Source organism: Lithobates pipiens, unplaced genomic scaffold (assembly GCF_037356315.1).
Source record: "Lithobates pipiens isolate NorthernLeopardFrog02 unplaced genomic scaffold, aLitPip1_a1.2 Scaffold_1, whole genome shotgun sequence".
Taxonomy (NCBI): domain Eukaryota; kingdom Metazoa; phylum Chordata; class Amphibia; order Anura; family Ranidae; genus Lithobates; species Lithobates pipiens.
Window position 1 is genome coordinate 221,608,389 of NW_027507685.1, and position 218,364 is coordinate 221,826,752.

The 218,364-nt window shown below is 45.7% G+C and overlaps 1 protein-coding gene across 1 annotated transcript; it reads left to right on the forward strand.

Moving 5' to 3' along the window:
* The first annotated feature begins 72,263 nt into the window (after nucleotides 1-72,263).
* Nucleotides 72,264-209,408, forward strand: LOC143983491 (complement factor B-like). The gene is made up of 18 exons (XM_077483245.1): nucleotides 72,264-72,362; nucleotides 76,477-76,680; nucleotides 80,969-81,154; nucleotides 86,762-86,935; nucleotides 89,233-89,325; nucleotides 92,089-92,222; nucleotides 103,340-103,472; nucleotides 108,802-108,933; nucleotides 111,096-111,194; nucleotides 118,340-118,477; nucleotides 121,103-121,197; nucleotides 161,776-161,890; nucleotides 183,759-183,921; nucleotides 186,609-186,688; nucleotides 190,848-190,951; nucleotides 203,783-203,915; nucleotides 205,191-205,240; nucleotides 207,785-209,408. Exons 1-18 carry the CDS (start codon nucleotides 72,329-72,331, stop codon nucleotides 207,935-207,937), a joined length of 2,220 nt encoding a protein of 739 aa, XP_077339371.1. The 5' UTR covers nucleotides 72,264-72,328; the 3' UTR covers nucleotides 207,938-209,408.
* Nucleotides 209,409-218,364: the final 8,956 nt, after the last annotated feature.

The following is a 218,364-nucleotide window of genomic DNA, read 5'->3' on the forward strand; positions in this document are numbered from 1 at the left end:
CTGTGATCCAAGATTACCACAGCCATAAAAACAAGAAAGGGAATCATTTGGAGCATATTTCGCAATTATGACAGGGACCAAATACTACCATGTGAGTACTTTGTAATTTGTCTCGAAGGGAGCTATGTTTTGTGAGGATGACTTAGGCCGCGTACACACGCGGGGACTGTTCGCCCAACTTTGTCCGCTGAACAGTGTTTCAGCGGACAGTCCGCTCGTGTGTGGGCTTTCAGCGGACAGTTTCAGCGAACAGTCCGCTGAACAAGGTTTTTCGGAAATTCCGAAAAACTGTCCGCTGAAACTTTGTTTCAGCGAACAGTCCCCTCGTGTGTAGGCTTGTTCGTCAAACTAAGTTCCGCGCATGCTCAGAAAGGCTTTACACGCCGAAAGTTATAATGCAGTGTATAGGACGTCGTATTTTTCGTCCCGTCGTACGTGCCGTTCACGTCATCGCGCACGGTTTCAGCAAACTGTTCGTACGTCGTGTGTGGCCATGTCCGTCCATGCTAATTTTGAGCGGACTGTTTGCCGAAACTGTTTGACGGACAAAGTTGGGCGAACAGTCCCCGCGTGTGTACGCGGCCTAAGTTGTAATCCAAATCTTATCCCAATTGGCTGCTTCCAACGAAAAACCCAAGATCCATCTCCCACTTAGTCACATATGATGGTGGGTCTGAGTTGGGTTTAGTAATAAGATGAGTGTAAAGAGTTGAAATAAGTCCCTTAGTGTGTGAGTAACATTTACATATATTTTCAAAGCACGTTAATTTATCTAAATTAATTCTTCCTTGTATATAGGGCATATATTTTTTAATCTGAAGATATCGAAAGAGCTCTGAATTAGGAAGTTTGTGACTTTCACATACATCAGGGAAAGTTTTGAATGAAGTAGAGGATGCTAGTTCACAGAGTTTAGTTAAATTAGTGGAAGTCCATGCTTTAAATGATTTAGGGGAAGACCAAGAAAGATAAAAAAGTGGATTTTTAAAAAACGATAAGGAGTAGTGATGGACGAACTTCCGACGGGACGTTTCGCGAACGCGAAACGCGAACGGGCACAAACGTTCGCGAAAACGACCGTTCGCCGCGGGCTCCATTGACTTCAATGGGAGGCGAATTTCGCAAACCTTTAGGTCGAATTTGCGGCCACGGGGTAATTATTAGGGGGTAGCACGTAGTCCCACCACCTGGACAATAGCATAATACATGTATGAGGTGAATTTGGGATCGATAACTACAAGCATTTTTTTTTTATTTGGGAAATTGTTCTGACAATTCAGGACTATGGAGCTAATGAAGGCAATGGAGGAGAGGGAAGGTCAGGGACCAGGGTAGGCAAACAAGAGGGTGCAGGAGATACAGAGCACTGACAGCAGCACCGTAATACAGAGCACTGACATCAGCACCGTGACATACAGCGCTGACAGCAGCTCCGTGACATACAGCGCTGACAGCAGCTCCGTGACATACAGCGCTGACAGCAGCTCCGTGACATACAGCGCTGACAGCAGCTCCGTGACATACAGCGCTGACAGCAGCTCCGTGACATACAGCGCTGACAGCAGCTCCGTGACATACAGCGCTGACAGCAGCACCGTGACATACAGCGCTGACAGCAGCTCCGTGACATACAGCGCTGACAGCAGCTCCGTGACATACAGCGCTGACAGCAGCTCCGTGACATACAGCACTGACAGCAGCTCCGTGACATACAGCGCTGACAGCAGCTCCGTGACATACAGCGCTGACAGCAGCACCGTGACATACAGCGCTGACAGCAGCTCCGTGACATACAGCGCTGACAGCAGCTCCGTGACATACAGCGCTGACAGCAGCTCCGTGACATACAGCACTGACAGCAGCTCCGTGACATACAGCGCTGACAGCAGCTCCGTGACATACAGCGCTGACAGCAGCACCGTGACATACAGCGCTGACAGCAGCTCCGTGACATACAGCGCTGACAGCAGCTCCGTGACATACAGCGCTGACAGCAGCTCCGTGACATACAGCGCTGACAGCAGCTCCGTGACATACAGCGCTGACAGCAGCTCCGTGACATACAGCGCTGACAGCAGCTCCGTGACATACAGCGCTGACAGCAGCTCCGTGACATACAGCGCTGACAGCAGCTCCGTGACATACAGCGCTGACAGCAGCACCGTAAGCAGCCCCAGGAGGAAGTCAGCACAGCACAGGGATGGTGTGATCCCCTCATAATAAGAACCCCCAGGAGGAAGTCAGCACAGCACAGGGATGGTGGGAGCCCCTCATAATAAGAACCCCCAGGAGGAAGTCAGCACAGCACAGGGATGGTGGGAGCCCCTCATAATAAGAACACCCAGGAGGAAGTCAGCACAGCACAGGGATGGTGGGAACCCCTCATAATAAGCAGCCCCAGTAGAAATATGACACCGCTCAACCTCTTCAAAGAGGAGGGTAGGGGCATATAGTACGGTGTGCTTTTTTGGGTCAGGGAAGTGAGCCAAATGAATTAAGAAGGTCTGTGTGCTTGATTCCAAAAATTGTTTATAGACATATACATGGTCTACTGATCACATGTGTTGAATTCCTCCGAGATCCATGCCTCATTCATTTTTAGAAATGTGAGGTAGTTAACACTGTCGTGAGCTAGGCGAGTACGCTTATCGGTCACAATCCCCCCTGCTGCGCTGAACGTCCTTTCGGACAGGACACTGGATGAGGGGCAAGCCAACAGTTCGATTGCAAATTGGGCAAGCTCTGGCCAGAGGTCAAGCCTGCCCACCCAGTAGTCTAGGGGTTCATCACTCCTCAGAGCGTCCACATCGGCCGTTAACCCAATGTAGTCGGACACCTGACGGTCTAGGCGTTCCCTGATGCTGGATCCGGATGACACCTGTCGATGGGTCGGCTGAAAGAATGACCTCATATCCGAAGTCACCAACACATCTTCAAACCGGCCTCTTCTTGCAGGCGCTGTTGGATTGGTACCCGCAAATCCTTCTCTGGGAGTGGGAATTGCTCCTCTGCCAGCGCACGCAAAAGCAGAATGCAGCATTTCTCGAAGCAAGGCCTGGAAGTGCTGCATTCTGACAGCCCTCTGCGACGGCGGTAACATTTCCGCCATTTTGTGTTTGTACCGGGGATCTAAGTACGTTGCCACCCAGTACTGGTCCTTGACCCTCATGCTTTTTATACGGGGGTCCCTATTAAAACACTGGAGCATGAAGGCCCCCATTTGCACTCAAGCGGAAGGTATGTGGTGGTGGTGGTGTTGTTGGTGGTAGTGTCTTTGGGGGTGCACATAGCAGAGAGTGAAGAAGAGGGTGCAGATCGAGAGGATGAGGAGGGTGCAGAAGAATAAGGCTGAGTGAGCCACTCAACCAAGTCTGGTGCGTCCTTTAAAGTAATTGAACGCACCTTCTGCAACTTCCCACTTTGGCTCAAGGCTGTTGCTCCTGCCCTACCCCTACCACCCCTGCGGAAGGGCCTGCCTCTTCCTCTGCCTGTCATTTTTTAAATCACCCTGTGACAAAACTCTTAGTCCCTATACCGCTGAAGGACTGCTGCAGTATAGGGCAGCGGTCAGCAGTAGTGCACGTCAACCCTATGTATTGTGGACCGATAGCGGTCCTTACAGAACAGCAGACTGTACTGCACTCAGGCCTATGTACCGTAGCACCCTATACCAAGTTACCAGTCCTTATAAAAACTTTTGTGGACCAAGCAGGTTGTGTGTTAGTGATTAGCAGACTGTACGTCAGTCCCTATACCAATGAAGGACTGCTGCAGTATAGGGCAGCGGTCAGCAGTAGTGCACGGCAACCCTATGTATTGTGGACCGATAGCGGTCCTTACAGAACAGCAGACTGTACTGCACTCAGGCCTATGTACCGTAGCACCCTATACCAAGTTACCAGTCCTTATAAGAACTTTTGTGGACCAAGCAGGTTGTGTGTTAGTGATTAGCAGACTGTACGTCAGTCCCTATACCAATGAAGGACTGCTGCAGTATAGGGCAGCGGTCAGCAGTAGTGCACGGCAACCCTATGTATTGTGGACCGATAGCGGTCCTTACAGAACAGCAGACTGTACTGCACTCAGGCCTATGTACCGTAGCACCCTATACCAAGTTACCAGTCCTTATAAGAACTTTTGTGGACCAAGCAGGTTGTGTGTTAGTGTTTAGCAGACTGTGCGTCAGTCCCTATACCGCTGAAGGACTGCTGCAGTATAGGGCAGCGGTCAGCAGTAGTGCACGTCAACCCTATGTATTGTGGACCGATAGCGGTCCTTACAGAACAGCAGACTGTACTGCACTCAGGCCTATGTACCGTAGCACCCTATACCAAGTTACCAGTCCTTATAAAAACTTTTGTGGACCAAGCAGGTTGTGTGTTAGTGATTAGCAGACTGTACGTCAGTCCCTATACCAATGAAGGACTGCTGCAGTATAGGGCAGCGGTCAGCAGTAGTGCACGGCAACCCTATGTATTGTGGACCGATAGCGGTCCTTACAGAACAGCAGACTGTACTGCACTCAGGCCTATGTACCGTAGCACCCTATACCAAGTTACCAGTCCTTATAAGAACTTTTGTGGACCAAGCAGGTTGTGTGTTAGTGTTTAGCAGACTGTGCGTCAGTCCCTATACCGCTGAAGGACTGCTGCAGTATAGGGCAGCGGTCAGCAGTAGTGCACGGCAACCCTATGTATTGTGGACCGATAGCGGTCCTTACAGAACAGCAGACTGTAACGCACTCAGGCCTATGTACCGTAGCACCCTATACCAAGTTACCAGTCCTTATAAGAACTTTTGTGGACCAAGCAGGTTGTGTGTTAGTGATTAGCAGACTGTACGTCAGTCCCTATACCAATGAAGGACTGCTGCAGTATAGGGCAGCGGTCAGCAGTAGTGCACGGCAACCCTATGTATTGTGGACCGATAGCGGTCCTTACAGAACAGCAGACTGTAACGCACTCAGGCCTATGTACCGTAGCACCCTATACCAAGTTACCAGTCCTTATAAGAACTTTTGTGGACCAAGCAGGTTGTGTGTTAGTGATTAGCAGACTGTACGTCAGTCCCTATACCAATGAAGGACTGCTGCAGTATAGGGCAGCGGTCAGCAGTAGTGCACGGCAACCCTATGTATTGTGGACCGATAGCGGTCCTTACAGAACAGCAGACTGTACTGCACTCAGGCCTATGTACCGTAGCACCCTATACCAAGTTACCAGTCCTTATAAGAACTTTTGTGGACCAAGCAGGTTGTGTGTTAGTGTTTAGCAGACTGTGCGTCAGTCCCTATACCGCTGAAGGACTGCTGCAGTATAGGGCAGCGGTCAGCAGTAGTGCACGGCAACCCTATGTATTGTGGACCGATAGCGGTCCTTACAGAACAGCAGACTGTAACGCACTCAGGCCTATGTACCGTAGCACCCTATACCAAGTTACCAGTCCTTATAAGAACTTTTGTGGACCAAGCAGGTTGTGTGTTAGTGATTAGCAGACTGTACGTCAGTCCCTATACCAATGAAGGACTGCTGCAGTATAGGGCAGCGGTCAGCAGTAGTGCACGTCAACCCTATGTATTGTGGACCGATAGCGGTCCTTACAGAACAGCAGACTGTAACGCACTCAGGCCTATGTACCGTAGCACCCTATACCAAGTTACCAGTCCTTATAAGAACTTTTGTGGACCAAGCAGGTTGTGTATTAGTGTTTAGCAGACTGTGCGTCAGTCCCTATACCGCTGAAGGACTGCTGCAGTATAGGGCAGCGGTCAGCAGTAGTGCACGGCAACCCTATCTATTGTGGACCGATAGCGGTCCTTACAGAACAGCAGACTGTACCGCACCCAAGCCTATGTACCGTAGCACCCTAGACAGACCAAGTTACCAGTCCTGATAAAGAGCTTTGTGGAACAAGTGAGTTGTGAATGATTAGCAGACTGCAGCAGAAGGGCAGCAGTCAAGTATAATATTCTTTCTATATTTGGAAGAAAGAATATTATACGTGTACAAGCCTATTACCGTACCACTGATACCAGTCCTGAAAAGAACCTTTGTGGAACTAATAGTAACAGCAAGTCTTTAAAATTATCCTCACTGCCTGACACACTGCTTCCTGCCTGTCCCTATACAAATTGGCAAAAAAGAGTAGGCTGGAACGATTAGCTGGAACAGCTCTTTTGTGGACCTGATAGTAACAGCTAATGATGATGATGATGATGATGATGAAGAAAGACTAATCTGGCTGAGCTGTCCCTAAAATAGCAGCATACAGCGCTCTGTCCCTTTATCTAAACTGACAAAAGAAACTCAGGCTGCTGACCTAACACCTATACCAGTCCTGAAAAGAACTTTTGTGTACCAAATAGCTAGCGTTTTCTCTGTCCCTACTCCACACAGGATCCTTTCCCTACAGTGACAGAAGAAAGAATGTAAAATGGCCACCGGATCGGGTGTATTTATAGGTTAGGGGGAATGTCCAAGTGTCCATGAGCTGTCATGTCTCAATTGGTTGTCCTGTAACACATGATAAACGTGTCACGAAAGGTTAAAGTTCTTGTATACATTAAACACGCAAGTCCGCCGGGGCGAACGACGGAAAAAGGCGTTCGAACCCGCGGACGGCGAAAGTCGGAAATTCGCCGCGAAACGACCGCCGGGCGAACCGTTCGGCCATCACTAATAAGGAGGTATATGTGGAGATTGTAGTCCATTTACCAATTTAAATGTATCCCAAATTGCTAGTGTATGTTTAGTTATAGGGTTATTTCATTTTTTAATGGTCGGAGGAGTTAGACCATTCAAGGTTGGTTATTGAAAGTGGGTCGCAATCTATTGATTCCAGCGCAACCCAAAGCGGGATTTCACATTTTGTGTGATATTTGTGGATATGGGCTAATTACGCTGCATGGTAATAGGTGGTAAAATTAGGAAACCCTAGTTGGCTTTGGAAGGTAAAGAGTGCGTTTGGGCAGGCAGGATTTCGAGGAGCCTCAAACAAAAGTTAATGCCTTATGTTGTAGTATTCTGGGAAAGTATGCTGGAACAGGGATAGATAAAACAAAAAAAAAGAAAGAATTTTTGGCAGTATAGCCATATTTACAACGTTAATTTTAGCTATCCAAGATAATGGTAAAGAGGACCATTATGTCAGAAGATGAGATATTTGATGCAAAATTAGAGGATAATCAGCAGGGAAAATGTCAGAAAGACTGGGTGTGAGAGTTATCCCTAGGTAAAGAAGGCATGAAGTGGACCATGAGAAAGGGAGGGATGTTTGGCTTTTTGTAAAATATGAGGAGGTAAAGATATATTTAAAGCTATAGATTTTTGAGAGTTAATAATTAGACCAGATGCGTGGGCAAAGTGATCAAGTTTACTTATAAGATTAGGAGCAGAAATATAAGAGGATGACATAAAGATTAAGATATCAGCAAATAGGCAAAGTTTATGTTGGTGATCGGGTAAATCTAGACCTTTAATAGAGGAGTCAGTACGGATTGATTGAGCAAGGTGTTCAATAAGTAGGGCAAATAAGAGTGGAGAAAGTGGACATCCCTGTCACGTACCCCTACAGATGTCAAATAGGTTTGATTTATATCCAGAATATTTAACATAAACTTTGGGATTTTTGTATAATGAAGAGACCCAGCTAAGAAAATGAGGACCAAATCCCCAACGCTGCAGGACAAAATGTAGGTAATGCCGCAAAACTGTATCAAATGCTAATCTAGAGATAAGAGAAAGATGGGCATTTGTCGTGACTTAGCTGCTTGAATTAGTAAAGTAGTCCTGCGTATATTATCTGTCACTTGGCGCTGTGGGATAAAGCCGACCTGGTCTTTATTTATTAAACAACCTATTACACTATTTAACCACTTAAGCCGCGGACCATTTGGCTAGCCAAAGACCAGAGTACTTTTTGCGTTTCGGCACTGCGCCGCTTTAACTGACAATTGTGCGGGCATGCGACGTGGCTCCCAAACAAAACTGACATCCTTTTTGCCCCATAAAGAGCTTTCTTTTGGTGGTATTTGATCACCTCTGCGTTTTTTATTTTTTGTGCTATAAACAAAAAAAAAAAAAAACGTTGATTTAAAAAAATAAAATAAAAAAATAAATAAAAAAACACAATATTTTTTACTTTTTGCTATAATAAATATCACAATTAAAATAATTTAAAAAATGTCCTCAGTTTAGGCCGATATGTATTTTTGTATGTATATTTTTGTTAAAGAAAATCACAATAAGTGTATATTGGTTTGCGCAAAAGTTATAGCGTCTACAAAATAGGGGATCGTTTTATGGCATTTTTTTTTCTAGTAATGGCGGCAATCTGCGATTTTTATCATGACTGTGACATTGCGTCGGAGAGATCGGACGCTTTTGACACCATTTTGGGACCATTAGCATTCATACATTGATCAACAATTGTCGGGAAGTCTGGCAACAATTGTCCGAAGGAGCATGCACACGGTCAGATTTTCCACCAGCAGCCTGTCATCACACATTTCCACAGATATAGCAATATTTTTTGCTAGAATAAATATCCCCAAAAGATATATATATAAAAAAATAAAATGTTTCCCTCAGTTTAGGCTGACACATATTTTTGGTTAAAAAAAAAAAAATCACAATAAGTGTTTTATTGATTGGTTTGCGCAAAAGTTATAGTGTCTACAAAATAGGGGATAGTTTTATGGCATTTTTATTTTTTACTAGTAATGGCAGCGATCTGTGATTTTTATTGGGACTGCAACATTATGGCAGACACATCGGATATTTTTGACACATTTTTGGGACCATTGTTATTTATACAGCAATCAGAGCTATACAAATGCAATGATTCCTGTGTAAATGACACTAGCAGTGAAGGGGTTAACCACTAGAGGGCAGTGTAGGAGTTAAGTGTGTCCTAGGGTGGGGAGGGGCTACGTGTGACATCACTGATCACCGCTCCTGATTACAGGGAGCTGTGATCAGTGTTGGTGTCACTAGGCAGAACGAGGAAATGCTTGTTTACATTAGCATTTCCCTGTTCTTCAGCTCCGTAAGATGATCGCAGGTATCCCCGCGGAACCCGTGATCACACTCGCGGAGCTCGCGGCAGGGTCACGCGCATGCCGCTGGCAGCGTGCACATGATCACACAGCGGCAAATTCAAAGGGACATACAGCCATGCCATTCTGCCGACATATACGTACATGCGGTGGTCGGCAAGCGGTTAAGCAGGTCGCTAAGACTTTCACTAGTAAAGTAATGTAAAGGTTGAGTAATGATATGGGTCTATAGTTAGAACAAGATGTATCGTCTGACTGAGGTTTGGGGATCATTGAAATTATAGCCGTTATTGTTATTGGGGCGAAAGGGTTAATTGTTAAGGAGAGAATTAAATGAGTCTGTTAACATTGGAGCAAGGATATGAGTATAGGGCAGAGAAGCCATCTGGGCCTGAACGTTTATTTGGTTTGAGAGTTAATTGCTAATTTCATTTCGATAGCTGTAATGGGGCTTTCAAGACAATCGCGTTGGGCTAAAGGAATAGTTGGAAGTTTGATTTGTGAAAAAAATGATTCTGCTAAAGTTTGATCAAAAGATCCTTCCTTTATATATAAGGCAGTAAGATGTTTTTGAGAGGTGTGGAGGATCTTTACTGGATTATTAGTAAATGTATCATGAGATAATTTCAGTCGAAATGGTTTAAGGCTTAATATACACTGGACGCACCCTCTCCTTTTACTATATATAGATGTACAAGCTAAATTAATGAGTTATATATTTCCTAATGTTATTACTATAGAAGAGATTTTAGGGATGGTTTAATTAAGTATCTTTTATTCAGGGAATAACCAAGCCACATGGTTGGATCTTGGCCCTGAATTATCTACTTACCTCTCTATACCTTCCTGGTAACAACCTTTCTTTTACCCTATATTATACCAAATCTCCTCCAACCCTAAACTTTGAAACTACAATTTTTACTGGGTTTACTTCCTCTTTCATTCCCTGCAAAGGCAAAGCATAATGGACTACTATGCATCGCATAGTAGCCCATTATGTGTCACTTACCTGACACAGAAGCCAGCGATGTCACCGCTGTCCCCTGTAGTCCGGCGCATCCATCTTTTCGGTGGGGTCTCGCAGCTCCGCCGCTGTCATTCGGCGGAGCCGCGATGACGTCACTCCCGCGCATGCGCACGGGAGCCGACACGCGCGGCAGCTCCATTGTTGGAAATACTGCGCTCTGTGCGCCTGCGCACCGCTGTCTACGGCGCATGCGCCGTAGACAGCGGTGCCTGTCTTCGGGCAAATATCTCCTAAACCGTATAGGTTTAGGAGATATTTCTTGGACCTACAGGTAAGCCTTAATCTAGGCTTACCTGTAGGTCAAAGTGGTTTGTAAGAGTTTACAACCACTTTAACTATAAATCTATTGTATGACTCTTTTTATTGCATTATATTCAATAAAATATTTGAAAAGAATATACACTGGACGTTTTTACAACCTCTAATGAATGATTTAACTTGACAGATAAAAACCCACGTTCAAAACGTCCATTTTGCCGTGTTTTGCGTTTAGGAGCATTTATTTTTTTAAATAGTCGCATTTAGTTTACAAGCGTGTTTCATTTTTGGCTAAGTTCCGGTACCGCGTATAGCAGCTGAACTAATTTTTTTGCCTTCAAAGTAAAGCCTATAAAACGCAACTGTCTAAAAACGACATTAAACAAACCTGTGTACATCTACACATAAGATAACATTGGATGAGTTCAGGGGGCAGCTGAAAAAAGCATACAACTGCCTCTGAACGTCTGTTTACCAGCAGCAGTGTACACGAGGCCTAAAGTGGTGATTTTAGTTTTTTAAGTGCTCGGTCTAAAAGAGTGTCTGTTTTTTTCGATTTGAGATAATATTTATGTTTAGACTTGTGTAGCACTAACCCCTGAAGGAGCTGCTGGTTTTATTTGGCCTTACCGTTACCTCTCCTGCTCGCCTCTTCATCTTAGGGGGGTCCCGTGGAAAGTAGCCCAAATGATGATAGATCAGAGACGTGGTTCAGGCACCTAGTAATTGTGGGTCAGAGATATTAGTCAGATCCAAAGGACAAACAGCTCCACAGACTGGATCCAGCAGGCACCGGATAGGCCCCTCTCACTTGACCTAGCAGCCGATGAAATGCTAAACAAAGTCTCTGCCACAGACTTGTTAACTGAACTTAGTGATCTTGAGAGTTTTAGGAAGAACTACCATACAGTACCAGATTCGTTCAGCTGACCCGGTGATACTGTAAGGATATTGATCCGGGTTGTGTCCTCAAACTGAGTTTCCAGGCTCCTCTGGAGACACCAGCCTTGCGCTCGGTCCTCCACTGGAAAAGTCTTTACCTGGATCATCCAGCTTTTCTTGGCTTCTCCCTGCAGGTGAGACAGCACAGGACCACCCCTGGATTAGTAGGCCCAAAGACATTCCTGGGCCTACACACTCAGCTGCGAAGCCTCGGGCCAGCCGGCCCTGAGGCGCAAGACCACACGTCACAGACCTCAGGCCAGGAGGGCCCTGGGGTTGGGATCATGGATTCCGGAAAATGAACCCCAAAAAATGGCGTTGGTACCTTAAATACCCTCCTCTCAGAATGCACAGCAGGGAAACCACACCCATTGAACCATTTCCGAACAAGAGGCATCCAGCCTTCAATGCATCCAGCCTGCTGCTCTTCCACACCGACCGACGGTGACAGCCACACCTATGGTCAAGTGGGAATCAGTACAACCCAGCTGGACTGGTACAGAAAACAGAACTTTTAGAGAAATCAGTCTGAGCCAAACTACAGCTTCAGACAATTACATAAAAAAAAAAAAAAAAAAAAAACAATAGCGTCTGCTCATCAGGAGAAGGGCACTACACTTGCATAACATTTTATCTTCAGATTCTGATAAAAAAAGTCAATGTTTAAACATGCTTTATCAAGCTGTAATTTAGTCACAGGGGTAGGATTGGATTGAACGATTGTGTGGCATGTATTCAATGGTGCTTCTAATTTTTGTTTTAGTTGTTGTTTTTCTCTTTTAACAACTTCAGCCCCGGAAGATTTGGCTGCTCAATGACCAGGCCATTTTTTGCGATACGGCACTACGTTGCTTTAACACAATATTTAGTACGTTTTGTTATAATAAATATTCCCAATTTTTTTTTTTAAAAAAGCAACTTTTTTTCTCAGTTTAGGCTGATATGTATTCTTCTACATACTTTTGGTAATAAAAATTGCAATAAGCGTATATTGATTGGTTTGCGCAAAAGTTATAGTGTCTACAAAATAGGGGATAGATTTATGGCATTAATTTATTTATTATTTTAAATGGCTGTGAACTGCGATTTTTATAGTGACTGCGAAATTATGGGGGACACATCAGACACTTTTGACACATTTTTGGGATGATTGACAATTATACAGTGATCAGTGCTATAAAAATGCACTGATTACTGTATAAATGTCACTGGCATGGAAGGGGTTACCACTAGGGAGCGATCAAGAGGTTAACTGTGTTCCCTGACTGTGTGTTCTAACTGTAGGGTGAGGGGACTGACTATAGTAGATGACAGATGGTGTTTCCCAGGTATTAGCAACTCACGATCTGCATCTCCTCTCAGAACAGGATTTGTGTTTTTACATACACACGTCACTGTTCTGCCTCTTGCACCTGCAATCGCTCGTGCCTGCTATCCCGCTTAAAGGAGCTAACAGCTACGACGACTGGCGGGATCGTGCTGACTTGCCGTAGTATAGTGATAGCGGCTGGTCGGAAAGTGGTTAAGAAATGAGGCTTGGCGTATACAAACCCCACAGACAACAGGTTTATAAGCTTCCCATTGGGTCAATGAGGATATATCAGGGGTCTCATTATTGGCCAGGTAATCTTTTATGGCTATTTCTAGATCGGAGGAGAATGATGGATGAGTCATTAATATTTAATGTAGAATCTTGTGTTTTAGGTATTAGAAAAGTGAAAGTTGAAAGTACAGCATAGTGGTCAGTCCATGTAAAAGGGATAATAGATGAAGAAAGGAGTTCAGGGGTCATGCCTATTGAGATCAAAATGTGATCAATACTGGAAAATGATTTATGGGGATGAGAATAAAAAGTAAACTGGTGCCACTGCTTAGCAGGATTGATTTCACACAAAGAATCTAATAAAGAGTGTTGTGGAAGAAGTTGTTGGAACTTACGAGATTGAGAACTTGATGCAATACGAGTTTGGGGATTTATCTAAAAAAGGATAAAAGGACTTGATTTGAATCTGCACAGATTAAAAGTGTGCCTGTTTTATGAATATCAATTACCTGTAATAAGTGGGAGAGGAATGAGCATGGAGTTTTTTTAGGAGCATAGTAGGATACCACTGTGATTAGATGATCGAATAGATATCCCGTGAGTATAAGATGGCGACCTTCTGGGTCTTTGATCTCTGTCAGAAGGGAAAAGGGTGTAGTATGATGAAATGCTATTAACACCCCTCATTGTTTCGTTTTGGCAGAGGCTTTGAAAACTTGGGGATAAGCTGAACCAAAATATTTAGGGGTCGCCTTATCTGCGAAATGAGTTTCTTGGAGGCATACGTGTGCTTTTGAGGAAGCTAAGGAGCGAAAAACTTTCGTTCACTTTTATGGGATATTTAGACCTTGTATGTTTAACGTAAGGACATTTAAGGGGGCAATCTGTAAATCTTAAATTAAATCTGTATTCATAGATTGTGAGTCTACAGTTACCCCGGGGGGGGGGGGGGGGGGCAAGAACCAAGAGGGGAGTAGAGACAGAATAAAGAGGAAGATAGAGAGAGTAAGAGTCATATAGTCAAATAATAGTAAGTAAATTGTGCAAATAAGAAAAGTAAAAAGGCAGCATACTAAGTGCGTAGAAAAACGCTAACTCAGAGGCCTAGTATCCATCTGAGGAGGTCCTCCAATAATAGGTCGGAATGGAAGTTTATCCTTGGACAGGATACAATTTGTTTTCTCACGTGGGGATCCTGACAATAAGACATTCCCTATCTGGGTTGACATTGACAATGACCAGTCACCTTAGTGCATCAGGACAACTGAAACAGGAAAGGTCTACAGTAGGGGCGGCCGCTCCATTAGAGGTGCAGGGGCACCGCCCCTAATCCATGTGCCCGACATTTATTCTAATTTTTTTTTTTTAAGGACATGATTAGAGCCTGAGGCTCTAATTGGTTTAAAAAAGGGTGGGCTTGGGGTGCAGAGCACTGCACCATGAGCCCACCAAGTTGTTTGACAATTGCAAATTTTCTATTGTCTTCCTGCTTCTCCTCCCGGCCAATTGAGAAGCAGGTCCTGAGACCCGATTGGCCGAGGAGAGAAGCGACAGCCACAGCAAGCCAGAGCCTGACCACGTGAGTACCACCTACCGACTGACCTACATGGAGAATTTGATAAGGATCAGAATTGGGACATAGGGATTCAATAACTGTCCGACCGACTGAATGGGGGGGGGTGTGTGCGGGTCGGGTGATTTGTTTGCCGCCCCCCACAAAAAAATGGAGCACCAGCCACCACTGGTCTACAGAAAACTTCCCTTTTCTTTGTTTCTGTAACAGAGGGGGTCATGTAGTTTTCATACATGTAGATGACTGAATTAATGTAACTGATAAAAAAGCAGCACAGATAGACAACACAAGAAGTTAACATCTCACAAGATTTCTGAAAGGCTCAACAGGCATTTTTTGCAGACATAACAAAATGTGTTCTATGGTGTATGTAACCACTTCCCAGTAGGGATGGGCTTTATGTGCGGGTCGCACATGATTTCGTCTCGAACATTGGCTGTTCGGCTGTTTGCCGAATAGCGAACAATTTGGGGTGATCGTGACAAATTCAAAAGCCGCTGACACCCTTTAAAAGTCTATGGGAGAAATCAAAAGTGCTAATTTTAAAGGCTTATATGCAAGTTATTGTCATAAAATTTTTTTGGGGACCTGGGTCCTGCCCCAGGGCACATGTATCAATGCAAAACAAAGTTTTTTAAAAAAATACAGTTTTTTCGAGAGCAGTGATTTTAATAATTCTTAAAATGAAACAATAGTGTAATATTCCTTTAAATTTCGTACCTGGGGGTGTCTATAGTATGCCTGTAAAGTGACGCATGTTTCCCATGTTTAGAACAGTCCGAGTGCAAAATGAAATTTCTAAAAGGAAAACAAAGTAATTTTACTATCGCTAGCGCCGACTATAATTAATTGTCAGCCCAGCAGTACACATAAAAGTTCATTGATAAAAATGGCATGGAATTTTTCCACAGGGAAACCCCGAACCAAAATGTAAAACAAATAGCGTGGGGTCACCCCAAAACTCCATACCAGACCCTTATCCGAGCACGCAACCTGGCATGCTGCAGAAAAAGAGGGAGGGATGAGAGAGCGACCCCACCCTCCTGAGCCGTAGCAGGCCACATGCCCTCAGCATTGGGAGGGTGCTTTGGGGTAGCAGATCCCCCAAAGCACCTTGTCCCCATGTTGATGGGGAGAAGGGCCTCATCCCCACAACCCTTGCCCGGTAGTGTTGAGGGTCTGCGGGCAGGGGGCTTATTGGAATCTTTACCCCATTAGCAATTCATACGGGGGGGCTAGGATCTGGGGGTCCCCTTGTTAAAGGGGACTTCCAGAATCCGATAAGCCCCCCCCCCTCCCAGTTCAGTGTTTGTAACCTTTCCTCATAACTAATATCCTCCAGACCCTTTATCAGCTTTGTTGCCCTTCTTTGTACTCGCTCCATTTCTAGTACATCCTTCCTGAGGACTGGTGCCCAGAACTGGACAGCATTTTACAGGTGCTACCGGACCAGAGTCTTGTAGAGCTGGAGAATTATCGTTTTATCTCTGGAGTTGATTTATATATATATTTATAATGCATGCCAATATTCTGTTTGCTTTGGTAGCAGCAGCTTGGCATTGCATGCCATTGCTGAGCCTATCATCTACTAGGACCCCCAGGTCCTTTTCCATCCTAGATTCCCCCAGAAATAAAGTGTGTAGTTTATCTACTAGATATACCAACTACTCCTGAGGAAGCTCACTTTTGGAGCGAAACATGTTGAGTGGTATATTTTACAAGCTCCATAAACTGTATCAAAATCCTTAATCAAATAATGTGATTAAGTGCTTTTATGATTTATATTGTTTTGTATCTTTTGTGTATAATAAAAATTTGTGTTATTTTTACGCTATTTCTTTCTACTTGATATAGTTTCTATTATGATATATCAGCACCTTGAAAGTCCCTAAGGGTTAGATCCCTTGCCCCTGCTGTGTTTTTACAGAGATTGAACTGTTTACCCCATCCCCCAGGTCGTTTATGAACAAATTAAATAGGATTGGTCCCAGCACAGAATCCTAGGGGACCCCACTGACCATTCCGAGTACTCCTCATTTATCATCAGCCTATGAACTTGCCCTTTTAGCCAGTTTTCAATCCATGTACTCACCTCCAGATACACCACGTCTACGGGCCTTCCTTTATCTAGCTGGCAACTCACCTCCTCATAGAAGGTTAGTAGATTGGTTTGGCAAGAAAGATTCTTCATGAATCCATGCTGATTACTGCTAATGATACCGTTCTCGTTACTAAAATCTTGTATACAGTCCCTTATCATCCCCTCCAAGAGTTTACATACTATTGATGTTAGGCTAACTGGTCTGTAATTCCCAGGGATGCATTTTGGGCCCTTTTTAAATATTGGTGCTACATTGGCTTTTCTCCAATCAGCTGGTACCATTCCAGTCAGTAGACTGTAAAAATTAGGAACAATGGTCTGGCAATTACTTGACGGAGTTCCTTAAATACCCTAGGGTGCAAGCCATCTGGTCCCGGTGATTTATTAATGTTAAGTTTCCCAAGTCTAATGTTAATTCTGTCCTCTGTTAACCATGGAGGTGCTTCCTGTGATGTGTCACACATTTTTTTTAAATTTTGGTTCGGGGTTCCCCTGTGGGGAAATTCCATGCCGTTTTTATCGATGAACTTTTATGTGCATTGCTGAACCGACAATTCATTATAGCCATGATAGTACTTTTAAATCACTTTTCTTCCTTTAGAAATGTCATATTGCACTTGGACTGTTTAAGCTGATTAAGCGGGCGACTGATCGAGCCCCCCCCCCCCCAAAAAAAAAATTGAGCACTAGCAGCCACTGAATGTAACCCAGATGGCACACCAGCTGTGAAAAGTTGTTTTATGCCTTTACAATCGGCAATATTTTATGAGGATTTGATATACATTTGCTTGTTACAAAGGAAATATAAGTGAATCAGCCCGTTTTATATTTCCCCAGCAAAGCCATTTATAACCTAGAGAAAATGCTGGCTATCTCTTAGGGAGAAGGTGTGTGTTTTTAATCATGTATTTATTCTGCCAAATCTTTGATACAAATTGGGAATAAAGTGCCAGATGGAAGATTAGATGCAGGAAGGCAACCTCCCTTCCTGTCTCCATGAGGAAATGATAGGGAATGTTTGTTGGCAATTTTCATTATGGCATAAGTGAAGTGATATCAGCACTCTCCATATGTGTACACTAATATGTGCCATTTACCAAGCATGCACTACTTATGATAGAATGATAAAACATTCCATTAATTTTAATAACTTTAATCCACAAATGAAAGGTAGCAGAACTCTAATGCCTTTATTGATTATTTCATTACACTGCATGTGTCCAAATACAACAAATGAAGATCAAGGTCGGTGTTCACTCCCGGTTTTTGACTTTGATCTTTATTTGTTTTTATAAATGCATATTTGTAACAGAAACTAGTTTATTAAATCTTGCTATTTTGATTTTATGTCATTGGTATTGTATGATCTACAATGAACAAAGTTTCCTCTGCTGTTATCATATTGTACTTTGTGTTACAGCTTTTTTTTTTTATTGTTATTTTTTTATTAATGACAGATTTTGATATGAAATATATATGACTTTGTATCAGCATATCGGCAGCGGCCCGTCCAAAAAGAGCGCCCCCCCCCCCCCCCGCCATGCGTCCGGCCCCCTAATCCTACATACCACTGCTTTAATGGAATTCCCTTACCTGCCAGTTTGGGATATACTGTGGGGAAAATTATTATTTGATCCCCTGTAAGTTTTGTAAGTTTTCCCACTTGCAAAGAAATGAAGGGTCTATAATTGTTATCATAGGTGTATGCTAAATGATGGAGACAGAATATCAAACAAAACTCCAGAAACAACACGATAGAAATGTTATAAATTGAGTTGTAGTTTGGTGAGTAAAATGATGATTTGATCCCTTACCAACAAACAATAATTCTGGCTCCCACGAACTGGCTACTTTATGTGCTCATGTGGTACACAGATTAGTCCTGTCAATTTAAGAAAGTGTTCCTAACGACAACTCATTATGTGTATAAAAGACACCTGTCCACTAAATCTTTTTCTTCCAAACCTCACGATCATGGGTAAGATCAAAGAGCTGTCAAAAAGGACATCAGAGACAAGATTGTAGACCTGCACAAGGCTGGAATAGGCTATAAGATCATTAGCAAGAAGTTTGTTGATAAGGAGACAACTGTTGGAGCGATTATTCGCAAATGCTAGCAATACAAAATAGCCATCAATCGCCATCGGTCTGGATTGCCTCATGGGGTAAGGTTTTGCCTCATGGGGTAAGGATGATCAGGAGAAAAGGGAGGGATCAGCTCTGAACTCCACGGGAGGAGTTTGTGACTGATCAAGGCAGTTGGGATCAGTGTCACCAAACAAACCATCGGTAACACAATACGCCGCCATAGATTGAAATCCTGCAGTGCCCGCATGGTTCCCTGCCTCAAGAAGGCACATGTACAGGCCTGTCTGAAGCTTGCCACTGAACATCTAAAATGATTCAGAGAAGGATTGGGAGAAAGTGGTGTGGTCAGATGAGGCCAAAATGTAGCTTTTTGGCATTAACTCGATTCGCCGTGTTTGGAGGAAGAAAAAATTCTGACTATGACCCTAAGAACGCCATCCCCACAGTCAAGAACGGAGGTGGAAACATTATGCCTTGGGGCTTTTTCTCTGATAACGGTACAGGCTGACTTTGCCGTAATGGACGGGGCCATGTATTGTAAAAATTGGGTATGAACCTTCTTCCCTCAGCCAGAACACTGAAGATGGGTCTTCCAGCATGACAATTACCCAAAACATACCGCCAAGGCAACAAAGGAGTGGCTCAAGAAGAAGCACGTTAAGGTCATGGAGTGGCCTATCCAGTCTCCAGACCTTAATCCTATAAAAAATGTATGGAGGGAGTTGAAAACTTCAAGTTGCCAAGTGACGGCCAAGAAACCTTAAGGATTTAGAGAAGATCTGGGAAAAAAAAAAAAAGAGAGTGGACCAAAACTCCTGAGATGTGAGCAAACCTGGTAAGGGTACATAAAATGTCTGACCTCTATGCTTGCCAACAAGGGTTTCTCCACCAAGTACTAAGTCATGTATTGCTCGGGGATCAAATACTTATTTTACTCACTGAACTGCAACTGCAAGGATGGTCAGGTTGGAGCTTTAAGATAGGGGGAGTGGTTTCAGGGGCTGGGTGGCACTCAGGCAAAAAATATGTGTGGAAGGAGGAAGTGACGTCAGTCTGGATGGAGCAGTGGAGGAAGCGATTCCCACCCACCCACCCTGTATTTATTAAGGTTTTGGTTTAAAATATGGGTTCGCTGGATGAGGCAGTCTTTTGGGTCACTGGAAGAGGAGAAGGAGTATGGAACATGTAGTACCCATCCATAGGATGGGGGTGGTTATTGTACTTCCGGGTTAAGAGGGGTTAACCTGAATGGAGGTTAAGAGTTCAAAGTTCAAGGTAGTTGTTCACAGTGACCAGTGGTTTGTGTTTTCTCCTATTCATGACCCATTTAAAAGGATTTTGAAGTGATGGTTTAAAAGTTAAAGAAGTAACTTTATATTTTATTAATAAAAGGCCGGCTGGCCATTTACTCCACACCTTGTTGAGTCTTTTTTTTACAGGGTTAGCGCCGGGTAGTGGGATGAGGTTATCTGGTATCTGGGCTTAAGTCCTACATATGTCAGGAATTTGCAGATTTGGAGGAGGCTGAGAGCAACTCACGCTCCTGCCGCTGTCTGCCTCCTCATTAGGTAGATTGATAGCAGTGGGAGTCATTGGCTCCCACTGCTGTCAATCAAATGCTGTGACCTGGAGGGTGGGGCTGACCCGCCTGCTCTGTTTTAATAGATGCAGACGGGGCAGCTCAGGAGCGAGCCAACATGGGTGCCCTCATAGAAAACGGCTTTCCATGGGGGGACCCGCCGAAGAGGAGGGGCCTGGAGTGTCAGCGGGGGAACAACAGAAGAGGAGGATCTGTGCTGCTCTGTGCAAAAGCATTACACAGAGCAGGCAAGTATAACGTGTGTTATTTTAACCACTTGCCGACTGCCCACAACACATTTATGTCAATACTTTGACATTAAATACCATTGCTATGGCAGTAGCAAGCTGGCATAACCCCGGTACTATTTTGTACTGTGGGCGATTCTGATAAAAGTTGTCCCAACAGTAGATTTGCCATGGGATCACTTTTAGAGGCAGTAGGAGAGGCCATTTTATTTTCTAGGGTCTCTGCAAAAAATAAATAAATTGTAATTATATATTTTAAATGTTTGGGAGTTATAAGTAATTTTCTAGCAAAAAATACAGATTTTGACTTTTAACCAACAAGTGTCGGAAAAAGGCTAAGGCATGAAGGGGTTAAATGGGTTGTAAACCTTCGCTGTTTTTCACCTTAATTCATTCTATTCATTAAGGTGAAAAACCTTGTGTGCTGCAGCAGCGCCCCTGAGCCCCAATTATACTTCCCTAAACTCCGCAATTCTCATGACCAGAACGAGCACACCAGCACTGGCTGGTGTCTTGTGTCCTGATTGGATAGATTGATAGCAGCACAATCATTGGCTCCTGCTGCTGTCAATCAAATCCAATGACAGGGCCCTGGATTGATGGGGCTGAGTCCTGCTTTCTGTGTCAGACGCAGAAGCAGGATATGGGAGCAGTCCCCCATGGGTGTCCTCGAAGGAGAACGCTTCTTCGACAGGGCACTCAAGAAGAGGAGGAGTTAGGAGCACTGTTGAGGGACCCCAGAAGAGGAGGATCAGGGCCACTCTGTGCAAAACCAACTACACAGCGGAGGCAAGTATTACTTTTTTTTGTTTTGGTTTTTTAAACCCCAAACCTTTACAACCCCATTAATTGCATAGAATTTTTTTCAGTGTAACTTCCATTTAGATTAGGCTTGCTGCCTTTTTATATATACTCATATTTATTTATATATTCTGCTTGTGTTCCATCTAAATCCTTGGGGGACAATTAATACTCTGTGTAAAAAGAAAGCTTCTAAGTTTTGATCTTAACCAAAGTTCAAGATGTGCTTCTCTTGTTCTGAAGGACACATATTTAGCAAGAACAAGGACAGCAGTATCCCCCCCTTTAGTTCTGTTGAAATTAAAAGTGGAGTATTGGACTTTGGCCAAATACCGTATGTTTAGTAGCAAATTCATTTTAACCTCTTAAGGACCGCCCCACATGCATAAACTGCGCCAGGGGGGTCCTTAACCACTTCAGCCCCGGAAATTTTACCCCCTTCCTGACCAGAGCACTTTTTGCGATTCGCCACTGCATCGCTTTAACTTTAACTGACTGACGTGGCTCCCCAAAAAAAAAAAATTACGTCCTTTTTTCCCACAAATAGAGCTTTTCTTGGTGGTATTTGAGCACTTCTGCGTTTTTTTTTTTTTTACGCTTTAAACAAAAAACAAAAAAAAAAGCGTAAATTTCGAAAAAGAAAAAACACATTCATTTTTACATTTTGCTATAATAAATATCCCCCCCAAAAAAATAAAAAAAAGTTTTTCCTCAGTCTAGGCCGATACGTATTCTTCTACATATTTTTGGTTAAAAAAAAAAAAAATCGTGGTTATTGTGGTTATTGATTGGTTTGCACAAAAGTTATAGCGTTTACAAAATAGGGGATAGTTTTATGACATTTTTATTAATAAATATAAATAAATATATATATATAAATATATATATATATATATATATATATATTGTAGACATGTCACTGGAGAAGTGGTTGAGGGGGTGTACATCTCACCTAGGTTGCTACACAGTGTGAGATGGTAAATCCAGGATGGATCAGTTTCTCAGCAGCGATATGCTGCTGAGTTGTTATTTAATTTTGCCGGGCCTGGGTTTATATGGAATGGCAGGTAGGTTTGGTAGAGGGACCTGTCATTCCACATCCCCCGATCCAGTTCTGGGTTTGGGATCAGGTGAGCTTTGATCCTAATTAGCCTGGGAAGCTAAAGGCACTGCAGGGTCTGCAGGTGGTTGCTCTCAGCCAGGGAATGAACAATCTGTGTGTTGAAGGAAGCTGCAAGCACAGCCACTGCTGGAGCTAAAACTCACCCTGCGATATCCAGGCGAAAGACGCTGTGTTTGTAAGTGTCAGATAGGTGAGCAGAACCTGTTAGTAAGCGCCCAGCCGGGCTAGGACTTTTATTTTTGTTGTACTTAGAAAGCACGGTGTTGCTGTATATTTTGTTTGCTGGACTGGTTGTACCACGAATAAACGCCAAGATCTGCTTTATAAATTCCAAGTCTGCTGTGAACTGTGTCCAAACACACCCTACCCCGGGAAGATCCCTTACAGTTGGTGGAGAATGCGGGCAACGCGGTTGCTAGGGGCAACGGTGTGGACAGACTTGGCTACAGCTGCTGATGTCCTGGGTGAAAGCTGCAACTACACTCCAAAAACAGTCCAGCAACATGGAGGAGATGCTGAAGCAGTTTATGCAAGTGAGTTTGCAACAACAGCAGGCTCAGACAGAGGCCAATAGACGACATGAACAGTCCATGGCTGCACAACAGCAGATGATGGCTGCACAACAGCGGATGCATAAGGAAGAGTTGCAAGCTTTGCGCCAAAGCCAACAACAACTTATCGAGCACCTGATAGTAAATCGAGAGGCGCCTGTGGTTGCTAATCCACCCACAATGGAGGGAGCCGCTCCAGAGATTTTTTTTGGGAGAAGGACTGTGCAGAAAGCGCTGCAAAAGATGACTGCTGAGGACGATGTTGAGGCCTATCTAACAGTATTTGAGCGCGTGGCTGAGCGAGAGAAGTTACCAGCCGCTGAGTGGGCAGAGGTAATTGCGCCCTATTTAACAGGTGAACCTCAAAAGGCCTACTATGACCTCAGTGAGCAAGAGGTTAAGGACTATACTCGGCTAAAAGAGGAGATACTTGCCCGACTAGGAGTTACTACTGCAGTCCGTGCCCGGAGGGTACGCAACTGGAGCTACAGTCTGGACAAATCAGCGAGGTCCCAGATGTATGACCTAATCCATTTGGCAAGAAAGTGGTTGGAGCCAGACACTTCTACTCCTGCACAAATCCTAGAGAAGGTCGTGATGGATCGCTACCTCCGAGCGCTTCCCACTGACCTGCAACGCTGGGTGGGACAAGGTGATCCTAGGAACGCAAACGAACTTGTCAACCTTGTGGAGAGGTTCCAGGCGACTGAGGACTACCTCCGTGATGTTCCTGCAGCATCTTCACCTCCCCGGAGCGCCAGATCTGTGCCGTCAGCTGGTAAGAGACTTCCATCTATTGGGGGAGTGTGGAGGGGTGCTGATGGGGGGAAAAGGGCTCAAGTGGTGTCTCAGGGACAAAAGACTGGTGATGGTCCCGGGTGGCTAAGGGGCTCTGAAAAGGACTCCTTGCCAAAGAGACCAGGCCCTATCCAGTGTTGGAGATGCCATGAGGCGGGACACGTGTCTGCCCATTGCCCTCTTACCTCTGAACCCATGGAATGTGACGCTAGCCGGCGTCAGTCGCTATTTGCGGAACCATCTTGTGCTGCAGTTCCTGGACTAGAGACTGAACCGCAAATCTGCAACATCACAATCAATGACTTTCCTGTTAAAGCGTTAATGGACTCAGGAAGCCTTGTAACCTTGGTGCATGCTAGCCTGGTGACTGGGGACTTAGAGTCTAAAAAGCATATGAGCGTTGTGTGCATACATGGTGATACAAAAGTGTACCCTATAGTGCTGGCTAAAGTCGGGACTGAACAAGGCACCGTACAATATGAAGTGGGTGTGGTTAAAAACCTCATGCATAATGTAATATTGGGGCGCGATTTTCCATTATTCTGGGCTCTTTGGGAAAAAAGAAAAATCCCCAAAAGGAGTGAGGATACCTCTAAGGGGGTTGCCTTGTCCACTGTGAATGATAAAAGTGTACAGGATGAAAATGATTGTTTTCCTTTGCAGGTCCTGGCTGGGGAGGAGGAGGCTCCTCCCACTGAGCAAAATATACTAGACTTAGAGGTGTCTAGCGATAATTTTGGGACTGCACAATTACAGGACCCCACTCTCAAAAATGCGAGAGAGCAGGTTGCTGTTATGAACGGGGTACCTCAGGAACCAGATGCTGAAAAAAGATTTCCACATTTTTCGGTGACTAATGATCTTTTCTATAGAGTCAATAAGGTTAAAGATGAGATTGTGGAACAGCTTCTGGTACCTAAGCCGTACCGGCGTCAGGTGCTTGACATGGCACATAACCATGTTCTTGGGGGACACTTGGGGACTGACAAAACGCGAGAGAGGGTTCTCCAGAGGTTTTTTTGGCCGGCCATATATGATGACATTAAAAAATACTGTGAGTCGTGCCCCACATGTCAGGTTAGTGCCCCAGTGTCACATTTTCGCAGTCCTTTGGTTTCGCTCCCTATTATAGAGGTGCCTTTTGAGCGTATTGCCATGGATTTAGTGGGTCCCATTGTAAAGTCAGCTAGAGGACACCAGTATATTTTGGTAGTCCTGGATTATGCGACCCGCTATCCTGAGGCTGTACCCTTAAGAAACACTGCATCTAAAACAATTGCACGTGAGTTGTTTTATATGTTCTCTAGGACTGGGATCCCCAAAGAAATCCTAACTGACCAAGGTACGCCATTTATGTCGAAAGTAATGAAGGAATTATGCAAACTATTTAAAATCTCACACATCCGTACCTCTGTGTACCACCCCCAGACGGACGGATTGGTGGAGAGATTTAATAAAACTTTGAAACATATGTTGAAGAAAGTGGTGGCAAAAGATGGGCGTGACTGGGATCATTTATTACCCTACCTCATGTTTGCTATTAGGGAGGTGCCCCAAGCGTCCACAGGGTTCTCACCATTCGAGTTGGTCTATGGTCATCACCCTAGGGGTCTACTGGACATTGCAAAAGAGACATGGGAGAATGAGTCCACCCCATACAAGAGTGTTATTGAGCATGTAGCACAAATGCAGGACCGTATAGCCACTGTAATGCCCCTGGTAAGGGAACACCTCCAGAGGGCTCAAGAGGCCCAAAGTAGAATTTACAACCGGTCCGCAAGAATCAGGACATTCAACCCAGGCGATAGGGTCCTTGTACTAGTCCCCACTGTTGAGAGTAAATTCTTGGCGAAGTGGCAAGGTCCTTATGAAATTGTTGAAAAGATCAGTGAGGTGAACTACAAGGTGCACCAACCAGGTAGAAGGAAGCCTTTCCAAGTTTATCACATAAACTTGATCAAGCCCTGGAAAGACAGGGAATCCTTGGTGGCGACAAATACTGTTAATGATTTGTCACAACCAATCCCTCCAGTCAAGGTAGGTGATACTCTATCAGTGTCACAGAAACAGGAGGCTCAGGAATTTTTACAGAAAAACAAAAACAAGTTCTCTGACCTCCCAGGGCGTACACACCTCATCCATCATCACATTGAAACTGAGCCTAGAAGCAGAGTAAACCTTAAGCCCTATAGGATACCGGAGGCACGTAGGGAAGCCGTATCTGCCGAGGTAAAACGTATGCTTGATCTGGGGGTAATTGAGGTGTCACAGAGTGAATGGTCCAGCCCAATTGTGCTAATCCCAAAGCCCAATGGAACTTGGAGGTTCTGTAACGATTTCAGAAAGTTGAATGAGATCTCCAAGTTCGATGCGTATCCTATGCCCAGGGTAGATGAGTTGATTGAGAAGTTGGGTAACGCCAGGTACATAACCACTCTCGATCTCACAAAGGGCTACATTATTGGGAGAGGGTTGATTAAGCCACAGCTAAATAAAATTGAGGCAATACAGAATTGGCCTAGACCCCTGACAAGGAAACAGGTTAGAGCTTTCCTGGGTATTACGGGGTATTACCGTAGATTTGTGCCGAACTTTGCCTCAGTTGCTGCTCCACTAACTGACTTGACAAAGGGCGGAAAGACAGCAATGGTCACGTGGACCCCAGAGGCCGAGAAGGCTTTCCAAAGCCTTAAGTCTGCCTTGTGCCAACCACCTGTGTTAGTTACCCCCGATTTCAGGCGAGAATTTCTGGTCCAGACAGATGCCTCTAACACAGGCTTAGGTGCAGTACTCTCACAAGTAGTGAATGGTGAGGAGCATCCAGTGACGTACTTGAGTAGAAAACTAACCCCGGCCGAGAAAAATTATGCCATTGTGGAGCGAGAATGTTTGGCAGTAAAGTGGGCCCTAGAATCGTTAAAGTATTACTTGCTAGGCAGGAAATTCAAGTTGGTGACAGACCATGCCCCCCTAACATGGATGAAGTTAAACAAGGAGAGAAATGCAAGAGTGACTAGATGGTTTCTCTCCCTACAAAACTTTAATTTCACTGTGGAACACAGGCCAGGGAAATTACAGGCAAATGCTGACGCATTGTCAAGGGTGAGTTGTCTGTGGGGACAAAAGGCTCAGCCCTCCGGTCTGAAAAAGAGGGGGGGGATATGTAGACATGTCACTGGAGAAGTGGTTGAGGGGGTGTACATCTCACCTAGGTTGCTACACAGTGTGAGATGGTAAATCCAGGATGGATCAGTTTCTCAGCAGCGATATGCTGCTGAGTTGTTATTTAATTTTGCCGGGCCTGGGTTTATATGGAATGGCAGGTAGGTTTGGTAGAGGGACCTGTCATTCCACATCCCCCGATCCAGTTCTGGGTTTGGGATCAGGTGAGCTTTGATCCTAATTAGCCTGGGAAGCTAAAGGCACTGCAGGGTCTGCAGGTGATTGCTCTCAGCCAGGGAATGAAAAATCTGTGTGTTGAAGGAAGCTGCAAGCACAGCCACTGCTGGAGCTAAAACTCACCCTGCGATATCCAGGCGAAAGACGCTGTGTTTGTAAGTGTCAGATAGGTGAGCAGAACCTGTTAGTAAGCGCCCAGCCGGGCTAGGACTTTTATTTTTGTTGTACTTAGAAAGCACGGTGTTGCTGTATATTTTGTTTGCTGGACTGGTTGTACCACGAATAAACGCCAAGATCTGCTTTATAAATTCCAAGTCTGCTGTGAACTGTGTCCAAACACACCCTACCCCGGGAAGATCCCTTACAGTATATATATATATATATATAAATTTTAAATGGCGGCAATTAGCGATTTTTAGCGTGACTGCGACATTATGGGGGACACATCAGACATTTTTGACACCATTGTCATTTATACAGCAATCAGTGCTATACAAATGCACTGATTCCTGTGTAAATGACACTGGCAGTGAAGGGGTTAACCACTAGGTGGCAGTGTGGGGATAAAGTGTGTCCTGGGGCGTGTTTCTAACTGTGGGGGGGGGGGGGCGTGGCTGTGTGCGACATGTCACTGATCTCTGCTCCTTGTTTACATTAGCATCTCCCCGTTCTTCCTCCCCGTTCTTCCTCCCCGTGAGGTGATCGCGGGTATCACCACGGCGATCGAGTCCGCAGGAACCGCGACCCAACTCACAGAGCTTGCTGCAGGAGCGCCCGCTGGCAGCCTCTTAAAGGGCAACGTACAGGTACGTGATTCTGCCTGTACGAGCCATTCTGCCGACGTATATTGTTGTGAGGTGGACAGCAATTGGTTAAGAGCAAAATCACGCAACTGTACGTGATTTCTTCTTCTGAGTCTGGGGCACTGTTGACCCTCTGCCGCTGGGATTAGGCACAGTGGGAGCCAATCAGCGGCTCTGGTGGACCCAATCGTTCCCAGACATCTCAAGTCTCCCGCAAGGTGCGGGAGACTCACGCATTTCTGCGGCGGCTCCCGCACACCCGCAAGCGCCTCCCGATCTCCTTTGTATGGATTTTTAGCTGAGAGCTGCTTCTCCTTCTCTCCCTCCTGTGGCTGTCAGCTAAACAGGGAGATCGGTGTTCACAGCTGTCCCTCCAGCCGCATCGATCATTCTCAGCTGCTCTGTGTGTTCCTCCCCCGGCCCCTCTGCCCCCCCCCCCGTTATCCTTCAGCCCCCGTGTTCTCTTCCGCCCCCCCCCCTTCCCTCGCAACCAACTCCCCTCCTCTCCCGCTGGTTGTGGGGGGAACTAGTAATAGGACACAGTGAGCGAGATCGCTCCTGTGTCCTGTGATTACTGAGCAGATTAAACTGTGTTAATGCTGAGAAAGGGACTGGGGAATCTGTGTCCTCAGTCCCTTTGTCTCAAGGGGAGATGTCAGGGTTCTGTTTAGACCCCTGACATCTCACCAAAGCCGCCCCAAAAAATCAAAAAAAGAATATTGTAAAAAAAAAAAAAAAAAAAAATCTAAAAAATGAAAAAGTGTAAAAAATAAAAAAATATAAACTACTGACACCACTCTCCCCTGCCCTACCAACACTGTCCACTGCCCCAACTGCTTCTCCCCAAAAACCATTGTGAATTTTTTTTTTTAAAACAAAACATTGTAAAAAAATCTATTATTAAAAATACAAAAACTACTGATGCCATCCACTACCACATACCACCCACCCCCTACCCGCTTCCCCAGAAACACTGTGAAAAAATATTGAAAAAGCGATTTAAAAAATATTTTACCACCTCCCTGAAATTTGTTTTTGTAGGTTGGGATGTCTGCGTTTCCGAGGCAGACAGAATGGCGGTCTGCCTAGGTAAACAAGGCAAATTGCCGTTCTGTGACAGGAGAAGACACACATCTTGTGTTTGTGCTAAGCAGGAACACGGATCTCTGTATTCTTACAGTACAAGCACCCCCCCCCCCCCCCAGAGTTAACCCTTTGATCGCCCCTGATGTTAACCCCTTCCCAGCCAGTGTCTTTAGTATAGTTACAGTGCATATTTTTTAGGACTGATCACTGTATTGGTGTCACTGGTCCCCCCCCCCCAAAAAAAAAAACAATTGTCAAATGTGTCACTTTTGTACACTGCAGCTTGAAAAAGTGCCATGCAGTAAATAAAAAATATAAAAATAGAAAATTTGCATTTTTGGTCAGTAATTTATGCCTCCTGCGTGCAAATTTGTGCACGTGTTCACAAATGTCCATTTGTAGATTTGTACAGAACGAGAATGTGAGAATAGACTTGTGCAAAATTATATACATATACGTGAAAATAAGCGCAAATACTTCTATACTACAAACTCCTGTAATTACGTCTGAAAACATAGATGCTCAAACAGGATCATGTGCAAGAGGCTTTGTGTGTCCAATTCGTCCGCCTCAATGTCGCAGTCCCGCTATAGGTCGCTGATCGTCACCATTACTAGTAAAAAAATAAATTAAAAAAAAAAAAAATCACTAAAAATATACCATAGATTGTAGATGCTATAACTTTTGCGCAAACCAATCAATATACACTTATTGGGATTTTTTTTTAACCAAAAATATGTAGCAGAATACTTATTGGCCTAAATTGATGAAAAAAATTGGATTTTTTAAAACATTTTATTGGATATGTTTTATAGCAGAAAATTTTAATTTTTTTTTCCAAAAAATTGTATGTTTTTTTGGTTTATAGCGCACAAATTTAAAACCTCAGAGGTGATTAAATACCACCAAATGAAAGCTCTATTTGTGGGGAAAAAAGGACGTCAATTTTGTTTGGGTACAACATTGCACGCCCGCGCAATTGTCAGTTAAAGTAACAGTGCTCAAAAATGGCCTGGTCATGAAAGGGGTAAATTATTCCGAGGGCTGAAGTGGTAAAAAAAAAAAGTATAAAAATGCAAATACCTATTGTATCTTACCTGTGTGATTGTATGCCGGGCTTTGGCATGCATGGATAGTGCCAAAGCTTGCCCTTGCCTGCTGCATATTCCTTTTTTTTTTTTATCTCAAAGAAAGTTTTTGAGAACAAAAATGTAATTTACAAATATTTGTTTGGTCCAAAGAGATTACAGCGAATATATCCTTAAAAACAAAAAACAGTAAATGTCCACTTTTGTTCATTGACTCAAGGTTTTTAGGTCGACACATGCAACTGAATCATATACTGTTTTATTACAACTCCCCACACACCCCGTCTGCAATATTTTACTTTTTATACCTGAGTAATCACAAAATTCTATCCAGAATGAAATCAACTGGGGATAGCCCTGGCATATCCAACCAGGGTGACTGCTTGGTATTTGCCTGGGCATCCTCCCTGTTGGAAAATAAACTTCTCCAGACGTAGTATCGTGTCCATTTGTGCCACCCGCTCCTTCCACAAGGGAGCAGGGCCGTCTTTAATATTGATTGGACCATGGGCAAAACTTTTCTTGGGGGCCCCCCCCCATGCACTTTTGCTCTCCACCTGCTCTGAGACATAAAATAAATAGCAGCTAGACTCAAAATAAGTTTACTGAATCAGATCAGGCAGCCATTGCCATTGGTTGCCAGAGGTTACAGTGTATCATTACCGCTCACTGACTGGTTGCTAGAGGTTACAGCACACATTATGGCTCACTGATTAGTTGCTAAAGGTTACAGCACATGATTTCTGCTTGTTGATTGGTTGCTAGAGATTACAGTGGATATGACCTCAGGGGGGCATGATATGCATATCAATGCCGCTGGCTGCCCCTATTTACATATGAGTGCCGGTAATTTAATTACCGGTCGGAAGGTGAATCTTTACACAACAATAGGGCAGAGCTGGGCAGCATTATTAGCAGCACTTCACACTGAGATATCGGGACACAGCACAGGACTAAAACCTCAAGGGAGGAGGGAATTTAAACTGGGATAGTTGGCAAGTATGAAGCAGCTGCTTTGGGCCCCACAACAATGACAGGGCCCAGGGCAGCTGCCCCTTTTGCCCTGCCTTAAAAACGGCCCTGCAAGGGAGGCTCAGTGGACTTCCAATGTCGAAGGATCAGGATACAGGCCTGAAACAGCACCCTGGCTATGGCTTGTTTGACTACCTCCTCCACCTGAAGATCATCTAGAACCGTGGTCATCAACCCTGTCCTCAGGACCCAGGTTTGCAAGATAACTGAAATACATCACAGGTGATATAATTTGCTGCTCAGTGATTGCAGTATTCTAGTCTGCATCTCCCCAAGGTAATACAATCTGGCCTGTTAGTGGGCCCTGAGGACAGGGTTGATGACCACTGATCTATAATACCTAACAGGCAACATTTAAGATCCACGCCAACATCAACGCCAAATACTCTGGAAGGGGTATCAGTAACCCTGCTGCATATTCCTACTGGCCAGTGATGCAGCCATAGAACTTTATGTGGGGGGGGGTTGGAAGTTAAGACAAGGTCTGACATTACTCTGAGTGCTGAAGCTTTGCCTGTTGAATGGCCTTATGAAGTGCCGGGCTGTGAAGGCTGAACTGTGATTTGTAGTGTGTACGAAGCACATACTTGTCAGCAAGATACATGGGAGTGCCGTTAAGAATGAATGAGTTGTTGTGTCTTGTGGGAAATCACATGATATTGTGTATGTTCCCACGACATGGACATGTGAAGAATGCCTCGGGCATTTATTATTTTTAACATAATTGGTACGAGCCTCTCACAGAATTATTGCTGCATAGTTGAGGTGGCAAATATCTGCATTCTGTTATACATATGGTAGCAGCCCATATGGGGTAAAGCAGCTCAAAGAAAAAACAAAACTGTTCTAGTCAGTAAATAGAAGGACTTGAAAGCATAGAACATTTATTGTTAAACTGAATATTCACCCTGAAGCAGAAATAAATCCATACATTTAACAGTTTCAAAAAACTGTTACATTTCTTGCACGTGCCAGGTATGTAATACTCCCATTGGTTGTGCTCGCAACCAAACTGTCAGTGGCTGGTGTCATCAGGGCCAGATTGAGAACATCATGGGCCCGGTGCTGAGGATTTTGGTGGGGCTTTTTATAAAAAAAATAAAATAAAAAATGCAAAAAAATTTTTTGTTTAAAAAAATTAATTAAATAGAGAAATGGAACATGAGACAGAGAAAGGGGATGAGAGAGTGTGGAGGGTATGACAGCTGTACTATGTACAGTAGAGGAGTTTATGAAAGTGGGTAGTATGCACAGCAGAGTGGTAGGGAGGGTATGTACAGGAGACAAGTGTGGAGGGGAAGACAGTGGGTGATATGTACAGGAGAGGAGTGTGGAGGGTATGACAGCAGGCAATATGTACAGGAGAGGAGCATGGAAGGTATAACAGTGGGCAGTATGTACAGGAGAGGAGTGTGGAGGGTATGACAGCAGGCAATATGTACAGGAGAGGAGCGTGGAAGGTATAACAGTGGGCAGTATGTACAGGAGAGGAGTGTGGAGGGTATGACAGTGGACACTATGTACAGGGTCGAAGTGTGTGACAGTGGGTAGTATGCACAGGAGAGGAATGTAGAGGGTATGACAGTGGGGACTATGTACAGGAGAGACGTGTATGACAACGGGCACTATGTGTAGGAGAGGAGTGTGGAGGGTATGACAGAGGGCAGTATGTACAGGAGAGAATTTTATGACAGTGGGCACTATCAACAGAATGCCAAGAGTGTGCGGAGCAGTAATCAAAGCAAAAGGTGGCTACTTTGAAGAACCTAGAATATAAGACATATTTTCACTTGTTTCACACTTTTTTGTTCAGTATATAATTGGACATGTGTTAATTTATAGTTTTGATGCCTTCAGTGTGAATCTACAATTTTCATAGTCATGAAAATAAAGAAAACTCTTTGAATGAGGAGGTGTGTCCAAACTTTTGGTCTGTACTGTATATATATATATATATATATATATTATAATATGTTTGAGGGTTCTTAGTAATTTTCTAGGCAAAAAAATGATGATTTTTACATGTAGGAGAAAAGTGTCAGAATTGGCCTGGGTGGCAAGGGGTTAATAATAAGTAATATACAAATAAATGTTATATTTTGTTTTTAAGGTAATTTACTATATTTTCGAAAACTGTACTCAAGCAGGTGGCTTAACGGACAAATGACTGAAGTTTGAAGTTATAACTTCCAACCAGTAATTGCACAGTAAATAGATAAATAATAAATGTTATAACATATAGCATAATAATATATTATTTGGGTCGAATAAAAAAGTACCTTTTCAGCAGCAGAAGATTCTCATTCTCCTTCTTAACTGTGTGAGAAAAACATGGGATTGTGGGTAAACCTTATACCCATAAAACCATGTATTTCTTTGTAATTAAGAGGGTTGGGCTGGAAGGGATCATGTGTCTTTTATTGGACAGCTGGAGCCAGTGGTACTTTACCATTGGTCCAAGGCTCCAAGCTGTCCTTTGAGCTCAATTCCTCTGACAAGAAGTGGGGAGAGGCACCGTGAGCTCAACCTCTCAGTCTGCTGTAAACAGAGTGTGCCAGCTTGTATTTAAACTGGCCGCTCTGTATGTAGCTTCTGATGGGCTGTGCAAGGAGCCACAAATTTTGGCTAGCGGTGAGGTAGGTCTTCGGCTACCTTCCCCACAATGTTGGGGTCTCTACAACACTCAAAGCTCAATCATTTTTTTTTTTTGTTTGTTTTTTTAGATTTTTTTTTTTTCTTGGCAAATGGGCCTATCTTAACCACTTTCAGACCGGACCATTTTGCTGGTAAATGACCAGAGGTCTTTTTACACTTTGGCACTGCGCTGCTTTAACTGGTAATTGCGCGGTCATGCAATGTTGTACCCAAACAAAATTTGCGTCCTTTTCTTCCCACAAATAGAGCTTTCTTTTGATGGTATTTGATTGCCTCTGCGATTTTTATTTTTTGCGATATAAACGTAAAAAGACCGCAAATTTTGAAAAAAAATGATATTTTCTACTTTTTGTTATTAGAAAAATCCAATAAACTCAATTTTAGTCATACATTTAGGCCAAAATGTATTCAGCCACATGTCTTTGGTAAAAAAAAAGTCAATAATTGTATATTTATTGGTTTGCGCAAAAGTTGTCACATCTACAAACTAAGGTACGTTTTCTGCAATTTACGCAGCTTTTAGTTTACGACTGCCTATCTCATTTCTTGAGGTGCTAAAATGGCAGGGCAGTACAAAACCCCCCCAAATGACCCCATTTTGGAAAGTAGACCCCCTAAGGAAATTGATAAGAGGCATGTTGAGCCCATTGAATATTTTATTTTTTTGCCTCAAGCGATTGAATAATGACAAAAAAAAAAATTTTTTTTTTTTTTTACACAAAGTTGTCACTAAATGATATATTGCTCACACATGCTATGGGCGTATGTGAAATAACACCCCAAAATAAATTCTGCTGCTTCTCCTGAGTACGGGGATACCACATATGTGGGACTTTTTGGGAGCCTAGCCGCGTACGGGGCCCCGAAAACCAAGCACCGCCTTCAGGCTTTCTAAGGGCGTACATTTTTGAGTTCACTTCTCACTACCTATTACAGTTTTGAAGGCCATAAAATGCCAAGATGGCACAAAACCCCCACAAATGACCCCATTTTAGAAAGTAGACACCCCAAGCTATTTGCTGAGAGGCATGTTGAGTTCATGGAATATTTTATATTTTGCCACAAGTTGCGGGAAAATTACAAACTTTTTTTTTTTTTTTTTTTTTTTCACAAAGTTGTCACTAAATGATATATTGCTCACACATGCCATGGGCATATGTGAAATGACACCCCAAAATAAATTCTGCTGCTTCTCCTGAGTACGGGGATACCACATATGTGGGACTTTTTGGGAGCCTAGCCGCGTACGGGGCCCCGAAAACCAAGCACCGCCTTCAGGCTTTCTAAGGGCGTAAATTTTTGAGTTCACTTCTCACTACCTATTACAGTTTTGAAGGCCATAAAATGCCAAGATGGCACAAAACCCCCACAAATGACCCCATTTTAGAAAGTAGACACCCCAAGCTATTTGCTGAGAGGCATGTTGAGTCCATGGAATATTTTATATTTTGCCACAAGTTGCGGGAAAATTACAAACTTTTTTTTTTTTTTTTTTTTTTTCACAAAGTTGTCACTAAATGATATATTGCTCACGCATGCCATGGGCATATGTGAAATGACACCCCAAAATAAATTCTGCTGCTTCTCCTGAGTACGGGGATACCACATATGTGGGACTTTTTGGGAGCCTAGCCGCGTACGGGGCCCCGAAAACCAAGCACCGCCTTCAGGCTTTCTAAGGGCGTTACAGTTTTGAAGGCCATAAAATGCCAAGATGGCACAAACCCCCCCCAAATGACCCCATTTTGGAAAGTAGACACCCCTAAATTTAGGGGTACACTAGTGAGACTAGGTAATAAATGGCGGGTGCCCTGAAACTATAAAAAAATAACTAACCAACCAGCGTCACCTGTAACAGTTATATGGTGATCACTGGTGAAAGGGTTAACTAGGGGGCAATCAGGGGGCTTTATGCGGTAGTATATGGGGGTCCCTGGCGCTATAAAAAGCTGCGGCGAACCTAAATACCTACCTGCCTAACTAGCGTCACCTGTGACACTAATACAGCGATCAGAAAAACGATCGCTTATTAGGCTGGGTTCACACTGGAGCGATGCGGGAACGCCACGAATGCGCGGCGGGTTCCCGCATCGCATGCCTCCCGGCGGCAGTTCACACTGCCCTATGCGAACTGCTGGGAGTGTCAGTGAAATGTTACTGACACCCCCAGATCAGTTCGCATATCGCAGTGCGATCTGCAAACTCGGATCGCATGGTGTGAACACCCATGCGATCCGATTCTGCTGCGGGCCAAAAAAAGGGTCCCGTGCGAATTTGCGGCGGGTGCGGCGGGTGTGGCGGGTGCGGCGGGTGCGGCGAATGGCTGAACTCGAATCGCACAGAGATCGGATGTGATTTGCACTGCAGTGCGGTGCGAATCACATCCGTTCTCATAAACCGCTGCAATGTGAACCCAGCCTTAGTGACACTGGCGACGGGGGGTGATCACAGGGTTAAACCTTTATTGGGGGGGTTAGGGGGGTACCTTAGAACTAAAGGGGGCTAACCCTAACTGCCCTAACAGTTATTAGTCACAAATGACACCCGCCGGGTGATCAGGGGGTTAAACCTTTATTAGGTAATAAATGGCGGGTGCCCTGAAACTATAAAAAATAACTAACCAACCAGCGTCACCTGTAACAGTTATATGGTGATCACTGGTGAAAGGGTTAACTAGGGGGCAATCAGGGGGCTTTATGCGGTAGTATATGGGGGTCCCTGGCGCTATAAAAAGCTGCGGCGAACCTAAATACCTACCTGCCTAACTAGCGTCACCTGTGACACTAATACGGCGATCAGAAAAATGATCGCTTATTAGGCTGGGTTCACACTGGAGCGATGCGGAAACGCCGCAAATCCGCGGCGGGTTCCCGCATCGCATGCCTCCCGGCGGCAGTTCACACTGCCCTATGCGAACTGCTGGGAGTGTCAGTGAAATGTTACTGACACCCCCAGATCAGTTCGCATATCGCAGTGCGATCTGCAAACTCGGATCGCATGGTGTGAACACCCATGCGATCCGATTCTGCTGCGGGCCAAAAAAAGGGTCCCGTGCGAATTTGCGGTGGGTGCGGCGGGTGTGGCGGGTGCGGCGGGTGCGGCGAATGGCTGAACTCGAATCGCACAGAGATCGGATGTGATTTGCACTGCAGTGCGGTGCGAATCACATTCGTTCTCATAAACCGCTGCAATGTGAACCCAGCCTTAGTGACACTGGCGACGGGGGGTGATCACGGGGTTAAACCTTTATTGGGGGGGTTAGGGGGGTACATTAGAACTAAAGGGGGCTAACTCTAACTGCCCTAACAGTTATTACAGTCACAAATGACACCAATGCAAAAAAAAAAAAAAAAAATGACATTGGTGTCACTGTGACTGGGGGGCAGGGGTAATTGGGGGGGTGATCGGGGGGTAAAGGGGGGGTGTGAGTGTGCCTGGCATGTTCTACTGTGTGTGTAGAGTGTTGGTGCAACTCACCGATCCGCTCTCCTCCGTGTCGGAACGAAAAATACCGACACGGAGGAGAGAATACATCACTTCCTCTCCTGTGTTTACATTACAGGAGAGGAAGTGATGTCACGGGGGATTCCTATTCGTCGGGAGCGATCGCGAGGGGGTGGCCATGAACGAATGGCCGTCCCCTCGTCCGGGATCGCTCCCGCACGAATACCGACCGCCGCAGGCACCGGGCGGGGGCCCGATCGGGCCCCCGACCCGCGGGAGGCAAGGGACGTACATGTACGCCAATATGCCTGCCCGTGCCATGCTATCGACGTACATCGTCGTGCGGCGGTCGGCAACTGGTTAAGGTAAGGGGCCTGGAGCTGCAGCTCCAAAAGCCCCTATGTTAATCTGGCCCTGGGTGTCATAACTGATCACGTGGGGAGCATCAAGGCAGTTGTAGATTAAAACAGAGGCAAAGATAGCAGCTTCCTTGGCTGAAAATGATAGGTGGGTTTACTTCCACTTTAACAGCGAGGTAAAGTGTGATGGTCACCCTCAAGCTTCCCGTTAAATGTATGTAGGGAACGCTGCTCTTTTGTGCTCTCCGCCTGTGCGGCGTCTGACACATCGTCCACATCAGTGTCTGACCTCACAAATTCGCTTCTGGAAGAATGATCAAACATTCCAATAGACACACTCCTAAACCTGGTGGACAGTCTTCCTAGAAGAGTTGAAGCTGGTATAGCTACAAAGGGTGGGCCAACTCAATATTGAACCCTACGGACTAAGACTGGGATATCATTGAAGTTCATGTGCGTGTAAAGGCCGGCTTCCCAATACTTTTAACACTATAATGTATACGCCAGTGTTCATTTTGGCAGCAAATTTGATTTAGTTTTAGTCTTATGTCCTGTACACACGAACGGACTTTCCGTTTGTTTAGCCTCGTACACACGATAAGATTGCTTGCCAACAAAACCGTGGAATTTTGTCCGAAGGGCGTTGGCGCAAACTTTTCTTGCATACACACGGTCACACAAATGTTAGCCAACAATTATGAACGTAGTGAGTACAAGACGTACGGCGGGCCAATAAAAAGAAGTTCAATAGTGATGTGTGATTCTGAGCATGCGTGTTTGTACTTTGGACTTTTGTCCAACGGACTTGTCTACACATGATCGGAAAATTCGACAACAAACATTTTTTGGCGGAAAATTTGGGAACCTGCTAGCCAACATTTGTTGACGAAAAGTCAGACAACAAATGTTCGATGGAGCATACACATGGTCGGATTTTCCGCCAACAAGCTGACATGCAACATTTGTTGTCGGAAAATCCGATCATGTATACGGGGCATTAGTATTTAGCCTAAAATGCCATTTAAGTTTTAGTCATATTTTAGTCTACTCAGTTGTTTTAGTTATATTTCAGTCGACTGAAATCAAATGGGTTTAGTTCAATTTGAATGCATTATTTAAGCGTTTCTTTAGAATTGCCAAAACTCATTACATACTCCTGAAGTAAAAATCGAATAACATTATTTATGGTATTAAAGCGGTAGTAAACCCGCATTTTTTTTTTTTTTTTTAAACCTGCAAAGCAAAAGGCATAATGAGCTAGTATGCACCGCATACTAGCTCATTATGAAATACTTACCTTAGAACGAGGCCCCGACATCTCGCCCGATCCACGCCGAGGAAGCCGACATGCTCCCTCGGCGTCTCTTCCGGGTATCGCGGCTCCGGCGCTGTGAGTGGCCGGAGCCGCGATATCGTCACTCCCGCGCATGCGCGCGGGAGATTTAAATCCGGCCGGACGAGCGCTGCCGGATTTTCGCGGAGAGAACCCCCTTGTGCGCATGCGCCGCTGCAGTCAGCGGCGCATACCGAGGGGAATATCTCCTAAACCGTACAGGTTTAGGAGATATTTTTTTTACCTACAGGTAAGCCTTATTATAGGCTTTCCTGTAGGTAAAAGTTAAAAAAGTGGGTTTACTTCCACTTTAAGGGTTGAATATGCACTACAGACATAGATTTAGCCGTTGTGATATATAGTTTCATAAACGTACAAAAATATCATACAACTTGAAAATATAAAAAAAATCACAAAAACTGTAAACTCCATTGGCTGGAATGTCATTGTACATATTACCTGAATATAATACCAACAATAAATATTAAGAAATGCCTTTTACTAATTTTTGTTTTCTTTTAGCAGATTAGTAGACGCCCCCTGCTTATTCTTATGTGGTAGTGCAGTGTTAATTGTGATGTCAAATTTCAATTTACTTTTAGTCATTGAAAATATTTTAGTAGACAAAATTAACACTGGTATATGCTGACTCTTTGTAACATTGACACGATAGTCTTTGTTTTTTGTTCCAAACAAATAGTCATGTCTTTTATGAGTAATTTTTTGGCTATGGTTGACTATATTCTTGTTCGATCCTATGTACTATATGGTAGCCATTAATAAAGATGGAATTAAAAAAAACATTTCTGTTTTTTTTCATTTCATACTTTATTTTAGACCCAGTGTCATCATCAGAAGAAGAAGAAGAAGAAGAAGAAGAAGAGCTACAAATATTGCAGCTGCTGACTTTTAATAATTGGGCACTTACCTGTCCCAGGGTCCAGCGATGCGAGGGAACGAAGCCCCCCCCCCTCGTTCTGCGCTCCGCTCGCGGCGCCGGCATTCTTACTGTGGCCACAGCCAGGCACTCACTGCGCATGCGCGAGCGGCGCCGTGATACGCCGTACAGTCATCTGGGACACGTGACAGGTCCCAGATGACTGTGCGGCACGAGGGGAAGTGATGTCACCAGCCCGGCCATTGAAGAAGGCAGACTACAAGGGACCCCCTAGCAGCAGGCATTTAAAAGGTTAAGTTTTTTACAATTATTTATTTATTTATTTATTTATTTTTTTCTGAATTGTAAGCTTTTTTTTTTCCCTTCCTGATCCTCCTGTTTGAGCATCTACTTTTTCAGACATTTTTTTTGGTATGTATTTACATGCACTTTGGCGCGCACTTGCACATTTCTGCGCAAATGTGCGAAAACCTATTTTCTTATTCTCCTTCTGCAGATTATGTAAATTTCCATTTGTTCGCATTTGCGAGCATGAGGTGTAAATTACTGACCAAAAATGCAGATTCTGAAGAATGTACGGTGCTTGTTTGCGCACATGTGTGCATAGGCACATTTACAATTAATGGGCTGTATTTTAGCTCAGTAAAAAAAAAAAAAACAAAAAAAAACCTGTGCTGACTTTTTTCAAGCTGCAGTGTGCAAGAGGCCGAAATCAAATGAATGAATGAAAGGGGCGGCCCAGGGACAGTAAGGCTGGGGAGAAAAGTGCAGGATGATGCTGGATGTCCTGCATCCAGAAAACGAGGCAAGCTATATAATTAGTGCTGACACTTTTTCTTCAAGCCAAACCCGAACACTTTAGTGACGCACAGCAAAAAAAAATTTTTTTGCATTCTGTAAAGGATTGTAAAAGACCTAGGACACCTTTGGGCGCTCCAAGGAGAATAGTAATGTGGTTTGCATAGCGCCCCCTCACCCACACTGTTCTGAGCTACATTACTGCCTGAATATTGTGTCTAGGTTTCAAGTCGACTGAAACCCGGACACATGATTCAAAACCCGAACTGTCCAAGTGAATCCTGGACAGATGGCAACCCTATATATGATAGGGACTGCCCAGAATCCCATTGTTGTAGCTGCAGCCTCATGCAGTAATGAATCAGATGACTTGAAGGAGGACGTTAAAAACAACTTCAAATATGATCTCTCAAGCTCCACTATGCTACATGAAGCTGTCAAAACACACGCACACTCTTGGATGGCTAAAAATAAATTTTGGGAGATTTTAGAAATGGACCCATTAGTGTCCTTGTAGTCCTATATAAGCAGCATAAACTGAATATGCTGAGTGGTATAGATGGATGGTCATAACATCACTGCCATCTGGTGTCTATTATTGGTATTGTAATTCATTTCCAGGTTTGTATGCAGGATACTTTTTATTGGTAACTCGCAAAGGTAAAGAGAATATGTGTATAATTTTGCGCAATAGTGAAATAAATCAAACAATAAAATGTAGAGGGAAGTTATGGCTGCTCAGTGAGTAACTCCGAAACTTGCAAAGGTGCCAAAAAGAACTGAGATAACAGTCTTCCTTCCGTCTTGGCTTTTTTTGGCCAGTGAACAATAATCTAATGTCTGTGGAGCAGGCCCGGCCAGTGCTGGATGACCATTTTAAGAGGATAAAGCACTACTTTGCTGTGCTGTGCACTGCATTTTGTCTCTTGTAGTGTCCCTAGCATCCAATTAAAATAAAGTGTCTGCCTTAAAACAATGCATCTTAACACACATGGATTAAGGCACCGCAGCAGACCACCTTGGTATGAATGGGCACTCCTGACAAACTACCTTGGAGCAGTGGCGGCTGGTGGTAAATTTCTTTTGGGGGGTGTGTCACACAGTGCACAGCCACCCCTCCCCCCGCCCCCAGTTGGGTCACCCACAACCCCCCTCCCCAGTCGTTTGGTTGTCACCCGCAACACTTACCCTGGCAGAGCTTCCTTTTCGGCGATGGGCGGCTGGCTTCCCCTGCATCTCCTCCGCCATGCGTCTCCTCCTCGGCATCTCTTCCCTACTCCTCCCTCGGCCAATAGGGTAGCTTCTTCGTTCTGCCAATCGGGAAATGTGTCTCAGGACCCACCTCCTGATTAGCTGGAAGGCAGAATCAGTGTGACAATAGCGAATATTCATTCGTTATTGTCACACAATTGGGTGGGCTTTGGGCACAGTGTTCTCCCCGAGCCCACCCTTTTTTGAAGCCTATTATATAATCATGTGCTGAAAAAAAATTAAAATCCCCCATTGGAATCATGCATCCTGCACCCTGCATGTAGATTAGGGGGCCGGATACATGGATGGGGGAGGGGCGCCCCCGTGTACAGACCACCACTGCCTTAGAGGCCCCACAGTGTGTAGTTTGTTTTTTAAATATGTATATTTTTATTATATTTGTAAGTTACATTTGTGTTTCCAGACATTGTAAAAATCCAGAAATTAGAAATTAGATTAGAAATTTCTAAGACTTTGGAACTCCAGTGAACCACAAATGGAGATAACTTGGAACAGTGGTGAACCTTCCAAGGCGTGGCCAGCCTACAAAAATTACTCCAAAAGCACGACGACGACAAGTCATTCAGGAGGTCATAAAATAACCCAGAACAACATCTTAAGAACTGCAGGTCTCACTTGCCTCAGGTAAGATCAGTGTTCACAATTCAACAATAAGAAAGAGACTGGGCAAAAATGGCATCCATGGGAGAGTTCCAAGGCCAAAGCCACTGCTGACCAAAAAGAACACAAAGGCTCATCTCACATTTACCAAAAAACAAAACAACTTGATTATCCCCAAGACTTTTAGGCAAATATTCTGTGGATGGATAAGACAAAAATTTTACTTTTTGGAAGGTGTGCGTCCAGTTACATCTGGCATAAAACTAATACAGCATTTCATAACAAGATCACACCAACAGTCAGACATGGTGGTGATTAGGGATGAGCCGAACACCCCCCGGTTCGGTTCGTACCAGAACTTTCGAACGGACCCCACGTTCGTTACGAACGTTAGAACCCCATTGAAGTCTATGGGACTCGAACGTTCGAAATGGAAAGTGCTAATTTTAACGGCTAACATGCAAGATACTGTCCTAAAAAGGGTTTGGGGACCTGCCTCCTGCCCCAGGGGACATGGGTCAATGCCTAAAATGTTTTTAAAAATGGCCGTTTTGGCGGGAGCACTGATTTTACTGACAATGAAAGTGAAAAAAAAAGTGAAATATTCCTTTAAATATGGTGCCTGGGGGGTGTCTGTAGTATGCCTGTGAAGTGTCACGTGTTTCCCGTGTTTAGAACAGTCCCTGCACAAAATGACATTAAACCGAAATAACACCATTTAAAACTGCTTGCGGTTTTAATGTTATATCTGGTTCCTGCAATATGGTTGAAAATCATTGAGAAAAATGGCATGGGTAGCCCTCCCTGCCCATTACCAGCCTATTTGGGTCTTGTACGCATATTAAGGGGAACCCTGTACCCATATTAAAAAAAGGAAATGCGTGTGGCCCCCAGGCCCTATATACTCAGAACAGCAGTATACAGGCGGTGCAAACAAGACAGGGACTGTGTAGGTTTGTTGTGTTAAGTTGAATCTGTTTGTAATTTTCAACTGGTACATTTTTAAAGTGTAGCTCCAGTCAAAAAAACTATTTTTAAGCTTTTTGGAAAACATAGGGAAGGGTTATCACCCCTGTATAATTTGTTTTGTCGTCCATCTTTTTTCATCTCACTTGCTGCTGTCTCCTTGCGTTTGCAAGTAGGAGATGTTTGTAAGTTGGATGTTTGAAAGTAGGTGCCTGCCCTATATGCTCTGCAGAAATGGCGGAACAAGGTGTTGGTTTTGCCACAACATTGTAAGCCCTCAAAGTGACTCTTGGTGGGCGCTGGAGCACCCTGCTGTGAACGATTATATCAAGAATTGTAATTACATGCCATTGTTGAACAGTGGTAGAAAAATTGACCTTTGGTGGTTGTGGTGCTGGTGCCACAACACTATAAGTCCTCACCGTTACTCTGGGTGGGCACAGGAAGGGGCCCTCCTGTGAAATATTATATCAAGAATTGTAATTACATGTCCCTGTTAAACAGGGGCAGAAAAATTTGGTCTTAGGCACTGCTGCTGGTGTCACCACACTGCAACCTCTTCCATATACTCTCATTTTTTTGCTGGAATTAGCCCTGCTGCAAAGCATTGCATCAAAAATTGTACTTAAACGCCCCTGTTAAACAGGGGCAGAAAAATGGGCCTTAGGAACTGGTGCTGGTGCCACCACACTGCAACCTCTGCCATATACTCTAGTTTTATTGCAGGAATTAGCCCTGCTGCAAAGCATTGCATCAAAAAGTGTACTTAAACGCCCCTGTTAAACAGGGGCAGAAAAATTGGGCCTTAGGCACTGGTGCTGGTGCCACCACACTGCAACCTCTGCCATATACTCTAGTTTTATTGCAGGAATTAGCCCTGCTGCAAAGCATTGCATCAAAAATTGTAATTAAACGCCCCTGTTAAACAGGGGCAGAAAAATTGGGCTGCTGGCATCACCCAGAACCAAAAATGTTCTTCCAACATATCAGCGGAGGAGGAAGAGGATAGACAATCAACATAACAGGACAGTCACTCAGCATCAGCATAGGCAGTCTTGAAGGGATGTGGTATTTCAAAAAAAATTTTTCGGTTACATCAGCTTCAGGTGCTTGGTAGCTGTGGGTGATCCAAGACTGATTCATCTTGATGAAGGTCAGTCGATCAACTGATTCGGTGGACAGGCGCACCCTGTGATCGGTAACAAAGCCAGCAGCACTGAAGGTGCGTTCCGAAAGAACGCTGGATGCAGGACAGGCCAGTAGCTCAATTGCATACTGTGCAAGCTCTGGCCAGTGATCCATCCTCAAGACCCAGTAAGCCAGAGGATTTTCGGTGGGAAAGGTGTCCAAGTCTGACCTTGCACCTAGGTATTCCTGCACCATGTAAATCAGACGCTGGCGATGGGTGCTGGAACAATCATACCTTGGGGCTGCGGACTAAAAAATTGTCTGAAAGCATCAGTCAGACGGCCACCTTCTCCACCGCTCCTTCTGACCGATGCCTCAGCAACACGTTGTCCAGGACCAGGAGTTTGTAACCTCCAAGTCTCTGGGAACGCGTTGCACAGAGCTTTCTGCAAGGCCTCCCGGAGATGTCTCATCCTCTGCTCCCTCTGCGATGGCAAGATAAGGTCGGCAACCTTACCCTTGTACCGTGGATCAAGGAGAGTGGCCAGCCAGTAATGGTCCCTCTCCTTGATCCGAAGAATACGAGGATCCTTCCGCAGGCTTTGCAGGATCAGGGAGGCCATGCAGCGTAGGTTAGCTGAGGCATTCGGTCCGGAGTCCTCTGGGTCACTAAGGACAACATGATCCGCAGCTACCTCCTCCCAGCCACGTACAAGTCCACGTGTTTCTTGGGACTGTAAATCATCCCTACAAGACTGCTGCTGCTGATGCTGAGTGCCAGCCTCCACCTCCATGCTGACACAATCATCCTCCTCCTCCTCTTCCTCCTCCTCATCCTCTTCCTGTGTGATGGGTGGCACAGCAGGAACACTGTCTGGATAAAGGGGGCCTTGAGAGGCAAGGAAGTCCTCCTCTTCCTGCCTCTGTTCTGCATCAAGTGCCCTGTCCATTATTCCACGCAGCGTATGCTCCAAGAGGTGGACAAGAGGTACAGTGTCACTGATGCATGCACTGTCACTGCTCACCATCCTTGTGGCCTCCTCAAACGGTGACAGGACAGTGCATGCATCCCTGATCATGCCCCACTGGCGTGGTGAGAAAAAACCAAGCTCCCCTGACCCTGTCCTGGTGCCGTAGTCGCACAGGTACTCATTGATGGCCCTCTGCTGCGTGTGCAGCCGCTGCAGCATGGCCAATGTTGAGTTCCATCTGGTGGACATGTCACATATAAGGCGGTTCTTGGGCAGGTTCAACTCCTTTTGGAGCTCAGCCAGCCGAGCACAGGCATTAATTGATCGGCGGAAATGCACACAGACTTTCCTGGCCTGCTTCAGGACATCCTGTAAGCCAGGGTACCTGCCCAAGAACCGCTGCACAACCAGGTTAAGGATGTGAGCTACACAGGGCACATGGGTCAGTTGTCCCTGTCGGAGGGCGGAGAGGAGGTTGGTGCCATTGTCGCAAACCACCATTCCTGGCTTAAGCTGGCGTGGCATCAACCACCTCTCGGCCTGCCCCTGCAGAGCTGACAAAACATCCGCCCCAGTGTGGCTCCTGTCCCCCAAACAAACCTGCGCAAGCACGGCATGGCATCGTTTTGCCTGCGTACTTGCGTAGCCCCTGGAACGCCTACGGAGCACCGCTGGTTCTGAGGACAGAGCACTGGAAGAGGCCATGGAGGAAGAAGAAGAGGAGGGGGTGGAGGAGAGAGGTGTGTCACAACCAATAGTAGCATTTTGGAGGCGTGGTGGCGGAACAACCTCCAAAACTACTGCACCTTGTCCTGCATCCTTCCCAGCAGCCAGAAGAGTGACCCAATGGGCCGTGAAAGACAGGTAACGTCCCTGTCCATGCCTGCTGGACCATGAGTCAGCGGTAATATGCACCTTACCGCTGACCGCCCTGTCCAGCGAGGCAAGGACATTGCCTTCCACATGCCGGTAGAGAGCCGGAATCGCCTTCCGTGAGAAAAAGTGGCGTTTGGGGACCTGCCACTGAGGAACCGCACATTGTACAAACTCACGGAAGGGGGCCGAGTCTACCAACTGAAAAGGCAGCAGTTGAAGTGCTAGCAATTTAGCCAAGCTAGCATTCAACCGCTGGGCATGTGGATGGCTGGGAGTAAACTTCTTCCGCCGGTCCAGCAGCTGGGGCAGGGACATTTGCCTGCTATAATTGGACGTGGGTGTACCGCTAGCAGAGTTCCCGGAAGCACTTGGCTGTGACACACCTAATTCTACACCTTCATTCCTCTCAGAGCAGGTTTCAGAGAGGACTGAAGGTCTAGTGGGGTTGGAGATTCCAGCTGATGAGGAGCAAGGAGAGGTCCGCTTTGTTCTTTGGTGTGGGTCTTTGAGGTACGCTTGCCAACGAGCTGCATGGCAGGTCAACATATGTCTGGTCAAGCATGTGGTGCCCAAGCGGCTGATGTTTTGGCCACGTGAGATACGCTTGAGACATATGTTGCAAATAGCAGCGGTGCGATCTGATGCACTCGTCTCAAAAAAGGCCCACACCAAAGAACTTTTAGAATAACGCGCAGAGGCAGCGCTCTGCACAGGCGGAGCTCTGCGGTCTGATTCAGTCGGTGTGCTGCCCCTAAGCTGGCCCCCGGAGGGCATCCTGCCTCGTTGGACATGTGCCTCCTCCTCCTCCTCCTCCTCCTCCTCCTCCTCCCTCCTTCCAGGCACCCACGTGGAGTCAGTGCCCTCATCATCCCCTCCCTCTTCATCGCTGTAGCAAACCTGGCAGTATGCTGCAGCTTGTGGAACATGACTGCCAGATTGCTGTCCTTCTTGAGCATCCCCTCTCTCTGCGCTCACGCTACTGCCTTCCTCTAGCTGAGTGTCATCATCAGAGCCCACCAAACACTGGGCATCCTCCTGGAGCATGTACCCAACACTGTGCTCAAAGAGTTCAGGAGACTCCTCAGGAGGACGTGGTGGGTCTAGGGAAGGAGTCACTGATGATGACATTGAGAGGAGGGAAGACGATGCGTTGGCAGCTGCTTTGCGACTACCCTGAGACTGGGTGAGAGAGGATGAGGAGGATGAAGAGGGCTTGGTCATCCACTCTACCAAGTCGTTGGCATGTTGCGGTTCAACATGTCCAGCTGCCGAAAAGAAGGACAAGCATGTCCCATGGCCGCGTGCTGATGACAATGCACCGCGTCCACGACCAGCACTGTTGTCTCTAGACACAGAGCCTGCTTGCCCTCTTTTATCGGCTCGCGCCTGTCTGCCTCTCCTTGCTGGCCTTCCAGACATGGTAATGGCCTGAAGGGAGTTGGGTAAAACAGCAGTTGGGTAGTTTGTATTGTGCTGGAGGCACACAACACCCACTAACTCCTGCAGATGCCTTTTTTATAGAACAGCAGAGATAAAGGGGTATATACAGATGTATACTGTGCTGTGCTGGAGGCACACACAACTTCCAATAACTCCTGCAGATGGCAATTGGGCTCAAATAGAGAACAGCTATGTAGGTGGATTATAGCGGTATGTACTGGGTACAGAGCACGCAGACAGCACGCACTATCTCCTAACACTACTGACTGCAAGCTCTATTATTAAAGATAGATCACTAGCTATATAGGTGAGGTGAATATCGCGGTGTATACTGCGGTCAGGGCACAGACAATAACCACTACACAACAGCAAGATAGGAAATCAGCCAAAAACGATCGATGTGTACTGTGTTGAAGGTACACAGAACACCCACTGCTTCAGATGCCAACACACTACACGAGGCCGCCTTAATGGCGGCCTTATATAGTGTGGGGCGTGCACTACACAGCCTGAGCTATGATTGGCCACAGGCATCCTGCCTGTGGCCAATCATGGCTCTCCTCGCTGCTGGCGCTGCGATTGGCCAAGCATGCGGGGTCACAGTGCATGCTTGGCCAATCATGAGCCAGCAATGCACTGCGCCATCGCAGTGCATTGTGGGCCGTGAGCGCCATGCGAATTTTGACGCGAACGGACCAAGTGTTCGGATTTCGCCGAAAGGACGAACAGCCAATGTTTCGAGTCGAACGTACGTTCGACTCGAACACGAAGCTCATCCCTAGTGGTGATAGTGTGATGATCTGGGGCTGCTTTGCATCTTCAGTACCTGGATGATTTACCATACATAAAGGAACCATGAATTCTGAAAATCCTAAAGAAGAATGTCCAGCCAATGATCCGAAACACAACAGCAAGTCCTTCTCCAAATGGTTCAAACAAATCAAAATTTAGGTTTTGGAGTGGGCTAGTCAAATCCCAGACTTAAATCCAATTGAGATGCTGTATCATGACCTTACACAGGCCGTTCATGCTGGAAACCCCTCCAATGTGGCTGAAGTAAAACAATTCTGCAAAGAAGAGTGGGCCAAAATTGCTCCACAGCAATGTGAAAGACTCATTGTCAGTCATCGCAAACGCTTGATTGCAGTTGTTGCCGCCAAGGGTAGCACAGCCAGTTATTAGGTTTAGGGGGCAATTACTTTTTCACATAAAGCCAGGCAGGTTTGGGCAGCCTTTTTGCCTTAACTGGTTACCTGACCGGCGCATGCCGATGTACATTGGCAGAATGGCATGGCTGGGCAAATGGGCATACCTGTACGTCCCTTTTAATTTGCCGCCGTGCCATCGGCCGGGAGCTCCGTGAGTCAGATCGCGGGTCCCGCGGACTCGATGTACATGGGGATACCCACGATCGTCTCACAGAGAGGAAGAACGGGGAGATGCTAATGCAAACAAACATCTCCCCGTTCTGCCTAGTGACACTGTCACTGATCTCTGCTCCCTGTGATTGGGAGCTATGATCAGTGATGTGTCACAGCTAGCCCATCCCCCCCTACAGTTAGAATACATCCCTAGGACACACTTAACCCTTACAGAACCCCTTCACTGGCAGTCACATTTACACAGTAATCAATGCAATTTTAATCGCTATATAAATGTGAATGGTCCCAAAATTGTACTAAAATTGTCTGCCATAATACTGATAACCGCCACTGCTAGTAAAAAAAAAAATATTTATAAAAATGCCATAAAACGATCGCCTATTTTGTAGACGCTATAACATTTGCGCAAACCAATCAATAGACGCTTATTGCGATTTTTTTTTACCAAAAATATGTAGAAGAATGCGTATCAGCCTAAACTGAGGAAAAAAAAAGATTTTATATATATTTATTTATGTATATTTGGGGGATATTTATTAAAGAATTATGCAAAAAAAGTGTCAAATTTTTTGTTTACAGCGCAAAAAATAAAAACCTGTAGAGGTGATCAAATACCACTAAAATAAAGCTCTATTTGTGTGTGTGGGGGGGGGGGGGGAGACATCAATTTTGCTTGGGAGCAACATCGCACGACCGCGCAATTGTCAATTAAAGCGACGCAGTGCCCAATCGCAAAAAGTGCTTTGGTCTTTGGCCAGCAAAATGGTCTGGGATTAAGTGGTTAATAAATATAACCATCATTTAAAAACTGCATTTTGTATTTACAAATACTTTTTCACAAAACTGTATAAAATTCTATATATATATATTAATATATACACACACATACATATACATACATACATACACACACACACACACACACACACATATACATATACACACACACACACACACACACACACACACTTATATACATAGTTAGTCAAGTTTTAAAAAAGACACAAGTCCATCTAGTTCAATCACAAAATATATATATATATATATATATATATATATATATATATATATATAAAAATAATAATAATAATAATAATAATAATAATAATAATAATAATATCATACAATCCTATATATATATACCCAATTCTATACCCACAGTTGATCCAGAGGAAGGCGAAAAACCCCAGCAGAACATGATCCAATTTGCTAAAGCAGGGGAAAAAAAATAGCTTCCTGATCCCCCGAGAGGCAAACGGATTTTCCCCGGATCAACTTTAACTATAAATGTTAGTAGCCAGTTATATTATGTACACTTAGGAAATAATCCAGGCCTTTGTTAAAGCAATCCACTGAGCTGGCCAGAACCACCTCTGCAGGGAGTCTATTCCACATCTCTTAGGCCGCGTACACACGCGGGGACTGTTCGCCCAACTTTGTCCGCTGAACAGTGTTTCGGCGGACAGTCCGCTCGTGTGTGGGCTTTCAGCGGACAGTTTCAGCGAACAGTCCGCTGAACAAGGTTTTTCGGAAATTCCGAAAAACTGTCCGCTGAAACTTTGTTTCAGCGAACAGTCCCCTCGTGTGTAGGCTTGTTCGTCAAACTAAGTTCCGCGCATGCTCAGAAAGGATTTACACGCCGAAAGTTATAATGCAGTGTATAGGACGTCGTATTTTTCGTCCCGTCGTACGTGCCGTTCACGTCATCGCGCACGGTTTCAGCAAACTGTTCGTTCGTCGTGTGTGGCCATGTCCGTCCATGCTAATTTTGAGCGGACTGTTTGCTGAAACTGTTTGACGGACAAAGTTGGGCGAACAGTCCCCGCGTGTGTACGCGGCCTTACTGTGACAAAACCTTTCCGTATTTGGAGATGAAATCTCTTTTCCTCTAGATGTAAAGAGTGCCCCTTTGTCCTCTTTGTTGACTGTAAAGTGAATAACTCAAAACCAAGTTCACTATATGGACCCCTTATATATTTGTACATGTTGATCATATCCCCCCTTAATCTCCTCTTATCAAGAGTGAATAAATATTTCCTCATAGCGGAGTTCCTCCATGCCTCTTAACAGTTTGGTTGCCCTTCTCTGCACTTTCTCCAGTTCCCCAATATCCCAATATCCTTTTTGAGAACTGGTGCCCAAAACTGAACGGCATATTCCAGATAAGGTCTTACTAATGATTTGAACAGGGGCAAAATGATATCTCTCTCTCTGGAGTCCATACCTCTCTTAATACAGGAAAGGACTTTGCTCGCTTTGGAAACCGCAGCTTGGCATTGCATGCTATTATTGAGCTTATGATCTACCAAAACCCCCAGATCCTTCTCCACCATGGATTCCCCCAGTTGTACTCCCCCTAGTATGTATGCATATTCTTAGACCCCAAGTGCATAACTTTACATTTATCAACATTAAACCTCATCTGCCACATAGTCGCCCAATTAGATAGAGCATTGAGGTCGGCTTGTAAATTGGAGACATCCTGTAAGGAGGTTCCACTGCATAACTTGGTGTCATCTGCAAAGACAGAAATGTTACTTTTAATCCCAGACCCTATATCATTTATAAAGATATTAAAAAGTAAGGGTCCCAGCACTGAACCTTGGGGTACACGACTGATAACCTTAGACCATTCAGAGTAAGAATCATTAACCACTACTCTCTGAATTCTGTCTTTTAGACAGTTTTCTATCCATTTACAAACTGATATTTCCGAACCTGTAGACTTTACCTTACACATGAGCCGTGTGTGCGGAACTGTATCGAATGCTTTTGCAAAATCCATGTATACCACGTCCACCGCCACCCCTCTGTCCAAGGCTTTACTTACCACCTCATAAGAAGAAATCAGGTTTGTCTGACAACTTCTGTCTTTCATGAATCCATGCTGTCTGTTGCTTAAAATATCCTACATGTTATGTCCCCATGTTGATGAGGACAAGGGCCTCTTCCCGACAACCCTGGCCGTTGGTCGTCTGGGTCTGCGGGCGGATGGCTTATCGGAAACCGGGAGCCTCCTTTAATAAAGGGGCCCCAGATACTGGCCCCCCACCCTATGTGAATGAGTATGGGGTACGATGTACCCCTACCCATTCACCTGGTAAAATAAGTGTAAATAAAAAAACACAACACAAGTTTTTAAAATAATTTATTAGACAGCTCTGGTGGTCTTCTCTTCTGTCTTGGGGGTCTTCTCACCGGTCTCCTCCACTATCCCACGTGTTACAGGAGTCCAAAAACACCCTCTTTATCATGCCTTGAGATAGAAAAACAATGTATCCCCACCAATCCCCTCTCCTAGCACAACCCCCTCAAATCCCCCCTTCTAGCACAAATCTCCCAACAAATTCCTCCTCCTAGCACACCCCCAATCCCAGGTCATGAATCCAGGGCACCCAACAGGCAAAGAATTCTGCAAATCATTGAGTACTGTATATAAGGATGAGCTCAGACGTATTCGCAGCTCCACGTGCCCAAGCCTGCCAGGAAGTCAACACTGCACAGTGCTAATCACAGGCCATGAGACATTTCCTGAACTGTGCAGCCACAGACCAGGAAATGTCTCACTGCCTGTGATTAGCGCTGCACACTGTCAGTCTCCTGGCGGGCTCGGGCACGTGGAGCTGTGACCACATCTGAGCCCATCCTTATATACAAGCTACAGAAAAGCCCGGCGCCGCAGGGGTTAACAAAACCACATAGGCAGAGGGTTGGCATGACTGTGTAAACAGTGCATGTCAGCCCTGCTTGATAGGAGGCGGGTGATTGGCCGAAGGGGTAGGGGGCGGGTTATTCAGTGCAGGGAAGCTGATCTCGCCCCCTCCACGAGGCAGCATTCCGGAGGAAAGTCTTCCGGAGGACAGGAGCATGGCAGCCATAGAGGAATTGATTGCAGGGCTCAGGGAGGAGGCTGCCACTCGGGGGGAGGTTTGGGTGCAGGAGACTCTGGGTGTTTTGCTGGGGCAGCCGGTGGGAACACCCCTGGATGGCAGGAGGAAGGCGCATATGGAGGTTCACGGCCACCATCCAGGTTCTCCCCTGAACCCCCCAGGAGACAGAGGGCAGATGCCAGCAGTCCTGCCAGGCCCCATAGGAGAGGTGTCGGAACAGATGCGGCCCCCCACATGGCGTGGAGCACACAGGGTTGGGCCTCAGCAAGGGAGATCTCGTGCTGCGGGGGTGGGTCTCCCCCCCCATGGCTAGCGTCACCAGGTCAGGTGAGGAGGGATGGAGGCTGGCGTCGGCGAATGGTGGTCGGTCAGACGGGGCTGAGGTGGTCCCTGTGAAGGCGACAAGAAACGCAGGGTACGCAGCATGGCGGCAGGCCAGGTAGGCTGTTTTACCCTCAGCAGCCAGGGCTGTGTCCCCTGGTGGGCTGTCTGGAGAAGATGCGCTGATGTCAGGTCAAAGGTCGGAGGGTGAGGTGTCCAGATCGGAGATGGAGGTTTCCAAGGAGTCCAACCCCTGCAAGGGAGTCCGGGAGATCGGCTGGTGGGATCGCTCCTGTGTTTTCTAGCTGGGATCAAGGAGCTAGTAGGCAGGTTTGAGAACCGGGAAAGGGCTGCCGCTGGCCCGGTGGCGGCTTGGGTCCCCTTTGGCGGGGTGTCAGGGGGAGGCTCAAAAGGCGCGGGAACGGTGGTCGGCACCCAAGGGGTGGTTGTCACGGCGGTGGCTGGGCCTGCAGGGCAGGAACCGCCAGTGCCCACTAAGGCATCAAGCGGGAGCGAGTTCTCCACTAGACAGGACATTGTACATTTGGCGGACTCTTCGAAATGCGAGGTGTATGTCTGCTTTGAAGGGACGTTGGGAGCTCATTTAAAGCCGGAGGTACGGAAGAAAATATGGAAGGGTGAGTATGTGGACATATTTTCACTACTACCACTGTAGAAGTTCAACCTGGACAGGGTCAAGCCGGACGATACAAAAAAAGATGACGAGGAGAAGCGAAGGTACAGATTGATACCGAGTACCTTTGCGAATTGGCTGCAGGCATTCACCATCATGGCGAGTGTGATTGGAGAAAAGAATGCTGAACATTTCTCAGCTCTTTTCTGTTATATGGATTCAGTTGGGGAAGCTTACCGAGTGTATGGGGAAACCACGTGGCTGAGATACGATAAACAGTTTCGCCAGCGGAGAGCGGTGTGGCCGTCGCTGAAATGGGACCACTAAGACATTAGTCTGTGGATGCGCCTGATGATGTCAGCGAGGGCACCAGGCCAGTTTTTTCAGGGGGGAGGGGGGCATTGGATCTTCCGCTCCCAGACAATCCGCCAGTAGAAAGAATGGAACGTGTTGGCAGTTCAACGAGGGATCCTGTAAGTTCGGCGGATCCTGTCGGTACAAGCACCAGTGTTCCGGCTGTGGGGGAACGCACCCTTTGTCATGCTGCTTCAAACAGGACAGAAGCAGATCTGGAGATGCTGCGCAAAAGAGGGAAGACGCCAGTGATGGTGGAAAGGATGCAACCGTTTCTCGGTAGGTATCTGGATAGAAAAGCAGCACACCTGTTGGAGGAGGGTTTCACGGAGGGGTTTCAGATACCGGGTAGGTTAGAGGTGGTCCCGCCGGTACCACGGAACCTGAAGTCGGCCTTGCTGCATCCTGATGTGGTTTCTATGAAACTGCCTAAGGAGGTAGAATTGGGACAGATGGGAGGCCCTTTTCCGGTGGCACCTTTCCCTGATCTGGTGGTTTCTCCTTTGGGGGTGGTTCCAAAGAAGGAACCGCAGAAATTTAGGCTAATTCACCACCTGTCTTTTCCGAAAGGGGGGGACGGTCAATGATGTCATGTATGGTTGAATGTACGGTTAGCTACACATCCTTTGATGTGGCGGTGGGTTGGGTCCACCGATACGGGCGGGGTGCGCTGATGGCGAAAACAGACATTTAGTTGGCTTTTCGGTTGCTACCCGTCCATCCCGAAAGTTTTCGGTTGTTGGGGTGTCATTGAGACAACATGTTTTATGTTGACCGTTGTCTCCCAATGGGTTGCTAGCGGTGTTTGAAACGTTTAGCTAGTTTGTGGAATGGGTGGTGCGGGATGTAGCAGGACTGAATTCTATTATCTATTATCCATTATTTGGATAATTTTCTCCGCGTGGGTCCGCCGGATTCCATAGTGTGCGGGGTGTTGCTGGCGATGCTGGAACACATAGCGGATCAGTTCGGCATCCCGTTGGCACCCGACAAGATGGAGGGGCCCAGGAACCCAATCACCATTCTGGGTATTGGGTTGGATTCTGAAGCGATGGAATGCAGGTTGCCAGAGGACAAGCTTGTGGATCTGAAGACCGGGATTCAGGGACTAATGGACAAGCGCAAGGTGCAGCTTAACGTTCTACAATCACTGTTGGGAAAACTCAATTTGCTTGTAGAATTCTTCCAATGGGTAGGGTGTTTTGTCGACGGCTGTCAGCGAGCACGGCGGGGGTGAAGTGCGGCTGCTAAAAATGCATAGGGATGATCTGCGGATTTGGCACCGTTTCCTGGAGGCTTTTAATGAGAGGGCTTTGTGGATGACTGGACCAGTGAGTAATTTTTAATATGGAATTGTTTACCGATGCGGCGGGGGCATCGGGCTTTGGAGCTTTTTTCCAGGGCTGCTGGAGTGCGGGCCCGTGGCCGAAGTCGTGGGTGGATGCAGGGTTCACCAAAAATCTGGTGCTACTGGAATTGTTTCCGGTGGTGCTGGCGGTGGAGCTGTGGGGGGCATCGTTCCGGGACAGGAAGGTGCGGTTCCATGGTGATACCCTGGGGGTGGTGCAGGTGATTAACAGAGTATCTGCATCGTCCCCCCAGTCATAAAGTTACTGCAACACCTGGTTCTACGTTGTTTGCAGCTGAATATCTTCATTTATGCGGTGTACTTGTCATTGGTGTGCGCGGTGCCAGGTGTCGAGAACGTGATTGTTGATGCGTTGTCTTGCTTTCAGTGGGACAGGTTCCAGGAGCTGGCGCCGGCTGCGGAGCAACACGGAGTGCCCTGTTCCCACTGGTTGTGGACGATTGCATTGGGCGAGTTGCTGGATGGATCAGGAAGTCGGTGAGCGAACCCACATGGGAGGACTGGTGGGTTTTCGTTCAGGGTTTGGGTGAGGATCCCACATGCCCGGTAGTTTGCTGGATGGTGCTGTATTACCTATCTAGACAGATGGAGGAAGGAGCCTCAGGGGCCGCAGTGAGCAGGAAGATGGCAGGTTTGGCATTTCTGTTCAAATGGCAGGGGCTTCCTGATTTTACTAAGGATTTTTGGGTGTGCCAGGCGATAAAAGAAGTCGTTAGGGCGGAAGGATGCTAGGAGACCTGTGTGTTTTGCGATCCTGAGGGGCATTCTGGAGCAATTGCTCCTCGACCTATGAGCCGGGGTTATTCAGGGCGGCTTTTCTGTTGGCATTTTTTGGGGCGTTTAGAATTGGGGAATTGGTTAGCCCATCTAAGAAAATCCACGGGGGTTTACAGGTTCTAAATGCATGGGGACGGGTCCCCGCTGTCAAAATTTCAGGTTTGTCTCTATTTTCCGGAAGTGTTTACGGGGTCTGGGTTTAGAGGACAAAGGTTTCTCTTCTTATTCGTTCAGAATAGGGGCAGCGACCAAGGCGGCTAGATCAGGTTTGGACGAGGAAGCAGTAAAATGCATTGGGCGGTGGGAATCCAGGAGGTTTAGACTATATGTCTGCCCTCACTTGTGATGGCAGTTTGTTTTGGGGGCTAAGGATCTGCTGAGTTGGGGTTTAAGTTATTTTTGTATGGTCATGGTGGCACGTTTGTCTCTTTTTTATTCCAGATGCGGTGCAGTGCCTGATCTGGATTTTGGGCCATTCATATGTTTGCTGGGGGGCCAGAAGGGCGGATGTCCGGCCTAACGGATGGCAGCTGGGGTTTTCCAAGCGAGAAGCCTATGTCCGTTGGTTGGGGTTTCCGGGTATTTTATGGAGCAGAATGGTATCGGAGGTTCACCGTTTTGCACAGCGGGACAGGCCTCCGGATATTTTGATTTTACATGTGGGGGGCAACGACTTAGGAGTCAGGTCCATGATGGATATCACATGGGATATTAAGTTCGACATACTGCGGCTGCGTATGTCTTATCCGGACACTATCATAGTGTGGTCCGACATGGTGGAGGATGGCCAGATCAGTGGAAGGCGTGAACAGGGCCAGACGTAAAATAAACAGGGATATCAGCAGGTTTGTCGTACAGAATGGAGGCTTGGGGATAAGACATCTGGAATTAGAATTTGAGACTTGGCGATACTGAAAGAAGGATGGAGAGCACCTCAATGATGTGGGGGCTGATCTGTGGGCCCTGGGGATCCAGGATGGAGCGCAGCGAGCATTGCGTGTGTGGAGGGGCTCCCCTTGTTAACTGTGGCTGTTGTTTGGTCTTTGCGGGTGAAGGAAGAGAGTTCTGAATGAAGAGTCAGGATCTGTCGGTGGTACGGGTCCTGTGGGTGGTACTCCAGTTAACGGAGGTTATCTGGTAATTGGTTATGGGGACATTGCAGTAGGTGGGTGTCTCTGAGTCAGCCTGTCGGCTTGAGGCCTAATAACCCACGTCAGAGGGACCGCAGTGTCATAATATTTGGAGTGTTATTGGTGGACCTGCAAAGACCAAGACTAGGAGGAGCTGATGTTTTGTCATAACTGATGTTGTTATTGTTTTGTTACTATTTTTTTATTATTGTTTATGTTAATTAAAGAGTTAGATATTTTTGGATATTTATACAGTTTGATTAATAAATGAATGGCTGCAACGGCCTATTTTACTCCAAAAAGTTGTATGGTCTTATTTATTATATAATGGGGGGTAAGTGAAGTATAGGTTGGTAGCAAATGCATATATGTTATACATTAGTCATGAAAGATGGCAAGTGCAATTACAAAGTTTGCAATTACAAAGCTGAACAATACCAATTACCAGCTTTAGAAGTTCAAACTACAAATGCTTTTAGGCAAGGATGACTTGTAGCAAGTGCTGAAAACAGACAGACCAACAAATGGAGATAAGGAGGAATGGGATAGAAAAGAGAAAAACTACAAAAAGCGCATGACCTTTCAAGCCTCAACAGTAAGCGGTTTCTACTAAGAAAGTATGGCATGTCTCTAGAAAAAGGCCAGCAAAATGTGAGACCACGTACATAGTTGTCAAAATTGTAAAAAAAAAAAATTCGGGACACTTTACTTTTTTGGCAGTAGGCAGAGTTGTGTTATAATTAGGGGGCGGGGCATGCGGTTATAGGTGTGGCATAGAAAAAGGTGAAAATGTGGCAAGCGCAGCACGCCGTGGCAAAATCTGGGCGTGGTTTACGTAAAATAGTGGGTGTGGCTTACATGGGGCGTGGTTCAAAAGGGTGTGGTTAGTGTCTGAGATGAATGCGGGATGGAGAGGTACCTTCCTCACATCTGTGTCCATCAGCGGAGCCCCTCCTTACATCTGGTGTCCCCATCAGTCCTCCTAACATCTGGTGCCCCTCTGACATCCAGACTGCGCCCTCTGACATCCAGACTCTGACTGGCCACCGACATACACAGACTAGCCCCCCGACATACACAGACTGGCCCCCCGACATACACAGACTGGCCCCCCGACATACACAGACTGGCCCCGAGACGCAGCACGCTGTCGTTGCCGCGCGGAGACTTCGAACTGCGGCACTGCCCTCTGCACTTCACATGACACACACTGGCAGCGGGGGTGGGCGGCGCCGCAGCATCTCTATTGAAGACCAGCTTCTGGTCTTCTTTAAAATGGCAGCCGGCGGAGATATTGTCTCCGCTGGCCGCGGACCTCTAGCGGCCGGCAGCGAAAAACGGGGAATTTGAATTTCCCGGGACAAACCGAATTTTTTCCCCGGGACATTTCCCAGGACAAATTTAATTCGGGACAAATGTCCTAATCCCGGGAAATTCGGAACCGTTGGCAACTATGCACGTAAATGCTAGGCTAGAGATCATAGAGCAGCTATGCGCCATCCGAGAGGTTGACAAAGACAATCATATTGTTGCCCTACTCCTCTGGAGCCTTCCAGAGACATATACTGCTCCTATTAAAGTGGTTGTATAGTTTATTTTTAAACTTGTACCTACAGGTAAGCCTATAATAAGGCTTACCTGTGGGTAAAAAAAATCTCTCCTAAACCTTTTACGGTTTAGGAGATATTCCCCGTGCAATTATCCGCTGACTGCAGCAGCGCATGCGCACAGGGGATTCTCAGCTGAAAGACCGGCAGATTCCGGACCCTGCCGGAAAGAAGTTTCCTGCGCGCATGCGCGGGAGTGACGACATCACAGCTCCAGCCACTCACAGTGCTGGAGCCGCGATACCCGCAAGACACGCTGAGGCAACAGGTCATCTCCCTTGACGTAGACCAGGCCAGTTACCGACGCCTCGTTCTAAGGCGAGTAATTTCATAATGAGCTAGTATGCGGTGCATACTAGCTATTATGCCTTTTGCCTTACAGGGGTATAAAAAAAAAAAGTGTTAGTGTCACAACCGCTTTAACACTGGAATATGTCGAAGACAAATTGGTGATTATGATAGAAGCAAGGAAAATACGCACCATGATTACAAAGCTCTTAAGACGTTCAAAGGCACAAAGCACAAGAAAGCATAGCTTCACTGTAAAAGTAACGGTCACTTAAAAAAAGGACTGTTCTATCTGGAAAGCAGAGCAGCGGAAGCTAGAACTATCCACAAAAGATACTGCATACACATCATGGAGTGGCACCTTTAACCACACGCCGACCAGCCGCCGCAGTTGTACTGCGGCAGAATGGCACGGCTAGGCAAAACGCCATCATGTAACGTTGCTCCGCCCTGTGGCCACTAGGGGGCGCACACGTGCGCCACCCGCCCGAGCCGATGCAAGTGACAGATTTGCACAGTGGAGGCAAGTATGAGAGGTTTGTTATTTAAAAAAAAAAAAAAAAAAAACGCAAATCTTTAGTGTCACTTTAAGTACCAAAATTTCATATTAAAGCGGATCTGCACCTTTAAAAAAATATTAAAAGCCAGCAGCTACAAATATTGCAGCTGCTGACTTTTAATAAATGGACACTTACCTGTCCCAGGGTCCAGCGATGTCGGCGGCAGATGACGAGCGATCGCTCGTCTCTCTGCTGCCCCCGCCGCCATCCTCCATCAGGGAATCGGGAAGTGAAGCGTTGCGGCTTCACTGCCCGGCTCCCTACTGCGCATGCACGAGTCGCGCTGCGCATCTCTGCTGGTCCCCGCTGTGTCCTGGGAACTGTGTGTTTCCCAGAACACAATGGGGGGGGGGGGGCGCGGGGCATCTGCGGCGGTCTGTCCCGGAAGTGGGTGCAGATACCTGGATTATCCAGGTAACTGCACCCCCCTCCTCCCTGAAAGAGGGATCACATGAGCGGAACTTCCACTTTAGTGTGGAGAACCGCTTTAATGAGACAGCACACAACACTTTTGTCTTATGTTTTTTCATAGTTGTTCATCCAATTATATTCAAAAAAAATAAAAAACGGGCTTTGCCATATCATTTTGCACCCATTCCTGTGAACAAATTGTAATACGGTCTCTCATTTCATTTGTCCTCAGCAATCTCATAACTTGCCAATTGTCTAAGTCAAATACTTAGATTGTATACTCAACACACCAGGACCTTTTAAGATGCCAGTTAAGCAATACTTATTTATATAAAGCTTTTATCATTCCATTCAATAATCAAAAATAGGTCAATTGATATAAAAAAAAAAAAAAGTATTTTGCATAAGGAAGAACCAGCTTTTTACCCTATACATGTAGTAATTAGGGATGAGCCGGACACCCCCCGGTTCGGTTCGCACCAGAACTTTCGAACGGACCTAAAATTCGTGCGAACTTTAGAACCCCATTGAAGTCTATGGGACTCGAACGTTCAAAATAAAAAGTGCTAATTTAATGGTTATTATGCAAGATATTGTCCTAAAAAGGGTTTGGAGACCTGGCTCCTGCCCCAGGGGACATGGGTCAATGCCAAAAATGTTTTTAAAAACGTCAGTTTTTCGGGAGCACTGATTTTAAATGACGATTAAAGTGAAAAAAAGTTTAATATTCCTTTAAATATCCTGCCTGGGGGTGTCTATAGTATGCCTGTGAAGTGGCACGTGTTTCCCGTGTTTAGAACAGTCCCTGCACAAATTGACATTTAATGTAATATCTGGTTCAGGCAATATGGATGATAATCATTGGGAAAAATGGCATGGGTAGCCCCCCCCTGCCCATTACCAGCCCCTTTGGGTCTTGTACGGATATTAAGTGGAACGCTGTACCCATATTAAAAAACGGAAAGGTGTGGGGCCCCCAGGGCCTACTGTATATACTCAGAACAGCAGTATAAAGGCAGTGCACACAAGACAGGGACTGTGTAGGTTTGTTGTGTTAAGTAGAATCTGTTTGTAATTTTGAACTAGTATATTTTAAAAGTGTAGCTCCAATCAAAAAATCTATTTTTAAGATTTTTGGAAAACATAGGGAAATGTTATCACCCCTGTAAAAAAAAAAATTTGCCATCCGTCTTTTTTCATCTCACTTGCTGTTGTCTCCTTCCGTTTGCAAGTAGGAGACGTTTGTAAGTTGGATGTTTGAAAGTAGGGGCCTGCCCTATATGCTCTGCAGAAATGGGGGCCTAAGTTGTTGGTGTTGCCACAACACTGTAAGCCCAAAGTGACTCTTGGTGGGCGCTGGAGCGCCCTGCTGTGAACGATTATATCAAGAATTGTAATTACATGCCATTGCTGAACAGTGGTAGAAAGATTGGGCCTTTGGTGGTTGTGGTGGTGCTGGTGCCACAACAATATAAGTCCTCACAGTTACTCTTGGCGGGCACAGGAACGGGCCCATATTTGACCCATATTTTGATATTAGATGGTTTTTAGTTACAGCTCTCAGGTTTGCCCCAAGCGCGATATTTTTGTTTTGTTTTTACAGGAACGGACCCTGCTGTGAAATATTATATCAAGAATTGTAATTACATGCCCCTGTATGTATCTATATATATATATGTATATATATATATATATATATATATATATATATATATCTTTAATTTAAGAATTCTATTTTTCTATATTATATAATATTACATCTTAATATAGTACCCTTTGTAGCATCAAAATTAGATCCAAAAATTCCTATGATTATTTAAGTCGCAATTATATAATTATAATTATATTCTTGTGTTTGTTTTTAAACTGTTGCTAAACTGCTCCCTCCGCTTTGTAGACATGTCTTGTTGTATACTTCCTGCTTCTGGTCTGTGTGTTTGCATTGGCTGTTGGCGAGGAGGGGCGAGAGGGTTTGTGTGTATTAAAGTCACTGGTGAACTAGAGAGCGGTACCTGAAAAAGGAGGCCACACCTCCAAAACATGTAGTCTTAGTAACGGTTGTTTATATTCTTTAGCAGTCAGCACGATCGCAGTGTATTCCCTTCCTTGGCCGCGGGTGATATCACGCATAGCCGGCTGGTCCGTGTGAATGTGTGGGCGATGTGCGGTAGTGGATAGCAGGCGGTGTATGCCTGCAGTTTTTACTATACCTCGCTGCAAGTCCCTGTAAGACCATACAGACCAGGAGAGGAGGCTGTCGTGGAAACATTGATGCTGTTTACACACTGGCAATCTGTGAGTGCAATCCCTGCTTTTTAATCAATTTGACTTTTTAATAAACGATAATATACCAGGCCTGGCGTGCGCTCTCTCTTGTTTTACACATTTTTTCATGTCACATATAAGGCGGTTCTTGGGCAGGTTCAACTCCTTTTGGAGCTCAGCCAGCCGAGCACTGGCATTAAATGATCGGCGGAAATGCACAAGGACTTTCCTAGCCTGCTTCAGGACATCCTGTAAGCCCAGATACCTGCCCAAGAACCGCTGCACCACCAGGTTAAGGACATGAGCCACACAGGGCACATGGGTCAGTTGTCCCTGTCGGAAGGTGGAGAGGAGGTTGGTGCCATTGTCGCAAACCACCATTCCTGGCTTAAGCTGGCGTGGCGTCAATCAACTCTCGGCCTGTCCCTGCAGAGCTGACAAAATATCTGCCCCAGTGTGGCTCCTGTCCCCCAAACAAACCAGCGCAAGCACGGCATGGCATCTTTTTGCTTGCGTACTTGTGTAACCCCTTGAACGCCTACAGAGCACCACTGGTTCCGAGGACAGAGCACTGGAAGAGGCCATGGAGGAAGAAGAAGAAGAGGAGGGGGTGGAGGAGAGAGGTGTGTCACAACCAGTAGTAGCATTTTGGAGGCGTGGTGGCGGAACAAGCTTCAACATTACTGCACCTTGTCCTGCATCCTTCCCAGCTGCCAGAAGAGTGACCCAGTGAGCCGTGAAAGATAGGTAACGTCCCTGTCCATGCCTGCTGGACCATGAGTCAGCGGTAATATGCACCTTACCACTGACCGGTCTGTCCAGCGAGGCAAGGACATTGCCTTCCATATGCCGGACTCGCCTTCTGTGAGAAAAAGTGGCGTTTGGGGACCTGCCACTGAGGAACCACACATTGCACAAACTCACGGAAGGGGGATGAGTCTACCAACTGAAAAGGCAGCAGTTGAAGTGCTAGCAATTTAGCATTCAACCGCTGGGCATGTGGATAGCTGGGATTGAACTTCTTTCAACGGTCCAGCAGCTGGGGCAGGGAAATTTGCCTGCTACAATCAGACGTTGGTGTACTGCTAGCAGAGTGCCTGCAAGTACTTGGCTGTGACACACCTAATTCTACACCTTCATTCCTCTTAGTGCAGGTTTCAGAGAGGACTGAATGTCTAGCGGGGTTGGAGACCCCAGCTGATGAGGAGCAAGGAGAGGTCTGCTTTGTTCTTTGGTGTGGGTCTTTAAGGTAAGCTTGCCAACGAGCTGTATGGCAGGTCAACATATGTCTGGTCAAGCATGTGGTGCCTAAGCGGCTGATGTTTTGGCCACGCGAGATACGCTTGAGACATATGTTGCAAATAGCAGCGGTGCGATCTGATGCACTCATCTCAAAAAAGGCCCACACCAAAGAACTTTTGGAATAACACGCAGAGGCAGTGCCCTGCACAGGCGGAGCTCTGCGGTGTGTTGCCCCTAAGCTGGCCCCCGGAGGGCATCCTGCCTCATTGGAGATGTGCCTCCTCCTCCTCTCTCCTATCAGGCACCAACGTGGAGTCAGTGACCTCATCATCTCCTCCCTCTTCATCACTGGAGCAAATCTAGCAGTATGCTGCAGCTGGTGGAACATGACTGCCAGATTGCTGTCCTTCTTGAGCATCCTCTCTCTCTGCGCTCACGCTACTGCCTTCCTCTAGCTGGGTATCATCATCAGAGCCTTCAAAACACTGGGCATCCTCTTGAAGCATGTACCCAGCACTGTGCTCAAACAGTTCGGGGGACTTCTCAGGAGGACATGGTGGGTCTAGGGAAGGAGTGACTGATGATGACGACATTGGGACGAGGGAAGAGGATGCATTGGCAGCTGCTTTGCTAGTACCCTGAGCCTGGGTGAGAGAGGATGAGGAGGATGAAGAGGGCTTGGTCATCCACTCTTCCAAGTCTTCGGCGTGATGTGGCTCAACGTCCAGCTGCCAAATATAAGGACAAGCGTGTCCCATGGCTACGTGCCGATGATGATGCACCGCGTCCACGACCAGCACTGTTGTCTCTAGACACAGAGCCTGCTTGCCCTCTTTATTGGCCTTCCAGACATAGTAATGGCCTGCAGGGAGATGGGAAAACCAGCAATTGGGTAGTGTATATTGTGCTGGAGGCACACAACACCCACTAACTCCTGCAGATGCCTGTATGATAGAACACCAGCAATAAAGGATAGATACAGGTGTATACTGTGCTGGAGGCACACAACACTCACTAACTATTGCAGATGCCTATATGAGAGAACACCAGCAATCAAGGGTAGATATAAAAAGAAAATAAAAAAGAGGAAATTAATCCACAGGAAGGGTGGGACTTTAAATGCAGCACATGCAAGCAAGACGATAAAAGGGCGAATAAGAGGGAGTTTTATTAATACATCAATAGATAACCGTACAATGTTACATCATGATAGTACAGGTAGGCATAATGTACAAAGTAGTAATGCATAGTAACATACATATAACAATACATATGATAATAAGATCACTGAAAACAATCCATATAAATAATATGAAATGAACAAGGTGACAAAAAATAGATTGAGGAATAAATTAATATAATATGAGCACTAAAACAATCCCTCATTCGCCTCAGGAGACATGATATATAGCAATACTTTAGAGGTAATACCTGCAGGACCTATGACCTCACAAAACCTGAAGGGGAAATTAAAACTGTAATAACTTAGAAATCATGATACAATTTATGAAAACACGGCAACCGGTAGCTCTACGCTTTTCGTGACTTAACCGTCACTCATCAGGAGAAAGCATGTGTAAAATCTATAAAAAAAATATTATAATTAAATTAGAAAAAATGTATTGAAAAATATATGGCTAAGAAGACCAGGTTGGGGGGAAGGACATGTGATCACCCCCACCGGGGCTAACTTACTGGGGTTCGCTGTGTAGACGGTGTAATAGTGGGACTGAGCAAGCGGTCCGGGGAACAGCTCCAACCGGGCGCTGAGTTGGACGAACACACAGCACCGATATGGAAGACACCCAGGGTGGGCGACTCGCCGGGACATTCTAAGGAAAAGGAAGAAGACTGAAAATGAGGAGGGAGGGGAGAAGGGAAGAGGACAGGGGAAGGAAAGGAAAGACAAGAAAGGCGAGAACAAGGAAGTTACATAGATATGAACAAGAATAAACAAAGAGAAATTGAAAAGGTGGAGATGAAAAAACGAGAAGGGGGGGGGGGGGAGAAGGGGGAGGAGGGGGAAGGAGAAAGGGGATGGGGGAAGGGAAGGGAGTGAAGTGAAGAGGATTAGTAAGTGTGTGGGTGATAGTGAAAGCAATTAGTGTAAATCAAGGAATGGAAATCACACGGGTATGAGTAGCAAAGGAAGGAAAAATTGTGCATGGTGAAGATCAAGTTGGTAGTGCTGGTAAGGACAAGATACCTTATTATCATAATGATACCAATGAAGGAGAACCGGAAGAGTCAGATGCTGACTGAACCAGGTGAAGGCGAGTATAAGGAACGCCCTGCATGCCGGAATTACCTGGGGAACATCCCAAAGGCATCGGTCACAGGAGGGTCCACCAACACCACGCCGTTTAGACAAGGAGGGAAGTGGCGCGCCGGAGCACGGGAATACCAGTCCGCCAGCGCACAGTCCAAACGTCTAACGCCCACGAGCATGGTGTATACACGCCACACGCGATGACGTCACGAGGGATGCCACACGCACAACGTGAATTGCGTGACGTCGACGCGCATACACGGAGCCTCCAGCCAGCCAAAGGGTAGATGCAGGTGTATACTGTGCTGGAGGCACACAACACCCACTAACTCCTGCAGATGCCTTTATTATAGAACACCAGCAATAAAGGGTAGATACAGGTGCATACTGTGCTGGAGATAAATACCCACTAACTCCTGCAGATGGCTGTATTAGAGAACAACAGCAATAAAGGGTAGATACAGGTGTATACTGCGCTGGAGGCACACAACACCCACTAACTTCTGCAGATGGCTGTATTAGAGAACACCAGCAATAAAGGGTATATACAGGTGTATATTGTGCTGTGCTGGAAGCACACAACACCCACTAACTCCTGCAGATGGCTGTATTAGAGAACAACAGCAATAAAGGGTAGATACAGGTGTATACTGTGCTGGAGACACACAACACCCACTAACTCCTGCAGAAAAGAACAAACTGTCCCTGCCTATCCTTCTCTCCCTGCACGCCGGTACATACTACATAAGGCTGCCACGCTGGTGGCCTTATATAGTGTGGGATGTGTACTAAGCCCCCTGAGCTATAATTGGCCACAGGCATCCTGCAACTACCACACCTAAATCAAACTAATAAGAAGCAGCTGCAAACAGATCCACCAGAAACTGAAAACCTAAAATGTATTGCGCTACTTTATCCACTTAAGCCCCGGACCATTTGCTTAGCTAAAGACCAGAGCACTGTTTGCGATTCGGCACTGCGTCGCTTTAACTAACAATTGCATGGTCGTGAGACGTGGCTCCCTAACAAAATTTACATTCTTTTTTTTCCCCACAAATAGAGCTTTCTTTTGGTGGTATTTGATTACCTCTGTGTTTTTTTTTTTTTGCGCTATAAACAAAAGAAGAGCGACAATTTTGCTATAATAAATATTCCCCAAAATGATATTAAAAAAATGTTTTTCCTCGGTTTAGGCCGATACGTATTCTTCTACATATTTTTGGTAAAAATCGTAATAAGCGTTTATTGATTGGTTTGCGCAAAAGTTATAGCGTCTACAAAATAGGGAATAGTTTTATGGCATTTTTATGAATTAATTATTTTTTTCTAGCAATGGCGGCGATCAGCAATTTTTATCATGACTGTGACATTATGGCGGACACGTCAGACAATTTTGACAAATTTTTGGGACCATTGGCCTTAATACAGCGATCAGTGGGATTAAAATTGCATTGATTACTGTAAAAATATCACTGGCAGTGAAGGGGTTAACGCTAGGGGGTAGGGGAGGGGTTAATGTGTATCCTATTTTGTGTTCTAACTGATGGTGGGGGGGGGGGGGGGGGTGACTGTGCAGGGAAACTAACAGATCGCTGTCCATATTTTTTATGGACAGACGATCTGACAGTTCCCTGCTCAGAGAACCTGAAACTGTGTGTTTACACACACACACACACACACACACACACACACACACACACAGCTGCTGGTTCTCCGTGTGCCCCGAGTGATCGCGGGAGCCCGGCGGCGATCGAGAACGCCGGGCACTCGCATCAGCTCAGGGGGCGAGCGGGGGTGCGCACACCCCCTAGTGGCCGTTTGTGTTACCAACGTAACATAACGGTGATTTGCGCAGCCGAACCATGCTGCCGCAGTACAACTGCGGTGGCTGGTTAGTATGCGGACAAAAATGAACACATGCTCCACCAAAAACTGAAAAGTGATGCCAACATCCACTGTAATTATCAATCAACAATTCATGGATCAATGTGTTCGCTCCGCTCTAATTTATCCCCAAGGTGTTCTATTGGGTTGAGGTCAGGATTCTGTGCAGGCCAGTCAAGTTTCTCCACCCCAAACATGCTCATCCATATATTTATGGACCTTACTTTGTGCACTGGTGTGCAGTAGGGTTGCCAACTCATCCCTTTAAAACCAACTTCATATACGGTAAATTACACAGGTTCTGTGGCTGTAAAAAAAAAAAAATATATAATAATAATAATAAAAATAAAAAAACAGATCCATTTATGGTTACCCCCTTGTCTTGAATTGTATTGTAACTGTACTGTGTCCCTTTATTTTGTCAAGTGCTGTGCAAACGGTTCGGACTCTATAAATCCTGTATAATTATAACTCAAGGCTAAACAAATATTGTCTAGACACAAGAGATGTGTATCTTTCTTTGAATGTTCCTTGGTGTCGTTTGTGTACTTCTTCCAGATCTGTGCAGTAATCAAGGATGGAACAACTCCAGGTACTTTACGTCTGTACAGAAATGTCCTGTGATAAGGACCAGTCACTGTCCAGCCTTGTATCTGCTCCTCCTGTAGTTTTCTGCAGGCAGCCTATAATGGGATGACCTCATCGGTCCCACCCACATCTCTGCTCAAGCTATTTGCATCCCAGTGATGATGTCACCTTATTTAAAAGGCAAAATTTGAGTTTGCAAAAGTTTTTGGTGCATACAAAGTGGATTTGTAATCATCGGATGTGGAGCTCACCCCTTGGAGGGGCTGCTGAGAATATGTCCAGGTCCCTTTTCTAATACAGAGACTGCCAATCACAAGTACAGTTCTATGCACACTGACGATACAAGATCAGTCTAGGGCAGGGATGGAGATGGAGATCTACTTGAGCAACACTGATGAAGTGGCGGCCCGTCCATAGGGAACACATGGGCGCCCCCCCCCCCCCCTTCAGGCAGTTACAAATATATAAATACATTTAAAATATTTTTTTTAAACTGGCCCTTTAAAAAATATATAAAAAAATCCAAAAAAAGATCCTTAAGTGCACTGTGTTCGGACGCTGGACACAGTGCACTTATGGGAAGCGACACGTGGTGTTTAGACCACTTTGCGGCGCTTTCTGAAGCTCCGAATAGCTTCTGCCCGGTGCTCGTAGTATATATATATATATATATATATATATATATATATATATATATATATATATATATATAACTACGGCTGGGTGGTTTGAGTGACATCTGAGTTAAATGTCACTTCCTGTTTTCTCTCTCCTATTGCAACCGGGAGAGAGGAAACAGGAAGTATGCCGCTCCATCGCCGCTGCCAGTGGAAGAAGAAACCGCAGGAGAGGACAACAGCAAGGCAAGTATCGCTGCGCGGAGAATGGGATGGGGGGGGGGGGGGCTTTGAAGTGACACAGGCTGCATTCAATGGGACACAGGCAGGCTGCATTTGGGGAGAGACAAAGAGGCTCCATTTGATGGGACGCAGGCTGCGGGCACAGTGTCTTATTGTTAGGGCCGGTTCACACCAGAACGGAATGCCAGAAAGGCATGTTTCATGTGCGTTTCCTGCAGCGTGTTCAAAACGCACTGCCTTTGTGATCTACTGTGGGTGATGACACATTGTTAACCCCAAACGTAGATCGCAAATGCAGTGGACATAAAAAAAAAAAAGTATTACAAGAGAGTGCAGGGTTTATGAGTGCATTACAATCAGAATGCAGTGTTTAGGAGTGTGTTGAGCTCAGAATTCAGGGTTCCGAAGTGCATTGCGCTCAGAATTCAGGGTTCAGGAGTGCGTTATGCTGCGATATTTGAAACTGATAAGATGGTACTCTTAAGCTACACTGATAGGGTTGCACTGATATACTACACTGATGGGCAATGATAAGCTGCACTGGTTGGCACTGATAGGCTGCACTAATGGGCACTGATGCCTACTAATGAGGCGGCACTCTTAAGCTGCACTGATAGACAGCACTGATAGGCTACAATGGTGACCCCTGATGAGGCCGCACTAATGGGGCTGCACTGACATGGGCACTGATGCTTACTAATGAGGTGGCACTCTTAAGCTGCACTGATAAGGCAGCACTGATGGGTACTAACATGCTGCAAAGGTGGCCACTGATAGGTGGCCCATGATGAGGCTGCACTGGCAGACACTGATAAATGTGCACGGATATGGGCACTGATGGGGCTGCACTAATGTACAGAGAGGTGGAGCTCTAAGAGGAAAAGGTGGAGCTTAAAGAGGAAGGGGTGTGGTTTACAGGTGACAGTGCTGGTCTTAAATGGGAAGGGGTGGGTCATATTTAAACTAGGGGTGCAAGAGTTTAGTCAGGCCTAGGACAGCAAAAAAACAAACAAAAAAAAAACGAAATACTCCACTGGGTTGTGAGGTATTTATGAAAGTATGAGATTGATATAGATCTACTTTAAAGTGGCCCTGTCATGACATACATGTGTCCAAAACAGGAATACCTGTAATATAAGAGGTCACAGCATTCATTCCACAGAAAACTGACACTTCCAGGAGTGTAATGTGTTTAGCTGTTAGAGAAAACAAAGTGGAGGGAAGGCCACATTTCAATAGTTGCACAATCTGGTGCATGCATGCAGTGGGGTGCTAGCTAAGCAGCACCCCTTTTCCTTGGGTAAGAGTGTTGAGCCCTGGTCCGCTGCCTCTCCTGTAGACATGGATGTCGTCCAAAAATTAGTTTTGTTTCGTTTGAAAAAAAAAAAATCATATTTGCTAATTCGTGTACGAAAATCAATTCGGATTCGTCCGAAATACGAATTTTTGTTAGTTCGTAAACTTTTTGTAAAAATAACGAAGGTTCGTTATGATGAATTTATCATTATGAGGGGTTCCCACCATCCCTGTGCTGTGCTGACTTCCTGGGTTTTTAACTTTTAGGTTTGTTAACTTTTCGTAACAATTACGAATGTTCGTTACAATGAATTTATCATTATGAGGGGTCCCCACCATCTCTGTGCTGAGTTCCCAGGTCTGTACTATGGTAGCCACCTGTCCGGGATTCACCGGGACAGATCAGGTTTTGAATTATGTGTCCGGGTTTCAGTCCATCTGAAACCTGGACACAATATTCAGACAGGAATGTAGCTCAGAAAAGTACCAGATAGGAGCATGAGGGGGCACTATGCACGCCACATTACTATTCTCTTTGTGGAAAGGTGTCCCAGGTCTTTTACAATCCTATACAGTATGCTAAAAAAAAAAATTTTTTAAAAATTGCGGTGTTCTACTAAAGTGTTCGGATTTGGCTTGAAGAAAAAGTGGCAACCCTAGTCTGTGCACCTGCTGTGTCCATTATGAGGAGTTCCCACCATTCCTGTGCTGTGCTGACCTCCTCTGATTGGTGAACAAAACACCAGTCACAATTCTGTTAATTTGGATCCGAAATTCATTAACAAAATTTCGTATTTCATATGAAATTCGTAAGCATAGAAATTCCCATAGGGTTCCCACCATCCCTGTGCTGTGCTGGCTTCCTGGGCTTTTAACTTTTAGGTTGGTTAACTTTTCGTAACAATTACGAATTTTCATTATGAATTTGGATCCGAAATTCGTATGCATAAAAATTCGTATTTTGGTATTCGTACAAATTTTCATAAATTTGTACGAAACTAATCACACATGTCTACTCTCCTGCCCCTTCTCCCAGCCCGGCTAAAACCTCATCCTCATACATACCTTTCATCCCCCGGAATCTGAGAAAGAGGGACACTTTGGGATGGAGAAGACATGATGGACAATGGTAGATGTGGCTACACTGCATTACAACATAAGGTCACTAGAAGAAGAATTTACTTTGCCTTTGCTTAATCTAAAAGTATACAAGTTGTGAAATATTTATTTAAACATTTAGCAAGAAATCAGGAAAATCTTCTCTTGAACTTTGTCCTGTTTTGTTCCTATTTCTATCCAGAGTCTGATTGTGTGGTGGGACAGCGAGGCAAAAGGACAGACGGTGTGTTGGAGAGGCATTTTCAGGATGTTACATTTGCTTCTACTCATCCACATTGCATGTAAGTAATAGTGGGACTGATTTTTCAATGTCTGCAATCAAAACTGTCTTCCTTAAATGATCTATGACCACAGAGCTTTCCAAAAAAAAATTTGAAAATTTGGGGCATGTGCCAGGCAGAATCTTCTACTTGTGGTATATTAGACAAAGCTCCTACTTGACTGTTAAAGTGGTTGTAAACCCTTACAACCAACTTTGACCTACAGGTAAGCCTAGATTAAGGCTTACCTGTAGGTCCAAGAAATATCTCCTAAACCTACATGGTTTAGGAGATATTTGCCGAAAGACAGCGGCGTGCAGGCGCACTGAGTGCCCGCGGTCAGCGGCGATATGCCGCGAGTGACGGCTCCCGTGCTCATGCACGGGAGTGACGTCATCGCGGCTTCGCCGAATGACAGCGGCGGAGCAGCGAGACCCACCGAGAAGATGGATGCGCTGGACTACAGGGGACAGCGGTGACTTCGCTGGCTCCTGTGTCAGGTAAGTGACACATAATGGACTACTATGCGATGCATAGTAGTCCATTATGCTTTGCCTTTGCAGGGAATGAAAGAGGAAGTAAACCGATCAGGGTTTACTTCCTCTTTAACAGTGGCTCCTGTTTATACACTGATCAGGTATAACATTATGACCACTGACAGTTAGAGTGAATAACACTGGGACCGATTTACTAAAACTGGAGAGCGCAAAATCTGACGCAGCTCTGAATAGAGGCCAATCGGTTTCCAGGTTTGTTTGTTTTTGTTTTTTTTTAAATCAAAGCTTAATTTAAACAAGCTGAATTTAGAAGCTTATTGGACACCACGCACAGCTGCACCAAGGTTTGCACTCTCCAGTTTTGGTAAACCCCATTGATTATCTCATTACAATGGCACCTGAAAGTGAATGGGATACACAAGGCAGGCTATACATGGGACGAATTTCGAAATAATTTTCGTACGAATTTCGCACCATTAGTGGGCTGCAGCAACGGGTGATTTTTCATGCGGCAATCAAATTTGAGGAATTGGATATGTTCTAATTTTTTTGAAAAACTTAACGATTTTCTAATCAATGATGGGAGAATCGTGCGAGAACTGTAATAAGAAAAAATGTGCATGTGCAAGAAAATAAAATTTACAGAGAGAAAAGAAGAAGATTCCCAGCCATGAAAATTCTTTGCTGTAGCAAAATGAGGTGAAATTGAAGGCTTGGTTGGCCAAATTTTGAAAATCAATGGTGGCATCATTGGATCACAAAATAAAAAAATAAATAAAAAAAAACGTTCCGATTTTGAAAAAAAAAAAAAAATGCGTTCGAAATTCGACCATGTATGGTCTGCATAAGGCAGCAAGTAAACACGTTGTCCCTGAAGTTGCTGTGTTGAGAGCAGAAAACAAAATTGAGCAAGCATGAGGATTTGAGTGAATGTGAAGGCCAAATCTTAATGGCTAGTTGACTGGGTCAGAGCTTGATCCCGATGCGCAGTGGTTGGGACAGGACATTCACTTTCACTCACGATGATAATAGTAAACAGGACAAATAGAGAGGATGCACAGACAGCAACAAAAACCTGACAGAGGATTGAATCCCTCTCCACAAAAAAAATAAAAAATTATGCATTAAAGTTGAAAAAACACCCGTCAGTGACTGGCCCCCCAGCCCCCACGCTCTCCCTGTCCGGGGTTCTCTGCTCTTGGTTGGATAGATTGATAGCAGCGCAGCAATTGGCTCCTGCTGTTGTCAATCAAATCCAATGATGTAGGCGCCGGGCCGAATGCTGGACTTGGGAGCACACCCACAAGGTAACCCCCCCCCAGGAGAGCGCTTCTGCCGCCTAGGGACCCCAGAAGAGCAGGTTCGGGGCCACTCTGTGCAAAATTAGCTGCACACTGGAGGCAAGTATAAAATGTTTGTTATTTAAAAAGAATAAAAAAACCCTGAACCTTTAGTGTCACTTTAAGTGCTAGTCCACACCAGATGCAGTTCTGTTCAGTTCCGTGTGCTTTTTTTTTTCTGCACTAAAAATGCATGCACAGTGTTTTCCCATGTATTCCAATGGCTCTAGTTCACACCATGCAGTCAGTTTCTATTGCAGAAACTAACTGGAAACTGACTGCATGGTGTGAACTAGAGCCATTGGAATACATGGAAAACACTGTGCATGCATTTTGTGCAGAAAAAAAAGCGCACGGAACTGCATTTGGCGTGAACTGGCCCTGCCACCAAAATTCCATATTAATGAAACACTTTTGTCTTATGTTTTTTCATAGTTGTTCATCCAATTATATTAAAAAAAAAAATTAAAAACGGGCTTTGCCATATCATTTTGCACCCATTCCTGTGAACAAATTGTAATACGGTCTCTCATTTCATTTGTCCTCAGCAATCTCATAACTTGCCAGTTGTCCAAGTCAAATACTTTAATTGTATACTCCACACACCAGGACCTTTTAAGATGCCAGTTAAGAAATACTTATTTATATAAAGCTTTTATCACTCCATTGAATAATCAAAAATAGGACAGTTGAAATAAAATAAAAAAAGTATTTTGCATAAGGAAGAACCAGCTTTTCACCCCATACATGTAGTAAACAAAGAACAGAACTGATCAAATGGCTATCTTCTAATCTGTCTTCCTTTAGTCAATCCCCAAAAGTTCATCTCTTCAGGACAGCCTCTCATTCTCCAGTAAAAACTGGAATTTAAACTTTCTCCATCAGCTTATCCCACACAGTTATTACCTTTTGTTTCACTTATTCATCCCTTTTAGATTGTAGGCTCTTACCACGAGCAGGGCCCTCCTAAAACTGCCCATGGATTGCTGGTTCAGCAGCGACACCGAATTTTGTTGATCTAATAATCTGCAAGTGAAAAACAAAAAATCCTGTGTGCTGCTACCACACCTAAATCAAATTGATAAGCAGCAGCTGCAGCAAACTCTAAATGTGTTCCCACATCCACCAGAAACTGAAAACGAAGGATGAGCTCTGGCGTGTTCGCATGGTCCACGTGCAGAGCTCACCATGAAGTCAGCACAGCACTGCGCTAATCACAGGCAGTGAGACATTCCCCCGATGTGTGGCTACAGAGATCGGGAAATGTCTCACTGCCTGTGATTAGCGCAGTGCCGACTTCCTGGCGGGCTTTGCACGTGGACCAATGCGAACACGCCGGAGCTCATCCTTCGTTTTCAGTTTCTGGTGGGTGTGGAGCTCACCCCCTGGAGGGGCTGCTGAGAATATGTCCAGGTCCCCCTTGCTAATACAGAGACTGCCAGTCACAAGCACAGTTCTATGCACACTGACGATACAAGATCAGTCTAGGGCAGGGGTGGAGATGGAGGTCTACTTGAGCAACACTGATGAAGTCAAAGATCACCGGGCACCAGTTTCCTATTGTTAGGGCCGCTTCACACCAGAACGGAATGCCAGAAAGGCATTTTCTATGTGTGTTTCCTGCACCGTGTTCAAAACGCACTGCCTTTGTGATCTACTGAGGGTACTAATGACACATTGTTAACCCCAAACGTAGATCGCAAGTTCAGTGGACACAAAAAAAAGTATTACAAGAGAGTGCAGGGTTTATGAGTGTGTTACAATCAGAATGCAGTGTTTAAGAGTGCGTTGCGCTCAGAATTCAAGGTTCAGAAGTGCGTTATGCTCAGAATGCAGGAATCAGGAGTGCGTTGCGCTCACAATATAGGGTTCAGGAGAGTGCTGCGCTCAGAATCCAGGGATCAGGGTGTATTGCACTCATAATGCAGGGATCAGGAGTGCGTCGCACTCAGAATGCAGGGATTGGGGGGGGGGGGTGATGTGAAGTGTGGTAGAGGACCATTCTATGTGGGTGGTCCTGCCCATAGTGCTGTCCACTGCCCCCCCACACAACACACTCCTGATTCCTGCAGACACAAATAATTGATCTTCTGCACTGGCTGCAGTGAACCCGGGAACTAAATTTAGCCAGCAGCCTAACTAAAAGTGGGCGCACTGGGAATATATTTAAATAAAATATTTTTTGCCGGGAGTTTAGATTTAAATGGTTGCCACATCTATTCAGAGTGAGTTGGATGAACTTTTCTACAGGACATGGATGCAGTGACTTAATTGTTTTGTTCTTCATCTTTCTCTCAGTGACTTTTGCGACTCCTGAAAAAAAGTGTGATCTGACCAAACTGGCAATTGATGGCGGTAATTATACCCTAAGCAATGGTGGCAATATTGGCAGTGAAGTGCACTACAGTTGCCCCAAAGAAAAGTACCCCTATCCATCGTTTTTCCGGGAGTGCCTTGCTAATGGACAATGGACTCATGCTATGCACCAGTTTGTATGTAAAGGTAAGTAATAGCTGTGCCATTCACCATGTATTCAAGCTTTGTAGGTCTTAGTCTATCCTGCTGCCTCTGTGTGTACGTAAGACTACTGTAACCAAAAACCTGGTGTGTGAGCCACTCAGGCTAGGAACGGGTGCTAGTCCTGGCACACTGCTGTGAGTGCTGGCTGCCGAGGGAACGTGTCCTGGCTCTAAACGTCAATGTATAGGAATATGGATATCCCTTTAAGCCGCACGTTGACATAAGCTCACTTGTGATGGTATGTGGCACCTTCAGCCTGGGCTCCTGTTCCCAACCCATTTTGCTCTGCCCCTCTAAGCTTAATCATAGGGAACCCCATGATTAGGCTCAGAGGGGCGGCGCAAAATGCATTGGTGGTGTGGCCTGGCGGGAGCCGAGGCTGAGGGTGCCACATACCATCACGAATCGACTTTCCTTGATTTGTGGCTTAAGGGATATCCATACTCCTTCTTTAGACTATTGTTGTATCAAAGTGGACCTAAATATAAACAGTAAAGGTTTGCCATGTTACAGGGAACATCTAGAAATATTAATTGTGCCAAACAGTTCTCTAAAAAATGTACCTTTTTCTGGAACACCTCCTGAAATAAAAATGGAGCACTTCCTGGTATGTGAGTGTGCCTAGGCACTCCTGTTCCAAAGCCTTATGGCTGGTCTGTATATCTGTAGTGTGAGATCCAAGGCAACTGCTGCCTCTGACTGCTAGTTTCAGAAGAACTGGAGTGAGACTAAGGCCGCGTACACACGCGGGGACTGTTCGCCCAACTTTGTCCGTCAAACAGTTTCGGCAAACAGTCCGCTCAAAATTAGCATGGACGGACATGGCCACACACGACGGACGAACAGTTTGCTGAAACCGTGCGCGATGACGTGAACGGCACGTACGACGGGACGAAAAATACGACGTCCTATACACTGCATTATAACTTTCGGCGTGTAAATCCTTTCTGAGCATGCGCGGAACTTAGTTTGACGAACAAGCCTACACACGAGGGGACTGTTCGCTGAAACAAGGTTTCAGCGGACAGTTTTTCGGAATTTCCGAAAAACCTTGTTCAGCGGACTGTTCGCTGAAACTGTCCGCTGAAAGCCCACACACGAGCGGACTGTTTGCCGAAACACTGTTCAGCGGACAAAGTTGGGCGAACAGTCCCCGCGTGTGTACGCGGCCTTAGTGATATTGCTATTGTGCTGCTCACTGTTCTCCATGCTGGAGGCTCTGATGTGAGGAAGCAAAGCCCTGCCTCTATAAAGATGGCTACCTCCACAGATCACACAAAATATTGGTGACTACTCTTTTGCCCTCTGCCTTCCTTTTGTAGGGTATAAGTTCCAAGGTTAACTTCTTGCTGCTCAGTCATGGGGTAATTTACTGTGATCAAGCGGCAGCTGCAGGCTCAGCAACGTAAACATATGCTGCCCGCTTGGAGAAAGGAAAAGGTGCTACTACCCCGAATTATCCAAAAGTCCTCCTGAGCTGTTGGGTGCAGGATAAGCAGTCATTCAGCTGCCAACAAAATAACTTATGTAAGATGATCTGCAACTCCATACATGCTCCTAAATATCTCCAAATGTATTGATACGCCATAAAAGACAAATAGGTACAGCAGATGTTAACACGTTTCAGCCATGACAACAAGGCCGTCATGGCTGAAATGTCATGTGAACAAGGCCGTCATGGCTGAAACGCGTTAACATCTGCTGTACCTATTTGTCTTTTATGGAGTATCAATACATTTGGAGATATTTAGGAGCATGTATGGTGTTGGGAATCATCTTCTATCACTTATGCTGCGGGCTTGCTTCTGAATTTGGACACAGCGTGATGTCAGCAGGCCCTGGCCAATGATATATGGCTGAGAACTACTGATCAGTTGTGTCCAATCACAGCAGAATCCGGTATTTACAAGCACACAGAACAAAGATCTGGCTGTTTCTTTGTTTTGCAGGGAGAAAACCAGCTAGATCTGTTAGTAAAAGCAGCACATATTACACACATTAAACTTGTTAGGCACACAATTAACCCCTTGATTGCCTCTAGATGTTAACCTCTTCCCAGCCAGTGTCATTAGTACAGTGACAGTGCACAGTATTATTACTAATCACTGTATTAATGTCAGTGTACCTCCCAGTGAGGGTCTGTTGTGCCCGCCACACTACCATAGTCCCACTATAAGTAGCTGATCACTGCCATTACCAGTATAGCATCATACTGCGTAAATTCCAATATACATAACATGGTTTGTAGACACTATAACATTTGCACAAGCCAATTAATATACACTTATTGGTGTTTTTTTGTTTACCAAAGACATGTAGAAGAATACATTTTGGCCTAAATATATGACGAAATGTGATTTTTTTTTATTGAATATAATTTACAATATAACAGAAAGTAGAAAATTGTGTTTTTTCAAATTGTTTGTTAATTTTTCAGCAATATAATAAATAATAAAAAAAAACTGTGGTAATCAAATACCACCACCAATATTTGTATGGAAAAAAAGACATAACTTGAATTTGGGTTCAGTTTTACAGAATTATGTTTTTGAAAAAAAAAATCAGAATTCTGAGTTTGAATCTCAGAATTCTGAGTTTGAATCTCAGAATTCTGAGTTTGAATCTCAGAATTCTGAGTTTGAATCTCAGAATTCTGAGTTTGAATCTCAGAATTCTGAGTTTGAATCTCAGAATTCTGACTTTTAATCTCAGAATTCTGACTTTCAAACTGACACGTTCGTGGAATACCCACACTGGATCGGTATATAGCAGTATTCACAATTCCTCAGACCATGTGGATAGAAAGACAGGCCATAGTGCTCTCCATAGAAAAACGTTTTAATGATGAATATACATAAAAAACACACTTACAATAACGAAGCTTCATACGATCTTTAAAATGACACGTGTCCGCTGATGAAGTCCCGCCCATAGGGACGTAACGTACGGACGGAGATCACGTGACGTCACCCGCGGTCATTGATCATTTTAAAGATCGTATGAAGCTTCGTTATTGTAAGTGTGTTTTTTATGTATATTCATCATTAAAACGTTTTTCTATGGAGAGCACTATGGCCTGTCTTTCTATCCACATGGTCTGAGGAATTGTGAATACTGCTATATACCGATCCAGTGTGGGTATTCCACGAACGTGTCAGTTCATTTGACTCTGAATAGGAGAAAGCTGTGTTTTCGTTTGTGAATTGGTCGGATATTGTCGGAGAGGAGTACAGCGATTGGATGAGTTGATATTTAAGTGCATACGACCCTCTGTAATTTAAAGGGTCCATACGATGAGGTGAGCAGCCAATTTTACCATTGGTGGTGGTCCCCCCCTTTGCACTAAGTCACTTTATGCATGAACTGACTGTATACCACTGAAGATTCCTCACGTGGACTTTTTGACTCAAAAGCTATCTTTGGACTTTTTATTAATTTTAATATGTTAGTAATCATTTTATTTTAGTTAGAGCGCTGTACCATCTGTTTGATATATTGTATTTTGTGATTTGGTAATTGATCCTTGGTGTCCAGCAGCTTTTCGTAAAGGGGTTGTACTGCGCTGATTTTTTCTGTATTTATATGATCACGCAAATGCCAGTTAAAGTGTTATTGCTAGTGTCGAATAGCAAAAAAATGTCCTTGTCATGAAGGAGGTAAAACCTTCTGGAAGTCAAGTGGTTAAAATGAATGTACAGGGAATACTTAGAATATTGTGGGCTTATTCAGGAGCTTTGATGGAGTTTTTTTTTTTTTCCCGTGTAAAATTTCTCTCTCCCTCTGAGAGTTAAGCTGGGTACACACTATGAGAAAATTGGAAGAAAAATTCCATACAATGCACGATCGTTCGATTTTCTGATAGTGTGTACACAACTTTCCAAACTAACATTTCCGAAGGCACAAACTCCAAAAATGTTCTTGTATGTGAACAGAACTAACGATTTTCATTTAAAGTGTACTGTTTTTCACACAAGAAAAGTCTGATACAAAAGACTGCGCATGATCAGAAACAATAAACAACAAAAAAAAGACTGCGTATGATCAGAAACAATAAACAAAAAAGAGACTGCGCATGATCAGAAACAACAACCAACAAGGCTTTGTTGTATGAGAATTTTCATACATTATTTGCATCCTCGGTTTTGGCTTGCTGTGGAAAAACGGACGATCTTTTGCCAGATTTTCTTATAGTGTGTACCCATCTTACCCTCAGTTCCTTACATTTTTCATGCTTGGCTTCTGTGTCATCTTCCACTTTGTTTTCTCCTAGATGTCCTCTGTCCGGGTCAGCTGATGTTTGAGGGTGGAGAATACTTTCCAAGGAAAACAAAGCACAATGTTGGTGATGTCCTAAACTTCCAGTGCTATGCTGGATTTTCAATGACTGGACCAGAAAGGCGCATATGTCAAGAAGATGGACAATGGAGTGGAACCACAACTACGTGCCAGAATTACCGTAAGAGAGGCATGGGGACCAGAGAACAGTATGTTATTACCTTATGGTGGAGATAACCCAATGCCAGGCAGTTGTGGGGGTTTCAGCAAAAAAAAGTATAAAAATAGTCTTTACATTTCCTAACCTCAAGCTTATCCTTATACTTGGGCTGATCCTAACCAGGGCCATCTTTAAAGAGCGCATAACAAAAGGGGCAGCTGTTTTGCGGCACAAAGCAGCTGCCCCTGAAACCCGCACCGCCCGCCAGGGCTGTATTTTCAGCCAGAGATCCACCACATTCAGGCTTTGGTGCTGATCACTTGCTAACTTCTGAGCTGCTCACTATTGTCACTTGTGAATATAGAAATGCTGCTTCTGTTTTTGCAAGCGACAGCACGTCCCTCCTGGTGGCTGTTCAGAACCCTCCCTGGTCTACATACTGATCTTTATATGAGAGCAGAGAAGGGAGGGGGCGGGGGATCTACACAGATAGAAGGCTAAGCTCCTCCTGAAATCGGCAGCTTGCATGGACATGCTGTAAGTTGTAGCTGCTCTTCTGCAGCCTCACTCTAATGTTTTATAGACGGTGGGAGGAAAGTGCTGTACTGGAAAGGGAGGGGGCTCTAAACTGTAATCAAGGAGGAGGAGAGCTCTGTACTTGGGAGAGTAACTTGGATATACACAGCATACCCTTGAACCCTACACTCTGTACCTAGTTCACCCCTTGACCCCGCACTCTGTGCTTAGCGTACCCTGCAGCTATGCACTCTGTGCATAGCAAAACACTCAACCCTGTACTCTGTACATAGTTCACCCCTTATCTCTGCACTCTGTACATAGCACAACCCTCAACTCTGCATTCTGTACGTAGCGTACTCAACCCCTCAACCTTGCACTTTGTACGTAGCGCACCCCTCAAACTTGCACTCTGTATGTAGCGCACTCTCAAATCTATGCTCTGTACGTAGGGCAGCCCTCAATCCTGCACTCTGTACGTTGCGCACTCTTCAACACTGCATTGTATGTGCTGCACTCTTAAGCTCTGCATGTAGCGCACTCCTCAACCCTGCGCTCTGTATGTAGTGCACGTCTGAACTCTACACTCAGTATGTAGCACACTCCTCAACCCTGTACTCTGTACATAGCACACCCCTCAACCTTGCAATTTGTATGTAGCGCACCCCCCAAACTTGCACTCTGTACGTAGTGCATCCTCAACCCTACACTCTATACATAGGGCACCCATGTACGTAGGGCCCAAATCAACCCTGCATGCTCTACATGGCACACCCCTCAACCCTGCATGCTCTACATGGCGCACCCTTCAACCCTGAAATTTCTACATGGCGCACCCCTCAACCCTGCACTTTGTACATATTGCACTCTTTAACACTGCACTGTATGTGCCGCATTCCTAAGCTCTGCATGTAGCGCACTCCTCAACTCTGCTCTCTGTATGTAGTGCACTCCTGAACTCTACCCTCAGTATGTAGCACACTCCTCAATACTGCACTCTGTATGTAGCACACTCTTCAACCCTGTACTCTGTATGTAGTGCACTCCTGAACCCTGCATATATAATGCATTCCTGAACTCCTGGTATGTAACAGTGCCTTGCTGTTAGTGCAGTTTGGCCACACCCACAATTTACTAAATACAACACGTTCGGTTGATGGTGAGTAAAAAATGAATAACAGTGTCCCTTCCCACTGTCATGTATCACTTTCACTGAAAACAATGCGAGGAGTGTTGGGAATGGAAGAGAAGACAGAAACGGGCAAGTGGCCCTTGGGGCTTTGTTTAACGTGTGATTAAAGCTGTACTCAAAATAATAATTACCTATGACTTTGTTTTAATCCTTAACTTTACCCTAATCTTAATGCTTGACCGAAAATAAAAAAAGTAAAAAAAAATAAAAAATTTGTTATATTGCAGTTTAAAAGTCCTTAGATGTGGTGGCTACATTCATTTTCATTGTTTTCCAGGCTTTTTATTTTTGAAAGATAATCCTGCAAATAACACAGTTCCTGTCCCCACGTGGCTGTACTAGCCCCTCCACTATCAGTGGAGGGAGGCATGGTTGTCACATGGTTCTTCTTTAAGAGTCCATTCACACAGGGGCAACACGACTTCCAGTGAGACTTTGGGAGGCAACTTGGACACGACTTGAGTATGAATCACAGCACGACTTGAGGCAACTTACAAGGCAACTTGAAGTTGCTTCCAGGACAGGGAACTTTGCCAGTGGTCAATCACATAATAATGAGCTCTGTGGGAGGGAGGGGTTTGCCTAGAAAACTATTTTTTCTTCCTTGAAAGTTGCTTCAGTTAAGACAGGGGATCAGACTTGGAGGCAACTTCCATTGAAATCAATGGGTACAAGTTGCCTAGAAGTCGGATTGAAGTAGTACAGGAACATTTTCTGAAGTCGGAGCGACTTCAGTAGTGACGGCTCTCATTCACTTACATTGATTTTATCATGTTGCGCGACTTGAGGCAACTTGGGACGACTTCAAGTCGGATCCAAAGTAACATGGCATTTCTGGCAAGATCAACAGGTATTTTTTGTACTTGCTGAAAATGTTCTTAGCCTGAATAAAGAAAACAAAATCAGTCAATGCTTTTAAGGACTCATAAGCTGTATTATATCACATTTTTTGTTCTTAGGTTAACCACTTGCCGACCGCCGCACGACAATATACGTTGACAGAATGGCACGGGCAGGCATATGGGCGTACCTGTACGTCCCTGCCTTCCCGCGGGTGGGGGGCCCGATCGGGCCCCCCCCCCGGTGCCAGCGGCGGTCGGTATCCGTGCAGGAGCGATCCGGGATGAGGGGGCGGCCATTCATTCATGGCCACCCCCTCGCGATCGCTCCTGACGAATGGAAGTGAAGCATTGCATCACTTCCTCTCCTGTAATGTAAACACAGGCAGAGGAAGTGATGTAATCTCTCCTCCGTGTCAGTATTTTTCGTTCCGGCACCGAGGAGAGAGGATCGGTGAGTTGCACCAACACGACACTACACAGTAGAACATGCCAGGCACACTCACACCCCCCCTTCACCCCCCGATCACCCCCCCAATTACCCCTGCCCCCCCAGTCACAGTGACACCAATTGCATTTTTATTTTTTTTGCATTGGTGTCATTTGTGACTGTAATAACTGTTAGGGCAGTTAGGGTTAGCCCCCTTTAGTTCTAATGTACCCCCCTAACCCCCCCAATAAAGGTTTAACCCCGTGATCACCCCCCGTCGCCAGTGTCACTAAGGCTGGGTTCACATTGCAGCGGTTTATGAGAACGGATGTGATTCGCACCGCACTGCAGTGCAAATCACATCCGATCTCTGTGCGATTCGAGTTCAGCCATACAGATAGTATGGCTGAATTCGCGCCGCACCCGCCGCACCCGCCGCAAATTCGCACAGGACCCTTTTTTTGGTCCGCAGCAGAATCGGATCGCATGAGTGTTCACACCATGCGATCCGAGTTTGCAGATCGCACTGCGATATGCAAACTGATCTGGGGGTGTCATTAACATTTCACTGACACTCCCAGCAGTTCGCATAGGGCAGTGTGAACTGCCGCCGGGAGGCATGCGATGCGGGAACCCGCCACGGATTCGTGGCGTTCCCGCATCGCTCCAGTGTGAACCCAGCCTAATAAGCGATAGTTTTTCTGATCGCTGTATTAGTGTCACAGGTGACGCTAGTTAGGCAGGTAGGTATTTAGGTTCACCGCAGCTTTTTATAGCGCCAGGGACCCCCATATACTACCGCATAAAGCCCCCTGATTGCCCCCTAGTTAACCCTTTCACCAGTGATCACCATATAACTGTTACAGGTGACGCTGGTTGGTTAGTTATTTTTTTATAGTTTCAGGGCACCCGCCATTTATTACCTAGTCTCACTAGTGTACCCCTAAATTTAGGGGTGTCTACTTTCCAAAATGGGGTCATTGGGGGGGGGTTTGTGCCATCTTGGCATTTTATGGCCTTCAAAACTGTAACGCCCTTCGAAAGCCTGAAGGCGGTGCTTGGTTTTCAGGGCCCCGTACGCGGCTAGGCTCCCAAAAAGTCCCACATATGTGGTATCCCCGTACTCAGGAGAAGCAGCAGAATTTATTTTGGGGTGTCATTTCACATATGCCCATGGCATGCGTGAGCAATATATCATTTAGTGACAACTTTGTGAAAAAAAAAAAAAGTTTGTAATTTTCCCGCAACTTGTGTCAAAATATAAAATATTCCATGGACTCAACATGCCTCTCAGCAAATAGCTTGGGGTGTCTACTTTCTAAAATGGGGTCATTTGTGGGGGTTTTGTGCCATCTTGGCATTTTATGGCCTTCAAAACTGTAATAGGTAGTGAGAAGTGAAATCAAAAATTTACGCCCTTAGAAAGCCTGAGGGCGGTGCTTGGATTTCGGGGCCCCGTACGCGGCTAGGCTCCCAAAAAGTCCCACATATGGGGTATCCCCATACTCAGGAGAAGCAGCAGAATTTATTTTGGGGTGTCATTTCACATATGCCCATAGCATGTGTGAGCAATATATAATTTAGTGACAATTTTGCGAAAAAATAAATAAATAAATAAAAGTTTGTAATTTTCCCGCAACTTGTGGCAAAATATAAAATATTCCATGGACTCAACATGCCTCTCAGCAAATAGCTTGGGGTGTCTACTTTCTAAAATGGGGTCATTTGTGGGGGTTTTGTGCCATCTTGGCATTTTATGGCCTTCAAAACTGTAATAGGTAGTGAGAAGTGAAATCAAAAATTTACGCCCTTAGAAAGCCTGAAGGCGGTGCTTGGTTTTCGGGGCACCGTACGCGGCTAGGCTCACAAAAAGTCCCACATATGTGGTATCCCCGTACTCAGGAGAAGCAGCAGAATTTATTTTTGGGTGTCATTTCACATATGCCCATAGCATGTGTAAGCAATATATCATTTAGTGACAACTTTGTGTAAAAAAAAAAAAAAATTTTTTTGTCATTATTCAATCGCTTGAGGCAAAAAATAAAATATTCAAATGGCTCAACATGCCTCTTATCAATTTCCTTAGGGGGTCTACTTTCCAAAATGGGGTCATTTGGGGGGGTTTTGTACTGCCCTGCCATTTTAGCACCTCAAGAAATTAGATAGGCAGTCGTAAACTAAAAGCTGCGTAAATTCCAGAAAACGTACCTTAGTTTGTAGATGTGACAACTTTTGCGCAAACCAATAAATATACAGTTATTGACTTTTTTTTTACCAAAGACATGTGGCTGAATACATTTTGGCCTAAATGTATGACTAAAATTTAGTTTATTGGATTTTTCTAATAACAAAAAGTAGAAAATATCATTTTTTTTCAAAATTTGCGGTCTTTTTACGTTTATATCGCAAAAAATAAAAATCGCAGAGTCAGTCAAATACCTTTAAAAGAAATCTCTATTTGTGGGAAAAAAAGGACGCAAATTTTGTTTGGGTACAACATTGCATGACCGCGCAATTACCAGTTAAAGCAGCGCAGTGCCAAATTGTAAAAAGACCTCTGGTCATTGACCAGCAAAATGGTCCGGTCTGAAAGTGGTTAAGCTATCCTTTAAATCTTTTGTCTTTTTTTTTTTATGGCTTCTCCTGTGTAGTTGAACACTGCTCTGATCCTGGAGTCCCGCCTGGAGCAACTAAAGCTGGAACTTCATATGGAGTGAATGATAAAGTCCGTTATTGGTGCCAAGCTGGGTTACATCTGATTGGATCTAAAGAAAGAAAGTGTATGTGGAACAAACAATGGTCCGGTGCTGAGCCATTCTGCAAGGGTAAGAGGAGATGTTTTATTGTGAGCTAGAAAAACTGGGTTGGTGTACTAAATTACCATTGTCTATTCCCTTTTCACCTAGAGTACTGATTTGTAGTGGTATTGGTGAGGTACCTGGGCTCAACCTCATTAATGGCACACGACCTAATCAGGTACACTACACTTGGGAGGAACTGTACACACAGACACACAATATATGAAGTACTGGTATATTATGTAACTAATGGGCAAGTCCTTATCGTGGCTATACATGTCCAGTGAATAAACAGTTTCAAGGTTTGGCAAGATGGGTTAACAAAGGACAGCTTGAGTTACCCGGAGTGGTGTCACTTTTTAGTAGCCTGTTCCACGCTCCCGTACCAATCACTGAAGTGCATAAATTGACGAGGGAGCCTTCGCTAAGCTATCCCTGCTAAACTGGAACCTCTCTCTTTGCTGAGTGATGTCCCTCACAAGCAGGTTCCTCTTTCTGACCAGCCACCAAAATGACATGGGTTCCCTATTTAAAAGGTTCCCCAATCAAAAGGGCCGTCAAAGTCTCTAGAGAGTTCTGTGCCCAGTTGGGCAACTTCCCTTTCCTAGGCAACTGAGAGAATCCCTTAAGAGACCCCCTCAGAGCCGGTTCACACAGGGGCGACTCAGATCCGACTTCAGGTCGCCTCTAGTCGCCTCAGGTCGGACATTTAAAAATCAATGTAAGTGAATGAGAGCCGTCTTAATGCACACTACTGTGTCGCTCCGACTTCAGAAAAGGTTCCTATACTACTTCAATCCGACTTGTAGGCGACTGGTACCCATTGATTTCAATGGAGGTCACCTCCAAGTCGGATCTCCGTCTATACGGAGGCGACTCAAGTGTAGTAATGGCACAAGGCCACCTACAGGTGGAAAGGCTACCTTCACCTGTCTACACTTCACAATGGTCCCCCATGGGGAAATTACAATTTTTTTCAGGGACAGAAGGTGATGGAAAATCCAAAATTTTAGAGTTGTAACCAAAGCAATAATCGAGAAGTGTTACAATGTTATATGGGAATTCCTCAAATTTTGTGTAGATTTTCTCTCATTTCCTGTTGCATCTCCAGGACAGGAAGCAAAGGAAAAATCTCAACAGTGGAGCAAAAAATAAACAGATGTTATTCTTCTCTATTCTATTGAAAACTAAATAAAAACTTTGGCTATACATAAGTATACTTTAAAGCGATATTAGTGTTGTTTTTTTTCTTTCTAAAATAACAAACACGTTATACTTACCTGCTCTGTGCAGTTTCTGTTGCACAGACCAGCCTACTCAAGCTGGCCCTCCTGGCTCCTCCCTTCTGCTGGGTTCCCCCACAGTAAGCAGCTTGCTCTGGGGGCACCAAAGCAGGCATGCTTTTGAGCCACGGCTCTATGTGTCCATTCACACATGGAGCAGTGGCTCAGCCCCAGCCCCCTCTACTTCCTGATTGTCTCACTGGCTGTGATTGGTAGCAGCGGGAGCCAATGGCTCCTGCTGCTGGCACAAGCCAATCAGAAGTGCAAGTACCTAGAGAGGCAAGGCTCTCGTGGACACCACTGGGGGGGGCGCTCCACACAAAAGGATTTTTACCTTCATGCATGTAATGCATGAAGGTATAAAAACTTTGTGCCTTTACAACAACTTTAACTTAGATGTACATTTTATCAGTTTTGTATGGATGTACTGATATTTTTTGACGCCACTAGAATTCACTTTTGAAAAATAAATATCGTTTTAGGGTATCTTGGCTTGAGTAATCCATCCCAAAATGGGAAGATTTTTAGGATTCGTGCACAGGGCCATACATTAGGGTGTACAGCCCTTAAGTAGAATATGCCTGTTGAGGGGTTCAGTAGTCACAGCCAGGGCCGCGACAAGGGGTGGGCAGGAGGTGTGGCTGCCCCTGGCGCAATGGTTTATTGTAGGTGTAGGGGGCACCCTGACCCCAACCCTAAGGGAAAGGGGGGCGCAGCTGCAGCGTATTTTTATCCATTACAGTTTTCTATGTGCGCAGCTATATGTGTATAATCTGTACACCCATTACTCTACTATACGGATGTGTGCAAGAGCCCTTAAACCCAACATTTCATATTCCTGATATGTGTGCCTGCTGTACCATGTATTTGTATGAGAGAGTATTCTGTTCTCTTTGCATTGATTCCTTTGTGTGAAATCCCTGGTGTTCCTGCCAGTCGCTAACTCACCTATCACCATCATGGCAAGATTTGGCTTTATAACTTGAAGATACATTTTTAGGTAATTACAATGTGATTCAACTCTCTCCCATTGTATTACAGATCGGTACATGTATGACACTCCAGAGAAGGTGGCGGAAAGTTTTTCCTACTCAATTGCTGAAATTATTGCCAGATCAAAACCAGTTGAGGAAGGTAAGATACAGTATCTAAAATCCCATCAGATGGAAGAAAATCCTCACTTGATTAGCGTCGCCATGTAGTAACATGGAAGGGTTTCCACCTTCTATGGCCTTTATTTACATTGGCAAACTGAATATGCCAGTTTCCCACTTAGACTTGTGAATGAATGGCTTTTTTGGTTTTTTTTTGATCCTGGTTTCCCAAATACTAAAGGTGGCAGCGTGGCCATTAGTTAAAGATAGACATCCTATCCTATGTACAGTTTCTAATATTCTTTGTTGTTTTGGGTGAAATAATATCCAATTCTTTGAGAGATATTTTTATCTTACGTTGGCACATCTTTTTTTTTCCCATTTGTAATGGCGCATACACACGATTGGAATTATGGTCGGAAAAAGGTCTTATGGCTTTCCCGACGGAATTCCGCTCAAGCTGTCCTGCCTACACATGGTCACACCAAATTCCAAACGACATGAATGCGGTGATGTACAACGCGTAAGACAGGACTAGAAAAAGGAAGGTCAATATCCAGTAGCCAATAGCTTCCTTCTCATTGTTGAATCTGAGCATGCGTGATTTTTTCCGTGTCGGAATTGCATACACACGATCGTAATTTCCGTCTGGAAATTTGAAAACATGCTCTAAATTTTTTGCTGGTGGGAATTTGGCTAGCTAAATTTCCGATGGAGCATACACACGGTCGCATTTTCCGATGAAAAGCTCTCATCGGCCGAAATTCCAGTCATGTGTGCACGGCATTACACTGTTACAGTCTCTCACTCATTTTAATTCAGGGCTGATTCACACCATGAATAGCACAGGAATGCACTGTGCATTCCTGTGCGATTCACATGCCATCCGGGTGCAGTGCGATTTTAAGATAATTCATTTGAATGTGCTGAAATCGCACAGGATCCCAGCAAATGTAGTGCACGCACTACTTTACAAAGTGCAGAGCAACTGGATTATATGGTACAGAAGCATCATGCGATCCGGGGCAGGCAAATACACTGCATTTGCAACCCACACTTGCAAGGGCAGTGCGTTTTGAACACGGTGCAGGAAACATGCATGGAATGAGGGTATCCCGCACCACAGACTCTGTTAGCCCTCCGGTGGCTATTTAGATTACTATTTAGTACTTGTGCCTCTTTTGGCCAAAGCCCACAGGTTATTGTAAGGGCCACAGGCACTCTTCTTGGCAAACTAAAGCCTGACCAGAGCAATACCACGTTTTTTTTTTGTGGTGCAGGGGATAATGAATACAAATAAGAAGACTCTACATAGCCAGTGTTCAGTAATGATTAAAGCAGAGTTGCACCAAAAGTGGAAGCTCTGTTTATCTGCTCCCCCCCCCCCTGGTGCCACATTTGCAACCTTTCGAGGGGGAGCGTATACCTGTCAAACACAGGTACCCGATCCCACTTCTGTGTACGGTTGCCGTGGCCTATGTTATTTATGGCCCCTCCTCCTTCCCCCTGCTGCATTCTGGGAGACACACATAGGTCCCAGAAGACAGCGGGGCCCTTCAGAAAGCGCAGAGCGACTCGCGCATGCACAGTAGGAAACAAGCTGTGAAGCTGCAAGGCTTCAATTTCTGTTTCCCTTAGTAAGGATGCCGGTAACTGCACCTGTACCTGATGGATGGGTTGGCTTCGGGTGATGACATCATGGACTAACTAGGCTCCCTTATATTAAAAGTCAGCAGCTACAGTATTTGCAGCTGCTGACTTTTAGATTTTTTTTTTTTTTAATACAGGCTGGAACTTTAAAATGCCCAAAAAAAAATAAATACACGGAACACTCAATACATTATGACGTGGTTGTAGTGTCCTCTGAGACATGGTCATAGGCAGTGGCGTCGGGAGGGGAGGTTGGGGCCCCCGAATGGGTCCCTAAAATGCCCCGGGTATCAGGCATGCACCCTTCCATTGTTAGCCCCAAGCGCCGCCAAGCGGGGACCGATCTTATCCCGAGCGCCGCAGAGTGACATAGCTGGTCCCACTTTCTGGAGCCTGCAGTGCCTATGATGGACGTTCCACTGGTCCAATGCCGGGACCGCGGCACGTGTGACGTCCATCATAGGCGCTGCAGGCTCCAGAAGGTGGGAATTACAATACGGCCACGGCACATCACAATGAGATCCCTGCTCGGCGCTCGGGTGGGTAGGTGGGCGGATGTGTCTCCTCTCCTCTCCAGCTGCCTGCTGTGATGATGACGGTCACACCGCAGTTGAGCTGAGCTGCTGCAGGACACTTGAAGTCTGTCTCCTGGTCAGGTAGGTCAGTGTATGTATGTCAGGTAGGTAGGTCGTCAGTGTATGTATGTCAGGTAGGTAGGTCGATCAGTGTATGTATGTCAGGTAGGTAGGTCAGTGTAATGGTCAGTGTGTCAGGCAGGTGAGTTTAGCGGTCAGTATTGGTAAGCCAGGCAGCAACCAGCAAGTCAGCTTACCCCCCGTCACACAACCCCACCGCCCAGCCAAAAAACCCTGCGCCACTACTGCGTGCCCCCCCCCCCCCCCCCCAGTGCCGGCCTTGGTCTTTGGGCTGAAGTCCCTGGTCTTTTTGCCACCTAGCAACGCCCCTGGTCATAGGATTCTATTTAAAATGCCATCCTGAGTAGAAAAAATGTCCTTTATAGTAATTTAACTGTTGGCAACTGTGAACACATCTGCAGTGTACATGGGCACAGCTGGACACAAGCGAAAATCCTGTGTCCTACTTTATGTTTCTACCTCTTACAACTGCTGACCATTTCCCTTTTAATCAACAGACATAGAAAGCCGCAAACTGGAAATACGTAAAGAAGACCCTCTAAATATCTTCATCGTCATTGACACATCAAGAAGCATTGGGATCAAAAATTTTCAGACCGCAAAGAGTATCACTGAAACCTTCATAGAAAAGGTAAGATATCTCTGAGCACACACTAACATATTGAACTATGGTTAGCCTGGGGGGGATTACTCACAAAGTATACTGGCAACAGGGAGTCAAAAAAAAAAAAAAAAACTCCTGCAAACTTGTTCCAGGTCAATGGCTTAAAGCACTGAGGCCACTGATTCAGCATGACAATGGGGCAACCAATATTTTGAGACAGAGAGGTCAACAATTGAAAGCCTAGAAGACTGGTAGTTTCTATTGTATTTTAACATTTAGTGCCAAGAGACTGGTTTTGGTAGTTTTCTGTGCAGCTCCCCGGCACAAAGATCTTTGACCTACCCTATGCCCTTTCCACACAGTCCCTCCTTGTAACTCTAATACCAACTTTCACCCTTATGCCCTGTACACACGATAGGATTTTCCGACAACAAAATCTATGTTTTTTTTTTTCCCCGACGGATGTTGGCTCAAACTTGTCTTGCATACACACGGTCACACAAAGTTGGTCGCAAATTCGCAAATAATGCGATGACGTACAACACATATGACGAGCCGAGAAAAATGAAGTTCAATAGCCAGTGCTGCTCTTGTGCTTGATTCTGAGCATGCGTGGAAATTTGTGCATCGGAATAGTTTATGCACGAATGGAAAATTTGAGAACCAGCTCTCAAATTTTGTGTGACAGAATGTCTGAAAACAAGCTCCTATCAAACGTTTTACGTCGGAAAATCCTATCGTGTGTACGAGGCATAACACTCTCTGTGACACTAGCCCTCCTTGTACCCTAACACTAATGGTCTGTGTCAATGGACTTTTGTTTGCTTTAGAATTGTTTCTCTCCACACAAGTCTATGCAAATTAAATAGCAGCTCAAGGTCAAGTGCAAGTGAACTGTGCCTGCAATGAATTTTGAATGGTCTCACAATTGTATCAAACGTATGTCAAAATCACACTGCCTTTTACCAGTGAAGCCCATTGACATAAATTCTAATTCTTGCCTTAACCATCCCCGTAATCCTTCCTATGTTCCTGCTCGTTTTGATACGTCAGAGCTGAGGAGGGGCCTAGGAGAAGACCATGTCTAAGTCGTTGCAGGCAGCTGGCGGGAGAGATGCCGCAGCTGAAGTGGAATAGGATTGTGGCTTGGAGACACCGCTGGATAAGAGATTGGGATTTTAGAGTTTGTTTACCCCGCCACCACTGGAGGCCACTGTGCCCATCAAATGCTGCCAGTATCCCTCCCGCTTCCAACAAAGTGCTGAGCATTCAGTAGGTCTCACTGACCTGCCTCCTGATTGCCTGGGAGGCAAAGCGGTGTGAAAATATCAACTATTCATTCACTATGGTCAAACAAATGGGTGGGATCCAGGCGCACTCTCTGCTCCCTCTGGCTCTAATCAGGTGCTTCAAAAAAATACACCCACTCCTGCCCCTGCCATAGGAGTCCATGCATCTGCCGTCCTGAAAGGGGCCGGGCGCATGAATAGGGAGGCAGTAGGGATGGGGGGCGGCGCACTGCCCTTCTCCTACCCATATTCTTTGCTAGGAGGAGATAGGGCAGGATAAGTCTAACTTGCTGCACATTTTCACTGGCAAGTTATACACTTGCAGAGAACATGAAGCACAAGTTCTAGTTGACACTTTTCCAGTAGGGATGAGCTGAGTGTTTGAGTCAAACCCATGTTCGACTCGAACACCGGCTGTTCGCCCGTTCGGCGAAATCCAAACATTATGGGCCGTTCGTGCCGAATTCGAGTGGTGCTCATGGCCCATAATTCACTGTGGCATCGCATGCTTTGACCTGGATGCTTGGTCAATCACAGTGCCATCAGCAAAGAGCCATAATTGGCCACAGACAGGATGCTTGTGGCCAATTATGGCTCAGGGGGTTTAGTACACGCCCCACACTATATAAGGCCGCCTGCGCGGCGGCCTTGTGTAGTGTATTGCGTTGCTAAGAGAGAGAGAGATACACGGAGAGACAGTGTCTGAATTTTCTTTGAAGCTATTGCAATTACAGTTGGTGTATTGTGCCACCTGCACAGTGTACACCCAAAGCTACCCCAATTGCTGGCGTTCTTCTGATCTTATACCACAGGCAGCTGTAGCAGTTACAGTCGGTGTATTGTGCCACCTGCACAGTATACACCTGAAGCTACCCCAATTGCTGGTGTTCTGCTGGTCCTATACCACAGGCAGCTGTAGCAGTTACAGTCAGTGTATTGTGCCACCTGCACAGTGTACACCTGAAGCTACCCCAATTGCTGGTGTTCTTCTGGTCCTATACCACAGGCAGCTGCTGCAGCAATTACAGTCATTGTATTGTGCCACCTGCACAGTGTATGCCTAAAGCTACCCCAATTGCTGGTGTTCTGCTGATTCTATTCGCAGGCAGCTGTAGCAATTACAGTCTGTGTTCTGTGTCATCTGCACAGTTTTCACGTAAAGCTACCCCAATTGCTGGTGTTCTCATAGTAATACTACAGGCAGGCAGTTGATTCTTCTAGCTGCAATATAATCAGTATATACGTCCCAACTTTGTGCAGCTACATCTCCCTGCAGGCCATTAGTATGTCTGGAAGGCCAACAAGGAGAGGCAGACAGTCACGAGCCAATAAAAGAGGGCAAGCAGGCTCTGTATCTAGAGGCAACAGTGCTGGTTGTGGGTGTGGCACATCCTCATCAGCACGTGGCCATGGGACACGCTTGTCCTTATTTTCAGCAGCTGGACATGTTGAGCCGCAACATGCCGAAGACTTGGTAGTGTGGATGACCAAGCCCTCCTCATCCTCCTCATCCTCTCTCACCCAGGCTCAAGGTACTGGCAAAGCAGCTGCCAATGCGGCCTCTTCCCTCGTCTCAATGGCATCAGTCACTCCTTCCCTAGCCCCACCATGTCCTCCTGATGAGTCCCCCAAACTGAGCACAGTGTTGGGTACATGCTCCAGGAGGATGCCCAGCGTTTTGAAGGCTCTGATGATGATACACAGCTAGAGGAAGGCAGTAACGTGAGCCCAGAGAGAGGGGATGCCCAAGAAGGACAGCAATCTGGCAGTCCTGTTCCACCAGATGCAGAATACTGCCAGGTTTGCTCCAGTGATGAGGAGGGAGGAGATGATGAGGTCACTAACTCCACGTGGGTGCCTGAGAGAGAGGAGGAGGAGGAACCACATCTCCAACGAGGCAGGATGCCCTCCAGGGGCCAGTTTAAGGGCAGCACACCGACTGAATCACACCGCAGAGCTCCGCCTGTGCAGGGCGCTGCCTCTGCACGTTATTCCAAAAGTTCTTTGGTGTGGGCCGTTTTTGAGACAAGTGCATCAGATCGCACCGCTGCTATTTGCAACATATGTCTCAAGCGTATCTCGCGTGGGCAAAACATCAGCTGCTTGGGCACCACATGCTTGACCAGACATATGTCGACCTGCCATGCAGTTCGTTGACAAGCGCACCTAAAAGACCCACATCAAAGACCAAAGTGGACCTCTCCTTGCTCCTCCTCAGCTGTGATCTCCAACCCCACTATACCTTCAGTCCTCTCTGAAACCTGCACTGAGAGGAAAGAAGGTGTAGAATTAGGTGTGTCACAGCCAAGTACTTGCGGGCAATCTGCTAGCGGTACACCAACGTCCGATTGTACCAGGCAAATTTTCCTGCCCCAGCTGCTGGACCATCGAAAGAAGTTCACCCCCAGCCATCCACATGCCCAGCAGTTGAATGCTAGCTTGGCTAAATTACTAGCACTTCAACTGCTGCCTTTTCAGTTGATAGACTTGGCCCCCTTCCGTGAGTTTGTGCAATGTGTGGTTCCTTAGTGGCAGGTTCCCAAACGCCACTTTTCTCACGGAAGGCGATTCCGGCTCTCTACTGGCATGTGGAGAGCAATGTCCATGCCTTGCTGGACAGGGCGGTCAGCGGTAAGGTGCATATTACTGCTGACTCATGGTCCAGCAGGCATGGACAGGGACATTACCTATCTTTCATGGCGCATTGGGCGACTCTTCTGGCAGCTGAGAAGGATGCAGGACAAGGTGCAGTAGAGTTGGAGGTTGTTCTGCCACCACGCCTCCAAAATGCTACTACTGGTGATTGTGACACAACACTCTCTCCTCCTCCCCCTCCTCTTCTTCCTCCATGGCCTCTTCCTGTGCTTTGTCCTCGGAACCAGCGGTGCTCTATAGGCGTTCAAGGGGCTATGCAAGTACGCAGGCAAAAAGATGCCATGCCGTGCTTGCGCTGGTGTGCGTGGGGGACAGGATCCACACTGGGGCAGATATTCTGTCAGCTCTGCAGGGGCAGGCTGAGAGGTGGTTGACGCTACACCAGCTTAAGCCAGGGATGGTGGTTTGCAACAATGGCACCAACCTCCTCTCTGCCCCCTGGCAGGGACAACTGACCCATGTGCCCTGTGTGGCTTACGTCCTTAACTTGGTGGTGCAGCAGTTCTTGGGCAGGTACCCAGGCTTACAGGATGTCCTGAGGCAGGCCAGGAAAGTCTGTGTGCATTTCTGCCAGTCATATAATGCCAGTGCTCGGCTGGCTGACCTCCAAAAGGAATTGAACCTGCCCAAGAACCGCCTAATCTTTGACATGCCCACCAGGTGAAACTCAACGTTGGCCATGCTGCAGCGGCTGCACACGCAGTAGAGGGCCATCAATGAGTACCTATGCGACTATGGCACCAGGACAGGGTCAGGGGAGAGCGTTTTTTTTCCCCACGCCAGTGGGCCATGATCAGGGATGTATGCACTGTCCTGTCACCATTTGAGGAGGCCACAAGGATGGTGAGCAGTAACAGTGCATGCATCAGTGACACTGTACCTCTTGTTCACCTGTTGGAGCACACGCTGCATGGAATAATGGACAGGGCACTTGAGGCAGAACAGAGGCAGGAAGAGAAGGATTTCCTTGCCTCTCAAGGCCCCTTTTATCCAGACAGTGTTCCTGCTGTCACACAGGAAGAGGAGGAGGAGGAGAAGGAGGATTGTGTCAGCATGGAGGTGGAGCCTGGCACTCAGGATCAGCAGCAGTCTTTTAGGGATGATTTACAGTCCCAAGAAACCCGTGGACTTGTACGTGGCTGGGAGGAGGTGGCTGCGGATCATGTCGTCCTTAGTGACCCAGAGGACTCTGGACAGAATGCCTCAGCTAACCTACGCTGCATGGCCTCCCTGATCCTGCAAAGCCTGCGGAAGGATCCTCGTATTCAGCTGATCAAGGAGAGGGATCATTACTGGCTGGCAATTCTCCTTGATCTACGGTACAAGGGTAAGGTTGCAGACCTTCTCTTGCCATTGCAGAGGGAGCAGAGAATGAGATATCTTCGGGAGGCCTTGCAGAAAAGTCTGTGCAATGCGTTCCCAGAGACTGGGAGGTTACAAATTCCTGGTCCTGGACAACGTTTTGCTGAGGCTTCGGGCAGTCACAGAAAGAGCGGTGTAGAAGGTGGCCGTCTGACCGATGTGTTCAGACAATTTTTTAGTCCGCAGAACCAAGGTATGATCGGTTCCAGCAACCATTGTCAGCGTCTGATTTACATGGTGAAGGAATACCTAGGGGCAAGATCAGACTTGGACACCTTTCCCACCGAAAATCCTCTGGGTTACTGGGTCTTATCCTTGGGTCTTAAAATCCTCTGGGTTTTAGCAAACGATAACGAAAGTGCAGGATCCGAAAAACGAAAGATCCAACATAAATGCTTTATTTTCGTTTTCGTTGTGACAACAGTTCGATATAGATAGGAGATTCGACATGATGCTGACAATAACAATCTGTGTCTATCGAACCTGTGGTCGAATGTGCCTAACCTTAACTCTATTAGTCCAGGATTATTTGACATAGAGAGAAAAGATTCGACATAGAGAGAAAAGATTCGACATAGAGAGAAAAGATTGGAATTGGGTGGGGGAAGTAAAATAAAAATGATGATGATGATGATGAATGTTATTGGCTGATTGTAACCAAAGAGGAGGAGCAGTAAAATAGCTAGAACTAAGTACACACGTACAGCCAACTTACTTTCACTTACGATTGCTAGCAGAGAGACACACACACTGAATAATTTCAGAAGACAGTCAATCTTAGCTGGTCCGTTTGTCAGAGAACCTAAATTAGCAATTAAGCATAAGCACAGCAGCATAACAATAGTGAAGCAAGCTACAGTCCAACTTAAATTTTTCATAATAATTTGCTGCTATTGTGTTAGTGTTGTGAACTTGAAACTGATACTAGTGTTGCTAGTGTTGAGCCTCAGAGGCTGCCCGTGTTGTGGGGAGGGATTTATTATAGATTCTATATTATAGATTGAGATTCTATATACCCTATCTTGTTACCTGTCTGATCAGTGATCACTATCACCAGTCCATTTTCTGTTTCAACTATACACATTCAACATGAACGACAAAGATTCGACAAAGCAGCGAAAAACATACAAACGTTGAATCTTTGGCTTATGGTGTCTGTCGAAATTTCTAAGACGATTTGACTGAGCAGCTAAACTCAACGGTCATACAGTTTAGCTGCTTCGTCGAATCTTCTTTGAACATTCGACAGACACCATAAGCCTTCAATGACAGATTCGACCTTAATTAATTTTTTGATTTTCGGACGAATACATTTTTTTTTACGAAAAACAAAATAAATACAAACGAATTTCAGGAGTAACTAAATAAACGTATTTTTCGGACGAAAACGAAATACCGAAACAAAATATTTCAGTGTGCACCTGTCTAGTGGGTCTTGAGGATGGATCACTGGCCAGAGCTTGCACAGTATGCAATTGAGCTACTGGCCTGTCCTGCATCCAGCGTTCTTTTGAAATGCACATTCAGTGCTGATGGAGGCTTTGTAACCGATCACAGCCTGTCCACCAACTCGGTTGATTGACTGACCTTCATAGAGATGAATCAGTCTTGGATCACCACCAGCTACCAAGCACCTGAATCTGATGTAACCAAATATTTTTTTTTTTTTATGTCAGATCCCTTCAAGACTGCCTATGCTGATGCTGAGTGACTATCCTGTTATACTGACTGACTATCCTCTTCCACCTCAATGATCCTGCTGATAGCTTGGAAGAACATTTTTGGTTTTGGGCGCCGCCACCAGTGGCTAAGGCCCAATTTTTCAGCCTCTGTTTAACAGGGGCGTGTAATTATAATTTTGAATGCAATACTTTGCAGCAGTGCTCATTCCTGAGCTCCAACTAGAGTATCTGTGAGGGGTTGCAGTGTCGTGGCACCAACACCAGTACCTAAGGCCCATTTTTTCAGCCCCTGTTTAAAAGGGGCGTGTAGTTAAAATTTTGATACAATACTTTGCAGCAGGGCTCATTCCTGCTCTCCAACTAGAGTTTCTGTTAGGTGTTGCAGTGTTTTGGCACCAGTGCCTAAGGCCCAATTTTTAAGCATGTAATTACAATTCTTGGTATAATATTTCACAGCAGGGCCCGTTCAAGCGCCCACCAAGAGTAACTGTGAGGACTTAGTGTTATGGCACCAGCACCACCACCACCAAAGGTCCAATTTTTCTACCACTGTTCAACAATGGCATGTAATTACAATTCTTGATATAATAGTTCACAGCAGGGCGTTCCAGCACCCACCAAGAGTCACTTTGAGGGCTTTCAGTGTTGTGGCAACACCAATACCTTAGGCCCAAATCTCTGCAGAGCATATAGGGCAGGCCCCTACTTTCAAACATCCAACTTACAAACGGAAGGAGACAACAGGAAGTGAGATGAAAAAATGTTACAGGGGTGATAACCCTTCCCCATGTTTTCCAAAAAGCTTAAATATAGATTTTTTGACTGGAACTACACTTCAAAAATGTACCAGTTCAAAATTACAAACAGATTCTACTTAACACAACAAACCTACACAGTCCCTGTCTTTTTTTTTTTTTATTTGGGTAAGGGGTTCCCCTTAATATCCATACAAGACCAAAAGGGGTTGGTAATGGGCAGGGGGGCTACCCATGCCATTTTTCTCAATAATTTGCATCCATATTGCCGGGACCAGACATTAAATTAAAACCGCAGTTTTAAATGACTTTTTTTCTGTTAGAAATGTCATTTTGTGCAGGGACTGTTCTAAACATGGGAAAACATGTGCCACTTCACAGGCATACTATAGACACCCCCCAGGCACAATATTTAAAGGAATATTTCACTTTTTTTTTTTACTTTAAGCATCATTAAAATCAGTGCTCCTGAAAAAACGGCCATTTAAAACTTTTTTTGCATTGATACATGTCCCCTGGGGCAGGAGCCGGATCCCCAAACCCTTTTTAGGACAATAACTTGCATATTAGCCTTTAAAATTAGCACTTTTGATTTTGGACGTTTGAGTCCCATAGACTTTAATCGGGTTCTAAAGTTCGCGCTAGTTTTCAGTCCGTTCGCAGGTTCTGGTGCAAACCGAACCGGGGGGGGGTGTTCGGCTCATCCCTATTTTCCAGTTTGCAGCAAATTTGTGTGACAAGTCTCTAGCAATAGCAAAATTGCAGTGGCTAGTCTACAGCAAGAGCTCTGCAAGTCTACAGCATGAAAATTCAGTCACAGTGACACCTGTGCTGGGATGACTATTGCACAACATAACTGAACCAGAACTTGCAGCAGACTTGCAGAATGTTTGCAAAGAAAGTTCATCAGGGCCGGCATCGGGGGGTACAGCCCATACACTTGTAAGGGGCCCCAGTGTCTGGACAGGCTCGGCCGACTGGTAGGGAGAAGGGGTAGGTGCAGAGGAGCTCCATGGATGCTCCTGTATGTGTGTGAGTTGGCAGGCTGCTGCTCTGTCATGAGCTAACATCGGGATCTTTGCTGCCACCCCTGGCCATTTCCTGCATGTGCACCCCTCTGCATGTGGAAACAAGAGCTGGGACTTGGACCACCTTACAAGCAAGCAGGCATGTACTGGCCATTGGGACTACAGGGAGTTTCCCGGTGGGCCGATGGCTCAGTGGGCCGCTTTCAATGACAAAGTAATAGCTGCGTGCCTCGTCCTCAACTTCACGCAGTGATATGAGAAAAATACAGAGGAGAATAAGGGAAATAATAAAAGAGGTTAGTGAGGACTCCTTATTTTATACTACATATGTTTTTTTGCACAATTGCGTATAGTTTTATATACTGTTTTTGTGCTTGTATGCAAAATTAAAGTGGGCCGGTCTGGATGAAGTCCAGGGCCAAATTTTTGTCCCAGTCCAGCCCTGCAAGTAAGGGCTGTTGAGCAGTGGGGGCTGTGTGTGTCTGTGTACATGCCTGTGTGTGTACATGTCTGTGTGTGTGTGTGTACATGTCTGTGTGTGTGTGTACATGTCTCTGTGTGTGTGTACACGTCTCTGTGTGTGTGTACACGTCTCTGTGTGTGTGTACATGTCTTCTGTGTGTGTATGTATGTGCATGTCATATATAATATATATAGGTGGGCTGAGAGCGTACAGGTGTGGGGGGGGGGGGGGGGCTGAGAGAGTACAGATGTGGGGGGGGGGGGCTGAGAGAGTACAGGTGTGGGGGGGGCTGAGAGCGTACAAGTGTGAAGGGGGGTGGCTGAGGCACTAAAGGACTTGGTGGAACAGCCATTGGGCGGGACCCTGGGGAATGTTGGTGGCTCGGGGGGGCCAGGCCTAAAGCTGTATAAGGGGCCCCACAACTTCTGATGGCTGCTCTGCATGCAATGCAGACTTATTGCAATTGTGTAACAAACTGGTAAAGCCTGGCAAGTCTAGCAATAGCTTAGCAAGCAATTTCCATGACAATGGTCCTATGATGGACCCATTATGCCTTCCATTCACTGTATGTCATCTGTCGCCTGGGTTGAATGATGCTGAACATCATGATTAAGAGAAAAGGAAAAACTATGGGGAACAGCACTGAGAAGGAAGTGAGCACTGCAGCCTAACTGCATTTTTATTTTAAACACTGCCTAGCGGGGACAATAAAAGAGCCCAGAGCTGAGCTTTAAACAAAGAAAAGCTCATTGATAATTGGATAATCTGAGTTTAATGTTTGCATACAAATCATTGTGGGCAAATGATTGGAGACCTTCAAATCAGGGTACTCATGTTACATTTGCAAATACATGTGTAAGCGGCAAAAGCCAGGCTACGGCACCCTGTATCTGCAGTCCTAACTATACATTTTGAGAGCCTCCATAGTAGGAACACATACATAATAATGGATTGATTGAGGCCAGGTATGCCTGGAGGGAGCCCACTTCTCCTTAAAGGCACAGGGGCGTACTGGACACCCAGCACATAGCACAATGGCAGCGAAGGTGTCCAGTGCACCCACCCCTCCACAAAATAACCAATGGTTTAAATGGCAATTGCCCCAACTTATAGCTAGCCTTAACAACAAGGAACACATGGAAGGGCGACGCATGTCAAACAACAAAAAAGAAAAATTCCCAGCTCACTTACCAGCTAATCTGCAATAAACCGAACTGTTCTATCTAATGCCGCGTACACACTCGGAATTTCGGCCAGCAAAAGACCGATGAGAGCTTTTCATTGGAAAATGTGACCGTGTGTAGGCTCCATCGGAATTTAACTGGCTGAATTCCCGCCAGAATTTTTTTTATAGCATGTTCTCAAATTTCCCAATGGAAATTAAGATTGTGTGTATGCAATTCTGACGCGCAAAACTCACGCATGCTCAGATTCAACTACGAGATGGAAGCTATTGGCTACTGGCTATTGAACTTCCTTTTTCTACTCCTGTCGTACGTGTTGTACGTCACCGCATTCTTGACAGTCGGAATTAGGTGTGACCGTGTGTAGGCAAAACAGCTTGAGCGGAATTCCGTCAGGAAAACCATCAGACCTTTTTCAGACCATAATTCCAATCGTGTGTATGCGGCATTACAATTCACATTAAAAACAGAGGTTTCATTTTCACACATTTGCAACTACATGGGTAAGCTGCAGGGGCCACGCTACCCCAGTATCGTTCTGGGTTCTGGTTCCCAAGTCTCTGGAATATGGCAAACGTCCACCAAGTTCCCCCCAAAGTAGTGTACCATGACTGATTTTGGGGGGAGGACAGGGTAAAAAAAAGGCACAAATTTGCAGATGTGCCTTTTCTGAGAATTTGTTTGGAAAATGCCTTATATAAATGTATATATTTTTATCTTGACTAGATTTCAACCTATGACATTGTGCCTCGCTTTGCTGTCATCTCTTACGCTTCAACTGTAAAAACCATCGCAAGTCTAAATGAAAATTTGGATCCAGAGGAAGTAATTGAGAACCTTAAGAAATTTCGTTACAGTGGTAAGATATTCTACAGGTTGGACTCTTATCGATAACACCTGGTACAACTTACATTATTGGAGAGGACCTCCTGGTGGGCAAATTTCTGTCAAGTATTTTTTTTCTCAAATAAATGATACATTGTTTATTGAAAAAAAAAACTGTTAAAAAAATGGACATCAATCCAGCACAATTGTCACAGGACAAGACAAAAACAAAGTCAACACCAGTACCGTTGCAATAGGAAAAGGATATTACAAAATTAGAGAGAACTTAGGGCACATAACCTCACAATAATATTCTATCCACAATAAGATAAGTGGGACCAAGGCCGGGGTCTCCAGCCACAGACCCCAGATTTTTTCAAAATTCCCTGGGCAGGCCCTGTGCTGGGTATACGTAGTTTTCCATATTACCTATAGATTTAACCAATTCAGCATGTGTAGGGAGATCCTGACATTTCCAATGGACCAGTCTAAGGTTCTGAAATAGAGCTCTAGTAAAGGCTTCACTGATAAAGTTCTCAACCTGTAAATCACCTAGGATACCCAACACACAGCATTTGAGATTGACAGACAGTTATTTAAAACACCCCATTAAGAGTGGTCACTATACCTGTCCAGTACTTATTCAACCAGGGGCAGAGTAGATTAACTAGATCCCCCATGATCTCTCCTACATTAATACACCAGACAGCAGCACACATTATTATTTATATGATTACATTTAATACAAGTAGGATCTAGTAAAGCCCCCCATCTTAATCTCCAGAGCTTTCTCCCACTATTTGTCCTCAAAGGCACCTACTGTGCATCTTTCTCAGTAGTCAGATGGGAAGGCATTCACTAATATTGTATGGCTCCTAGAGATAAAAGTAATTTTCATTAAATTAAATAGAGAGGTCGGGGACTGTTGCCACAGTGTACCATCGCCCTGGGCCTTCACTTCATGGTGTAACTGTAGACAGTAAAACTGCATCCTGTGGGGGAGGCAAAAAGAAGTTTGCAATTCCTGAAAGGGATATAATGTCCCATTATATATAATTCCATAGGTATTCCATTTGTTTATTAGGTTCGGTCACAGCTTGTCATACATTTGCGGTATAAGCTTAATGGTGACATACATTTTGTTATTTCATTGGAAACAAGAAGATAAGGTAACATATTGTAACAGATGGATACAGCATGAGGGGGGTTACTCTTGAATAGAGGGTATATGTCCCTTGTGCTTCCATTGACCTGTTAACTATGGTAGGCTCAGGGTGAGGGGGTAACCAGGACCTTCAACTGACCTCCTCCAGTGTTCCGCCCAGGCCTAAGCCGTGTCCGAGCCCCTACAGAAACCCCAGCGGGAGGCAGATCACTACCACCTCCAATTAGGTAGCTCATGTTTTCCGGCAGGGAAACTTTGTAGTGCTTAACAGCCCTACCAAATGAAGGGGACATGTTATCCAGGCCTTCAAGCGATATTAACCTTTAGCGATAATTAAATAATGGGGGGGTAGAAAATAAAAGGGGGTAGCAAGGGGTTAAAGAGGAAAGATAGGGAAAACAGTGAGAATAGGAAAGGGGGAAGAATGAAGCTCTTACCTTGAGCTCATGAGAGTCTCCTCTGGGCTCCTAGCCACCAGGCAGCCATGTCCTTCATCAAGATGGTGTATACAATGTTCATTCTCAGTGCTCCAGTCTAAGGGGGATATATTCCTCTACTACCGAGGTCAGTCAGGGTGGCCCAGGGCTGACTCCGCTAGTTCTAACAGTGCCATGTCTAGGCTAGAAGGGACCTGGGTGGGATCAGAAAAATGGTCTGACCATAAGGACCACTGTCAGGTCACCTTAGACCAGAGGATAGTACCCAAGGAGGATAGTACCCAAGGAGGTTCAGGAATCAGGTCTACTGGATCATTAACAGATCCCAGTGGGAGCTAGAGCAGAGATTCCACAGGGCGCAGAGTCTAAGAGCCAGCAGGTGTTCACCAGAGCCTCTAGTGGTGAGGGTGGACTGTGCTGCAGTCTGGCTCCAGGTCGCGGCCCCTAGGGTCTCACAGCTCATGCTCGTGGTAGACTAGAGGAGAAGGAAGCAGCAGGCTGGAACAACAAGTATAGTAAAGGGATTAGGCAAATGTCAGGGTGACTAGCAGACAGGAACAACAGGGTACACGCTAAAGGTTCAGGGTCACAGGCAAACAGGCATAGTTGGGGACACGCCAAAGGGTCAGGGTCATGAACAGACAGGAATAGTCGAGAACATGCCAAGGTCAGTAACATAGTCAAACATAGAGCACACGGCAAACAGGAAACGGGTAGCCAAACACACAATGAATACACAATGGTTGATCAGCCCCGCTGGCTTGCAGTGCATAGGTTAATATAGGGTTCCCTGATAGGGACTGGGGTGGAGCCATGCTTAGATAGGTTATAAAAACAGCCAGGTGAGAGTGGCTGGCCTCTTAGTCTGAACACATGAAGAGAGGTAGGCTGACAGAGAAAGATTACTGCACAACCATGACAACCATGTGATGGCAAGCTTGTCCCTGGTGCCCTAACATGTAGCAATCCATTCCTCTGCTTCCCTGATTCATTCACTCTGCATATCCATTCCTCCCTGCCCAGTACCTGTGCCTTCTTCCAGTAAATAGGAAGCAATCTCTTGACTGCATTCAACGGGTGGGGTAACGCATTCTTTTTATACTTACTGGCATGGGAAGAATGTGTAGGAGGAAATGGACCGGAGAGATTTCTTTAACCTGTTCCTTCCAGAAGGGTGTGATCAGTGGGCAGTCCCACCATAGGTGTAGTAGGGTTCCACAGCCCCGCCAACATAATTCAGAGTTGGCAGGGTACATCCTTGCCAGGTCAGCAGGGACCCTGTACCAGCATGATAGTATTTTGTAGTTTGTTTCTTGAATTTTGGAGTCTACAGAGCTTGAATAGGTAAGCTGATAAAGATGTGTGAGCTGAGAACCAGTAAATTCCAGACCTAGGTCCCTCTCCCAGGCCCGGATATATATGGGCTTGGAGTCTGATGCCAAGGATCCCAGTAGCTGATAAAGTTCTGAGATCATGTGTGGGATTGGTTCTTCTGCTATGAATAGGCCTTCAAAGTGTGTAAGTGATGTTATGTCTCTTAAGGAGCTGCTGTGTACCTCGAAAAATGGTGTAATTGTCTGTACCTCCAGAAGGTCATCAGAGGTCCCCCAGCTCTAGCCGCCAGGGACTCAAAGGGTATAATTTTGCCATCCCTCAAAAGTTTCTCACAGCTGGCATTCCCATCGCCTAACCAATTTCCGAGGAAAGTCAGGGGGAAACCCTCCCAATGGTGCCAGCGGGGACACAGAGGGGGCCAAGTCCAGTGCCCGATTGACTCGGTCCCAGGTCCTAAGTGTGTGGATCATCAAGGGGGACGTGTCCTCCAACAACCCTCTGTGTTCCCGCGAGAGACACAGGGCATAGGATAAGTTTCTCCCAGCCATGTATTTCTCCATAGGTACCCAGAGTTTAGACTGGGCATGGAAGCACCAGTTCAGAATCCTCTGGAGCACTATAGCTATAGCACCAAGCTATAGTGCTCCAGAGGATTCTGAACTGGCGCTTCATAAACGTGTGAAAAAGTGAGTGAACATGTGGAGATCACAAAAACCACATCGGGGCTGTAGAAAGTAAATGCATTTATAAAAAAATTATAAAAGTTAGTGATGTGTATTGAATAAACTGAATAGGAAAAATACGAGCAAGAAGGTGTATGAATTGAGCCAAATCATAAGAAAAAAAAAAGGTGAAAAATCTCATGAAAATCATGCAATACCCTGAGGGAACAAAAAGATGTGCAGTCTTTGTGATAGAGAGGAAATCAGAAATAGTTACCTGGTGACATTGTACAGAGACATGACTCATGAAGTGCATGGGTGATGACAAAAGCCAGAATGCGAACAAGACTCCCAGTGGGGGTATAAGTAGCACCCAACACACCAGGACTCCTCCCATATATAATAATGGATAGGAAGCCAGCACCCATTGTTGCCTGGAAAAATAAAGGGTGTGATGAGTTCACAGAGGAAGAAAACACCACAAATGGAGAAAGAATAGAAAGGGTAAAAAAATCGCATGAGGATCATGCAAATTCACAAAAAAGCAGAAAGGTGAGGTAAAGCAGGGAAGTGTGCCAAAGGTTAAAAAGCACCCACAAAGGTGGACTGACAGGCCCAAAATGTGAAAAGTGGGATGATTGCTCATCCCAGAATCCTGCACTCTGTTCATAGCTCATCCCAGAATCCTGCGTTCTGTTCATAGCTCATCCCAGAACCTTGCACTCTGTCCATAGTCATCCCAGAACCCTGCACTCTGTCCATAGTCATCCCCAACCCTGCACTCTGTTCATAACTCATCCCAGAACCCTGCACTCTGTTCATAGCTCATCCCAGAACCCTGCACTCTGTTCATAGTCATCCCAGAACCCTGCACTCTGTTCATAGTCATCCCAGAACCCTGCACTCTGTTCATAGCTCATCCCAGAACCCTGCACTCTGTTCATAGCTCATCCCAGAACCATGCACTCTGTTCATAGCTCATCCCAGAACCCTGCACTCTGTCCATAGTCATCCCAAACCCTTCACTCTGTTCATAACTCATCCCAGAACCCTGCACTCTGTTCATAACTCATCCCAGAATCCGGCACTCTGTACGTAATGCACTCCAAACATTGCATGCTTTTATCCTTTTTTTTTTTTTTTTTTATGAACGTGCTGGAGTTTGTATGTATCCATGAGACTCTTGCTTGTGGAAGCATAATAAAAGCATATTTTATAGATACAAGGAAACCTGAGTTTTGTTTAATGATGCCCTTAAGACCCTCCCAGTGTTTGACCACACCCACATTTGCCGCTGCATGCTATGCAAGGTTACTTCCTTCCTCAAGTGTATCTCATTCTGAAGTTCAAAAGTTGGACGTTATGGTGTTTGTGTGTTTATTTCCTGTGACATCACTTCCTTCATGGTTACTGATTGAGTGTAGAGTAGAAAAACAAGATGGTGATAGGAAACAATTACTTTTTTTTAGCATTACTACAGCGATGCATTATGCAAAAATGATGTATGCATGATTTAAGAGCAACGCAGCACACAGGTGTGAACAACACAAACAGCCACTAATGTTATTTCTCTTGATTTTGTGTTATGATTGCATTGCCAGTCAACGCATCACAATGGCTCTTGTGTGAACCAGATTGTAACTCGTGTGGCCGGTTTATGAGCTTACTGATTTTACTTGTTGCTTCCAATGATTTGAGAGGTTTTTTTTTCTCTTTTTATTTATTTTAATCTTCCTATTTCCAAACCTTTTCTTCACCTCCCAGAACATGTGGATAAACAGGGAACAAACACTCGCGGAGCACTGGCTGAAGTGTATAACATGCTGTCTCTGGATCTGGCAAAAAATAAAGAGAAGTTTCTGGAAATCCGGAATATAATTTTGCTAATAACAGATGGTAATGGCACTTGTACTTTATGATGCTGATTCAGTAATGGGAAGAGCAGTGATGGTGATCAATGTGCAGCAACCCCTAGAAACCAACTGGAATTCAGTTTACTCAAGTAACTTAAAACTCTGTGCCTTAAACACTTGACCGCTGCAAGATTTACCCCCCCCCCCCCCGACAAGGCCATTTTTTGCGATACGGCGCTGTGTAAGGCCGCGTACACACGGGCGGACTGTATGGCGTACTTAGTCCGTCATACAATCTGACGGACAGTCCGTCATACTTTCGACTGAACGGACTTGACCACACACGGATGCACAAACAGTCCGTCGAAAGCTAGCGCGATGACGTGTACAGCACGTATGACGGGACTAGAAATAGGAAGTCCAATACACAGCAAAGCACCCTTCTGCCGTGTAAATCCTTTCTGAGCATGCGCCATTCTTAGTCCGTCGAACTAGCCTACTGACGAGCGGATTGTCCGCTGAAACCAAAGTACGACGGACAGAATTTCGAAAAATCCGAAATACTTAGTACGCCAGACTGCACGCTGAAAAAGTCCGCTGAAGCCCACACACGAGCGGACTGTCCGCTGAAATGTGTTTCGACGGACTAAGTACGCCATACAGTCTGCCCGTGTGTACGCGGCATTAGTATAACTGACACTTATGTGTAACGCTGTAATCAAATAAAATGTATGTCCTTTTTATGCCACAAATAGAGATTTCTTTTGGTGGTATTTGATCACCTTTGCAGTTTTTATTTTTACGATATAAACAAAAAAGACCGACATTTTGGAAGAAAACTATATTTTTTTTACTTTCTGCTATAAAACACATCCAATAAAAGAATGTAAAAAAAATATATAATTTCTTCATAAATTTAGGCCAATATGTATTCTGCTTCATATTTTTGGTGAAAGAAATCCCAATAAGCGTATATTGATTTTACTAGTAATGGCAGCAATCAGCGACTTACAGCTGGACTATGATATTGAGGCAGACAAATCGGACACTTTTGACATTTTTTGGGGACCAGTGACACTAATACAGTGAACGGTGCTAAAAAATATGCACTGACACTGGCTGGGAAGGGGTTAACATCAGGGACGATCAAAGACTGTGTCTAGCCTGTGTTTTCTTACTGTGGTACAAGGGGGAAGGCATAGATCCATGTCCCTGCTTTGCACAGGACCCATGCCCCCTGTACTGACAGAACGGGGACCTGCCTTTATACATAGGCAGATCGCCATTCTCCTTCTGTACCGAAGGATCGGCAGGTGCCGGCAGCCATTGAGTTTGCATGTTTTCATGTTTTTTTCAGGCAGTATGAAAATGACTGCCTACACAAAACATGCAAATTTCCACAAGCATTGGTGATATGGGGTTGCATGTCGAGTAAAGGTTCGGGGAGGTGACAGTCATTAAATCTTTAATAAATGCACAAGTTTATAAAGATTTTAAACTCTTTTCTTATTCGATCAATTGAAAGGATGTTTGGTGATAATGACATAATTTTTCAGGATGATAATGCATCTTGCCATAGGGTAAAAGCCATGAAAAATTTTCTTCAAGAAAGACATATGTCAATGGCATGGCCTGCAAATAGTCCGGACCTTAATCCAATTGAAAATCTGTGGTGGAAATTAAAGAAAATGGTCCATGGCAAGGCTCCAAAGCTGATCTGGCAACTGCAATAAGAGAAAGATGCAGCCAGATTGATTTGGAATACTGTTTGCCGATAGTTAAATCTATGCCTCAGAGATTTCAAGCTGTTATAAAAGCCAGTGGTAGTGGAACAAAGTCCTAGTAGTATACTGTGGTGTGTGTGTTTTTGTGTTTTTTTTTTTTTTATGATTCCATAATATTTTCCTTAGAATCGAGTTCCATATTTTTTTCCTCCCCTTGATGTGCAAAAACTGTTGCAATTGACCACAATTTTCTTAAACAATTGAGTGAACATTTTCCATGAATGATGATTCCAGAATTGAAAAGTGGTGATTAAACAACTGAATGAACATTTTCCAAGATTGGTGATTTCATGCTTCCATACTTGTAATGTAATAATAAGGCTTGTATATTCGTCTGTTTAGAAGCCATACGTAAACTTTTTTGCCCCGCTGCCAACCTGCCTTTAAATGTTCTCTAATGACTAATTCTGTGATTCTTCAGGAAAGTACAATATGGGGGGAGACCCAGTTGTGGAAATCCGGAGGATCAGAGAACTTTTGGGGATAAAAAAGGGCCAAAATGATCGGGAGCAGTATCTGGGTAAGTGAAGCCAAGCATCCAATTGGGGGGTGCCATTAAATGAAGACTGTTGAGCACTAATACTGGTGGGCGCTGGCTGTCAGGCAAGTATTTCATCAGCTATTTTTGTAACTGATCGACTTAAATTATTTTGAAATTCGGTCAGCTTTAACTTTAACTGTCTTGGTTTTGGGTCCTTTTTAAGTTTATATGTATATGTTTATATGTTTTAAACTGATGTTTTATATCTGTTCTCTTTTACTATATTTATACATTCTTTGTTATTAAAAATAAAGAGTTAATATATGACAAATGATTCTCAGAACACTATAGGTTAGCTAAAATGACAGCACTGTAGTAGCTGCCTGTCTTCAGCCATGATTTGTCTTACTGAAACCCCACATTGAGCTGGCTAAAACGGTCGGGGGTGTAACTGCTTGAGCTTCTGAGCCCTTTAAACAATAGGGTGGTCTTGTGAAAAGAACTAAGGAGGGCCTGTAAACATAGAAAAGGGGGCAAGAGCTGTACCTGTGGTGACTTAAAAATGCAAAATATCCATGCACAAATATTTTCTATTTACTTGACTAAAAAAATGTTAATTTGTTTAGTCCAACCCATAATAAATAAGAAAGGAAAATCTATACAAAATCACTATACAGTCCTTTTTGAGATGAACAGAAACGGCTTAAAAGTCCACCCTTACGTATGACCGTATTATTATGATGTGAAGGAGGAGGCTGAGGGACAAACCCTCTCCCCCTGACCCTTTTTTTTTTTTTTTTCACAAAGTTTGCCCCTTTTTGTTATGGTTTCAATGGCCCCTCTGAAGGTTAGTGGGATGACTCTAACCATTCACATCATACACAGGGGTACTAGGTCTGGTGGAGTGTAATTAGTGATCTGGAAAATATGAAGGTAAAAAAAGTCAGAGATCCTTCATATGTTAAAAAGGGCATTTCTTTGTTGGAATCTAAAAAAGATCTAGTAGTAATGAACAAATCCTTCTATAGGAATGAAATGCAGAGGTTGCTGGCAGACCATAATACATATCAAATTTTGAGGAGTGACCCAATTTTTCCAATTTAAAGAAGAATTATCTCTTCTGGTTCAGAGGGGCTTAAAGCGTAAACTACTTACCAAGAGAGGCCAGTTACCTTGACCCTAGTGATTGTAGGATACCGATCATTTACTGCCTGACGAAAATTCACAAGGAGGCACAGTCTCCTCCCGGGAGACCCATTGTGAATGGCATCACTTCGGTGTCCTCTTGCCTTGGTCAGTATATAGATTTCTTTCTTAAGCCCTTAGTGTGTGCTACTCCTGCTTTCCTCCGTGACACCAGCATATAATACAGATGATTGAATCCCTTCCTTGCACGAATGGTAGTATATTGGTTACGGCTGATGGCAGCTCTTTATATACTATCATTGGCCACCAAGATGCTATTACATCAGTCATCAGGCTTTGGATAGATCAGATATAGGTGGCTGGCACAAGAAATTTCTCCTACAGTGTTTAGAATTCTGTCTTACAAAGAACTATTTTTGGTACGACACACAGTATTTTTTGCAGACCATGGGCGTAGCCATGGGGGATAAATTCACCCCTAGTGTGCCGAATTTATTTATGGCCCTGTGGGAGGAAGATATGCCATTGGACAGTTGTAACCACAATACTTGGTTATGTAATATACCTAGGCAGAGGCGGCTCTTTACCTTAGGCAAAAGAGGCCCCACTGATGCCCTACAGCTATGCAGTAGGCCTCCCCAGCTTAAAATCCTTGTGCCGTGGATGGGAGAGGATACAAGCACGGATGCAACATCACTCCTCATTGGATGGCGGGCGGAAATCCAGGAGTCGTAGGTTACGTGAGAGGTGAGTGTGATAGGGCTCTTAACGTTGCCTGTTTTGACTGGCAGCCTTAGGCCTGGGGTGCAAGTCCAGTCAAGTGGCCCATTGAAACACCGAATCAGCTCATCCATGCCCACCTGGTTTTTCAATGCAGCCTCACCGGTGCTCATCCAATGCAACCTCACTATTGCCCATCCAATGCAACCTGATCACTGGGACCGGGTAAATAGAGTGTATGGGGGGGCGGGGAGATGGAATGTGGGGGTCAGCTGGGGGAGTCAGGGTCTCTCACCTAGCAGCTTAGCTGGTCCTTGCACAGCAGGGCCAGCGCTCAGCCCCACAGCCTGCGATGCATGCCATGCCCTGTCTCTTCCTGCCTACAAGACTCCAGTCTCTGGGAGTTGCAGAGTTGTAGTTTCCTCTGCACTGCTCGGGAGCTTGAGCATGGACTAAAACTCCCGGAATGCAACAGCGGACAGCTGGACCACCAGCCCCACTTCCTACAGGAAAAAATAAATGGCAGCGGCTGTTTTCAACATAGGTTAGGACGGCCTGTGGGGCAATTGCCACTCTGCCCCCGCCCACCCTTCCCCTGATGTCATACATGATACTCCCTGGTCTGTTTAAGGGAGGGTGGCTGAGTGGACGAAGGTCTGCTGAACTCCGGGTGCCCTTCCCAGTGCCACCTGCCATGACAGAACCGGGCCCACAGGTGGGAAAATGGTGCCCGGTATACATGGTGGGGGGTTGCACATTGTGGCAGTGGTGGAAGTGATAGGCGGCTTCACAGCCACTTGTAACACTTCCACATGAAAGGTGACAGTCGGCTTTACTAAAGTACAAACGCTTCCAGCTGCTATAGTGCCTGGGAGTGTATAAAAAAAACACATGCAATACTGTAAAAATGAGAATCCCCAGCAAGTGGCCTGGGGATTAAGATTTTACAGCCCCCCATCCTGGCGTCCTGAGGTGTCTGCTTAAGCCGTCTTATGGTAGTGCTGTTCATAGCTCTGGGGCCACTACAGTTATAGGGCAGTCTTTAGGCTGGGTTCACACCAGTGTTCTGTGTGACCTCGCATGTGATTTGAACTGCACTTCAGTGGAAATCACATGATTGTCTGTGCAATGTGATTTCAGCCATACAGATAGTATGGCTGAATTCACATGGCATTTGGACCCAAGTTGTGCATGACCCTTTTTTGGTCCGCATCAGAATCGGATGTGTGAATACCCATGCAGTCTGATTCATGTCGGAATTGACAGTTCGCATTGCGATATGTAAACTGATCTGGGGGTGTCATTAACTTTGTATTGACAATACCAGTTCTCCTAAAGCAGTTTAAATGACCTGCGAGTCAGGTGTGATGCAGTGGATTTGCAGGGTTCTCGCATCACACCAGTGTGAACTGAGCCTAAGTGCTGGTTTACACTGCAGTGATGTGAGAACCCTGCGATTCCACTGTGGGTTCCCGCATTGCACCCGATTTGCAGGCAATTCACACTGCCCTATGCAAACTGCTGGGAGTGTCAATTAAAAGTTAATGACACCCCCAAATCAGTTTGCATATCGCAGTGCAAACTGCAAATTCAGACAGGAATTGGATCAAACCCATGCAATCCAATTCTGCTGTGTACCAAAAAAAAGGGTCCTGTGTGAGTTTGCTTCGAATGCGATGCAAATTCAGCCATACTATCTGTACTGGTGGAATCGTATCTCACAGAGATCGCATGTGATTTGCACTGTAGTGCGAATCACACCCGATGTCGGACATCGCTGCAGTGTAAACTGGCACTAAGTCCTAAATCTTCATCTTCATCTCATTGCAGCTGTGAATAGGGCCTGCAGGCAGTATTAGGGCCAAATTATAACAGGGTGGGCAGTTCCTATAGATGTCAGTAGATAATGGCGGACCGGCCCTCTTACCAGACCTGGGGATATAGCAACAACTGTTCCTATGATCAGGAATTAGCTCGTTCTGCCTGTTGTCACTTCACTGGGTGGCACCCAGATCTGTATTCTGGAAATAACTCCATTCCTTTCTTCACAAGGGATAGTGCTAGACTGTGTGCCTTTCCCTCTGGTGGTGCAGTGCAGTGGGGTTCTCCCTCTCTGATGGAGTTCTATCAGCACAATCCTCTTCCTCTGGAGTTCTGGGTGCACTTCCCCAAAAGCTCTCCCGGGCTCCTGCTTCTCTCCCTCCTCTTCAGCTGGGCATGCTGGGGGCTGCAGTTTCTTCCCTTAGCGTTGCAATGTCCAGCCCTCGGGACTACATGTCCCACAATCCTCCTCTCTGCTACTTTTTGAGTTTTTTTCCCCCTGCCCAATAAGGAGGGGGAAGAAACATAGCCAGCACAGCTCCCTAGTACAGTGGTGAGAGGAGGAGAGGGAGGGGGCAAAGAAGAGCCCGTATCTGCTCTCTTCACAGAGAGACACAGCCACTCCGATCTCATGCTGTTGTGCTCTCCTCTGACAGGAGGAAGGAGGGGAGATGGGCAGGAAACACAGAGCCTTCTTCCCATTGCTTACAAAGGTGGCGGCACAGTCTCTGCTCCTCTGATCAGCTCCTGTCATATGCCGGCGGGGAGAGCAAGCGGGATGGAGATCATTAGGCAAAATAGGAGGCCGCAAGTCCCCTGTGAGCGTGAGACCTAAGGCAACCGCCTAATTGTGCCCTGGACTCCGACCATTAGGATCAATCCTTAGTCCTGGCTAATAGATTCTTTCAGAAGGGCTATGTATCAGGTGTATTCTGAGAGAGAGATTAGTTGTTTGGAGAGAAAAACATTGGTAGCTGTCTCTAATAGAGGAAAACGTGAATATAAACTGGATTTTTAAATTGTTTTAGACTACAATGTGCAATAAAGACCATTTGAGAAAATCATTTTGAAACATTGGGATGTCCTTAAAAAGGATAGGTTATTGGGTGAAGTCCTTCCCAATTGTCCACAATTTACTGTATTTATCGGCATATAACACGCACCCCAAGTTTAGGAGGGAAGTTTAAGGAAAAAACGTATTTAAATGCCCATCAATGCAGCCTTATCAGTATCATCTGCAGCCTTGTTCATCATTGCAGAATGATCAGTGTCCATCTAGAGCCTTGCCCAGTGTCATTTGTAGCCTTGCCCAGTGTCATTTGTAGCCTTGCCCAGTGTCTTTTGTAGCCTTGCCCAGTGTCATTTGTAGCCTTGCCCAGTGTCATTGCAGCATGATCGTTTAAAATTACTGCTGCCGAGATACACAGAGCGGGATGTCCTGTGTACTCGGCTCCTCTCGCAGTCCCACCCCTTGGCCCGACTCCTATGATGAACATAATACAGGTCCAATGGCAGGACTGGGCATGACTGTGAGCGGAGTGGAGCCTAGCCGAGTACACAGTACACTCGTCTATGTGTATATCGGCGGCTCTCGCTCCTCCAGACAGTGGGATTGGCGTATAAAACGCACCCACGATTTTCCCTGATTTTAAGGGGAAAAAAGTGTGTGTTATACGCTGATAAATACAGTATTTATAGAAGGGCTCTGGCTCTGGCTCTCTCACATGCAACACTCAGGGGTTGTATATGTGCTGAAATGCAATTGCAGACTCCAGTATATATGTAGGACTTCTAGACCCTTGAATGTACGCATTGGGGAGCATGTAAACAATATTAAAAAGGGACTAAGGTCTCAGTGTTTCTAAACACTTTAGAGCTTGTCATGATTGGGACCCCAGGGGACTCAAATTTTGGGGCCTGGAAAAGGTCGATAGACATGGGGGGGGGGGGGGGGTAATTTTATCCGCCGACTTAGCCAGAGGGAATCCTTCTGGATTTTTGAGGCTAAGGTGTTAAAGCCTGATGGGTTAAATGTTGACTAAATTGTTTCATTTCCAATAGATAATTTGTGTTTTAGCAGGTTTATTAATTTTCTTATTGAATTTTAAAAGTTTTTAATTATATATTTTTTATGATATATATTTGAATTATTGCATTGTATTTCTGCAAAGTTCTTTAGTTTTAATGTGTATTGTTTTTATGGATGTGCAGGATGACAGTGGGTGCTTTATTCAATTGTATGTTTTTTTGTGTATTGGTATAGGCAATGCCTTTTTTTATAACTGCCACTAATCAGTGGTTTGCAGCCTTCAGTCTATTTGGCAATGTGAGATTGCTACTTCCTGTCTGTGGATTTATTGCCGGTCAGGTCTGTTGATGTTTCCTGGAGAGGGAGTGGTTTCATGCCACCGCCGCCTCTGTTTAGGTCTCTGTGATGACCACGCTGTGTATATAAATGATCAGGTGATGCTAATGGGCTCCGCCCCACTGAGGAAGTTTGTATAAAAAGTAACGCATATGGGAGGGGAGCCACGGCTTGACGTCACCCGCTGTCATCCTGGATCTTCATGTTCATGGTGTTTTGCTCCTATATGCACTATTGTAATTAAGCCCTTGTGAGTAGCCATTTGTTTATTAATAAAGTCCTTTTAAATCATCAGTGTGCACTTACATTTTGTTTCTCTCTTACCACTATATACCTGGGATGCCGATCGGTGGATCTGGACCTTTTTTTGGAGGTTATACCCATATGGGACATGCGCTGTTGACCATCTGTTAGTTCAGTGGTCCAAGCCTAGAGCAAGTATGCTGGAGGTGGAGGGAAAGTCACACTTACATTGAATTTTCTCACAGGGACTCTGTGCTTACTGGGACTATTAGTCCACCTTCTGTTTTTTTGATTTTTATGGACTTTTTTATCACATTTGAAATGTTTTATTGAGTCCTGATATTGCGCTGCACTCCCATTGTATAATATGTCCACAAGAAAGCCAATAGTTGGGAGTATTTGTTGGTAACACCAATGCCACCGATGTATATTTGCAGTTCATCAATGATTGACATCATGGCTGATTTAATTTTTTTCTTTCCCTTTTTTTGCCTCTTATTTCACCTGTTGATCCTGCCAGGAACACACCTCTGGTTCTTTGGGGACAACACTCACTTACTGTACTATGAAAGAGTGGTATTGTCACCTAGAACAGGAACACCTCCCCCTCTCCTACAAAGTGTGTTCTGTAGACCTCAAACACTTCCATACTATTTTCTGAGATAAGACTTCAGAGAAAACAGGGCACAATACAGTTCTGTATTTCTGGAAGGATGAACAGATATTTTTTTGCACTTTTTGAATAGATATAATCATAAAATACTTTCAGTTGAATATGGAACAAACCAAAAGGGACCTAATATGAGAAGTTTGTTTGAGTATACACGATGTCCCTGAACACCAGTCATCACAGCTCATGGTGTCCACCCTCTTGTTCTCATGATTGCAGATGTCTATACCTTTGGCCTAGGTGATGATGTGATAACCGAAAAGCTTAATGATGTTGCATCCAAGAAAGACAGGGAAAAACATGTGTTCCAGATGGAAAGTATAGATAGCATGAAGAGCGCCTTTGATGAGATAATAGGTGAGATGTTGTGCTTCAAAAATATTGTTAACCCAACTTAGTTGTCTGTCAGATTTTTCCTGAAACTGGGTAAGTTGTCCCTTTCCAAGCGGCTGCATAGTGCCAGATATCCGCGCTTATTTACCAATGGTGACCCATTAATCTGCTTCTTAACTCTCACTTAATAAAAAGTTGTTTTCTCAAGTGCAGTAAATCAGAATTTTGAATCTTTCTAAAGATAGACCAGTACCAAGATTTTGATTGGTTGCAGTGAGTTACCAAACAGAAAAATTACCAGTTTGAAAGAAGTATAGTTTATCTTCAACAAGCTCATATTTCGTGATATTACTGTGTTTTCCTTTGAAGTCATTATTATCTAGCTTTCACTTCTAGGCAATTTTTTTTATCTACTTTTTTATCTACTTCCAAACTGGCTAACGTACATTTATAACAGGATGATGCTTGCAACTGCAGGCATCAATCCAGTGTTATTTTTTCAGCCAGAAATGCCAGCTTTTGTTGACCCACCATATTATTTTCTAGGGTCTCTGCTTAACCACTTGAAGACCAGGCTTTTTTTTTTCTCACGCTTTTCATACTTTAAAGATCAGTATTTTTTGCTAGAAAAAAATATTTAGAGCCAACCCATATACATATATATATATATTTCTATTTTTTTTTTTTAAAGCAGAGGCCCTAGAGCAGTGATGGCGAACCTTGGCACCCCAGATGTTTTGGAACTACATTTCCCATGATGCTCAACTACACTGCAGAGTGCCAGTGCATCATGGGAAATGTAGTTCCAAAACATCTGGGGTGCCAAGGTTCGCCATCACTGCCCTAGAGCATGGGTGCTCAACCTGTGGACCTACAGCTGTTGTGAAACTACAAGTCCCATCATGCCTCTGCCTTTGGGTAGTAGTTCTCCAACAACTGGAGGGCCACAGGTTGGGCACCCATGCCCTAGAGCAGTCATGGCAAACCTTGGAACCCCAAATGTTTTGGAACTACATTTCCCATGATGTTCATGCACTCTGCAGTATAGTTGAGCATCATGGGAGATGTAGTTATTTAGTTTGTAGTACTCTCCCTCCCTGACTGTCTGCTCTTACCAGTGCCCGTCCCTCCCCTTCTGCTGCTGAAATAAAGTATACACAATCCCCTCTGTTAAAAGGCATTCCTATGGTGCAGTGCATGTTCTTTGTAAAAAATATGCCCATTACTACTTTATTTCAGAGCGCCGCTTGGCACTTGTGTGACTCCTCGCTGCTCTCTTCCTCTCCGGCTGACATATTGGCTCTCTCAACTGATGTCAGCAGGGGAATTCTTGGCCCCTCCCACTGTAGCTGTTCGATTGGGAGAGGAAGTAGCAAGAAGTCATGTGAGGCACTCTGAAATAAGGTAGTAATAGGCATATTTTTTTACAAAGAACATACACTGTTGCATAGGACTTTTCTAACAGAGGGGATTGTGTGTACTTTACAAAGTGGCTTTACAACCACTTTAGCGCAAGAATATAGTTTGCCATTGAACATGTAGGCAAAGATAAGCCCTTCTGGAACAATGTGCTGTTGAATGAAGACTCAAAGATAGAGTTGGCTGGTCACAGTACAGTATACATTTTTGGCCCACACTGAAGACCACATTTAGGAGAAGAGCATACAATATATAAAGCACATTTTTTTTAAATAAATTTTCTGCTTCAGGGCCTGGGCAGTTTGCAGTCTTCACGTCAGCTATGGTTAATGCATCATATCAAAGTGTGCTTGTTGAGAATATGAGAATATCGGCCCATAAGTTAAAGATGAACTGAAAATGAATCTTTGGGCATGATGATCCAAAGCACAACAGCGAATCCATTAAGGAATGGCTTAGAAAAATAAATGGATGGTTATAGCGGTTGTAAAGTCACTAATCACAAATCCTGGAATTCCTTCTGTTACAGCAGGATATACTGTGCAGTGTGTGTGTGTTTTTAAAAATTATGCAGCAAAATATCTTATTTTACAGTGCCGCAGTGCGATCATGTGACCTCCCAGCACTCTCCTTCCCTGATCTGAGGACTACAGTGGGAGAGCTTAGATTGCCCTCTATCATCGGCCAGGAGGAGAGCGGCAGGAGGTCACGTGAGCGCAGACATTCTGTGTACAGAACTCCTCCAGGTAGCCATATAGCTTTGCACTTTCAGAAAATAACAGCACTGCAGATTGAAAAGGAAAGGTCATTTTTAATAACATTCAATTCCCGTCACAATTGTATACGCTGTATTTATTTATTTATTTTCCCACGTAAAATTAGAGTTACTCTTTAAGAATCACAGTGCTTGTGTGCTGTAAGTGCCCAACATGCCCAGTCAACGTGCATAAGGTGGGCAACCAACAATGCAGAGGGATTATCTATTTGAATACTACATAGAATTGTTGGCCTGACCTACAGTACTTGACAGGGAACTGGCGTGACCAACCAGTAACCGCTGAAAAATAGGAAAGATATTGAATCATGAGCATATTATGATTGCTTGGCTATTATTGCAAATGACTGACAGTGATTTTTTATTTGCCTTGAAGTGCACTCTAACCTTCCCCATGTTTTAGTATTAATGTTAATGCAAATCATGTCTGAAATATTTCCCTCTGACTTTTTTAGATGAGACTTATGTATTTGATATGTGTGGACTGGCCAGAGATCACTCAGAAGATGAATCTGACAGATTTCCATGGATTGCCAGAATTATTGTTACAGTAAGTAGTACCAATACACTAATGCTAAGTAGTAATGGATTTTTCTCATATCGTCTTCCAGGACAGCCTTTGAGATATAGGGCTCCTCCCTCCGGGACAGGAAACACGTCAAGCCAATTAAATAAAAGGTGTGGTCCTCCAGGCCCTCCTCAGTTTTTGTGTTTCCTGCCGGACGGGAAGGAGCACGTTTGGAACTGGTAAGGGGAGCTCCTTCTCAGGGGTTTTTGCCTGGGGAGAGCGCCTTGATGGACCTGGCCCTTAGCACCCCTCGGTCCGAACGAAGGGAGGAGAGGGTAGCTTTCAGTCCCCGCTGCCATTTAAAACGTTCGGAGAGAACGGGACCCCGATACGTGGCAATCTCCCCCTCGGAGCGCTAACCGCTCGTACCTGTCGGTCGGAGGCGGCGGGAGACGTTCGTTCTACCGACCGGCGTCCGGGTACTGTGAGCGGTGCGTTCGTAAGGGAGAGGGCTGGAGAAGGAAATGTGCCGTGTGTGGGGCTAAGTTAGGCACCGGTTGGGAGAAGCCGCTTTGCCCAGATTGTGTTAGTAGCCTGGTAAAAGAGGACTCGGTGGCAGCTTGTCACAATGTTTTAACATCCGTAAAGGATGAGATTGCATCCACCTTCCAATCTTTTAAAAACATGATGGATAGGATGCAGGGTCCCTCTGTCTCTTTACCCAGAGCCGTGAGTATGCCTTCCTTATCCGAGCCAAGTCAGGAGGAGGAGGTGGATAGGGAGAGGTTACCCAGGTCATTAGCCTCCTCTAGGACAGAGTCTACTTCAGAATCTGAGGGGGAGGAAGAGGCCATTAGATCAGCCAGATACAAGCTGTCTTTGGATGATGTGGGTGACCTCCTCAAGGCTATATATGACACCTTGGAGATCAGAGAAGAACAGGTCCAGCTTTCAAAACACGACATGATGTATCAAGGGTCGAGTGTAATGAAAGACAGGGTATTCCCCGTCCATAAGTCGCTAGTGGAGGCGATTCTGCTGGAGTGGGAACAACCGGAAAAAAGGCCATTTTTTTCAGGTAGCCTTAGAAGGAGGTTCCCTTTTGAATCGGATGCGGTGCATCCCTGGAACAAGGTTCCCAAATTAGACGCTCCCTTGGCTAAGGTCTCTAAGAAGACAGATTTGGCCTTTGATGATATGGGTTCACTCAGGGACCCTATGGATAAGAGGGGAGATCTGCTGCTCAAGAGAGCCTGGGATGCCTCTTCCATTGGGCTTAAACCGGCCCTAGCAGCTACCTGTGTGGCCAGAAACTTGGAGTGTTGGCTTACACAGTTACAATCACATATTTCTGCAGGTACTTCTAGGCAACAGCTGTTGAAGTCCTTTCCGCTACTGTTTAAGGCTGTGGGCTTTTTAGCGGATGCCTCTGCAGAATCAGTCAAACTGGCTGCTAGATCAGCAGCACTAGTGAACGCTGCCAGAAGGGCCGTTTGGCTTAAAACCTGGTCAGGAGACACAGCTTCAAAGCTAAAGTTGTGTGGATTACCCTTTTCAGGGGACCATTTGTTTGGGCCCGGCTTGCAAGAGGCGTTAGAGCGCACGCAGGATAGGAAGAAAGCTTTCCCAGAAAGGAAAAAGAGACCTGAAGGGAAACGCCTTTTTCGAAGCCCCAGGCAGCAAAACCTGCAGGAAAGGGAGGTTCGCCCCAAAAAGCATTGGGCGGGTCACAAGGGAAGAGGCAGAGGAGGTATCTTATTCAATCCTCCTCAGCCCTCCCCTAAAACCCAGTGACTCCTGCGTCCCGGTGGGAGGAAGACTGGGGAAGTTCCTCCCACAGTGGGAAGCTTCAACCGAAAGTCCGTTCATTCGAGATCTTGTAAGGAACGGCTACAAGTTGGAGTTTGGTTCAGTTCCCCTCCCAAACTTTCAAGTAACAAGGTTACCAAGGGACCAAGAGAAAGCAGAGGCTTTGGCTCTTCTTCTGGGGGATCTGGTGGACCAAGAAGTAATGGTGCAGGTACCTCAGGAGGAGCGAGGCTTGGGGGTTTACTCCCACGTATTCGTGGTAAAGAAACCTTCGGGGAAGTTCAGGTTAATACTGAATCTCCGTCCCCTGAACAGATTTATAAAATACAAGCGGTTCCGGATGGAGTCAATCTTCTCGGTAACCAAATTCCTGTTTCAGGGCTGTCACATGGCCACAGTGGATCTCAGGGATGCATATTTGCATATCCCGATTCATCCGGAATCTCAGAGATTTCTCAGGTTGGCGGTGAGGTTGAACACGGGTGTGTTACACCTCCAGTTTCGAGCTCTCCCCTTCGGGCTTTCAGCCTCACCAAGAGTCTTTACAAAAGTTCTGGCAGAGGCACTGGCCCCATTAAGGCTCAAGGCTATAACAGTTATCCCATATCTGGACGATCTACTGTTCATAGCCCAGTCGGCCCAACAGCTGCAGAGGGACATACAGGAGGCTTTGGTTTTTCTGCGCTCACTGGGGTGGCTGATAAACCAGGAAAAATCCCAGCTGACCCCCTCACAGGAGGTCCTGTATTTAGGATACAGGATTTCTTCAGTGGAAATGAGGGTATTTCTTCCGGAGGAGAAGATCGGCAAGCTAGAACAGGCGGTAGCCCAGCTTCAATCTGGTCGGGAAGCCCAGATCAGGGAGGTGATGAGAGTCCTAGGGTTGATGACATCATGCTTTCCAGCGGTGGCCTGGGCAAGACATCATCAGCGTCCTTTACAAAGACTCATGCTCTGTTATTGGGATGGCAGGCAGGAGAGCCTGGATCAGGTTATGCCCCTATCCTCGGCAGTCAGGAGGTCTCTTTGGTGGTGGCGGGCCCAGGTCAACCTAGACAGGGGTCTTCCCTGGTCCCCACAAGCTACGGTGGTGGTCACGACCGATGCCAGTGCACTGGGTTGGGGTGCCCACCTAGAGGGAACCTTAGCCCAGGGTTCCTGGTCGAACCTAGAGACAGGTCATTCCTCAAACCAGAAGGAACTTCTGGCAGTCTGGAAAGCTATAGAAACCTTCCAGTCCCGGTTACATGGCAGGGATCTGCAAGTTCGCTCAGACAATGTGACAGCAGTAGCCTACCTGAACAAGCAAGGGGGAACCAGAAGCCCTGCACTACAGGTAATTGCGGACAAAATCTTCTGCTGGGCAGAGAAGAATTTGTCCTCAATATCAGCCATTCACCTAAAGGGAACTCAGAATTTCCTGGCCGACTTTCTCAGTCGCCAGAAGATAGGTCAGGACGAGTGGTCCCTCAACAAGGAAGTGTTCGAGGAGATCGTGTCATGCTGGGGAAGGCCAGAAATAGACCTATTTGCAACAGAAGGCAACAGGAAGGTGACACAATTTTTTTCGGTTCACCCACAGGATCGGGCCAGGGGGATAGACGCCCTTGCCAATCCATGGCTGTTTGGCCTGTGTTACGCCTTTCCTCCCGTAAGGATGGTGGCGGAGGTTCTGCAGAAGTTCCGTTCGGAAACTACGGACCTCATTTTAGTAGCTCCTTTTTGGCCAAGGAGACCCTGGTTTGCCAGCATAAAGAGATTGGCCGTACATCCTCCGCTGTTTCTACCAGTCAGGGAGGACTTACTTTCCCAGGGGCCGATCCTGTGCCCTCAGATAGAGAGGCTCAAGCTTGCGGCCTGGTATCTGAGGAACAAATCCTAAGGTCACAGGGTTTCTCAGAAAGAGTGATTAAGACCTTGTTAGAATGCCGTAAACCAGTTACTAGGGCAATTTACGCCAAGGTAGGAAAGAGGTTTAATTCCTGGTTGCGAGAACAGGGGATTGCAAGTCCCGGGGTCCCGGCAGTCCTAGATTTTCTACAAGCAGGGGTAGAACTGGGCCTATCTATCAGCACTCTAAAGGTACAGGTGGCGGCCTTAAGTGTTTTCCTTCAGTCCTCCCTTCAGCAGAATCCATTTGTCAGGAACTTCTTCAAGGCTCTATCTAGATCCAGGCCTGTGAGAATGAAGTCCTGTCCTACTTGGGATTTGGCCTTGGTTCTTAGGGCTCTGACCCAAGATCCATTTGAACCATTAGAGGGAGCTTCACTTAAGTGGATTGTACTAAAGACTGTATTTTTGATAGCGATCACGTCAGCTAGAAGGGTCAGTGATCTACAAGCGCTCTCGGTCAGAGAGCCATTTCTGTTAATCTTAGAGGACAGGGTAGTACTTAAGACTGATCCTAGTTTTCTTCCTAAAGTGGTGTCCACTTTTCATAGGACACAGGATATTATTTTGCCAACTTTTTTCTCAACCTCAGACAAGGATGAGGCGAGATCTTTAAGTTTGTTAGACGTCAGGAGAAGTCTATTAATTTTTTTAGAAGCCACTAAGGTCTTCAGGAAGTCAGACTCACTTTTTGTTAATTTTTCGGGTGCCCGCAAGGGCTGCAAGGCGTCCAAAGCGTCTATCGCCAGGTGGATACGAATGGCGATAGTTAAAGCCTATAAGTTAGAGGGGAAGCAGGCACCCTTAGTTAAGGCACACTCTACAAGGGCGGTTTCCGCATCATGGGCAGAGAGGGCTGGAGCCTCTCCAGAGGAGATCTGCAAAGCAGCAACGTGGTCCAGCTACTCAACGTTCGCAAGACATTACCGTCTGGATTTATGGTCTGATAAAGAGCAGACTTTTGGACGTAAGGTCCTCCAGGCAGTGGTCCCGCCCTGACAAGGTGAGCTCCTTGCTTATCATCTCAAAGGCTGTCCTGGAAGACGATATGAGAAAACCGGAGTTAGACTTACCGGTAACTCTTTTTCTAGGAGTCTTCCAGGACAGCCTGGCTTCCCACCCAAAGTTGTTTAAATTGGACTAAGTGGTGAGGATGTGTATTAACGTGATTGTTAGTGTGTTATGTCTTTCAGAGCCTCCCGGCGGTTCTTGGAGTAAAACTGAGGAGGGCCTGGAGGACCACACCTTTTATTTAATTGGCTTGACGTGTTTCCTGTCCCGGAGGGAGGAGCCCTATATCTCAAAGGCTGTCCTGGAAGACTCCTAGAAAAAGAGTTACCGGTAAGTCTAACTCTGGTTTTATACACTAAAGAGATGTTCAAGGGAATATATAGTTGTTTCAAATATATAGGCAGTACATATTGCTATCTTTGTGTGTCAACGTGGTTGTAAACCCTGTACCCAGTGACTGGCCTCAGGTGATGCACAGAGATTAAACAAATCCTTCTACATGCGTTGTACCTGTTTATCTATAACTATTTGTCCTGTACATCCTGACAATACTCAAAGATTAAATGAATTTTTCACAGACTCACAAAGCAGGGGGAGAGGAGCTGCAGTTGTACACTGTATAAGAGCTGTGAGAGCTGATTGGAGGGAAGGGACACACCCCCTTTCACACAGCACACAGGAACAGGATTTACCTGTACCCAGGGGACGCCCCTCCTTCATTGCATGGGTTAAATACTCATTTGGCTAGAAGGTAAAAGAAAATCCTTGTTGCTCACTCCTGCGGACTTTTTTCTCCATACAAGTGCTCCCCCAAAGCCTCTCCACTTTGCTGGTAGCAGCTCTCTGACGTCATTATGTACTTCGGGTTTAAGAGAGCAAGGGTCTGTCCACATTCTGAGAGCCCCAGCTGCTGGGGTAGTGAGGAGTTAGGTAATTTGTCCTGTTGATCTTGGAAAATGGAGAATCAAGAGGCACACATGGAAAAAAACAGTGGGAGATTTTGGTGCAGTATTATAGAGAACTTGGAGTATATAGAATGTTGTTCTTAGACAAAAATATAGTTATATGACCTACATCTGGTGACCACGCAAATTGTGTGCTCAACCGGGAATCAAAACTTGTGCAAAATAAGGCCACACAGGTTCTTTTGAAGGTCTCTTGTGATGCTCAGGGAACACCAGTTTTGGTTTTGTCTGAAAGCATCAGGTTGGTGTGTTGATTTGGATAGAAAAAACAAAAGCCATATATTCCTAAGATAGCAGAGGCACCCAGAAGTAGATAGAAAAGTCTGGTAGTCCCATCAGGATACACAGAACCAATATATTTTCAGTGGTGGGTGGCCCATGCTCTACAATCATAAACTTTACCTCTCTCAAAGATTTCTATAAAACCCCATTGGTGAACCTTTTTAGATACCTAAAGATCAACAACGTAGCCCACTCCATTAGAAAATTCCACTTTCTACTCTTCTGTGTCTGGAATCCTGGAATAAAGTGTGGAGCCTGAGGACTGGAAACAAATTTGTTAAGTTACAGCCCATTGTTCCATTAATGCATCCCTCATAGAATCTAATTACACATTTATGTGCTAATATAAGGCCCCTCAAAATTTTGAAAAACTTGCACTTAACACCACAAGTTCATACCTTTGGGAGCTATTCACTTCCACAATTGGTGGAATGCCCAATAATAGGAAATATTCAACAAACTTCTATCAACTTTGCTCCTGGGCAAATGCTTTTCCAAAGCAGTGAAAGAAGCTTAGCCTAACGTACAACCAGAGGCTTGTAAGCCCTTGTACACGCGGTCGGATAATCTGTCGGATTGCGTCTTATCGGACCGTGTCGTTGGATAATCCGACTGTGTGTGGTATGCATCGGACTGATTCCGTCTGAATCTCCGTCCGACCCAATTTTCCAACATGTTGGAAATATTTCCCGACCAACTGGGCTGGACAGACCTAATCCGATCATGTGTAGAGCATTTTCATTGGACCAAGTGCCACGCATGCTCAGATCTAATTCCTACATCAAAGCTATTGGCTACTAGCCTGAACGTAGTCCCATCGTAACGAAATTATGTCATCACGTTCTGAACGATCTGATTTTTCGCCAACTTGGCCCGACCGTGTGTATGCAACAGTTTCGGACAAGATCCGACGGACAAAATCCGACAGGCAAAATCCGACGGATTTGGTTGTGGAAATCTCCGACCGTGTGCACAGGGGCTAAGACCATCCAGTTTGCTTGCTCACAGCAGCTTAACAAATTCTTGTTAAAGCGTGGTGGTGCTTAAATCCCATAATAAAATTAATTGTTTTTTCTGTAATCTCGAAGACTCAGTTTGCAAATTTGTATGGATTTATACTGCTTGGGTGAACCATGATCCACCTGCTGCTTTGTTCGCATACTGTTGATTGTGATTGTCCAACCAACAATTTTGGCCATGATATGGTGAGGATCCATGCACACGTTTCTTTGTCTTCCTCACCCATCTCTTTGAAATAAAGATGTCCAGTGGGTGTGGATTGCTTGTTTAATGATGCATTTAATATACCACCAATGCATTTCGTGATGAGTGGTCACTTTTTCTGATAAAATGTTTACCAGATTCTGTTAGCGTGTAGAAAGGTACAGCACAGAGGGAAAAATTTATCTGGAAGAATATGATGTCAACACAAGATTTATAAAATACAGACCTAATAAACATTGGATGAGTTAAAAAGAAAAAACTGTTGGTTCCTATTTGAAAATATCCAAAAATAAATATTGATAAATAATGCATTTGATTTAAACAGCAATTTATATTATAATATTTTACCATACATCCATTTTCAATATATGTATCTAAAAACCTAAGTTATGTGTTGATGGTAGGTTAATTGGCCAAATTCGTCCTAGTATATGTATATATGAATGTTAGGGACATTTGATTATAATAACAAGAAATGCCGGCAACTTGATTGCGTCTTCTTAAATCTTGAACAGTAACAGCAGTGCGACATCTAAAGTGCTAACATATTTCGGCCGGAGCCTTCCTCATAGCATACAGGTTTACAATAAAATCAGGTTTATATAGAAAAGATATCCATTCCTCCAAAAAAAAGGGACGGTACAATCCAATTTAAAATCAATTAACAAATAAAATCATGTGAAGTTGGCAGAACCAGAGAAAGAAGGGAGGGAAAATGGAAATACAGACTGAAAACTCTAGGGAAAAATTAACCCATTGTGGGATCAAGTTTTATTATTTTAAAAACAAATTTACATCCATTCTATTGCTCATTCCACTAAGAAATTGAGTATTCAATCTGTGTATCCACCACATCTCCCGCTGAAGTAGGGTATGGTGTCTATACCCCTCCCCCCTAACAGATCTTCTCTCCTGTTCCAGACCGCAAAAAAGATTTCAGATTACCACCATGAACTGTTCTACAGTGTTTAGATACATTTGAAATATTTTTTGCGTTGCTATTAACAGAGTTCTGATATTCGAATACGTAGATTGCGAATAGTGCCTTGTCAGAAACCATGAATCAGACCGAGACAGAAGTACAGTTAAATCACACTTGTTTAATAATAAAAGTAAATAGAACAAATGTAGTCAAAACATAGTCAAAGTTCGGTAACTGGAATGGATAGTCAGACAAGCCAGAAAGTCAGGAATCAGCATAGTGGAACAGCAAGCAGGATCTGGAGCCAGAAGGAGTGTCAGCCAAGCAAGTCTTTAACAGGAGCACTGAAGAAAGTCTCTGTGATGTTGACCAAGGCGAAGGCAGAGATCATCTGGGCTGGACGGCTTAAGTACAATATACGAAGTACCCCACGCAACCAAAATTAAATTAAACAAAACTAGCAGCTAACACAACAAACAGATACATTTGTTCTCAAATGTAAAAAGTGCATATAGTGCATCGCTGAAACCCACCAGATTTATATAACTAAATCATGGATGAGTAAAGGTGAAATAGTGTGACATACTCCAAGAAAATACCATATGAAAAAATTACCACATTTGAACAACGCACTTATATACTAAATGCAAGAAAATAATATGTTAAAACAAGACTTGCGTGTGTCAAGTGAAATATATAAATAACACATTTGAAATAAAAAAAATAGTGTGAAAGTCCATAGACAATACTGAAAAGGTCCACCGTAGTGATCAAAGCTTTAAAAAAATCTTCAAATCCACCAAATATTAGGACATAATCTTGCGACCACCCATGTGACAACACCACCACCGATGAGGATGTGAGCTTACCAGAGAATTTGGACTCAAAAATAACATATGTTCTATGAGTCTATAAGGCTTTATGGTGTCTGCTGGCAACTGGAATATGACCTGTCAGGATCTTGTTCCAAAACGTATGGATACTCCCTCTACACAGACGAGTAGTTGGTATCAATTTTTACTCAGTAAATGGGAGGAATAGAAAGAGAGCCACATGGCGTAATTCCATAAATAAATATAGCAAAATATTTATTAAAAGTAGTATACTTACATTTTAAGAAGTAACTTCAAATCGCTTTATAAAAACAGTGGCAACAGTAGAGTCCACCCGACGTGTTTCGTCTCAATAGACTCTACTGCAGCCTGACTCACTTATATAAAAAATTTGACCCCTCACTTGAGAATCCAGCTCCCGGTGTCACCGCATGTGTCTGACGATAACTTCTGGTTTGCGCCCCAAAATAGCCAACCGACATGCGCTCCATGCCTCCATGCCGCAACCGGAAATACGCTCCCAACAACCACACAAGTTCCGGTTACGCCCAATGGAGACCTAGCTTGCGCTCCAACGCACGCCGTACTTCTGGCTACGCTGACTGGAGACTCGGCTGCATTCCAAGCATCCATATCGTGTCCGGAAGTGCGTTCCAACGGGCGCTCAACCCCCCTTTTCACCCAATAAGGAGCTACCGTGCGCTCCAGGCTGTATTTAAACATACCTTTACGACGATCTTTGCTACATATTACATGGTGCATAGCCTAGGGTATTCATAACACTTACAAAACAGTTAAGAGACATGTAATAAGTAGACATTACTACATGCAATCTCCTCGCTTATAACCATTATCAGAATCTTGCAATGTTATAGCTTTCCACTCCACAGATAACATGAGTGGATAAAATGCTACACGCCCCTGGTATTAATACAATAAAATGAAACCACAAAATTTGTAAAAAAATATAAAAATATAAACAATTATAAAAAAAGTTTTTATAAAAAATTATAAAAAAGGGAAGGGGGTAACCAAATCTTAAAACTATTTTTTTTTTTTTATATTTAATAAGATATTAAAAAACAAAATATGGAAATAATCATCCCAGAAGGAACCAAAAATATGGATCCTATGTTCACATATTAGAGATATCTAATATATATATATATATATATATATATATATATATATATATATAGATAGATAGATAGATAGATAGATAGATAGATAGATAGATAGATAGATAGATAGATAGAGATATATATATATATATATATATATATATATTTGTCTCTGATGGACAATTTTTACAATGCCACACTTCAACAAACCAAAAAAAAAGGGAAGAGAGAGAACCTGGTTAGGAGTCATCAATGAAAGCATTAATGTCCCACTCCACGTTCATTCCGAACAGGGCATGGGACTGAAGCTCTTTAGATCTAGAAGGTCTCCAAACGAGAGACCCCTCTGGTCTTAGCACCCCCTCTCCAGGGGGGAGTGTACTTGTCTAGAACAATAAATTGTGATCCTGTCGGATTGCCATTGTAGTGTTCTTTATAGTGTCTAGGGCAGGGGTCTCAAACTGGTGGCCCTCCAGCTGTTGCAAAACTACAAGTCCCATCATGCCTCTGCCTGTGGGAGTCATGTGTGTAACTGTCAGCCTTGCAATGCCTCATGGGAATTGTAGTTTCGCAACAGCTGGAGGGCCGCCAGTTTGAGACCCTTGGTCTAGGGACACTATGTTTAGCGTCCCTACCCTTAATTAGGGCAATATGTTCACCCACTCTCATGGAAAAGGTCCTTAGTGTACTGCCTACATACTGCCACAAGGGCAAGTAATCAGATATACTACATATTTTTTGCCACATGTGCAAAATTCTTTGATCATGTATTTCTTTTTGGTAACCATTGACATAAATTCCACGGTCTTACGTCTCTCTAATGTGTTGTGCTGACAAACGCACTTCCTGCAGGGGAAAAAAACTGTCAAATAATGAAAAAACGAGGGACGTACAGGTGGATTTATAATGTTTGGTGCTATACAATTCTGTAAAGAAGGCACTCCCCTAAAAATTATTTTAGCCCCTTCTGTAGGTGCGTTAGCAAGGATGTTGTCGTTCTTAAGGACATCCCAATGCCTATTGATAATAGTCTTCATTTGTTTGTGCTGTGTTTGAAAAAGATGTCAACAGGGCCCACTTGAAATTCTCATCCAGTTCCTGTTTAGGTTTGACCACCAGTAAAGACTCCCTATCAGTATTAATTACCCTTTGCAGTTCAAGGTCAATAGTGCTATTATCATATCCCTTGTCCAGGACAGCTTAGGTAAGCAGAACTGACGAGCAGGATATCATCAACAGGTGAGTCACTGTGGAGAGATGAGAGCTGACAATTAGCTCACAGCTGAGTGGCCAGCTCAGAAGGAGGGGCTAAGCCCAGCCCTGACAGTACGCCCTCCTCAACAACCCCTCCCCCTCAGAAGACCACCAGGCTTGAGGGGAATACATCTATGGAAATCATGGAAGAGGAAAGGGGCATGTACGCCCGAGGATTAGACCCAAGAGCGTTCCTCCACACTGTACCCTTTCCAATGCACCAGGTACTGTATGCGCCCGTGGAACCTACGGTAGTCAACAATGGATTGTACTTCATACTCCTTATGGTTCTCAACTTGTATGGGGTGAGGACATGGCACCAAAGTGGTAGAGCGGTTGCAGATCAAAGGTTTTAATGAGACATGAAATACATTTGAGATACACATATTAGAAGGAAGGTCTAACGCGTAAGCCACTGGGTTAATCCTGTGGAGAATATGGAAAGGCCCAATAAACCAATGTGCCAACTTCAGAGAGGGTACACAAAGTATGAGGTTGTGAGGTGAATGCCAGACCCTGTCCCTAGCGTGGAAGGAAGGTGCAGGCAGGAGTTTGTGGTCAGCATGGAGTCTGTACCTATCATTAGCATGTCGCAAAGTCTCCTGGACTTGTGCTCAAGTTGAACGTAGACCACAGAGATGCTCCTCTAATGCAGGAATACTCTGAGGAACAAATGAGTCAGGCAACATGGAAGGTTGGAAACCATAGTTTGCCATAAATGGGAACAATCAGGAAGCAGAATTCAAGGCACTATTGTGAGCAAACTCCGCCCACGGCAAGAGGTCTGACCAGTTGTTATGATGGTCAGAAATATAGCAACGTAGGAACTGCTCCAAGGACTGATTGGCTTGTTCTGTGGCCCCATTAGACTGCGGGTGATATGCAGAGGAGAAAGCAATCTGAATTCCCAACTGTGCAACTCCGCAGTTGACAATTTCTTGGAAAAGTAGCCACAAGGATGCATAGCGCTCTCAGAGGTAGGACGTTGAGACAGAAGGGCACCAACTCCAGTCTCAGAAGCATCAACCTCAAGGATAAAAGGTAATGTAGGATCGAGATGTGCCAACACAGGAGCAGAAACAAAGGCAGCCTTGAGACTCTCAAAAGACCTTAATGGACTCCGGAGACCAACTCTGCGGGTTACCGTCCTTTCTGGTCATATTAGTCAGGGGCTTGACCAGAGACGAGAAGTTACGAATAAACTTCCGATTATAGTTGGCAAAACCAAGAAAACACTGCAGAAGACGGAAACCCACGGGTCGGGGCTACTGTAGGACTGCTGAAAGTTTCTCTGGGTCTATCGAAAAACCAGCAGTGGAAATGACATAACTCAGGAACTTAACCTGTCCACGATGGAATTTGCACTTCTCCAATTTACAATAGAGATTGTTTTTTCTTAGTTTATGAAGCACACGACAGACATCTGTGTGATGGCTCTCCAGGGACTTTGAAAATATGAGGATATCGTCGAGATCAATCACCACATCTAACTGCAACAAATCACGGAAGACATCGTTAACTAGAAAATGCATTTCCTGGAGAAAATGCATGGGAATGCTGAATAGCATCAAAACTGCCCCATCATATTTCCACCATCAAAACTGCCCCATCGAATCTTCCCCCATCAAAATTGCCCCATCATATTGCCCCCATCAAAACTGCCCCATCAAATTTGCCCCCTTGAAACTGCCCCCATCATATTGCCACCATCAAAACTGTCCCATCAAAACTACCCCATCATATTGCCACCATCAAAACTGCCCCACACACACCCAAAGAGCTCTCTGAGAACCAGCCTTTTTTCAAGCCTGGGCCTTGCCTGCTAGCTTGGCCCAGGAATAATGCCTGATCCTGGCATAGGCCCTGGGAGGGATTCCCCTGATGATACCGGGCCTTCTGAGGAGGAGGAGGTGTAGGATCTGACTGTGGGTCCAGGCCCTGGTGAGAATGTGGATGCCTACAGACAGAAGATCATTGATCGTTTTGATCGTGGAGAAACTTAAATGTTTACAAGCTGAACATAAAAACTTCAGGGCCAAGTATTTTCAGGCCTGGAGTAAGAACCGTTTGGCCATGAAGCCAGAGTTACAGCAGCTGGAGAAGGTAAAGAAACAATCTTTATTATTAGAGAAATTAAGATAAAGATAAAAGTGGAGCTTTGCCAGCCAGACATTGGTGAGTTCTGTGGATCAGCAGCCACAGGTAACAGACAACCCAGCTTCATCTGCCTCTGCACCTCTCCCCCCATGTCAGGCTGGGGAATCACCAGCGGCAACCAGCCAGGGGGTTGAGAGTGAACATGGCACCCTACAGTTCATCCAATAGATGGAGTCACCCCTAAGGGCAGACAGGTCTATTGCTGAACCATCGGAAGTCCCAGAGGATGAGCAGAGGGGTGCCAGCACTGATGGAAAAATCCCAGTGCACTGTACTGCCTTCTTCCAACATGTCTGTCCCACCTGCTGTAGTGGCTGGTGTCCCGGCTGTAGTGGAAGGTGTCCCGCCTGTAGTGGAAGGTGTCCCGGTTGAGGAACAGAGAGGGAAAGAGCTCTGCAAACAGCTGCCTGCTACAGGGAAACCTTCTGCAGACATGGACGGAAAACCCCAGGCAGAGGTGTCATCAGCCCACCAGAGCAATGTGGATGGATCTCGATCATACACCCCACACATGGATTTTGCTGCTACTGCTGAGACCTGTAGTTCTACAAGCAAGATGGCAGGTGGGGGAGGGGGATCAGCACACTGCAGCATGTGAAGTGGAGACAGCCATGGAAGTCTCCTGCAGTGATTCACCTGTTGCTGTATTAGAACATTCACTCTGCTTATCTGAAAATCCTGTCCTGATGGAGGAGAAGAGTCTGCCTGGAGGTGAAGTGTGTATGGGGACAGCAGTGAGTGTGGACATGGCAGGAACTATGAATGTGCCAGAAAATAATGACAGCAATAATATTGATAAGGCAATGAATGGTGGGTGGTGGTGAAGGGGTTAATATTGCTGGGTAAAATAAAAATTACATTCCTTCCTCTGCTCAGCAGAGGAAAGACTCATCGATTGTTCAGACCAAATCTGTATAATCGATAACTGCTAGAAATATGTCAGATGGTTCAAAACACACACATGTTTTTTTTCTGCTGGGAGGAATGTGAGGAGTTGTGCATCAGTTTTGGGGAGTCGCACCAAGGAAGGTGGGGGAATGTTGCAAATGTTAGTGGTCACAATTTGGGGAGGTTTGGTGGTGGGATGGTTGGTGGGTACAGGAGGAGAAATGTGGTTCAGTTGAAGGGGGAGGGGACCCCACCAGTAAGGGGGAGGGTGGCTGAGTTGGTTTTGGAAATGGGGTTTAAAGCCTTGGATATATTTGCTTTGATTTGCCCAGTGGGGAGTTATGAATTTGATTTGTCTTTTGTAAAACCTGAGGGTCTAGAATTATTTTGGGAGCGATATAGGAGGTGCAAGGGCCTTCTGCAGTGGAGTGGCTTGATGCCAAAGGAGATTTCCAGGCAGCCTCTGATAAAATCGGTGACTATCCTGGTGTGTAACGAATCCATTCCAGAGGCTGATTTAATAGTATGGCTACGCCGATATGGTGAGGTCCTCACTCCACTGTGGAAGGTCCTGGATGAACATGGAATATGGACAGGAGCCTGGACAGTGTCACTAAAATTGGGGATTCTGGGAAATGTAGTTCAGCACCTTCCCTCTTCAGCCCTTCTGGGAAGGGATCGGCTGACAATATTCTACCAGGGTCAGCCTAAAGTCTGCAATGTGGTGAAAAAGGCCATTTTGCATCTAACTGTAACCGTAAGAAGTGTTCACTATGCCAGGATCTGGACCATTTGGCTAAGGACTGTACCAAAATTCAGTGCAAATTGTGCCAAAAGCTTGGTCATCCTTATAGTCAGTGCCTAGAGGCATTACATAACATGCCAGGATTAGAGGCTGAGCTGCAGAGGCCGCTGAAACTGTTGTTGTCCCTCCTGTGTCTGTTGCATCTGTTTCGGATTCTGTTTCCCCTAGTGATGTGTTCCCTAAGTCTGCCCCTTCTGTGTCTGTTACATCTTTTGTTTTGGATTCTGTTTCCCCTAGTGAAGTGGTTCCTGAGACTGTCCCCCATGTAGTGGTCCCTGGTCCTGCTGTACATAGATCCTCCAGACTAGCAGAAGCTGCTGGGGGGGCAGGTTTAGCAGATCTTCCCACTCAGCCTCCAGTCCCTGTCCCTCAGCAGCGCAAACGTGGCCAAGGGAGTTTGGGGGTGCTGGATGGGGCTGATGGAAGGGTGTCCATATCCCATGTCTCACCTTCTGTTGAGGGGGATTCGGATGATGAGGGGTGGGAGAAATTTAGGTGGAAGAAAAAGAAGAACAGGAAGACAAGTAAAGTGGTTATTTCTTCCTCACTCGGACCCAGGAGGGGTTCCTCTTGGGAATACTTTTTCAATTTTGTTAGGTGATGATATGTCTGATATATCTTTCTCTTTATCATCCATGGATGAGGGGGAGTCACATAGTTTGAAGAGAGCTGTTTCTGGTGACGAGTGTGGTAAAGGTTAAGAAATGACTACCCCAATCATCCCGATTGTAGTTCCCACTCCAATAAAGGTGGCGACCAGGGATGAGCCGAACACCCCCCGGTTCGGTTCGCACCAGAACTTTCGAACGGACCGAAAATTCAAGTGAACTTTAGAACCCCATTGAAGTCTATGGGACTCAAACGTTTGAAATAAAAAGTGCTAATTTTAATGGCTAATATGCAAGATATTGTCCTAAAAAGGGTTTGGGAGCCCGACTCCTGCCCCAGGGGACATGGGTCAATGGCAAATTTTTCTTTAAAAACTGCAGTTTTTTCGGGAGCACTGATTTTAATGACGATTAAAGTGAAAAAAAGTTAACTATTCCTTTAAATATCGTGCCTGGGTGATGTCTATAGTATGCCTGTGAAGTGCCACGTGTTTCCTGTGTTTACAGTCCCTGCACAAAATGACATTTAACAGAAAAAAAAGTCATTTAAAACTGCTTGCGGTTTTAACCACTTCAATACCAGGCACTTAAACACCTTCCTGCCCAGACCAATTTTGAGCTTTCAGCACTGTCGCACTTTGAATTACAATTGCGAGGTCATGCTACACTGTACCCAAATTACATTTTTATAATTTTTTTCCCACAAATAGAGCTTTCTTTTGGTGGTATTTGATCACCTCTACGGTTTTTATTTTTTGCGCTACAAATAAAAAAATACAGAAATTAAAAAAAAAAATGTTTTTTTTGGTTTCAGTTTCAAAACTTTGTAAATAAGTACGTTTTATCCTTCACTGATGGGCACTGATGGGGCTACACTGATGGGCACTGATAAGGCGGCACTGATGGGCACCAATGAAGTGGCACTGATGAGATGGCATTGATGGACACTGATAGGTGGCACTGATGGGCACTGATAGGCGGCACTGATGGGTGGCACTGATGGGCGACACGGATGGGCACTGATAGGTGGCACAAATTGGCACTAATAGCTGGCACGGATTGGCATGGATGGGCGGCACAGATGGGCATGGATAGGCGGCACAGATGGGCATGGATAGGCAGCACAGATGGGCATGTGTGGGCACTGATAGGTGGCACAGATGGGCACTGATAGGCGGCACAGGTGGGCACTGATAGGCGGCACAGGTGAGCACTCATAGGCGGCATTGTATTGTTATACTGTACTAATGGATACCAATCAGTGCCAAACAATAATGCATGCCAATCAGTGATGCCCATTGTGGGCACTGATTGGCATCCATTGTGGCACTGACTGGCATCCCTGGTGGTCTAGGGAGGATTACCTTTTGCTGGGCATCCCTGGTGGTCTGGTGGCGTTCCTGGTGGTCCAGTGTGGGCATCCTCGGGGGGGGGGGGGGCTGTGCTGATAATCGATCAGCACAGACCCCCCCTGTCAGAGGAGCAGCCGATCGGCTCTCCTCTACTCGCGTCTGACAGACGCGAGTGAGGAAAAGCCGATCACCGGCTCTTCCTATTTACACTGTGATCAGCCATGATTGGACACGGCTGATCACGTGTTAAAGAGTCTCCGTCGGAGACTCTTTACCGAGATCGTAGTTGCCGGGTGTCAGACTGACACCCCGCAACAACGATCACCGCAATGCGCGCCCCCGGGGGCGCGCAGCGGCTCATTATCCTGATCACGTCATATGACGTTCGATCAGGATTATGCAACCACTTTGCCACCGTCAATTGCCTATAGGGCAGGCGGCAAGTGGTTAATGTAATATCTGGTTCCAGCAATACGGATAAAAATCATTGAAAAAAAATGGCATAGGTAGCCCCCCCCCCCGCCCATTACCAGCCCCTTTGGGTCTTGTACGGATATTAAGGGGAACCCTGTACCCAAATTAAAAAAAGGAAAGGTGTAGGTTTGTTGTGTTAAGTAGAATCTGTTTGTAATTTTGAACTGGTAAATTTTTAATGTGTAGCTCCAGTCCAAAAATCTATTTTTAAGCTTTTTGGAAAACATAGGGAAGGGTTATCACCCCTGTATAGTTTTTTTTGCCGTTAGTCTTTTTTCATCTCACTTCCTGTTGTCTCCTTCCGTTTGCAAGTAGGAGACGTTTGTAAGTTGGATGTTTGAAAGTAGGGGCCTGCCCTATATGCTCTGCAGAAATGGGGGCCTAAAGTGTTAGTGTTGCCACAACACTGTAAGCCCTCAAAGTGACTCTTGGTGGGCGCTGGAGCGTCCTGCTGTGAACGATTATATCAATAATATGCCATTGTTGAAAAGTGGTAAAAAAATTGGGCCTTTGGTGGTTGTGGTGGTGTTGGTGCCACAACACTATAAGTCCTCCCAGTTACTCTTGGTGGGCGCAGGAACGGGCCCAGCTGTGAAATAATATATCAAGAATTGTAATTAGGCACTGGTGCTGGTGCCACAACACTGCAGCCTCTCCCATATACTCTAGTTGGAGTGCAGGAATGAGCCCTGCTGCAAAGCATTGTATCCAAAATTGTAATTACATGCCCCTGTTAAACAGGGGCTGAAAAATTGGGCTGGTGGCATCACCAAGAACCAAAAATGTTTTTCCAAGCTATCAGCAGGATCATTGAGGAGGAAGAGGATAGTCAGTCAACATAACAGGACAGTCACTCAGCATCAGCATAGGCAGTCTTGAAGGGATGTGACATTTCCAAAAAAATGATTCGGTTACATCAGCTTCAGGTGCTTGGTAGCTGGTGGTGATCCAAGACTGATTCATCACCTAATAAGGGTTTGGGGACCTGGCTCCTGCCCCAGGGGACATGGATCAATGCAATTTTTTTTTTTTTAAACTGACGTTTTTTCAGGAGCGCGGATTTTAATGACGCTTAAAGGAACATAAAAAAAAGTGAAATATTCCTTTAAATATTGTGCCTGGGGGATATCTATAGTATGCTTGTGAAGTGGCACGTTTCCCATGTTTAGAACAGTCCCTGCACAAAATGACATTTAACGGACAAAAAATGATTTAAAACTCCCTTGCGGTTTAAATGTAATGTCTGGTTCCGGTAGCCCCCCCTGCCCATTACCAGCCCCTTTGTGTCTTGCATGGATATTAAGGGAAACCCCGTACCCAAATAAAAAAAAAAGGAAAGGCGTGGGGCCCCCAGGCCCTATATACTCCGAACAGCAGTTTACAGTCGGTGCAAACAAGACAGGGACTGTGTAGGTTTGTTGTTTTAAGTAGAATCTGTTTGTAATTTGGAAGTGGTACATTTTTAAAGTGTAGCTCCAGTCAAAAAATCTATTTTTAAGCTTTTTGGAAAACATAGGTAAGGGTTATCACCCCTGTATAATTTTTTTGGCCATCTGTCTTTTTTCATCTCACTTCCTGTTGTCTCCTTCCGTTTGCAAGTAGGAAATGTTTGTAAGTTCGATGTTTGAAAGTAGGGGCCTGCCCTATATACTCTGCAGAAATTTGGCCCTAAGGTGTTGGTGTTGCCAAAAGTTAAGCCCTCAAAATGACTCTTGGTGGGCGCTTGAGCGCCTTGCTATGAACTATTATATCAAGAATTGTAATTACTTGCCATTGTTGAACAGTGGTAGAAAAATTGGGCCTTTGGTGGTTGTGGTGGTGCCACAACACTGTAAGTCCTCACAGTTACTCTCGGTGGGTGCAGGAACAGGCCCTGCTGTGAAATATTATATCAAGAATTGTAATTACATGCACGTGTTAAACAGGGGCTGAAAAATTGGGCCTTAGGCACTGGTTCTGGTGCCACAACACTGCACCCTCTCCCAGATACTCTAGTTGGAGTGCATGAATGAGCCCTGCTGCAAAGCATTGCATCAAAAATTGTAATTAAATGCCCCTGTTAAACAGGGGCTGAAAAATTGGGCCTTAGAAACTGGTGGCGGCGCCCAGAACCAAAAATGTTCTTCCAAACTATCAGCAGGATCATTGAGGAAGAAGAGGATAGTCAGTCAACATAACAGGATAGTCCCTCAGCATCAGCATAGGCAGTCTTGAAGGGATGTGACATTTCCAAAAAAATGATTCGGTTACATCAGCTTCAGGTGCTTGGTAGCTGGTGGTGATCCAAGACTGATTCATCTTTATGAAGGTCAGTCGATCAACCGAGTCGGTGGACAGACGCACCCAGTGATTGGTTACAAAGCCTCCAGCAGCAATGAAGGTGCGTTCCGAAAGAACGCTGGCTGCAGGACAGGCCAGTAGCTCAATTGCATACTGTGCAAGCTCTGGCCAGTGATCCATCCTCAAGACCCAGTAAGCCAGAGGATTTTCGGTGGGAAAGGTGTCCAAGTCTGACCTTGCCCCTAGGTATTCCTGCACCATGTAAATCAGACACTGGCGATGGTTGCTGGAACCGATCATACCTTGGGGCTGCGGACTAAAAAATTGTCTGAACGCATCGGTCAGACAGCCACCTTCTCCACCACTCCTTCTGTGACTGACCGAAGCCTCAGCAACACGTTGTCCAGGACCAGGAGTATGGAACCTCCCAGTCTCTGGAAACGCATTGCACAGACCTTTCTGCAAGGCCTCCCGGAGGTGTCTCATCCTCTGCTTCCTCTGCGATGGCACGATAAGGTCCGCAACGTAACCCTTGTACCGTGGATCAAGGAGAGTGACCGGCCAGTAATGGTCCCTCTCCTTGATCCGAAGAATACAAGGATCCTTCCACAGGCTTTGCAGGATCAGGGATGCCATGCAGCGTAGGTTAGCTGAGGCATTTGGTCAGGAGTCCTCTGAGTTACGAAGGACAACATGATCCATAGTCACCTCCTACCAGCCACGTACAAGTCCACGTGTTTCTTGGGACTGTAAATCATCCCTAAAAGACTGCTGCTGCTGAGTGGCAGGCTGACACAAGCCTCCTCCTCCTCCTTCTCGTCCTCTTCCTGTGTGATGGTGGGACAGCAGGAACACTGTCTGGATAAAGGGGGCCTTGAGAGGCAAGGAAGTCCTCCTCTTCCTGCCTCTGTTCTGCCTCAAGTGTCCTGTCCATTATTCCACGCAGCGTATGCTCCAACAGGTGGACAAGAGGTACAGCGTCACTGAGGCTTGCGCTGTCACTGCTCACCATCCTCGTAGCTTCCTCAAATGGTGACAGGACAGTGCATGCATCCCTGATCATGCCCCACTGGCGTGGTGAAAAAAGCTCCCCTGACCCTGTCCTGGTGTCGTAGTCGCACAGGTACTCATTGATGGCCCTCTGCTGCATGTGTAGCCACTGCAGCATGGCCAACGTTGAGTTCCACCCGGTGGGCATGTCACATATAGGGCGGTTCTTGGGCAGGTTCAACTCCTTTTGGAGCTCAGCCAGCCGAGCACTGCCATTAAATGATTGGTGGAAATGCACACAGACTTTCCTGGCCTGCCTCAGGACATCCTGTAAGCCCGAATACCTGCCCAAGAACCACTGCACCACCAGGTTAAGGACATGAGCCACACAGGGCACATGGGTCAGTTGTCCCTGTCGGAGGGCGGGGAGAAAGTTGGTGCCATTGTCGTAAACCACCATTCCACCTCTCAGCCTGCTCCTGCAGAGCTGACAAAATAGCTGCCCCATTGTGGCTACTGTCACCCAAACAAACTAGCGCAAGCACGGCATGGCATCTTTTTGCCTGCGTACTTGGGTAGCCCTTTGAACGCCTACGAAGCACCACTGGTTCAGAGGACAGAGCACTGGAAGAGGCCATGGAGGAAGAAGAAGAGGAGGGGGCGGAGGAGAGAGGTGTGTCACAACCAGTAGTAGCATTTTGGAGGCGTGGTGGCGGAACAACCTCCAACACTACTGCACCTTGTCCTGCATCCTTCCCAGCTGCCAGAAGAGTGACCCAATGGGCCGTGAAAGATGGGTAACGTCCCTGTCCATGCCTGCTGGACCATGAGTCAGTGGTAATATGCACCTTACCGCTGACCGCCCTGTCCAGCGAGGCATGGACATTGCTGGTAGAGAGCCAAAATCACTTTCTGTGAGAAAAAGTGGCGTTTGGGGACCTGCAACTGAGGAACCACACATTGCACAAACTCACGGAAGGGGGCCGAGTCTACCAACTGAAAAGACAGCAGTTGAAGTGCTAGCAATTTAGCCAAGCTAGCATTCAACTGCTGGGCATTTGGATGGCTGGGAGTGAACCTCTTTTGACGGTCCAGCAGCTGGGGCAGGGAAATTTGCCTGCTACAATCGGACGTGGGTGTACTGCTAGTAGAGTGCCTGCAAGTACTTGGCTGTGACACACCTAATTCTACATTCCTCTCAATGCAGGTTTCAGAGAGGACTGAAGGTCTAGTGGGGTTGGAGATCCCAGCTGATGAGGAGCAAGGAGAGGTCCGCTTTGGCCTTTGGTGTGGGTCTTTAAGGTATGCTTGCCAACAAGTGGCATGGCAGGTCAACATATGTCTGGTCAAGCATGTGGTGCCCAAGCGGCTGATGTTTTGGCCACACGAGATACGCTTGAGTCATATGTTGCAAATAGCAGCTGTGCGATCTGATGCACTCGTCTCAAAAAAGGCCCACACCACAGAACTTTTGGAATAACGCGCAGAGGCAGAGCCCTGCACAGGCTGAGCTCTGAGGTGTGATTCAGTCAGTGTGCTGCCCCTAAGCTGGCCCCCGCAGGGCATCCTGCCTCATTGGAGGAGATGTGCCTCCTCCTCCCCCTCTCTCCTATCAGGCACCCACGTGGAGTCAGTGACCTCATCATCCCCTCCCTCTTCATCACTGGAGCAAACCTGGCAGTATGCTGCAGCTGGCGGAACATGACTGCCAGATTGCTGCCCTTCTTGAGCATCCCCTCTCTCTGCGCTCACACTACGGCCTTCCTCTAGCTGGGTATCATCATCAGAGCCTTCTAAACGCTGGGCATCCTCCTGGAGCATGTACCCAACACTGTGCTCAAACATTTCGGGGGACTCCTCAGGAGGACATGGTGGGTCTAGGGAAAGAGTGACTAATGACATTGAGACAAGGGAAGAGGACGTGTTGGCAGCTGCTTTGCTAGTACCCTGAGCCTGGGTGTGAGAGGATGAGGAGGATGAGGAGGGCTTGGTCATCCACTCTACAAAGTCTTCGGCATGATGCGGCTCAACACGTCCAGCTGCTGAAAATAAGGACAAGCGTGTCCCATGGGCACGTGCTGATGACGATGCACCGTGTCCACGACCAGCACTGTTGTCTCTAGACACAGAGCCTACTTGCCCTCTTTTATTGGCTCGTGACTGTCTGCCTCTCCTTGTTGGCCTTCCAGACATTGTAATGGCATGCAAGGAGATGGGAAAACCAGCAATTGGGTAGTGTATATTGTGCTGGAGGCACACAACACCAACTAACTCCTGCAGATGCCTGTATTAGAGCACACCAGCAAAAAAGGGTAGATACGGGTGTATACTGTACTGGAGGCACACAACACCCACTAACTCCTGCAGATGTTGGTATTAGAGAACACCAGCAAAAAAGGGTAGATGCAGGTGTATACTGTGCTGGAGGCATACAACACCCACGTTAACTCCTGCTGATGCCTGTATTAGAGAACATTAGCAAAAAGGTAGATACAGGTTTATACTGTGCTAGAGGCACACAACACCCACTTTAAATCCTGCAGATGCCTGTATTAGAGAACACCAGCAATAAAGGGTAGATACAGGTGTATACTGTGCTGGAGGCACACAACACCCACTAACTCCTGAGAAAAGAACACACAGTCCCTGCCTATCTTGCTCTTTCCCTGCACGCCGGTACACACTACACAAGGCCGCAGCACTGGCGGCCTTATATAGTGTGGGGTGTGTACTAAACCCCCTGAGCTATAATTGGCCACAGGCATCCTGCAATTTTATTTTTGCAAGAGACCTGGCTCAATACTTTGACTGATGTCCATCTAGCAAAAAGGGAGGGGAGATGCGGTCCCTTATTTTGGTCTCTTGCGCTGAGCCCTGCAGCGGAGTTGCAGTCCTTTTTAAAACCGATATGGTAACGTGCTGCGGGTAATTGAGGTAGAGATTGGGAGATGCATGGTCTTGGATGTCTCTGTTAGGGGGCAGGACCTGCGCCTGACCAATATCTATGGACCTCAGTCAAAATGGGTCAGGAAATGCCTCCTCACAGAGATCAAGCCCTTCCTTTTTACATCCCAGCAAGTTGTCTTTGGAGGTGACTTTAACACCATAATTAGGCCTGAAGACAGGAGAGGCTCCATAGACAGGCTGGGCTACGATTATACATGTGCACTGAAAAAAAATTTGTTAATTTTCGTTTTCGAAAATTCTGACATTTAGGGAATTTTCACATTCCGAATTTCGAATTTCGGATTTCTGAATTTCTCGGATTTTGGATTTTTGGAATTCCAAATTTTCGGATTTTCGTAACTCCAAATTTCCGAATTTTTGGAATTCGGGAATTCAAAGATTTGAAAGTCCAAAAATGTTAAAATCTGAAAAAAAGAAAGAAAATCAGTTTAATTAATAACTAACTATTAAATTAACGAGTACGAAATTATCCGAAGTTACGAATTATCTGAAATAACAAATGCCGCATCTAAACAAATGGAACAGAACTAATTATTAATAAATAATTAATAATAATAAAAAGTTTTTTTTATTATTATTAGATTGTTACGTTCCATTTGGGTAGATGTGGCATTCGTTATTTCAGATAATTTAGTTTGTAACTTCAGATAAATTAGTTACGTTCACTAATAGACAAATTTGAAAGGGAATTCGAATACCTATAATTTAATAGTTAGTTATTATTTAGAATTAAACAGATTTTCTTTTTTTTATAACTTTCGGAATTCCGAAAATCCAAAATTCTAAAATTCGGAAATCTGAAAATCGGAAATGCGCAAATCCGAAAATTCAAAAATTTGGAAATTTGGATATACGAAAATTGGAAATTCGAAAATCCGAATATTCGAAATTTCGGATATTCGTAATTTTGCAAATTTTGAAATTCGGATATTTCGTAAATTGAAAAATTCGGAATTAACAAATTTGTCAAAATTCGTTTAACAAATTTGTCAAAATTCGTTAAACAAATTTGGAACTAAACGAATTGCACATGTCTAGTTACGATAGCGTTTTTCTTAGAGATATGATGAGACAAGCAGGCCTGGTAGATGTGCATATTAAGCACTTCCCTGGCAGCATGGGATTCACATTTCAGAGAGGGAATAGTCAGTAGAGTAGGATAGATAGGATTTTTTAAAGGAGAACTATGCTTTCTTGACTACTAAGTTGAGGGCGGTGGAGTTCTGACCACTGTATGCTGTCTGTGACTCTGAATGCCTCGGACACTCCAACCAGGGGAAGGGGTACCTGGAAACTGAATTCAGCTCTCCTGGAAGATGTAGAGGTAAGACAATCCTTTGAGGATTTTTTTTCAGGCACAGGTTTCTATTCTGGACTTTTGCAGCAGTAAGTCAGAGCGGTGGGAACTTGTGAAACAAAGGGCAATTGGACTTTTCAAGGCCATAAGTAAGAAGAAGCAGCTTGGTATGTACATTGCCTACCAGCATTTGTGGTGGAAGCTTGATCGTCTTCTCTCGTATAAAGGAGATCCAGGGGAGATCTCTGAGGTGAAGTTTCTTCTTAGAAAGTGTCAATACGACCGGCATGCCTCCTTGGTTCTGGAGAGGGATAATGGAAAATATCACTCGCCTGATCCTTACCAGAACTGTAAGCAAGGCATAACAGTTAAGGCGGTCATAGGCCTGAGGGATAGTAAGAGTTCCAGGGACAAAAACGATTTGTTGTCCAATCATCAGCACTGCTCTGTCCAAGGTAGAAGTACCTTTTCAGCGGTTTTAGCTGTCCGGAAGGCTTTGGAACGATGCAGGGCTGCTGGATGGGGAAAGTACTTGCTGGCATTGGATTAGGCGAAACCTTTTTATAGTCAGTCACAGATACCTGTATTTGCTACTTGGTAGATATGGCCTGCAGTGGAGGATTATAGATTGGCTGAAGACATTATATAGAGGGGCTGAGAGCTTCCCACTGGTAAATGGTTGGGTTGGACGGCCTTTTGAGGTTGGCTCTGGTGTGTGCCAGGGATGTCCTCTGAGCCCCCTGTTCTATGTATTCGCAATGGACCCCATCATAAGAAGGCTAGAGAGTGGATCTTTGTGCGGGGTGCCTTTGGGTATTGCTGGTGTGCTGCCTTTGAAGGTCATGGCATATGCTGATGATGTGTCCGTTATCTCTGGGATGGAGGAGGCGCAGGAGGTAGTCTCTGTGATAGAGCAGTACACGGAGGCTTCTGTTTCTAAAGTCAACCATGAAAAGAGTGACGTTTTCTGGATGGGTGAGGAGGGTGAAAGCTTCGAACTTCTGGATGCCTTCCCAGAGCCCCAGCAGGAAATTAAAGTGTTGCGCATCAAATTTGGTCCTGGTGACTATGGTCATCGAAATTGGGAAAGCAGGTTGGTGTGTGCCAATGCCAAAGTAGCAAGCTGGAAGAAATGGAATCTTTCCTTGAGGGAGAGGGTTGACTTGATCAAAATGTATCTGGTCCCAATTTTTTTATATGTGAGCTTCGTCTGTATCTTGCCAGCATCTCTCTATGCAAGGGTGTAGAGCTGTTTTTTCCAATTTTTATGGAGGCATAGGCTGAACTTGATCAAACGCAATGTAACTTACCTGTCTAGGTGGGAGGGTGGCCTAGGAATGGTCAACCCAATAGTTTTCTTTTCTCTGCTCTTTTTAAAGTACAATCATGCTAGCAGAGAACCCGCCAGGATGGGTGGGTATTTTTCAATCTTGGTTTAGGCCAGGGATATGCAATTAGTGGACCTGCAGCTGTTGCAGAACTACAAATCCCATGAGGCATAGAAAGACTCTGACAGCCACAAGCATGAAACCCAGAGGCAGAGGCATGATGGGACTTATAGTTTTGCAACAGCTGGAGGTCCGCTAATTGCATATCCCTGGTTTAGGCCTTTTCTGCGATGCTGGAAAGATGGTGGGCCAGTGAAAAGTCTGAGTCCAACATGGCAAGCTCCCGGCTTATGTTGCCCCGTGTCTGAAAATACTTCGGCAGTGCCAGGTGACAGTGGAGGATATCGAGTCCCTCCCCAGGAAACTTCTGGAGAAGAGGATTTTGATCTCTGTTTTCAGTGTGTCACTGGCCTTAAGGGATTGCCCAGACTATGTAATGAGGGAGGGGTTGCGTTTAACCAATTTAGAAAGAGTCCCCTTGAAGTTTATGGTTACAAGCCTGGCTTGCTTTCCATGGAAGGCTCTATGTGAGAGGGAACTTGAAGCATCACCCTGTGGATGATCGGGATTGTCCAAGAGCGGAGTTTGCTGGTAAAGTGGAGTCTATGGACCACTTTTTGCTGCAGTGTCCCTTTAACATGGAGGTGTATAAAAGGGTGGGGAGGGCTCTAGGCATCCCCTTTTTTCTATCGCATGAGTTATGCGGAGTGGGTGTACGGGGCATTCCCTGGGATTTTGATTTTGATACACTGTTTAGTTAGTATAGTTGTCCGTTACTTCACATGGAATGCACGGTGCCAGATTACCCTGCGGAAGAAAGTCCTCTCTGTTGAGGTGGTGGTGCACAATATTCTGGGTGAGGTTGGAAAAATTCAGGGTCTGGAGAAGGGCAGGGAGCCTCGGGCAGTCTGGATAAGGGTGTGGAGGAATATCAGACCTGCCTTTGGTGAACTGCCCATCTCTGGGTAAGAAGCTCTTTTCTTTTTCTGTTTCTTTCACTCCCTTAGCTTTTGTTGGTTAGTATCTTCTTTGAAGAAGGGCTGCATGCATAATGGGTGCGGGTTTGTTTCTTGAACTCACAAGTTTGATGTCTGGTGTAGTGGTGTGAGTCGTAGTAAGATTATCCCCAATAATGACATGTTCATGATGAGTTTTGTTTTTGCTGTAAAGTCTTTTTTTGTTTCAGAGCAGATTTGCTATATTTATTTTCATTTATGTAAATATGTATATATTTAATGTATATTATATATAGTGATTTTATGCTTATTGATTGCAAGACTTTTAAGAAAGAAAAATTGGGGGGTAGCTTCAGGTGTATAGTGTGCAGGTGGTACAATACACCAACTGTAACTGCTGCAGATGCCTGTGGTATGGAAACAGAACAACACCAGCAATTAGGGGTAGCTTCAGGTGTATACTGTGCAGGAGGCACAATATACCAACTCTGCGCTAGGTTCAATCACAAGAAAGAAGACGCTGTCCCTGCCTATCCTCTCTCTCTCTGGATGCCGCAACACACTACACAAGGCGGCCACGCAGGTGGCCTTATATAGTGTGGGGCATGTACTAAAACCCTGAATCCTGCCTGTAGCCAATTATGGCTCTCCTCGCTGCTGGCGCTCTGATTGGCCAGTGCATGCTTGGCCAATCATCAGCCAGCAATGCACTGCGATGGCGCAGTGCATTGTGGGCCGTGAGCGCCACACGAATATGGCGCGAATGGTGCACAAAGTTCTGGCTTCGTTGAACGGGTGAACAGCCGGTGTTCGAGTCAAACATGCGTTTGACTTGAACACCCAGCTCATCCCTACCGGGGACACAGGCACACTCCACTTTGTCCCAGAGACAATCCTCTTCATTCCAGGGACACCCCTCTTCATTCCAGGGACACTCCACTACATTCCAGGGACACTCCACTACACTCCAGGGACACTCCACTACACTCCAGGGACACTCCACTACACTCCAGGGACACTCCACTACACTACACTTCAGGGACACTCCACTACACTACACTCCAGGGACACTCCACTACGCTCCAGGGACACTCCACTACACTCCAGGGACACTCCAGGGACACTCCACTACACTCCACTACACTCCAGGGACACTCTTCTTCATTTATAAAGAAAAGTGCTGCTCTAAATGAAATAATTGTGCAAACATCTACACAAAAATTATAAACTTATATATAAGTATAGGTAACCCCTAAAACAGTTCAATATATGTGTATACGTTACACGTGAAGAAATAATACAAACAAAATAAAATAAATCCACAAAAGTCCTTCTATAAACTGTCCATAGAAGGGATGAACAACAGTCACCCCTTTTTTTGCCCAAGGCGACGAAACGCGTCGGGAGAACCTCACTGCTGTAACCATTTTGAAAAAAGCTGATACTGTTTAATTAATAAAATTACGAGTTTTACGGAATTACGCTATGTCGGTTCCATCTTTCTATCCCGTATGATCGTTTTGGTGGAATGTGGTCTGCTCTTCTAATTGGAGGATATTCTAACATCGAGTTTGATTTGGAGGAGTTTTTACACTAACCAGGTCCATACCTCACGGTTCCTTGGAGACCATTCAATCAATTTATATCAAAGCTGTTTCGATCCTTCGGGCATATGCCTGTTTGGGTCAGAGGCATCTGGTAAGCCTTGAATTTGTTCCAGGTGGTGGTATTCACATAATGGTGTATTATGCACTTTTTTCGATTCCCTGAAACACTCTTTTCCATTCACTTTTCACGCAAGAAAAAAAAAAGGGGTGACTGTTGTTCATCCCTTCTATGGACAGTTTATAGAAGGACTTTTGTGGATTTATTTTATTTTGTTTGTATTATTTCTTCACGTGTAACGTATACACATATATTGAACTGTTTTAGGGGTCACCTATACTTATATATAAGTTTATAATTTTTGTGTAGATGTTCGCACGATTATCATTTCATTTAGTGCGGCACTTTTCTTTATAATTGATCCTACTAAGATTTCCACGTTTAGTGTCAGTGGCTGGTTTACTGGAGATAGCGTAGTGTTTTTTTGTAATTTGTACACTCTTCTTCATTCTAGGGACACAGGGACACTACACCTCATTCCAGAGACGATCCACTACATTCCAGGGACACTCCACTACTTTCCAGGGACACTCCACTACTTTCCAGGGACTCTCCACTACATTTCAGGGACGATCCACTACTTTCCAGGGACACTCCTATTCATTCCAGGGACTCTCGACTACATTCCAGGGACACTCCACTTCATTCCAACGCTCTCCACTATATTCCAGGGACTCTCCACTTCATTCCAGGGACACTCCACTTCATTCCAACGCTCTCCACTATATTCCAGGGACTCTCCACTACAATATAGCACGTTTTGCTGCCCCATGCCCACAATCCAATCCCCTCCACAATATGGCATTAACTTTATTTGCGCTCCAGTGTGTGAGGGGGCAGGGTTATGCTTTCCCTGCTTCCCCTCACTGGCTACAAGCAGTTGGCAGGTGAGACAAACAAAAACTTCCATGCTGTGTGCGGTAGGAGAGAGAGCACAGCATTATGCCGGGTACACACGGGAAGTTCTTTTTCGTTCAACCCAGTGGGCTGAATGAAAAAAAAAAAAAAAAAAAAAAGCTTACAGATCGCCATACTAACACATCTGATGTTAGTACAGCAATCTCCCCTCCTGAGCTATTGTGTTTTGAAAGGGGACCGCCCCCAACCAGGTCACACATTGGCTGTGAGCACTGATTGGATGCTCCTGAGACTGGGGAGCTGTACACATGGGCCAATAGTTGGACGGTTCCTGCTGAACTAACCATTTTCAGACAATGTTTGGCACATGTGTACCTGGCTTTAGGAAATGGAGGACAGGTATTTTAAAAATTCAGATTCTCACCAAGTGGATTGAGGGATTTGAATTTTAACACCCCAAAAAATACACAAAAAATTTCCATGTGCTCAGATCCACAGGGATAAAACCTGAATAAATGAAATCTCTATAACATATATATATATATATATATATATATATATATATATATATATATATATACACACATATATATATATATATATATTTGTAGTCAGAGTCTTCATACGGAAATACGATAACCCCAACTACCAAGGCCTGAGGTGTGCCTTGGCCTGGCTGGACAGTATGCCTAAAAGAGGGCCTACCCTGAATGAATGTATGGAATGTAAATGAAATTATGAAAATATGGGGGAACGGGTGGTTGGGAACCCAGAAATGAGCCGACGAAGGCTCTGATGGAGGAGGAGGAGGGATTTAAAGCCCTCAGACTCCTCCTACAAATTCAGGCTAGCCTGCGGCCAGCCTTCTAACATACCGTATATACTCGAGTATAAGCCGAGATTTTCAGCCTCTTTTTTGAGGCTGAAAGTGCCCCCCTCGGCTTATACTCGAGTCATCGCCGTCTGACTGCTCGATCAGCGTATCGAGCAGACAGACGGCGGACATACTACAATTTGAAAGCCGCGCCTCCTTCTCCGCCTCCGCCTGTGATAGGCGGAACACTGAATTTCCCAGCAGCCTGTGTTCCGCCTATCACGGACATCGTCTCATCCTCGTCCGTAGTACGAGGATGAGACGATATCGGTGATAGGCGGAACACAGGCTGCTGGGAAATTCAGTGTTCCGCCTATCACAGGCGGAGGCGGAGGCGGGGCTTTTGAATTTTAGAATGGCCGCCGAGGCGATCCTGGCAAGGCACGGGACGGAGGCAAGGCAAGGCACGGCACGGGACGGGACGGAGGCAAGGCACGACACGACACGGGACGGAGGCAAGGAGGCAAGGCACGGCACGGGACGGAGGCAAGGAGGCAAGGCACGGCACGGGACGGAGGCAAGGAGGCAAGGCACGGGACGGAGGCTCGGGACACAGGTAGGCTGGACACACACACACACACACACACACACACACACGGACACACACACATGGACACACACACACAGGGATGGATGGATGGAGACACACACACACAGGGATGGATGGAGACACACACACACAGGGATGGATGGATGGATGGAGACACACACACACAGGGATGGATGGATGGAGACACACACACACAGGGATGGATGGATGGATGGACACACACACACACAGGGATGGATGGATGGATGGACACACAGGGATGGATGGATGGATGGACACACACACACACAGGGATGGACGGACACACAGGGACGGACACACACACAGGGATGGACAGGCATATCTCACCCTCGGCTTATACACGAGTCAATAAGTTTGCCAGTTTTTTTGGGGGTAAATTGGGGGCCTCGGCTTATATTCGGGTCGGCCTATACTCGAGTATATACGGTATATAAGCCCAAAGGTTACCAATCTACCAAAGCAGAAAATCACAGTATCAGTCAATTGATTAGGACACAGGTAGCCCCAGCAGAGAACCACAGTAAGGGCCTCACACATGCAGTTCTGCGCAGTGCGATTTCACCGCATGCACTACTTTTTGAAATGCACGGCAACCGAATCAAATAAAACTTTTTTACCATGAGATCCATTGTGGGCAAACACCATTGCATTTGCAAACTGCATTTGGGGTGTTGTTAATGTAGCGGCCATAACCCTTTGCAGGGCAGACTTAACCTTTTGGGCTTACCGGTTACCTCCGCTTGGCTTGTTCTTCCACATTTAGGGGTTCAGACGGATCCCTACCTCAGACCAGACGGGTCTATTGGGGCTAACCAACAGAAGCATGTTGCGGAGCGTCGAACACTCCGTGACCGGGACCTCTACCCCCATCCAGGAAACAGCAACAGACCACTAAGGCTTCACGAACTCCTACCCACTGATTGGTTCAGAGGAAGCTGATACGCAAAACGTCCAACCAGGCCTGGTTCTGGCCTGTCATGTGCACCTCACTCAGGGGCGGGCTGGGCTGGGGCGCAGGGATGCATTTGCCCCCTGGGCTGCTCTGATATCTGTACAATTTGGCTGCTGTGTCACAAGCTTAGAACTGCACATGCGCAGTCTGGAGCTGGCCGAGTGTGGCAGTTCTAGTAGCCATCACAGCCGGAGTCAGTACTGCAAGCCAGTGATGACCTGACAGTCTGTGTTACAGAGCTTAGCCCCACCCCTCCCTCCTCCACACCAATGTCTGTCAGAGGCTGGATCTGCTTTCTCTTGCCCCGCCCACACTCCTGGACAGCCCGTGTGTTGTTGTTGAAGAGGATGTGGGGCGGGAAAGTTAAAACTGAGCAGTTGGCTCTGCAGCCACAGCATTAACAAAAAAAAAAAAAAAAAACTCAAGTCAGCTTCCTGGGGCTGTCCATTGCATGACCAAGTAAGTGAGCTTCTCCTCACCTCTTCTCTCTCCCTGCTCTGTCCCCAAATCTCTCTCCCTCCCCCTTCTCTGCAGCTAAAGAGTTCTATTTCTAGCAGCCTGTGCAGTACCTCGCCCTCATGGGTGGTATTATGTGGGCTCACACTGGCAGTTTGACTGCTGTGCTGGCATAGTGCCAGTCTTCCTGAATGGTGCCCCTGGTCCCATAGACCTCTATTAGGCGGCACATTTTTACTGCATATTCTGAAAGTGCACACAAAGTCCTGCATGCTGCATCTTTGGTGCCATTCCCAAAAATGCAGCAAAAACGCACAACCTAAAAAGTCTGAGGGACTGCGCCGAAGGAAAACTGCAGCACACCAGTGTGAGCCCAAACGGCTTTTACTCACAGCAGACATTGCCACTCCACTGAAAAGCGATCAATGCTCAGGTCACTTTTCAGAGGCATTTGACAGGCAGTAAGGAGGTAATATCTAATTTCCTCCCTGTCTGTTTTAACCTCCTGAATGCCAGTCCCTCCAGGTAAGGGCACAGTTCACTTTGAACTCCACCATTACTCTCTGTAGATATTCAATGTTCTCTCACCTTATTGTTTGCACATCTAATACATAATCAGAGTTGTGGGAATAAGTTGGAGTTCAAAGTGAATTTCTACACCTAAGTGGAGCGCGCCTTTCAGAAAATTTGAGGATAAACCCAGAGACTGGTGGACTTAGGCCACCATACACAGATAGAAATTTCTGCTGAACAGGCAGAATTTTAATCTACAGGTATGTATGAGCAGACTGCTTGTACAGAATTTGAAAGATCAACTGACTTCAGTACAACCAGCCTGTCTTTTTTTTGTTTTCGATCACTGCTGGCTGCTATAGCTGCCAGCAGTGATCACTGTATTCTGATGGCTCGGAAACCTTCACCTAAGAGCACAAACCGACATGCAGCTCTTACAGAAGCTTGGTAATCAAATGCCGGGCTTCCCTAGCATTACATCTGTGCGGCTGCGACCAAGTCTGGGCACAAGCCAGCACAGGATCCTAGAGATGCAGGATAGTGGCTAGTAAGGGGAGAGCTGGGATACGACATTAATTACATTGTATCCCTGCCACTCCTAAACCTGCTGCACCAGGCCCACGTTGCCCTTAATCTGACCCTATGGGCAGGTGCATTGGCCTGTACAGAGAGAGAGAGAGACTTCTCAACATTGCACAGAGAAAATGCAATATGGAGCAGTCTCTCTCTCTCTCTGTGCCTGCAATGTGAAGTGATTTCTCTCTCTGTGCCTGCAATGTGAAGGGATTTCTCTCTCTGTGCGGGCAATGTGAAGCGATTTCTCTCTCTGTGCGGGCAATGTGAAGCGATTTCTCTCTCTGTGCCTGCAATGTGAAGCGATTTCTCTCTCTGTGCGGGCAATGTGAAGCGATTTCTCTCTCTGTGCCTGCAATGTGAAGTGATTTCTCTCTCTGTGCCTGCAATGTGAAGCGATTTCTCTCTCTGTGCGGGCAATGTGAAGCGATTTCTCTCTCTGTGCCTGCAATGTGAAGCGATTTCTCTCTCTGTGCGGGCAATGTGAAGCGATTTCTCTCTCTGTGCCTGCAATGTGAAGCGATTTCTCTCTCTGTGCCTGCAATGTGAAGTGATTTCTCTCTCTGTGCGGGCAATGTGAAGTGATTTCTCTCTCTGTGCGGGCAATGTGAAGCGATTTCTCTCTCTGTGCGGGCAATGTGAAGTGATTTCTCTCTCTGTGCCTGCAATGTGAAGCGATTTCTCTCTCTGTGCGGGCAATGTGAAGCGATTTCTCTCTCTGTGCCTGCAATGTGAAGCGATTTCTCTCTCTGTGCCTGCAATGTGAAGTGATTTCTCTCTCTGTGCGGGCAATGTGAAGTGATTTCTCTCTCTGTGCGGGCAATGTGAAGCGATTTCTCTCTCTGTGCGGGCAATGTGAAGCGATTTCTCTCTCTGTGCGGGCAATGTGAAGTGATTTCTCTCTCTGTGCCTGCAATGTGAAGTGATTTCTCTCTCTGTGCAGGCAATGTGAAGCGATTTCTCTCTCTGTGCGGGCAATGTGAAGCGATTTCTCTCTCTGTGTGGGCAATGTATAGTGATTTCTCTCTCTGTGCCTACAATGTGAAGTGATTTCTCTCTCTGTGCCTGCAATGTGAAGCGATTTCTCTCTCTTTGCGGGCAATGTGAAGCGATTTCTCTCTCTTTGCGGGCAATGTGAAGCGATTTCTCTCTCTGTGCGGGCAATGTAGAGCTAATTTGGTGGTTAAATCGGCAACTTGGCTGGACTTGCCTCCCAGGCCTAAGGCTGCCAGCCCTCCCCTGACCTCACTGTACACATGACCAGGCAGAACTCTAACACAGCCCAGCCAGACTGATGTCAAAGTTAACCTACACAATTAACCCTCACAACCCCACTACTGTCCTGAGGCATCGCTACATTCCCTATGCACTGACCCTTACAGCAGATTACAAGGGCAGTGCAACTGGAATGCTGTGGGGAAGCCGCACGGGAACGTTGTTTTCCCGAACCACATGCCCACCAAGAGTCATTTTGAGGGCTTACAATAACTTGCATATTAGCCTTTAAAATTAGCACTGTTGATTTTCGAACATTCGAGTCCCTCAGACTTTAACCACCTCAATACAGTGCACTTGCACCCCCTTCCTGACCAGACCAATTTTCAGCTTTCAGCGCTCTCACAGTTTGAATGACAATTACTCTGTCATGCAACACTGTACCCATATGAAACTTGCGTCCTTTTTTCCACACAAATAGAGCTTTCTTTTAGTGGTATTTAATCACTAGTGTGTTTTTTATTTTTTTGTGCTATAAATAAAATAAAATGCCTTTTTCTTTGTTTCTGTCATAAATTTTTGCTAATTAGTAATTTTTCTTCATACATTTTGGCCAACATTTATACTGCTACATATCTTTGGTAAAAATAACCCACATTAGTATATATTATTTGGTCTTTGTGAAAGTTATAGAGTCTACAAACTATGGTGCCAATCGCTGAAAATTGATCACATCTGATCAGGCCTTCAGTACATCAGGTGTACCTCATTTCTTGAGACACTAACAAGTCAGGAAAGTACAAATACCCCCCAAATGACCCCTTTTTACAAAGTAGATATTCCAAGGTATTAAGTAAGTAGCATGGTGAGTTTTTTTTTTTTTTCATTTTTTCCCACAATTCTTTGCAAAATGAAGATTTTTTTTTTTTTTTTTTTTTTTTTTACAGAATTGTCATATTACCAGGTTATTTCTGACACAGAGCATATGCATACAACAAATTACACCCCAAAATACATTCTGCTACTCTTCCCGAGTACGATGATACCACATGTGTGAGACTTTTACACAGCCTGGCCACATACAGAGCACCAACATTGATGTAGTACCTTCAGACGTTCTACGAGCAAAAATTACGCATCTCATTTCTCAACCACCTATTACATTTTTGAAGGCCCTGGAGTACCAGGACAATGGAATTTCCCATAAAATGACCCCATTTTGGAAAGCAAACACCCCAATGTATAATCTGTGAGGCATAATGAGTCTTTTGAACGGTTCATTTTTTTCCAGAAGTTTTTGGAATATGTGGAATAAAATTAAAACACATTTTTTTTTTTACACAAAATTGTCAATTTATAAGATATTTCTAACACATAGCATGTATATAGCAAAAATTACAACCCAAAACACATTCTGCTACTCCTCCCGAGTATGGCGATACCACATGTGTAGTACTTTTACACAGCCTGGCCACATAGAGAGGCCGAACATTGAAGTAGTACCTTCAGGCATTCTAGGAGCATAAATGACACATCTCATTTCATTCCTACCCATCACACTTTTGAAGGTCCTGGACCACCAGGACAGTGAAATTACCCACAAAATGACCCCATTTTGGAAAGCAAACACCCCAACGTATATTCTATGAGACATGGGCTGCAAATAGGTACTCGGGTACTCTGATGGGCTGGTGACAGGTACTCGGGTACTCTGATGGGCTGGTGACAGGTACTCGGGTACTCTGATGGCCTGGTGACAGGTACTCGGGTACTCTGATGGCCTGGTGACAGGTACTCGAGTACTCTGATGGCCTGGTGACAGGTACTTGGGTACTCTGATGGCCTGGTGACAGGTACTTGGGTACTCTGATGGCCTGGTGACAGGTACTCTGATGGCTTTGTGACTGATATTTGGGTACTCTGAAGGGCAGTGACAGGTACTCATATGGACTGTGACAGGTACTCGGGTACTAAGATGAACTGTGACAGGTACTCGGGTACTCAGATGAACTGTGACAGGTACTCGGGTACTCAGATGGACTGTGACAGGTACTCGGGTACTCAGATGGACTGGGACAGGTACTCGGGTACTCAGATGGACTGGGACAGGTACTCGGGTACTCAGATGGACTGCGACAGGTACTCGGGTACTCAGATGGACTGCGACAGGTACTCGGGTACTCAGATGGACTGGGACAGGTACTCGGGTACTCTGATGGGGCTGTGACAGGTACCCGTGTACTCGGATGAACCGTGACAGGTACTCTGGTACTTTGATGGGCTGTGACAGGTACTCGGGTACTCTGATGGACCGTGACAGATACTCTGGTACCATGATGGACCGTGACAGGTACTCGGGTACCCTGATTGACCGTGACAGGTACTCGGGTACCCTGATTGACCGTGACAGGTACTCGGGTACCCTGATGGACTGTGACAGGTACTCGGGTACCCTGATGGACTGTGACAGGTACTCGGGTACCCTGATGGACTGTGACAGGTACTCGGGTACCCTGATGGACTGTGACAGGTACTCGGGTACCCTGATGGACTGTGACAGGTACTCGGGTACTCTGATGGACCGTGACAGGTACTCGGGTACTCTGATGTGCCGTGACAGGTACTTGGGTACTCTGATGGGCTGGGACAGGTACTCAGGTGAACTGGGACAGGTACTCGGGTACTTTGATGGGCTGTGACAGGTACTCAAATACTCTGATGGACTGTGATTGACAGGTACTATGAGGGGTGGTGACAGGTCCTCTTTATTGGGGGAGGCAATCAGTGTGATTGGTGTACGCTGTAGGCGGTAACGAGATGTTACCGCAATCTCCTCCTCACACACGATCGGTGTGTGAGGAGGAGAACCCGGCAATGGCGGCCCGTCCATAGGGGGCGCCCCCCCCTCCAGGCAGTCACAAAAAAAAATATTGAAAAAAAAAAAATGGCCCTTTAAAAAAAAAAAAATTGAAAAAAAAGTCCTTAAGTGCACTGTGTACGAGTGCCGGACACAGTGCAGCGCTGGACACAGTGCACTATGTGAAGCGCCACGTCAACGCAATCACAAGATTGCAGATGCGGCGCTTCATTTGCGGGATTTTAACCCGCCTTGTGGCGCAATGAAAAGTGCCGATCTGCATCCGCCCGGCGCCCATAGGTTTACTATGCTATGTGCTTTGAGTGACAGACTAGTTAGTCTGTCACTTCCGGTTTTCCCCTGTGTCAGACCAGTGCGCCGAGCGGAGGAGTGAACTCCTGCACTCGCCGCTATGAAACTCAACAACAAGGTAGATGCTGGAAATACACAGGAGGGGGGCAGAGCTCAATGATTCCACTGACAGCCAAACGAGGCACAGCAATACCAGTGGAGATATTAGAATCACTGACGATCACACAAGGCTGGTCTCCTTATTTCTACAGGATGGATGGAGGGGGTGTTTATCAAGTGCTGATCGTCAGTGCTTCTATTATCTCCACTGGTGTTGCTGTGTCTCGGTTTGGCAGTGTCAGTGGAAGCTCTTGTTAAACACACAGCCCATATGAAGCCTCCCCCCACCCAACCCATCCCTCTGTCCCTGATTCATCCCATCCACCATCTTTCTGTCCCTGATCCCTGATCCCTGATCCATCCCACCCACCCACCATCCCTCTGTCCCTGATTCATCCCACCCACCAACTCTCTGTCCCTGATCCATCCCACCCACCCACCATCCCTCTGTCCCTGATTCATCCCACCCACCAACTCTCTGTCCCTGATCCCTGATCCATCCCACCCACCATCCCTCTGTCCCTGATTCATCCCACCCACCATCCCTCTGTCCCTGATTCATCCCACCCACCATCCCTCTGTCCCTGATTCATCCCACCCACCATCTCTCTGTCCCTGATTCATCCCACCCACCAGCTCTCTGTCCCTGATTCATCCCACCCACCAGCTCTCTGTCCCTGATCCATCCCACCCACCCACCATCCCTCTGTCCCTGATTCATCCCACCCACCATCTCTCTGTCCCTGATTCATCCCACCCACCAGCTCTCTGTCCCTGATCCCTGATCCATCCCACCCACCCACCATCCTTCTGTCCCTGATCCATCCCACCCACCATCACTCTGTCCCTGATCCATCCCACCCACCCATACCTCTGTCCATGATCCATCCCACCCACCATCCCCCTGTCCCTGATCCATCCCACCACCCCTCTGTCCCTGATCCATCCCTCTGTCCCTGATCCCATCCCACCCACCACTGATCCAACTCCCCACCCCACCTCCATCCCTCTGTCTCTGATCATCACCATCCCTCTGATCCCACCACCAAAGGCAAACATGTAAGATATTGCATTATTGCAGTCACTAAATGTGATGACTGTATTTGTTTTATTTTATTAGGCTTTCTTGTACTTCATTGTCTGCGGTGACCTCTGCCTATTGCTGTTTCCCAAGCCCCTTTTTTGTGTTTCCTGTTTTTTTCTCTCTGGTGAACGAGGAGTGTGGCTGGGCTGTCAGACATATTGATGTGTCATTAGAACCTGGTGTATAATGTAGAGCCTGGTATATGATGTACAGAGCCCTGTGTATAATGTAGAGCCTTGTATATGATGTACTACAGGGGACGGAGCTGGTGGATTCTATAATGGGTGGGGCTTATGAGAAGTGGGATGGGTCAAAAGGGTGGGCGTGGTCTAGCGCCCCCCCATCTTAAAACTTCACCAACCGCCACTGGAACCCGGTAACATCTCATTACCGCGGTTTGTTTACATTTTAGTGATCGGCTGTGAAAGGATCACAGCCGATCACGTGGGTAAACAGCCGGCCAATGGCTGTTTACCAGCGTCGGTGACGAGCAGTGTTCCCGGGGAACACGCCGCCACCAACGTGCACACGCAGCGCCCTCGCGATCGTGCGCATTTGCCGTGCACATTCAGGGTGTGACCATCTGTGATCAGCCGTGACCAATGGCTGTTCACCCCCTTCGGTGGCGAGCGGTGTCTCCGTGACACGCCGCCACCGAAAGAAACAGGGATGCGATCGCGTGCATTCCCTGTTTAAACGGGAGGCCGTAATATGACGGCCTCCCACCACAATAGGTGCGCCGCCTGGCCATCATTTGTCTGCCGGCGGTCAGCAACCAGTTAATGGGGTTCTAAAGTTCATACGAATTTTCGGTCCATTCAAAGGTTCTGGTGCGAACCGAACCGGGGGGGTGTTCGGCTCATCCCTACTGGGAAATGTTTATTGTTCTCAGTGTGTTAAACATAAAAGATCTGCAAGTTTAATAATACTTTGAATTGCATCGGATAAAGCTCCCATGCCAAAAACAATTGTGCCTATTTGTTTGACACTGAAAATTCAAATGTAGAGCAATAAGGAAGCTTAGTTGGACAAACCATGATAATTTGAAAAATAAAAACACGAGAGCAATAATCAGGTATTTTAGGAGATTACTCACTCTGACCATTTTATCCTTCCAGAGGCCGGTAGGAGTGGAGAACTGTAAAGGATCCATCGTTACCAAAAACTTCATTCTGACTGCTGCTCACTGCTTCCACTTAGATGATCAACCACACTTTGTCACTGTGGAATTAGGTAAGTGATGCTGTAGAAGCTGCCATTGTGGTAACTTCATGTACAAAGAAAATAAAGGAAAACTTTAGTTAACAACCTTTTGGAAGCTCCATTTGATACAAAGGAATAATCTTCAGTGACATGTAGGCCCTACAAAAGGAAATGAATATTGTCCACACATTTACAGTCTGAATGTACTAGCTCCTATAAATTGGCCAAAAAAATACTCTGAGGTCATGGCTCCGCGTAGACCACTCAAGGTTCTCCACACCAAACTCACCAAGCCATGTCTTTATGGACCTAGATTTTTGCACAATGACACAGTCATGCTGGAACAGAAAAGGGCCTTCTTCAGTACAGAAGAAGTATTAAATGCCTAGTCATCAGTAGTCACTAGAAGCAATAAATCATCAGTAGGGATGAGCTCAGGCGTGTTCGCATGGTCCACGTGCAGGGCCCGATCTCTGCAGCCGCGCATCGGGGGAATGTCTCACTGCCTGTTATTAGCGCAGCACTGCGCCGACTTCCTGTCGGGCTCTGCATGTGGAGCATGTGAACACGTCTGAGCTCATCCTTAGTCATCAGTATTCAGTGTAAGTAATACAATTTTACTCATAAGTTTACATACCCTGGCAGAATTGATGATTTCTTGGTCGTTTTTCAGAGAATATGAATGATAACACAAAAACATTTCATTCATGGTTAGTGTTTGGTTGAAGCCATTTATTATCAGTCAACTGTGTTTACTATTTTAAAATTCTAATCGCAGCAGAAACTACCCAAATGACCCTGATCAAAAGTTTACATACCCTGGTGATTTTGGCCTGATAACATGCACACAAGTTGACACAGAGGGGTTTGAATAGCTTTTAAAGGGAACCATCCTCACCTGTGATCTGTTTGCTTGTAATTAGTGTGTGTGTATAAAAGGTCAATGAGTTTCTGACTCCTGACAGACTCTTGCATCTTTCATTCCAGTGACGGCTGGTGCTAAAAAAAAATTGGGGGGGTGGGCGCAAACGAACGGAAAAAAAAAATGAAAAAAAAAACCCCATCAAATGCAGCCACTGTGCCATAAAACGCTGCCACTGTACCCATCAAACGCTGCCACTGTGCCAAATGCTGCCAGCATGCCCATAAAATGCTGCCAGTGTGCTGAATTCTGCCAGTATGACAGTGTGCCCAATGCTGCCAGTGTACCCAATGCTGCCAGTGTGCCCAATGCTGCAGGGTGCCAAATTCTGCCAGTGTAACAGTGTGCCCCCTCCATTTGCCTTCTACCTGGCACTTACCCTGTCTTGTGGGGCAGCGGGTCATGGCGACGAGTGGGGTCATTCATGCGTCTCCTGCACTTCTTCGTCTGTCCTCTCCTCCCGTCAGGTGTCCAATAGCGGCGGCTGTTGTTTCAGCCAATCAGGTGAGAGGTAACCAGACCTCAGCAGCCTGATTGGCTGAAAGGCAGGGTCAGTGTTAGGGAAGCGATGTATTGGGTTCCCTAACACACCAATGAGTAATCGGCGAACGCACGGCAGTGAGCCCGCTGTTTACCCTTTTGTAAAACGATTAGAGCCCATGGCTCCAAGGCGCTTCCAAAGAAACCTTGTTGCTGTAATTCATATGCCTGGCACCCAACAAGGGGCCGGGCACATGAATGGGGGTAGCACCAATGCATGAATCTATCTATGTGAGAGAGCGAGTGACGGGAGAGGGGGGGGGCGGTGGACGCACTGCCACTGTTTCATTCAGTGCTGCACTGGCTTTTCTGGATTCTGAGTCATGGGGAAAGCAAAATAATTGTCAAAGGATCTGCAGGAAAGGGTAGTTGAACTGTATAAAACAGGAAAGGGATATAAAAAGATATCCAAGGATTTGAGAATGCCAATCAGCAGTGTTCAAACTCTAATCAAGAAGTGGAAAATTAGGAGTTCTGTTGTAACCAAACCATGGTCAGGTAGACCAACTAAAAATTTCAGCCACAACTGCCAGGAACATTGTTCAGGATGCAAAGAAAACCCCACAAATAACTTCAGGTGAAATACAGGAATCTCTGAAAACGTGTGTAGAGGAGCGCCAGTTCAGTAAAATGCATGTATTTATTTAAAAGTGTGTATCAAGTGTGTATCAAGACACCCACACTTGATAAAGGAGCGCGCATGTCCGTTCTGGACTTGGCGCATGCTCAGAAACGCGTCGTGTCCTCTGATGTTTCCCTCTGATGTCACACGTTGTTACGCTGTTACACGCTGTCCTGACAAGCCGGCTTTTGTCCCAGTGAATTACAGAGCACAGCTGATCTCCTTCCCAGCGCTCTGCGGGTGATATTACCAATCTTCTCACTCTGAGACACTGCCTGCCGATGGAACAGCGGATTGTATACTCGCACAGCATTTACTTTCTATGTAAGTGAGACATTTACTTGTTTTAAATAAATGCATTTTACTGAACTGGCGCTCCTCTACATGTTTTTCTTCTATTTATGAGCTGACTTCACTCTGAGAAGAGCTGCTGCCAGTGATATTGCAGATACTCCATAGGTCCCCCATTTCTTGCAGCCAGCAAGTGACTCCATCTGGATCTACCACGCTGTCTAAGTACTTTTATAATTCTGAATGAATTTATAATACTAGACTGATTCCAATTAGACATTTAGGGTCTTAAGTGCCAGCACTCCGTGTTGTTTTTATCTCTGAAACGATGTGGTGTGGCTATTTCAAGATGCACAATAAGGAGGCACTTGAAGAAAGATGGGCTGCATGGTTGAGTAGCCAGAAGAAAGCCTATCAGGGCTGGGCTCAGCCCTTCCTTCTCTGAGCTGGCCACTCAGCTGTTGGCTAATTGCCAGCTCCTGTCTCTCCACAGTTACTCAGCTGTTGATGATATCCTGCTCGTCAGTCCTGACTACTTAAGCCCTCCAGTCCAGAGGATCTCTGCCTTCACCATCAACATCACAGAAACTATCTCCTACGATCCTGTTCAAGACTTGCTTTGGTGACATCCCTTCTGGCTCCAGATCCTACTTGCTGTTCCACTACATTGATCCCTGAGTTCTGGCTTGGCTGACTATCGGTTTCAGTTACTGAACTTTGGCTATGTTTTGACTATGATTGTTTGTTCTTTTTACTTTTATTATTAACTACTTCGCATCCAGGCCAATTCTGACATTTCTCTCCTACACGTAAAATTCATAATTTTTTTGCTAGAAAATTACATAGAACCCCCAAACAATAATATATATGTTTTTTTAGCAAAGACCCTAGAGCAGGGGTGTCCAAACTTTTTTCAAAGTGGGCCGGATTTGATGAAGTGAACATGCCTGAGGGCGACCATTTTGCCTGACATTCTTTGAACCATTGAAAATTCGGTCTAAGTGTGTCCATCCGAGCACTAATACACAGCCCAACAAGAATTCTCTTGCCTTTGTCGCACTCGTTCCTGTTATACCTGAAGGGTTCCACATGTACTGCCACTTTAAGGCTGGCTCCACCCAGGAGTGATGCCAAGGGTCAAGGGGTATAGTAGCCATCTTGGACACATGTAAGCAGCCTAATAAGATGTACTGTCCTGAGATGCATGTTGCAGTGTACAGTGAGTACTGGAAATAAACTTCCATTGTTCCAGACCAGAGTCTTGTGTCTCTCACAACACAGAGGATATAACAGTGGCGACGAGGATGGGATTTACAAAGTGTCTATCAGTCTGAGAGAGAGACAAAGACATTGTGGATTGTTACCTGGATAAAAGCAATCACAGATCCCAGCAGGAAAATGTCATTGATCGGGACATTAAGTGAATTTGATGGAGAACAGACATCCTGGAGTTCCTGGGTGGAGAGACTGGAACAGTATTTCAGTGCAAATGCCATCCCAGGTGAAAGGCAAGTAGCAGTATTTCTGACAGTGGTCGGTGCTCAGACATATGACACTCTCAGGGATCTCCTTTCCCCTGTAAAACCAGCAACTAAGACATTGGCAGAGCTCCTGACACTGTTAGAGGGTCACTTCCAGCCTAAACCACTAGAGATTGCAGAAAGATTTCGTTTTTTATCAGAGGCAGCAGCAGCCAGGTGAAGAAATTAAAGCTTATGTGCTCGCCCTTCGCAGACTAGCCTCTACCTGTTCTTTTGGGGAGTACCTACCTACTGCACTGAGAGATAAGTTTGTCATGGGACTGAATTGTGACTCTAGCCAAAAGCAGGGCCGGACTGGGAATAAAAACCAGCCCTGGAAAAAATGGCATACCAGCCCCAAAGCATTATTATACCAGCCCAACATCACAACGTCATTATTTTCAGAAAATTCCAGTTAAGGCTGGGTTCACACTGCTGCGGGTGGGAGATCCGGATGTGATTCGCACCGCACTGCAGTGCAAATCACATCCGATCTCTGTAGCGATGCGAGTTCAGCCATACAGATAGTATGGCTGAATTCGCATCGCACCCGCCGCAAACTCGCACGGGACCCTTTTTTTGGTCCGCAGCAGAATCGGATCGCATGGGTGTTCACACCATGCGATCCGATTCCTGTGCGAGTGTGCAGATCGCACTGCGATATGCGGACGGATCTGGGGGTGTCATTAACATTTCATTGACACTCCCAGCAGTCCGCATAGGGCAGTGTGAACTGCCGGCGGGAGGCATGCGATGCGGGAAAACGCCGCGGATTTGCGGCGTTCCCGCATCGCTATTGTGTGAACCTAGCCTAAAAGTGGAGCAATCAAGGGGGACACCTGGGACTCTGGGAACTCTGATGATCAGAGATGGCCTTCCACAGAAAGAATACACTAAGACCGGTTTCACACTGGGGCGGTGCGAGCGCCAGAGGTAAAACTGCGTTTTTTTTAGCGCTGCTTTACCATCGTTTTAGCGCTGCTATTCGGCCGCAAATGGTGCGCTTTTACCCCCGCTAGCGGCCGAAAAAAGGGTTAAAGCCCAGCCGCTAAAGGGTTGAAACCACTGCAAAACGCTGCTACAGCAGCGCTATGCCGGTGTTATAGCCGCGCTGCCCCATTGATTTCAATGGACAGGAGCGGTGAATACACCGCTCCTTCACCGCTCTGAAGATGCTGCTTGCAGGAGTTTTTTTAACTTCCTGCAAGCGCACCGCTCCAGTGTGAAAGCCCTCATGGGGAGGCTGCAGGCATAGTACAGGAGATGGTCAGAGGCTGTGGGCATGGTTCAGGAGATGTCGGAGGCTGCGGGCATGGTACAGGAGATGGTTGAAGACTGAGGACATGATACTAAAGATGGTAAGATTTGTAGACATGATACAGGAGGTGATCAGAGACTGCAGACATGATACAAGAGATCAATGCAGCCTCACCTGTGCCCATCAATTCAGCCTCTGTGCCAGTCCATGTAGCCTCACTGTGCCCATCAATTCAGCCTCTGTGCCAGTCCATGCAGCCTTATCGTGCCCATCATTTCAGCCTTACCGTGCCCATAATTGCAGCCTTATTGTGACCATCATTGCAGCATTATCATGCCCATAATCGCAGCCTCAGCGTGCCCATAATTGCAGCCTCTGGATAAATAGAAAATAATACTAATCAGTGCAAACAAATAACTGAAATAAAAACTATTGCAAGCTTAACACTAAGGGTTAATTTCACATAGCCCCAAATGCAAATTTGTAAAAACAGACAGTGCAGAGCAATCAATATGATGAAGTTATAAAAAGTCCAATATGGCATTAATCATTAAGAGCAGTCCAGAGCCCAATAAAAGATAGCTCAAAAACATCCATAAATGACAGAAGAATACACAAGTTTTATCAGATCCACTTGTACCAACAACCAACAGGCAAAATGCTCCCTCGCTTCATAGGAATGACCCCTGAACCAAAAGGAAGATCAGTGAACACTTGTTCCCACTTCAGAGGGAAACAATTTGGAGTGCGAGAGATACCAATCTCACATGTATCCCGGTCATGATTAAATAAAATAAAACAAATCTAAGTGCTCTCCATTATTGTAAAAGCACAGACTTTAATGTAGGTAGAAAACTTACAGACAATATTTTCGGTAGCAAGCTTAAACAGCATACACCATGCCGATCCCATATTGTCTCATCAGGATAGCAGCAGGTGACGTCACAGTCCATGGCTGAGCTCAGTGTGAAACTTTCGGCCGTGCTGTGTGAAAAGTCCCGCCCTCCTCCTAGACCAGCTCATGTGATAGACACATTGTTCTGTCTATCACACGAGCTGGACTAGGAGAAGGGCGGGACTTTTCACTCTCAGCTCAGCTCCGAGACACACAATGTGAGATGCCTACTGTGTGTGACATGTAGAGGGGGGAGGGGGGAGGACGAATAGGGAGAGGAGCACTGCAGCCACAACTTAGCCCAAAGCGGCCCCAGGGCAGGCAGCCTACCGGGAAATGTCCCGGTATCCCGGTAGGCCAGTCCGGCCCTGGCCAAAAGAGACTGTTAACAGAGAAAGACCTTACCCTTGCAAAGGCAATTGATATAGCTTCAATGATGGAAATGGCTGTGAAAGATACAGAGGAATTGAACCCCCAGGGCAGAAGAGAAGAGGTGAAACAAGAAGTTTTCAGAACAGCAGTCAAGCCCACAGTTGCAAACTGGAAATACAGACCTCCACCAAGCCAGGGGTCAGCTTGCTACCGTTGTGGGAATACAGACCATGATCACAAAGTCTGCAGGTTTAAGGATCAGACCTGTCATAACTGTGGTAAAACAGGACATCTGAAACGAGTTTGCCGGAGCAAGAAGGTGCGAGATAAACAACCTCTGAACCCCAAGACAAAGACCTATATGGTGGGAAGATATACATCATCATCTGAGTCAGAGGACGAGGAAGTGCTCCACAGTTTAGACATACATCATATGCATTCAGCACCCTCTGCAATGACTGTAGAGGTAACCATTGAGGGAAAGAAACTAAAGATGGATGTAGACACCGGAGCAGCAGTTTCAGTTATCACTCAGAAACAATGGAGACAACTTCAGACCCGAACAACTGTCCGCCCAACGCCAATCAAACTGCAGACATACTCAAAGCAGATACTCCACCCACTGGGTTATGCAAAAGTGCAGGTATTGTACAAGGGTCAGACAAAGAGACTGCCATTATATATACTAGAGAATGGGGGACCCCCCTCTCTTTGGGAGAGACTGGATTGCTCACTTTGGTATGCCACACATCACCATAAATCCCTGTAACACTGTGACAATTCCATTAGGAGATAATGAGGGATGGGTGGTGTCCCTGAAGCAGCGGTTCCCAAAGATCTTTGATGACCAGTTGGGGAAAATAAAGCATGACTGTGTGAGACTCAAGCTGAAACCCAACGCCCAGCCTAAGTTCTTCAAAGCTCGCACAGTACCTTTCGCACTCCGAGCAGGAGTGGAAGCAGAACTAAGTCGGCTGGAGGAACAAGGTGTCATCTCAAAGGTAGAGCACAGCGAGTGGGCATCACCTGTTGTACCAGTGAAGAAAGAGAATGGGGACTTGCCCATTTGTGGCGATTTCCGCATGGCACTGAACTCCCAACTGGAAATAGACCAGTATCCTCTACCCAGAGTAGATGACATTTTTGCCTCTCTTGCAGGGGGTCAAAAGTTCACCAAGCTTGATCTCAAACAAGCATATTTACAGTTTGAGGTCCATCCTTCTTCCCACAAGTTTCTGACCATCAACACCCACAAGGGACTGTATGAGTACAATCGGATGGTGTTTGGTGTAGCCTCTGCCCCAGCCATTTGGCAACGGAAGATGGATGAGATTTTGGCGGACATTCCTTTCACTCAGTGCCTGTTAGATGACATGCTCATCACGGGACGGACGGACCAGGAACACAAGCAAAACGTGGAGCTTGTGTTGGAAAGACTCCAAGAGCAGGGTCTGAAAGTGAACTTAGCAAAATGCCAATTCATGGTGCCGAAATTGGAGTTTTGTGGCCACCTTGTGGATGCAGACGGTATACACACCACAGAAGCCAAGGTTGATGCCTTAGTCAAAGCTCCTGCCCCAACCAATGTCCAGCAGCTGCGATCATACCTTGGCTTGCTGAACTATTACCACAAATTTCTGCCAGATCTGGCACACACCTTGTTTCCGTTGAACAAGCTTTTGGAGAAACACTCCAGATGGGACTGGTCGGCTGCATGCCAACGCGCTTTTGAAGTCTCTAAGCGGAAGCTGTTGGCGTCACGCATGCTTGTTCACTATGACCTCCAGAAGCCTCTGACCTTGGCTTGTGATGCCTCACCCTATGGTCTGGGGGCTGTACTGTCTCACATCTTACCTGATGGGTCAGAAAAACCAGTGGTATTTGCCTCCAGGTCTTTGACAAAAGCAGAAAGCAATTACTCTCACATTGACAAAGAGGCTCTTGCGCTGATATGGGCAATTAAGAAGTTTCATCTTTACCTGTATGGTAGGGAATTCACCATACTGACAGATCATAAACCACTCCTTCAGATCTTTAGCCCTGACAAAGGCATCTCTCAGACTACTGCGGCCCGCCTCCAACGCTATGCCCTGTTCTTGGGAGCGTACAGTTATAAAATCCAGTATTGCGGTCATGATGCCAATGCTAATGCGGACGCAATGTCCCGACTGACAGGGAGGTCAATGGACTCCTCTCCACCGGTCAAGAGTTGTCGTTACACCAGCCTGTCCTTCTTGTCTTCTGGGGAGATAGCAGCCCATACAGCCAAGGATACCTTTATGAAAACAATACTCTCCTGGGTACGGTCCGGTTGGCCTGCAACCGTCACACAGGATTATGAACCTTATTTCCGTAGGCGTATGGAATTAACTGTGGCTGGTAACTGTGTTTTATGGGGAGACCGAGTGATCATTCCACAGACCCTCCGGAGACACATTCTGGACTTGCTACATACTGGTCATCCCGGAGGCACACGTATGAAACAAAAGGCCCGAGGCTATGTGTGGTGGCCAAACTTAGACTCGGATATCACAACATATGTGAATGCTTGTGCTGGATGTGCACAAACTGCAAGAGACCCTCCTCGAGGGTGCGTCCAGCCCTGGACTTGGCCCACGGTTCCTTGGTTTCGACTACACTTGGACTTCGCAGGTCCGATCAGAGGACACACCTTCTTGATCATAGTGGACGCCCATTCAAAGTGGCCTGAGGTAATTCCTGTTACTCAGCCAACAACTAAGGCAACAGTTTCCATACTGTTACATCTCGCTGCTACATTTGGATACCCCAGAGAAATCGTCACAGACAACGGTGCACAATTCACCAGTCAGGAGTTTCAGTGTTTCTTGACTGCCCACAACATCAAGCACAAGTTGACCGCACCTTACCACCCAGCTACAAATGGTCAAGCAGAGCGGTTTGTGCAGACTTTTAAACGCTATTTCAAAGCTACAGTGGCTACAAGTAAACAGCAGTCCCTGTCACCCCAGCAGCTGGACTCTTTCCTTTCTGCTTACAGAAACACACCACATGCAACCACCGGGAAAACTCCAGCAGAACTCCTTCTGGGTCGGCAGCCAGGGCCGGCGCTACCACTAGGCGGAGTAGGCAGCCGCCTAGGGCGCACTACTACCTAGGGCGCACTTACGGCCTCTGTCCAGGGTGAGGTCAGCTTTCCTCTCCTGATCGCTCGCTCCCGGTGGTGTGCCGCCGGCGCCACCAATCCCCCATGTTTCCCCTTGAGCGCCCGCTGTGCTCACATGGGTTTTACTCACAGCGCCGCTCAGGGACTCCTTTGCTCCAGCCTGTCCCTGTGGAGCGGCGCTGTGTGTCTCTGTGAGTGCAGCGGAGGGGCTCAGCGGAGATGGGAGCGGAGAGGTCTGTCAGCTGACCTCCCTCCCGGCGGGGACATCGTGGAGCGGGTGGAAGGCGCTGGCCTGGCCCCGGCGGGGACATCGTGGAGCGGGTGGAAGGCGCTGGCCTGGCCCCGGCGGGGACATCGTGGAGCGGGTGGACGGCGCTGGCCTGGAGGGACATCGTGGAGCGGGTGGACGGCGCTGGCCTGACGGGACATCGTGGAGGTGGAGTGGGTGGACGGCGCTGGCGTGGACTCCTGAACAATTCTGCACACCCAGTGCTGAGGAGAGGCCCGGATTATGGTCGCTGAAGCATCAAAGAGCAGAGGTAAGGAGGAGGGTGGTTCTTCCCTGATCTACATTGAGCTGTATGGAGAGAGTTTGTGTGTGAGTAATGCAGGAACTAGGAGTCAGGTAGGTCAGTGTGATGGTCAGTGTGATGGTCAGCGTATGTGTCAGCGTATGTGTCAGCGTATGTGTCAGCGTGATGGTCAGCGTATGTGTCAGCGTGATGGTCAGCATATGTGTCAGCGTATGTGTCAGCGTATGTGTCAGCGTGATGGTCAGCGTATGTGTCAGCGTGATGGTCAGCGTATGTGTCAGCGTGATGGTCAGCGTATGTGTTAGCGTATGTGTCAGCGTGATGGTCAGCATATGTGTCAGCGTATGTGTCAGTGTGATGGTCAGCGTATGTGTCAGCGTATGTGTCAGCGTGATGGTCAGCATATGTGTCAGCGTATGTGTCAGTGTGATGGTCAGCGTATGTGTCAGCGTATTTGTCAGTGTGATGGTCAGCGTATGTGTCAGTGTGATGGTCAGTGTATGTGTTAGCGTGATGGTCAGTGTATGTGTCAGCGTATGGGTCAGCGTATGTGTCAGCGTATGTGTCAGTGTGATGGTCAGCGTATGTGTCAGCGTATGGGTCAGCGTATGTGTTAGCGTATGTGTCAGTGTGATGGTCAGCGTATGTGTCAGTGTGATGGTCAGTGTATGTGTCAGCGTGATGGTCAGCGTATGTGTCAGCGTATGTGTCAGTGTGATGGTCAGTGTATGTGTCAGCGTATGTGTCAGCGTGATGGTCAGCGTATGTGTCAGTGTGATGGTCAGTGTATGTGTCAGCGTATGTGTCAGCGTGATGGTCAGCGTATGTGTCAGTGTGATGGTCAGCGTATGTGTCAGTGTGATGGTCAGCGTATGGGTCAGCGTATGTGTCAGTGTGATGGTCAGCGTATGTGTCAGTGTGATGGTCAGCGTATGTGTCAGCGTATGTGTCAGTGTGATGGTCAGCGTATGTGTCAGCGTATGGGTCAGCGTATGTGTTAGCGTATGTGTCAGTGTGATGGTCAGCGTATGTGTCAGTGTGATGGTCAGCGTATGGGTCAGCGTATGTGTCAGTGTGATGGTCAGCGTATGTGTCAGCGTATGTGTTAGCGTATGTGTCAGTGTGATGGTTAGCGTATGGGTCAGCGTGATGGTCAGCGTATGTGTCAGCGTGATGGTCAGCGTATGTGTCAGCGTGATGGTCAGCGTATGTGTCAGCGTATGTGTCAGCGTATGTGTCAGCGTATGTGTCAGCGTATGTGTTAGCGTATGTGTCAGTGTGATGGTCAGCGTATGGGTCAGCGTATGTGTCAGCGTATGTGTCAGCGTGATGGTCAGCGTATGTGTCAGCGTATGGGTCAGCGTATGTGTTAGCGTATGTGTCAGTGTGATGGTCAGCGTATGTGTCAGTGTGATGGTCAGCGTATGGGTCAGCGTATGTGTCAGTGTGATGGTCAGCGTATGTGTCAGTGTGATGGTCAGCGTATGTGTCAGTGTGATGGTCAGCGTATGTGTCAGTGTGATGGTCAGCGTATGTGTCAGCGTATGTGTTAGCGTATGTGTCAGTGTGATGGTCAGCGTATGGGTCAGCGTGATGGTCAGTGTATGTGTCAGCGTGATGGTCAGCGTATGTGTTAGCGTATGTGTCAGTGTGATGGTCAGCGTATGGGTCAGCGTGATGGTCAGTGTATGTGTCAGCGTGATGGTCAGCGTATGGGTCAGCGTATGGGTCAGCGTATGTGTCAGCGTATGTGTCAGCGTATGTGTTAGCGTATGTGTTAGCGTATGTGTCAGTGTGATGGTCAGCGTATGGGTCAGCGTATGGGTCAGCGTATGTGTCAGCGTATGTGTCAGCGTATGTGTCAGCGTATGGGTCAGCGTATGGGTCAGCGTGATGGTCAGCGTATGTGTCAGCGTGATGGTCAGCGTGATGGTCAGCGTATGTGTCAGCGTATGTGTCAGCGTATGTGTCAGCGTATGTGTCAGCGTATGTGTCAGCGTATGTGTCAGTGTATGTGTCAGCGTGATGGTCAGCGTATGTGTCAGCGTGATGGTCAGCGTATGTGTCAGCGTGATGGTCAGCGTATGTGTCAGCGTATGGGTCAGCGTATGTGTCGGTGTGATGGTCAGTGTGATGTTCAGCACATGTGTCAGCGTATGTGTCAGTGTGATGGTCAGCATATATGTCAGCGTATGTGTCAGTGTGATGGTCAGCGTATGTGTCAGTGTGATGGTCAGCGTATGGGTCAGTGTGATGGTCAGTGTGATGGTCAGTGTGATGGTCAGTGTGATGGTCAGCGTGATGGTCAGTGTGATGGTCAGTGTGAGTGTCAGTGTAGGTGTCAGTGTGATGGTCAGTGTAGGTGTCAGTGTGATGGTCAGTGTAGGTGTCAGTGTGATGGTCAGTGTAGGTGTCAGGTGGGTTAGTGTAGGTGCCAGGTGGGTCGGTGTAATTATCAGGTAGGTCAGTGTAGGGGTCAGTGTGATGTGAGTAGTGCAGGAAGTAGGAGTCAGGTGGATTAGTGTATCTGTCAGGGGGTCAGATAGGTCACATGTGTAGCAAGGGCAGGGTAAAGTGGAGTCAGGGGCGCAGCCGGGGGGGGGGGGGGGCGGCAAAATTAGGTTTCGCCTAGGGTGTCAAAGATCCTTGCACCAGCCCTGTCGGCAGCCATGGACTGTTTTGGACATGCTCCGCCCACAAACAGTCCAGGAACATGTACTGCAGTCCCAAGACAAGATGGTCAAACACCATGAGATCCCCTGATTCACAGCCCAACAAAAGGTATGGGCCCGATCTTATGGGACTTCCAACACCCGTTGGCTTCCTGCTGTCATTGCAGAGACTTTGGGACCCAAGATGTATAGGGTCTGCCTGGAAGATGGTTCCATTTGCAGAAGGCATGCGGACCAACTGCGCCCTCATTTTCAACTGCATGAATCCCTGACGCCGGCTGAACCCCCAGTGTTGCAAGGAACTGCTCCCAGCGGATCAGGATGCATGGGAACTGATGATTGGGGGGACTCTGATCTTTTGAACTCAGCTCCAACAGAGCCCTCCAGCCCTGGTCCGGAGGTTGGTTCACCCACTGAGCTGGGGGATCCCTTCTTGGCACCGCCAGTGCCCATTCCAGTCGACCCTGTTTCCTCCGATCCCGAGTCGATGGGTGCCCGCCCTCAACGACACTGTCGCCCTCCTGACCGGTTTCAGCTTCAAGACCGGTTACGAGACTTTCGACGGGGCCGCAGAAAGTGATCCAATGACATTGTATCCCCGCAACTGTCCCTGGAATCTTGCTTTCACATCTGGATGCAGGAAAAGTCCTGTGCATCTCCTGTGTTTGGAGGACTGTTATTGGACAGTTATTAGTTAATGTTTTGTGCCTTTTCTCGTTTTGTTTTTTTTTGTTTGTTTTGTTTTTTGTTTTTTTGTTTTTTTTAGGGATGGATGGAAGGTGTTATACCTGAAGGGTTCCACATGTACTGCCACTTTAAGGCTGGCTCCACCCAGGAGTGATACCAAGGGTCAAGGGGTATAGTAGCCATCTTGGACACATGTAAGCAGCCTAATAAGATGTACTGTCCTGAGATGCATGTTGCAGTGTACAGTGAGTACTGGAAATAAACTTCCATTGTTCCAGACCAGAGTCTTGTGTCTCTCACAACACAGAGGATATAACAGTTCCCAACACACAGACGAATGCTCTGCACTTTAGGGGGCACCGTTAATTCTTAATGGTACCCCACACATTGGAAAATGTAGGGTGCTTTTGGTGCAGTGCAATAAAAAACAAAAAAACAAACCACACACAGACACATGTGCGCACACGCGCACACACACATACAGACACATGTGCCCACACACACACATACAGACACATGTGCGCACACACACACACACACACATACAGACACATGTGCACACACACACACACACGTGCACACACACACACACACACACATGTGCACACACACACACATGTGCACACACACACACACATGTGCATACAGACACATGTGCACACACACACATACAGACACGTGCACACACACACATACAGACACATGTGCACACACACATACAGACACATGTGCACACACACATACAGACACATGTGCACACACACATACAGACACGTGCACACACACAGACACATGTGCACACACACACACACACACATGTGCACACACACACACATACAGACACATGTGCACACACACACACACACATACAGACACATGTGCACACACATACAGACACATGTGCACACACACACACATACAGACACATGTGCACACACACACACATACAGACACTTGTGCACACACACACACACAGACACATGTGCGCACACACACACACACACAGACACATGTGCGCACACACACACACAGACACATGTGCGCACACACATACAGACACATGTGCACACACACATACAGACACATGTGCACACACACAGACACATGTGCACACACACACATACAGACACATGTGCACACACACACATACAGACACATGTGCACACACACACATACAGACACATGTGCACACACACATACAGACACATGTGCACACACACACACACATACAGACACATGTGCACACACACATACAGACACATGTGCACATACAGACACATGTGCACATACACACACACATACAGACATACATGCACACAAATACAGACACATGCATACACATACATACATACATACATACACACACATGAATAAAGGCCTTTTTAACACTAATCTAGCTTGTAGTACAGTACCTTTGCAGCTTCCTCATTCAGCCGGGTACTGCACTGTAGGGGGAAGCAGAGAGCACAGCACAATCCTCTGCACTTTACTTTCACTTTTGAAGCTCACGGAGCTTCTCACAGTGCCGGGATCGGCTGATCTGACAGCCCTGATCCCGCAGCACAATAAATTGAGAAAGACCAGGCGGGCCGTTCAAAACCGGACCGCGGGCCGCAATTGGCCCGCGGGCCGGACTTTGGACATGCCTGCCCTAGAGAATACAATGGTGGTTGTTGCACGGTATTTGCACAGCAATTTTTCGAACACGTTTTTTTCAGAAAAGAAACAATTTCATGCTTAAAAAAAAACAAAACAGCAAAGTTAACCCAATTTTTTTGCATAATGTGATAGATGAAGATACGCTGAGTAAATAGATACCCAACATGACACGCTTCAAAATTGCATGCGCTCGTGGAATGGCGCCAAACTTTGGTATTTAAAAATCCCCATAGGCGACGCTTTAAATTTTTGTACTGGTTACATGTTTTGCGTTACAGAGGACTAGAATTATTGCTCTCGCTCTAATGTTCGCGGCGATACCTCACATGTGTGGTATTCATAGTTTTCATATGTGGGAGGGACTTACGTATGCATTCGCTTCTGCGTACGAGCTCACGGGGACAGGGGCGCTTTAATTATTATTATTTTTTTATTGTTAATTTTACTTTTATTTTTTTAGTTTGACACTTAAAAAAAAAAAAAAAAAAAAAATCTGATTACTTTTATTCCTATTACAAGGAATGTAAACATCCCTTGTAATAGGAATGTGGCATGATTGGACCTATTTACAGTGAGATATGGGGTCAATAAGACCCCATATCTCACCTCTAGGCTGGGAAATCCTAAAATAAAAAAATAAATAAAAAACGATCACGGCTTCCCAGGCGAGGCGGCGCCGTTATTTTAAATGTAGAGGCCGGGTGTGACATCATAACATCGCGCCCGGCCTCCGAACGATCATAGAGACTCCGGGGACCATCTGGTCTGCTGGAATTCTCTATGATATCATCCAGGGGCCGGCGGATCCTGTGACCGACTCACCGATGGAAGCGGTGAGTCGGTAGAAGCACCGGAGGGCGGCGGGGGGGCATTCTCTCCCGCCACCCGTAAGAACGATCAAGCGGCAGAACAGCTGCTATGATCATTCTTATGGTGCAGGGAATCGCCAGCTGAAAATGCCGATATCTGAATGATGTCTGTAACCTCAGGCATCATTCAGATATAACCACCGAAAGTCGAGGCCGTCCAAGGACGTCCACCCGGCGCGAAGTGGTTAAACAAGTGTGATATAACTGTACTTCTGTCTCGGCCTGATTTTCATGGTTTCTGACAAAACTATTACTGTGCAAATGCGACAGAGTATCCAGCGTACAATATGCCAAATAGTACAGAGACAAGCCTCAAACCTTCTGGCACAAAGTCATTTAGGGTGATAAGACCAAAATTGAGCTTTTTGGTCACAACAGTAAACGCTACTAGTGATGGACGAACTTCCGACGGGACGTTTCGCGAAAGCGAAATGCGAACGGACCCAAACGTTCGCGAAACCGAACGTTCGCCGCGGGCCCCATTGACTTCAATGGGAGGCGAACTTTGCAAACCTTCATGTCGAATTTGCGGCCACGTGGTAATTATTAGGGGGTAAAACGTAGTCCCACCATCTGGACAATGACATAATACATGTATGAGGTGAATTTGGGATCGATAACTACAAGCATTTTTATTTTATTTGGGAAATTGTTCTAACAATTCAGGACTATGGAGCTAATGAAGGCAATGGAGGAGAGGGAAGGTCAGGGACCAGGGTAGGCAAAGAAGAGGGTGCAGGAGATGATCACCAGCAGCGTGACATACCGGAATGACACATGCACCGTGATAGAGGCATCTGACAGCAGCACCGTAATACAGAGCACTGACAGCAGCACCGTGACATACAGCGCTGACAGCAGCACCGTGACATACAGCGCTGACAGCAGCACCGTGACATACAGCGCTGACAGCAGCACCGTGACATACAGCGCTGACAGCAGCACCGTGACATACAGCGCTGACAGCAGCACCGTGACATACAGCGCTGACAGCAGCACCGTGACATACAGCGCTGACAGCAGCACCGTGACATACAGCACTGACAGCAGCACCGTGACATACAGCGCTGACAGCAGCACCGTGACATACAGCGCTGACAGCAGCACCGTGACATACAGCACTGACAGCAGCACCGTAAGCAGCCCCAGGAGGAAGTCAGCACAGCACAGGGATGGTGTGATCCCCTCATAATAAGAACCCCCAGGAGGAAGTCAGCACAGCACAGGGATAGTGTGATCCCTTCATAATAAGAACCCCCAGGAGGAAGTCAGCACAGCACAGGGATATCATAAGCAGCCCCAGTAGAAATATGACACCGCTCAACCTCTTCAAAGAGGAGGGTAGGGGCATATAGTACGGTGTGCTTTTTTGGGTCAAGGAAGTGAGCAGACTGTACGTCAGTCCCTATACCGCTGAAGGACTGCTGCAGTATAGGGCAGCGGTCAGCAGTGGTGCACGTCAACCCTATCTATTGTGGACCTATAGCGGTCCTTACAGAACAGCAGACTGTACCGCACTCAAGCCTATGTACCGTAGCACCCTATACCAAGTTACCAGTCCTTATAAGAACTTTTGTGGACCAAGCAGGTTGTGTATTAGTGTTTAGCAGACTGTACGTCAGTCCCTATACCGCTGAAGGACTGCTGCAGTATAGGGCAGCGGTCAGCAGTGGTGCACGTCAACCCTATCTATTGTGGACCGATAGCGGTCCTTACAGAACAGCAGACTGTACCGCACTCAAGCCTATGTACCGTAGCACCCTATACCAAGTTACCAGTCCTTATAAGAACTTTTGTGGACCAAGCAGGTTGTGTATTAGTGTTTAGCAGACTGTACGTCAGTCCCTATACCGCTGAAGGACTGCTGCAGTATAGGGCAGCGGTCAGCAGTGGTGCACGTCAACCCTATCTATTGTGGACCTATAGCGGTCCTTACAGAACAGCAGACTGTACCGCACTCAAGCCTATGTACCGTAGCACCCTATACCAAGTTACCAGTCCTTATAAGAACTTTTGTGGACCAAGCAGGTTGTGTATTAGTGTTTAGCAGACTGTACGTCAGTCCCTATACCGCTGAAGGACTGCTGCAGTATAGGGCAGCGGTCAGCAGTGGTGCACGTCAACCCTATCTATTGTGGACCGATAGCGGTCCTTACAGAACAGCAGACTGTACCGCACTCAAGCCTATGTACCGTAGCACCCTATACCAAGTTACCAGTCCTTATAAGAACTTTTGTGGACCAAGCAGGTTGTGTATTAGTGTTTAGCAGACTGTACGTCAGTCCCTATACCGCTGAAGGACTGCTGCAGTATAGGGCAGCGGTCAGCAGTGGTGCACGTCAACCCTATCTATTGTGGACCGATAGCGGTCCTTACAGAACAGCAGACTGTACCGCACTCAAGCCTATGTACCGTAGCACCCTATACCAAGTTACCAGTCCTTATAAGAACTTTTGTGGACCAAGCAGGTTGTGTATTAGTGTTTAGCAGACTGTACGTCAGTCCCTATACCGCTGAAGGACTGCTGCAGTATAGGGCAGCGGTCAGCAGTGGTGCACGTCAACCCTATCTATTGTGGACCGATAGCGGTCCTTACAGAACAGCAGACTGTACCGCACTCAAGCCTATGTACCGTAGCACCCTATACCAAGTTACCAGTCCTTATAAGAACTTTTGTGGACCAAGCAGGTTGTGTATTAGTGTTTAGCAGACTGTACGTCAGTCCCTATACCGCTGAAGGACTGCTGCAGTATAGGGCAGCGGTCAGCAGTGGTGCACGTCAACCCTATCTATTGTGGACCGATAGCGGTCCTTACAGAACAGCAGACTGTACCGCACTCAAGCCTATGTACCGTAGCACCCTATACCAAGTTACCAGTCCTTATAAGAACTTTTGTGGACCAAGCAGGTTGTGTATTAGTGTTTAGCAGACTGTACGTCAGTCCCTATACCGCTGAAGGACTGCTGCAGTATAGGGCAGCGGTCAGCAGTGGTGCACGTCAACCCTATCTATTGTGGACCGATAGCGGTCCTTACAGAACAGCAGACTGTACCGCACTCAAGCCTATGTACCGTAGCACCCTATACCAAGTTACCAGTCCTTATAAGAACTTTTGTGGAACAAGCAGGTTGTGTGTTAGTGATTAGCAGACTGTACGTCAGTCCCTATACCGCTGAAGGACTGCTGCAGTATAGGGCAGCGGTCAGCAGTGGTGCACGTCAACCCTATCTATTGTGGACCGATAGCGGTCCTTACAGAACAGCAGACTGTACCGCACTCAAGCCTATGTACCGTAGCACCCTATACCAAGTTACCAGTCCTTATAAGAACTTTTGTGGAACAAGCAGGTTGTGTGTTAGTGATTAGCAGACTGTACGTCAGTCCCTATACCGCTGAAGGACTGCTGCAGTATAGGGCAGCGGTCAGCAGTGGTGCACGTCAACCCTATCTATTGTGGACCGATAGCGGTCCTTACAGAACAGCAGACTGTACCGCACTCAAGCCTATGTACCGTAGCACCCTATACCAAGTTACCAGTCCTTATAAGAACTTTTGTGGAACAAGTGAGTTGTGAATGTTTAGCAGACTGCAGCAGAAGGGCAGCAGTCAAGTATAATATCCTTTCTATATTTGGAAGAAAGAATATTATACATGTACAAGCCTATTACTGTACCACTGATACCAGTCCTGAAAAGAACCTTTGTGGAACTAATAATAACAGCAAGTCTTTAAAATTACCCTCACTGCCTGACAACACTGCTTCCTTCCTGTCCCTATACAAATTGGCAAAAAAAGAGAACGATTAGTGGTTACTGGAACAGCTCTTTTGTGGACCTTGATAGTAACAGCTAATGATGATGATGATGATGATGATGATGAAAGACTAATCTGGCTGTCCCTGTAGCATACACCGTCCTTTCCCTTTCTCTAAACTAACAAAAGACACTCAGGCTGCTGCAAGAATCAGCAGCACAGCAAACCTATCAACACCTAACACCTATACCAGTCCTGAAAAGAACTTTTGTGTACCAAATAGCTAGTGGTTTATCTCTCCCTACTCCACACAGGAACCTGTCCCTATCGTAACAGAAGAAAGAATGTAAAATGGCCACCGGATCGGGTGTATTTATAGGTTAGGGGGAATGTCCAAGTGTCCATGTGCTGTCATGTCTCAATTGGCTGTCCTGTATCACATGATAAACGTGTCACCAAAGGTTAAAGTTCTTGTATACATTAAACACGTAAGTCCGCCGCGGCGAACGACGGAAAAAGGCGTTCGAACGTGCGGACCGCGAATGTCGGAAATTCGCCGCGAAACGACCGCCGGGCGAAACGTTCGTCCATCACTAAACGCTACATTTGGAGAGCAGTTAACAAGGCCTATGATAAAAGGTACGGAGGTGGATCACTGATATTTTGGGCATGTGAGAGCTACAAAGGCACAGGCAATTTGGTCAAAATTGTTGGCAAGATGAATGCAGTACGTTATAAAAAAAATACTGGAGGAACATTTTCTTTCATCAACCAGGAAGCTACGCATGGAACACACTTGGACATTTCAACATGACAATGATCCAAAACGCAACACAAAGCCGACCTATCATCAGCAGAATAAAGTGAAGGTTCTGGATTGGCCATTTCAGTCTCCTGAGCTCAATATCATTGAGCCACTCTGGGGAGATCTCAAATGTGCAGTTCATGCAAGACAGCCCAAGAATTTACAGGAACTGGAGGCTTTTTGCCAAGAGGAATGAGCAGCTTTACCATCTGAGAAGATAAAGAGCCTCATCCACAAACACCACAAAAGCTCTCAAGCTGTCATTGATGTTAAAGGGGGCAATACACGGTATTGAGAACTGGGGCATGTAAACTTTTAATCGGGGTCATTTGGGTAGTTTCTGTTGCCATTATGATTTAAGAAGAGTAAACACAGTTGATTGATCATAAATGGCTTCAGCCAAACACTAACCATGAGTGAAAGAAAAGTTTTTGTGTTGTCATTTATATTCTCAGTATAATGGCCAAGAAATCATACACTCTGCCAGGGTATGTAAACTTATGAGCACAACTGTAAATACCCTGGCATTAGTGGTCAGTGGAAGTAATAAATGCCTCGGTGTCAGTTGTCAGTAGAAGTAATAAATGTTCTTGTGTCAGTGGTCAGTTGGAGTACTAAATGTCCCAGCGTCAGTGGCCAATGGGTGTTATAAGTGCTTCAGCAATGTTAATAAATGTTCCAGAATCAGTAGTCAGTGTGAGAAATGGTGCACCCTCATTAGTGGTCAGTGGGAGGAAGCCCCATCATTGGTGGACAGTGGTCAGAATATAAAGGCCCATCATTGGTGGTCAGTGGGAGGAATGTTGCCTCATCGTTGGATTTTGACCAGAAGAATGAAGCCCATTAATAGGTGGTCAGTGGAAAAAATGTTTCCCCATCATTGCTGGACAGTGGTAGGAATGTAGTCCCATCTTTTGTGGTTGGTTGAGTAATGTAGCCCAATCATTAGTGGTCAGTGAGAAGAATATAGTCCTATCATTGGTGGATAGTGCCCATACTTTTCTGCTTAGAGATCCGGAAGAAACCGTTTATGTCTGCACTTTTGAATGTTACTGTGTTTATGATGTACTTGGCTTTAAACAAACCAGTCAGAACAGTAATGTAGGAACTGCCATTGCTGACTTATTTTTGAGGTTACAAGCTCCAAGCCTACAACACAGTAAAAAACAAGCAAAGAGAGGTGTTTCAGCTTCACTGGCTGCATGCATGTTCAATAAGCAGTGAATATAGGCAAAACATATTGGCCTTCAGAAGCAGTACATTCACAAACAAGTCAGCAGTGGTTGCTCCTACATTTCTATAATGAGGGTGTTAATTCTGCTTAAAATAGTCATATTCTTATTGGATGTTTCAGATCCATCCAGCAGAGCAAAAGTCACACGGAAAGTCCAAAACATCCACCGCCATCCAAAATATAATCCCAGCGGCAAAAGAGATAAGAATGTTCCAAAATCCTTTGAATATGATTTGGCTCTTGTAGAATTGAGCCAAAAGATTGACTTTTCTCCAACAGTCAGGTATGATTTTTTGTTTGCAGAGAATTCCCTCTTGTGTGTAACATGCAACAACAACATGGGATAGCAAGTGTGAAAATGCTTGTCATACTAAAATGTATATTAAAAAAAACTCTTAATACCCTGTGCCTTGGAGAATATTTACATCAATGTGTTAACAATACACTTTCTGCCACCATAAAAAAAGGACTTTTAAATACAAACAAGACTAACTATAAATACACTCTCTGGTAGCGCAATAATGCACTTAAATATTTTATAGGTGCTCCTAACAAACCAATATAAAATGCCAATGTCTGTGATATTAAAATGTTCATAAATTATTCTATATATTAGTGATATCTTTATAAATTCATAAATGATTCAATGCAACAGTTAATATTCTTCGTTCAACTACACCACAATCGTTGGGTAAATCTTCCAATCCTCCACCACAGTGTGAAAAGTACTCACGACACTCACTAGAGGTTATTGCCTCTCATTTTACTGATCTTCAATTAAAGCATTCAAACTATGCCCTTTATGGTCACTGTTCCTTTAAATTAATCCCATCATTTTGTCGTATTCTTCCATATATCTCTAGGACTCAGAAGAAAAATTGGCCCACATAGCATAATCCCATTTAAAATAATTTTATTAAGGTCCGGTTCACACTGCTGCGGGTGGGAGATCCGGATGTGATTCGCACCGCACTGCAGTGCAAATCACATCTGATCTCCGTAGCGATGCGAGTTCAGCCATACAGATAGTATGGCTGAATTCGCATCGCTCCCGCCGCAAACTCGCACGGGACCCTTTTTTTGGTCCGCAGCAGAATCGGATCGCATGGGTGTTCACACCATGCGATCCGATTCCTGTGCGAGTGTGCAGATCGCACTGCGATATGCGGACGGATCTGGGGGTGTCATTAACATTTCATTGACACTCCCAGCAGTCCGCATAGGGCAGTGTGAACTGCCGGCGGGAGGCATGCAATGCGGGAAAACGCCGCGGATTCGCGGCGTTCCCGCATCGCTATGGTGTGAACCCAGCCTAAAATAAATGCTAAATGCACTTAAAAAAAAAATGTTTCTTTAAAATGCCCATCAAAAAATATCACCATCAGAAGTGCCCAGAATATGATAACTGGTGAAGAATGCGTCTCCCCACGTCACATCTGGTCTGACGTCACATCCGGGTGCCGTAAAGTCCTGCCAATGTGTTTGGTCACAGCTGGCTTCATCTAAGGCTGGGTTCACACTACTGCAAAGTGGATGTGGTTTCCCCACATCCAATTCGCATGACAGGAGAGTGTGCCCAACTCTCAATGGAGTCGGTTAACACATCTCCCTAGCGGCCACAAAGTGGATTGCACAGGGGTCCTGTGCATCTTTGGCTCCGTTTCAGGTCCGAATTCAGGCAAAAATTTGGGCCTGATTTGGGCCTGATTTGTTCCTTAAACAAAGAACAGGGATGCACCGGACCCCTGCTGTGAGCCGCATCTGCACTAAGTGTGAACCCAGCCTCAGGGTAATTTTTAGTTACTCTTGTTTCTATTTACACTAAAATTTATGATTGAGTGTCATATTGAAATTTATTTTAACTACTTGCTGACTGCTAAAGCTATCACTCATAACCCTGGTATTTTTTTTCAGCCAGTGGTCAGCTTGCTAGCTAATTAGCCACTGGATCACTTTCAGAAATGGCAGGAGGGGACAACTGGTGTATCTCAGGCTTACTGTTTTTACCGGCGCACCTGAGAAACAATCAGAAGGTGTGGCCAGCTGGTCACAAAGGCCAACAGATGGTCTCTGATCACCTTTATGGCCTTGAAGGACTGGAGCGATGTCATGACACAAGTATACACATTTATTTTTTTGCTTTTATAGGTAAAGGAGAGATTTGGGGTCTTCTTGATCCCAGATCTCTCCATAAAGAGGACCTGTCATCCTCATTTCTATTACAAGGTTTATATTCCTTGCAATAGGAATAAAAGTGATTTAAAAAAAAAAAATTAAAGGGACAGTGTAAAAAATTTAAAAGCACTCCCATCACTCTGTGCTCATGCACAGAAGTGAGCGCATACGTAGGTTGTGCATGCATATGTAAATGAGATATCGCCATAAACGTTAGAGCAAGAGCAATAATTATAGCGCTAGACCCCCTCTGTAATCCTAAACATGTAACCTGTAAAATGTAAAAAAATTTAAAGCTTCGCCCATGGAGATTTTTAAGTATTGTAGCTTGTTGTAATTCCATGAGTGTGCACAATTTTAAAGTGTAACATAATTTTTCGCATTTGACAAAAAATATTTGGGTATATATTGTGTTTTTTTTTTTTTTTTTTAAATTAAAGTCAATTTTTTCCAAAAAAAATGCGTTTGAAAAACAGCAAATACTGTGTGACATAAAAAATTGCAAAGACCTTCATTTTATTTCTTAGGGTCTCTGCAAAAAAATCGGGGGTTATGAGAATATTTCTAGCAAAAAATACTGATTTAAACTTGTAAAAAAAAAGTGCCAGAAAAGGCTTGGTCTTCAAGTGGAAAAACGTTTATAGTAACTAAAAATTTGAACTCACAGAAATTGCAAAATAAAAAGCAAGGAAAATATTTTCTTACAATGCGTTTGATGGAAATTGATGGAAATATGCATATTTTTCAAAAGAATATAAGCAATGGAAGCATTTCAAAATTATTTTCCTTTTACAGGCCTATTTGTCTTCCATGTACAAGTGGAACATCCTGGGCATTAAAAAAACGAGACAAGGCTGTGTCTTGCAAGGATCATGGTAAGTGTACAAATATCCCATGAAATGTAACCAAGTGTGAAGTAAAAAAATATGTAATTTTTTAACTCGCCTCTAAATGCCTGTTGCTAGGGGGTCCTTCGTAGTCTGCCTCCTTCAGGGCCTGGGCTTCTGACGTCACTTCCCCTCGGTGTAGGAAGGGCTCAGCTCTGCCCCCTCCCTCCTGTCAGTCATCTGGGACATGTGACAGGTCCCAGATGGCTGCACGGCTAATCACGGCGTGTGGCGCTGCTCGCTCATGCACAGTGGGTGCCCAGTTGTGAAGCCACAGCCGGGTGCCCACAGTTGCAATGCCGGCGCCACCGAGCGGGGGGGGGGGGGGGGCGAGCGGGGCTTCGCTCCCCCACATCGCTGTACCCTGGGACAGGTAAGTGTCCGATTTATTAAAAGTCAGCAGCTGCAGTATTTGTAGCTGCTGACTTTTATTTTATTTTAATTTTTTTAAGGGAAACTCCTCTTTAATGTAAAGTTGGTAATATGTGTTCATATTATGTAGATGTTTGGTTATATGACATTACATGATCAGCACATTACTTCAAGTATGGAGTGTTACATGTGGGCTTGTCAATCAAACTCCACATGACTCTGAGTTAGTATTTCCTTTTGTATAGCATATTGCTGAAGTTAGCAGAAATGAATGTGTGCCATACAAGGTTCTAAGTTTTTGTGAGGTTATGACGTTCACATGTAAAATATAAAGCCAACGTTTCCATACTGAGGCAGACACACACACACCCATTATGACATTGACATATTCATACAAAGAGGCTGATAAGTTGAGACAGCTGAATTCTGCCAGAAGTCTAATGCCCTATACACACGGTCGGACTTTCTGAAGGAAAATGTGTGATCGGATCGTGTTGTCGGAAAATCCGATCGTGTGTGGGCTCCATCTGACTTTTTCCGGCACACAGAATTTGAGACAACAAAATCCGATCGTTTTAAATTCCGATCGTGTGTAGACAATTCCGACAAAGTGCCACGCATGCTCAGAATAAATTATGATACAAAAGCTATTGGCTACTGCCCTTTTTATAGTCCTGTCGTACGTGTTCTACGTCACCTCGTTCTGAACGATCGGATTTTCCAACAACTTTGCGCGATGTGCAGGATGTGATACTTTGATTACATTCCTTGGGGTGTGTGCAGCACCTCCACAATTAGTTGCGTTATTAGCTACTGATCTAAAAAGCTATAACTTCCATAACATTGAAAAAGTTCTGGATTAAAAAAAGTTCTGCATGGCCCCCCACCCCAAAGCACCTTGTCCCCATATTGATGAGGACAGGGGCCTCTTTCCGACAACCCTGGCTGTTGGTTGTCGGGGTCTGCGGGCGGGGGGCTTATCGGAATCCTGGAGCCCCCTTTAATAAGGGGGCCCCAGGATACCGGCCCCCCACCCTATGTGAATGAGTATGGTGTACAATGTACCCCTACCCATTCACCTGTGAAAAAAATGTAAATAAAACACAACACACAAGGGTTAAAAATCATTTATTGCACAGCTCCAGGGATCTTCTTCCATCTTGGGGGGTTTTTCTCGCCGGACTCCTCTGCTATCTGCTGCTAGCTCTTTTACTAGCGGAGGAGCCCGGCTTTCTTCTTCACCGCCGCCTGTGGGTCTTCTTCCGACTTCAGGGGTCTTGTCCCCCTCTTCGGGGGTCTTGTCCTCCTCTTCGGTTCTTCTTGCCGGACCTCCGCTCCTTCTTCCAGCTCTTTTACAAGCGGTGGCCCAATCTTCTGTCGCCGTTGTCTTCGCCGTCTTCTGTTCTTCTCTTCTTGAGATGTTGACTCATCTCTGTCTCTGGCCGCAATGACAGGGACGGCGTGCAGCGACTTAGATAGGGACATCGCCGGGTGTATAGGTCGCCGTGCAACACGTCCCTGTCATTACGGCCTTTGGCATTAGGATGATGGATTACAGTGAATTGAGTTGATGGATAAATAAGTTGTCTCAGCCAATCAGCAGGAGTTTCTTTTGGCCACTGTGCATGCTGAGATAGGCTATTTATTCGGCAGGAGTCAGGCGATCGGGGTTCTTCCTGCCAGAGGCTGCGGCCTAGGTGGGGGGGGGTCAAACAGCTCCTGGTTTCTGGGCCTGAAGCCTGAGGCCTATCTAATAATTCTAAGGAGGAGCAGCAGAGGTTAAGCCCAATGCCTGGGGCAGAATCACGTGTGTAAGAGGCTCAACCCGAGGGGAACCTGTTTGTTGCTGGAGGTAAAGGAGAAGCAGTTGCCGGAGGGATGATCACTCCTGTTACCAGAGGCAAGTTTGGAAGGGATGAATTTCTGAAGGAGTACCAGAGCAGATGCTTCACTAGCCGGGGACAGTGAAGTAAGTGGGAAAGCTTCAGTGGTGACTCATCCAGGAATACAGCGGGTAGCTGTGAGTAAAGCTTAACCCTAGGTTCACACTAGTGGATGTGGGGACCAGCGTGATTCCAGCGCCGCTTGCTGCACCACTCCTTTCCAACAGGCAGTTCACACTGCCTTGTGCAAACCGCTGTGGGTGTCATTAACAAAGCTAATGACATCCCCAGTTTAGTTCACAGATCGCAGTTTGAACTGTGAACTCGCACAGGAATCGGATCGTATAGGTGAGAACACCCTTGCGATACGATTTTAGAGTGGGGAAAAACAAGTCCCTGCACTATTTTCTGTACGAATCTAATACGAGTTCAGCCATACTACTGTATGGCTGAACTCGCATTGCTCAGACATCGCATGTGATGGGCACCTGTGGTGCGGATGCGTATCACATGTGATCTCTGAGATCGCGCTAGTGTGAACCCAGGCTACAGGAGTGTAGTGCCGGGCTCCTGAAGAGCATGCGCTATGTTTTTGTAAATTAAATTTTTCCTAAGACCATAGTTGGGTTTTAGGGTTAATTGCAGTAAATTATGGTCTCGGCATCAGTTTGGCTGGACTGTATTGTGTTCTGCCTGTTCATAGGTGTGGGTGTCACCTTTGGCAGGCATTGGAACGTAGTCTGGTTGGACGCATTGGGTACAAATCTCTCTCTCTGAGCCAATCAGTGAGTGCGTTGTCTCGCTGTGTATTCTGGTAGAGGGTACTTAAGGTGCTGGGGGTCACGTGATTCTGGATTCCAGTCCAGAAGTATGTTCTGATCCATCCATTTCCGAGTCTCGGGGCTGGCTTGCCCAAGGCACAGTAACTGGAAGGAGGGTTCCAAGGTGGTCTGGTGCCGTCTCAGGTTTGGAGAGGCCCAGCAACTGAAAACGCAACCAGGGGAGGACTCCTCAGCAGAGGGCCATGCACAAGGCTGGCTGCTTGGAAGGAGCCTTGAAGCTAAGCTGGAAAGGACACCAAGTGAATCTATGCTCTTAAGGTATCACAGGACCGGCTGCGAGATGCTGGTGCCGTATGAGAGTTCCTAGTTTCATCCTTCAGTTATAACCAAGTTACAACCAAGTCTGTGGCAGAGACTTTGCTTATTCTAACGTTACAACCAAGTCTGTGGCAGAGACTTCGCTTTGTTTGAATCAACTGTTGGTTGCTAAATTCGCTAAGAGAGGATTTATCCGATAGCTGTAATATCCAATTGCGAATGGCTATTCCCTGGATTACCTAGAGAGAGACATTTCAAGTGTCAGCAGTTTCAAGAGTACCTGAGGTTTACTACGCATACCCCCTATTCCCTACTAAAAGACTTTTGTTCTGTTCAACGTTTTGCAATTAAAAATCCCTAAAGTGGATTCAAGTGTCGGTCTCTGCAGTTTATTGGGCCATCAACCTTGGGAAACCCCTAGACGCTAACAAGGTGGAGAAGGTAACCGTAAGTCCAAGAAGGCCAGCTACTCCTTCGGGGGTCAGTGCTACAGGAGTATGGCAGGTAGCTGTAAGTAAAGCTTGAAGATAAGTACAGCATTTAAGGATCTACAGTGGGATACTGTAAGTTAAGTTGGAAGATCTACAGTAGGATACTGAGAGAGAAGTTGTTGCTATAGGAGACAGCAGTTGCTACAAGATACAGATTGCTGCATACCACTTAAAGGCCCTTTATCTGTATTGCTGTCTGCCTAGTTCAATTTTTGGTCTGCAGAGTTTTGCCTAAATGCTATTGCAAACATACAAACAGTTGTAAGGACAAATTCTGTCTTCTTTTTTTTTCCTCCCACAGAAAACTTTCTACTGTCTGGAGATCTGGTGAAAGCGTTATTTATTACACAGGAAAGTAGAAATACTTTGGAGCAGATGAATGTCCAGATAAAGCAAGGGGACTGGGTAAGGAGGACTGCAATCTGTAATCCTGTTGCACAGTATATTTGCCTTTAGTAAGTCAACCTCAATGTAATACATGATCCTACCTAAACTATCCAATCACATTGTGTCCAATCAGACAGACTTTGGGGTTAATTTACTAAAACTGGAGAGTGCAAAATCTGCTACATCTCTGCAGAGAACCCAATCAGCTTCCAGGTTTTATTGTCAAAGTTTAATTAAGCAAGCTGAAGTTAGAAGCTGATTGGCTGCCATACACAGCTTCACCAGATTTACCACTCTCCAGTTTTAGTAAATCAACCCATTTACCCTGCATACTCATGGGTAGAGTCAAAGAAGATTGTACCACTGTGAGCTTTACTCTTTACAGTCGGCATCTCATGACAGCACCACTGGATTACATGAACAATTTCAGCCTTCCTATTAGGTCTAGAGTGAAGAGGCACAACCCTTCTCCTTCACACATTGCAATGACCTATCACCATACTTGAGCATTATTGTCTAAACGCATGCAAACACTAACTTTCAGGACTAACAATGTTTGGGCCTGTGTCAATGACTATGAACTTATGTCATTGATATCAGTTTAAGATGCATCTGAGATCAACCAGGATTCAGTAACAGGTGCATTTGACCTCCTTCTGATCTATTTCAGGTGGGTTTTGCATTTTCATATACTTGCATGGGAATGCAAAATCAGTTTGAGGCTAGGTTCCCACTTGAGCCATGTTTTGCCCGAGCACAGCAGTCCAGTCAATTAGATGGGCTGGTGTGCCTCCACAAAATGCAGGGAAAAGGTCCAGCATGGAACCTGCAAGTGCAATGTGGTTCCCAGTGCGGGGAAATGCCATTAGGATTAATGTTACCCCCATGCATTTCCTGAGTAGTAACGCGTTTTTCTGCATGGGTGGTTGTGGAAACAGGTGTGGACCTACAGCGACAACCACCCACACAAGTGAGAAACCGGCCTAATTGAACAAAAAGCCTATTGACACAGGCCCTTAGGTACCTTCCATCTAGCAATCCTAGCGGAGTACATTTTTCCTAGCTATAGATGTATTTACATTTTTTTAAATGGCTACAGCACAGGCTTAAATTGCTGTGAGGGTGGAGACAGGATGCGCTGCTTTAGACCATCGGGAGAGATCGCCCATCGCTGGACCCCAAAGAGATCAGCTCACCCATCGCTGGAGGGAGAAGAGAAGTCTGCATTTTGGGTCAGAGGATTAGCAGCCTAGGACAGGAGTTTCTGAGAGACCATTTGTATATATGTGCGAGCCTTCCGAGTGTGATTCCAGTTTAAGCCTAATGGGAATTTGAGATCTACCTTGGCGACCCTGCTGTGTATACTAAGTGAGCGATCAATAGACATGTGCAGAGTAAAATATTTCGTTTCGGAATTTCGTTTTCGTCTGAAAACTTAATTTATTTAGTTACTCCCGAAATTCGTTTTTATTTATTTCGTTTTTCGTTCAAAAATTGCATTCGTCCGAAAATCCACATGAATCACGGTCGAATCTGTCTTTGAAGGCTTATGGTGTCTGTCGAATGTATAAAGAAGATTAGACGGAGCTAGTATATAGCATACTTTAGAACCCCATTAAAGTCTATGGGACTCCAACGTTCAAAATCTAAAGTGCTCATTTTAAAGGCTAATTTGCAAGTTACTGTCCTAAAAAGTGTTTGGGGACCCGGGTCCTGCCCCAGGGGACATGGATCAATGCAAAAAAAAGTTTTTTCGGGAGCAGTGATTTTAATAATGATTAAAGTGAAACAATAAAAGTGTAATATTCCTTTAAATTTCGTAGGGGGGGGTTGTCTATAGTATGCCTGTGAAGGGGCGCATGTTTCCCGTGCTTAGAATTGTCCCTGCACAAAGTGTCATTTATGCAGGAAAAAAAGTCCTTTAAAATCACTCGCAGCTATTATGAATTGTCGGCTCCCGTAATACAGAGAACACTCATTGAAAGTCATTGATAAATAAATAAATAAATAAATAAAAAAAAAGCGTGGGGGTCCCCCAAATTCAATTACCAGGCCCTTCAGGTCTGGTATGGATATTAAGGGGAACCCTGCCTCAAATTTAAGAAAAAATTTGACGTGGGGTTCCCCCTAAATATCCATAACCAGACCCTTCAGGTCTGGTATGGATATTAAGGGGAACCCTGCGTCAAATTTAAAAAAAAATTGACGTGGGGTTCCCCCTAAAAATCCATACCAGACCCTTTATCCGAGCACGCAACCTGGCAGGCCGCAGGAAAAGAGGGGGGGACGAGAGAGCGGCCCCCCCTCCCTCCTGAACCGTACCAGGCCACATGCCCTCAACATTGGGAGGATGCTTTGGGGGTCTGTGACCCCTCAAAGCACCTTGTCCCCATGTTGATGAGGACAAGGGCCTCATCCCCACAACCCTGGCCGGTGGTTGTGGAGGTCTGCGGGCGGGGGGCTTATCAGAATCTGGAAGCCCCCTTTAACAAGGGGACCCCCAGATCCCGGCCCCCCCCCTGTTTGAAATGGTAAGGGGGTACAAAAGTACCCCTACCATTTCACAAAGAAAGTGTAAAAAATGTTTAAATAAAACAAACACACTTTTGAAAAATTCCTTTATTAAAAATAAAAAAATAAAAAAAAGATTCCAGCGGCGGTAATCCACTCTTGCTATCCAGCGACGGACGGTCATATCTCCAGCGATGTCTCATGTCATCCAGCGCAGCTCAGCATCCTTCTTCTGTCTCCGTGTAGGAGACATTGCAGGCATTCCGGCGGCTGACGTTTGTTATATACGGAGGGCGGGGCCACCCGTCACCTGACCCCGCCCCCCTCTGACGCAAGGGGAAACCCGGGGTTCCCCGTGACGTATAGGTGACCCGCCCCCCTCTGATGTAACGGAAACCTGCCTGTGTTACATCAGAGGGGTGCGGGTCACCCCTACGTCACAGGGAACCCCGGGTTTCCCCTTGCGTCAGAGGGGGGCGGGGTCAGGTGACGGGTGGCCCCGCCCTCCGTATATAACAAACGTCAGCCGCCGGAATGCCTGCAATGTCTCCTACACGGAGACAGAAGAAGGATGCTGAGCTGCGCTGGATGACATTAGACATCGCTGGAGATATGACCGTCCGTCGCTGGATAGCAAGAGTGGATTACCGCCGCTGGAATCTTTTTTTTATTTTTAATAAAGGAATTTTTCAAAAGTGTGTTTGTTTTATTTAAACATTTTTTACACTTTCTTTGTGAAATGGTAGGGGTACTTTTGTACCCCCTTAGCATTTCAAACAGGGGGGGGGCCGGGATCTGGGGGTCCCCTTGTTAAAGGGGGCTTCCAGATTCTGATAAGCCCCCCGCCCGCAGACCTCCACAACCACCGGCCAGGGTTGTGGGGATGAGGCCCTTGTCCTCATCAACATGGGGACAAGGTGCTTTGAGGGGTCACAGACCCCCAAAGCATCCTCCCAATGTTGAGGGCATGTGGCCTGGTACGGTTCAGGAGGGAGGGGGGGCCGCTCTCTCGTCCCCCCCTCTTTTCCTGCGGCCTGCCAGGTTGCGTGCTCGGATAAAGGGTCTGGTATGGATTTTTAGGGGGAACCCCACGTCAATTTTTTTTTAAATTTGACGCGGGGTTCCCCTTAATATCCATACCAGACCTGAAGGGTCTGGTTATGGATATTTAGGGGGAACCCCACGTCAAATTTTTTCTTAAATTTGAGGCAGGGTTCCCCTTAATATCCATACCAGACCTGAAGGGCCTGGTAATTGAATTTGGGGGACCCCCACGCTTTTTTTTTTTATTTATTTATTTATTTTTTATCAATGACTTTCAATGAGTGTTCTCTGTATTACGGAGCCGACAATTCATTATAGCTGCGAGTGATTTTAAAGGACTTTTTTTCCTGCATAAATGACACTTTGTGCAGGGACAATTCTAAGCACGGGAAACATGCGCCCCTTCACAGGCATACTATAGACAACCCCCCCCCTACGAAATTTAAAGGAATATTACACTTTTATTGTTTCACTTTAATCATTATTAAAATCACTGCTCCCGAAAAAACGGCCGTTTTTAAAACTTTTTTTTGCATTGATACATGTCCCCTGGGGCAGGACCCCGGTCCCCAAACACTTTTTAGGACAGTATCTTGCAGAATCTTTTCTCTCTGTCAAATCTTTTTTCTCTGTCGAATATTTTCTCTATATAATCTTGGACTAATAGAGGTAAGGTTAGGCACATTCGAACACAGGTTCTATAGACAGATTGTTGTCAGAGTCATGTCGAATCTCCTATTCTATATCGAACTGTTGTAACAATGAAAACGAAAATAAAGCATTTATTTATGTCGGATCTTTCGTTTTTCGGATTTTGTGCTTTCGTTATCGTTTGTCAAAACGAAAACGAAAATAGCTGAAATTCGGACGAAAATGCATTCGGACGAAAACGAATGCACATGTCTAGCGATCAAACGCTTGCCTCTGGTAAGCATGTATTCTTCGTGGTGTCTAGCACCTTTTTGGTGATGGAAGGTTGCACGTTTGGCTATAGTTATTGAATGGACTATTCTTTTGGATTTTTCCACTTTGGGCTTTGGGTAATTTTTTCACGTTTATTTATCTATTTATAATGTTTCATTCATTTTCATTTGCATATTCATTATTAGTACCTATGATTAAGTTTATTCACATGCATTTTTCATTCTTGTATATATTGATGAATTCCATCTATTGAGAATTATTTTTTATTAATTTTATTATTAATTTAACAATTTCACTCACTATATTGATGTTTTAGATTACTGTGACAATTTATTTATGAATTAATTATAGTTTTTGGGAGTGGGGAAAATATTGTCAGCGCAGCTACATATTTTCTTCTTGGTTCAACCATCGCTGGACCCCGGCGAAGAGATCAGATCACTCATCACTGGACCCCGGAGAAGAGATCAGCCATCGCTGGATAGCAAGAGTGGATTACCACCGCTGGAATCTTTTTTTCATTTATTTTTTATTTTTAATAAAGGACTTTTCCCAGCGGTGTCTGTGTGTTTTTTAACAATTTTTTACACTTTCTTTGTGAAATGGTAGGGGTACTTTTGTACCCTCTTACCATTTCAAACAAGGGGGGCCAGGATTTGGGGGTCCCCTTGTTAAAGGGGGCTTCCAGATTCTGATAAGCCCCCCGTCCGCAGACCCCCAAAATCACCGGCCAGGGTTGTGAGGATGACGCCCTTGTCCCCATCAACATGACGTCACAGACCCCCAAAGGATCCTCCCAATGTTGAGGGCATGTGGTCTGGTTCAGGAGGGGGGGCTCTCTCGTCCCCCCTCTTTTCCTGCGGCCTGCCAGATTGCGTGCTCGGATAAAGGGTCTGGTATGGATTTTTGGGGGGAACTCCATGCCATTTAAAAAAAAAAAAAAATGCCGTGGAGTTCCCCCTAAAATCCATACCAGACCTGAAGGGTCTGGTATGGATATTTGGGGGGAACCCCACATAATTTTTTTTTTTATTTGGAATAGGGTTCCCCTTAATATCCATACCAGACGTGAAGGGCCTGGTAATTGAATTTGGGGGGAACCCCGCGCTTTTTTTTTTTATGACTTTCATGACTTTCAATGACTGTTCTCTGTATTACTGGGAGCCGACAATTCATTATAGTCGCGAGTGCTTTTAAATTACTTTTTTTCCTGCAGAAATGACACTTTGTGCAGGGACAGTTCTAAGCACAGGAAACATGCACCCCTTTACAGGAATGCTATAGACACCCCCCAGGTACGAAATTAAAAGGAATATTACACTTTTATTGTTTCACTTAAAGCATTATTAAAATCTCTGCTCCTGAAAAAACTGACGTTTTTAAACGTTTTTTTTTGCATTGATACATGTCCCCTGGGGCAGGACCCCGGTCCCCAAACACTTTTTAGGACAATACTTGCATATTAGCCTTTAAAATTAGCACTTTAGATTTCTCCCATAGACTTTTACAGGGTGTTCTGTGGCTTTTCGAATTTGCCGCAAACACCCCAAATTGTTCACTGTTCGGCGAACAGGCAATGTTCGAGTCGAACATGATTTCGACTCGAACTCGAAGCTCATCCCTACTGGTGACTGCTATCCCTAAAATTCACAATGAAAGAAAATCCTAAATTTTGGGTTCTCAACCAGAACTGGCATAGTGGTTAAATCTTGCAATGGAGACACTAGTTCTGGTGACCCTGTGACCACTCCCTCTCACTCCCTGTTGTGGCTATGTGGCAGGAAGTGAAGGGAAATGTTCCACTTAGATGACAAAGTAAAAAAACTGTCAGGGGATAAAACCCTCCCTTACTCTATCCTAAATGGAAAAAATGCTTTCTGGCCTAGTTTAATTGCTGTCCAGGGAGGACTGGGCTGGGGGATATTTTCTCCCTGGGTCAGTACCAATAAGATAAATTGGGCTGGTGGTCCTGAGTGGAGATATTTCTCTAGTCCGACTTTGATCAGAGAGGGACCTACAGTCAGTGAAGCTTACCAGGCATTATGTAGCTACCTGCTACCTGTGCAGCGCACTGACTTCCTTTGTGGCTCTGAGATGTCATGTGACTGAACGCTGAGAGTTGCAGAGAAAGCTAATGCTGGAAGATTTGAGAAGGTGTTTCACAACTAACCTTGGCCTTTAGAAACACCCACTTTCAACCAATTGAACCTCACTCCTTTAAAAACAAGTTAAAATTGGCTGCTCCCCTATTTCTATTCTAAGAGATTTTGCAATGCCAACCAATTATGGAGGGACCATGGCACACTTTGCGTGGTACACTTTCTTTAGCCTGCAGAATTCTGACCCTACCATAGAAAGGCCCAGTTAGATCTAGTTGGCCTCCAAACCAAAGGTTCCCCATCCTACTCTGTTTGCAGTTATAGTCTGCTATGAAAGGATGGGTACTCACTGATGAGGTGAACACGCAGGCCTGGGGAACATGTACCAAAGCAAAATAAAGTTAAAAAAAATAAAATTAGGTGGGGAGCAGAGATGTTACTAATGTTTAAAAAAAATAAAATTAACATTGCAAAATTCCTTTAAATACAATATCTGGGGGATGTCCTGAACCTGCCTGTTAAGTGGCACATTTGTATGATGTGTATAGAGATCTACTGCAAAACTGATATTTACAATGGAAAAAAATGCAGTTTCATTTGCCAGTAAATGACCACTGCCAGCTGCTTCATTCTGTTTGTAAACAAAGCTGGTGAGGTTTCCTTCATTTATACCAGGCCTTTATCTTAACCTCTCTGGCGATATGATTATTTAAGATTTTAGGTGCTGAAAGCGGTACCATTATTTTGCATGGAAATTTGGCGTTTTATATTGTAGGCCTGTAATTCTTAGGAATAACTCACTTAAATCTGTCCAAACCAGAGTCTAGTAGACATTTCGGGTATGATAAAGTTTGAAACACAAAATCATAAATTATAATATAATAAATAACTATAAATAATAACAAATAATAATGTATTGAATAAAAAGTATTATTATTATTATTATTATATTTTAGTAAATAATATAATTAAATACACTGACTTTTTTTTGGCCAAACAAGGGTGCAATATTAGTAGTCATATTGCTTCAGTAAACATCCCGGTTATGGAAAATTTTAAAACATGGTACAGCACAAAGTCCGAAGTCATAGTCAGGACAGTAGAACCTGGTTTCTTTTCTGATTTTCCTTCCAGTGTTGTCACGCTTAGAGCAGCAAACCATACACATCCTTGTGGGCCATGTGGTCCATAAAGTGACAACCAGTCAGGCATTCTGGGTTCACAAAGCCAGCAGCACGACATCCAGATCTATTTACAGTTGGTGTTTGGTGCTTGAGAAATATAAGTTTGGCAACTTTCCAAACAAAGTCCGCATGAACCACAGGTTTGTCACTCTTTTATTTTAGAAGAATGAAAGCATTCCACTGGCACTGTTCAAGAAGATGCCTGAAGATTTTTTTGTAATTTTTTTTGTTGCTTTCTCATGGCTGGATAAAAAGTCATGCCCTGGTCAGCTCTGTTAACACCTCCGATGGTGTTGTTGTAGTCCATCACGACTTGTGATTTCATTATGTCTTTTCCACCTTTTGTGTGTACCATGACAGTAGAGGTGTTGTGAATAGTACTCATTAGGCACACATCTTTTTTGCTATTTCAGTGCCATTATTTTGCCTTTCTGCCAGGCAACTATTTCTCCTGCCTTGAGCTTTTTATTGCCAAACGTTGGCGGCATGTCACACCGGTTAGCTCTAATGGTCCCATATGCATCTGTCTTGTGCTCTAGAAGAAACTTAAAGCCCCTGTACACACGGTCGGAGATTTCCACAACCAAATCCGTCGGATTTTGCCCGTCGGATCTTGTCCGAAACTGTTGCATACACACGGTCCGACAAAGTTGGCGAAATATCCGATCTTTCAGAATGTGATGACGTAATTTAGATACGATGGGACTACATTCAGGCTAGTAGCCAATAGCTTTGATGTAGGAATTTGATCTGAGCATGAGTGGCACTTGGTCTGATCAAAATTCTCTACACGTGATCGGAGTATGTCCGATCGGCCCAGTTGGTCGGGAAATATTTCCCACATGTTGGAAAATTGGGTCCGACGGATATTCCGACTGAATCAGTCCGATGCATACCACACACAGTCGGATTATCCGACGACGCGGTCCGATAGGACACATTCCGACGGATTCTCCGACCGTGTGTACAAGGGCAAAGAGTTCTGGAGAAGTGTAAAAATTATCTGTGGTTACACAGTAGCCCTGATTCAGCAATGGCTCAAAGTAAGAATGGTTGCCATTCCATAATTACTGAATATTTCCTTGAATTTGGTTCCTTTCCCAGTTTAAAGGACCAAATTCCATATGTAACCAGTGCTGGATTCACAGAGCATGAATGATTTTATGCCAAATCGTGCTCTCTTAGACGTGATATACTGTATCCAGCTGTCTTTTATCAATACTGATGTCTCTATCTGGTACTAGGTCTGCTGGAAATTTTTCTGAATAATTTGATATATCTCCCAAATCTTTTTCAGTTTTGGTGCTGGATGAGAAGTACAAATATTTTAATTATGAGAGAAAATTTGTACTCCGACATGACCGTGCCAAAAAAAAGGAGTGGCTAGTAATTTGTTGGTTGTCCAATACCACTTCTCCACCACTCCCTGAAGAATTATGAGGCCCAGAAACTTCCAAATGTCCTCTTTGGTCACTGGTTCCCACTTTCTGCTCCTTGCAAACCTCTGATGCGTAGCAGCTTGTTGCTCCTGGTACCAATTTGTCTCTGTAACAATTTTTTCTATAACCTCATCAGTCAAAAAGAGTTGGAGGTATGCCAAGGGGTTGTGATCTTACCTCCAGTAAACGGGAATCTTGGGGGTGCTGCGTGCTCTGTACCGCAATCAACCGAGCACCAAGTCCACACATCACTGGGCACAGTCGCAGGATCATCGCTGAAATCGCTTTCCGTGCCTGATGACAAACTTCCCCATGAATCACTATCACTCAATTCTGCAAGCGATTCTGTATCACTGTCGCTGTATTCCAGCCGATCATATGCCGCTTTTGAGGTGGAGGCACGCTTTTTTGATGCCATGGTCGCTCTGAAATCTCCAGACAGAAAGTACAGTAAAACTGCAGGCAAGGGCACTGGATAAAGCACTGGAGGCAAACTAAGATCAATTTTATTTTATTTAGTAATGTAATCCAATAGGATTACAATGTATCAGTGTGTTTGTGTTTTATACTGTTTGAATTTGCTGCCGGTTCTACCCCCCTGCATCGCAACGCTTGCAGGGATCTTAAGCCAGGGCACACAGTGCATCAGGCGGAAGATCCAGCCGCACAACACAGCGGGAGTACAATGCGGGATCCCGGGGACAAGGTAGGTAACCTCTTCCAGGATCCAGCGATGTGATCATCTCACCCCCCGTGCCACACTCAGGAATACCGCCGGGGGGGTTAAAGGATAAGTTCATCTTTTCGTAATAAATAGAAATATGACAGATCTAACCAGAAAGGGGGCTTTTGGAGAGGACTAGGAGCAAGCCTCTTACCCACTGACTGTGGGCCCTGGCATTTAACACCATTCATTGGGAGGTGTATACCTGGGGAATCAATGGAGTGGTCTTATTTTTTATTTAGATGCATGTCTCCGCAAAACATGCACTCTGGGAACTGGAGGTTCCATATCCATATTTTTGGCCATTATGCTTCAAACCATCAATGACTGCAGATGTTAATGTAATCAGCTCAAACCACTGGGGCCTCCTGCTATAATGTGTTTATGCTAAGTAGATCTCTTCCATTATTTGTATTGTTTCTGTCTGTCTGCTAGTATTGTGTCCCCTCTATCTAGGCTGGTTTAAGTGACTAGTTAAGTAGCTCAAGTTAATTATATCACCATTATATCAGCTATAGTAGCATAGTTTATGTTGGTTGTCCCTTAGTTTTGTTAATCATATTTCTGCATACAATTTCCTTTGCATACGATAATTTGATCAGGCTCACCTGACCTGTGTGCTATATATTCTGTGTGAGTTTCTAATGAGTTCCTTAGGATTTTACCTCACGTCTTATCTGTGTACGATGATTGGGGTAAAAAGGGCTGGTATTAGCTCCCGGTCTCCTCAGAACGGTTTGGAAGGCAGGATTTGGTGAAAGGAAGCACCTAGTCAGGGTGCCAAGCAGTTCCATAACATTTGGTGGCAAGTGGTGGGATGCTTCCTGCAGTCTGGGATAGCCAAATCTCCACCGGGATCCAAGGTCCGGATATCAGAAGCAGAGAGGTACAAATACCAGTCGCCATAGAAGAGCGATTCAGAATGAGGTTGCGAGAGATACGGATACAGCACAGGGGACCAGTGTCAGTGCAGGTCCTGCTGGGAACTCTGGAAGGAAGCGCTAGCCCATGAGCAGCACCAACAGGGAAACATTCTCCCCTTCATCCAGGAAAGATACTGGTCGCAATACGAAGTGCGAATGCTGTTACTGGGGGAGTTACAGCTGAGTTAAGCAGGCTGGTCCAGGTGGAGATGCGGTTGGACGAGAGCTAGAGGGCCTTCTGCTGGTATGTAGCCTAAATGTGCCCGTGGACAAAGGATGACAGCCCGATGGGTTTGGCTACAGTGGTTTGGGGCTGTTGTTCTGGAGGCTGTCCAAGGACCCGGACTTTGACAGGAAATCTTGGAGTACTTAGAACGGATGATGAATATCTCAGACGTGCTCTGGGCACAGGAAGATTTGGAGTTTCTGGCCATTCAGAAGTGGGAGCTGGAGATCGCATACAGACGGCTGCTAGACTCTGCTCAGCAGGTCTGGGCTCCCTTTACCTGGGACTATCAGGAGGTACCAACCAACAGCTCTAAAATCCTGGCTGAAGTATCGGCAGTGGGCCAGAGTAACAGTGTGCTTTGCCCGCCACCACCCGCATCTATGGAAGCTCTTATGGCGGATGCAGTGAGTGTTGACTGACCTTGATGAACCTGTTTCTGCACAGTACAAGCTTGGATGGAGGAATGCATCTGTCCAGCTGCAGTTCAAGGGCTCGGGTGAAGAGGAAGCCATCTTTACTCCCAGCCACAGATCACCGAAAAGCATGGATTTTTTTGACTTTTCATCAGAGGATGTTATGGATTATGAGTCACCTGCCGAAGTGCTGGCACTAAACCCACGTGAGATTTTTTTCTCACCTCATCCACTGGATATTTAGAATCTTGTCAGTTTACTTGCATTTTTGAACAGATTTTCAGATTACATCACTTCCTGTAGCTTTTATCAGCATTCATTTCCTGTTAGGTTATCTCCAGAAGCCTTCACCTCCTTGTTGCATCACAGAAGAGAGTTGATAGGGTGTGTTCACCACTGTGGACCACTCCTCCCTCATTACAAAACCATCTACCACCTACTCTCTATACAATCTAATTGTACAATCTCTTTTTAGATCTCCCATCAGCTATGCAATACAAGGGCCTGTCTGATTGGATACAAATTGAATGGATTGTTAAGGTGTGTCCTCTAATCCATAGTTCTGGTAAATCTAAAGGAAATTGTACAATCAGATTGCATGGTGTATGGCCATCTTTATACAAGTACATAGGAGTGAGTGGACAGAAACACTCAGTTGTCAGGCCTTGTTCACATCTCCATGTAGTGAAAACTCACATTCTCCCCCCGACCCTTAAAGTGGTTGTAAACCCTACAACACACTTTGACCTACAGGTAAGCCTAGATTAAGGCTTACCTGTAGGTCCAAGAAATATCTCCTAAACCTATACGGTTTAGGAGATATTTGCCCGAATACAGGCACCACTGTCTACGGCGCATGCGTCGTAAACAGCGGCGTGCAGGCGCACTGAGCGTGACATTTTCAACGACGGAGCTGCAGCGCGTGTCAGCTCCCGTGCGCATGTGCGGGAGTGACGTCATCGCGGTTTCGCCGAATGACAGCAGCGGAGCTGCGAGACCCCACGAGAAGATGGATGCGCCGGACTACAGGGGACAGCGGTGACTTCGCTGGCTCCTGTGTCAGGTAAGTGACACATAATGGACTACTATGTGATGCATAGTAGTCCATTATGCTTTACCTTTGCAGGGAATGAAAGAGGAAGTAAACTCATCAGGGTTTACTTCCTCTTTAATTCCCTGTGCAACTGAGGTTTACGTCTGACAACTGACCATTTAGTTTGGCTGATTGCTGAACTACTGAACAGACAAAATTCAGTTTGAACTGGCAGCTCTTTCCTAGTACTCACAAACACAGTCAGCCTCTCCTCTGTCTGATTTTTTTTCTCATTCTATGCTAATCTACTAATTTCTTATTTACAGAGACAAGGTTGCCTCAAAGATGCAGAGAAAGTGGAAGACTTTAAAGATGTAGTAGATATCAAAGATGTTGTAACCGACAATTTCCTGTGTACCGGAGGACTAGACCCTGCCGTGGATCCCCAGACCTGCAAAGGTAATCTATAACTTTGCTAAACCAATTTTTTTCATTTTTTTTCATGCTTGCATATCTACCCAAGAATCTGTCAAGATAGTACAAGGGAGCTGCCATTGCTGACTTGGTTTTAAAAGTGCAATGGTCAGATATTGTATCCTGATCCTTAGTCCTTACCCCTCTATGTGTTAATTCATAGATCTAAAACAATGATGTGTATATAAAGTGTCAAGATAACTCATGTACACATGCCTGTTCCAGGGCATTGACCCACAAAGCAATGAAGCATCCATTAGCATAACAGTCATGGACCTTGCACCTTTAAAAAAACAAGTAAAAAGTGAAAGTTTCCTTATTTCAATCCTGACTGATTACCTTTAATTGCTAACTCCAACCAAAACTAATGTTTTATTTTTGGGAAGACATGGCTGGTTTTAACCACCCCTTTATCTTGGAGACATCAGGAGGGGAAAAAAGGGATAGAGAGTTAGAAATTCCCAGCAACCTTACAATACTGAGTTTTGGATGGACCTGAGGTTTAAGTGTTAAGAGCAGTGGTGGCCCATCCATAGGGGACACACGAGCGCTGACTGCATTTGATGGGGCACAGTGAGGCTGCATTTGATGGGGCACAGTGAGGCTGCTTTTGATGGGGCACAGTGAGGCTGCTTTTGATGGGGCACAGTGAGGCTGCCTTTGATGGGACACAGTGAGGCTGCATTTGATGGGACAAAGTGAAGCTGCATAAGGTGAGCACAGTGGTTGCATAAGATGAGCACAGTGGCTGCATAAGATGGGCACAGTAGCTGTATTTGATGGGGCATAATGGGAGCATTTGATATGGCACAGTGGCTGCATTTGATGTCACAGTGGCTGTGACATCAACCACTGGTTAAAAGGACAACTTTCACCATGCTAGGACATGGCCTATCAGGTCTTTCCAGAAATCTGGAGCTTATGTGTCTTGCTCTTTCACAGTTCCTTCTTCTTCAAAGTCATTTGACTTCTATTGGTTTAGCTTTTCTTGTTTGTCATACACAACTGGCCTTATTCGATAAAGTGTTCTAAGTACAGCAACTCATTACAATTTATCCTAATGATTCATATCCTAATGATTCATTCAGATTCAGTGCTTTCAGCCCATCCAAAATGTATCAATACAAAAATACATTGACTCTTGCATTCAATTTTGGATATGGCAGGCAATAGGCAAAGTACCCATTTCAGGCAATATAGTAGTAATACACCCTGCTTACCTAGCATCAGTTTATTAATGCTTATTTTTATCTCTTGCAGGAGATGCTGGGGGTCCTCTTATTATACAACATAACAAGCGTTACATCCAGGTACAGTAAACCTATCTTTTAACTATTGGGAAAATATATAATCTAAATATAAAAAATGTGTGGTAATAAATTAATGTAGCTGCTATACACAAAGTGCGAAACACATGACCATACTGACAAAATATATAAATACAGCGCTCACAAACAAAGACCCATAATAGGTGACAAAAAACATATAGACCATATAAACGGGAAAAAAAAGTGTTTCACAACTAAATACAGTCCATATAAAACTAAAAAGGTGCTTCACAACTAATGTGCAAAATGGCAGGGAATGCTTCACATCTGGTGTGCAAAAAATGTAGAGAAAAATGTTTTTTTTGCTTTTTTTCCAGGCGTACCAAGACCCCCCCCACATGTGTCACGATGACACACAGCTTTTCAATCTGGGAGTCAATACAGGCTTAGAACGATATCCAGAAAATGACACAGGATGGAAGATTCACTGATGAGATGATAGAGGATCCTTCAACGTAAATAATCAGCCATACAAAACAGGTACCCAGAAAGGAAGAAAAAAGGGGGACCAATAGTGAAGTATGCTAAGAAAGCAAATTTGTTGCACTTAAAGGGTATACTTACAAAAGTAAGCTAAAAACAGGCATTGAAATTGTAAGAAGATGCATTTCGAAATGCATTGACGTGACTGACGTTTGGCACTGACATCACTTCCGTCTCGTAGGAATGCTCCTAATGGCATTTGCTGCATCTTCTTACAATTTCAATGCCTGCTTTTAGCTTACTTTTGTAAGTATACCCTTTAAGCGCAATAAATTTGCTTTCTTAGCATACTTCACTATTGGTCCCCCTTTTTTCTTCCTTTCTGGGTACCTGTTTTGTATGGCTGAGTATGAAGGATCCTCTATCATCTCATCAGTGAACCTGCTATCCTGTGTCATTTTCTGGATATCGTTCTCAGCCTGTATTGACTCCCAAACTGAAAAGCTGGGTGTCATTGTGATTTGGTGAGTGGGGACACATGTGGGGGTGTCTTGGTACACCTGAAAAAAAAATTCTGCAAAATTTTTCTCTGCACTTTTTGAACACCAGATATGAAGCATTCCCTGTGTATCTCTTAATTATGATGGGTCGATTTCCAGCATCGTTTTGTAACCTGTTTTGCTTTACCTTGCCTCACTTTCTCGCATTTATTATGCATTGCCCATGTGTTTTGGTATTTTTATTTTTTATGCCTGCAAAAGAACTTTTCTTCCTTTGTGATTTTCCTTTACTTGTTCACATTACAAAGTAGTGCAAGCTTCATACTTTACCATTCTCCTTTTCTTTTCTATTCCATTTCCCTTTTCCTTGCCCTTCCTTTTGCTTTGGAGGAACACTGTCAGAGATAAGATCTTTCCTTTAGCTTCTCTTTCTTTCCCTTTCCTTTTTTCTCTGCTCCCTTTTCCTTTCCCTTTCCCTTTCCATACTTTACTGTTCTCCTTTTCTTTTCTCTTCCATTTCTTGCCCTCCCCTTTTTCTTTGGAGGAGCACTGGAGATGAGAGCCTATCCTTTCTTTCCTTTTTCTTTCCCTTTTCCTCTCCTCCCCTTTTCTTTTCCCCTTCTCTCTGCTCCCTTTTCCTTTCCATTTTCTTTTTCCTCTTCTCCCTTCTGCTCCTATTTCCTTTGCCTATCCATACTTTACCGTTCTCTTTTCTCTTCCATTTCCCCTTTTCTTGCCCTCCTCTCTGATTTGGAGGAGCACTGTCAGAGATGAGATCCTTTCCTTTCCCTTGCCTTTCCCTTGCCTTTCCTTTCCCTCTCCCTTTCCTTTTCCCTTTGCTCCCTTTTCCTTTTTTTTTAAAGAATTATCCGAAATACTTTTCCTTGTCCATTTATTGTAGCTCTAAAAAAAAAATGAGTAGAAGGCGGTTGTAGTTTCCTAATAGCAATCCCAACTCTAACCCTTGCTGTAGCCGGCAAAGGTTACTTAATTTTTTTTTCCGTGTGCAGACAGGGAACAAATTGCTGCCTGTGTAGCAGCATAATCCCTGGCAATGGCAGGCTGTCAAAGAGACAACCCAGTATATACAGGACCTCATGGCCAAGCAGGTGGAGAGTATTGGTCATTGGCACTTTGCAAAATGCAATTTTTACTTACAATTTTGAAGCCAGTGCCTGGAAACTAAGAAGTACTTTTAAAACTTGACATATTCATCAAAACATTTCACAATGGGAGAAGTTGTATTTATCGGAATTGCACTAGTGGTTCAGTGCCTAGGAGGGTAGCACCAAGCGATAAATATTTGCATATATTTTCCTTATGTTGTTCACTCTCCTCTTCACCCTGTGGCCAAATTCACTATGAAGGGTCGGGTATAGAAGTCAAAAAATGTACTACACTGCAGTTCAGGAAACTCAAAATGATCACTATTTTTGTTTGTTTGTACAATTGTGAATACAAAGCAGACAGCATTTTGCCTCCAAGACCATTCAAGCACTCATTTTTTAATACAATAATCACATGATACAAGAGGGCAGAGTAGAAGGATGTCCATTTCAAGGTACTTTGCAATAACTTTTTGAAATCTTTTTTGCTTCTACAGGTCGGAGTAATAAGTTGGGGAACAGTGAACAGCTGCAAAGGGTATAAAAGGGAACAAGTCCCTGCAACTTCCCGGGACTTCCATGCTGGCATTATCCCTGGGATGCCGTGGATAGAAAAAATTATACCAGATGAACTTGTATACCTGAAGTGAATGTTCCACACCTTGTGGGCATAGAAGAATGAATAAGACTCAATGTCGATTGTGTGAAAACTAACTGATATTTCTGCAAAGACCGATATTTCAACTTTGGATATTGGCAACCATCTTAATGCTCTTGGGGACTCTGGCATTTACTCTGTACTTAAAGTGACACTAAAGGTTTGGTTAAAAAAAAATAAAAAATAACATACATATCATACTTACCTCCACTGTGCAGCTCGTTTTGTACAGAGTGGCTCTGAACCTGCTCTTCTGTGGTCCCTCAGCGGCTCTCTCGGCTCCTCCCCACATCAGATAACCCCCTGGGAGAAGCGCTCTCCTGGGGGGTTACCTTGTAGGCGCACTCTCGAGTCCAGCATTGAGCGTCCAATGGTTGCGCTGCTATCAATCCAGTCAACAGCCGAGAACCCCGGTGCAGAGAGACGGCGCGTCCCTGTGGGACAAGTGCGAGGGTTCAGGTAAGTAAAACGGGGGGGCTGGTCACTGACAAGTTTTTTTTCACCTTAATGCATAGGATGCATTAAGGTGAAAAAACACTAACCTTTACAACCCCTTAATCTTCTCTCATGGGGAGCTCTCAATCTCTTTGTTTGATCTTTGCATCACTCTACATTATCCAGAGCATCAGGAGGACCTAGAATCCAGAACAGCATTAGAGGGAGGAGAAAATAAGCCAATGAGTAAAATTACTAGTATCCAGTGATAATTGATATAAATGTTTTGGAAGGGCTTCCCCTAAAATAGACCTATACATTCCTGAGTGATGGTTAAAAAAGGTATAGCAAGCTCTGAAATACTTATCTTTCCCTAAAGTTCTGGTACATTGGCAGTCAGTTGGTCACATGATCAATGCTGCGCATTGGTCATAGTCACCTGGTTTCTGCTTGAGGTTGATCTATCTAAAAGTTCATCTAAAGCAAGGCATGCAGGGGCTACAATTATGTCAACAGAATATTACAACACTAAGTGACTAGTTATGTGGCATGCACTGAATTGAGACTAGAGTGGTAAGTAATCCAGCCCTTATATTACTCCTAATTTAGCCATCTAAACAAGACAATTAACATAGGTTTATATCTCACAATAGGTTCAGTTTAAGAGTTAAGGCTACCAAAAACAACATTTATTTCTGGTATACAGTGATAGGGGTAGGCTGAGTGTAACAGCCTCACCAATGAGATCCATAACACCAAGGTTTCTTCTCAGATCGTCTCTCCTTCACTGGTCCAGTCATCCCCACTTCTTTAAATATCATGTCAAACTGGCAGCAGACACGATCTGTGCAGATGATCACGCTGGAAAATATACTGTTAAAGGTACAGTTAATGTCTTTCCCAAATGCATTGCTTTCTATCTCAAGCTATGATGAAGATGGTATTTTTGGACCCCTGAAATGTGTTGGATACGATTTTGATTGTCCCTCTGACCCTTACTGGAATAAAGTTGTTTTTTGGACCTATTAGCAGTGGTGTGGTGCTTCAATTCACATGTTTGCTACACTACACGCCAATGAGAATGTGGAGATCCTATTGGATGTAGAAGCTTCCAGCCAGGGAACACTACTTTGTTGCAAAAACGTGTTAAAAATGCATATGCTTGTTTGCAGGTTTTTTCCTCCTGTGAAGGACATGTGACTCAAAAGGCACCAAAAATGCATCCGTGGATGCGTTTATGATACGTTATTGCAGCATTTTCCATTTCAATGGGGAGGTACATTTTTGGTGCATTTCTGCACCAAACATGCATCAAAAATGCAGCATGCATTTGTGCAACTGACTGTTGTGAAGAGTTTTAATGGTTGAGGATTTAATGGTCATGCATTTTTAGCTGATTAGTGTGAAAGAGCCCTAACATAGGATAGCAATACCTACAAGCAGTGGCGGCCCGTCCATAGGGGGCGCCGCCGCCCCCCCCCTCCCATAGTGTAAAGTAAAAAAAACAGGCCCTTTAAGACATTTAAAAAACAAAACAAAAAAAAACATTTAACAATTTAACATAGTGTACTGTGGCGCTGGTCGCAGTGCACTACGAGAAGCACCACATCGATGCAATCACAAGATTGCATCCATGGCGCTTCATTTGCGGGTTAAAACCCACCTTGTGGCGCACTGTAGAACGCCGACTAGCTTCCGCCCATAAAATCACTGTGATTCTACCGGCGGGAGCATTGTCATTCAAAGACAGGCAGGTCTCTTCCAGCTTTCAGCTTCACGAAATCCGGAAGTGACGTCAGCAGCTCCATTCCTCAGCCCGAGCAGAGCTGCAAGACAGTGAGGTGAGTGCCATAATTACTGTCTCTGGGAAATAATTTACAAATAATTACCAAATGCACCCCGGCCGGCCTAAGCCTTTACTAGACCACTCTTGTGCTGTGCAGGAATTAGAGCAATTTGTAAAAGAAACAATATAAATTGAAAGAACATAATGCTTCTTGCAGGAGGATCACATGCCATGCGGTATTATTCTTATTCAGCAAAGTGCAAAGTAATGGTCTGCTCTGTTGCTTGTTGTTACTCAGTTAATTTGCTGGCAAAGACATTTTTATAAACTTTTTTGCATTTTAGTGTAAATATGAGATCTGAGGACTTTTTGACCCCCCCCCCCCCCCCCGATCTCATATCTAAGAGGACCTGTCATGCTTTTTTCTATTACAAAGAATGTTTACATTCCTTGTAATAGGAATAAAAGTGACACCATTTTTTTTTTTTTAAACTGTGAAAAAATAAATATAAGAAAAAAAAAATGTTTTTTAAAGCACCCAGTCCAGACGATCTCACGTGCATAAGCGAACGCATACGTGAGTACTGCGCCCGGCCACCCGCATATGAAAACGGTGGTCAAACCACACATGTGAGGTATCGCGGCGATCGGTAGACTGAGATCAATAATTCTACAAGCCACCAGGTGGAAGTGGCTGGCCTCTTAGTCAGAACACATGAGGAGGTAAGCAAGCAGAGGAAGATCACTGCATAACCATGACAGTACCCTCCCTCTTACGAGGCCTCCCCCACCTGGGTACAGGCTTAAAGGGAAACTCCAGATGGAACCTCCTCAACAGACGAGGAGCAAAGACCTCAGATGCAGTGATCAAAGACCTCTCAGGGCCAAACCCTTTCCAATGTACGAGGTACTGAAGAATGCCTTTACGGAGTTGGGAATCCAAAACTTGACCAACCTCGTATTTTAGATTATCCTCAGAGACTGGAACCGGGGTAGGGAGAGGACTTGAGGACTAAAGGCTTTTTAGGAATGGGTAAGGGCATGAGAAGATCAGGAGTCTGAGCAGGGTCCCCCAGACCCTTAAAGATGAGCTGGACATCCAGCACAGGACCACCAGACTGAGCAGAGGTCAGTGGATCTGAGGTCAGGTTGCTTAGAAGGTGACATGTCACAAGAGTCAAGCTGGATAGCTGAAACAAACAGAATGCAGAGAGCCCTGAAAAAGATTGAAAACCCCACCTGGCCGAATGAGGCAGTCTATCCAAAGGATGGATTGAGCCTCTTAAACAGGTTTGAACAGACATGGTAGCAGTAGGGTGAGGTCAGGTTACAGAAGGTCCTGAGCAAGAAGCAGGAAGCTCATTAGGCATGGGCTGGACTGGCATAACTGGTACAGAGGCTGACTGAATAGTATTGTCAGGTCTAGTGACCATCTCAATCGCATCACAGGGCATAGCGACTGTGGAACTTGCAGACAAGTTAGCCTGGCTGTGCGTCCAAGGGAGATTAGGGACAGGCAAAAGTAAATGGCTATGCAAACTGGAGTGAATGATCGACACAGGTAAGACAAGGAAGGATATCCACTCTGGTGGAGTGTCCCTACTGACATCTTAACAGGAAGGGTCTGGAAGCAGATAGGGCCCCCTGGGAGAACAGAACCATCAATTGCCAAGACCACCAATGGCATTGTAAGGGGCAAAAGGGTAAGTCTCATGGAGGATGCAGTTTCCCAATCCATGAAATTGGCAGAGGCTCCGGAATCCAGATGTGCTGAGACCGAACGAGAGGAAGCACCGACATGAAGCAACACAGAAAGGAGGAGAAGACGAGAAGGTGAAAGTGATATTTCAGGGTGTAATACTCCACCTTCCAGATGTATTAGCCCTGAGCGTTTTTCCAGACGAAGAGAACAAGTGTCACGGAAATGACCTTTGGCCCCACAACAGAGGCATAGGCCCAGAGTTCTGCGCCTAGCACGTTCTTTGGGAGATAACTTTGTCCGGCCCAACTGCATAGGTTCCTCAGCAGACAGGGGGTGCTCCTCGGATCGAAGAGAAGGGACTGGGAGCTCTGGCTGCCTAAAGAACAGGGAGTGCTGGTGTCTTTTTTCCAGGGCCCTCTCCTGAAAGCGAATATTGATCTGACACTGTCCATATCAGCAGGAAGGGATCTTCCTGCTAATTCATCCTTCACTCTATCAGAGAGGCCATGTAAAAAGGTTGCACCTAGGACCTTATTCCAGCTCAATTCAGCTGTGAGGATACGGAACTGAAGAGCATACTGTCCGATAGACACAGACTCTTGACGGAGACATAAAAGAGCGCTAGCCGCTGAGGAGACACGACCGGGTTCCTCAAAGATATTCTAAAAAAGTTTCAAGAAATCAGACAGGCTAGAAACCACTGGATCATTCAGTTCCCACAGAGGGGCAGCCCAAGCTAGCACCTCGCTGGACACGGGGATATAATGGATGCTACTTTCGCCCGATCGGACAGGACGTTTTTGGGCTGAAGTTCAAAATGAATTGTGCACTGGCTAAGGAACCCCCTGCAAGCCTTGGAGTCCCCAGAGAAATGGGCTGGAGCTGGTAGTTGTAATGAATGTGTGGCTGCGACTGATGCGATAGGTGCAGCAGCAGATAGCAGTTGAGGTTGTTGAACCGGGGGTCCTAATGAGGCCTTAACCTGTTCAAAACAGGATGCCAAATCCTGAAGGAATCGCATCACCTGGGTCTGATGCAATTCTTGGGTCTTAAGTCTGCGAACTAAGCCCTGCAATGGATCATCTGCCGATAGCGGCACATCAGCTGGGTCCATGGCTGATCAAACTGTGAGGTCACCTGAGACCAGGTGACAGATGCACTCCGTAGGAATCGGAAGTGCACCGCTAGGTAGTGGACCTTAGGACTGACTGCTGCGGATTGTACTCAGGGAGATTCAAGACACAGGTCTACAGGATCACTAACACAGGTCCCAATGGGAGCTGGAGCATAGATTCCCCAGGGCGCAGAGTCTAAGAGCCAGCAGGTGTTCGACAGAGCCACCAGTGGTGAGGATGGACTTCGCTGCAGTCTAGCTCCAGGTCACGACCCCTAGGGTCTCACAGCTGACTACAGGAGAAGAAAGCAGCAGGCTGAAAACGACAAGGATAGTAAGGGGAAACAGCAGAGGTCAGGGCAACTAGTAGACCGGAATAACAGTACATGCCAAAGGTTCAGGGTCACAGGCAGACAGGGATGGTCAGAGACTTGCAAAAGGTCAAGGTCACAAGCAGACAGAACTCATAAGGAACACACCAAGTTCCGTACACCACATCAGTAACAGAGACAAACACAGAGCACATGGCAAACAGGAAGTCAAACACACAATGGTTGATCAGCCTGCTAGCTTGCAGTGAACAGGTTAATATAGGGTTCCCTGATAGGGGCTGGGGTGGAGCCATGCTTAGAGGAGAGGTTATAAAAACCACCAGGTGGAAATAGCTGGCCTCTTAGTCAGAACACATGAGGGGAGGTAAGCAAACAGAGGAAGATCACTGCATAACCATGATAGCTGCTATTTGGGGGGCTGAGGGGCCCCAGCCCTCATTATTCGGGAGTTGAGTATAGGTGGGGGTTATCTTGTTTTCTCTGGGCATAGCACAGGGCCACTTTTGTGATAACGCAAGTGTTGGCAATTTTGTCAGGTCATGCGGTTTAGTGTGTAAGTCTGGTTGGTAGCTTTCATCCTACTATGGTTATTTTTGCCCCCTTTTAGGCATACTGACCATGTGACCTTGCACACTTCAGGTCTATGTTCTTTGTTGCTCTTTGTTCCTTTCCTTTACTATCCACAGATTGACTCAGAGTACAGGTGTAAGGCTCACTGCAGGTCAGGCTGCTTAAAGCCTGCCCTCCTTTTCCTTTCTCCCCTCGTGGTCACTGGATCTTGTGTCCCACCCACCCATTACTCTTTTTTTTCTTTCATTTCATTCATTATATCTCATTCTTGAGTGTGCCCACTTTTAGGCATACTGACCACGTGACTCTGGCACACTTCAGGTCTATGTTCTTTGTTGCTCTTTGTTCCTTTCCTTTACTATCCACAGATTGACTCCCAGTACAAGCAACATATGTCTCAAGCGTATCTCGCGTGGCCAAAACATCAGCCGCTTGGGCACCACATGCTTGACCAGACATATGTTGACCTGCCATGCAGTTCATTGGCAAGCGTACCTTAAAGACCCACACCAAAGAACAAAGCAGACCTCTCCTTGCTCCTCATCAGCTGGGATCTCCAACCCCACTATACCTTCAGTCCTCTCTGAAACCTGCACTGAGAGGAATGAAGGTGTAGAATTAGGTGTGTCACAGCCAAGTACTTGCGGGCACTCTTCTAGCAGTACACCGACGTCCGATTGTAGCCAGCAAATTTCCCTACCCCAGCTTCTGGACTGTCAAAAGAAGTTCACTCCCAGCCATCCACATGCCCAGAGGCTGAATGCTAGCTTGGCTAAATTGCTAGCACTTCAACTGCTGCCTTTTCAGTTGATAGACTCGGCCCCCTTCTGTGAGTTCGTGCAATGTGCGGTTCCTCAGTGGCAGGTTCCCAAACACCTCTACTGGCATGTGGAAGGCAATGTCCATGCCTCGCTGGACTGGGCGGTCAGCGGTAAGGTGCATATTACTGCTGACTCATGGTCCAGCAGGCATGGACAGGGACGTTGCTTATCTTTCAGGGCGAATTGGGTGACTCTTCTGGCAGCTGGGAAGGATGCAGGACAAGGTGCAGTAGTGTTGGAGGTTGTTCCGCCACCACGCCTCTAAAATGCTACTACTGGTGATTGTGACACAACTCTCTCCTCCACCCCTCCTCTTCTTCTCCCTCCATGGCCTCTTCCTGTGCTTTGTCCTCGGAACCAGTGGTGCTCCGTAGGCATTCAAGGGGCTACGCAAGTACACAGGCAAAAAGATACCATACCGTGCTTGCGCTGGTGTGCTTGGGGGACAGGAGCCACACTGGGGTAGATATTCTGTCAGCTCTGCATGGGCAGGCTGAGAGGTGGTTGACACCATGCCAGCTTAAGCCAGGAATGGTGGTTTGCGACAATGGCACCAACCTCCTCTCTGCCCTACAACAGGGACAACTGACCCATGTGCCCTGTGTGGCTCACATCCTTAACTTGGTGCAGCGGTTCTTGGGCAGGTACCTGGGCTTGCAGGATGTCCTGAGGCAGGCCAGGAATGTCTGTGTGCATTTTCACTGGTCATATAATGCCAGTGCTTGGCTGGCTGAGCTCCAAAAGGAATTGAACCTGCATAAGAACCGCCTAATCTGTGACATGCTCACCAGGTGGAACTCATGCTGCAGTGGCTGCACACGCAGCAGAGGGCCATAAATGAGTACCTGTGCGACTACGGCACCAGGACAGGGTCAGGGGAGCTCAGTTTTTTTCCCCCACGCCAGTGGGCCATGATCAGGGATGCATGCACTGTCCTGTCACCATTTGAGGAGGCCACAAGGAAGAGGCGGACTTCCTTGCCCCCTCAAGGTCCCCTTTATCCAGACAGGGTTCCTGCTGTCCCGATCACACATGAAGAGGAGGATTGTGTCAGCATGGAGGTAGAGCCTGGCACTCGGCATCAGCAGCAGTCTTTTAGGGGTGATTTACAGTCCCAAGAAACCCGTAGACTTGTACGTGGCTGGGAGGAAGTGGCTGAGGATCATGTCATCCTTAGTGACCCAGAGGACTCCGGACCAAATGCCTCAGCTAACCTACGCTGCATGGCCTCCCTGATCCTGCAAAGCCTGCAGAAAGATCCTCGTATTCTTCAGATGGAGAGGGATCTTTACTGGCTGGCAACTCTCCTTGATCCACAGCACAAGGGTAAAGTTGCGGACCTTATCTTGCCATCGCAGAGGGAGCAAAGGATGAGACATCTCCGGGAGGCCTTGCAGAAAGGTCTGTGCAACATGTTCCCAAAGACTGGGAGGTTACAAATTCCTGGTCCTGGACGTGTTCCCGAGGCTTCGGTCAGTCTCAGAAGGCGTGGTGGAGAAGGTGGTCATCTGACCGATGCATTCAGACAATTTTCTAGTCCCAGGGTATGATTGGTTCCAGCAACCATCGTCCGCGTCTGATTTACAGGATGCAGGAATACCTAGGGGCAAGATCAGGCTTGGACACCTTTCCCACCGAAAATCCTCTGGGTTACTGGGTCTTGAGGATGGATCACTGGCCAGAGCTTGCACAGTATGGAATTGAGCTATTGGCCTGTCCTGCATCCATCGTTCTTTTGGAACGCACATTCAGTGCTGCTGGAGGCTTTGTAACCGATCACAGGGTGCGCCTGTCCACCGACTCGTTTGATCGACTGACCTTCATAAAGATGAATCAGTCTTGGATCACCAGCAGCTACCAAGCACCTGAAGCTGAGGTAACCAAATAATTTTTAGAGATGTGGAAATGTCACATCTCTTCAAGCCTGCCTATGGTGATGCTGAGTGACTATCCTGTTATGGTGACTGACTATCCTCTTAATGATCCTGCTGATAGCTTGGAAGAACATTTTTGGCTCTGGGCGCCAACAGTGGCTAAGGCTCAATTTTTCAGCCCCTGTTTAACGGGCATGTAATTACAATTTTTGATGCAATACTTTGCAGCAGGGCTCATTCCTGCGCTCCAGGTAGAGTATCTGTGACAGGTCGCAGTGTCGTGGCACCAGTGGCTAAGGCCCAATTTTTCACTCCCTGTTTAACAGGGGCGTGTAATTAAAATTTTTGATGCAATACTTTGCAACAGGGCTCATTCCTGCTCTCCAACTAGAGTTTCTGTGAGGTGTTGCAGTGTTGTGGCACCAGTGCCTAAGGCCCAATTTTTCCACCCCTGTTTAACAGGTGCATGTAATTACTATTCTTGATATAATATTTCACAGCAGGGCCCGTTCCAGCGCCTACTGAGAGTAACTGTGAGGACTTATAGTTTTGTGGCACCAGCACCACCACAACCACCAAAGGCCCAATTTTTCTACCACTGTTCAACAATGGCATGTAATCACAATTCTTGATATAATAGTTCACAGCAGAGGGCTCCAGCACCCACCAAGAGTCACTTTGAGGGCTTACAGTGTTAACTTGTGGCAACACCAACACCTTAGGCCCAAATTTCTGCATTGCATATAGGGCAGGCCCCTACTTTCAAACATCCAACTTACAAATGTTTCCTACTTGTAAACGGAAAGAGACAACAGGAAGTGAGATGAAATCTACCCCTAGGAAGGGAAATTCTCTCCTGTAAGAGTAAAGGGAAAAACGTGTCTCCTCTCCACTGATGCTTTATCCCAATCCTTGTTTTACTAAAAACACCACATTTTCAAAAACATTGGTCATTGGGACAGAAAGTGAGGTGAAATCTTCTAAAGAGGTGAACAGACGGAAAGAAAATGATACAGGGGCGATAACCCTTCCCTATGTTTTCTAAAAAGCTTAAAAATAGATTTAACTGGAGCTACACTTTAAAAATGTACCAGTTCAAAATTACAAACAGATTCTACTTAACACAACAAACCTACACAGTCCCTGTTTTGTTTGTACCGCCTGTATAATGCTGTTCTGAGTATATAGGGTCTGGGGGCCCCACGCCTTTCCTTTTTTTTTATTTGGGTATGGGGTTCCCCTTAATATCCATACAAGACCCAAAGGAGCTGGTAATGGCCAGGGGGGCTACCTGTGCCATTTTTCTCAATTATTTTCATCCATCTTGCCAGAACCAGACATTACATTAAAACCGCAAGCAGTTTTAAATTACTTTTTTTCTATTAGAAATGTCATTTTGTGCAGGGACTGTTCCAAACATGGGAAATCACAGGCATACTATAAACACCCCCCAGGCACGATATTTAAAGGAATATCGCTTTTTTCTCTAGTCGTCTGTCCAGGACAGCACTAGAGAGATAGGCTCCACCTCCAGAGGCAGGAAACACAATCCAGATCTTTAAAGGGCGGTCTCCGTCCCTTCCCCTTCAGTCTTTGTGTTTCCTCCACCGGAGGAGGAGGCTGGATCAGGAGCTCTCCTTCCCCTGACGGTGGGATTGCCCATAAGAGACGGGGAAGGAGTTCTGTGTACCTGTTTTTGGTAGCAGACATCTGAGGTCCTCCGGTCGGGTTGACAGCAGCTATGAACCGGCATTCTCCTTCTGAAGCCCGGGGAGGGCTGGCGTT

Bases quoted from the DNA above. Each gene is read 5' to 3' on its own strand.
- LOC143983491 (XM_077483245.1), top strand. From the start codon at position 72,329: ATGTTACATTTGCTTCTACTCATCCACATTGCAT. The intron at 86,936-89,232 runs GTAAGAGGAGAT...ATTGTATTACAG, and splicing joins TGCTGAGCCATTCTGCAAGG to ATCGGTACATGTATGACACT. The intron at 186,689-190,847 runs GTAAGTGTACAA...TTCCTCCCACAG, and splicing joins TGTGTCTTGCAAGGATCATG to AAAACTTTCTACTGTCTGGA.